The sequence below is a fragment of the Myotis daubentonii genome, chromosome 7 (genome assembly GCF_963259705.1).
Source record: "Myotis daubentonii chromosome 7, mMyoDau2.1, whole genome shotgun sequence".
Lineage (NCBI taxonomy): Eukaryota > Metazoa > Chordata > Mammalia > Chiroptera > Vespertilionidae > Myotis > Myotis daubentonii.
In genome coordinates, this window is record NC_081846.1 from 19444886 (window position 1) to 19733243 (window position 288358).

The following is a 288358-nucleotide window of genomic DNA, read 5'->3' on the forward strand; positions in this document are numbered from 1 at the left end:
ATAACATGGGAAAGAAATGCTTTTGACAGTAAGACTTGATATCCCTGATCCACATCTTCCCGAGGGCCTCTCTTAATTCTTTGATATTCAAATAATTCTCTCTTGAAGCTTGAATCTTGTCATATGCCTGTTGCTTTTCTTTTCTCCAGTGGTTGAATGGTTTAATTCTCATTTGCCTGTCATCTTAGCAGTTCTCCATGATCACATATGGTAACTTTAAGAAAGTTTGCATCTTGAGAAATATTTGCATTTTCACTTGAAATTTGATTTGCATTGTACTTTATACCATTATTGTCCAGATACTTTAAGAATGGGGAGTATAGAGGCTAGCGTTAGGCATAGAGAATTCTGCAATATTTGAGTGGAGACTAATTCTATGAATGGCGAGTGTAATACTATGTATTTGTAAATGTTTTGCATTTTGCTTTCCTATACAATCTTCTATAAATCTATAATTTGATTATGAAAACTCAGAAGAAAGACCTCTCTAATCTTTGAATAATCAAGAATGGCTTATCTTTCTAAACATCCTAGAAGTGACTAAAACTTTATGAAAGGGAAATATAAAAGAAGAATGCTCTTATTTTACCCTCAGAAATCTTGTCTTGCCATTGTTCTGTCATAATAATATATTTTGGGACTATATGCCTAGTCTTTAGCAAGTTAGTTGTTCATTTCAAAATTTAACTACAAAAGTAATGCAGAAAAATAACAATTGCTTTTTCATTGTGTAAGTATGGCTGGTGAGCTGTCAACAAACAAAGAAAATATTCTCAATTTTAATTGCTTTTCTCCATATCGTTCAAATTGGTAAAAAATTATTTAGTCAATTTGACTTATCTTTATTGTTTGTATATGTAGGAATGATAACTATAAATTATGAAAATTTGAAATGCAAGATAATCTTATGATACAATGCGTATTCATAGTCAGAAAAACATAGCATTGGTATGAGACTTGCTATGAAATGAAGCTATCTCTACTAATTAGTATTTCTGGCAATTTTCTATTAAAGGAATGTTTTGATTCATTTGAAAGTTTTCCTGGATTAATTTGAATTTTCAAATCATGTTGCTATAATAACTTAAGTTGATAAAAAATGGTAAATCAAACTTCAGTCTACCTAGTGCTTTCCAGAAAATAATTAAGGCTGGGCAATATGCTCGGCTGGCGTGGCTGAGTGGTTGAGTGTGGACCTATAAACCAAGAAGTCCCTGGTTCGAATCCCAGTCAGGGCACATGCCTGGGTTTCGGACTCAGTCCCCACTAGGGGGCATGCAGGAGGCGGCCAATCAATGATTCTCTCTCATCATTGATCTCTCTCTTTCTCTCTCTCTCTCTCTTACCCTTCCTCTCTGAAATCAATAAAGATATATATTTTTTTTAAAGAATGGGCAATCTAAAAAAAGCCAATTTATAATTTTAAATCTTCACATCCTATATTTACTATCGGTGTAGAAAAAAATCATTATAATGTATCATAAAATTCATTTGTTTGGCTTTACAAAGCTATATTTGCTTTTGGAAGAAGCATCTTTATTGCCCAAATTGCTTTGCATTTGGTTGCATTAGATCAACTGCTAATCAGTGAGTGAGCAGATGTGCTTCCCTTCTGCCATCTTTAGTGCTTTTCTATTTTAGTCATTTGGTCCATCATGGCCTTTTGAAACCAATATTTGTTTTTAGTCATTTCCTTATTTATAATTCTGTGGACCTTCTCATTGCTTTGAACAATAGGGACAACTTCTGAGAAGGAGCTTGTTGATTTCATTTTCCCCTTATTCAGCTATAAACATGCTCTAGCAATTATTAGAAAGGGCTAACCAAATTCCCTAGGGCAATCAATGGCTGTAAGATTTTTATTTTATTTTAGGTTCATGGCAGGGGTGAAGTACCCTATGTCTCACAAACTCTATTCCTCTCACTTTTCAACTATATAGAGAGAGACAAAGAAATGTCATTGTATATGGGTAGGTCATGGAAATAACATAAGCAATAATGTTGTCTTAAGATGATTCTCAATTATTGTTAGTCTTGCTTTGAATTAAATTGAATTAAATTGCTCAGTAAACTGAATTACACAGCAATTTTAATGTATGCATATCAAAATATAATACATCCCTAGAATTTAGTAGCACATAAAAATTACCTAAAGATTTAAAATTTCCCAAGGAGGTTTAAAAATGATATATTACTGTGAGAGATGCACACAAAAGAATTATGAAGATGCTGGACCACTGAGACTGTTGTCTTTCAAACAATTTCTATGGAAACGGCAAATACCACCTGTTATTTTACTCTACCTCTCTGATGCTTTCAAATTCAGGACAATATAAATCACAGACCCCGAATTATGGTAGAAGAATCCTGAATGATGAGTCTGGATGCTGGGGTTTTTAACTAGGCTCCCATTCACCGGAGCAGTCAAAATACTCATTTCTTTAAGCTTCTGTCGCATCTCCTCATCTGCTTTGCTTCAACTTAATTTGTCTGCTTTAGTCAGACAAATTGCAGCTTGGTCTTTGCTTGGTGGCTCTCTCACTTGTACTTGCTTTTGCATTCGTTTCTAGACCCAAAGTATTTTTTTTCCTTCCTTTTTTGTAAAGTACCTTTCTTCATGCAAGAAAATTAATAAAGACTTACTAACAACTCATGGATAGTTTTCTCAAGTTCAACCCCTTGCCCCCTTCACCCCAAGCTCTTAACAACCCTTTTGGTCTGTATACAGCAGTAACTGATAATGAGAAAAATTTATGCATTTGGATATTTTCCCTTGAAGTTATCATACCTCCTCGATTGTAGTTATTTAGTGACCCTTATTATTCCAGAGACTCATAAAATCATGGAATTAATTCTCCATTTTTTCTAAAGAAATGATGCAATTAAACTCTTTCCAATGACCTCACCAACTGAGTTAAGGATAGTTTTCAGAATACCCACAACATACCCATTCTGGTAAGAGCTCTTGAAGTTTGAATATGAAAAATTTCAGTTAGGAAGATATTGGTCCTTAGATGACAGTTTACACAATATTATGTTAGTACATAAGAAATAATGGACAGTTAATAGATGGTGGTGATAAATGTCAGAAATGTAAACTTCTCAATCTTACCCACCTCTGAAAACTCAGCTTCTGTCATTTCGTCCAGGAAGGTTTATACCCTTTCCCCCCACCAGGAGTCACTAGTGGTCATGGTGCTGTTCCTTTGTATACTCAGGGTACCTGTCCTCGCGTGCTGTGCTCCCCACTAAATAGGGGTAGGTGTTTGATCTTAACCTCTGTATCTCTACTCTCTCATTGGCAGAAACTCCTTTTCTCCCATATCAGCATGCCTAGTATATAGAGGGCACTCAATCCATGTTTGTTGAATGAATCTAGCCCCTACAAATGCTATGTTCTTAGAGGAAGAACAGTTTAATAAGAGGATCTTTTCTCAAGGGCTACTCAGCAAATGTCAAGCCTTTTAAACTGTTGCCTAGGAAAATCTGACACTGGCAACATTAACCTTTAGAAGCCATATTAGCATTTACTTGAAGGCTATTTTTTGCAATGAATAACAGGCTCTATCCAAAGTCTGGTAACTTGTACTCTAATAACACAGGTTTAATAAAAATGCAAAATGGATTGAGATATTATAGAAAAACCACAAACTCCCAGCTTACTACTTTATAGCAAAGAACATGTTCTCTAGTTAATCTTCTATTTCTCAGTGATCTTTGGCCACTTAATCATCCCTAGAATCCAGGCAAATCAATTACAGCGTTAGTTCTTACAGCTTCCAGACAGGAATATCTTTCATCTGCCAAAATCCTCACATTTCCCTGTGGATCCAGGTTTCATTTCATCACCAAGTGAAAGCTTATTTTTAAAATGACATGTTTCTTGAGTGATTTGTCCTATTTGAAAAAGTGGAAAAATGGGGCCTTTGAATTCAGCAGCAGTACAACCGAAACTTCATCCGTTCCTACTAAGGCTCTGTCTATGCTCACCACCTTGATAAATGGTGCAGGACTTATAAAATAAGGGCCAAACACCAAACTTTATGCAACGCTATATAGGACAGTCATGTGAAATATTTAATAACATTATAAAGTCATGTATGATTGTCAAGTTGAGATATACCGTTAGGAAGTGCTTTTGAAGTTCTGCTGAAAGAAAAAGACATCAACAGAGGCCTGAGAGCTAACCTAAGGCAGGTTCAGGACATAGATTTCTACCGTGGACAACAGGTATTGAGAACTCTGAGCAAGCTGGGTGGCATAAACACAGTTGGCAAGACAGAGAGGGGGGAATAACCAACAAGGAGAAATTGAGAGGAGAAAATAAAGGTCTGCCCTAGTTGATTTGACCCGGAGGATAGAGCATCGGGCTGCAGACTGAAGGGTCCCTGGTTCAATTCTGGTTAAGTGCACATGCCCAGGTTGCAGGCTTGATCCCCAGTAGGGGGTGTGCAGGCGGCAGCCAATCAATGATTCGCTCTCATCATTGATGTTTCTATATCTCTCTCCCTCTCTGAAATCAATAAAAACATATTTTTTAAAAAAAGAAAGAAAAAAGAAAGGTCTGAGCACTGTCTCCAGCTCACAGTGACTTACTTTTTTACTTGATACAGAATTCCATGTGCAAATTAGTATTACTCAGATTATAATTTGCTGTTGGTATTAAATTATTTCTCAAAGAATGTTAGATAGATTGCAAAAAAAATTGCTGGCAATAAAATAGAAAGGTAAATTTAAAATATAAAGAATCCAAAATTTTTTAAAAAATAGAAGAAAATTTAGAAGGTCAGAGTCAAGGAGAAAACTCAAACAGAAAAGCCAACATGAGAAGAATTTACACAATTATTATATTTGAGGCACAGATCTGGGTCTGAGCTTTCTGGTGGTTAAGGAAGAAAGAGATATCACTATAATATTTTATCTTTTGCAGTTGTGTAAGGAATGATTCTTAAACAGGGTCTATAGAACCTTTTATAGTCTACAGGGGACCCACACACATCCTGAAAATTTATGCAAAACATCATTTTATGGAGATTTTTCTGGGGAAAGTATCCATAATTTCATCAGATTCTTAAAGGGGTTTGTGGCCTAAAATGTTAAGAACCATTGCAAAAATGATGTCATTAAATTCAAGGTCAAGTTTAAGAGTCCAAGAACCAAATTTGGCCTGCTATATTTTGTTTGGCTTACACAACATTTTCTAAAAAAAAATGGAAGTGCCAATGTTTAAAGGTATTAAAAAACTGAAAAATCTGGCAATATGGAACTCCCGCTGCAGCATGATAGTAACTATCTACTAAAGCTCAGAAATGGCTGCCCCTTGGGCCCAAGCAAGTGTCCTCTCTCGCTTATTCCTTGCTCACCACTTCCAACAAATCTCAATCCCTTTTCCACTTAGTTCCTTCCTCATTGCTGTAGGTATTTGTATTTGAGAGTTCGAATTAAATAATTTGTGCAGAGGCTGATAACTGGATCTAATTGTGGCTCCTATTAAGAATGGGGTTTACTATTCTAGTGGTTCTCAAATTATATGCCTGCGGGAACCCAGCTGGTATGCATTCACCTTTGTTTTTGCTACCATTTGTCTAACAAGCAAGTGTCAATAAACATATCTATACATAGTTTAGTTATGATGCTTTAGTCACTTGCTTTTTTCATGAGCACAGGTACTCATAATTATTTTGCATTTTATACATATTTGCATTAATTTGGCAAATATTTCTTGAATATTTCCTACTATATACTAGGAACTTTTTTTAGTCCTATAATTTATGCATATTCCTGGTAGTAAAGTATTTCCTAACTTATATGATGAAATTAAATATATCAATGTTTTTATAATGTTCATAAAAACTGCTGTGAATCCATGTGCTCTGCACCTACACACAACCACTGCCTTCCCCCAGCTACTGCCCATTGAACCACCCATGCCTATTTGTTGGTTTTCTGTGCATAAGAAAGATAGCCTTAGAAGAATCATGTTTCTCTCCTCCCTAATTGCTGTGCAGCTAACACTGATTGATATAACTTTTCCTGCAGCTTGGTAGATATATTATCCTGGCATGCTACTTTTTCCTACCTGGGCTTCATACTCGTCCTAGAACTCTTGATTTTCCATTAGAAACTTAACCTTCCTTTGCTTTCCTATAGGAGAAAATGGCACGGCTATTGACACAGTGCCTCAGTTCCCAAATTTAAGAGATACCCTTGATTTCCCTTTCACTCAGTCTCCTCAATATCTAACCTAGTATTTTGTTAACGCTTGGATTTACCTTCAAATGTATCACAAAGCCATTACGTTATCTCCATCTCCTCTGCTCTTACCCTGATCCACACCATCTTTTACGTAGTCCGCTATAAATAGCTTAGCTGTTAGTTTTCCTAATTCTTCTCTTGCAATTGCACAATTCATTCTCCACACAGCAGCGGAGTAGTGTTCTAAATGTAAACAGACTCTGCTAGCCCACTGCTTAAAGCTCTCCTGTGGCTTTTTCTTCCTCTCGGAATAAAACTCAAACCCCTGACTTTGGTCTCCATGAGCTCCATGATGTGGCCCCTACTTCCATCTCTAACTTCATGTCCCATCACACTCCTCTCTGCTCACGACACGACAGCCACGCTGGCTTCTTGCAGAAATACTGACAGGCCAAGCCTGTCTCTGCTTTGGGGCCTTCCGTTGCATTTCTGTTTCCTGGGCCAGGAACAGTCTTCCCTTAGTTCGCTGTATACTTGGCTCCTTCTTATTTTGGGATCTATAATAAATTTCATGTCTTTGGCGAGGACTTCCTCCACATCCAAGGGAAATGCGTCACCCTCCCTTCCTATGCCAATCAGTCTCTCTCATTACCCAGCTCCACAATCTTGTTTTATGTTTTAAAAATATATTTTTATTGATTTCAGAGAAGAAGGGAGGGGGAGAGAGAGAGAGAGAGAGAGAGAGAGAGAGAGAGAGAGAGAGAGAGAAAGAAACATCAATGAAGAGAGAGAATCATTGGTCGGCTGCCTCCTACACACCCCCTATGGGGGATCGAGCCTGAAACCCGGCATATGTTCTGACCAGGAATTGAAACATGACCTCCTGGTTCATACTGGCCCAGCTCATTTCTTCACTTTTAATAAAAATTAATTATATCTTGCATCACCTTCTAGTTGAGAAAAATATATTTTATTTATAACAAGTTACTTACACAGAGCCTTACCTTTTAAAATAACTACTTTTTTTCTGTCATATCCAACATGTGCAATCCAAACATTAGCATGTATTTCATATTTTCTGCATATCACTAAGGGACTATAATTTTTCCTTTGATGAAGTGTTATGAATTTGCATGATTAAAAATGATCATTGTCTACCCATATTAAAGTTTGTTTAAAGATTTCCAAGCAGTTTAAGTGTTCCTGTTAGTGGTCTTTGTGCATCTGTTTTTTACTGCAACCAAAATATAATTTTAGAAAGCAGGCAGTGAATTATCCTAGGAAAACAAAATTTAAAAAACTTGTTAGTTTCTCTTCTGTTAAAGTGCTATATACTGCTTATGTGGCTAGGTCAGATGCAATGCCCTTTCAGCCAAAACCAAATGAACCACTGAGCCTTTCTCACACTGATGTGGTCAATCAAATGCAATCAACAAACAAAAAAACCAAACAAACCTCTCCTTCCATCCATCTTCAAATTCAACTACCTACATCATGGGTGTCAGAAAGTCAGTATATCATACATTTAGAGTCAGCACATTTAGACTCTAAGAGTGTTGATCATATTTTACAATTTATTTTTATTCATTTATTCATTCACTCATGCATTCAACAAATATTTTTGTCCACCATTGTGCCAGGCACCCATTTAGTGAACAAGTGCCTGATGCAAGGGGTTCAGATAAATAAAGAGTGACATGATTCCCTGCTCTCAAGGAGATTATGATTCAGCAGGTAGAAGCAGACAATAAGCAAACATTTAAAACAAGATCATGGCCCAGCTAACATGGCTCAGTGGTTGAGTGTCGACCTATGAACCAGAAAACCAAGGTTCGATTCCCAGTCAGGGCACATGCCCAGGTTGAAGGCTGTGCAGGAGACAACTGATTAATGATTGTCTCTCATTATTGATGTTTCTATCTCTCCCTCTCCCTTCTTCTCTCTGAAATCAACAAAAACATTTTAAAAGTGATGAAATTAGTTTTTTTAATAAATATCAAAGTTTAGTTATTGGCTCAGACTTAATATTTCAAGTTGTTACAGTAGGCAGTTAGATGTTAATGAAAGAGAAGGGAGCCAGACATGTGATTAAGCCAGATTAACTAAGAAAGGGCAGTTTTGCAGTCACTCCAGCCATTGAATAAGCAGGAAAGAGACTTTTCAGTCACTCAGGGATCACCCAAACCATTCCCCTGGGTTAAGCAGGGAGGGAGAAAATGGGAAGGGAAACTCCTTTCACTGAGTGCATGCGCAGTAGAAGCCAAGATGATGCAGGGGGATAAGCACATGCACAGCATAAGGCAAAGGACATGGCAGAACTAGGAGGCAGGTGCAGCACAAGCAAAATGGTGACCATCAAGGGGGTGAGGACTAGCCTGGGAAAATCTGTGGAAAAGATCACGTAGGATAAGGGCATGAAACCCCAGAACATCCAGAAAAGGGATTGGATAGTGGGATGGCACCAGCACAATCTTAGGAAAAGCCAGGAAAGAGATTGGGTAGTTTGAAAAAAAGTCTACTCTTTCCCCAAACCCAAGGAGATGTGTAGAAGCTGAACAAAGGCCCTTCTCTGTGACCCAATTCCTGGTCAGAGCACATGCCCAGGTTGTGGGCTCGATCCCCAGTAGGGGGCACGCAGGAGGCAGCTGATCAATGTTTCTCTGTCATCATTGATGTTTCTATTTCTCTCTTCCTCTCCCTTCATCTCTAAAATCAGTAAAAAAAAAAATTTTAAGTAGGAATAGTATAAATTCACCCACCAAATGATCTTTAAACTAGATGTGAAGAGTGTGTAGCCACTACTATAGCCTGCCTGCTCTCTGCTCTCTGCCTCTCTGAGGTTGTACTGTCTCTTTTCACTCTAATAAATCTTGCCACTGTTACTTAAAACCCTTCTTCATAGGTGTCCCTGAAATTCCTTACTCACACAGCTATCCGTCCTGGTCAACTCTGGCAACCAAGTCATATAGAGAAATAAAATGCTCTTCTGGGGCAAAAGTAAGAAAGACTCGGAAGATTTCCACTGAGGCAAGAGAGAAAAATTCAAAAAGATTTTAAAAAATCATTGCAAGACACATATATCATTCTATTCTTACAGAAAAATGCTTCTTGCTTTGTAAAAATATTTAGAATCTGTCCCAAAAATCTACATGGAATTCCAACCTCAACTGAATGCAGAACAGAATACAGCAACTTTGAGAGCTCTGGGAGTTATGAATAAGGAATCTCCGGATTTGCCTTGAATGCCAATGAATGTGAAGTTTGTAAAACTTACCAAGAATAGCACCAACATTTGTGTAATAATTTATAGTTTATGGACACTTTCTAATAGAGCACCTCACTTGGTTTTCAAAGTATCCCTTAGGAACATGGAAGCACATTGTGTGATTTTTCTGACAGGGAGAGGTCAGGGCAGGCCCAGAGTCACTTAGTTATGCACTGAAATAAGTAAAATCCTCCCGGTAGCTTCATGTCACTTTACTTGGGCACAAAGCCTTTTATTCCAGAGAGGACTTAGGTTTATCCTGCAAATGCTCCTGGAGACTTAACACCTGAATTTACATTTCCACTGATATGCAAATGAGTGATTACAGATCCTTTTCTGTGAGAAGACTTTGGGAAGGAAAAGGTCAGAGTGGAAGGAAGTAGGAGTCTTTAAAGGGAAAGCTGGCCTATTCACAGGTCCTCTGAGGCCACCCAATCCTCACCTTAAGCTATGCTAGTGAATAACAGGTATGAAAGTATAGTTATGTTCTGGAAATTTTTAGTCTGTGTTGATTGTTTGAAATAATGAATAAAGGAATAGTATAGCTGTAGCCAGTTTTGCACAGTGGATAGAGCGTCAGTCTGCAGACTGAAGGGTCCCAGGTTCGATTCCCATCAAGGAAGGGCACACGCCTAGATTTCGGGCTCTATCCCCAGTAGGGGGCATGCAAGAGGCAGCCGATCAATGATTCTCTCTCATCATTGATGTTTCTCTCTCTCTCTCTCCCTTCCTCTCTGAAATCAATAAAAAATATATTTTTAAAAAAGAAATAGTATAAATTTGCTAAGTGATCTTTCAACTAGATGGGAAGAGTGTGTAGGAGGAAGGGAAAGCAGCACATTCCAAACCAAGGAAATAGCATGTGTGAAGGTCAAAGGCAGGAGATGGTGTGGCCTATTTATATACTACGTGCCAGAATAATCCTTTGAGATAACTAGTTTGTGTTTTGTTTGCACAGCTGTAGGTGGATCAGAGACACAAAAACTATTTTTCTTTCTCTTAATGCTCTTCTCAGTCACAGCAAGGTTTTTGGATTGAGACCTGGGGCTTGCATTGCAGATTAAGAAAATTTTGTTTCCTAAAAGATAGTCTGAAAAAAGGGATGGCCTCTGAAACTTTAAGATCAGGAACTGGACATGACAAACACTGAAGGACTCCCCAAAGGGTTGGTAATGAGGGTTTATGGAAGTAACAACCCTACATTCCGCCTCCTCACTGCATCCCAGGAAGAGGTTAGCTCCAAAAAGAATGGCTGGACCCCATCACCAAAGCTCCCAGTCTCTGCAAGGATCTCAGTGTTCATGTTACCAACTAAGCCTCCCTACAAAGAAAATTCAGGCTTGAACAATAAACAGTGAACTATGTGGGCCACAGATAAACCTGCTGAATCTAAGGTGGGCGGTGAGGCAGAGGAATATGTGACTGAGTTTTCCTGGAAGTGTGCAATTACTGTAAATACTCATTTAGGGTATGTCAATTGAGTATCTTAGACTCAGAGATCTGAAGACTAATCAGGCCTTTGGAACATGAGTGACTCATGCTTACCTTTATCTTCAGAAACTGTAGGGTTTCTGAACATCTCAGGATCACCATTTCCTACATCTCCATACATTTAAAACTAGAGGTACTCATTCTCACAATTATTTGATAAGATCAATATCTTACAGTGCTCATGGTCACAAGGATCAGAAACCCATCTATATGGAAGCCATGCAAAGGTGGGACCTTTACCACATGATGGTAAAAATAAAAAGTAACACTCAGACAAACAGCACAAATTCTTTCCCACACACTGTTCTAAGTGACTTAGCTAGATTAAATCATACTATCCTCTTAATAACCCTTAGGTAGATACTATTTTTATCCCAAGTACGCCTATTGCCAAGAGAAAGATGGTGGATGAAGAAATATAAACACCAAGTAGGTAGCATTTTCCATCAGGAGAGAAGATGACATTGAGCACTGATGAAGTAAGCTAAAGGTAATTCCTGGACCAAATTCAAATGATATCATAAGAGGGGAAAAAATCATTATTTGTACCAAAGTTAAAACTAGGCACAGAATAACTTTTTTTGCTACATAGAGAATAGATAAAATGATTAGATGGGGTTATCTCGCCCCCTACTTTCTGGGAGTCACTTGGTTTGTGTATATAAGGCTTTATGGCATTATCTCACTTGGGTTCTTATTGAACAATTAAGGCTTACTGCCAGATGAATTCCAGCATTATTATAAGGTGGCTGCATCATCCATTATTTTCATGGCTGATAGGGGCCTCCCATTGATTATAATAAGCCAACCACTTTGCAGTTGAAAATATAGGTACTATTGTTCAATAGAATCTACTATCCACTTTATTTTATAGTGAAATCTATCACAAAAGCAGCCAGTAAATTAAGCTGGCTTAACTGTCCAGAGATTCTGGTGTTATTGTATTTTCCCCCCAGGGCACCAAGGGGAGTTTGTTCACCTAGCATTTATATTATTCCCAATGTTTAATAGTCAATGACATGGCTGACCCAAGGCGAAATTTCAAGGTAGCCGAAGTTCATTTTAAGAATCCTTTCTTTTCATGCGTACCCTCCTTATCTTCTGGAGAAAGCCTGGATTGTCTTTAGTCCCAGGAATGCTCAGATATTCATTGAAACTCTGGATTCATGAAGTATTTTGGATACTCAAAATTTGTCATTGGGCTTGAACTGATTTTCCATTGCAAAATCCACTAATAAATGCTCAGTTTTTATTTGACCTGACTTATCAGCAGATTGCTCCCTCCTTCTTGATATACTATTTTTGCCCTTTGGGCCTCCCTGGCATCCCATTTCCTGGAGTTTCTTGCTATGCCAGAGATAGCTTCTTTTCTCCTTTGCCTGTTTCTTCTATTCTCTCTAGCCTTTTAACATTGGAGGGATCCAGTCCTCAGGCCTTGGTTCCCTCTCACTCTATATTCATTTTCTTGGTGATCTCATTGCTTGAAATATCATCTACATATCAATGACTCCCATTGTATCTCCCCTATGGAACTTCCTTCTGAACTCTGTGTCCAACTGCCTACTTGAGGCAGAGTCAATGGATAATTTCTTAAATATTTACTAGGTATCTGAAAGTTAAGATAACCAAAATCAAATGCTGTATTTTCCTCAGAAAATCTGCTTTTCCTGAAGTCATTTCCATCTCACTTGCAGAAAAACTCCATCACTCCTGTAAATCTAAGCAAAATCTTTGGAGACATTCTGAAGTCTTCCTTGCCTTGTGTCCTACACCCAACTCACACATCTAACTTCAAAATACATCTAGAATTCAACCACCCTGGTCACATCCAATTACCACCCACCATGATTATCTCTTGGATTATTGCAATAATTCTGTAACAACCTTCCCTGTTTCTACCCTTATAGACTGTCTCGGTTTAGCTCTCAATAACAGATCCTGAGCAACGATTTGGGTGGACTTTATTTAAGAGGTAATCTTGGGGAGCATTGCTGGGCATGTACAGAGAAGAGGGTAAGGAGAAAAGCCAATAATGAGTAGGTCGCCACTGCGGACAACTGGGGCTAGGACCTGCTGGGGATCCATTGAGAGACCAAGTTGAACATGTCTCTGAAATTTGCCTACAAGGATCAAAGAGCATAAGATCATTAACACAACTGATAGAATATCTTCCAAACCCAAGGAGGGCTTAAGCACTGTGCCTCTTTCCTTGTTATAGACGGTATAATTACATGTCCTTTGCATTAAAGGGATGCCCTGGCATCCCTCAAAACTTTGGACCATAAAAATATCACTGATGTACCATGAATTTTTCTAGGGTCTATCTAATTTCCAGTTTGCATCTGACTTACCAGAACATCCAGAGCATTTGCCACAGTAAACATGAGACACGAGGCTGCCACTGGCATAACATGGCATTATGTTTCACGGCAAACATTTTTTAAGTTGAAAGAGTACACTCTGAAATAGCAATAAAAGACAAATGCATATGCCAGTAACATAGTCATTTGTCATCATTATCAAGCATTTTGTTCTGTACATAATTGTATGCGCTTTACTTTTATATAACTGCCAGTGTGGTAGGTTTTTTCACACCAGCATCACTACAAACACAAGTAATGTATTGCTTTATGGCATTATGATGGCTATGATATCACTGGGCGATAGAAAATTTTCAGCTCCATTATTATCTACAATGATGGAAATGTTAGTATGCGACACATGACTGCACTGGGTCTATGTCAGCCCCTCCCTCAGGTTTCCTGTTTCCAGTAAGAAGAAAAGGGGTTGGGAAGATAGATGAGCCTAGCAAGCTAGAGTACCGAACAAGCTAGAATACCTTCTTGCCTCCATTTCTGGAAGACCAGGGTAGAGTTTCCTCACAAATGTACTTGACTTCGAAATGTCTATTCCTCCTATAATAGAAAGGAAAGCTGATTATTTCTCTCAACAGAGTCCCCAACACCCCCTTTTTTCTCAGAATACCAGGGGGTTGGTGCACAGAAGGTCACACTCACCCAGTGAACAGGCATCCTGCACTACCTGGATGTCAGTGAGTAAAGTCGAACCTGGGCCTGGCGTGTTTCTGTGCTTCCTTCCGTGGGGTCTGGTTTTTCCTCTCTCTCGGAACTCTTCCTGTAGGGAATTAGACTGGAGCTGGAGAACTGAATTACAACAAGTACCTCTCACTCCCCCAAATTTCAACTGGTGCTTTCCTTTGCAAACTCCCCTCTGGGTTTTCTTATAACCTGAAAGCAGCCTTTCTTTCTCCTTCTAAATTATTTGCATCAATAGTGACGTTTTGGCAGATTTGCGTCCCACCTTGCTCCTGTCGCTTAAGCTGAGCTTCTTCAGAAAAACCTTACTGCGAATTGTTCCTGTAACTACCCAGAGTCAACGGGTAATTTCTCTTTGTGAGTCCAACTTGGCACCGTCTCTCCAGTCCTGGTACATGGGCTGGGGCTTCGTCTCCCTGTAACTGTATGGTCTGAACCTATACACCCGCTCTGACAAATCCCTCCATATTCCCAGGTATTTGTTTGAAGTGCAGGATGCACTTGAGACCTTGAAACTTTGAATAATTCTGAATGGCAGACATTGACAATCTTATTTTAATCCCCAAATCTTCTCCTCAGTCCCCAGCACTGGGTGTCTTCAAAAGCTCATATTTTTAGTAACATGTAGCTTTCATTTATCTGGTACCTGTTGCAGAGTCTTATTTCAGCTGCTGAAGGTTAGAAAAGGCCCTGAATTCGCCAGTTTCACTTTGTCTCCGACCTCTGATCTTCCTCCAGAAACACCTCCTCTTTCTAAAAACATCATGGAGACTGAGTTACCACCATCACTTTCTAGGCTATCACTTCATGATGTGGTTCCTTGGACTTAACCTTGACCCATTCACTTGATGCTAGATTTATCTGATTCTCAGTTGAAAAAGGATAATCTTGAACCTTCATCTTTCCCCCAAAGACTAGATTGATGATCTCATTACTGTTTGAACGGTCTTTTGAAGAATTTGGAAGAATGTTCCAAGAACTGACAGTCTTCTCGGACTTCGCATTGAAGAACTTAGAGTCTTGCTGGTGAGGGTACACTACTGGCTCAGTTCCATGAAAATATCAAGATTTGTGGAATAATCGGAGAATGCAAGAACTCTAGAACAGACATAGAGAAACTCGCTGCCACCCTCAGCTCTATTGCTCATTAAATGAAAACAAGTCACTTAATCTTCTGATGCCTCATTTTCCTCAGATATCAAGGAGAAATAATAATAACTAGATTTGTCATGAGACAAAATTCACTAATGGAAAAGTGCTTTTAAATCTATGAGACTGTACCAGTGTAAGGTAATTTTATTATTATATAGCCTAAGTTGCTTTGGTCTTCCAATTTCAGTTGAAATTAAACAACTGAAAAAGAAACATCGATTTAGTAAAGGGAATATAGCACAATGAACAATAGTAAAAAGATTAATTTAATCTAGACCTCATATTTTTGTTATGTAAAACCATTTAAAAAGGAATGGCATTTTTACTCAGAATTTTGGTTTAAGAGAGGAAATACATTGGAAAGAATTGGGCCATTAATTTTATTAGATTTTGACTTAATTTAAATATGCTTCAAGTAAAGGTTGCATATTTATTTTATGCTACTGAAATGAGAAACCCAAATGATAACACCATAAAACTAAAATGAAACAGGCTTTTATTGTATGTTTAAAAAAAAATAGAGGGGGTCCTCTTTTGGAAAATATTAGTACTATAAACATGTCTTAATAAATTTTTCCTATTAATTATTATGTCACAACAACAGCAAGTAATCATTTTTCACTTATAATTCATTATAATTAAATATTGAAAATTCAATTTTGCATTTTTATAATTAGAAATTTTAAGAATCTTTAACTTTTTGCCCCTCCTCATTACTGCTTCAGGTTTGTAAGCATACACCATCAAGGTAACTCAGCAACTCCTCTGCTGGTTTAAAATTATTTACATTCCATCCACAGTGGCCAGGGTGAACAATCGCTGCACAAAGAATCCCTAAGCAATCTTGTGTTCAGGCAGCCTTCCCATCATACTGCCTTGCAAGTGGGGAGGGGGGTCAAAACACCTCCTTGGAGCAGACTGGGCATATTGTGCTGTGCCTGAGCCTTTCTATCAGGCAGGTCTGTTTTCCCAAATGGAATTGAAGATTGTTTCCAAATCTGGTGTCAAGAGCACTGGTCTGTAGAGTGAGGTGAATAATAGCAAAAAAAATTGGGATGTTTATATTTATTTTACATCTTAAAAATACAGAGGAAATTAAGCTTAATCAGTAATAAAACACCATTTGACATTTTGGTGCCCTTACATAATATTTAGTATAACACTTCACATATGTATTTATAAACTGAAAACACATTTACAGGAAGAGTGGGTGCTCATATATTTTTACAGAAAGGGTCATGATGACAGGCTTAGAGGCTATGCATGAACCCGACTGCACGGACTCTCACTGACCAAGACTGATGTAGCTACTGTTGCTAACAAATGCCCAATCTTCCAGCAAATGAAACTATTACTAAACTAGCTCTTAATATGGCATCATCCCTCAAAGAGAACAATCAGCTATTTGGTAGCAAGTTGATTACACTACACTCCCTTTATAAAAAGCAGATATTTTTTGTTTGTTTGTTTGACAGGAAGAGATAGATATTCCAACTATTGATTCATTTTTTTTTCTCACAGGGCCTCAGCCAGCCCACTATTTGAGGGTTTGCATAATTGTTTGCTCTACTCATGTACTCATGTGGCATCCTACATACATTGTGCTAGACTAAGGGATCCATCTGACCCATCCACTGGCCATGCCACATTCTACAACCACCCAGAAAGCTGGTGACACAGGTGAAACACCAGCCCAGGGGCAATACTCTGCAATGATGGAGTATCATCCTCCAGGATATACTTTAATCAATGTTTCTCAATCAGGGGCCATTTTGTCCCTGGAAGAACATATGGCAAAATCTAGAGATATTTTTGGTAGTTACAACTGGGAGGGAAATAGGAGGGTTCCTTCTGGCATCTAGTGGGTGGAAACCAGAAATACTGATAAACATTTTGCATTACACAGGACCTCCCCGACAACAAGGAATTATCAAGTACAAATTGTCAATAATATCAAGGTTGAGAAATCTTGCTTTAAATTGATGAACTTTGGAGGGCACCATGTTCCTGTAATTGAAATATGCTGCTCTGGGACCCATGAGTTAGAAGCAGAGGAGCCCACTTAACAATCACTACCATCTCTTCTCTCTGACATGTTGCAATCTCACGAACACTCACTAACAATCTCTTGCATAGAATCTCTGTCTCAGTCTGCTTCCTAGGGAACCCCATCTGAGACAGATTATAAATTGAGCCAAGGCAGTAAAAGTAGCAATGGAGCTTGCATAGAAAATTTAGAATATTTTAAGAAAATATAGAGTTCATTACCAACAGGGTATAAAAAGAAGGGAAGATGGAAGACTTAATTATAACTTCTAGGTTTGCTTGGACAACTGATAATCAATAGTGCCTTCATCTAGATAAAGAATATAGAAATAGAAGTAGATTTTGAGGGAGACATGACCAATTTTTTCTTGTACATTTTCATTATGTATATGAAGAAAAATGCAACAACATAATATGTATGAAGTTATTAGCCTGAATCATATGGAATTGCCAGTTTTATAAGTCAAAAACTGTCAAAAGCTGGCAATTTCAAATGGATCAAACTAATAACTCTGAATTAGCTTCTACATGGGAAGATTTACTATTTTTATTAAAATTTTATGTAAGATTTTAGAAAGGTAATATCAGTCAGATTCAAAATATAATCCTTTGGGTAATGATATGTCATTTACATTTAAGCTTCCGAAGTAAGAATATAAGTCATGTATTATTGCTTTAAGGCACATTAGGGGATCTTGATGAGATTAGGAACTCTGTTTTATATCAATTTTCTTGTGGAAGTTGAGACATAATTGCCCTAAGTAGAGCCAGGAAAGGTCACAGATAACTTTTATACCAAAGCTTTCAAAAACTTGCTATTGTCTGTCAGAAAAAAGAATCTAAGACACACATAGTATGTGATGGTATTTGTTGCCTACCAACAGGCTCATTTACAGAACCCAAAGTGACTGCCTGCAGTCTTAGGGGAGACCAAAACTATGAATAAGCTTATATTATTTTATATTATCTTTATGGACTGAAAAATATACTCTTTATATTCTATTTCCCACCAAGGTTGGAGCATGTAATATGGATTGAATATGGGTATCCAAATATTACTGATATAACAGATTCAAAGTGGTAGTAGTTGAGGGGGTAGAGTCAGAAAGAGACTGTGCTACTTTTTATTGTCCTGAGCCTGAGAACTTGTGCCTATACCTTTAAATAGAAAGTAATCCACCGGATCTATATTAATCTGATCAAAGAAAGACAAATAACATGACTAATAATATGCTAAACCCCTGCCCTGGAGAGATATAAAATTAAAGTATGTACATGCAGAAAGAAAAACAACATTTTTTTTTTAAAGTACTATATAGAAACCCGTTGCACGAAGATTTGCACAATAGGCCTTTCTTCCCCTGGCTGCTGGGACCGGTTTTCCTCCAAAAGCCGGGACCCAGGCCTTTGGTCTGGCCGCAGCGAGGCTTGGCTTCTCCGCAGCGGCTGCAGAGAAGCCAAGCCTCTTCAGTTTTCAATCTTCAGTCTTCAGTCTTCACTACAGCTGGAGCCTCCAGTGTTTGCTCCGCGGCTGCATATGCAAGTTAACCGCCATCTTTGTTGGGTTAATTTGCATAGTCATTCTGATTGGCTGGTGGGCATAGCGGAGTAACACCAATTTGCATGTTTCTCTTTTATTAGTGTAGATAAGGCATAGGTTTAAGGACAGAGACAATAGCATCACTTCTTTGGGTATAAATCAGTGATGGCGAACCTATGACACGCGTGTCTTTTTGGTTGATTTTTCTTTGTTAAATGGCATTTAAATATATAAAATAAATATCAAAAATATAAATCTTTGTTTTACTATGGTTGCAAATATGAAAAAATTTCTAGATGTGACACAGCACCAGAATTAAGTTAGGGTTTTTCAAAATGCTGACATGCTGAGCTCAAAAGGTTCGCCATCACAGGTATAAATCAAGGATAGATGACTGAGAAACTGAAGACAGACAACTTAGTAAAACATTACAAACTCACATCTACTTTGTGTACTGGAAGCAGTTTCTGACCCTATGCTTATCATTGGAAGAAGAAGGGACCCAGTGACACAATGGCAAGTCATTCCTAAACAGGAATGACAGTCATTTACTTGCATAACCAAATTGTGGGGAAAGGGAAATGTACAAACATTTTGAGAAACGTTAGATGTCAGTTATGAGATAACATTGATAACCAGACATAAAGCTTCATCACTGTCCTTGTGTGAAAGTGAAGGCATATGAAGGCCAGATCATTAACGGAATTCTGGCCTAGGTCCAGCTCATGGTAGTTGGTTCACTAGGTTCACTGACGCACAAAATGACTATTTCTTTGGTCCTAGGTTATAATTGGAATGGAGATACTTGGTAATTAATGGTTCATTAGATTGCAGGATAAGAATTAATTCAGTGGGAAGGTCATGTAGAAATTTCTAAAACTCCCTTCTAACCCTGCTCTCTCCCACACACACCTGCAAAACATAGTAAGTAAAATATATAATATAGAATGGTGCAAAAGTAGGTCTACAGTTGTGAGTATGTGAAACACAGAGTTTATTCTTATGTTACTATTTATTAATCATTGTATTATTTTCCATATGAACAACTGTAATCCTAGTTTTGCCCCACCCTGTCTATATTATATATACATCATTCCAGGGAGAATAAAAGATCACAGGTCATGGGCCCATTATGTCTCTATTTAATTCATTATTTTGGCCCCTGAACAACCAAGATGATTCTTGAAAGATGAAAGTTGGTTACTGCAGACTCAACCAAGTAGTAGCTCTAACTGCAGTTGCTATTCTAGAAGAAGTATCTTTGTTACAGCAGATCAATACAGCTTGAGGTACATGGTATGCAGTCATTTATATATATAATCTCTATCAGAAAAGAGAAGCAGAAGCAATCATGATTCACGTGGGATAAGCATTTATGATCTTGCCCCATTATGAGGTTAATTCTCAAACCCAGTGTCATGATATTGTCTGGAGAGTCTTAGGCAGTTCAAACATCTACATAATATCACATTGGTTCATTGTATTGATGACATCATAGTAATTGGATTAGATGAGCAAAAAGTGGCAAGAAAATGTGTAGGAAGTCTCAGTAAAATACATGCGTCAGAGGCTAAGAGATAGAGAATATAAGGTTTAAGGACCTGCCTCATTTTTTTTTAATTTTGCCTGACAACTTTTATTTTTTGGTTAATCCTCACATGAGGACGTTTTTCCCATTGATTTTTAGAAAGAATGGAAAGGAGAGGGAGAGACAGAGAGAAACATCGAGGTGAGAGAGACACAGCGATTGGTTGCCTCCTTGCACACACCCCGACCAGGGCCTGCGAACCTGCAACCAAAGTCTCTGCCCTTGACCCCTGGACCTTTCAGTCCATGGGCAGATGCTCTATCCACTGAGCAAAACCAGCTAGGGCAGGGGCTGCCTCATTAGTTAAATTTTTAGAGATTCATTGTTCTGAGGCATCCTAGAACATTCCCTTAAAAGAGAATAAATTATGTGTCTTCACATTTTCCATCCACAGTGCCTGGTAGCTTTGGGGCGTTCTTAAGGTGCTTTATTGCACACTTGGAGCATTGCCGCGCCAGCTTTGAGTGGAACCCGGAGCAGGTAACGTTGGTACAGTAGGTCCAGAGGCAGCAGACTCTGTGGCACAGCGGTGTCTGTGGTGAGTTAGCTTTGAAATTAGTGACAATAGGAGAATCACAATTCCAGAGCTCCTATGGTTCTAGAGCGTGGGCAGGCCAAATACAGTGGAGAATTATACATATATTTTTAAAATGTCTTTTGGTGTGCTACTGGCACTGGTAGATATGGAATGCCTGGCGATGGGACACTTAAGCTAGATGTAAAGTGGTGTGACTGTAAAAGATTTTTAAAACACTTAGAAAGACCAGAGGGTCAGAGTTTTATTCAGTTGCACAATGTACTCTTTAAGGAGATTGAGTGTGCCTTATAGATCTTTTTAATTACACCATAGGGACTTCAGGAAGTTCAAGGGCTTCGCTTTTCAGCCATCTCAGTAGAAGTCCAAGAAAAGAGCTTTTCTCAAAGAGTTTATGGGTGTGAATTTTGTCTCAAAAGGAAAACACCAAAAACCCAGAAAGTTTTTGAGAAAATTATATCAGCCAAAACATTGCCAGCATGGCATGAAATGGACAGAGCAGTGTACAATGTACGTGTCCCTGATTTTTTTCCTTTGTGAACAGGAATATCTTCATCTGTTATCCTATGTCTCTCTCACCATGGGTCATTGGATATGTGGGGGGCAGATAACTCATCTTCCTGGTTTCACAAGTTCATAGCTATAAAAGAACTATACTCCTGGAGCTGTATACGTAAGGGATCACACTGAAGGAGACTCAGCCAGACATGAACATGATTTAAATAAAAGTTTTAAAAAAGTGTTTTAATCTTTGCTCAACTAGACTTTGACATGATGCTGTAATGGATTGAGTTTTACAGGGACCTGAGAGATACTGAGTATATTTTTTCAAGTGGAATGGATAGGGTGATTGGGTTCCAGAGGAAATAGAGTAAAAGGCTGTTTGTAATATGGTTCCCTGTCATCCCCACCTTCTGGTATTCTCTCTCTAATGTAATCCCGACTTCTTAATTAATTAATCACTTGACTGGACTTAGTCACTTCTATAGAAAAGAATATAGCAAAAGTGATGGCTTGTCACTTCTGAGATTAGGTTATTAAGGCTATGGCATTTATCTTGTTCATACATTCTCTTTGTATGACTCTTATCGCTTGCTTATTTTGATAAAGCACCTTGTCATGCTATGAGATACCTTATAAAGACGCTCATGTGGAAAGGCACTGAGGGTAGCCTTCAACCAATGGCCAACGGGGACTGAGGCCCATGAAGAGTTGAACAGTGCCAATAATTATGTGAGTGAGCTTGGAAGCAAGCCTTTCCCGAGATGGCCCTGTGGATGACTGCAACCCAGATGAAACTTTATTATAGCCTGCGAGAAATTCTGAAGCAGAGGGCACAGATAAACCATGCATTCAGGCACTGTGAGATAATAGATGTTGCTTTAAGCCACTAAATTTTGGAATAATTTGTTATAAAACAACAGATAACTAATACAATTGTATATCATTGTGCAGCTGGAGGATCATCTACCCAGGACACTCCTTCATTTTACAGCAAAGGAAAATGAATCGCAGTGTAATTAAAAACATAAAACATGTTATTTTAGCATATTTTTTAGGATAAAAAGTTTTCAATCACATTTAGATTTGTTTCATATTTCTTTAAAATAGCACTGAATCTTCCCAGATGTTTAAATAAATGAATAACTAAATCACAGAATCATTAGCTAGTGGTATCCACTCATTTTACAAAAAGAGAGAACTAAAAATCTTCTTTTAAAAATTCCCCTTTGCATTTGCCCTTTAAAGTGTTTTATGAGCTACATGAGACTACTAGGCTCATAACTTTAGCTCACCTTATTTTTGAAATCCCAAACAGTATAATGCAATTTAACCAACTACTTTATTCACTAGTCTTGACTTTTGGCAATCTCTGAAAAATCAAATCTCCTGTCAAAGTATGAAGATTTGCCACTATTGAGGACAGTAAAAAAAAGCTTCAGGCTCTGAAAGCAATTTCAAAAGGAGTTCTAAAACTGCTTAAGCAATGGTAGTATGGCTGGAATAAATGTACATCTGTCAGGGTAGCTACTTTGAAATGAGATATAACAATTTAGACCTGCAATTTCTGCTTTGTTGTTTGAAAACTAGAAACATTATATAGCAGTGTGCAGAGAATAATAGCCATCCATTCCATAACAACTACAAAATAAATTTAAATAAAAGGTTTTAAACAGTGTTTTAATCTTTGCTCAGCAATCTATACCTATGACCCTGAATACAACCTCTTTGCAGTTAGTAATTTTCAGATATTTGGGTTTATGATACTCTTACTATGAGTTCTGTCATTAACTATTGATTTCTCTAACACTGTCCTTCAATATCATATCTAATAGGACTATCTATATATATAAAAAGCCAGCGACCATAACACTGTAACGACTAGAACGATTGGTTGCTATGACACCCACAGTGGCCAGCAATCCTGCCTGGTCAGGGTTGGGGCTGGCCAGCCAACCTCCTACAGCTCCTCCCCCCAGCCAGTTGGACATCCCCCGAGGGGTACCAGATTGGAGAGGGTGCAGGCTGGGCTGAGGGACACCGCCCCCCCCCCCCCCGCATGAATTTTGTGCACTGAGCCTCTAGTATGTAATCTTGAGCTAAGTGGAAAGGGGGGTTATGGTTTGGGACTTCAAATGGCATGAAGGCAATGTACATGGAGATAGAAAAGCAAATGTTTGGTAAATAAATGTCTTCTGGGCCATCTTTCATAATGGGGTATGGAGAGGATTTTTATCAAAGGGGCCTTGCTAGCTTTCTCTCTATCATACCTATAATTCATAGTAAACTATAGTTCTCTATGATGTTATCTCCTTTCCTGGAGCAGGTCCTCTATTGAAATTATTTTAGGTAGTTAGGGGGAAGGTCAAAGTTTCTTGCCCGCCAGTATGGCTTCGTGGTTTTGTCAATTTATGATCAGGTGGTCACAGTTTGATTCCTGGTCAGGGCACGAGCCTGCATTGCAGCCTCTGTCCCTAGTGTGAGACGTATAGTAGGTGGCTGACCAATGATTTTTTCTCATAATTGATGCTCTATCTCTCTCTCTCCCTCTCCTTTCCTCTCTGAAATGAATATATATATATATATATATATATATATGTTTCTTTAAGAGTCTTTGATTTCCTAAAAATAACCAGCTTAAAATAATCAATATCCTAAAAGGAATGTTTTAGTGTAGCAAATTCTGCTTTCTACTTTATCTCAGACTTTGATCATCATATCTTAAATCTATTCATGTTACTCCAGTTTTACCTGTATTACCCCTACAGCTTCTCTTTCTCCGGGTACTCCTTCCCCCCCACTCTCACTGGTCTATCCAGTCTTTCCAAATCTCCTCTTTCTTTTCCTTATGTTTCTACCTCACTTTGCTGCCGTCATTCTAAATAGAGTGCCAATCTCTGAAGTAATCCACAGTATATTGCTGTGATCTAAATCCCATTTTCCCAGTTATCAATAAATTGCAATTCACTTCTCATAGCTTCCTGACATAACTTCTGACTGGCTCATACTAAATATTCAATGTACCCCAGCACTCTAACCTGGTCTAGACTCTAGTATGGGAATTCAATCTGTCTTTCTGGGAAGAGATTAAGCCTCGTTAGCATTATCTACTTTTTCCTTAAAGTTGGAGATGATATTACTAATGCTGGGCAAAGATTTTTTTTTAAAAATCCCTTATTCTAATGTCATTCAAACTTGAAGAAACATAATGCTCTGTTACAGAATAGCTGAACTTTACTTTTTCTAAATTTTATTAAGAAAAAAAGTTGAAAAACACCCAAGTATGCATATTTTCTGAAGTAAAGACTGCCTTTGGTGGGTTGGAAGCTTTGCTGAACCCTTCCTATGAGAAGTGATTGAATGTGTGCATAAGATGAATTACAATTCATGCCAGTCACCACAAGCATACCAATCAGCTCCCCTGAAAATACAGCAAAATCACTCCTAGTAAATTCTCAGTTTGGCAAGTGAGGTGGAAAAAAATAATTACAACTTCTCATACCACTGATAATTTAATTTATAGTTTGTCTAATTGAGTATTTATCAGCGACTCTACTCAATTATGCTTATTTAATAGATTGAAGATTTTACACCACCAAGCACACCTTCTCTGCACCACGGCCACTGCCCTGCCACTGCCCATGGAGATAGCAGAGACCACAGCATCTTCCTTAAAAACGCTTTCCACACAGAGATCCTACCCTTCATTTTATATAATAATTTCTTACCTAGCGTTCAATATGGGTCCCAGATGTACTCTGGATAGAGAATTAAAAAATATGTTGTGAACAGTTTATTCATATAGCATCGAAAGAGAATCTTTATCCCCTTATTAAAAGGAATGGTGCCGGGTGTGGGAAAGCAGATTGGTAGCCATGCACATCTATGCTTCCAGCAGTAGAGTCTTAATGAGTGTACCGGAGGGCTACATAACGCCATTGGGAGCTCTTCCTTGTTAGCCAGCCATTTGTTTCTGGCTAGTTTCAATTAATGCACATTTTAAAATAATTGCATGGCCAGCAAAAGCTTTCACAAACCTCCAAAATGGCATGCCTGTCTCTCTCTCGAAACAGAATATCATTGACCCAAAGGATTCTTTAAAGTGAATGACAAACAAGAGCCTGAAAAGGCAGGGTAAGAGAGATAGGAAGTGGGGTCTTTTTGAGCAAATCACTCTATTACTGCCTAAGTGATCACATTTCCTAAAGCACATACAAATATCTCTTCCTGTTATATTAAGTATTAGAAGTGCCCAAAGAAAGAACCAAAGAAAAAAACAAAAGATATAAGCTGAGTGCAAATATCAGGGATGGGAGGGAAAGCCTGCAGGGAGAATCAGAAACAACAGGGAGGCCACAGACTACAGAAATAATAAAATAAAAACAACCTTGAGTCAGAGAAATAAAATCATTAAGGTAATAAGTGGCATAAACATTAAAAAGAGAGAAACTGAAAAGGAAAGCAAACTTGTAAGGATTTGCAGTAAAGGTAGCAAAAATGTAGTAAAAATGGTTGTATCTAGCTAGACATTGAGACAGTTGAAGAAGCCATGCAAATATAGATAGAAACTGTCCTAGAATGATGGACAGCTCACTGAAAGTGGATATTTTAAGAGAGGTAAGGAAAAAAGTCAATCCAGAAGACAGAAGAAGACTTAACCGAGATCCTTGCGAAAATACTCAAAGTCTGAGGACCTTGTCACTGACATGTAACACTAGTTTTCTCTCTTAAGAAAATAGATAAAACTAACAGGTATTCAAGTATTCTCACAAGGAATCACCTTTCTGAAATATGTGCTGAATGTTTGCCCCAAGGGAATATAAGTAATAGTTACAACTCTTAGTCTTAAAGTACCTTTGTTAGGGACTCTCTTTTTTTACTCTTTTATGTATGCCTCATAGATGAGTTAGAAATGTGTGCCTTTTTTATTCCCAAATAAGGCAAAAGGACGTTGTAATTGTCTTCTTGCCAAACCCATGTCATCCTTTGTGCAGGAACAATCTCAGGGGATCTTGCATAGAGAATTGGATGGAGCTTTTAATAGAAGCAGATTTGTTGTGAGGTGGATGATGATCAAGCTTTAGGGCTACCTCACTTTTTGGGCTTCAAAACAGAAGTTAATGTTTAGGTTGTAATCTGATTTCATTTTGTTTTAATTTTCTTTTTGAAGTCAGGATAATTTCTACAAATTTTATCATTCTTCATCTATTTTGTTTCATATTCCATTATTTATAGATATATTTTTTTATTGATTTCAGAGAGGAAGGGAGAGGGAGAGAGAGAGAGAAACATCAATGATGAAAGAATAATTGATCGGCTGCTTCCTGCACACTCCCCACTGGGGATCAAGTCTGCAACCTGGGCATGTGCCCCAACTGGAATGGAACCGTGACTTCCTGGTTCACAGGTCCATGCTCAACCACTGAGCTACCTCAACTGGGCCTCCACTATTTTTTTTTATTTTTTTATTTTATTGATTTTCGACAGAGAGGAAGGGAGAGGGATAGAAAACTAGAAACATGGATGACAGAGAAACATCGATCAGCCTCCTCCTGCACACCCCCCACCAGGGATGTGCCTGCACCCAAGGTACATGCCTTTGACCAGAGTTAAACCTAGGAACCTTCAGTCCACAGGCCGATGCTCTATCCACTGAGCCAAACCGGTTAGGGCAGCCCTCCACTATTTTTTATTTGACTTGTCTCAGTTCTTTAATATATAACATTATGTATGACAAAGATGGTACCATTTATATGTCCAAGTTAGTGTCAATAATATATCATTTGTTTCACTGAAACATCTCTAAAATGATTATAGAATGGGAATATGAACAATAGCAACTAGGTTATTTCTCTCTGTCTCTCATCATTGATTCTGTGTATTATGTCCTAATGCAACCAGTCAATACCTCTGGAGACCCAACTACCAACAATCCCAGGCTCATCTTTCCTGGTTTTACAACTTGAGAGGAATAGAAGGATTGGCCCTTTTATCACAGTTGTGATTTTTTAAGAAAATTCAGGTAAGGTGAGTGTAATGTCTACTTTTTATAACATTTTGGGCATAAGTTTGTTTTGGTAATTTTATGTTTTGTTTTGTTTCTTAAAGGGGACCCTCAAATTGTAAAATTTTCAGGACCCCAAAGCCTACATTGGCTTCCGACTGGGTGAAACCTCTCATTGTCCACTCTTGAAGGCCAGCAGTGTTAGACTGGGAATCAGAGCCATTCAAATGATTCAAGAACCTGGTGACTGAAAGCCCTGTGGAATCACCTGGATATATATTGATGTAATTGATAGAGAATATACTTATGCATTCTCATTGACCCACCCTTTTCATATCATTATGATCCAGTGTAAGGAATTATCATCAGGAGAGCTTGGGGGAAAAAGGTAGTAGAAAGTCAATGCAAAATGTATTAACTTATCCTATATAATAAAAGGGTATTATGCAAATTGATCCTAATGGCAGAATGACTGGTCGCTATTATGCGCATTGACCAACAGGGAGCAGACGCTCAATGCAGAAGCTACCCGCTAATGATCAGCATGCTCCTACAGGGGGAGCTCCGCTCAGCCGCAAGCCAGGCTGATGGTTGCTAGCACTGTGGTGGTGGTGGGGGCCTCTTCTGCCTCCTTAGCAGTGCTAAGGATGTCCAACCGCAGCTTAGGCCTGCTTCCCATGGGGAATGGACCTAAGCCATCAATCGGACATCCCCTGAGGGCTCCCGGGCTGCCAGAGGGATGTCTGACTGCCAGCTTAGGCCTGATCCCCTGGGGAGTGGGCCTAAGCCGGCAGGTGGACATCCCCCGAGGGGTCCTAGACTGCGAGAGGACACAGGCAAGGCTGAGCCTCCCCCCCCCCCCCCGCCAAGTAAACAAATCTAGTGCACCAGGCCTCTAGTTATAGAATAAAAATAATTAATGTTTATGCTTGTTTTATTTATTAACATGTTAACTATCATTTCCCATGTGATGCTCAAGTTATTTTCTATTTAAAAATATCACTTTTATGAGCCTTAACCAAGCACTGTAGCAGAAATATCTAGTAGTATAGAAACCAATGGTACCTGGTTAATACAATATTGCTTAAGAAAGTATGAAATGAGGTACAGTTCCAGAATTAACATATCAGTAGTAAAGGTCTCATTTCTGAGCCTTTAAAACTTTTGTAGAGAAAAGAAATGGCAAATACTCCTCTCTCTGTACTAGAGGGATATGCCTAAAATTTAGGAATTAATCATATCTGAGAGTAACTCTTTGAGAAAAAAATGGGAGTCAATATTTATAACTCCAATCATAAATGGGAGTCACATAATTAGTTATTCAAGGAGAACTCCCAGGCACAGCAATGCTCTAAGTGCTACTTAATACAATTATGGAGCCCAGGGAGGTGTCTTGATCATTAAGAAAATTACTTTATCAAGTATTTTTATCTGATGCCTCAAATTCAGTGGACAGACATGCGTTTTATTTGGCTTCTCTGTGTTTTAAAAATTAGACATTTCACATGTAAATCTAGATCTCTGAAGAGAGATAGGAGAGAGGAGAAGAAGACAGAGGAGAGGGGAGAGGTAACCACACTGTCTATATTCCTGAAAAACAGCAATTGTCATGCCCTTTGCAAAGTCATGCAAGCTCAATCTACTTTGCCATAATCAGCATCTTTGCCCATTAATAACATCAAGCTCACTTTATTCATATATATTACCTGCTCAGAGTCTAAATGCCTCAATTTTGTGATTCTTAGTTTAGAATGCCCTTCTCTCTCCTCCCGCAAATTAGTGACTTTTCTTGAATATGTGTCTCCTTTAAGTGTTCTTTAGCTATGGGAATCCACTTAATGTCAGCATATGAAGCCAGAAATATTGAAAAACAATCCAACAATAAGGCTCCAGCTTCAGCATTGACTCAGAGTCATTGCTTCGCTCACCTGTTCTCTGAGGCTTGGTTATCTACCTGCTTCACTGACCATTCAAGCATCCAAAATGGGGTGTTTGGTTTAAGGGAGGAGGGGTATGGATTTGGGGAGAGGTGGAGTGTTCTATGGAGGTGGGTAGAAATTCAGACAGGTAACCAGAAGATAGAAACACAGACACTTGGAGGAATGCACATGTACCCTGGGAGCCGAAGTGAGAACATGAAGAAATCCTTGTGGGGACCTCCTTTGCATGATCCAATTCTAAGGTGTCTTCCTTTTTAGTACTCAGGTACAGTCTGCGCCATCTATGCTGTACTTCTCTGTAGGGAGACTTGCATGGCTGAGGACTGGAGCAGCTAGCCACGCATGTCTCTCTCTTCATGCAGGCTCAGGGTGTCTCCACACGGTCTTTTCATGTAATTTCTACAGTGAGGTGGCCTCAGAGGGGTCAGAGTTTGTACAGACCAGCTGAGAACTCTTAGTGTGAATGCAATACTTCTTATACTCTCACCTTCAAAAATTTTAAATATAACTTATGCCACCTCCTTTGCTCAAGTCTTTCTCCAGGATCAGCATGGATCTGAGACAGGAGACTCTGGGTCTCAGCAAGAGAAGCAGAAAATAATCTATAGACATTTAATCTATCAGTGTGGTCCTCTAAGCTTACAGTGTAAACTGTGGTGCAGATTTCAAGCAGTCATTAGCATGAAGAAGGGAAGCTCCACCCAGCCTGTTGTGGCTCAGTGATTGAACTTTGACCTATGAATCAGGAGGTGAAAGTTCCATTCTAGTTAGGGCACAGGCAGGCTTGATCCCCAGTAAAGGGTGTTCAGGAGGCAGCCAATCAATGATTTTCTCTCAGCATTGATGTTTCTCTCTCTCCCTCTCACCTTCTTTCTGAAATCAATAAAAATGTAATTTTAAAAATTCAAAAAAAAAAAAAAAAAAGAAGGGAAGCTTCATGGCAGGGCTGGGAACTGGGAGATGCTCCATAGCACTGCAGGAGAACTCTGCTGGGGAGCCACTCAGCAGAGACAGTAAGATCAAACCTTTATTTAGATTGTTCCTAAAAGGAAAGCAAGCTGCTACTGGAAAGAGGACTAGGGGGAAAGAATCTTGTATGTTGCCGGGAGCCGGTCCATCCTTGCTGTTTCAAGGGACCTGGCATATATGGCATACTTTTCTTAATATGTTTGCTCACCTTCTTGGCGCTGTGTTTTAACCAAAGTCACCTCTCCGAGAAAGGTTGAATCCCCAGGTAGGGATTTTCCCCTGAAGTTAGGGAGGGAATAAAACCCCTCAACTAAGTGCCAGGCGGGTAATTAATCCCTTTAACTACGAACAATCATGCTTAAACTACATAATCTTTTCTCCCTGGAATGGAGATAAGAAACGCCCTAACCTTTGTAATAGAGATTGATAGGATTGAATCAACTGGTATAAATACAGTTGTAACAAGACAGAAAGACTCAGAACTCAGGAGACAGAATTCAGAAGACAGAACCTACACAGAGCCTAGAGACAGAAGAACTTCGCTGGCGAGAGCATGCCAGAGGATCCTGGACTGGGACTGGCCTCGGAGCCTAGAGACAGAGCCTAGCGGGAGAACATGGCAAGGGATCCTGGACTGAACCTGACTACAGAGATTGGCAGGAGAACCTGACTGGAACCTGGACACTGAACCTGACTGGAGAGCCTGGACAGAACCTGGCTGGAGAACCTAGCGAGGGAACATGGCTACAGAACCTCGCTGGAGATCCGAAGCAGAACCTCTCTGGAGATCCAGACCAAAACTTGGCTGGAGATCCTGGCTGGAGATCCTGGCTAGGCTGCTGATCAACTGAACACTGTCTCCGTGTCATTCCTTCTTCGCCGACTCCGTCCACACCTTTGGGGACCCCTGGACCCACTGGGGCTGGACCCCGGCATCTGGTGCCCGAACAGGGACCCCTATGTAAGCGCCCTGCACTCGGGACGGATCAGACTCCACCGTAGGAAGAGGGTGGATAGTCTTCGCCGAATCTGTCCACACCTTTGGGAACCCCTGGAACAGGATTCCCTTAGGTAAGCCCCCCCCCATTGAGAACCCCACACTTGGGACGGATAGGACTCCACCAGGGTGCTACAGACCCCCCTATAGAGGATAAGTAGGGTAAGAAGGTGGATAGTACAGAACTTAGATTGAGAAGATGTGCCATACTGAGTCCAAAGAAAGAAGACTCTGTATTGATCCTTAGATTGAGAAGATGTGCCATACTGAGTCCAAAGAAAGAAGACTCTGTATTGATCTTTAGATTAAGAAGATGTGCCATACTGAGTCTAAAGAAAGAAGACTCTGTATTGATCTTTAGATTAAGAAGATGTGCCATACTGAGTCTAAAGAAAAAAGACTCTGTATTGATCTTTTAACATATATGCTTGTTAGCAGAGGAATTAAGGTTACTCCCAGTCAGACAGAACATTTTATACAAGAAATACGTCCATGCTTTTCTGAGGAAGGAAAGTTGCCGGAAAGGTAAATGTAGAGGCATGGGAGAAGGTAGGCCCAAGGAGCCTTATCCTTAACCCCACTGCAGCCTTTCCACCCCGGGAAAGTGCAGGATTGGCAAGCTCTCCCTGGGGTGATAGATCAGGACTCAGGTAATAGCAGAAAGCGCCAATCCTACTCTTAAAATGGATACAAGAGAGTGTTTCAGGTTTTTCTTTGTAATGCTTGCTTTTAAAAAATAAAAAAGGGGGAATTTGCCGGGAGCCGGTCCATCCTTGCTGTTTCAAGGGACCTGGCATATATGGCATACTTTTCTTAATATGTTTGCTCACCTTCTTGGCGCTGTGTTTTAACCAAAGTCACCTCTCCGAGAAAGGTTGAATCCCCAGGTAGGGATTTTCCCCTGAAGTTAGGGAGGGAATAAAACCCCTCAACTAAGTGCCAGGCGGGTAATTAATCCCTTTAACTACGAACAATCATGCTTAAACTACATAATCTTTTCTCCCTGGAATGGAGATAAGAAACGCCCTAACCTTTGTAATAGAGATTGATAGGATTGAATCAACTGGTATAAATACAGTTGTAACAAGACAGAAAGACTCAGAACTCAGGAGACAGAATTCGGAAGACAGAACCTACACGGAGCCTAGAGACAGAAGAACTTCGCTGGCGAGAGCATGCCAGAGGATCCTGGACTGGGACTGGCCTCGGAGCCTAGAGACAGAGCCTAGCGGGAGAACATGGCAAGGGATCCTGGACTGAACCTGACTACAGAGATTGGCAGGAGAACCTGACTGGAACCTGGACACTGAACCTGACTGGAGAGCCTGGACAGAACCTGGCTGGAGAACCTAGCGAGGGAACATGGCTACAGAACCTCGCTGGAGATCCGAAGCAGAACCTCTCTGGAGATCCAGACCAAAACTTGGCTGGAGATCCTGGCTGGAGATCCTGGCTAGGCTGCTGATCAACTGAACACTGTCTCCGTGTCATTCCTTCTTCGCCGACTCCGTCCACACCTTTGGGGACCCCTGGACCCGCTGGGGCTGGACCCCGGCAGTATGTATGGTCAATAGAAATTTCAACACAGGAATAGCCACTTTCTGAGGCTCTGCATTAAGTTATCTTTGGTGTGGATCTGACCCTGAAGTTTTGTCTGTGTTTTAATAACTGGAATCCTTTTATTCCTGAGTCCCCCAATTCTAATTTTTCTAATTTGGCTTCAGTCTGGGTCCTTGTGGCAGGGTATTAATTTGATACCTGATGCCCAAATCCCTCCATGATTGGGGTCCTGCCCTCCTAGGGGTCACCCAAGCCTATGAATACCTGTTTAGTCAGTAGGGCTGTTTCACCATGTGAAGGACATTTCCAATGCCAACTACCTGTCTGCTGAACTACTGAGTGTGCCTGATCCAAGCCCCCAATGTTAGAGTCTTCTCATGTTAGGATAGCCTGATCCTTCGTTGTGAAGCTCCATTGCTGTCCCTGCTGAAGAATGGAGAGGGTGGCCAAAGCTTGACTATGTTTGGCACGTGGTCTGAATCTCTATTGTTAGCACTATCTTCTGTCTGAATGTGCTTGTCTCCTCCTAGTGGCAGGAGTGCCTGGTGACATAGATATTATTTCTCTCCCTGTTTGCCCCATCCTGCTCTACATGGTTAACAATGGTATTCCCTCTTGATGTTTTAGATATGACCTTAATATCTCCCATAATAAAGGAACAGTAGAACTAAGCCCTTACATGTATGAATTCAGTGTTATCCTCACAACAATCTGGTGAGATACTAAGGTCTCAAAAGATGTCAATGTGTCCTGGTCTAATATGATAACCCAAGCCCATAATAATGGTCTTGAGTCATCAAATCATAACTGAGTCATTCAGTTCCGTTCTATAGAGCAGAAAATTGTATAAGATACTTCAAAGAGTTCTCTCACAATCTATTAGAAATGATGGCACTTTAAAGGGCCAGTTTCTATTCTCTGGAAAATTCAGTTAGGGAATATGGTAAAAATAAATTGTTACTGTCTTGTTACTGCCATTCACTTTTTATCAGGTTTATTTCATGCTTGAGTCATACCACATCTTTAATTTGGACCTAATTCTTTACAGGGCATAATTACGTATGCTAATGTATTTCTGGAGTTACACCAGAAACAATTTTATTTATGGTGTGACATATTTTGATGCTTCCTAATTTTTTGATTACATAGCCCTTTTCAGAGTTAAAATCAACAATAATCAAAAGTGATACTTTTAAAAGACAATAGGCCCCAACCTGAAAATAATTTGTCATTGTTTCCCCCCTCTAACACATTTGTAGAAGTTTGAAAATAAACATCAATTTCATTTTTCTAAAAGTCTGACAAGCTAACTAAATAAATTTTGTTGTCTATACTATATTTCTTAAACAATGAACTCTACTGGATGGATATATGCAAAAAAAAAATGAAACTGGACTACTCTCTTATACCATATTAAAAAAATAAACAAAATGGATTAACAACTTAAATGTAAGACCTGAAACCATAAACTCCTAGAAGAAAACATAGGTAGTAAACACTTTGACATTAGCCTCATATTATCTTTTTTAATACATCAAATTAAAAACTTTGGAATGGCAAAGGAAACCATCGACAAAATTGAAAAGACAACCTATGGGATGGGAGAAGATATTATCAAATGTATAATATCTAAAATATATAAGGAATTCATATAACTCAATAAAAAAATTCAATTTAAAAATGGGCAAAGATCATGAAAAGACATTTCTCTAAAGAAGACACACAGATGGCCAACAGGTATATGAAAAGTTACTCAACATCACTATTCATCAGAAAAATGCAAGTCAAAATCACAATGGGATTATCACCTCACACCTATCAAAATGGTTATTATCAACCAGTCAACAATTAACAAGTGTAGGTGAGCATGTGGACAAAAGAAAACCCTGGGGCACTGTTGGTGGGAGTGTAATTTACTACAGCCACTATAAAAAACAGCGTGGAGATTCCTCAAACAACCAAAAAACAGAACTACTATATGATCTATCAATTCCACTTCTCCTGGAAATGAAAACACTAATTCAAAAAGATATATGCACCTCGATGTTCATTGCAACATTATTTATAATAGCCAACATATGGAAGCAACCTAGTGTCCATCAACAGATGCATGGATAAAGAAGATATAGTATATATGTACTTACTATGTAATGTTACTCAGCAATAAAAAAAATGAAATCTTACCATTTGCAACAACATGAATGGACCTAGAGAATATATACTAAGTGAAATAAGTCAGAAAGAGATAGGCAAATACCATATGATTTTACTTATATGTGGAATCTAAAAACAAAACAAAACAAAACAAGTGAACAAACAAAATAAAATAAAAAGTCTTAAAGAAACAGAGAACAAATTGATGTTTGCTAGAGAGGAGGGAGTTGAGGGAATAGGTGAAGAAGGTGAGAGGGAATATAGCCAGTAATACTGTGATAACTGCATGGTGACAGATGGCTACTAGGCTTAGTGTTGTGATCACATTGTAAGGTATATAAAAGCCAAATAACAAATGTTGTACACCTGAAACTGATCTAATAGCGTATGCCAACTATACTTCAATAATTTTTAAAAAATAAATCGCAATTACTTCAAAGCAAAGCACAGTTAGTTAGGGGTCATGATTTAATTGCATCAAACTAGAGTTAATTGCTGTATTATCTTGTTAGCACCCAGAGCCTTCAGGCCTCTGAAAGTCTAACTAAAACAAACAAGCAAAAAACCCCACAAAAACATGCTGTCATAAATCTTTTCTGAGATAGTGGCAGATAGGGGTACTAAAGACACATACAAGTAAACACCATCCGTTACATTTAACTGTTTCTTCTGAAGAAATTCCCCACATTGGTAATGGTTGAAATGAGAGTATTTCTCTACCCTGGCGTCACATGAGAATTACAGCAAGACTGTTAAACCAAATCTTGGGCTTCACCGGGAATGGTTAAATCAGGAGTTGAGGGAGTAGGCCCTGGACATTGGTTGTGTACTTAAATTTTCCCCAGTTGATTCTAAAGTGAAGCAAACTTGAGGACACTGATCAAATCTAGGGTTTGGCGTGTTGTGGCTGCTGGCCTGGACGGTTTGTTAAAAAAGATTTTGGGAGGAATGTAGCCATACCCATTAATACAAGTATTGTCTATGACTGCTTTGTGCTTCAACAGAAATGGAAGAAAACGTTTTGTATCAGAAAACAACCAAAGAACAGAGTAGGAATTCATTTGCCATCATCTCATGTTAAAACAGTCATCTGTTTTTGTTTTTGCATATGCTATGCTTGATTGACTTAGTCTCTGATGGAGCACAGAAAATGTTTTTGTCAAAATCTCTCTATAATGATAAGGCTTGTGTTTAATCCAGATATCCAAAATCAATTGAACAAAGTCCCCTAAGCATTTGTTGTCGTATCGGATTGCTGGGGTGAATATGCAATTTATGATCAAGCTAGTCAGTGAGAGTGAAAGGGGTGCCATTAATAGTTATACTTGGACAACAGGTATAATCTTAGAAAACAGGACAATAGCCACCTTCATTTTGATCAATAATGTGGATGAGCATTTTCTACCGGTTAAGAGAAAAATCCTCTAAGAAACTGGCTCTTCTACTGGTGAAGGGACAAGAGAAGTAAGACAGAAAACAGATCTCCCATATTCCTCTACTTTAGTCTTACAATTAATCCTGAACTAAAATGCTTCTGAATCTTCTAGTCCTGCCTACACTAGAAGGACATGCTTTCAAGAACATTAAGTTATGTGTGGCAGCCACAGCTTAGTTTTCCTCAAGAGTAGCAAATGGATGACTCAAAAAGTTTAATTAAGAGGTGACTTCTGGGGGCTAACTCCAGCAGATCATAAACGCAAGAAGTTCATCAAAAGGTTGGTGAACCTTGAGGCTTCAGCAGGGCTGAAGATACACATTATTGCCTGCTGCCAGACAGCTGAGAGCATTTCCCCAAACCTGAAAATCTACATGTTATTACCTGCTGCTGGCGAAAGAGCTGAACAGCCAAAGGCAGTTCCCCCAACCTGATACTTTACTGCTTACCAAACTTTACCTTTGATGTGTGTGTTTGCTTTGCTTTAGGGAAAAAATGTGTGAATAAAAAGCCCTGGGTCCAGAGATTCAGGGAGAACTTAGTTACTAAAGCTAAGCTCCATCTGGCTCCCGCATCTATTCCAAATTTATATTTCATGTCTAGTCTCTTTATTAATTTACTCACAGCCCTTCTCCAGATTCCTGAACCCTTCTAGATGCAGGATAACACCCCGGCAGGCGACATTGCCTTGTGACTTCTAGTTTGTTTCTGGTTTTCCTTCTCTGTGGTGACTCAGCCAAGGTAAGGTGCACACATTAGTTGAAACAATTCTTTTACATAGTTGGCTTTTCACGCTATGGGCGGTGGAACATGGGGCACAAAAATATGACATTTTTTTTTACAGTGGCAGTTTAACAATTTCCGTTAATCCTCATGTTGTGGTTAGATGCCAGTACTCCACAAAGGCCACAGTTTAAAATAGCAATTATTTTAAAGTATGTCTCTTTTGTACACCACTAGTAAATTGGATTATGTTTTCTGAGCCTCCCAGGAGCATTAGCCAAAGCATATCTAAAGCTTTTCCAGTATTATAAATCATCTTTATAGGCTCACAGATATTTTATAATAAAGGTTGGGATTTCCCTAATCTTTTAAATGTGAAATTCATGTTTCCTTCTCTCCATTAATCCTTAGCCTATTTCTGTGACTCCACTCACACATTAAATCTATCTAGGCTATCAGCCAAAGTGGAATGCTTATTTACTTTTTCCTTAAAGCCCGTCTCTTCATCCAAATTACCCACGGTAGATTAGAACTCCGTTCTGACCTGGCTGCAAGAAATCGGGTAACTCGGTTTTTCTGAATTGTGAGCAGGCGATAGGCCTATAAATTACCCACTTGTTTTGTTCGGTATTAACTTATAAAAGGAGGCCTTTTTTTTCCCTCCCCCAGAGACATATATGAAAAGTTGTGAGAAAAATAAGGGAAGATTTTTGTATGTGTGTCCTTGAAATGAATCCAACATTAGGGCACATTTGAAAAACTGCTGATCATTGGCAATCTCTAGTTTGCATTGTTGCATGTGGGCCTACACAATTATACAATATCTTAATTTTTAAAAATCCCCAATGTCAGTGTATTTTAATTCCGAGATCTATTTGGCTTTGAGAAAACTCTCTTCCAACCCCATTCATGAGCAAAAAACCAAAACTAAAACCAAACAAATAAGCATGAACCACTCTACAAAGAGCTCTAGTCAAATTATCAGCACCATTTTGAAGAGGGAAAATGTCATTAGAATCTGAATCTATTTAAATGTGATTTTTAGTACCAAATCAGAATAATTATTGTTATTGGACAAATTTGCTTTGGCTATGGTAAGAGACTATAATAGGTAGCAAACTACTGTAATTTAGAATTTAAAGAAAATATTATTTGGTATAGATATAGCTCTGCATTACCTCATAATAATCAACTTTCCTATCAACATGGTGCTTTTTCATGTATTCTTTTTAAAAATATATATTTTATTGATTTTTTTTTACAGAGAGAAAGGGAGAGGGATAGAGAGTTAGGAACATCGAACATCCATCAGCTGCCTCCTGCACACCCCAAACTGGGGATGTGCCAGCAACCAAGTACATGCCCCTGACCAGAATCGAACCTGGGACCCTTCAGTCCGCAGGCCGACGCTCTATCCACTGAATCAAACTGGTTAGGGCATCATGTATTCTTTTGTCTAAAGTAATGGACTATCTACATCAAGTTGTTTAACCAAAGTAATACAATTATCTCATACACTCCTCCTGTCCTCCCCTCCACCTCCCCACCACCTGCAACACACACACACACACACACACACACACACACACACACACACACGAGTCCAAAAGCTGGATGTTTTCAGGATTGGTTCAACAACTTAGTAATATAATGAAGGATTTAGGTCTGTTCATATTTCAGCTCTACATTCTCTGAGAATTCTCCTGGACCTTAAGTTTATTTTTAAGCCTTTTGGATATAAGAGTGTAGCTGTAGTTTAAATATCACATGTAGACATGGCAACATTGACCATAAAAAAATGCAGTTTCCCCCTATATATCTTTTTTTTAATAGGAAGGAAAACCTTTTCCAGAAATTTCCTAACCAACTTTCCTTTAGGTGCCTCCTGCTAGAATTGGGTCACATGCCTGTGACCTAGATGCAAGGAAATAAGAAAATGATGTGTGGCATTTTGAGACCCTGTAGTTGGATGTCATCTGGACTAGCAAAGAGGTGAGGAGGGGGAGGAGTATGACAGTTGGGACGGCAACAGTTACCTACCAATAGTTTATCACTTCCTATTACAGTTTTCATAAAATAAAGTTACTAAGAATTAAATGCAATTTTATTTAAACTAAAACTTTATTTGCTTTTTAAAGGAATTACCATCAATACATCACATATATTTGTATGAGAGATTCACAAAATTCTAATTAAACCTCTTGAATTTACTTCAAGTAAATTTTAGAAGTCCCCCTTAAACACTTTGTGATATTACTGTCGCAAATAATAAAGAACAATAGGATGTGATGAATTGAGAAACCAAATCACACTCCTTCAATACAATGTGGCAAAGACCAATCGACTAGTAAAACAAGGCCCCGAACATAGACAGAGGCACAATGGAAACCAATCAGTTAAGCAGACATCCGTGCTATAATTATATTCCTCAACAGATGTAGAGCTGAAAACACCAGGCACCTGTTCAAACTGAAGTTAGACTTTATAGACACAGTTTGAGAGACAGCGGGCAACAGCAAATCATTGCTCTTCATTTGTTTTCATTCACTGTGTGCACATCTAGGTTTTCCAAGGATGAGACAATCCATTCAGGGATAAAAAGAGACAACTAAAAAACACCAAACAACAAAACGAAGAGTTTACCTTTTTCCTACTCTGAAAAGTGTTGAAAGCATGGTTCTCTTTTCAGTGTTCTAGTTTTATCGATGATCAATACAGGTCATTTCTCCCCAAACAAATAAGCTTCCGTGAGAAATATTGCCGAACATCACTGTGTAAATAGGGACTTATAAGTCTTCACAGGACTTCCTTCATTGTTTTATTCCTTTATTCCTCCTGTGACAGGAGAGAAAACAACTCTGAAATGCAAAGGAGACTTCTGATGGCTTGTTTCACAGGTCCCCAACTAAAGGCATAGAGCCCAAGGCCTGCCATATTTAGCCAAAGACAGAGGAGACCTTCAAAGTTTCGCTGACCACCCAAACAAGTGGAATTCTGGCTGCATTTAATTGAGGATTAATAGAGAATAGAGAAATTACAGCACATTATTAAGGAGCATTTCACCTCCTGAAAGGCAAGGTGCTTTTCTAACAAAAGGAAGCACAGTACATTGAAATTTTCTTAAAGTAAAAAAAAAAAAAAAATTTTAAAAGCTCATCCTAATGAGACTAGAGAAATGCCATTTTATTAATCTATTAATTTTTCAAGAATAAATGCTTTTGGTAGTCTTCATTATCCTAAAAGTCAAAATCTCCATTTCAATAAAGTGTTTTAAGGGGAGGTGAAGGGAAATTCTAATGAATATTTATATCTAATTCTGTCTGGATTTGGCTGGTGACAGGACACAGAGCCCTTTTATATGCTTTTAAAAGTGTGTATGGAAACTAACGTGAAAAACAGGACTGGCATCACATTGAAATTGCCGGAGCTGAATGTACTCCAACAGGGCATTTCAAACGTCTTAAAACAATCATTATTTTTCATGGTGACAAATAGCTTTCCCTCCAAGACACACAACAGCAAAACCAGTATTCATTTCATTACAGCTTAATTGCGCCTAAGATATTAGGTTTAAGCCTGCAGAGTATTGGAACCAGCAGCTACCATCAAGAACCCAGCATCTGATTATTTCTCCTGTCAGTCAGTAAGTCAGTAAATATTTATTGAATACCTAGTGTACACTGTGATGAATTCTGGGGACACAGCAGTGAACAAATCATAGGTTTTGTTAACTTTCAGTCTTCTTTCTCTCTGTCTTTTGCTTTAGGATCTAGGGGAGCATTCTGAAACTTGTTTTTGAGAAATTCTCCCGTGATTCTAATGGACTAGGAAAAAGATAAACATCCACACAGACATATCTTTCAGGTTTCAGCTGAAGGATAGCTTCACCCAGAGAAATTTTCTAGATCCTCCTTCCTTCCAACAATACTCAAATTAGGTCAGGCTTTTGTGGGCTTCAATGTTATGTTAACTATTTCCTTCCATTTATTTTAGTTTAAAGAAATATTTCATTCCAAGTACATGGAGGGCTGGATGACGGTAGAAGGCTGCTTTGAATTTCTGCTGTAGGTCTTCCTTCTGGTCTAGATCATCTAAAGCAAATCTAGTAAAACTAGAGGCCTGGTGCATGAATTCATGAACAGATGGGGTTCCTCGGTCTGTCTGGTGATCAGGGCCGATTGGGGCTGGCTGGGGAAAGGGAACACAGGAGGTTGGCTATGGGAGCACACTGACCACCAGGGGGTAGCTCCTGCATTGAGCATCTGCCCCGTGGTGGTCAGTATGCATCATAGCGACTGTCTGACTGGTCATAATGGTTGCTTAGGCTTTTATATGTATAGTCTGGCATAGATTACATGGTGACATATCTTCCAGAGATGATAGTCACAATTTAACCAGGACTTTCCATGAAATGTGATGCTCCTCCTACTTGTGGACACAAAAACAATGGGGACTAAACTAAAAGTGATTAGCATGATGATTAAGATCATTTGGAGATTATTTTATGAATCACTCTAGGCATATTTCTAATTGTATTAATTTTCCACTCATCTCCCCTCTTTTGGGTTAATTAAAATAAATGGAAGGAAAGAAAATAAAAATTGGACATATAGGTTCTTTGATTTAATAAGGAAACAATACAGATATTGTCAGTAATGCTTTATAAAATTAAAACATATGCTTTATAGAGGCAACTAATGATATTTAGCCACAGCATTTTCAGTTTTGCTCCTTTTTAGGTTTACTTGAGATCATTTTTCACTGCCTCTTTATCTGTCTAAACCCTTCATCCCTTCTTAGCATCCACATCACACCTCGGCTATGATTCTTGGAAAAATCATGCCACATGGTGTTAACACCTCACCATTTCTAAGAAGAGCCTTTATTCTTCCCACCTTGGAGTACAGAGAGTACTGTAAGCAATACTTTATTAGCTTTTTAAAGACTTTACCTTCTTAGAGTAGTTTTAGGCTTACAGCAAAATTGAGAGGAAGGTACAGAGATTTCCCCTATGCTCTTGCCTGCGCATATGCACAGCCTTCCCTATGGTCAACATCACTCAGTGGAATGGTACATTTCTTTACCAGTGGCGACCCGCGTTGACACATCATAATCTCCCAAAGTCCATAGTTTAACTTAAGGTGCACTCTCTGTCTTGTACATTGTATGGGTTTGGACAAACATGTAATGACATATATTCATCATTACAATATATTTTCACTGCCTTAAAAATCCTGTGCTCTACTTATTCTTCTCATCTCTCCCACACTGTTATGGTAGCAAATCTTTTTACTGTCTCTGTCATTTTGCGTCGTCTAGAATGGCATATTGTTGGAACCATACAGTACATAGCCTTGTTATACTGGCTAATTTCACTTAGTGACATATATTTAAGTTTTCTCCATGTCTTTTCATAGTTTGATAGGTTACTTCTTTTTAGTGCTAAATAATATTCCATTGTCTGGGTATGCCACAATTTATTTATTTTCCCTTTACTGAAGGACATTTTGGTTGCTTCCAAGTTTTGGCAATTAAAAATAAAACTGCCAGTATGTTTAGACTGAGACCAGGCAGGAAAAAAAAAAAAAGCTGCCATAAACATCCATGTATAGGTTTTTGTGTGGCCATACGTTTTTAACTGTTTGGGGTATATTTCAAGGAGTGCAATTGATGGATTGTGTGTCAAGAGTGTTTTTAGTTTTGTATCTATTAGTTCTATAAAGAAAAAAATTGGCAGCCTTTCATGTGTTCATATGATTAAGTACAGGTGTTTTTTTTTTTTAAAAAAAAATCATATTATGTCTGTTTTATAGTCAGATGATAGTTTCTGAGACACCTGACCATGCTGTTATTTTCTTTTAGTTCTTAAACATTTCAGATATGAAAAAATTGGTTAAAATTAATTAGATTTTAAAACACATTAAAAAATGGAATCTTTCTTTGAAAAGAACTATTAAAGTAATTGAGTACAAACTTTCTAGGATAAACCCTATTTGAAAACAAATTATTTACACTAGAAATATATTTAAAAATTAATATACCAGTAATTACCCTCTTTAGGTTTTATAGCATAGGATGGAGGAGGAGGAGGAGGAGGAGGAGGAGGAGGAGGAGGAGGAGGAGGAGGAGGAGGAAGAGGGAAATAAAGAAACAAAAAGGAAAAAAAAGAAACAAAAAGGAAAGAAAAGAATATCAAACTTTTTTAAAGGAAATCTTTCTTTACTTTTCACCTAGGACAGATGGGATCTTCCATCATGCTAACAACAGTAATGAGAATGGTGATGATGAGGGTAAGGATGTGGTCAAAATCCTACATGTGAACCCAATCACTTTGAAATAAAAACTAGAACCTTCTACTATGAGACTTGAACACAGTTATGAAAATCACCCCCATTTTTTTTAACTTTTCTGTACCTTCATGATTATTCTTATGATCAGGAAGGAGTGTTGTATGCTGTTTCAGTTAGCATAGTTACACTCTGAATGCAACCACTTCAAAACTGCCTTCAGCATATTTCTTTTTTTTTTCCTTTGTAAGTCAAAGTGAATGTCTTGTACTTTAAAGAGGTTAAAACCCATAATATTGATCCAGGCAGAAAGTATCCTCTGCATAGAATTTCCTTTCCAAGAAACTAAAGAAAACTTTATTCTTGAAGAATGCCACTTTGACCTATCTGTTCTATTGTCTTTTTGGAGACATAATAGGCTACAAGCTGTTCTTTGGCAAAATGAGTTTGTTTTGAAGTTAGATCTTGGTGCAAAGTGGGATTTTGTACAGACTACTCAGAGACGCTGCAACAGAATGGGGAGCTGTGAATGTGGACTTGTTGGAATTACCAGGCAGGTTTGGATCTTTGAGGACCCATTATTCTTCTTCAAGTTTGGCCACTAAGATGTAGTTTGATTATTGCTAAGTTCCTTTAAAGACTGTAAGCAAATACCTGAGTAAATCCCTTAGTTACCAGGCTTCCTGACTGCAGTACACCTTTCAAATCTTTAAATTTAAACTACTTATCCATTTCATCGCTAAAGATCAATGTATTCAGCAAAGAGCTGCTTACCATTCCATCTCCAGGGCACATCCTTTATCATAAAATAGAATCTGCCTTGTAACCTCAACTGATGTAATTCATCCAATGATTAAAACATGTCATGAAAGTAAATTCTCTTTCCTTCTTTACCACACATGCTAGTGTTAACCTTTCTCTAGAGCAAGTTCTTTTTATCAATGTCAAGCCTTCTGCCTAGTCCTTATAAAAAAAAAAATGAACGATGTAATGAGTACAAAATCAGCATTCATCAGCTATTGGGAAATATATAATTTCTGAATGTATTTTGCTCATTCAAAATTAGGATGCATTTGATTAATAGTTGATATAATTAATATTTAAATTATGTATTTTATTGCTCTCTAAATAAATAGTGTAACCATATAATTTAAAAAAGGTTTGATATAATTTATTGACTACTTTATATAGTCCTCCCAATAAATAATTGACCACATAATTATTGTACAGCTCTGAGAGTGTATGGTGACATTATGAACAACTACGCTGGGTCCACAGATGTAAACCAGGACTGTCCCTGGCAAACCAGGATGCCTGTTGTTTGGACCCCTGAAGCATGTTCTCCAGCTAAGGAAGAGTTAAGCCAAGTAGCCAACTTTCTCCCATTTATATGTAGAATTCATATTTTCAAGCAAATAAAGCAATCCATTCCCCTTTCCTGCAAATAAGGAAACCTTGTCTAGTCAAATTTTCATGAATAACTTCTCCAGTGTGAATATAACTGAATTAATCTGCATTATTCCTCCACCAAAATGGGAGGATAATGTAGCAAGAACTTCTTGCTCTACTCTCCTGGCCACTCTTTCCACTACCTAAAAATAATATATTACTTACACATTTGTTTTCTGATTTGTTTTCTATCCCCACACTTCCCCAAATATCATGTAAGCTTCATAGAGGCAAATACTTTGTTTGGCTTATTGCTGTATCCCCACTGCTCAGAACTTAGTAGGTGTTCAACAAGTATTTGTTAAATGAATGAATGAATGAAGGTTTATATGCAGTAAATATTATTTGGTTAAAAGCTGAAAGGAAGATAAGTAGGAGAAACTCTTGGCAAGAAAGTTTTGTAAAGCCACAGTTTCAGATGATTTTTAGGGCAGGTCCAAGATAGAATGAACCCAGCCAGGTTAGATCAGCCTCAGCCAGATGCTGCCAAGCAAAGATGGAGGTCCAGTGATGTCATATTTTGCAAGATCAGAAATGAGAATTTCAAGCCAATACCTAGAACATAGTGAGGGGGAAAATAGGGGGGCACCCTGCGGGGGTGTGGGGGAGCTAGCAATCTGAATCTGTACCTAGTTAACCAGTACCCTAATGCACATTCTTGTTAACCTATAATTAAGTCACTGCCCCTTCCTAAGGCAATAATCTGTTTTCCTAAATACTCCCAGTTTACAAGGGCCACAAACCAAGAATTTAACAGCTTAGCCAGAGGGGGTTCACTGGCACCACCCAGGCCAGGCTTTTAGCTGTAATCTTACTTCACCATTCTAACTTGGTAGGGCTGCAAAAGCCTGCCACAAAAGCCCGGAAGTTAGGAAACAAAGACTTTTAGGAATATATATAAGAAGTAAACTCATTGTATAAGGTGTTCAGGCTTTGGATCTTGAATCCCCTGAGCCAGCAGCACTGCTTTGAATAAAGGTTTCTTTTTTCCTGAATCTTCTGAGTACCCGTTGTGTGTTTTCCAGTTGCCTGGTAAATTCTGCAATAATAGCATGTTGGCTCTTTATTCTTTTTCACTAGGGGCCCGGTGCACGAAATTCGTGCACTGGGTGTGTGTGGGGAGGGGAGTGTCCCTCAGCCCAGCCTGCCCCCTCTCACATACTGGGAGCCCTCAGGCATTGACCCCCATCACCCTCCAATTGCAGGATCGGCCCCTTGCCCAGGCCTGATGCCTCGGCCAGAGGCGTAGACCCCCATCACCCTCCGATTGCCTGATCGGCCCCTTGCCCAGGCCTGACACCTCCGCCAGAGGTGTCAGGCTTGGACAGGGGACCCCCATCTCCCCCTCATCACTGGCTCTGGCCCCCGCCCAGGCCTGAGGCCTCTGGCCCAGGAATCATGCCTGGGCAGGGGACCCCCATCTCCCTCTGATCGCTTGCTCCACCCCCCGCCCAAGCCTGACACCTCTGACCCAGGCTTCAGGCCTGGGCAAGGGGACCATCATATCCCCCCAATCCCCGGCTCCGCCCCCCACCCAGGCCTGATGCCTCGGCCAGAGGAGTTGACCCTCATCACCCTCTGATCACCAATCACCGGATCGGCCCCTTGACCAGGCCTGAGGCCTCCGGCAGAGGTGTCAGGCCTGGGCAGGGGACCCGCAGCTCCCTGCGGTTGCAGGCTCCGCCCCTGCCCAGGCCTAACGCCTCTGGCCTAGGCATCCGGCCCGGGCAGCGGGGACCCGCAGCTGCAGCGGCCTCGCGATCGTGGGCTCCTCTTTAGGCCCAGGCAAGGGACCCCTAGCTCCCGGGACTGCCAGCTTTGACTGTGCCCAGCTCCCATCGCTGGCTCCACCCCTACTTCCTGCTATCACTGGCCAGGGCGGCAAAGGCACCTGATTCTCCAATCATGGCTGGGGGGCAGGGCAAAGGCGGCCCCAGGGCCGCCTTTGCCCTGCCCCCCAGCTCTTAGCTCCCCCCTGGGTTTCCGATCACTGTCAGTGGCAGGGGGCTTCTTCCTGCTTTCCCTTTCGCCTCCCTGCATTGTGCCTACATATGCAAATTAACCGCCATCTTGTTGGCAGTTAACTGCCAATCTTAGTTGGCAGTTAACTGCCAATCATAGTTGGCAGTTAATTTGCATATAGCCCTGATTAGCCAATGAAAAGGGTATTGTCGTACGCCAATTACCATTTTTCTCTTTTATTAGATAGGATAATATTGTGTGGTGTAAGTAAAATACCTCTGGTTTTTGAATTGCACATTTGTGAGCTCTGGTCTAATTCTAATTCCTTAAGTTGAAAATTCATTAGGATAAAGTAATTCTTTTTAATATATATATAAATAATGCTGAGAGTATGAACCTCTATCATTCTCAATTTCAAAACCATAGCTTTGGTTACATTGATACCTCTACAGTTACCAGCTTCAGGAACGGGAGACTTGCCTATGGCAGTGGTTCTCAACCTTCCTAATGCCCCGACCCTTTAATACAGTTCCTCATGTTGTGGTGACCCCCAATTTCATTGTTACAAATTGAACATAATTAAAGCATAGTGATTCATCACAAAACAATATGTAATTATATATGTGTTTTTCCAATGGTCTTAGGCCACCCCTGTGAAAGGGTCGTTCGACCCCCGAAGGGGTGGTGACCCCCAGGTTGAGAACCGCTGGCTTATGGGGTGAGAAGGGGCTAACCTAGCCTATTTGAGAGAGTGGATCTTTTTTCAAAGGCCCCCTTTCTTTATGACAAAATTATTATTAGTAACTATCATGAAATAAAACTAATAGCAACCAGAACAGCAATGAAAATTTATCTTTTATTAAATTTCATATAGTCAAGCAAATTAAAAATTTAATGTTTAGAGAATTAAATATTATGTCTAAAATAGGAAAAAAGTAATGAATTGGTGCTTTTAAATAATATTAAATTCATTTTCTGTTAAAAAGAAAAACTATCTACACACTAATCTGTCACTCCATGAATAACATTACAGTTCTGTGTTCAAGTTTTACCTTGTGCACATTTGTCAATGGCTTTATTAAAACACATTTCTGCATATTCAAATTCTTTGACTAGTATAGCCAGATTGTTTAATCTACCTGTTCAGAGTGGATCAAAGAACACATTTTATTAATTTTAACTTCTCACTTTTTCTCACTCAAATCAACATTATATAAATCCTTAGAAAACTCTTAAAAATATGAAAATATTTTGCAGAGATTTATAAAAATCTCACTTCACAATAAATTCAGCTATCCCAATACTCACCATGTCTTTATTTCAAATACAGACAGCTTCAAATGTCTGCGCAGTTTCAAATGTCTGTGTAGTCAAATATTTTTAAATAAAATGTAATTTCGAATAAATAAAAACTCAAAGTGGCTACATAGAATGACACAATTGAAGTAACAAATGCAGTTTCTTTATTTTTACAATTATAGTGCTACCGTTGTTTATTTAAAACCTACTGTTCAAGCAGGAATGTATAGTTTCAGAGAAGGCAGAAATTGAACTCAAACTGGAAAGATTCTGAATCTTCTTGAACATATATAACCAGGAGTTCTCCAAATATTCCTCCATTTAGAATACCATGGTTACAAAAGAATAAACATTGCTAAAACTTCTAATTTGAAGCTTACATATTATTAAAACTCAATAGTACCCACATCAATTGTTTAGAACTTATATTGACAAAAGATGTTTTGAGATAGGGGTAGTTTATCACTGACCTTAATTTGAATTGTTGGAGCTAGGTGAATACAAAACCAAACCAAACAAAAAATAACGTGTTTTAGTTGGTTCTATTATTATTTTTGAATTCTCTACAGACTTTGTATCCTAACTTTGGCTGCACTGGAGTGGACAGATCCCATTGCCACCCTTGAATAGTCACAGAAAAGGAGTAGCGAGTAGAAGGAGGAAAAGAATAATTGAGGAAGAGTATAATATATCCACATGACCTTTCCCATAAGCTCCCACTCCATTCTCATGGGAGGCATTTGCACAATGTCTTACAATTACCCTCTGGATCTGATTTTCTACATGTGCTAAGGTAAGTATTGTTTTTATTAAAAGAAGAGGGATTGACTGAGGATGTTTAAGTAACTGAGCTCTGGTACCCCTCATCTCATTCGGGTAATTTTAGTTCCCTTTGCTCCCCAGGGGCTGAATTCAGGGCTACCATTGTCTGCCTATTCTTGGTCCCAGAGTTTTAGAAAGCTGTGGTTCTTATTTCTGGTCTATAAGACTGTATATCGTGTGTGTTTTGTTTGTTTGTTTGTTTTTTGAGTCCAGGTTTGGTTTTCTTTCCTCTTTTGCATTTTACCTGCCATTATCTGTTTTTCAGCATAGGAGGGTCCAACAGAGCTTGGACTGAGAGCCAGCTTCTTGATTTTCCTTTGGCATGTTCATATGTGTACACATTTCTGAGGTTATTAAAAACTCTCTACAAAGCTCTGAAGTGAAGCACACTAAACTCATTATGATGGTTTTCTCTGGGGAGATGAGGAGAGAGCCCATATTGGCAATAGTGTCAAAATTACTTTAACCCTATGTAATATTTTAAGTTTTAAGGGAGACTGTAGAAATATATTTTCAGTAATTTAAAATTGACTTAAACATTAATGAAATAAAACATAATGAGAATGAGGAATGAAGGAAAGTATTTTATAAATACCTAATGCTTTATTCTTTTTAGTTTTTAACTTAGAAGAATGGATTTACCTTTATTAAATCTTAACCTATCTATTAATATAATATTACTTTAATGGAACTCTAAAAATATTAAAATATATATATTACATTGCTGTGCTTCTTGCTTTTATATAAGACATTTAAACTTTAAAATTAAAAAATTATTCACAAAGTTTAATTTGCTGAGATATTGTAATCAACCATTTACTTTACCATGATAAAATCTACAGATAGAAGTGTACTTCTGTGTCACCACTTTCCTGAAAGTAATCAATTTACTCAGAAAACTCATTTCTTTGTGGTTGTTCTTATTCACCGATAGATAACATCATTCCATAATGTCTTGATTGGATTGTTAGGTGGGATTTAAATGATTCACATATGATTCGGAGACAAAGTCTTCATTTTAAGAACAGCTCAACATGATTCATATTCTGTACCATATTTTAAGAAAACAAGAAAGAATAGAGCAGCCACTACAAAAGCAGATGGGACAAATACTTTAGAAGCTGTTTTGGTCCCTATAAGTGCTGTGGAACCACCTGGCTATAGAAGCAAAGGAATGCTCACCATGACAGTCTTGTTGGAAGGACTTCTTTTAGAAAATAAACAGGCTCAGCTCTTTCTTCCTCTTGTCTATGGCAATTGAGTGAATATCCCATTTTCTAAAAAGCTGCACTGGTTTTTAAATGCAAGTTTAAGAGACTAAAGGCTAGGGCATAACTTGCTTTTACATCATTTAAAACCACTATTGGATATCCGAAAGACGCTTCTTCCCAATTCTAATTTTAATGCCATAATTATATTACAGGTTTTCAAAGAATATTGGTACCTGGGATTTACACTGAGGCAAAACCATTTATAGTTCTATCTATGGAACCAAAGACTGATATGAATGTAATAAGACTCCAAGGAGTTATATGTTGTTTTTGAACCTTTCAGTGAGATATCAATTATCCATTGCAGACAGTGTTCCCTAATCTGACCTATTGAATCAGAGACTCCAGGGAAGGACTTGGAAATCTGTATGTATTAAACAAAGAGCCCTAATTGATTCTTATTATTAGGGAAGCCTGGGAACGTTGCTCTGAGTTAAGCTTTACAATCAATAAAGAATGATGACACAAAATCACTACGTCTGAAACACTGTGTCTTGATTGCAAGTGCTATATCATCATGTCTAAAGAAATAAGGATACATCAAAAAGGGGTTGGTTGGCCACAGAGGCACTGAAAAGAGCTTCTCCGAGACAAAGAATGGCAGAGCTCAGGGCTCTCTCAGCTCTAAGGAGGGAAGAAAGTTTTCAGAATCAAGAATGAGCCTTTTGAAGGTGTATCCTGCTATGGAGATGAATGCTTCAGGCTCCAGCAGCCTGATGACATTAAATGTTGGAATCATCTAATTAACTCAACTTGCCCCGAGTCTCTGCTCTGCAAGCAACCTTCTGATTAAAGCTTGACTTCCTATATAGTGTGCTTGTGGGGACTTCCTATATAGTGTGCTTATGGAGACAGAAAATGCACTGGCTTGGTGAGGGGAGGGAGGTAGGAATGGTTAATTAAAGTTCTCCTTGTAAATCAGTAATCGGACACTCAGATTTTACCCATCAGTGCTCTGGACCTTCATGTGAGTCCATCCGTGGCTGGTATATCCCCTGCAAGCTGATAGGCTGTGATTCTGAGCCTGCAGAGCTGAGGTGAAGTGAAAGGTGGGGTCTGTGTTTCTGTGAAGAGGAGACCTGCCTGGACAGACCTGCCACCGCCCCTTGCCTTTGAAGCTTTTCCTTATTTGCCTTTCTGATGAGATGCCTTTCCCTGTAGCCCAAGGCATTTATCTACTGGGGGTAGAGAGGTTTGGGGATTATAAGGGAGGAAATTTAGGGAATTAGAAAAATTCCAGAAAGGCTGTGGAAGAAAACAAGGTAATAGTTAGTTTATGACAAACAAAATAGGAATATGCAGCAGAACTGAAGGACAGGGTATTATTTTAAGGATGGATTTGCCTAATTTCTCTGACTTTCCACCTTACATTCCGTTTTGTAGATTAATAGTTTAGACTGGAAAACTAGAAATCAGTTCAAGGTCACAGAGTTTTTTTGTAGAGTAAAAAAATATACAATTTCAGTCTTAAAATTTGCTGTTTATTATAGAAGGGGGATCTGATGTAGAGAGGGCTTTCCTGCTTTCCATTCTGGGGAACTAAGGAAAGGAGAGAGAGGAGGCAAGATGAGAGAAGGATGAACTTCGTGCTAATTTTCTACTCTCTGTACTTTGACAACAGAGTATGTGTGTGTGTCTCTTTGTGTTAAATAGTCATTAAATTGGCTCAGTGTAGAAGATAAGCTACTCTGTGTCACTCTGGGACATGCCACATCAAGGTAAACAAGACTGCACAGGACGGTACATTAAAGGGGATGTTGGGTCTTGGCTTGGACACCTGCAGTTGACTGTGGCATAGTCATTGACTTGAGAGCAGTGTTCCTGTCTTGTCATCCAACCTGGTAGGACTAGGTGACCTCTGAGCTAAGGGTAACCTGTGGTGCCTATGGAAGAAATGGAACATGTAACAAACATCAAAGAAGCACTACCAGATACTGACCAAGCCAAGAAAGACCAGATCACAAGCTATGAAAGTCCAGGCTTCAGTCATTAATCCTAACAAGGAAAATAGTACTCAAGGAACAAGGAACATCATCCATCCCAGAGACCATCAGAGGCACAGGACACTATCCCTGGCAACCTTGATCCTTTCCTGCCCCCATTAGGGTATATAAGCTCTCTCTTCTGATAACTAATAATTTTCCAACTACTACCCATTTCTCTGCTCCCCTTTCCCTCACTCTCTTGAAAAAGTCAATTATGTACTTCACCTCCACTTTTCCTTCTATTTTAAATTAAGGTAATTCCTGAGGTTTTCTTTCCTGTCATTCCACAGAAACTTTACTTGTTAAGGTCACTCATGAATATGTCAAATCCAATGGCTAATTTTCAGTTCTTATATTAATTTACCCAAACAGCTGTCTAGATAATGTCAGTGACTCCCTCCTTTTTAGAAACACATTTGTGTGTGTGTGTGGGGGGGGGGGGGGGGCGGGGTGGCTGAGGAGAACTTGCATGTTACACATTCTTTTCCGAATGTTCCTTCTTTACTTGAAAAAATAGTGTAATGCCTCAGGATGCTCTCTGGAGACTGTTTCTCTGCTTTAGGTGCACCCATCTCCCTGAATATTCCCATCCAGACTTGTAGCTTGAACTTCCATTTAAAGGCTGTTAAATCACATTGTTTACCCATATCTTCAGAAAAAAATCACTTCTACTGTCATGGTAAATAGCCTGCTTCCCTATTTATTATGGTCTGGCCCTCTAGTAACTTCAACGCGAAATTATAGCTAATTTGCCTACAAACATCAGGTGGTCACAATAATCTGGCCACTCAGTGTATATGCCAATGACCACCACAGTTTTTTCTCCAGTATGGACCTTTTCCTGGACTCCAGATGTATAGATCCATCAGGGCACTCAACATTTCCTCTAGATTGTCTAACAAGCATCTTAAACTTAATGTACTATAAATTTCTCCCTAAGCTCTTAATTTCCCTCTTAAACCTGCCTTTGTCTCTCTACTTTCACCATTTTTCAATAATGTCAATTCCGTTTATTCAGCTGCTCAGATCAAAACTCTTGAATTCATTCCTGACTCCCTATATATATATATATATATATATATATATATATATATATATATATATTCCTCACTAACCTGGCAGTGAGTCCTGTCATTTTTGCCTTCACCATAGAGTATAAGTAGAATCAGACTTTTTCTTACCGGCTCTGCTCCCACCTTATTCTGCTGCACTGGTTTCCAGGATTTCCCTGACTTCCACGTTGCCTCATTAAAGTGTGTCCTCCACAGCTTCCAGAGTAGTCTTCCAGGTGTGGCTGGATTCTGTGGTTAAAAAAAAAGTCATCAAGTTTGGTTTATTATTCCATTTGTCAGTTCTGCCTGTCTCTGTTTGACTTTGTCTAATGTGCAACCTCTTTCTAATATTATGGATATGATGGCAACTGGGAGCCCTGGACTCATCTCTACTCAGTAGAGCAATCCCAAGAAAAGGAAATAGCTCTCCCAAAATTTAAATATTAATACATATTTAACAACTTTGCTGGAGTCACATGTCAATCATGCACCAAATCATAGGTCCTGTGCCTGGGAGGAAGTGGGGCCACCATCATGGACAGCCTCATTGGGACAACCTTGAACAGAAGAAAGTAAACCACAGAAATCATAACATGACTGGGACAAACAAAAAGATAGCTAGCCACTATAATTTAATACATTGTGTTTTTTGAAGAGAGTTATTTAATCCCCTTGATCCTATTTCTCCATCTAGGGACAATAACACTTCTCCGGACTGCTGTGAGGTTCAAATGACTTTATACATATAAAGTTGCTTTGTGAAAAATGCAATTATAAATTCTGTAGTATAATTGTTGGCTATCAATAAATTGAGGTTAGTCCATCAGTGGCTGATAAAATAGCGATAGATACAGAGGATGACCTATAACTTTTAACAATGGCATAGGTGTAAACAAAAGGCAACCAAAGGGTTAACATATTTATCAGAGGTAGACAAAGAAAAATCAAGTTGACAATCAGGTGAATAGGGTTAATTACATACTTCAGTGAGTAATGACTACAGGTACATATTTTGCAAAGAATTATTTAAGGGAAAAAATGTTCTCAAACAAGGCTGCAACCCAGGTGTTGGCCAGGGCTGGTTTGTCATCCATGTGCTCAACTGAGAAGAATCTATTTCCAAACTCAGCATTCAGTTTCCTGCACATCATCCAGTTGAGGGTCTCAGTTTCTTGCTGGCTGTCAGCTGGAGTCCACCTTTGCTCCTTGTAGTTGTTGGCCAGAGGCTGCCTGTAATTTCTTGCCAGTGAGTTTCCCCAACATGGCCTCTTACTCTATTAAAGCCAGCAAGGGAGAGAGGCTCTTAGTAAGACATGTTACAATCTTGTGCAATGTAATTCCCTTCTGACCAATGGAAATCACAGGGCCCCCCACCCCCCACTCAAGGAAGGGAATTGATCACTCCAGAACATGAGAACAGGAAGTGCTGAGAGGTAGATAGGATGGCTTGGAACCCTCCACACACATGCTCTGTGGGATCAGAAGCTCCATTCTGCACATATCAGAGGCTCTCGGTCTCATGGCCTCCTTGCCTCTAAGCTTCCCCTTCTCTGTGGCAAAGCAGTCATTGCACTACTTTCAAAGAAGACATTAACATATCCCTTCCTCAATTTCCACTAGACGCTCGCTCATTCGCTCATTCACATAACGCATTGTAAATGTGGCTGACTTCAGTGAAAATGTAGAGGTAATGAGGGAAGTCCACAGCATGGCTGCACAGCAAATGAAGGCAACCACACATTTGATATTCATCGTTTAAAAGTCCATTAAACCTCTCCACTTCCTCACGAGACTTTGATCTCTGTCCAATCCTCAGCCTTCCACCATCTCACAGGTTCCTCCTTCCTCCACTTCCTTTCTCTCTTTTCCCTTTGCTTCTCTTCCTTCCATTGCTCAGAAGCAAGCAACCAACCAACACAATAACAAACACAATGATCAATAAATAAATCCCAAGTCTCTATATTCTTTTATAGAATTTGACTTTTCTTTTTGGTCGTATGGGCTCCTGAAGACATATCCTCTCAGAGTCACACCTTCTACTCCAAAGGTTTATCTATATATTATTTATATTCTACAAAGTCATTTTCTATCCCAAGAGAAATTCTGTTGCCATCTGTTAAGATACATATTGTTAGTCTGGATATATTACAAATTAGGCTGCATGTTCCGATAGAAAAGTATGAGGGTCAGTAAGTACAGTAGTAGCTCTAGCCGGTTTGGCTCGGTGGATAGAGCTTCGGCCTGCGGACTAAAGGGTCCCTGCTTCGATTCCGGTCAAGGGCATATGCCCAAGTTATGCCTCAATCCCCTGTCGGGGGCATGCAGGAGGCAGCTGATCAATAATTATCTCTCATCATTGATGTTTCTATCTCTCTCCCTCTCCCTTCCTCTCTGAAAAAAAAAATAAGTACAGTAGTAGAATGGGGGGGGGGAACTGAATTTAAACTAAGAACAAGGAAGGAAAGCTGCTAAAAGAGAGAATAACATTTCTGAAGACTGTTAGCTAGGCAGCAAGAGTTGGGGCACAGCATTTCAAATAGGGGGAACAACATAGGCAAAAGCTGGAAATGGGAGGGAGCATGGCTTGGTACACTAGAAAAACTGAAAAGCCCAGAATGGCTAAATGTTAAAGAGGAAGGGAAGGATGAAAGGGATGAGAATGGAGAAAAGGATGAGGGTGGAAAGTAGGAGCACATACATGAGACCTTGTAGGCCATGTGGCTCTAGGTTTTAGGTCCCTGGCTCTCCCCTAACAAATAAAATGACTTCGTGATTAATTTGTTTTTTGAACCTTGAGTTTATTGATTTTTGAAACAGAAATAGTTGTGCCAACGCTGGCAAACTTGTACACACACACACACACACACACACACACACACACACACACACAAATGTTACATAAAGCACCTTCCCTGAGGGCCATATAATTTGGCATTATTACGAAGTCAATCAATCTTATAGCCATTGAGATGATTCTGGGTCAGGCGGGTAATTAGCTGAAAATTATCTTCACGTTCATTTTTTATCCACAGGAATCGTTCCTGCAGAGAGACCCAGAATACGAGGCTTTTTGTAAGAGCTTAAAAAACAAACCCACTGGCCTGCCAGCAGCACATGGATTCTCTAGCAGTTTTCAGGATTTGTGTCTGCCCAGCTGACACACCTGTTTTTCCCAGAAGAGAAAGTAGCGTCTTGCTCTGCCCTGTGCCTGCCTATTGTCAAGGCACATCAGGAATACATCTAAGTTCTGTTTACCACCAGGGCAAACTGCCTTCCTATGACATTCTTGTAGAAAGCCATTGTGGGGGGTGGGGTTCGGTCTGTCCCCAAGTGTTTGCAGGAATGGAAAATGACATCGTGCCCACTGCTTACTGCCAATGCTAATCTGGCCCTTAGCACATCACAGCAGATTCATTTATTCATGATGATTTTCATTCTGCTATTTGTTGGAATTTTTTTTTTTTTGTTCTCCCAATTCTACCTACCCCAGGCTACCTTATTTTTCTTTTCCACTCTTACTTTTCAACTAATAACCATGCCTTTTAAGGTTTCTTTTTATTGAAAGTAATAAATTAAGACATTCATCTTCAGGTAGTTGATCTTTGCATAAAAACCACCAGCATATACGTTAGCATGCTCACAGCATTGAGTAGATAGGAATTCATTTCAGTAGCAACAACATTCAGTAACCTTAGGAAGAAAATTCTCCATGTATAGTTACTTGCTAGTCTTACATAATTGTAACTTTCTATACAGTATAACACTTTCAAATGAAGATGTCCTAAGGAAGTGGCATCTTCAAGGGAGTGGTGCCTTCCGCAGTTCTTCCTCAAAATGAAGCCATTGGCTTTGCTGAGATCGGGTTTGCTGGAAGTCTCAGGACTACAACCGGTCATCCTGTGAGTCAACACTTATGGTGGAGCCTTGGATACTGGTATCAACATTTCCATAGGATTTCTGGTCTTTGGCAAAGTTGATGAAAACCTGATTTTTTTTCCAAGGGAAATAAAGCCATTAGTGCTTGATAAACCAAAGGAAGAAATATGGTTTATTCACACACACATACACACTTGGAAGAGCAATTAATAAAGATTAGATTTTATAGGGGCATGCCCACACATATATATACACTCTTACTAGGAGTCCTTCCTTTAGCTATTCAAATTTAATTAGGGTTTGGAAATAATACCTATATCTACAACTATAATTATGTTTATAATCATAATAGAAATCTAACACATGTAGCTACTTATCTGTACCTGAATGCTCTACATCAATATCTCTATCAAGTATAAACAAGGAGACCAAAACAAACCCTTATCAAATGCTTGTATGGTGATGTTGAGAGAAATGCACTAATTTCAAGAGTTAGTGGACTAAAAAATAAAGTTTGTATAGAAATCTCATATTAACATTATTTTCAGTAAGCCAATTATTTAATAGGCAGACATTTATTACTTTGTTTAAAATTATTAAATCTATTAGTCATCGATTCTTCCAGAAAAAATGGGAGTCTATTTCATGCCAGATATGGTGCTGGTAATTGGTTACAAGTCAAAGGCTAAATATTCTGTGTTAGAAAAGCCATTCTTTTCTAAAATCCCATAGAAAATTGTCCATAAAGTGCAGCACCATTTATTAACTCAGAGGCCCCCAAGCCTCACATTCTGACCCATTACAGGGGTAGATGAAATAAAATGTTCTATACATCAGGTTGGTTGAGCCAAATGATTCAAAGGTGATGAAGGATGCACCATGAAGCCTTGAGTTATTGAATATAAATGTAATTAAGACATGATATGAGTAAAACGAAAGAGTTCTGCCTGCCACTTTGGTTGCCCAGAATCTAGCAGACCTAAAAATCTGGCACCAGATTCTCTCCAGATACCCCATATAGTATCAAATTCAGGAAGCCAATCAAGGGAAATGGTATTTAAGAAACCTAACAAGGAGAAAGTAAGGAAAGCAGTTTGTTTTACAGTGAAACTATTGTTTTGTTGCTTTACATATGCACATAACTTGATGGATATAGATGTCTTGTAGAAAGGAAAAAAATCTCCTTTTATCACCCTGGCCAGTTTGGCTCAGTGGGTAGAGTGTTGGCCTGCAGACCTAAGAGTCTCAGGTTCGATTCTGGTCAAGGGCATATACCTTGCTTACAGGCTCCTTCCCTGCCCAGGACCTGGTCAGGGGCATGCAAGAGGCAACCAATCAATGTGTTTCTCTCTGTCTTTCCCTCTCTCTAAAAATCACTGGAAAAATATCCTCGGGTGAGGATTAAAAAAAAAAATCTTCTTTTCTCTAGTAACAATCGTTAATGCTTTTAACCTTTTTTCCTAACATCCCAAAATCTGGTTAGAAATTAATTAAATTTTTCAGGTGTGAGATTAAATGTTGCTTTAACTAAAGCAAATAGAATGTCACTGAAAGGAAAGGAACACAATGTGTAGTAATTAATGTGATAGTGTGCACAGGGGTCATGGCCTCCATCTTACCTCCTCCAGAGTAGTCTGGCTCACTAAGAAGTTTGTGATATTTAAAGCAGTCTTGTTGGTTTCCAGCAGATCAAAAATGTTTGCTACTCCTCCTGCCGTGACTGGCACATGATACTCGAGCATACTGAGGTGCTGATCCTGTGGGAACCAAAGGAAAAAAATGTATTTTGCAATGTCAGGTAATATTGACTTGACTAGTCAGTCATATTTGAGCAAGAGCCAAGAAAAATACTGAAATTTATACCACTGGAAATGACACTACAGTGTAAATAATGGGTGTGTTTTTGAAACTAACAGCTTGCAAAGATGAGATAGAAAGTTTTATGAATGTCAAAGAGAAAACAAATTAAAAAGCTAATGAAAATTCCAAAGCATTTTACATTAGTGTGCACTTATAAAGTCATCATGGTCTTTACCTGCAAAAAAATATCATGGGGTGGTAGTTCAGATGTCAGATTATGCTCTCAGCTCACATAAGCTTTTTCAGAGATAACATTTAGAAATTTCATTTTTTAAATGTTAAAATTCACCTAAAGGGCCAAGGATTCGTTGCTCAATTTATATTGGCTAAAGAGGCAAGATTGCAACAGCATTTCCTAGGAAAGCCTCCTTCAAATAACACTGTATTTTTTCACACCTGACCCCAAAATTCTCTTCAACTTCTTTATGTTAGTCAATACATAGGATTAGCACAGGGGTGGGCAAACTTTTTGACTCGAGGGCCACAATGGGTTCTTAAACTGGACCAGAGGGCTGGAACAAAAGCATAGATGGAGTGTTTGTGTGAACTAATATAAATTCAAAGTAAACATCATTACATAAAAGGGTACGGTCTTTTTTTTTTTTTAGTTTTATTCATTTCAAACGGGCCGGATCTGGTCCGCCGGCCATAGTTTGCCCACGGCTGGATTAGCATCTACTTAGTAATCTATTCTCATTTCCTTGGAGCATCTCTAACACCTGGCTTTTCTGCATATTTAATCAGTTATCATATCCCATTTCCTTTTCATCTAAAACAGCTTTCCAATTTCAACTTTCCTCTCTATTTGCACCATCAGTATCATTAACCTGAGGTTGATCACTCCAGGTCTGAGTTACTGCGACCACCTCTTCAGAAGCCTAGAACTATTTACACTCACATACTGGCCCAAAGCAGCACGGTAATCTTTTCTAAACACTAGCTTAATCAGGATGCTGTCTTGCTCCAGAATCTACCCCTGGAACTATATGGGTTAAATCAGGGCTGTGCATTTCAGCCTGGCTTTCCAGACTTCCCTGGCTGGAAACCCCTCCTCTCAGCCCTTTGCTCACTGCCCAGCCCCTCTCATTGACTTATTTTCACATCACACCTGTCACTGCAATCAGGATCTTACTTCATTTTACTTCCAATTTGTTGTTCCTGCTATTTCCCTTCTAGATATCTAGAAACCACCAGATGCTTGTAAAGGATGGTCTGTTTAAAAAGAAATAAGACTTTTATCATCACTGCATTTGTCTTGTGTAGCCCTGATCCATGAGGAACAGACCAGGGCGAATGTAATCTCATCACTCAGCGAATAAGCACGGACTTCGATCCAGAAATTCACGGAAAGAAAAAGCACTATGACCAACATGATTTGTGCAAGGAACGGGTCCTTCAGTTTTTTAAATTTTATTTTAATTTAGATGATAGAAAATGGGCTTTGATAAGAATTGTAAAAGCTATTATTTCCTGGAGAAGTGAGCTGAAGCTTGGGAGGTTGAGGAAAAGGTATTTTGTAGAGATAAAAGAATTGTTTTTAAAAACATATTCTATTTTGTTCTCTCCAATCACTTCACATTAATATGGTGCCTTACAGAAATGTCTTTGTAGATATTTTATCATTTATTTCTCATGCCAATCTTGTGACGGAGATGACATTATTGCTATTTTACAAATGAGAAAAATGGGGCTCAGAGACTTTAACTGTCTTGCCAGAAATCACACAGGGAGAACTTGACTTCTGCCCAAGACTTCCAATTTCTTTTCATCACTCCACACATGATTTCCCTTTACAACAAGTATTTGCTATAATCATTTTGTTCAAGTTCCTGTACATCAAAGCTGCTATATAATCATAACCTTTTTTCATAAAGTGCATTTAAGTTTGAATTAAGTGAGATGCATAGTTGTATATCTGTAGGGGTCCTTCCTGTGGATACATATACTAGTAAGATGGAATTCATTGAATAATGTGGGTTTAAGAACTTGATTCATTGAATAATGTGGAATAAGATGGAATTCATTGAATAATGTGAGTTTAAGAACTTGATTGCAAGTGGTTCTGCTCAAACCTTTGTGGGCTTATCCTTTAATTGCTTCTGGCTGTGCCATTCTGGAATTCCTTTTCTAAACAGAAATAATATCTGTCATCCCTCAGTTCCCTAATGTATATATCTGGTAAACTAGTTATGTATACAACTCGGAAAGTAATACGTATGGTCATAAAGCCTTTGTGAGGAAGAAATAAATGAAGGTGTGTGAAAAGATGACATTACTGTTAATAGCTACAAAAATATAATTTTTGTAATTATACAAAAATGGGTTCTTGAAGATTCTATTTGAAGAATAGAATAATTTGAAGTTCCTATTTACTTATGCTTAGTGGGCTTCAGAGTATCTTATATAAATTTAACTAATGAATATGTTAAGATTAACCAATAAAGCTGTGGTCAACTTGAAAAGGGCAAACGTCCACTATGATATTGGACTATCATAACCAGTCAATATAAAAAGGCAGGACAATCTCTTACTTACTTTTAAGTATGTTTTTGGAAAGTGCAGTTGCATGAACCTTGTGAGGGCCTCCATGCTAGCTTTGGTATTCTTCACGTGAACCTTGACAGTAAATCCTCGTCCAAACCTAGAAAGCGAAAGTGCAAAACACAATATAAGTTCCATTTTGCTGTAATAGCTCCCCTGGAATTCTAGATAATGAAACAGGACCCAACCTGACCATTAGAGCCCCTTCTCTTATATAAAGACTGTCATTTTGTCATAAATGTTCAGGGCATGCTGCAAACTGGAAATAGTGAACTGCCACAGTTTTTTAAAATTTATTTCTACCGTTATACAAAGTCAAACTCTTTGGGCAAAAGCTGCATTAGAAAAAATATATATAAAATCTTGGCTTTTTTTGGATACCCATGAATTGACAGTTGACATTAATTTCTGGGGTGAAATACTTTCTAATTTAAAGTAAACAAGGTCTTGAGAGGTAAGTCATTGGGAATTTGGTGTCAATGGTAAATATTAAAGTCATTGGGTTTTAAACAGAGATAAAAGTAGATATACTAGCTAACTGTTAGCACCAAGAGTAGAGTTTATATACAAGTCGAGAACAGCATATAAGGTCTCTTCCATCCTTTTTACTTATCTTGGTTAATACTATCATATAAGAAAGACAGTTATACAGATAAAGTTATAACATCATGAAGTTTGTATATATATATATATATATATATATATATATATATATATATATATATATACACACACACACACACACACACACATATATAGATTCATATGCACTCTGGCAAATATAAAATATTAATTTCATTTTAATTTGTTAGTATGATATTTAAGCACATTACTCCAATATATTATTGATTAAAAGGTTTTGAATGAGATAAAAAATGTTAAATTGTTAAATAGCTCACTGGAAGCTTGTGCAAATGAACATATTAAATAAAAGTTTTTGCCTTCCTGTACCTGTCAAAGTCTAATTTGTTATTTAGTAAACTCCTGAAACTGCCTTTTGAGGTTATATTGGTTGTGGATTAATTTTTTAAAGCTTTTAGGCCTTGTAAGTTTTGGGGTTATTAACTAAAAATACATCCAAGCCTCACTAAGATAATTTAACTTTAAAATGAGGCAATGATTAACTTATCCATTCCAATTCTACTACTCATTGCAGGGTAGGCTGCTGAGATCGTCCTTGGAGGTGAGCATAGTACCATCAGATTGATTACCCTACTCTATATGTTAAACACACATTTGCTCTTCACCTGCTCTTTATATGCTGCAAAGATCCAATGCACTGGAACCTCCCATTCACCATGATGGCCAGCCTGGTACAGAGAGCTTCACATTCTTCCATACTGAAAGGCAGACAGCACAACCATATCAGAATTCTGGGCACAGAAAGTTAGATTTCCATTCATGAACAGAAATTAACTATTTCATTATGGCACTTTAGAAATACGATTTTAGTTCCTTAATATGGCTTTTCCCTTGAAGAACTAAAAAAAAACAAAACTTTTTAAATATCAATTAAATGTCTTCACATAGGGTTTATTACTGCTCCTTCTTAAGCCCGAGGCCAACTCTCTCACTCTCTCACCCTATCAAGCACATTGCTTCTTTCAAACTCCCTCAAGCTTTGACTTGAGACCTACATTTCCTAAAAAATGTTCCCCAAATAATACTGAGCTCTTTTCATTATGCCTCAGAGTGCATACTTAGTTGGTTTTTATGGTTTTGTATTTATAACTGGTTAACCTGCATGTGATTACATAATTTCTAATTTCATAGACCATGATAGCTTTATGTAAAAGTTCATGACAATAAATGATTGGCTCCAGGATAGATGGTATGCTAGGGCAAGGCTAGGATAGAAACAAGTTTCTTTATTATAAACAAATGGAATACTTTTCCTACTATATGATAAGTGCAATAAAAGGTGAACCTCATGCAAGGTCAACCTCACAAGAAAAACACAGGTGCTCCAGGTGCTCTTTACTTAACTGATTGGAAGGGTCTACTTTATGGAGGAGGCCTGGGAGCTGCTTCTCAAAGGACCGGTAAGGTTACATCTTGGAGAGACTTTCTGAAAAGACCATTTCCAGGGCCCGATGAGAAGAAAGGTCAATGAGTGTCTGTGGAGTCATGAGTCACTCAGATAGACTAACAGGAGAGGGTGTTGTAGGGAAAAAAGGGCTAGAAATTTACATAATAAAAGGCCTTGCATAGTAAGCCAAAAGTTGCTGAACTTTATGCAATAGCAACAGGAAGTCATAGTTGAGTTGTGAGGGTCATAAATCATAAGAAATTTGTTTTTAAAAAGATTGTTTAGGTCCTATCCCAGCTGGATTCTCACTATGTAACCTGCCTGACTTGTTCCTAAGACTATAAACACAAAATACTTTCATCTACTTGTAAACACTAATTATCAGTATATATTACATGGGGATTACGTTTTCCCACCCATCATCCTAGAATCATGCCTACCTATTGACCTGAAAGTTTCTGCACTCAGTTTACCTGTGAGATGTGAGGATGACTGAACATTTATTCTGTACTTCCTCCGAAATGATCTTCCAGAGGTGCCGTTTTGACTTAGGATCCATCCCAGAGCTTGGCTCATCCTTAAAGGAAGTTACAAGAAAAAAATTTATCAAATTAATTAATTTTTGATGAGGCTCCTCACATGAATCACTACATCTCACTTGCCTAGAACAAAAATCACTTTGCGAAGTCCTGCGACTAACTTGTTCATACTTAATAGACTTCTTTCTGCAGCTGTCTAAAAGCTCAGGCTTAATCATTTAAAATTGACAATCTGTTTTAAAAAGTGTCTCATTGAAGTTGACATCCTGTAACTTTACACTTGGCTCTTATATTTCTTTGGAAAACATTCTGCTTCAATTACTGACAAAGCAGAGTTTTTACATTTGATAGTACATTGTCACATATATATTTGAAGCCAACAGCAACGAGATTGCTGCCTTGCTCCTGATAGCAGACGCATGGCTGTGAGTAATAATGTGCCGTGTGAAGTGGAAAGAACACAATTTGAGTTTTCAGTTAATACATTTGAGGTATATATATTTATTTAAAAATATTTTATTAATTTTAGAGAGGAAGGGAGAGGGAAAGAGACATAGAAATATCAAGGATAAGAGAGAATCATTGATGGGCTGCCTCCTGCACGCCCCCTACTGGGGATGGAGCCCACAACTTGAACATGTGTCCTGACCAGGAATCAAACCATGACCTCCTGGTTCATGGGTCCATGCTCAACCACTGAGCCACACCAGCTGGCTTGAGATGTATTTTTACTTTTATGCCATTAATTGAAATTTTATACTTTTTGGGGAAATAAGCATATGATTTTCAGAAACTTCCAAGTGGAAAGATATAAATTATATTTGAAAAGTAAATGTTGTTTCAAAACTTGTCCAGACATAAAATTAGAAATGTAGCAATGGATAACCTAAGCAAGCAATAGTAGGGCAAACAGATGATTAAACAAACAAGTTACAAACAGATGATTAAAAAAACAAATTACAGGTTAAGATTAGGTAAAAATTTTATATATATTATATATATGTATATAATGGAAAGTATGTACATATGATCATCAGCGGCTGTTTTTATAGTAGGGGCTTAAATTTAAATTTAGAGAAATAAATGAGTGATAATTTGGGTAAACAGTAAAGGATATATTGTCACGGCTCCTATTTTTGAAGATGATGGCACATATAGTAAATGTGTATAAAAGAAAATATACTATCTTTCTCTCAAAGCCAATATTTCAGTGAAGCTCATTAATACCTAACATTTGCACAGCACTTTTAACTTTTTGAAGTACTTTACATCTATTATCTCACAGGAATGCCTAAGGATTGTTTTGTCCAATTTAAGGGACACTTACACAATAAAATTCCATTATAAGCATCGATTGGCAGGGATATAACACATTGTAAGCTCTGGTATTACAGAGAGTTGGGCTGCGCATCACTCCATCTGGGCAGTTTACATGAACTGATCCTCTGCATGACTTAATCCCTGGAATAATGTGGTGGTTTATAAGTGGATTTTTATTGCATATACTTAAGGCTCTTTTGGAGTATGGATGTCCTTAAATGAAGGGGATTTTCCTAAATAAGGGCAAGCTTATTTCTCTGAAATAAATACTGGGGAGCAGAATGCTATGTTACCCCTGTGTGTATTTTACATTCCCAGGTGTTTAATATTCTAGCTCTGAATGAAAATATTTATATTTCTTGCCTTTGAAAAATTCAGATAAAATAAAATAGCAGGTTATCAATCACATCCCAAGCTAGGTAACTCATGGTTTTCAATAACAAGGAAATAACATTTTAGCACAATACATTGTCTTAAAATGTGTCTTTCCTCCTTTCTAGAAGTTTACAAATATGTTAGTTCACCTCATCTGTTACCAATACAACTGATTTCTCCAGTAACTGGGAATCACATTCTATCATATTCCATTACTGACTCACTTGTATCCCCTGAATTTATTCTAGCTAATTCCCATTCCCATGCCAAGTGTTTCCTCTGAAACTGACTGTGAAACAACTTCAGACAAAAACATATTTGAGGGCAACTGTCATGGCAACAAATTATTTGCTGATATACTATCAGCAATAAAGTGCTTTTGCAAAGCACTTTACCCAGTGGTCGGCAAACTGCGGCTCGCGAGCCACATGCGGCTCTTTGGACCCTTGAGTGTGGCTCTTCCTAAGCCTTAGGAGGACCCTAATTAAGTTAATAACAATGTACCTACCTATATAGTTTAAGTTTAACAAATCTGGCTCTCAAAAGAAATTTCAATCGTTGTACTGTTGATATTTGGCTCTGTTGACTAATGAGTTTGCCGACCACTGACCTATACTATCCTTTCATGAGATAGTATAGGTAAAGTGCTTTGCAAAATAACCAGCACATAGTGTGCACTTCACAAATGTTAATTTCAATAATGAGAATGAAATGTGACACCCAATTGGAAATGTGGTTCTAATTGTTCAGTAGCCTTTTAAAAAATATTTGTTTTTATTGATTTCAGAGAGTGGGGAGAGAGACAGAGAAAGAGAGAGAGAGAGAGAGAGAGAGAGAGAGAGAGAGAGAGAGAGAGAAACATCAATGATGAGAGAGAATCATCAACTGGCTGCCTCCTGCATATGCCCCCACTGGGGTTCCAGCCCACAACACGGTCATGTGGCATGTGCCCTAACTGGGAATCGAACCGTGACCTCCTGGTTCATGGGTGAAGCTCAACCACTGAGCCACACCAGCCAGGCTGCAATAGCCTTTTTCATGGCTTCTCTTACCAGCAGTAGGATGGAAGGCTTCCCGATCAAGGCCAGTGCGGTGGATAGTTTTCTTTTTGTGCCGTAACTGCATAGAGACGTAGCCCTGTCCTTGTAAGGCATCAGGTGAAGTCTGCGCAGGAGTTTATGAACAGTCTAGGGGTGGAAAAGACAGTTAGGTTGAACTTCTACCAAAACCCTTAAAGCACTAAACAAAGAAACATAAAAGCTGTTTGTGAAAAGAGCATTTTATAGTGAAGAAGTATATACCTGAAAAATTCAAACATTTAAACTGAACATAGATTATATTTTTATTTTCAAAGGTCCACTTGAAATTAATAATTATTTAAAAGATAAAAGTGATTCTGGGGAGGCTCATTTCCAAGTGGGATTTCCCCCCACCCAAAGGTGTGGCGTCTATGTGTGTGTGTTTGCATTTGCAACTGCAGATTATTCTTTCTGCTACATTATCGCAGGGTTTCCTTGTTAAGCTTAAAAGAGCTAAAACAGAATTCAGCCTTTGCAAGGCAGGTTTCTCATTGATGTCTTCATGGTTTTATCTTTCTTCTTACTGAGAGGTGAGTTGTCAGAAAGGCTTTAAGACTTTTTAAACTGACCTGGTATCAAAATTTTATCACATTAACTGAGGAATCATGAGTGCTTGTGGCTATTTTTGTACTTAAATAGCCCTGGCAAACAGTAGATTTCTAGGAGGATTTCAACAGATCCCTGGGGTTGCAAAAATAGAGGAAACTGCCCTGAGGGTTAACCATTCCATTACAAAGGCAAATAATTGTGGTGAAGTACAAAACCACATTTGAAAATTCAAATGGGAAACTATTCTATTTTACTTGGGCATTTTGCAGGTAATTCCATTTTGTATCTGGACATTAAAGGATGTTCAGGCATCACCAATCAATGCTCCACCCACAGCCTAGACCAGTGTGATCCTTTTTTTGGTAGCTCTTTATTTTTGTTTGCTTTTTGTTTGTTTGTTTGTTTGTTTTTTATTGCTTAAAGTATTACAAAGGGTATTGCATATGTCTCCTTTTTTCGATAGCTCTTAAAAAGTATCTGAAAGCCTGACCAGCATGACTCAGTAGTTGAGCATCCAGGAGGTCACAGTTCCATTCCCGGTCAGGGCACATGCCCAGGTGGTAGGGCCGATCTCCAGTAAGGGGCGTGCAGGAACCAGCCAATAAATGATGAGCTCTCACCATTGATGTTTCTATCTCTCTCTCCCTCTCCCTTCCTCTCTGAAATCAATAAAAATGTATTTTAAAAAATAACTGAACAAAAACTAACCGAGGAGCTGCTAAAGCTGAGTTCACAGGGGTGTATATGATATATGCAATCAAGCTAATATGTATCCACTATCATTGTCACGAGGAAATGTCTTAGTTTTGTAGATATCAACTTGGTCTTGAGGGGATGGAGGGTGGAAAACAGAAACAATGTGGTTTTCAAGTGATCTAGTTTATCACACTTATACTCACTTCTTTAATATCCTTTTCTGGAATTCCATGTATCCTGGCATAGAAATACAAATGCTCTTCCACTGTTACCAGGTCATCTAAGGCATCTTCCTGAGGACAGTAGCCAACTAGTGAGCTGTGAGAGTCTACATGAGCCAGAGATCTGAATTGGGAGAATCAAAGACACAGATCAGTTTCAAAACTTAGTTCCCTCTCCATCCCCAAATGTTGGGAAGGCAGTTCTCTTTTAGACATGGTGATAAGTGGTTCTGATAAAAAGAGGAAAAAGAATCCCACCGTCAGTTAAACTTAAAGTTTAAAACTTTCCACTTGCTTGAATAGCCATTCCCCCCCACACACACCTGAGGATTTAATACCATAACCATAAAAGAACATAAAGGATCTGCTTTAATTCTTTTTTCATTCAATTACATAGTGCTTAGTATATTAAAGCACTTGTTTTTCATACCCAGTCTTATTTCTAATCAGAATGTGTCCACTTGAAGGAATTATGTCTCCAGTCAGCATTTTGAAGATAGTGGTCTTTCCTGCTCCATTCACCCCAAGAAGGCCAAAGCACTGGTTAGCGGGAGAAAAAAAAGAAAATATTTAAACCTTAATTAAAACCAAAGACATGTTACTATTGTATCTCTTTCCTCCTTTTCCTTGGGTAAAATAAATGACCAAGAAAAATAAATCACTGGAATTATTCATGCATATTGTAGTGCTTTATTGGCATTTGATAAAACTTTCTATTTTAAAACAACTGGGTAATAAATTGCCAGTTACATAATAGTGACTGGATGTAAAGTACAGCATAGGGAGTACAGTTAATGATATTGCAATAACTATGTATGGTGCCAGATGGGGACTAGATTTATCGTGGTGCTCAGTTAGTTATATAAATGTCTAATCACTGAGTTATACACTTGAAACTAATATAATATTGTATGTCCACTATAACTGAAAAATAAAAATTCCTAAAACAAATGGGTACTTATGTATCTTTTTCCTCTCTTCCCTTTAACTACATTTGAACATTTGTAAATATATATGACTTGTTCTATATATATCATAGCACACCTCTGTGTGACATGAAAAAATACCTGAGTAAGATATGCTAACCTGACAAACTGATTGTATTTATAGATTTCACATTTTTCACACAAACTGTAATCAAAACTTTACTTAATAAGCTGCTGAAGCAGAAATTTCTCTACATTGTCGAATATATTTGATACATTTACTTTGCAGCTCTGCCCAGAAACTAAGGGATATGCCCACCTTGTCTTTCTCCTTTGAAAGCTGCCTTAATATTGCTCTGTGAAACAGCAAGAATAAATATGGATGCAGTCCCAGGACCTCACTTCTGACAACTGATTTCTTTATGCTCTTTATTGAAGGGGCCTGGAAACTAAACATTGAGGAGAACACCCTACACAGGCTTCTTGACTGACAGCCCACCCCAGGGAGGAGAGTAGCTTGGGAAGGGGCTCAGGACTTGGCATGTGATGAATCCTCCCTATCAAGATGGAAGACATATAGGTAAGTCACACATGCGTCTATAAGTAAATTTTATATATAGAATCCATCAAATGATTCAGAGGTTGACTTACATACTTTTAGAAAAAAAATTAAGGAAAGATAAAGATTTGAATTTGTCACTTATCATACCAACATTAAGGAGAGTTAGAAACAAAATACTGTTTCTTACCTCCCCAGCAGGTATCCCAATGCTGATGTTGTTTACAGCTATAATCTTTTTGTGGATAAGTTGGTAGGACTTGGTGAGACGATGGAGTTGGACCAGGTCAAATTCGCCTGCACCATTCTCAACTCTTAATCTCTCAGTCCGCACATCTTCATCTTCATCTATTGTCTCAATTACAGGTGAAGAATTAAATTTTCTGAAGAAGAGTCTAAAAAATGAACCCAATAATTTGCATCAATGATTCTGAAATGGCACCATTCAATTTTGACATGTTTTAATGGGTTCTTGCTTCACTAAAAGTGTGCTATCATATACTAGGTTTGTTTCAAATTTGTTATGCAATTTGCTACTCAAATAACTTAAAAATTAGTAAGACTGCTCTTCACCATATTTGCTATGATATTTGGAAAACAGGTTTTGCTTTCCATGACTTGAATGCCCACAAATTCACTGTTACAATCAAATTTCTAATTTTAGTAATAAGGAGGTCAGTTTGGGTTTGAAAGTTACTTCCTAACAGAGACCAGAATCATTAATGAGAATCAACACTTACAATTGCACAATCAGTGATCACCTTTTTAAAATCCTCTCTATTTCTTCTTTTATCATCAATAATATGAATGGTATTTCTATAGACTTTTTACTGTGAATGTCTTACTTAGGATCTATCCAGTATGTTAAGGTCAACCATGAAAGCTCAGTAAGTCTCAAATCCCAAATCCACATCAGTATCTTGCTTAACAAACACCAAAACAAATCAAACAAAACAAAGTTAAAAACCCAACAAATCAGTTTAGTTTTCCTCCTGATGTCTCTGTGTCTTTTAATGATATCCCCAGAGATCACAACTGTTTTCTTTGAATCTTCTCCATTCCAAAATCCACTCATGCAGTCAGTCTGCTAGCATTGGAAATGCCTTATAATATCCAGTCATTGTCATTGATCATTTTCTGTCTATTTCTATTACCATCATGGGCTTTCACCCTTTCTCACTTAGATTTTTCCAGGAAACTCAAATTACTCCAGTGTCTCTGACTCGTCCATTCCAATCAGCACTATCTCAACAAAATCACACCTCCTGAGACACTATTTGATCATGCTGCTCTCTGCTCAAAAGCCTTTAATGGACTACTATTGGTTTGTTGAACAAAGTCCAAACCACATATCTCTAACCAAGCATTCAATAAACTCCATAATCTTCCAACCACATACTCTAACTCTTACTATTTCATTGCATTTATTCTGTTTTAAGCAAATAGTTACTCATTTCTCAGATATGTCCCAAGATTTTTTTCTCCATCTTTGCTCTTGTCATTTCTTTCATTATTATTAAGTTTTATTTTCTGATAGGTGATATGTGCACATCAAGTATTAAAATGGTGCTGAGAATATATAGTGAAAAGTAAATGTTCTTCAACCATATATAGTTCATTTCAGCACAGGCACATGTAATTATGTAGTCTATGCATGTGTTTATATAAATAACGTATTTCCTGTCTAACCCAAATGGTAATATACTTTACTTAGTGTTCTAAACCCTGCATTTTTCACTTAATAAATATTAGAAGTAACCCCAAATATTACACAGGTAACTGTGTCATTCTGTCTAATGGTTGCATGGTATTTAATTTATGAGTACATGTATATAATTTATTTAACTAGTCCCTAAATAAAGTTAGGTTATTTCATTCTTTTGCTATTAGAAATAGGTTGCTATGATGAATAATTTTATATATACACATTAGTCCACATATTTGTGACCATATCTGTAGAAAAATTCCTAGAAATGGAATTGTTGGGTTAATGGTAGGTGCATTTATGAATCTGTCCTCAATTTTATTTTCCTAAATCTCTAGCTAATATGACACATATTCACCATTTTTCAAAAAGTTGCCCCAAATGCATTGTTAACATGCTACATAATCAATCTTCTTTCCCCACTTCTATTTTTCCTAACTCAAACAACATAAACAGACTACATCTTTTGTTTATGTACATATTTTCTCTCCATTGCTCAATCTTAATTTCTTTATAGCTCACAATTGTACTTAATGTTACTCTCTAGTGTACAGCAATAATTGCATAGTAACATTCTATAACTATTTACTGAATGAAATGAATGGTGAATTGTGCTACAATTTTTGAAAAGGTTTTTTGAGCAAAACATTTCCATACTAATGGAAAAGCTTAGACATATTGACCCGTCCCCGAATATTTTGAATTGAGTCCCATCCTGGAGGTCACACGCTATGTTTTCATTGTATTTACCTGAATTTTTTTATTAGCCATTCATTGATTAAGAGTCGCAAGAAAAAGAACATGGTGCCCTGAGCAACCAAAGCCACGAACATTGCACCTAGTTTATCCATCTCAAAGGTTTCACTTGGGTATTCCACACCGTATGCTTTTAAGAAGTCCAGGACCGACTGTTGCTGAGAAAGTTCAATCAATCCGTAGCCAAAACAGAATTGTGGGAATATCAGGAAAATGCGCTTGAGGGTTTCAGAAATAAGTTCTAAAGTCTGAAATAAGATAAATAAAAGTGAAGCTTAGTGTTAAACTTCCAACACATTGACAAAAATTTAAAGTGAGATGTAGACAAATATTGGAACCCAAGAAGCTTATCTAGATTGGCAATTATTTCATATGTATGCTGAATTTGCCTATAGGTATTTACTGTAACCAAATGGTGGAGATTCATACTAAAATTCAAGCAGAGCCAGTGTGGCTCAGTGGTTGAACACTGACCAATGAACCAGGAAGTCACAGTTCAATTCCTGTTGGGGCACATGCCCAGGTTGTGGGTTCAATCCCCAGTATGGGGCATGTAAGAGGCGTCAATGCTTCTCTCTCACCATTGATGTTTCTATCTCTCTCCCCTTCTCTGAAATCAATAAAAAGATATTTAAATATATGTATATTAAAATACAGGCAGAAAAGATTATATTTTTCTTGAGATGATCTAAGATGTTGGGCCAAACCCTGGAGACAGAATCACTTCTGGACCTGCCTTAGATTTTAGGAATGTAGGAATAGCCAAAGTGTTGGGGTCAGCAGGTGCCTGAATGAAAGTACAGGCACCTAAGGTAATTTCTATTTGAAGAGGGACTAAAATGGTGAAATAAGATGGAAGAAGATAGACGACCTGTCTTAACGAGAAGCAAATGGCTCATTTTCGCATTATTCACACTTGAGGCCAGCCATGCTCCTCATGGATTTTCTTCTTCTTCCTGGAGTGTGCTTGTTTTTTCCTCAGTTCACTTCATTTCCTCTCTATTCTTTCCCATTCAATTGCCTGGCACTGTTAGTGCTTCCCTTCTAACTAATCATAATTGTCGGCTCTAAATGCAAAGTGATGCTTACAGTGAAGTAGGCGCCAACCCATGATCAAAGGGGAATGAATTGGTATTTTTTTCCATAAATGTTGAAATGAATCTGAACATACAATCATGTGACTAAGCCACTGTCCTTGTCACTACCATATCATAAAAATTTGTTAATAAGTGAAAAGTTTAACTAACCAATTGGTTGCATGATTCTTGTAGTGCCGTACCGTAGACCTGATTTCACTCTATCACCCAACTCGAGCCCTATCATACGTCAATAGTGTTGTTGCTGGGTAAGTGCAATTATAGTTATTAACCTAGATGGGCCTAAAAAGAATTTTTAAAGGCTGTAGTTTCTCCCCTACTAAATGTCATAGAATCTAATGAAATGTCTCTTTTCTGCTCAGGTAATGCAAATTACAAAAAATTTTTCCACCTTGGACTTGTTGAAGTATATGAGGTATCCAGTGAAGTTTAGCAGATTATTAAAAGACCTTACCGGATCGTTAAGCTTTTCCTTGGACAGAAAGTATACCACCGACAAGGAAACAATGGAATTGATGCCAAAGAAAAGGTTGATGCAGACATAAGTGATGAAAGCCATTCCTGTTTCATGGAAGATCCCAGCCAGCAAATACATCCAAGAAAATGTGGCATACCTATATGTTAATAATTAAGAATTAAAATCATGCCTTCATTAGTCTCCCTATTAAACACATACATGTATACATACATAGATGGAGTTCCAATGTGAAAATAAACATTAGGAATGAATTTCCAAACCACATAGCTATATCTCTTCTTTTTACAATTCTTCTCGTTAGCAACAACAACAGAAATCCAATGGAAGTTTTTAAAATGACAGTAAGAATCCTCTTTTTTAAGGAATCTTGAGCAGTCCTACATCATTACAATATTAAATTAATTCCTCCTAGAAATGGTATTATACTACCTAAGCAAGATCTTTTTCTTCTTCTTGAAAATATGGATTTAATCAATATAAATCTTACAATTTAAAGTTGAGGAAGAATAATGGTATCATTATAAGCAAGCTAATCAGACCAGGGTATGCTTAGAGCTGGCTGTCTTATTTTGAGCAAATACTTGAACAACCTTTGGGGTAATGAAGTAGAACTAGAGACAAAGAGATCCTTCACCAGCTGCAATTGCTAACTGAATGGATAGTACTCATGCATTCAGGGAAGAAAGAATTGCTACTCTAAGCATTGATTGTATCAATCTGTATTACCCTAATATAGAAACAATATTATGTGTGTGGTTTAGACATCCATAAAAATATAAATAAAATAAATATACCTTAATGCTATATATGCTCAACATTTGTTAATACATAAATCCATACATGCATATACATTTTTCTGGTCATTCTAAAGCCTCCCCTTTTATGTAAATTAAATTACATATGTAAATTGCTAAGCATGGCACTTGGTACCTAGTAAATGCTCATTAATGGCAGGTAATTCTATTAATAACAACAACATTCACATTCAGATGTATTGTACTTTACCAACTGCAAGCATAATGTGTTGTTAGTCATCACTCATGGCTAATGAAACCCCAAGGCAATTGTAAATTAACTAATGAGATTTAGGCTTTGTTTGTGCATAGGAGATTTTTATTCTGTTGATTCTTTCACTGCAGCTTACCCAAATAGCAGGAGTAGGAGAGATACAGCACCTAGGTTGTTCCCATTGTAGAAAGCAGGTAACTTGAAAATTGCAATGACACCAATTGAAAATGCTACGGGCACCAAGTAGAAGACCTATGGGAGTAGGTAAAATAATGTTTAACATGTGACAAGTGTTTTTAAAGAAAAATTAATAGCCCATATAGTTTAAAACTATAACAAGTTGACCTAGAAATGTTTAAAGAAACCAATTTTTATTGATGTTCCTGCTGCTGGTAACATTCAGCTTATTTTACATTGATTTCACTCTAAAAATTGTCTCCTGAAACATGAGGTCAAGCCAGCCTTCCATCTATATAAATACACATGGAGCCCCTAGTGTTTCTGCCTCCAGGCCTTGAGACTGGATGATTCGGTGCCAGAAGCTCAGTGAGAAAGATAAGACAGCCAGGCATCCGATCCTGGCATCAGATTCAGTCCTCTAAGTATTGATTTCATTTTGAAGACTAGAACTCTCTCAGATGGTTGATTTCTAAGGCTCGGTTATCAGTGTGAGCCAGTCTGTGCCAAACAGCAGAGCAGCGGGGCCTACACATTCTTGGAATCACAGGCATATGAACAAAGAGCACAAGGTTTTACTGACAAGTACAAATATGAAATGTTGAGAGTTTACAGCAAGATGCACACAATAAAAGAGATGGCATTTTAATTTGTGGGGAGGGGAGGTGAGAATCTCCTAAATTGAAGTGAACACCAGATTTAGAACAACAGAATCTGAATAGTTAGCAGCCCTTCACAGAAGTGTATACTTTTAAGCTTTCTTAACATTAAAGCTCCTATTAAGTCCAGAGGAGTCATTACTGTTCTTTTAGATTTGACTTCTACAACAAAAGCATTTCAGACCTCACTAAATACATTCACAAAATGGATATGCAGTTAATTACTCTCCAATCCTTTAAACCAATGATCTCTACAGCAACCCAGACAATTTCACCATAATCACCAGGCAAAGCAAGCCCATCCTGGGCTTTTGGCCAATCCAGGCACATTTGGAGTCAAGAAAAACCATCCGAACTTTGAGATCACTTTATGCAAATGAGAAGGCTAGCAATAAAATGCATCCTTTATTGTTCCTACTAATCTTCTCCAATGTGTCATTCTGCCTGGGCTGCTACTTTCAAATGTCCAGTATTTGTTGATTAAATTGTATAAGCTTGATTATTTGGTACCATTGGGCAAGGTTGTTCTGCGAAGCTTCTGTTTCTTCGCAGTCATGGCCCTCGAACTTCAGTGTGCATAAATTAACTTGAAGGATTTTGTTAACAGTGGATATTTCCCAGGCTCCATTTCCAAGATAGGGATCGAATGGGTCTGGAGTGAGGCCCTGGAATGGGTGGTCTTCAGACCACCGAGATGAGGGCAGGTGGATTTCTCTGGGACCATGGAATAAATGTAACTCTAGCGCATCACCCAACTACTGGATGACTTGCAAGCCGGATGCAAAGCATTTTTTCTTAATTTGCTTATTTTAGGGTGATAATATGAACAAACTAGCATCAGTAAATTTCAAATTTAAAACTGATGTCTTCTACTAAAATCAACCCTGTCTTCCCAAGAATACACAAATTACTCACCATGTCATATATGAAATTTGTTACCCAGTAGCATGTCACACCGATGCCTGAAATGTGTTGCAACTGCTTGGCTTTGGTCTGATGCTCCCTTACAACATAGGTGACAAAGCTGGCAGTAGTGACAGAGTAGCCCATCAGGATGGAGAGGGCCACTAGGACATCGATGAGGCTGCTCATTCTGTAGTGAGCAATAGGCAGAAGAAAGCACACGTACATTTTTGAACCTCTTTTCCTTTCAGAAAGATTCATGACTAAAATCATCAACAAAACAGTATAGGAGTTGGCTGTGACAGAAATAAGTCTTCCTGCAAGGCATCCAGATAATACCTTCTACATGATTCGGCTGTGACCCTGGAATAAATGTAGCTCTAGTGCATCTGAATTGACTGGGGATATTTGATAGAAAACCTCAGTCTCCAAGGGTTACGGGGTGTATCAAGAGATATATAATTCTTGAGCATAGAAATAGGGCTTAAATGCTATGCAGGGAAATTGAAATGATGAAGCACTTATGCACCTGACTTACAAAAGCAACAGATTCTATAAATCTACAGTCAACACGCGCTACATGGCAACCCCACTGTATATTCTTTCAGAAACTTCCTTTTGTCCCAGGCGGTGACTTATATTACCAGCTTTTCTAGATTGACATTCATGCAGGTATAACTGTGATTTCCAGTTATAGTACTTAGTGCAAAGACTTGTTTAGGCCAAGGAGGAAGTAGTCATGCCATATATATGCACTTACGTGGCTTGTTCTTGGTCTTGCACGCCTGGATAAGGGTGACTATACATGATGATGGCTTAAAGAAGAGACAGTTCTTTTAGTAGGTATTCAGTTCATCAGAAATATCAATTTTTAGAGAATAAGGCACAATACTTTTCTCCTTATGCTATGATCTAAAGAATTTTACTTTAGGAATACTCTTTTAAAGGAAAATTATTTTCTTCCAATCTCATCAATGACATACAAGAGGACATAAAAAGAAAATAAGTTTTTAGATCATGTATGGAATTTTGAGGGAAGGGGCTTACATTTCTTATATAGCATTTGCCTCCCTATTATATTTAATTAAGGGTTTTCTATTTTCTCCTCTTTGCTGTACTTCAGAAATTATTGGCATATAAAGAAGCAACTCAAAGGGAGATGAATCATATGAGGATCTCCTGAAGTACAGACACTTACCACCCCCTTTCTTCTTCATCGTGCTATTGGCTGTGGTGTGGAAATATTGTACTTGAGAGGATAGATCCCTCCTTCTCTTTATTTCTAAGATGCCTGTTGTTCTGGAATTCTACCACAGTAGGGCTTGGAGCCTCAGCCACCCCATCAGGGATTTTCATGGGGACATAAAAATCAAGGAAGACTCAGGGAAACTAGCTGGCTTCAGAAAAGTAGTCACTTAATTCCAATATGATCCTACATTATTGGGTTCTCCCACAGTTGGTTTCACTTTTGGAGCTAGAAGCAAAGTTTTTTTCCCCTCTTCCTTAGAAGATGTTGGCTAGCCAGAGTCAAAATGGGCTGCCAACAGATTCCTAAAGGACCACATTGTGAAGGTAAGGTCTATACTGCCTGAGTAACTTTGGAACAGAATGGTAGAAACTAGAAGGAAGATATCCCCTAAACATATGTTCCTAGAGTCATTAGCTGAGGTAGGACTTTCTCACTTACTTCTCATATAGCATGTGTTCATTATATTAGTATATTAAGGCCCCATTCACAGTACCCAAATATTATAGAATTATTCTAAAGTTATATTCTCTTAATTAGCTTAAATTCATCATTGTTATTAAGTAAAATGAGACATGCCTTGAAATTAAATTCTGAAATTGTTATATAGTAAAGAAAAAAGTATGTAGTTGAAGTAAAACAGAGATACTAACAACAATAACCAGTTTTGCCTAGAACTTTAATCACATCATTGGGGGAATAAAATTTTCTTATTTATTTTTTTTTTTGGTGTGTGTGTGTGTGTGTGTAAATTAATGGGCTTTCTTTTTACTGAGATTCAATTTTCCTTGGGAACCTACATAAACCTAATTGTTAAATTATCATATAGGCAGGGGAAAACCTTTTTAAAAAAAATTTCTGCTTTGTGCTTCAGAATCAAAAAGTACTCTAGAGGAATCTTTGCAAATACATTTAGCCCACTATAAAAAAATGGCGCTGAACCAACTGTTTTCATACATATCCTTAGCTGAAAGGTCAAGTAAATGTGTCAGGGTTAGGGGTCTATACCAAAATCTTCTTTGGGGTTCTATAGCATCCAGCACAATGTTTTGAGTACAGCGATTAGTCAATAAATGCTTATTAAATCTAGTCAATCTCAAAATTTCAATTTTTTCTCCCACATCCAATACACATTAAAAGTAACACATTTTAACTCTGGCTGGTGTGGTTAACTTGGTTGGATGTTGTCCTGTGTACCAAAAAGTTACAAGTTTGATTGCTGCTCAGGTCATGCAGGAGGCAGCAGAGATGTTTCGCTCTCACATAGATGTTTCTCTCTCCTTGCCTCTCCATTCCTCTCTCTAAAAATCTATGAAAAATATTTTTCAAAGTAACATATTTTATGTTGTTTCTAGAGTTGTCAACCTAAAATGAGATATTTCCTTTTGACCATTGTTACTAATGCAATAAAAGGTAAGAATAAACACCAGGGGGTTGGGAACGTGTCAGTTATTTTGAAATAAAGCCTTGTTGTATAATATTTGTTAGTAAAAACAATATTCCTTGAGAAGCAAGAACAGAATTTTCATGTGTAATTAACCATGAGAGGAAACCATATGAATATAATAGATATTGACATTATAAAGGAAAGTTAATTAAAAGATTTTAAATAGAATGTGAGAATTCAAAGAAAATCAATTTTACAGCTAAAGCAAAATCCCAGTTCATGTAGACTCCAACAAAAATGCTTTAAAACAACTAGGGTAGTGGGGTGGGTGTGGCAGGAGAATAGTTGAGTTGATTTTTACAGACAGTATTTCCATGCCAGATCCTACACATTATAAAATAACAAAGGTATTTTGGGGTGACATGGATTTTTTTCTTTAAAAAATATCAAACTTTTTCCAGAGAGGGTAGGAGACTACCTTCCCCCTTACATAAGTCTATGTAAGAAAAGTTAATTACAAAATATAATTCAAGCTAAGCCTCATTTTAAAATTAAAAATAAATTTACTTTTAGAGTCAATGTATGTTTCAGAATTCTTAATTCTTTATATTCTGTAAGTTAAAAATACAGTGGTAGGTGGGGAGGGTACCGGAGCAGGGTGGAGGGAGTTAATGGGGGGAAACAGGGGGACATCTGTAATACTTTCAACAACAAAGATTTTTAAAAATACAGTGGTAAGAGTCAGAACTAGCCTGCTGGAGTCCAGGATGACTCAGATTGCTTTGTTCGTGGTAAAGAACACTAGCAATAAATGAAAACTGAATACAGATTTCAATAGCTGACCCTTCAAAAGTGCACTGGTCTCTTGTTCGCACCTATACTCCTTTGCTACATTTCCCTTAGTCATTTCTATAGTTTTTACACTTTCATTACCTGTCACAGCAACAACAGTCTTTTGCTCTGAATAATACATCCGACTGAAAGTCAAGTGTTCAATAGTATTTCAAAACAGGTTATACTCGGCTAGCTTTAGTCACCATCTCACTTAATTTACCACTTTGACTCTGCCCTTTTCTGACGCTCCACATCTCAGGACTTTCTATCTCTTGCTGTTTCATTATGGTTCCTCCTGCTAAGAAAATGCCAAAGCAGTTGGGGGAAAATGGTGTTTTCTCTGAAGTGAAGATTGCAAAAGATTCTGTTTCTAGAATAAGTATTTGATCCACAGTTGACTGGTACAATCACAGAACATGCACATACACAATTATGCCCAACAGCAGGGAGATGAAGGAAAAGTAGGCCTCAGCATTTCTCAAAGACATGTTGTATCTTTTCTCCCTACTTCATCGGTTATTTGTTAGCTCATTTATTGGGCTAGCCCTCAGGCTTAGCCAGCAAATATGAGACTTATTTTTTTTTTACCTTTATCATTATTATTTTTTAGGATCAATATGGCAAAAACAATTTGAGCAATGCTTAAGACAATAAAAGAGTCTGATGGACAGTAATTGACTTAGGAAAAAATAAATCAGTGTCTTTCAAATTTTGGACTCTATTTTTAAAACTATGTGGAAGCCTCTTGGGAAATCCAAATAAAGTAAAGCTGGCTGAGAATAGAGAAGTACTTAAAAAATAAAGAGGCAAGAGTCAGACAGACATGAGTTCAAATCCCACTATGAGCCCCAGATAAATAGTAGGGAACGAGGATACTCAGCCTGAAAGGGTGCTTGAAAGATTAGCAACAGCCCCTAGAGAGCATGTGTCATGTGGTAAGTGCTCAATTAAGGGTAACACTTGTGGTCAAGCATAGAACCTTTAGTTTAAATGTGTTGTCCTCATGGTTAGATTCGTGCTCAGTATTTATTGACATTATTTTTTTTATTTTTTAGCCTATATACAAGCAAGTAGTGATAAAATATTTTCCTCTGAGATATAACTAGTAGGTATGAAAGCAGAAATAAGGGCAAAGTCAGCATTACTATCCTGAATTGATAAATGAGAAACTAAATTGAAGTTAAGGGGATTATCCCAAACTTTCCATCTGGTGGTAGTTGAGAAGTAGTAGCTTTAAACTCCTTTTACAGATCTGTGATTTATGTACCATAAAATACCTGCTGCTGGGAGGAAATGGGATCTAACATGAATTTTTATATGGAAAGTGGCAAAAGGTGCAATCCAAGAAGCTCTGTGTAAGTAACTTTACCGTGTCGGGCAGCATCATATTTTGACATGTTAAGTCGCAGGAGGAAATTATTCAGGCTGTTGAGGTACGCTGGAAGGGAGTGATAGCCTTCTGGATCATACCACACCTGTCCAATTCCAAAAGAAGGCAGGATCAGAATTGTGTTTCAATAAACTAGGCTGTCTTTACATCTGACAGCCTACAGAATTCGTATTTAAAATAAGAGTACCGATTCCTAACAGTTTATTTCATTTTGGAAGATTATGAACCATCCCCCAGAGTGTGGACCACAGACCTCTAAGTTTCCAATTCAGTGATGGACAGCGATTGGGAAAGTAGTATTTTTCTGTATGGTAAGTTATTAGTTATCCTGATCTTCTCTGTAGCCCCAGCTTTAAATAAACTGGAAAAAGTGTTATTATCTCCATCTCTGAAGTTGATTTATAGTGAGTCTTAGACTAAAACTAAGGCATTTTTGGCTCTTGAAATATAATAAAAACACATGGCATATATGTCAGGCTGTAGAAAAAAAATTAAACACATATACAAGCATCAGTCTTAGCAACAAGAATTTCCCCCACTAACTCTCTATTCCTAGTTATAACCCACAAAGAAGTGAGTTCCTTTACTTTCTATGTCGAATACAGAGGGACTTAAAATACTGGTGGACCTCTATTCAAGAAACCCAGTCAATAATTTAAAATTTAAAATCTGATTTTCAGGGAAATTATTTAATATTATAACTCCTTCGTTTACTCAAGAATATTTACTATGTTGAGAGAGGGAGGAAAGGAACAAATGGGGGTGGCATTCAAATATTCAGTATTATTACTTACTTCTCACTTTCACTATGACCTTGTGGAAACCAGATAAAATAGACTCAATACCTATCTTATAGGGATGTTGTGAGGATGGAATTAGGTAGCTTGTGTAACAGGTGATGCTAGTGCTTGGTTTATAACAATATCTAAATGAATGTTAGTTCTCCACTTCCCCAAGTTTGTATATGTCTCTTACAACCTAAAGAGAAATATGGGAAGGGCAACTGAAACTCTCTAAGACTACCATTGATAGTAAGTCTGATCATAGGTGTGTGTGTGATCCTGTGACTCGTGCTTGTTTCAAAACAGGTATGATCTAGAAGAAAAAAGAGCCAATAGAATTTTTAAAATCTCCATCAAATTCTGTTAACTGTCCATGTTCTTTAAGAAACAAGGCTAGATAAATATGACACAACACAACAAAATATAAATAAAACATTAATGTATAGTTTAACAAAAAATTATAAAGGAAGTACACACATTGATCCATCACTCAGGCTGAGAAACAAAACTCGCAGCACCCAGAATAACTTCTCCCTGACCCTCTTTTTCCTTCCAAATCATAATTCTCTCGCCCCTAAACAATGGATGGAGGGTTGCTGATTCTCAACGTCTACAGTGAATGCAATTATAGTTGTGTATTCCTTTTTGTCTTTTCTTCTGCTTATTAATAATGTTTGGGAGAGTTAGCCTGTGTATTATATAACACTGAATTTTTTCATTTCCATTCCTAAAAGGTCTATTGAATAAATACATAGTAATTTATTTGTGTAGTCTAACTGTATATGGACACTTGGAGTTGTGTTTTGGGCTCATATGAGAAACACTAGTATTCACACACACACACACACATATATATATATATATATCCTGGTACTTATGTGTACGTGTTTCCCTGGAGTAAATACACAGGACTGAAATCACTGTGCTATGGGGTATGTATTATCCCAAACTGCTTTTCAAATGGATTATACCCATGTTTTGTTTTTACCTCATGGAAATGCTTGAACATTTCAAGTTCACATTCTCATTTCTATGACATCCCACAGAAACTTTATAATTTACCTTGGCAAGTGTTCTATTGGCAGGAACTGCTGTTACATCAAAACGGAGGTCATTAGTCAAAGGCAGCCCAAAACTCCAACCTCCATATCTGTATAAAATAATAAAATTTATATTTGTTTTAATGGAGCAAATAGTCATAAATAGATCTAAAATGTTTAAGATCTCAATCTTTTCTTTCCATTAGGAACACATTTATGGTATAAAATAAATACTGCCTGATAAATATTTTACATTTTCATTGATTTGTTTATATCATATTTTAGTCTAAAATGTAGATTATAGCTAGAAATAAAAAGTCCTAAACAATAGCAAATGTGTAGTAATCATTCTGAAAGCCAATGACATAATCTAACCAATTCCTCCAACATAACCAGATTTGCACCATCACAGAAATCATGAGACTTTAGGGCTTAAATATCCTTTTTTAGATAAGTTTTGTTATAAACCAAACACTACACTGAGATAGCATCAGTTTTTAACTTTGTTCAAGTGACTCCATGTCTTCTATTCTCCCAACTTTTTCCCTTAGCTTGTCCCCTGCTGCTGTATGTTTTTTCTTCCTGGATATTTGAAGGTGAGTTATGATTATGTAACTCCCCATCAGTTCATGGTCTCTTAAAAATAAAAAGTGGATTTTAAAAAATCCAAGTAGCAATTTAAATAATAGATTAGTTTAAATGCCCCAATAGGGGTTGAGTTAAATAAATAATAATGCAGTCATGCTGGTATAATCTGGTGGCTGTCATCCTAAATGTGGTCATAGCACTATAGTTTTGGTATGTAAAGAACACTGTAGTGTATTGTTCACTTTTTAAAAAAATAGGTTTTAGAACAGTTTTTTAATAATCAACCCCATTTTTTTATTGCTTAAAGTAATACAAAGGGTATTACATATGTGTCCATTTCCCCCCCCCCCACCCTAGACAGTCCCCTTTTTTGACAATATTTACATGTATGTCTGACCAGAAAAAAATTGGAAGGATTATTTTAGAGCTAATATTAGTCTTTTATGTAAATTGAGAAATAAAAGTGGGATAAATGAAAAAGAGGAAAAAATAGTAGCTATTGCAAGCCTACTATTCCCACATCCCTAGCTTTACTGAGGTATAGTGACAAATAAAAATTATATGTATTTAAGGTGTACAACTTGAGATTTTGATAGATGTATACATTGTGAAATAATCACCGCAATCAAGCTAATTAATATATCCATCACCTCACATAGTTACCATTTTCTTTGTGTGTGTTGTGTGAATATGTACTGAGAACTCTTAAGGTCTATCCTCTTAGCAAATTTCAAGTATACAATACAGTATTGTTAAACTTGTCACACCGCTGTCCACTAGATGTCCAGAATCTATTCACCTTGACACTGTTATATCCTTGAGCAGCATCTCCTATCCCCCACTCTCCCCAAACTCTGGCAACTGCCATTCTACTCTCTACCTCTACGAGTCTGACTATTTTAGATTTCACATGTAAGTGAAATCATGCAGCATTTGTCTTTCTGTGTTTGGCTCATTTCACTTAGTTTAGTGTCCTCAGGCCTCTCCATGTTTTTGCAAATGTAAGCCTACCAATCTTACATTCATAGAAAATGCTTCAGTGACTTAGGTATTTGTCCAGGGACCTTGCTACACATGTGCACATCTTATCTGCATGCAGAGATATGCATATTAAAACTAAGGCCATTTGTCATGGGAAGCAATGCCTTAAAATTCTCCAAGTTGGCATAATCCAGTCAATAACTTCTCTTTTGCTTCAAGGAAAAAAAGTGTATAAATTTTACAATACATGTTTGAGGCCAAAAAAAAAAAATCAATGCTTTTTAATTTGCTTAAATGTATCCTAATTAAGAGTCATTACTTAAATATTAATACATAAAGCTGTTTAGATAAAGCAGATATTTAACTATGTAAATAATCAATAGACATGTGCATCCATTACCTCAAGTTCTGAAGGCAATTACCATTAAAATTAAAAGGCAAGATATGCTCAATTAAATGTTATAAACAGAGTATTTTTACCTTTTTTGCATAAACTCATTAGCAGTTGATATAAGATAATTTTCCAAGCGGTGCCCAGTGAGGTCATAAATTACTTGGGAAGAATAAGTTCTTCTGTGAGGTGGAGAGTAGTTAAACTTAGGACATTCCTGAAAAATAAAGCTAAAAGTTAAGTTCTTTTCTGGCCAGTGCAGTGCAAATCAAATAGACAATGTCAAGGACCTTCAGTCTCATCACCTGTCTATTATTGTAGCTGGTGGAGTGTGACCTCTGCTCCATGACTTATTTTTTTTAATTTTTAAAACTACCTTTTATATTTATTGCATGTAATTTTACCTGTTTCCTTTTTTTAAAATTGTTTAAAGTATTACATATGCGGCCTTTTTCCCCCAATTGACCCCCCAGCCACTCCCACCCTTGAGGGCAAGCCCCCACCGCCTCAGTGTCTGTGTCCATTGGTCATGCTAATGTGCATGCGTACAAGTCCTTTGGTTGATCTCTAACCCCACCCCTCCCCTGCTATTTGTCTCTGGATCTATTTTTGTTCATCAGTTTATGTTGATCATTATATCCCACATATGAGTGAGATCATGTGATATTGATCTTTCTTCGACTGGCTTATTTCGTTTAGCATAATGCTTTCCAGTTCCATCCATGCTGTTGCAAATGGTAAAAGTTCCTTCTTTTCTATAGCAGCGTAGTGTTTGATTGTGTAGCTGTGCCAGTTTTTTAATCCACTCATCTGCTGATGGGCACTTAGGCTGTTTCCAAATCTTGGCTATTGTAAATTGTGCTGCTATGAACATAGGGGTGCATATATCCTTTCTGATTGGTGTTTCTGGTTTCTTGGGATATAGTCCTAGAAGTGGGATCACTGGGTCAAAGGGGAGTTCCATTTTTAATTTTTTGAGGAAACTCCATACTGTCTTCCATAGTGGCTGCACCAGTCTGCATTCCCACCAGCAGTACACAAGGGTCCTTTATTCTTCACATCCTCTCCAGCACTTGTCATTTGTTGCTTTGTTGATGATAGCCATTCTGACAGGTGTGAGATGGTATCTCATTGTTGTTTTGATTTGCATCTCTCGGATGATTAGTGTCTTGGAGCATGTTTTCATATGTCTCTCAGCCTTCTATATGTCCTCATTTGAAACGTGTCTACTTAGGTTCTTTGCCCATTTTTTGATTGGATTGTTTATCTTCCTTTTGTTAAGTTGTATGAGTTCTCTGTAAATTTTGGAGATTAAACCCTTATCTGAAATAGCATTGGCAAATATGTTCTCCCATGCAATGGGCTTTCTTGTTGTTTTGGTGATGGTTTATTTTGCTGTGCAGCTTTTTATTTTGATGTAGTCCCATTTGTTTATTTTCTCTTTAGTCTCTATTGCCCTAGGAGCTATATTGGTGAAGATATTGCTACGATATATGTCTAATATTTTGCTGCCTATGGAGTCTTCTAACATTTTTATGGTTTACCCTCTTACATTTAAGTCCTTTATCCATTTTGAGTTTATTTTTGTGTATGGCGTAAGTTGGTGTTCTAGTTTCATTTTTTTTACATGTATCTGAGCAAATTTCCCAGCACCATTTATTGAAGAGACTGTCTTGACTCCATTGTATGCTCTTACTTCCTTTGTCAAATATTAATTGACTGCTCCCTGACTTTAAAGAGCTTTGAAAGGAAGGCATCTTGCCTAGGCCAAGAAATTAGAACAAATAGTTATTATATGGAGAGAGCTTATACATGAATTTAGGGTTCACTTGAAGTAAAAAAAAACAACACAACTAATGAGCGATTTTTCTTTTACTGTCCTGACAAGGTTGGTATATTTGGAGAACAACACTGAACACTAAAAATTCCCTCAATAATTTATAGGGAAGAAAAAAATGTTTGCCCAAAATTGAAAAGATAACATTAACAGACTTATGTTCTCAGGGTCTAATAGAAGTGGATGAAAAGTTTGAGTTATTGTCCTGGCCAGGTTGCTCAGTGGGTTGGAGCATCATCTCAAACACCAAAAGGTTGTGATTCAATTCCCATTCAGGGCATATACCTGAATGGCTGTGGGTTCAATTCCTGGTCAGGAAGCAACCAATTGATGCTTCTCTCTCACCTCTCTCTCACTCTCTTTCTCTCTCTCACCCCTACCTCTAAAATCAATAAAAAAACATGTTCTTGGGTGAGAACTAAAAAAAAAAAGTTTGAGTTATATTAGTTTTAAGGTACCTAACTTAGGTGTCAGAGCTCAATTTTACATATATCTAAATCGAAATCTAAAATAATTTCCTATAAGTATAAATCTAATATTTATACATCTTATATAATAAAAGCCTAATATGCTAAGTGTCCGGTTGTCCAGTCGGCTGTTCAACCAATCAAAGCGTAATATGCTAATGATATGCTAAGGTTGCTCAACTGCTCGCTATGAAGTGCACTGACCACCAGGGGGCAGATGCTCCAACTGGTAGGTTAGCTTGCTGCTGGCCTCCAGCCAATCGAGACATGCCCTGGAGCCCTCTTATGGTCCCTCCCCGGCTGGTCAACCTCCTGTGTCCCTCCCTGGCCCCAATCATGCACCAGTGGGGTCCCCCAGTCTGGCCTGCGCCTTCTCACAATCCAGGACCCCTCGTGGGATGTTGGAGAGCCAGTTTTGGCCTGATCCCACAGGCCAGGCTGAGGAACCCCACTGGTGCACGAATTCATGCACAGGGCCTCTAGTATAAATATAAAATTATTCCAAAATGAAAAGTATATATATTACAGGGTCCCTGCAGACCCTTCACCCAATCTGCCCATTGTTAACACCTTACATTATAATCGCACATTTGTTTAAGTGCTTTGGTACATGACTATTAACCAATCTCAGAGCTAAGTTTTAACCACTTATTTTTATGCTTGTAGCTTTCTGCACTTCCTATTTACTTTTCATTGAAGCTTCCCATGTTTTACTGCCTTGAACTGTAGTTTGGGAAAGCCTAGAACTTTTCCAGTTTTTTCTTCCATCCCTTCATACAATGTCTCACACCATGAAGCTAGTACCACACATGGACTTCCACATTAGAAAGATTAGAGACGGGATTAGGAAACGTTTTAAGTACTGGGTAAGGCTAATATTTAAATATGCAAGGATCCCAAAAGATGCCCATTGAACCCCTGCTTTTACTGTTAGTGATTGTCTTGCATGAAAACACAAAAACGGGTTGCATTTACTGGAAACATTTTCATTCTAACATCTTTTACAAAGACAGTTCAGGGTACAGTCCTATGACACTTTGTAGAGAATATTGCTAGATTCTTCCCCATGGGGAAGTAAGCTGATAAAATAGTGACTCTCAGAGACTAATAGTGATCTCTCTTCTTCAGCCATCTTTAATTTCCCCAGTGAATTTGGTTTTCTTAAAAGCTTATTGAATGGATAGGCCTAAGGTGTGTATGCATAGCTTAGAGATAGGGTAAGTGATAATTGGACAATCTTTCCTGCTTCTTTCAGGACTTGGATTTTTCTTGCATTCTGGAGGTGTTGCTTAGAGACAAAGGGGCTCTGTTTTGGACTTCCACATTACTGACTTCCCAGCTGACCACTCCAGTGGCAGTCTTGCTGTGTTTTCAAATATGACAGTTATGGTGCCATTGTGTTGTATGAAATATAGAGCTTTCTGGTTAGAACTGAACTGAACCCAAAAATTCATCTTCGGTTAGTTTCCATGAAGACCATCATAGAATTACCTACCCTTGAAAATTTGTCCTGAGATGGATTTACAACGGTGACCTGAAGTTCAAAGCCAATATTTTTGAGCTGCCCAGGTCCACATCTCTGAGCTACTCGCTTCCATAAAATGAAATTATACTGACTCTTTGGTAACCTAGATATATCCTTCAAGTTTTGATATTTATTCCTTTCTTTTTCCTACTTCACTAAGAATTTCATCTTACCTGGACATTTTCCGAGCAAGAGCAAACTCCAAAGTTACTGATACGTTCTCCACTGCTGTTCCATTTTCCCAGACTGTCTTTTTCTAAACAGCTTCTGCAAGTGAAATTGATATTGAAATGAGGTATGTGTGTGTTCTCATATTTATGCATGAGCATAGGAGAGAGTGTTAGTTATTGAATTCAGGTCCTGTACAGCTTACTGATTTTTTATTACTTGAATGTACATTGCACTACCATTTTCAAGTAATCTGACATTTTGGGGGAGTTGATGGAGAGCACTTAGTAATTAAGCAGCACTAAAACCAAAGCTCACAGAATTGTCTTAATAAGGCAGGAAGTGGGGTTTTTTTTTTGGACCCCTTTCTTGTCTTGGTTCTTTCCAATCTCTCCTCTGACAGGAAGGGGATACTTTAGCAAACTGATGCATTAATGTCAGGCTTACATGTGTTGTGTACTATCTTAAAAGTTTGAATAAGCAATACTACATAGTGCAAAAGCATGGGAATTGGAGTCAAGACTTGGGTCTCAGCTTTAGCTATACAACTTTCTACCTCAATTTCTTTATACAAGAATCTTAGTCCCTAGGAGCCTCAGTTTCTTCATCTTAAAAATGGGATTAATACTTCACAGGACTGTAGTGACTGTTAAATGAAAACATGTACACAAAAGAACTTTATAAGTCATAAAGCATCTACTGTTCATTATTTTACAGCACAGCCAGGGAATGAACTAAAGGAGATAGATAATATTCATTAAACACATTTCTATCAGTGTACTACCCTCCTCCAGCCAAATAATACACACCCACTTGTCCACACACCCTCATATACATGCACACACACAAAGTAGAACATTGGAAAAAGAACAAGAAGCACTCACATATCACTGGAGTTCAAACACATGTTGTCGATGCCAGGGAAGGTCCACATTGCGGAGACCAGTGCTGCTGTGCTTGGGTTAGAATTCCTGCAACATAAAAAGATAGAAACAAATCCATGACTCCTTCACTTGTCTCCCATGTTAACCTCATGCTCATGAATAAATTGAGAAAATGAAATAGTCTCTCTATGGACTGCTGTCTTAAATATCTAAGAAAGACAATCACAGGGGGGGGGGGAAAGTATCACAGAAAAAGATAAACACACATCTCTATTTGGCTACTTGTTATTCTCTTGATTGTCATATATGTTTACTGATCACATATTGTATCTACAACACTATATGATACAGAATTCTAACATTATTTTTCAATTTGTGAGACCAATAAAGAGTTATTTGCAATATATTATAATAGATTGGGAAGCCATACCTAACCTGACTCTCTTGATTAAAGTCTAGTCTTTAAAAATAAAGATCTACTAATACTTTATTTTTAGGCAAACACAAAAACGCTTCAAAGTTATTTGTTGGCAATATCATGTCACAATAAATCAAACTGTCCCATCCTTTGACAGAATTAGGTACTGTAGCTCCTAAGTTCGTATTCTTCAGCAATTCATCCCATTCATTCAGGCACAACTGTACTTCTAGAAGCAAGGTGGAAATATCTTTTTAGGTAAAGAAAGGAAACTTACGCATAGAAAGCTGTCTGTTCAGAGGTACCATACAGAGATGGGGAGATCTGGATCTCGGGATAACTGTTACTGGAATTTTTCAGTGTGCCGAGGCCCATGGCAGTGGTGACAAAGACGATGGGGAGGATGACCTGGGCAACGAAACCTTTCCAGTTCCTGCGGGTGTGGTGGAACCTCTTAATGAGGATAGCCATTATCTTCTTCAGTAACAGTCCAAAACCATCCAGTCTCTCTCCTGATGTCAGGATTTTGTCTGATTAAGAAAAAGAGATTTCAGTTGGTTCTGGAAAGTCCTAATACATCAAATAATAAAGTTACTCCAAAAACTACGGATAGATGATATAATGTGATATGGTGGGAAAACTTATATTTTAAAGATTTGGATTTTAGGTTCAGCTCTTTATTTATCACCTTTGGGTTGAACCCCTCCATCTCATAGAGCTTCATGTAAAAGTGTTTTGAAAATTACAAATCAGTATACAAAATATATTGTTAGTCATGTACATTGTAGTTTTGTACATCAAAGAGACATGTAGAAGTTTATAAATGAACATTGTCTCCAATCTTCAGTCTCCGTGAGGGTTCAGTATGTATGACTAATTACTAATATCGAAGAGATAGTTTCTAACAAGACACTGAATTCAAATAAGATAAATGGAAACCAGAATATCAATGTAGGCTAAGAACTCATTCCTACTGTGGGAAACTGGGAAACTTAGTCATTATAAGTCTCACTGTCTCTCATTCTTTTCTTTTTTTGGAATAAGAATATTTATTACTTACTTATTATTTTTTGCATGGCTTATACCTACAGTATGTATTCTTAATATATTTTTATTGACTTCAGAGAGAAAGGAAGAGGAAGAGAGAGAGAAAAACATCAATGATGAGAGGGAATCATTGATCAGCAGTCTCCTGCATGCCCCCTACTGGGGATTGAGCCCAAAACGCAGGTGTATGCCCTTGATGGGAATTGAACCCAGGACCCTTCAGTCCACAGGCCAACATTCTATCCACTGAGCCAAACGAGCTAGGGCTATAGTATATTTTATTTTATTGTCTTTCATTCTTAATGTGAAGTCCAATGAATTCACCTTAAACATGGGGAAAGGAAAATGCCTCCTCCGAAGTATAATTCTAGTTCAAACACTTATTCATTACATTCTCTTTAGAAATTTGGTGTACTTTTATGGCACTTCAAAACTCCATTATTACCACTAGAGTCACAAAAAAGAGCTTAGTAGGCAAAATGTCTACCCTCTTGCCCTCCAAAATGCTCTTCAGGTGTTGAGGAAAATTCCATGGCTTCTAAGAGTCAGAGCAACTGTGGAGGCCATAAACTGTTTCCTCCTTAGTGCTCTTGCAACTGATAATCTCAGCATCACCCCCTAAAATTAGGTTCAAATATAACATTCTCTCCTAAGGCCTGCTGCCAAGCAAGCATGTGATAAGTTGACAGTATCCACTCTGTGGATATTTTAAATTCTTCATCACAAATTATGCAGCACAAAAAAATCATGATCTTCATTTAGCAGATAAGGAAAAATACAAAGCTGCTTAATTTAAAATGAGCTCCAATTAAACAGAGTGAACAAGTTTAAATGAAAAGTCATATCTCTGCAAAGGGAAATTGCAGAAGGAGCTGCATATATTAAGTTAATTAGTATGCTTTTCTGTTTCTTAAGAAAATTCTGTTTCATAAGAATGGCTTACAGGTGGATCAAACAGAGCTTTCTAAAAGATAATGTCAATGATGGGTACCTTTTGACTGAAGAAGAGTTCCAAATTATGAGACAAATACAGAACATGTACTTCCTGAAGCAATTGACCACCTTCAAAGTCCTCAATTCCATGGACTCAACGGCTCTTTCCCCAAAAGATGATAAATGGGGAAGATGGCAGAGGACAAATGAGACTCCCAAGTTCCAGAATTATACAAACATTAGAGATTGCCTTTTCTGAGTTTTGAAGATAGGCAAATGTTTAATGAAAAGTTCTGTTCCTAGAGACTTTTATAAATTTCAGCAAACTATTGAAATGACTACTCCATAATTTATACATCATTTTACTATATGCTTCCTTAAAAAAAATAGTGTTTTCAAAGGAATAAATTAACTGTCAGAAATAGAATAACAGAATAAAAGTTATTTTCAAAAGAGCTCAATTCCTCAAAGTCATGTCAAGAAACACAATTTTTCAAATGTATATTGTGTGAAAAACATGGAGGAGGGACCTCTTACTTTAGAGTCAGAGCCATTAGGTCCAACCTCATCAGTTCAGAGACCCTCCTCCAAAAGCATTTCTCAGAGCCTGAATTTTCTCAGCACCTGAATTGTTCAGAGAGGTGAGAAGGTTAGACATGTTTTCCAATGGGTTCCATAAGGAGTGATGACTATATTTTTAACTTTTAAAAATTACATATAAAAGCTTAAGCGACCATTATGACTGGTCTACTGAACGACTAGTTGACCTGTCACTATGTGGCGCACTGACCATCGGGGGCAGACGCTTCACACAGGAGCTGCCCCCTGGTGGTCAGTGTGCTCCCATAGCCAACCTCCGGCGGCCAGCCAACCTCCCATGGTCCCTCTCCCTGGCTGGCCGGCCCTGATTGGCTGCCATCAGGACTGGGCAAGGCGGGCCCCTATCCGCCCTGATCAATGGCCAGGCCGAGGGACCCCACCCATGCATGAATTCGTGCACCAGGCCTCTAGTGTCTAATAATAGTCAGTGAACGTAACTTTGTTCATTGTGGAATAGCACGAGTTACAAGAAGGATTTTAACTTGTTGAACACAAATCTGAGATTGTAGTAAATTACATCTTAAAAATGACTACTGGTGGGTGGAGAAATACTCATCCCTGCCCTAACTAGAAAATTCTTTCACATTCTTCAAAACATTTTTAGAGAGTTTGATTTGGTTAAATAAACATGTTTTTATGTTAAAAAGAGAAGCTAATATTTCTTTCATCTTTTTTAATTTAGAAAAAAAATTTAAAGTTGAGTTTTTAAAATTTAAAATCTGTCATGTGATTTTCTCATTTGTGTCATCTACTGACATTAAGCAAAATATGTGATTAGATTTATACCATCTCTGTCTGTGAAGTTGCTGCTGCTCACAGATAAATCATCAGGAGTTGAGATGCCATTGGTACTGGAATTTCCAATCTTCTTTTGTGTTAAGTGCTCAAGACTCATATTACTGGGTTTGTGCGACTCTTTAGTCAAGTTCAGAAAGACCTGGAAAGAAAAGACAGAACACTTTGTTAACATAAAATATGCATCTTTTCTAGTTTCTAGGCTCAATTTTGATTTTGAATCTTTATCATGTTAATTGAGACAAATAAGTGTGACTTTAATTGAACATATTTGTATGTAAAAGATAGGTATTCTCTAATTGGAGCAACATGTGTATTTTTTTAGAAGTCAGTCTTACAAAAGAATTATATTGAGATAATTTTAAGATTTTATGACATGTTAATTTTAAAAATTTTTCTTTTTTTTTTAAAAAAAACATATTATTTTAAGAATACAGCAAGTTATATCAGCTTTAAGAAATGTCCGGATGTACCTCCTCCACGGTGGTATCTGAAATGCCATAGCACCCGATGTTGAGGTCACCCATGCCGTTGTCCAGCGCTCTTAGGAGTGATAGGTAGGCCCCTGAGACTTTGGTGCTAAATGGAGGAAGGACATAAACAAGCTCTCCCCCGATGTCCTCCTTCAAGTAGGCTTCAGGGAGGTGTGACCGGATCATTGCTGTCACAGCCATCGTGTCACATATTGCACTTGCATTTAGATTTGGACTCTAGAGATAAAAACAGCAGTTAAATACTCCCTTGTCTTTACATGTAGTGTCCAAGGGCCCTAATCAGAGGGTGGTGCATTCTTTTTGTCCACCCCTAGGGGTCCCTGTCCCACTAGGGGTCCCTATAATTGCATGCAAATAACTATTCTGGCTCCATTCTCCCACCTCACCCTGTCTCTTCTCCAACCTCTTCTCCATCCTCTGCATCACTTGAAACCACAGTCTCTCTTCTGTGTGATAGTTCTTCAGGCTCAGGTGCAGCCCTTCCTCAGAGCCTTTACAATTGCTTCTTTGCCCCCAGACTGTGTGACATGGCTCATTCTCTCCCCAGCTCCAATTCTTGGCTCAAATGTCACCTTCTCAGAGACTCCTTCTCTTACTACTCTACTTAAAATGGCATCATTCAAGCATTCCTTGTTCCCTTCTCTGCTTTATTTCTACCCATAGTATTTATCACCTGCTAATAAATTAAATAATATATTTATTAATTGTATCATCTAAATTCCCCACAATCCATTAGAATATAAACTCCATGAGGGCAGCGATTTTAATCTACAAGATCCTCAATGCCGAGAACAGTGTCCAGAGCACATAATAAGACATAACACACACAATACAAAAAAATTTGAATGCATTAATGAATATAACAGTAAACTACTTTTTATATTATGAAAGTCACATCAAGATAATTAGATAAATAAATGACAATGGTCAAAACCTGACTGACATCATATACATCTTGCACAATTTGATAAATCATATGCTATTTTAGGCAGTACAGGGATCCTTAGCATTTTTGGTTTTCAAAGATGTACAAGAAAAGCACCAATTGTCTGCCTGAGTTGGCCTCCACATTGCCACTTGAGGAGTACTGACCAGAAATTAAATATATGATGCCATATTCTCTTAATTTGCTTTTTTAAAAATTTTTGTTTTTTATATTATAAAAAATAAATCTATTACCAGATTGTAGATACAAAATAATTAGCGATTTACATGAAATACACATTCATATTTCAAGAAAAATGATTTTAAATATAGTAATGCTACATGCAATAAATATTAATATTTCAAGAAAAAAGATTTTAAATATAATAATGTTACTAAAACTGTACTAACAAATATAATAATTTGTTTTGGATAGAGTAGAAAAATCTACCTGTTAGCCTTACAGGATGAAGCGCTGGGGAAAATGAAAGGCTGATCCTTCATCAGTAACCTGAGGAAATAAGTCTTTCTTTACCTAGCACAGCGGTTCCCACTGTGATCCCAGACAAGTAGCATCAGCATCATCCAGGGCCCAGTAAGAAATGTAGTAAATCTGGAGCCTTATCCCAGACCTATGGAATCGGAAACTCCTGGGGTGGGGCTAGAAGTCTGGGTTCACCAAGACCTCCAGGTGTCCTGATGCTTCCTCAAGTTTGAAAAACATGAATCTAACCTATGAATAGTGAATTTTAGCAAGGAATAAAGTTGGAGAGATTCTGCCCGTTTCATACAAAATTCGCTCATGACCCCATAATAAGGTGCATTTTCGCTCCCACAGACCTTTTTCTTGGTGAGCGTGAGGTGGTACCCATCCCCAAACGCCTCCTTGAGGTAGAACGGTGACCCGCAGCAGCGGAGCCCCCCCATCTCCAGGAAGGCAATGCGGTCGCTCAGCACTTCGGCCTCATCCAAGTGGTGTGTTGACAGGATGATTGTTCTGGCTTGAAAACACAGAGGAGAACCAAGGATGAAAAATGAAAATACAGTTCTAAGATATATAGAGTTAGCACTGGTCCATCCTGTGATTTATGGAAAGACTCACATTTTATGAGCTAACAGGAAAACTAACAGAAGGAGCTTCCAAAAGAAATAAAGAGAAATTCAGAAGGAGTATTCCTAAGTATTTAGGGGTCTCTCTCCCTTTCCCACCCTCCCTTCTCCCCCTTCCTTTCATCATTATGAAGCAGTCATTTTAAAGACTTTTTGAATATTCCTCTCTGATTAATCCTCTCCACTCTGATTGCTCTTTGCTTCACATCCTGTTAGCACTTATTTAGTCTGTTTTCAGTTTATCTTCATTTGTGTATGTTTGGTCTCTCTAATTAGATTCTAAGCTCCTCTAGGCAGAATTTGGAACTTCTATTGGATTTCTATGCTCTCAAAAAGGCCAGCTAAGTGCTTAACTCACAGTGGGCACTACATTAATATTAACTCACTGTCCCAGAAATTTAGCTGGGAAAAGAGAAGACTTGGGAAAAGGAAGAGCGCGTGTGGGATTTTTAGTGAGGATTATTATAAACAGAAAAAGGCTTCAGTTTGTTTGTGTGTATCCCAGAGAGCAAACCTATGACTGTTGGGTGGAGAAGTTATAAGAAGGTACTCATACCAGTTTTGTTCTTGGATATGACATCCCATATACTTCGGCGAGAACATGGGTCAACTCCAGTGGACGGTTCATCCAAAATGACCACCCTTGATCCACCAATGAGAGCTATGGATATGGATAACTTCCTCTTCATGCCTCCTGACAATGTTCCAACTCTCTTATGACGATGACTATACAGTCCAGTATCTTTTAAAGTCCTTCAAAAAGAAAACATGGTGGTTACTTTTGACAGCTAGAGCATTAGAATATTGCAAAAATTTAATAAGTACCCTAAATGATAAATATTCACTAAACAACAATTATATGCTCAGCAAGGTGCAATAAACTATTGAAAATTCATGACATAATTTTCTATTATTTATCATCTAGTTGAAGGTATAAAATTAATGCTCAGGAAACAACACAAAGGAATATGTGGTTCATTATTTTATTCATTCATTTGACAAATATTTATAGAGTTTTACTTTTTGGTGCCAGACTGTGTTTTAGGTACAAGTGGAAAAGCAGTAAGCAGATAATGTTCCTACTCATAAAGATATTATTTCTGTGTGTCTCATGATAAACATGTTTCCAAGTAAGTATGCAATATTCTAGGTGGTGATAAAGGCAATAAAATGTAGCCTCACTGGTGTGGTTCAGTGGATGAGCATTGATCTATGAACCAGGAAGTCACAGTAGGGGGTGTGCAGGAGGCAGCCAATCAATGATTCTCTCTCATCATTGATGTTTCTATTTTTTTCTCTCTCTTCCTTCCTTTCTGAAATCAATAAAAATCTATTTTAAATAAATAATAAATGGATGAATGAATGAATGAATGAATGAATGAATGTAACGAGATAATAGTGCCCAGGGCATGATGTTTTAGGCACTTACATTATATATGGAAGTCTCTTCAGAAGGTGACATTTTTCCAATGATCAGGAGAGTGGAGGAGCAAGTCAAATAGATGTTTTGGAAAAGTTGCTTTAAGTAGAGGGAACAGCAAGTGTGCAACTGGGCTAGCATGCCAAGAGCAGAGTAAATGTTGGGAGAATGAAAAAAATGAATCAGAAGTGAGACTGGAAACAGGTCAAGTAGGGCCTTAGGGATGGCATGCTCTGACCTGTAGTTTACAAAGGTCACCAGGCTGCTCTTTGAAGAATCGACTGTATAATGGAGGGTAAAATCTGAGGGTCGAGTTAGGAGGCTTGGATCAGCATAGTAGTCACGGAGATTAGAAACAGAGGATTTGGGGCAATATGGGAGCCCGAGTTGAAGACATTTAAACAATACTTGTATATGGCATTAAATGTACTTGATACCAGAGGAGTAAAAACAAAATAAAACACAAACAAACCTAAAACTCAACTGGTTTGCGAGGAAATGTTCCCTATTGGTATTATCACCACAGCTTGGCTTCTCTTGGAGAAGAGTTACCCACACACATTCTCATTCCTGCCGTCACTGACCTTTTCACTTCCTCGTGCAGCTGCTTTTTGGTCCAGTGGGGAACTTTGATGGAGCCATACAAGAGGAGGTGCTCCTTGGTGGTGAGGTAACTGAACAGGACGTCATGCTGCATGCAGACGCCCATGCTCTTCCGCACGTTGTGCAGGTCCTTTTTGATATCTTTCCCGTCAACAAAGATGGTACCTGCTGAGGTCCCAAACAGCCCAGTCAACATGGAGCTGGAAATAAAGAAATGATAAAGCAGGTGTAAGCCAAGCATTGAAGCTAGATTTTAGACACAAATACATCTCAGTTGTTAGCAAAAAAAAAAAAAAAAAAAAAAAAAGTTAATAGTCTATCTCCTTAGATAAGGTCAAACTATGAAAGAAAATGGTGTTAAATGGGAATAAAACAATAAAAATTACTTTTAAGCTTTTAATAATTAAGAGTGTTACATAAATACTACATAATGATGACGATGAAAATGGTGGGGTGGTGGTGGTAATAACGACAGAAATTGTTGGGCTTTTTAATTGCAGTCCCCTCTCTCCTTCAGCAAACTTGTGTACATCCTTGGCATCAGATAGTAGCTATAGGCTATTAGTCTCAAATTTAGATCTCTAGCCCAGATCTCATCACTCAGTTTCAGGCTTGCTTTATAAATCCAACAGGAGATATCTTCCAGGGTCCTCTAATTCAACTTGCTTAAACCTGGACTTACAATCTTTGAACTCAAATGCATACCCTCAGTGATATTACCCCCTTCACCATACAATGCATGCATACCGTGGCTGCACAAGCCTCAGACCCAGTTGTTTTGGCATCCTTCTCCTATCTTAGTCTCATAACTCCACCACCATCTTTCCAGTTTTCCAGCCACCACCACAGTGCAAGCCCCCATCACCACTTGCCTACTGCTGCTGTAGGCTACTAACTCCACTCCTTGCATGTTCTCTGGCCATCTCCAGTCCCTTTCTCCACTCTGTGACCAGAATATTCTCACCTAGATCATTTCTTGTCATCTTTTAGATGGTGAGTGAGTTGGGAAATTATTTAATAATTATTTCCTTCACTAAAATGTAAGCTCCATGAGGTTAGGGAAAGGATCTGTTTTCTCACCACTCTGTGTCAGTACCTAACTAATGCTAAGAACTTCAGTGACTAATGTGGATTACATAGGGGATCAATACAATAAGCAACCCTTCCCATCAAAACATTAAAACACAGAGACATAGAAGCATGGGATAGACTGTCGACCCTCAGAAGGAAGGCAGGGAGGGGAGTGAGTGGAAAGAGATCAACCACAGAACTTGTATTCATATATGCATAACTCATGGACACAGACAATAGGGTGGTGAAGGCCTGGGGTGGGGTCAATGGGTGGAACAAGGGGACATATACAAGGGGGCAATACTTTTAACAATAAAGATAAAAACACACATATAACATATTTCATTCTTTATATTAAAACTTCATATTCAGAAGAGTAAGATGGTAACTTTCTTGGTTAAAATGACAACCGCTTCAAAAGCCTCTCTATCTCCTTTTTGCATTGGCTTCTGTTGCCTGTTAGAAATCTTGCCTTTTATGCATTCTATTCACATGAGAAAGGCAACTCTGAATTTAAACAGGTCATGTAACATGGCTGCATGTTCACTCGTTTCATGACCTTCCTTCGTCCCCTTTTATTTACACAATAAATTAATTTGAATATGCTTTGGCAGTCACTGAATTTACTCGTGGTGATACTAAATAGGATATCCAGGCACTGACACTTTTTCTCAAATAAGGGCTCAAGCGCCCACAGCATCTTGGAGCTGATGCCCGGCTGAGCAATATGGAGCATGGGAGGTGAATAGCAAACAAAACAAAACAACAGTCAAAACAGTGTCACTTTCAAAACATTCGATTCTCTTCTCCACTCAGACACAGGAAAGTGCTAGTTAAGTGAAGAGTGAGAAAGAACAGCTCCTGTACCACTTCTGTCTTTTTTAAATCTTTATCTGAGAGCTGGTGATTCTTTTGTTTATGAAGCAAGGTGAGGCCTCCCTGTGAAGGAACAGCTGGGGCTGAGTGTGTTTATACCAGAGCATGTAAACTCAAGCTTATATGTGAGCCAGGAGAGAAATGCAAATAAGTGAAACAGGCTGGGCACATGACATAGTATGGGTTGATGGGGACCAGAGATAAACCAGAAAGCAGATGCCCCCTTTAAGAGAAAAGTCACTAGCCTGGCCGGCATGGCTCAGTGGTTGAGCACTGACCTATGAACCAGGAGATCACAGTTTGATTCCTGACCATGGCACATGCCTGGGTTGTGGGCTAAATCATTGATGTTTCTATCTCTCTCTCATCTCCCTTCCTCTCTAAAATTAATAAAAATATATTTTAAAAAAGAGAAAAAAAGTCTCTAATAAACCCAAACAAATGTGCTGACCCAAGACTGTGGATTCAATGTTGCCAAAACTTCCTTTTATCTAAGAGATGCCAAGAATATTTGTGTGTGTTTTTTTGTTTGTTTTTTATTAGAACACTCCCCTATTTTTAAATATTGGCACTGAATTAAAAATTTTAAGAAGTTCTGGATGGGCCAACACTAGGTGGAACAAACAAACCTGCCTGGTGGGCCTGACCTGCCCTTTGCGCTCACATTTTAAGATCTCTGATTTACACTCCATCCTTCAGTATACAGGTTGAGCCATCTTAATCCGTCTGGGAGCTATAATGGCTTTACATTTTATGAAAGAGGTAAGAAAATATTAAATAACACGCTCCTGTGACAATAAGTGTTAAAGAGTAACCTACATGGTAGTAGTTTTCCCTGCTCCATTGGGTCCTAGCAATGAAGTGATGTGCCCTTCATAAAAGTTCAGATTGAGGTTATCAACAGCAATTTTCGAGCCATAGGTCTTTGTGACTCCATGCAGGGCAACTCCAACTGTGAGATCTTTAGGTTCAGGCTCAATGTTGGAAGGAAACATGTATTCAGGACCTAGAGAGAAATCAAGAGAAGTGTTGTAAGCTCGCCAAGAAAGAAACCACACATTAGACTTTTCTTAATTAAATTATAACCCTCTACATAAAAAATAATTCTGGAAACAAATGATCTGTTATAGTGCTTAGACTCATCTCTTGGTTAAAGAATGAGTAAGAGTGTGGGACCACATTCTCTAAGGTTTATATGGCCCTTCTCTGTCAGAAAACGCAGTCCCACAAAACAGCGTCATTATGCTGAATTCTGCCTTATTTTCAAATATTGAAAAAAACAAGTCAAAGGTTTGTTTGGATATATGATACCAAACTTATTAAATAAATGTCTACAAGCTGTGATTTTACAGTGACAAGGCTATCTCGTTAGCTCAGATCTGTGGTTTACAGAAACCAGTTCATTAACTACTCTTCGCATCTCTTTCAAGCATCACAAAAGGATCACTTATACGGGTCATCCTTACTTTAGAAAAATGGCACTACTCATCCAATGTCAGGAAGACAGGAGTTTTATTCTGTTTGTCCAGTGTTGGCAATGGGTTGTGCTAAACTATCCATACCTGTTACTCGGTTACTCCTTGTGAGTAGTGACAGATGGCTGGAGTGAGGGGTGCAGACTCTGGCCAAGGAACAAAATTTTTCTCTGTGTGAGCCTAACTGGACCACAAAGGGATCTGCAATATTGGACTAATTAGTGCCATATGCTAACCAACTGAGCTAAGGAGCCACAATTTAATCTCCATAAGAGTCCAAACACATATATGTGGATATATTCATCCATGATTAAAAGTGTAATTTAAGAAAGCATAATTGAAATCACTAGTCATGTAAGTTTTATATCACTTCTCTTCTAATAATATATAATGTTGACCTACTTGTCTTGCTGGCAGATGGGTTGGTGTTCTGCATCATGATATTAGTGAACATAAGGCCATTGCTTTTCTCATGCTTCACCTCTGCGCATCCAAATCGCTCCTTCCAATAGGAAGGAAGGATTGGGAAATACCACGGGGCTGCCATGCCATATGTACCTGTAATAAAAATATATTAGAAAAAATAACTATTAATTGATTGTCAACATTAAGCATCAGAAGCTAAACAACATATTACTATAGATGGTTCAGGATACAGTTGTTTTTTTTTTTGATACTATATAAAACTAAAGAGTGGTCTCGGTTTTCAAAGTTAAGTAGCCGGCCTGTGTAGCTCAGTGGATGAGCATCGACCTCTGAACCAGGAGATCGCGATTCAATTCCTGACTGGAGCACATGCTCGGGCTATGGATGCAAAAGGCAGAGATCAATTATTCCCTCTCATCATTGATGTTTCTATCTCTCCCTCTCCCTTCCTGTCTGAAATCAATAAAAATATTTTTTTAAAGTAAAGTGAAAAGATAGCTTTTCTTTTATCCTTTCCTTTTTGAACAGCTTCATTGGGGTATGATTATATATTATAAAATTTACTCATTATAAGTAGAGTCAGACATTTAGTAAATTTATAAAGTTGTTTAACCATCACCACAATTCACATATTAGAACATTTCCATAACTTCAAAAGCGTCTCTTATGCCCATTTGCAGATAATCCCTGCTCCCAGTCAAGTCCCAGGTAACCACTGACCTTATTTCTATCTACATACTTGCCTTTTATACAAATTTTATATAAAGAGAATAATACTCTTTTATTCATTTGCAAAAAAATGTACCAGTATAAACAAGGCTTAATGGAAAAACTCCTAAGCAAGTTAGAAATGAAGACTACTTGAAAGCTAGAAGGGAAAAACCCAACTAGTCATTTTCTATTAGAATTGGGTAAATTCTCCTTAGAATTAAGAGACTTGGCTTTTGCCTTACGCTCCCATTTGGAAAGACTGGATTTCATGCTTCTTAATTCACTCCATCCTATAAAGAAACACCAGAGAAGAAACTCCCGAGTACATTCTCTCATCTTAGAAAAATTCTGGTTAATTTTGGAATTTAACTATTTATTTTTGGAGATTATACATGGTAAATAAAATACTAGAAAATATGTAGTAGCTGATGAATATGTTCATACCTGGGAAAACATTCCTGACATACCAAGCAATAAGGAAGTAAATGAAAGAGTCAGCTAGAATTAGACAGCACAGCCAGCCAAAGGAGGTGGTGTCATCCTGAACAGGGGAACTGTACATATTTTCCCACTGAAGACCTGAAAAGTGAACACATATATTTATTCTTGGGTGAGACATATTGCAGTTGTGAAAGATAAAATCCACTTTTAAAGAAACTGAGCCTACCAATGCCCTGCTCCTCATATCGTGCAATGTATTGACTTGCATAACTGAATGCCGTTGGCGACAGAAGGCTCTGTGAAGAGAACAAACAGCAATGATAGTTTTCACAGATTTCATCAAAGGGATCTTAATGCACTTAAAACTTTGGACATATGTAGATTAAAATCGTATTTAAAAATACAGAGGTCCCTTACCAAGCCTGCCACAACTCTGAGAGAAGAGAAGAGGGAATAGCAGAAGATAAAATCAAGAAAATTGTAACTTGGAAAAGACTTGTTAGAAATTGAAAATATAGATCTAAACTTATTAAATGTTGCTCAGAATTTTTAAATATAAGGAAGTACAAAGTAATGGAATATTAAGACTAAAGTCAAATGAAATATTAGGAGCCAAATGCTGTTTTTACTTCATAAATAGATTTCAGGTAATAGAAGTGATATGAGAAAATATACTAAAATATCAATTGATTGAATACTTATTATTGCAACAAATTAAAATTTTAAATTTTGTTTAAACCTAAAGTAGTAAAAGTTAAATGAAAGTTATTTATCACTTTCTATTTCTTTATGGAAACTTCTTAGTCAATAAAGAGGTTTACCTCTGCTTTCCAAATGTCATAATCTTAATCCTTTCACTAAAATTCTTAAATTAATCTAGTACTTCTGAGTTAAAAAGCAAAAAAAATCAAAATTGATTATATGCTGTTAGTGCATTTATTTTTATGCCTGTAAGTTATATTGTATGTCATGAAAACATCAAAATCATTCATATGAGAGAATAATTCCAGTAATAGAGGCCTTAAAGTAAGAAATCTTGATGATCTTTAAAATTTGACAAATTACATTTTAACTGTCTTCAGGAACTATTTCTTAACAGCATCCATTTATGGTTTTAGAAACTGTGGGAGAAGTGTTTCTTCTTCATAGTCTTGTGCTTGTAGGGTATGCAATGATGTAGAAAAACACTACCAGGACAGTTAAGCTTATATTGCAATCACTAAACTTTTAAATTTAAATGACTTTATTTTCAGTTTGAAAGTCTAAAAACAAAACCCCAAAAGGATCTCTTTTTCTCATACACTGGCCATTCCATGTGACTGTTGACTCACCATGAATACTTTCACTACATAGCTCAACTCATCGTCAACTGTGACCAGAACAATAAACGGGAAAAAGGCAATGATGTATATGAGGCTTCCGATCAGAGCAGCGATGTTGGTGTTGTTAAAAAAGACACTGATGAGATAGCTCATGGCAATAACTGACAAGCTATAGTCCGAAAAATACAGGAACAGAATGAACCCATTGGTTTTAGGAAGAATATTGCCAAACTTGAGGATAAAGATGAGGATGGCAATTGTAACCAGCAAAAACCCAACACTCTCGATCAGCCAGGCAAAAAAATGACTGGAGGAGTTCACACCCATCATCTTCATGTACTGTAAAAAGAAAAAAGTGTTAGCTGCTGCTGAAGCTGATAAGTTCTCAAACAACAATTCTTCTATACCATGCAAAAATGCCCAAGAGGCACTGCACATATGTGAACTAGGTAGGCATCTTAATGATTTTCATAAGTCAAGTATGTGTCCATGCTTGTTCTGTGAAAGTAATATGACCATGTATTCTAGCCCATCTTAGTATGTCCTCAGAGAGCCCCGAAATAATGAAATAATAAATGATTTGGATGGTGAATGTTTTATTTGTGTGTGTGTTTACAATTCAATTTTTTAACTGGTATCTAACTGATGTCTCCAGATTAAATTACTTTAGAGTAGACCATCAAAATGTATGGTATCCCCTGAAGAATTTTACAACGTGAAAATGAAATGTGTCATGAGTATTTTCAGCTGTTGAAAAACCATAGTTTATGTAAAATTCAATGTTAGGACTGATATAATAAAACTAAATATTTTTTACTAAACAATCAGTATTCATGTTCCTGGGAGAAATAAAACAGACCTGATTCCTAAGAATTTAAAATTATGGAAAATTTTTGAAGGGAGACTTTCTGTCTTTTGCCACACCTTCCCCATCTTTAAAATCACTGGCAGCCTAGGTCAGGTTTGTCATCTTTGTTTTCCAAAAAGACATTCACACACTCAAAATGAACTCAGGTATCTTAGAGAATCTATATCTCTTTCTCAAATGATATTCTTTAATAACACAGTGATACTCATAGAAGTCAAGGCATTTCACCAACATAGAAAAACAGATCAACATGATGCGCCTATGCATTAACTCAAAAGGATTGTGAAGGACTTAAATTCACCTGGACCTTGGTTGTCTTGAATTTGGTGACATGTGGTATTTGAAGAAACCTGGATATTCTGGTTTCTAGTTTTAATAATTCATAATTAACATTAAACTTCTAAATCTGATATTTCAGAAAAAAGAACCTCAAAGAAATATTCCACTAATTTTACAATCCCCACCTTCTTAACTTGTCTAGGAAAAAAAAGAGGGAAATGTGCTCAAACAAGAGAGTGAATTTTACTTTCTGCCTTTGCAACTTATCACATTTTGATAACTCTCCTGCTCCAGTTGTTACCATGGAAACAGCTACCTGACTGCCAACAGTTTAGCTGTGGGCCTTAAGCTAATCACCACTGAGAAAAAGCCTCTGACTTTTCCTCTTAACTTTGCCCTTTCCTCACACTCTTTTCTCCCTACTGCTCTCTCCTCCAAGGCCCTATCACCCTTGGTTGTAAAGACTCAACCTATGTTTCCATAGGAAGGGAAGTGTGGGTCAAAGTTAAAAAATCAGCATGGAGCAAAGCTTCACTGTGGAAGTTTACCCATCATTGAAAACAAAATTACATTTTGGTGTGAAAAAAATCCTTACATATTTTATTTTTAAAAATATTTCTCTGCACCCCAACCCCTTTGAGAAAATTACTGTGTCATGTCTCATGACTACACTTCAGAGATATTCACCTGTTCAAGTATGATCATGATGTGTTAGCTCTTTATTCGCCTTTCCTGCTATTTGTAATTTGAAGATGGAAGATGTGTTTTTTGTTGTTGTTGTTGTTTTAGTGAGTGTCTGCCTATTTAAATATAATTAAATGAGGCATTATAGAACTGATGTAGCTACTCCAAAGCTAATATTCACCACCAAACTTTATGTGGTCTACAAAATATATTTACCCCCCATTGTGTGTCAGTAGGAGACAGTGTCAATATACTTCACAAAGTGGGTATCAAATATCCATGACACTATCAAGGACATGGCATAAAGCTGACTCCATTAGAATAAATGCATTTTCCTTCCCTGACAGTTGATAGCTGCAGTATAACATATTTATAAATCTAAAAAATTATCCATCCTTAGCCTTGTTAAAGATAATTTGGCAAACCTGGAGACCAGGACTAAAGGTGTTTATCATTGTAATTTTGAAATTTTTGGGACTCAACATCAGATTCCTTTTCCCAAGATTTGGTAAAAGTTGGAGACTCATTATTGCCTTTTATCGAAACAAATCGAGTTAGGTGCTTTCAAAATTACTCACTACTTAACATTCTAGCATGAAATTTCAGTGTTAAACTTTAGGATTTTATGCCATGAGGAGAACAGCTGCTATTCATAAAGAGTCAGAGCAATGAGAGCATGTAAGTCATCCATAAATTATCCAGATTCCCTGCCAACTTTGTTATAATAAACAAGACCAAACTTGCTGATGGAAGATGGCCCAGAGAGAATGGTTGGCTATGCTTTCTTGGATGTCATTAGTTCCTCCTCAAAGTGACAGGTGTCAGGTGCCAACTTTGTAAGCATCACATGTCTCAAGCCTCCCAACCTGCCAGGGCAATGCATCAACACCTGATAACCTGCTGCTCAAGGGAAACCCTCTGGACAGTGGCCAAAGTCTGCCCCAGTTTGTGGCAGAAATTAATGAGAAGAAAGAGATTCTGTAAGATTTTGCATAAATGAAGCTTATGCACAGGGATTGGCATTAGTGCTATCAGGAAAAGAAATCATAAATATTCATATATTTTACTTGACAGTAATGTGTTGCTCATTCAGTTCAGTAGTATGCCAAGCACTAATTTGTAAAGAATAATATTTTCTGACTCAATTTTAAAAATCCTCATATCAATAGATATTTTTATTCCTTTTTAAATTTTATTTTTATTATTATTATTTTTTTAAAATATATTTCTATTGATTTTTTACAGAGAGGAAGGGAGAGGGATAGAGAGTTAGAAACATCGATGAGAGAGAAACATTGATTAGCTGCCTCCTGCACACACCCTACTGGGGATGTGCCTACAACCAAGGTACATGCCCTTGGCCAGAATCGAAACAGGGACCCTTCAGTGTGCAGGCCGATGCTCTATCCACTGAGCCAAACCGATAAGGGCAATATTTTTATTACTTTTTTTAGTAAGATGTACAGGATGTTGTGATCATTGCTTGAAATGTTCCAAATTTCCCCTCGTGGGATGGATAGTGTATGACAAAAAAAGCATAAAAGGTTGTCTAAAGTGAAGCACCAAAGGACTAAAAATCTTAAATAATCTTATTTGATCTATTAAATAAAATAGATCAAACTAACCCATAAATGAAGAATATATATAATACAAATATATAATACATACATATATATACATATACTAGTATACATATATAATGTGTGAAAAAGGACTCTTCCATGTATTATAAAAACAGCTTTTATATAGCTTTAATATTCTGATTTTTAAAAGCAAGGAATGCAGAACAAAACCCAATGGAAAGACATTTTGAAATATTTTTTAAACTACAGTCTTAATCTCTTCAATAAACTTATTTGTCTTTAATATTTGTGTTAATTTCTTTAGCAAGTTAAAGGAATTCACTGGAGTCATACCATAAGGAGGTCAAGGATTAATGGTTTTATCGAAATAACAACTAACTTGGTTTTCTTGCCCAGATTTGAGAACAATTACAGAAGAAAAAGATTGTGTGTGTGTGTGTGTGTGTGTGTGTGTGTGTGTGCGCGCGCGCGTGCTACCTTTTTAATTTTATTTGGAATGAGAAGGAAATAAAGAATGGGTAGCTTTAGAATTTAACTAAATATACAAAGGATGACGTTAAAAAGTAATTCTGAATCTCTCGTAACCTAAGAAATTATCATCATCTTCAAAAGTCCTTAAGAGTCCATGCTACTAAAATAACATTGTGAGAGGGAAGGTAGCTATGGTGTAGAAAGGATTTGATTGGAAGTCAAGACACTTGACTTCTAGCCAGATCTACTATTAACTAGCTCCACCATTTTCATCAAGTCACCTCTCATTTTCTGGGTTCAGCTTTTTTATCTTTAAAAGGAAGGTTAGTTTAGAACTATGGGCAATGGCGGGAGGCTGAGCAGGAGGCACTGGGAATATTCCACTCATTCCTCACCTGCTTCCATTCATCTCACAAATAGACCATATTCCTTTGAATTCAGGACAGCACTGATTTTAAAATGTGCCATTATTTTACATGCAACGAAGAAAGAAAAATCGCTGCCAAATAAATTGACACCCTATCAAATGCATCCCAATTTCAGTGGCTTTAAAATGTGAAGAAAAAAATCATTACCCTGGAAGTGATAAAATGTGGATAATTGAATGCCTCCTATGTTCCAGCAGTAAGAGAGCTCCATTATGGAAATACAGTGCTGAATGAAGTCTTGGTAATTTTCATAAAGCTTAAGAGATCAGGCCCAAGTGGATAGGAACTGGAAGATTCAAAGCCTGATCCTCTGATTCCAAGTTCACTGATCTTTAATTATATGAGTGACCCCCAAGTTCAGCTGGTTAAATTTAGTAAGTGGATGACTGAAAAATGAAGACACAGAACTACCAAACAGATACTTGTTCATTGTTAAAAATGTCTTTCATGTCTTTGAGTGAGAAAGGACTCTTTATCATGCTTTGATATTTTTGGTGACATACATAGATGCTTAAAAGTTATTATCTTTAAACATAAAATAACATAATGTGTGTTTCATATGTATATATTATGTATGTAGGTATATAACACACATGTTTCCTGTGTATTTCTACCACAAGTGATATTTTTAAGGTAGATATTTATTTTTGAAATAGAAAAGAACTTCATTTTATCACAGTTTTCTACTTCAAAATTTTCCATTAATCTGTGAAGATTCACTTCTGAGTACCAGGAACCTGAAAGAAAAATATATGGTAGGAACTTGCAACCAAAATCATTGTCCAAGGAATTAAGAAACCATTGTACTTAATCCTGCATACAATGGGGCTCAACCCGGTTGATGAGACCTTCATTTATCAACTTGTAACTGAACTCTAAAAATGCAGCTATGAGGATCAACCAGAATTTAACAGAAAAGATAAGAACTTTAGGTTCAAGCTATAGGACAACCTTAGAAGCCTGACACTGAATTAACACAAATATGAAGCAGTGCTTCGTACCTTATAAGGAGAAGTAATCAATTGCCTAGCAGCATTAGCAAAGTAAGTCTGAAAAGTATAAGTAGATTAACAGGTTACTCAATTATCTCAGATTGTCAGCCAGGACTTGCAATAATTATTGTGCCCCAGTTTTGAAATGTTTTTGCTTTCTCTTCACTCTTGAGTGTAAGAATGGACTCATTACAGGATGAGCAGATAAAATAATTCCTTTTCCAATACAAGCCAAAAATCACATAATGCTTTTTCATAAATTCTAGAAAGAATATATTTTGGATTTGGGGATAATGATGCAGAATATGCTGAAGAAGAGATCATGCTTTACCTCCTAGCTACTGTCTTCCATTGTTATATTATTAACCTAACAGTAACATAACATAAAATTCTTAGTCTATAAATCATGAGTTAGTGGGATATAGAGGGGAAGGTAATTGAAGGAGACAAGTTATTCTGGAAAGAGAATTTGCTTCTTGAGAGCTGAAACAAGCCATATGTCTATGTCTGTGTCTGGCTGTGTCTGTGTCTATGTCTGTGTCTGTGTCTGTGCCTGTGTCTGTGTCTGTGCCTGTGTCTGTGCCTGTGTCTGTGTCTGTGTCTGTGTCTGTGTGTCTGTGTCTGTCTGTGTCTTTGTCTTTGTGTCTGTCTGTGTCTGTGTGTTTGTGTGTGTCTTTGTCTGTGTCTGTCTGTATCTCTGTGTGTGTGTCTGTGTGTGTGTCTGTGTCTGTGTCTGTTTCTGTGTCTGGGTTTCACATCCCCAGATTCAACAAACCATGGATCAAAAACAGTATTTTTGGTCCATAGTTGGAAATCTGAGAATGAGGAGGGTTGACTGTATGCATTGATTTCTGAAGTTTTATTTAAGAAACTTGATCATCTGAGGATTTTGGTATCTGTGGGGGTCTTGGAACCAATCCCCTATGGATACCAAGGGACAACTAAAGTTTTGGTGGAGTCAAAAGTTATATGCAGATTTTCAGCTGTGCAGGGGCCAGTGACTCTAATCCCCAGGTTATTCAAGGGTCAACTGTATATCTATACCTATATTTATATCATTATTTGGACTCATTTAATTACCATGCCAATAATCTTCTTGCTTTAATAGCATTATTGTTATTTTTTAAACTTCTTTGTTAGATCTTAAGTCCTAAGGTGACTATTTGGGCAAAAATTACTCTTAGGATCATTAATTGTACTTAAATTTTATACAAAATTATTCATATTTTATTTTCAGAAACACTTACAAAATACCATCTATGTAATTTTTTGGGAAAACAAAGTACTATCTTATCAGCTGCCTTTATGATGCAAAGATATATATTTTTTTAAAAAAATCTTTATTGTTGAAAGTATTACAAAAGCCCCCTTTGCCCCCCATTAACCTCTTGCAGCCCGCCATGAAGTCTATTTCTAAAACACAAGGTATGGCTCAGGCTTTTTGAATTTGTATAGGTATGATAAAAATCATAGTAATTAATTATACAAGTAGAACTTATTCAGAATAAGAAGAGATCCTCAACATACCTCATGAAGCCGGAGGTCTTTCTCATAAACAAGCTTTTTGACAAATGCAGCTATAAATACAACCCAGGCAACCATGAGCACGATTGGAAGAGAATAAGAGACACTGGTTAGGAAGCTGCAAAAAAACAAAAACAAACAAACAAAAAGAAAAATCCAGTGACCAAAATGAATGCCATGCTTACAGAGAGCAATATATAAAAAACACACTCCTTCTCACACTTAAATTATACTGCATTTTTTGAAATTGAGAATAATTGCTAATGTTACTCCTTTATTTATGAGCTGTGAAGCTGACAATAGTAGGCCCATGATTTTCTTGCTCTAAGGCTGCAAGGACAAAAAACAGCTCTAAAGGGTTAGATAAAATTGCCATGTTGTTTAAAGGGTGTTTGAGTATGTCTTGTCCAGGAAAATAATTATTATATAGATATAATTGCAAGGCCCCAAACCCTGCTGCCTAAACCAAATTCTTATCTAAAAGGCAGACTTAACATTAGGTGATAATTGGTTTATCTAGCTAAAATCTATATCTTCCCAAATTACTGTATTTATCTACTCTTTGGAAGCTCATAGTGATTATTAAACTAAATTTTCCGAAACAAGATAAAATAAAACTTAAGACCTCAATTTAAAATGCAGACAAAGAACTTGAATTCAGGAGATTTTTCATAAAGAGTATAGAAATGTCTTCTTTTGTAATGTGTGAACTAGAGGGTCACACACCAGAAGACCTCCTCAGGACCACCTGTATTCCTGAGTGACCTGCCCATGATAGCTGAGGGTTCTAATGCAGTGTTTCTCAAAGTTGAACACTCATCAGAATTGCCCAGGGGGCTTACTGAAACACAGATTTCTGAGCTCCACCCATAAGCTCCTAATTTATTATATCTGGGGTGGGATAAGGAATTTGGATTTTAAACAATTTCCCAGAAGATATAATGCCACTGGTCCATACTTTGAGAACCATAGCTTCCTACTTTGGCTGTCTTTCTATGAGCTAAGCAAATGAGTAGTTTTCAATGAGAGAAACTCTAAATTGATCTGATTTGCATATTAGGCTCCACTGAGGCTTTTACCTGGAGAAAGGTCCCAAGGCCATTTCCTTTTAATCTATACGGCTAAGGAATTACCCTCAAGTTCCCCGTGAAAAATACAAGTATTAATGGAACATGACATCACCATCATTCATTCTCACTTTAGCATCAGAACTGTAACACCATCAGAGGTATGAGGTTTTTTGTTGTTGTTTTTTTTTGGGGGGGAGAGGAGAGAGGTAGGGTTGGGGCCATATGCAATTTTTTGGTTCCTAGGAACCTGTCTGGCATGGGGTAGGCACTTAAAGGATATGTGTTGAATGAATTTTGTCTTGGTTCAGATCCAGCCCTGATGCTGTGTCTGGCTCTAGTATTAGGCAAAAGCCCTTGTTCATTAATAACAAATCTCCTGCAATGATTCTTCTAAGTGATTGTGTATTTTAGATTTGATATAGGACAAAGAAAAAAATGCTGATCTTGTAATCTAAGGACGAGTGGCGTACCAGCTCTACAACTTGGGACATGTAACATAACCTTTGTGAATTTTCATTTTTTTTCATCTGGAAAGCATGGCTCATAATACCTGCTTGGGAGGAACAAATGAGCTAATATATGCAAAAGCACTCTGTATGCGACAGAGTTTATATGTACGTGTGAGGCATTATGATCATTCTCCCATAAAGACTGCAAAGTTTAGTCACTTTTAGTCTTAAAAGAAACATCTAGGTGCCTGGGATTTACAAGGGGAGAAAGGGGAGCAGGAAGATAGAGGAGAGTTTTCATCTAATTGAACCCACAGGTCTTTACTATTACTGCAAGCCTTTGTGTTTCACACGTGGGTCAGGCTGCAAAGTCCTTCTGGCCTTCACAATAAGCAGCTCACCTTGACAACCCACTGACACAGTCCTTGCCTGTCTGCGATATCACAGCTGCACAAAGCGTTACATACCCTCTTCGAGTCTATAGCTTGAAAGCTATACATCCAGAGAAAGAAAAAAACATTCAGAGCATCTGAATTGCATATAAATTGCAATAACTGGACTGAATAACGAGTATGATTCCTTTAAAGTAATATTCAGCCTCAAGCTTTTGTGTATGAGAATGAGCTTAAAAACACTTAGTTCTCCAACCTTTTTGTGTTTTTTTTTTTTCACTCTGGCCAGAATGGAGGAGCCATTCAGTGTTACCCAACTGGAAGATTTCTTGAACATTCTATTCAATTGTCTAACAACATGATACTTAAGTGGGTTTTTTGTTGCTCATTCGGCAAAACCACTTTAAAGATTCCTAGCAGGCGGACTAAGAGTACATGACATAGTTTTAGGCAGCACATTATTTATCTAGAGAGTTGATCAATGATGTGTTCCATCAAAACGTTCTATACAATTGACCATGCATTCACATGTTTTTAATTAAATATGAGAATTGGAAGGGGTTTTAAGATTGTCTTGTTTATCTCCCTCATCTGACTAGGACAGGTAAGACTGGCAGAGAGCGGGGAACATGAAAACCATGCAGCTGTGCGTGCACTGAGGCTGGAGCCCAATACTCGGAATTCTGGAGTCAAAGTCCTTGGAAAGCTGTTATGATAATGAAAACACAGATCATTTGATAAAATAGACCCTGTCCTGTTGGTAACCATGAGCAGCTACGTAGAGCTGTGCCAGAAACAAGCATTTGAAAAAGTTTGGTGAAAATTTTCCCTTTCGCTCCCAACGTGTGAAGAAATGGACATAAATGAGTTCTCAGAAAAATGGTGGATTATTAAAAAGGGCTGCAAGAGCACTGACTTACTTGTCTTTCATGTAGCAGGGGTAAGGAATTGCTTGGACCTGGACTGCTATTTCCTGGGAGTTCCTTCCAGTCTGCAATTCAATGATTGCTCTTTCAATATTATCCTGTAAGTAAACAAAAGCCCGGCCATAGATCTGGTTGTGTGATGGAGAATTATGCGGCCCCGGGGCCCAAATCTTGGCCCTTATGTTTCTTGTGGTCTGTGAGGTCTTGAGACTCATGCGGATGGTATATTTTACGACAGGAGGAAGAGAGACATCATCAGATTCATAGCCTCTGTATTGGCTTGTGTTAGAAGGAAGCTTAAATATAACACCTAAAAATAAAATGGCAACAACAGCAGAAAGGTTAGTTTATGGTTGACATCATTCATTGTTTGGAAGGTACACATAGGGGATTTCCAAACAGGCAATTTCGTAGTAATGTGACAGTAAGTTCAGGCTCGCAATTTACAGAAAAGATGGCTAATTAGGAGTTACAATCTGAGAGATTCAAAGCAAGAGTTTAAAGATATAATCACAAACAAAGTGGCCATATTAAATATATCACTCCAAGCCAGTTATTGAAATAAAACACACACATACACACACTTCACAATGAATAATCTTGACTAATTATAAGGACTGACTCAACTTTACCCTGTAACTATGAAATCCTTTTTCAGTCTTAATTTTAAGCATATCAACAAAATTACACATAAGTTGAAGGTTCCTCTGACAATAAGCATGGTTGACTTCATGAAAGGTTCTTGTTTTTAAGGACATTGGAGGGATTGGAGTGGACAGTACCCTCCCCCCCCCCTAACTATTTTTCTGAGTTCTGGATGAAAAAGGTGAGGGAAGAATTTGGCCAATTTTAGTGTAAGAGAAACTCAAACTCTAGCTGAATAACACTTACTTCCGAAGAGTTCATTGCTTTTGTAGAGTCTTTCAGCCTCTCTCTCCATTTCATCTACACTTTCTGCTGCCTGAATGCGGTCATATAATACACAGGAGGAAATATTTACTGTCAGGGAAGATAGTGTGTTGAGATGATCAATGAGGTCGATGCTGTTCTCTAATTTCAGCCTTAGAATATCTGAATAAGCAAGCAAAGCAAAACAGACAGAAAGCATGTTATGGTGTTGTATTAAAATATTGTTTCTCCCAGTAGTACTATGAGACAAAAGAATGACTTGGTAAGTATATACTAAACTAGACAATAAATGATAGAAAGTTGCAAAATTTATTCTAAAAATATAATACTCTACATTGAGGAACATATGTCCAGTTTTACAAATATTCATTGAGGGCAATGTTCAATTATAAATGCAGTAAACCCAAGCTCAAAAAACAATATAAACTAAGTTAAAAGTATATTCTGCTATAATTTAAATAACAAATGGCTAAATGTGAATAATTTTTTTTAAAAAAAAATCTATCTACATGTAGTTAGAAAGAAAACCATAAACTGGAGGTGAAAGTTTCAAATAAACAGTAATGCTGCTTTGATTCGAGAATGGGAATATAATAATTTAAACAAAGAAAAGTCTATTCAGAGTGTGTATAGAACAAATAAATTATATTATTTATGATGTTGTTCTACAGAATCATTTCTTAGAAGACTGTGAGAATCTATGCCACACACAACTTTCTAATACTATTTGATTTAAAACCTATGTGGGTTATCTCCATTGATATCTGTATTAATAGAGATCTAGATAAAATGATCAAGATTTTATTTCAGGTAATTACTCTAGAAAAAAGAGAATTTAGTTGCTCTTCAATTTCATGATTTCTTATGAGGAAATCAACTGAGACAAAGGGCAAATATGAAATTGCAAGTCAATAAATCACTTGGCCAATTAAATTTTTACTGACTTACAAATACTGAGGAGGCTGTGAATATCATAAATCCTTCCTCATAGAACCAAACAGGTCTCTTCCATTGTCTAAACTTTAGTATAAGACTAAAGTTCTCACAGAAGGCAACTTCTTAAATGAATTTCTCACTAGAATTTAAAGGGAAATATTTTGCTTGATAACTATGTTGGTGGGGGAGGGGTAAAATTGTGGTTGAACAGTGGCCACCAGTGGTCATTAGAAATCAACACAACATCAAAGATTCTTTAAGAATTCTGGTAGATAGAGTCAAATAAGAGCTATGAGGGTTAGTGATCCCCAAATTCACACTATACAGTGCCTTGGATACTAAGCTACATATACAACATATACAACTACAGATATCAATTGCTATATTCATTTTAGCCATTTTTAAATTCTAAAAATTATATCTCTATCTAAAGTTGGGAATAATAAAATTTATGTAAGAACTTTATAGTACATTCATGATATTTTGGTTTCTTACCCAAATGATACTTTTAGAGAATAAATCCACTAGTACTTTCTTTAATCAAACTAGGCTGGTTGTAATAAAGTGAATACAATTATATGCAAAGTGCAATACACATGTAGGCATAATTCCTCCCCAAATGGTTTATAACCTAAGACACTAGGTCCCTGTAGCTCCAAGGAGGAAGATGGGGTATTTTCCCTTCTGCTGCCAAATTCTGATGCTTTCAATCCCTTCCTCATACCCATGGTTGCATAGCAACAGTGAATCAGACTGAATTAGATATCTTGCATCCCTCAGGTTGAAGGTGGGGATGTGGCAGAGAGAGTGCATGAGTTCAGACAGTTTCCTTTGATCTTCTTCAGCTGTTCCTTTTAAATGATCATGAGAGGAGGATCCATCCTGACTGCTGATTTAGGTTTATTTTCTTTTGAGTCTCTGTATTGCCTTTGTTTTGCTTTTGACAACTCTATAACCTCTCCCAGTTACATTCTGGGTTAGTCAAAGTGATACTGAGGCTAGTGGAGATAAGATGTTAAATGTAGCCAGGAAGAAATCATTTCATCTTCCTTTGTCCTTAAGGACTTGCTTTTCATTAAGCTACAAAAAATAAAAAGTGTCTTCTTACTTTTAACAACGCACCAACCTATCTGTGATTTTAGAAAAAGCTGCATTTACATAGAATATATAGCCTTATAATTAGTGAAACTACCCACAGGTATATTAGTACTTATAATGGTACAACTATTGGGGAAGAAGATGAATATATATCCAGGATCGTACTTTTCTTAGAAAAACTAGCTAAAAAACAAATACAGGAAAAAAAAAAAAGAAAGGAATGTCTCATAAGGGCAATGGTTTTCACATTTCTGACATGATTAGTGAGTAAAAGTTTTGTGAATATGACTCACCGAGTTCATCTATCTGTTTCAATAGTTCAACGGCATCAAGTCCCACGGAGAATTTTATAAAAACTTGTACAAACGGGTTCCTCAGTGTATTCTAACAAATAATGACAGGGAATCGGTTTTAGTATAAGAGGAAAACATATTTAATCATCATCTCTCTAATAACACCCACTGTGAAATGAACCAACCACCATGTGCACTATCAATGTACCATGTTGCAAAGGCTCACATAGACATTCTTGAAAAAGGAAGAGAAGGTATGTGGCTGGTAATGACCTGAATGGCTGGACTTTTGCTTATCTGTAGACACAAATTGGTTAGCATGCTCTCATGGCTAGATATGACCATAATCATCAACATCATCAATATGTGATTGAAACATTTCTCCATACTATTTGCATCATCTTGAAAATATCCTGCATCTCTCATAAGAATAGCAAATTACACTTTTCAACCAGGCGTCACTGTATTTGAGTTGCATTGTCAAATCTTTAACCTAGAGTGTCATGTGTTTCAACCAAAGAACTCCCCAAATTTAACATTCTCCAGTGTATTAGCACTTAAGGAATCCTGCTTCTGTTAAAATAGCACAGCACTTTAAAGTAGAGAAATAAATAAATAGGCATGTTTTAATGAGAGTTTATAGCACTTTATTTTTGGGAAACATATTTATGCCACTAGCTATACCCGCCAGATCAGTGTAAGATGGCTTATCTCTGAATTACAGTCAAGGTGCGATTTAAGAGGTGAGGATGATTATGAACATGAGTGACAGATCTTTTATCCTGTCTCAGACCCACTCTCTGAAGGAGAAGCAATTTTAATCTGTTGAATATGGATACCAAGTCCCTATCTTACCATTCCCATAATGAAGGTGATTAAAATCTCAAAGAATTATACGCCATACGAATGTGAGTGGCAGGACCATCTCCTACCTGGAGCATTGGAATCGTCTGGTTTAACAGATGGAAGGAATTCATGAAAAGTGGTGACTGATTCATCCACTCCTGAGATTTTTCTCTTAATTCTGCCAGCTGCCTCAGAGTTACATTAGACTGAAAGACAAAAAATAAAAACAGATCTGGTTTATTAGTATTTGTCCTAGATTTCATAAAGGTCTCTTAAGGTTTTGTCACATAACTTCAAGGAACACTTTTAAAAGGTAAATATTATCAGAATTTCCCACATGATCAAAGCTTTTTATTTTCTTTCATATATTTTTTTATTGATTTTGGAGAGAAAGGGAGAGGGAGAGATAGAAACATCAATGATGAGAGAAATCACTGATTGGCTGCCTCCTGCATGGCCCCCACTGGGATAGAGTCCACAACCCAGGCATGTGCCATGTGCCCTCACCAGGAATTGAACCATGACATCCTAGTTCATAGATCAACGCCCAACCACTGAGCCACACCAGCTGGGTTGTTCAAATACTTTTTGAATGGCAGCTTTTATAGGGTCAAGATTACTAATGAAAATTCTGGCAAATTTATGGTTTGCTTTATTTCCAGAATGGAATTTTAGCCAAATGAAAGCATGTTTTCTGCAAAGTCTCACAAGTTATTAACTTTACAAATGATACACTTAAGTTTACTGTTAAAGAAACAGTAAAGTTCAAGGATCAAGGAAGAGGATAGAGTCATATATTGCTGGTGGAAATAGATGTTACAGGCTTTTCTGGAAAGCAATCTGACATTAGTTATTAAAATAAAATATAATATCCTTTAATCTTTCAATCTTGAACATTCATCTCACTGAAATAAAAATACCATTGTGTAAAATCATATGCACAAGAGTATTTGTGGCCATATTGTTTACATTAGTAAAAACCAAAAGTAAATTCTTGAAATAAAATGAATGCCTAAATAAATGAATGCCTAAATACATAAGTGAATAAATAAATAAATAAATAAATAAATAAATAAATAAATAAATAAATAAATAAAATGAATTCTCAACAATTGAGGATTGGCTGAGTAAACTCTATGGTATGAAAATTTTTCAATCTTCAAAAAGAATGAATTAGTCTATACCTATTGAGTTGGAAGAATTTCCACAAGGTATTGTTGTATGAGCAAAGTATTATAATGCTACCTAATTTTAATAATGCAAACAATGACCAAAGAACTCTGCATATGAATATATGTAGTTTAATAATTTATAGATGAGAGAAATGTGCATAAATTATAGAAAGGCACATCCTTGAATGCTAACATTCATTAGTTTACATGGAAGAAAGAGTGGAATAAGGAGGGACAAAAAGAAAAAGTGAGAACTAAGCAAAAAGGAAAGAACAAAAGAGACTGCACTAGAAAATATGCTTGTAATAACTTCATTGTTGCAAAATTATGTACAAATGTGTAGTCAATACAGTGAGTAAGGTATTAAAATGTAATGCAATAAAAAATAAAGAACACTCTAGAAATCAGTGATGTCCTCATGTCCATTTCTATAGACCTAAAATGATGTTATATTCACATAAACTATACATATATATATACAAGGCTAAGCGACCAGCCGACTAGCCGGTAGGTATGATGCTCACTGACCACCAGGGGGCAGACGCTTAATGCACGAGCTTCTGAGCCACAGCAACTTGGTAGAGTACTCTCTCACACTCTAGGACCCCTTGGGGGATGTCGGACTGCCAGTTCCTGCCCGATCCCCACAGGCCAGGCTGAGGGACCCCACCTGCTGGAGGGACTCTGCTTGCTCCGCAGATACTCTTTGAGCCCTGGTGCTGACCTGGGAGGGACCGCGGGAGGTTGGCTCCAGGACATGTCCAGCCTGTGTTGTCCAGTCCCGCCCCCCTGGCCACCTTCTAATTAATTTCCTTTCAATGTGCACGAATCCATGCACTGGGCCTTTCGTAGTTTAATAACCAAGTAAACAGAGATTTTTTTTAACTTTTATTCTATCATTTTAAAAGTATTAAGTTTTGTCTGGCCAGTTTTATCAGTAGTTAGAGCATCGACCAGTGGACAAAAGGGTCACAGATTTGATTCCCAGTCAAGGGCATGTACCTCGATTGCAGGTTTGTACCTCAGCCTGGACCCAGTCAGGGGGCACAAGCCGGAGGCAACCAATCGATGTGCCTCTCATGTCAATGTTGTTTCTCTCTCTTCCCCCTGTCTCCCTCCCTTCCACTCTGTCTATAAAGCAATGGGAAAAATGTCCTCAGGTGAAGATTAAAATAAAAAAGTATTAAGTTTATAATTCAAATCATTAAAGCCAATTTTAAAAATGAGAGGGAAATGCTATTATGGTTAAATTAGATAAGTATAACTACTATTAATAATGTTGTCTTTCTCAACATCTACCTTTTATATAAGATGTTAAATTGTACAACCAAATATGAAGCCAAGAGTCTATAATTTAGGGATTCTTTTTGTTTAAATTGGTTATATAATGGCTCAATATTATTTTTTCTAGTGCCATTCTTTTTACATACTTTGAAAGTTAGACAGAGTTATAGAAAAATAATTCTACTTTGGGAGATAAATTGAAAAATCTGAGGCCTTGCTTTAACTAGCCTCATTCTCAAGCATCAACATGGTACATTCTCTTCAAAGAACTACTACACAATCTACATTGTTTGCACATATACAGAACAGAAGTAGAGAACTGTTAATAGCTTCAGAAAGCCAAAGGTAGTAATAGTAGGTAAGATATAAAGAAATCTGAGTCAGCTAGAGTAAATATGGAAGTTGGCTACTTTAAAAATCATTTTAATATGCATGATAGAAACTTTGATTTATAATGATCAAACCTTTTCCATTATTGCCTTTGTGACTGGAGTATATGGTGCATACAAAATCTTTCCCAGCAACATAGGTTTCAAGAAAGCCCAAATCACAGGTCCAGCAGGCATGTTAATGATGTCTTTATAAAGGGAGAAGCAAAAGGGTGCTGGAAAGAAGAATAAAACATTTTAGTACTTGTATTTCAAATCTATTTCCTTATGGTAAATTAAGACTTCTATCACACCAAAAAATACATGCCTAAGCACTATTAACGGATGTGAGGCATCTGATATCAAAGTTAGAAAGCACAGTAACAAATCTTTTGGGTGTAAAAGTCTACCCCAATACACAAGCCCACAAGAAGTGATGGCGTTTTTCTAAGAGGAGTTAGCAAGGTTGAAATTCACATTTCAAAATTGCTTCCAACAGATCCACCTCACCAGCACTTAATTTAAATATATCTATAATAATAAAAGAATAACATGCTAATTAGACCTGATGTCCTTCCAGATTCCTTCCTTCCGGACAAAGCTGCAGTGGCAGGCAGGGGCCGGGGCAGAGAGGGCAGAGGCAGCAGAGGCCCACAGTCACTGTGGCGGTGGGGGCAAAAGCCCTTGCAGGAATTTTGTGCATCAGGCCTCTAGTGTGTGTGTGTGTATATATATATATATATATATCTCAGAATGTACCAGATACATAAGAGCTGTTTAATAAATGTTTTTGTTGAATGAATAAAAAGGTGAGTAAATGAGTCAATACAATTGCTATACTAAACATCTATATATTATTTGGAAGAGCTCAGCTGGTCGTGTTTTGCATCTCAAAGTTTATAGATCAAGTAAATGACTTCATTGTGCCACTAAGTGTTCGTACATTTGCTGCATTCATGGAACTCTTCCTTTATGCTGATGCAAGTTTCTAGTTCTAGAACATGAAGAAAAAATATGGACTGAGAAGATTTAAGGTGTGTGTTTTTTATGTTATCTATTGTCAAGGAAGATATAAGTATGACTGACAAATTCTTAGTGTTGTGGTTTAGTGACTAGACTTTGCAGCAGACTGCCTGGGCTCAAATCACAACTCTGATATTTCCAAGTTGGGTGACTGTGACCAGATTCCTTCATCTTTTTGTGCCTCCCATCCTCTTATTAAGATGGAGATACAATCATGCACATCTCATAGGATGGTTGTGAAAAATGAATGAGTTACTATACATAACATGCTTGACATGTGGTAAGTGCTGTACAAATATTTTCTATTTTTATACTTGGAGGAAATTAACCATTTATTACAAAAAGCTAAGATATAGTAGACAATGTTGTTAGGAGGCATTACCATGCTGACTTTGAAGTATACTCACTGGCATGCATGGGAATTCCATATTTTTCAGCAATTTCCTCTTTACTTAATTTATAAGTCAGAAAATCTTTGGTGTGGTTGCCTTTTTGCCTCTGGGAGGAGGGCAGCAAGGCGGTTAAGTATTCAGTGGTAATTCCTTGGGAACACAACGCTTGGGAGATGGTACTAAATGACCCTGGAGTTGCACTCATCCGGTTGCTTCTGTACATTGCCTGTGAGATCAAAAGCCATGATTTATGAATATGCTATAAGCTATAAATGTTACTGAAAACAATAAAAAAAAGAAAACCTGGCCAAACTTAGAGTATTCTTATAGTTCCCATAATTGCTTTAAAACGTGCATCCCAAATGTAAGTGCAGAATATTAAACTTTACCAATTTAAGTGACAAAAATTTTGGTTGGAGTAGAAGAGTTTTCCTGGAGGGGATTTTTTGCAGTGTACTTTATTTCTAACAATGTATTTTAACCAATTTTAAGTAAACATTAATGTGGCAAAGGAATTTTCTGACGAGAACATTCCTGGGTGGCTTTTCTACCTGCGTTAAGGGGACACTTCTGGGCAGATGCATTTGCTTCAGGGACCTCATTTTGCTGAGCAGCGGACGGGTGCCGGAAGCCAGCTGGTTGAGAATGCCTTTTAGCTTCATGAAGAGTTCTATCAACTTTTCTACTGGCTTTTGATCTTCCCTGGGGAAAATCACCTAACAGAAACAGAATAAAATAAAATTATTTATGTGGAGAAACCGGAACCTACACACACTGTTGGTGAGAATATTAAAAGGGACAGGAACTTCGGGAAACAGTTTGAAGTTTATTAAATGGTTAAACATAAATACACCACACAACCCAGCAATTCCATTCCTAGGTACTTACCTGAGAGAAATGAAAACATGTGCCCACACAAAGCTTTGAATGTTCATAGCAGCATTACTCACAATAGCCAACAAGGGGAAACAAAAATGAATGGGTAAAATATACATCCTTAAACTGGAATACTATTTGACAATTTAAAGTGAAATACTGACATATGCTACAACATGTATGGAACTAAAAAATATTACACTAAGTGAAAAGAGCCAGACACAAAGACCACGTATTGTATGATTCATTTTATAATAAAAGATCTTAAAAAAAAGGGAAAATCTTGGGCTAAAGGTCAAAATGAGAAGTGACTGCAAATGGACACAGACACAGGTTTCTTTTGGAATTTTATGTATATGTTCTATAATTAGATTGTGGTAATAATTGCACAATTTTTCATATTTACTAAAAAAATTTAAATTGTATGCTCGAGTGAACTTTATGCTATCTAAATAATTCCTCAATAAAGTTTCCCAAGATAAATTATTTAAAAAGTCAGGAAGGTAAATATCAATTACATAATCCTTCATGTATACTATTACTCAAAATCATATAATGTGCTCCTCAAAAGCAGGAAAACTCAGCCCAAAAGCTCATGTGCTTTATCAGGCTTAATCAGAATCACACAACGCATTTCTGCTGCAGAAAAACAACAACACTGAAAATATTTCAAAAGTTTAAAATCATTTTATCCTCTCATTCACTTATTTATTAAACAAACATTAACTAAATGCCTACTACATTCCCAGCACTGGGCAAGGCGATGGGTGTATAGTGATGCAGAAATTGGCATCCTCTTTCCAATAAGAGAGCTTTGGTCTAAGGAGGAACAGATATCAAATAAGTCAACAAACAAAAGGCTGGGGATTATGAGGAGTTGGAATTTAACTAAGAAATAAAAGGGGCTCTTTCCAAGATAGAATCCCAAAGAAGAGAAAGAACAACTGATAAAACAATAAGGAGAAGAAGGTTAAAGACTGAGGGGGTAGGGCGGGGGGTGGGGGAACATGTGAGGTCCATTAGGAAGGAAAACTCTTGGCAGGTCCACGGGAGAAATAAACCTCCATTATGAGGACAAGATTTAGTTGGAAAGATATCATGAAGACATAGCTGCCTCCATAGCAGAGCTACTAACTGCCATCAGATTTTTCTAAAGTAGAATCAAAAGTCTAGTCATTCCTAGTTTAAAATAACTTGACTAGGCCAAGAGACATATGAAAACATGCTCAAAGTCACTAATCATCTGAGAGATGCAAATCAAAATGACAATGCAGTACCATCTCACACCTGTCAAAATGGCTATTATCAACAAATCAACAAGTGACAAGTGCTGGAGAGGTTGTGAAGAAAAAGGAACCCTTGTGCACTGCTGGTGGGAATGCAGACTGGTGCAGCCACTGTGGAGAACAGCATGGACTTTCCTCAAAAAACTAAAAATGGAATTCCCATTTGACCCAGTGATGCCACTTCTAGAAATATATCCCAAGAAACAAGAAACACCAATCAGAAAAGATAGATGCACCCCTATTTCATAGCAGCACCATTTACAATAGCTAAGATTTAGAAACAACCTAAGTGCCCATCAGCAGATGAGTGGATTAAAAAACAGGGATACATCTACACAATGGATTACTACGCTGTGGTAGAAAAGGAGTTCTTACCATTTGCAACAGCATGTATGGAACTGTAGAGCATTATGCTAAGCAAAATAAGCCAGTCAGAGAAAGATAAATATCACATGATCTCAGTCATTTTTGGAGTATAATGAACAACACAAACTGATGAACAAAAACAGATCTAGAGACACAGAAGCATCGATCAGACCATCAAACCTCAGAGGGAGGGGAGGGGAGGGGAGGGGTAGGTGGAGAGATCAACCAAAGGATTTGTATGCATGCATATAAGCCTAATCAGTGGACACAGACAACAGGGGGGTGAGGGCATGAATGGAGGGTGGGGGCTAATGAGGGGCTAAGGACATATATGTAATACCTTAATCAATAAAGAAAAAAAATAAAATAATTCAAAAAATAAAATAAAATAACTTGACTAATGACAAGACATTTTTTATTACTTTTGTTCTTATTTTGTTTGCAAAAGAATTAGGTATGGTCTTCAGCTTGTCAAATGCACATGTTTAACTGCTGGACTCAATAAGAAACATTTGGTTTGATATCTTCTCTGCAGAGGCATTATAAAATAAGGATTAAAATTTTATATGAACAAAAATTAATTATATCACTTTATATGCATGTGAGGTTTTAGTTTATACAAAAATAACCATTTGTTTAGTTAGCGGGTATTTCCTGAATTTTTTTCTATGGGCCAGGCACTGTTCTTGGCATTTGAGATGTTTCAGTGAACAAAGAAGGCCTACAGAACTTATATCCTAGTGGGGGTAGACAAAAAATAAATATTAAATAAAAGATATAGTATTATTCTGGAAGGGCAATAGAAAACAAATAGAGCAAGAAAAGGAGATCCGAGAGTGCTGTAGGTGAGGCTGGTTGCATCTTAAATAGGGAGGTCAGTGCAGGCCTTACTGAGGTCAGTGTTGAGAAAGACAAACAGCCCTGCAAATCATGTGAAGGGGGCCTCGCTCAGCCGTGCCACACAGCAGCCCGGTGCCAGGGAATAGCCAAGTAGGAAACAGAACTTTAGAGATGGAGAGGGGTTGTACAGATTATGCGGCCCTTGTAGGGCTTGGGGGGTTCCTGGAATAAAATGGGGAGCCGCTGGAAGGTTGAACACAGGTGTGACATAATTTAACTGTTTTAAAAGGATCACTCTGGATGCTTAGGGGGCGGTGGGGGGGGGGGGGGCGCGGGGGAGTGTGGTAAGTGTGGCGGCAGGGAGGCCAGAAAAGAGGTCATTGCAGAATATAGGTGTGGGATAGTGATCATTCAGAAAAGGATTATTTTTAAGTAGACTTGGCTATGTTTCAACAGCATAAGTCAGCTCTGTTGCTTTGGGTTTTTCTTACCAAAAGAGTGGGACCTTTTTTCCCAGTGTTTTCAATAACATATAAATATTTTTTATTTACTCTAGATTTGAGTGAACAGAGGACTTGTTTCTTAAGTTTATATTTTCTTTCAGTTTTTTATTATTATTAAATAAGTACTTATAAAGCATCCACTTCTTGCAAGATGGAGTCATTGCTGCCTTTACTAAGCCCTAATAATGGCCATTTGTTTTGTTCTACTGAATGACTAATGGTAGCATCTTTCTAAACTGATGGGAGAAAACACTAATTTTTAAAAAAAAACATACCCAAAATCCTTATTCTTTTACTTGAAAAAAATAACTGTTCTAGTTTTTATTTTTATCTTGCCAAGTTAATGCTTATTCACTGGAAAAAAATTATAGCATTTGTACTTCACATATTCATATAGTATATATTAAATTTAATTCCTGGTCTTGGATACACAAACTGAGAGTTAATGAGGTAATAATATTCATTTCCTCATCTATAAATGTGAAAATTTGCCATATTTAATCTCAAAGGTCCCATTTCACTCTAACATAAAGCTATAATTTCACAAGCTATATGAATGAATTTCATTCCTTACAGTATCAAAGAGCATACATGTGTAATCAAATATTTTTATACTAAAGTATGAATATAAAAATATTTCATCAACAGCAACTTGCCTTGTATGTGAAGTTGTAGATGTCTAAGTAGTGCAGCAGAGTGATTCCGATGAGGTAAGACTGGCGGGATCTCTCGGGAAGAGGCAGGCTGCAGAATTCCTTCATCGCATCTTCCAGTTTGGGATTGGTCCTATTAGCATCACAAGAATGCAACCAGAACACACGAGAAATAATCTGCAAGTTGGAGGAAGAAAAAGATTTTAGCTGTGAATCCTTTGAGAGCCATCTGTCCATTTTGAGAGGTTTTTCTTATACTCTTAGTCTTCATTAAAAAATATGACAGCCCAGCCAGAGTAGCGCAGTGGTTGAGCATCGACCTATGAATCAGATGATCACGGTTCGATTTCCGGTTGCAGGCTCGGTCCTCAGTACCGGGCATGCAGGAGGCAGCCCATCAATGATTCTCTCTCTTCATTGATGTTTCTATCTTTCTCTCCCTCCCCCTTCCTCACTGAAATCAATAAAAATATTAAAAGTAAAAAAAAAAAAAAAAAAAGGTTGCAGAGTAGGGATCATATTTTTTTAAATATGACATTATCCTCAAAAGCAAATACTTATTTAAAACACTAATTACTACTAATAAAACTACAGCAAGCCCACAGTTTACTGGAAAGCTTAAGGAATAAGATGTGAAAAGAGACCGAGACGGGTCTACAATGATTTATTGCTTGAACACCTGGAGAATGATGGCACCAAGAAAAATAATTGATTTGGAGTAAGTTTGGGGAAAATACTAGTTTAAGACCCATGCTGCCTTTAAATTTTAACCTTACTTTATTCAAATTTTATTTTATTTTTACAATCATTGAAAGTTATAATCTTGTACAATGAACTCTTGGGTTCAGAGATGAAAGCAAAGAAAGAAGCCCAGAATTTCACAATAAGGTGAATCATCATGGACAGCAATGCTGGTGTGAAAAGTGAGGTGTTAATATGAGAAATAAGGAGTCATCTCTATTGTCACCAAAATGAAATAAAGAGAAAAGTTTATAAAATTCCAGATGAGGGAGACTTGTCTCTCCTTCCTTTTGAAAGGAATAACACGCATGCTCTCCATTTACATGCTTTAATGTATTAAAATGAAGCTGCTCTTCAGAAGCCCAAAACAAGATTGCTGAAATCGGGTCTTAGGATCAAATGAGCAACATGTGAGATCAAAGGAAAATGGTGAATGAAAATTATTTGCTCAAACAAGAGGAAAGGGTGCAGGCCAAACAATTTTAATGTTTGTATTGGGTAACCAATTAACATGACACAAGTAAACATAAATACTATGCAAAGGCAGCGTTTATAGGCTTTTAAAAAAGACATTATCCAATATTGGAGGATGGCTGGGCTGTGCTTAGAAATGACACACTCTGTTTTGAATGGATGAGGCCGTACTCTGTAGCTCTTTTGGAAAATTTCTATGATGCTTCCAGACAATGGACTTGAAAAGGGGATAAAAGATAAGAGATTTCAAGTGGAAAACCCTATTACCAGCCTGTGAGTAAATGATATTATTCATTTTCATACCAAAAAATATGTTTACCACACTCAAACTTCCTTTGCCCATATCTATGTTATATACTATATCTTATCTTGGGACTTTTAAGTACAAATGAGTATTTACTTTTATTTTAACTTTTACAAATTAGTCTCTCTGTTTTTGACCCCTAACTAGGTTACTGAAACTTTACTTTGATATCATCATAATAGAAAATTATAATGCAAAGTTACCTTTGATAATGTGTGATATTGAATATTAAAGAACGGATGGCACCATTATTTAAGAAAACCATCTGGGGCAAAGACAAAGGTGAGGAGCAAGGAGGTAAGAGGAAGGAAAAGAAGACCAGAGGGAAAGGAACAGAAAGTGATATTCTTGCTTCAGGATTTTTCTTCTATCTTCACTGAAGACAGGCCTCTAATTTTATCACTTGCATGGAAAATTCACCAGGTTTACATTCAACTACTCAGTATTTTACTGACAAGTATTAAGTACTACTGAGACTTAGAAACTAGATGTCAGTACAGATACATCCCACCCCACCCCACCTCAGCTCTGTTGTCCGGAATAGGAATGGCCAGCAAATTGTCGATACTCCTATTGGGCATTCCTGTCATTCTCCTTAGTTCTTCTTTCAGCTCTTCAACATTTTTAAACATTTCGATTAATTGACCTGCAAGGAGGAAAAAAAGGAAAGGAAAAAACTCACATGCTGATTGCAATGTAATTTTGCTAGTCATACCAACACAGAGAAACCTTCTTGACTAAAACATATATTCAACATATATGCCTTGTGTCAGAAACAGATTTCTCCCAGTTTGGGCAAAATTTCCATCTTTAGGATGTATTTCTATCTGCTTTAGACTTATTCCTATTATGATATCATTAACCTAAGGTAACAGATTGCTCTGTGTTTCCGTAGAGCCTACAAGTCAAGGTTCATTCGAAGAAAATACGGTTTCCTCACTGTTTCTGATCACATCATGCACTAAATGCACATCCCTCTATTTCATTTAAAGCATCACACAAATTCAAAATACTTTTGAACCTCGAATCATATAATATTGACAACTTAGGGCAAGGTTTGTTAAATCCACAACACAAGGGCACAGGGCACAGGGCATTTTCCCTGAAGTTTGCCCAGCACACTACAGTTTATAAAGAGTTTTCACAATCATTACCTCACTTTTAAACAGAGTGTGTTTCACGTCAAACCTTTTTTAGGAGAGCTATTATAATTATTTCATATCTGGGTCATTTAATGGATAGTATTTTGACTTCACTTTGGCAGCTGGTGATCTCCCTTCTGCGAATGCCTTTCGACTTCTTTTATGAAGTATCCCCTCATGCAAATTCACTGTCTTTATTTTTGGACTTAGTGCCCTTCCAATTTTGCTGCCTGTTGTCCAAAATTTTGAATGCCTTTCTTCTCAGTATTGAGGTATTATGCAAAGGAGAAGCGTATTGCATGATGCATCGTGCTCAGAATACTAACAGGAGGTTCTGAATTGAGATTTCTGTAGAGAGCAGTGCATCTATTTTATTTTTTAAATCATATTATTCTTACGGAAGTAAATAAATTTCATCCTAGCTTTCTCAATGGACTATCTAATGCACTTTGATATATCAGAGAAACAAAAGATAAATAAATGGTCTAACTAGTTAAATGTTTGGAGACCTTTTCACTGTGAAATCAGATTTCCCTATTTCATTCTCTGCTAGCTTTTTCTGTGTTTTTACTTTAGTTAAGTAACCGTATTTGAAAGCTTCAGGTTTCTGATATGAAAGAGCAGCTACAAAGCAGGTTTTGTAGGGAACTTCAAAAAAGGCTTTCTTAAACTGCAGCATGAGGAAAACATGCATTCTAATAAGACAGCATTTAAATGTGGATGAGGACACACCTGGCTTTTCAGAAGTGTCTGCACTGTTATTGACATGCAGTGTGGCTTCTATGGCCGGTATTAATCGTGTAATGTTTTCCAAGTAATTCATTTGCAACGCTTGTTCTAGAAACCTGGAACAGAAGAGAAGAGAAGAAAAAATAGGACTAGGCATTTCAAAGAATTGAGAGGGACCCTGGCCGGTTCTGCCCAGCGGTTAGAGCGTCAGCCCTCAAAAGGAAGGGTTATGGTTTCGATTCTCAGTCAAGGGCATGTACTTCAGTTGCAGGTATGATCCCCAGCCCCAGGGGGCATATGTGGAAGGCAACCAATGGATGTGCCTCTCACATCAATGTTTCTCTCCCCCTCTTCCCTCCCTTCCTTTCTAAAAAATTAATGGAAAAAAATGCTCTCAAGTGAGGATTAATACTAATAATAATTTGAGAAGGGATTTCACCAAGGAAGAGACAATGGGAAAACTTACTGATCCATATTTAAGTTAATTTTGATGGAATCCCCAGTAAGCAGGTCCTTCAGATTTTTAGATATGATGTTGTCTTGGTATAATAAGCTGGTGGCTATTTCGGTGCCGAGCTCTGCGGCTTCAAGGAGCTGCACATGGAACGCACTCTCTTCACACAGGCTTCTGAAGTTCATGCCGGAGAGCTGGCACATTTTCTCCACTGAACTGAAAGTTTCAGGCTCACAAAGAAGTTTGGTCAAGTGTCGAAGCTGAGACACCTTTCCAGAAAGGGAAAGAGTGGCAAATAGATCAGTCACATTATCCTGAACACTTTGCAGTTGATAACAAGCAGCTTAAAAAAAAATGTTACATGTGGTTAGTTAGTTGGCATTTAGCAACAGTTTTTCCACGAAGCACTATTTTCTATCATGTAAATTTATTGTTCTCTTAAGAATTGTGTAAAACTATTGAACCAGCAGACCTGTGTTTCCCAACTGCATTAATATCTTATAGAGTTACAGTTTCAAAAGATGTTGTTTAGCTTTATCCATTTAAGCCACCAATACTGATTATGTAGTTTGGTCGAGAACCAAGATGGCGGCATAGGTTAACGCCGGAGTTTGCTGCTTTGAACAACTACTTCAAAAGTGAAACCAAAAAACGGAAGGGACATCACCCAGAACCACAGGAACGCTGGCTGAGTGGAAGTCCTACAACTAGGAGGAAAGAGAAACGCACACGGACACTCAGAGGAGGCACAGTGCTGAAGTCAAATTCTGAGGTGCGGAGTGCGCGGAGCGGGCTGGCGGCGGAGGGCGCGGTTGTTGTTTTCAATCGGGAGGGAGTCGCAGACTCTGAGCACCAGATCCGGGCGAGTCTTTAGGGACCCAGACTCAAACGGGAGAAGCGGGACTGTCTGGCTTCGGTCAGAGCGAGTGCAGCTTTCTCTCCCAGCTTTGCAGCGGGTGCTGGGACTCAGAGAGGCAGAGCCCCTGGAGACAGGACTGAGAGCCGCCATAACTGCTCTCTCCGGCCCACCCTGTTGATCCTGTGCGACCCGCCCCGCCCAAGCCCTGCACAGAGGCACTTGCCGGATAGCCTCAGGCAAAGGCTAGATTAGCAGCTCCCTAGAGGACAGAAGTTCTCTCACTGCTGACACAGCTGATTCTCATAGCCACTTGGCCTGGAGGTCAAACCCTCCCTGGAATTAGCTACAACAATCAAGATTTAACTATAAGACTGCGAACAAAGACCACTAGGGGGTGCACCAAGGAAGCATAACAAAATGCGGAGACAAAGAAACAGGACAAAATTGTCAATGGAAGATATAGAGTTCAGAACCACACTTTTAAGGTCTCTCAAGAACTGTTTAGAAGCTGCCGATAAACTTAATGAGATCTACACGAAAACTAATAAGACCCTCGATCTTATATTGGGGAACCAACTAGAAATTAAGCATACACGGACTGAAATAACGAATATTATACAGACGCCCGACAGCAGACCAGAGGAGCGCAAGAATCAAGTCAATGATTTGAAATGCGAGGAAGCAAAAAACATCCAACCGGAAAAGCAAAATGAAAAAAGAATCCAAAAATGCGAGAATAGTGTAAGGAGCCTCTGGGACAGCTTCAAGCGTACCAACATCAGAATTATAGGGGTGCCAGAAGATGAGAGAGAGCAAGATATTGAAAACCTATTTGAAGAAATAATGACAGAAAACTTCCCCCACCTGGTGAAAGAAATGGACTTACAGGTCCAAGAAGCGCGGAGAACCCCAAACAAAAGGAATCCAAAGAGGACCACACCAAGACACATCATAATTAAAATGCCAAGAGCAAAAGACAAAGAGAGAATCTTAAAAACAGCAAGAGAAAGTAACTCAGTTACCTACAAGGGAATACCCATACGACTGTCAGCTGATTTCTCAACAGAAACTTTGCAGGCCAGAAGGGAGTGGCAAGAAATATTCAAAGTGATGAATACCAAGAACCTACAACCAAGATTACTTTATCCAGCAAAGCTATCATTCAGAATTGAAGGTCAGATAAAGAGCTTCACAGATAAGGAAAAGCTAAAGGAGTTCATCACCACCAAACCAGGATTATATGAAATGCTGAAAGGTATCCTTTAAGAAGAGGAAGAAAAAGGTAAAGATACAAATTATGAACAACAAATATGCATCTATCAACAAGTGAATCTAAGAATCAAGTGAATAAATAATCTGATGAACAGAATGAACTGTTGATTATAATAGAATCAGGGACATAGAAAGGGAATGGACTGACTATTCTTGGGGGGGAAAGGGGGGTGGGAGATGTGGGAAGAGACTGGACAAAAATCGTTCACCTATGGATGAGGACAGTGGGTGGGGAGTGAGGGCGGAGGGTGGGGTGGGAACTGGGAGGAGGGGAGTTATGGGGGGGGGAAAAAAAGAGGAACAAATGTAATAATCTGAACAATAAAGATTTAAAAATAAATAAATAAAAAATAAAAAAATAAAAAATAAAAAAACAAACAAACAAAAAAAAGATTATGTAGTTTAAGTGTGATTGTTTGTAGTTAAAGTGATAAAAAAAAAAAAGCCACCAATACTTAAACTAATTTTATATTTTAGTTTGTATGTTAAATCACAGGCAAGGGAAGACAGCAAAGCAGGTTTGGTTTGGAACTTCAAAAAAGTCTTTCTTCCTCACACCCATTAAGATGGCTACTATTTTTTTTAAATCCCCCAAAACAAAACAGAAAATAACAAGTGTTGACAAGGATATGGAGAAATTAGAGTACTTGTGCACTGCTTGTGGGAAGGTAAAATAATGTAGTCAGTATGGGAAACAATATGGGGGTGCCTCAAAAAATTAAAAACAGAATTATCATATAATCTACTTCTACCCAAAGTATTGAAAGTTGGATTTTGGACAGCTATTTGTTCATGGCGGCATTATTCACAATAGCTAAGAGCTAGAAGTAACCCAAGTGTCCACTGACAGATGAATGGATAAACACAATGTGGTATATATATACAATGGATTATTATCCAGTCTTAACAAGGAAGAAATTCTGAAACATGCTACATCATGGATGAGACTTGAGGAGATTATGCCACATGAAGTAAACCAGTCACAGGAAGATAATTACAGATGATTCTACTTATATAAGTTACCTAGAGTAGTAAAATTCATAGTGACAGAAAGTAGAATTGTGGTTTTCCAGGGACTAGGGGGAGAGACGAATGTGGAGTTGTTGTTTAATGGGTACAGTTTCAGTTTTGCAAGATGATAAGAATTCTGGAGATGATTGCACAATGTGGAGGCATTTAACAAGACTGAACTGTACAGTTAAAATTGGTTAAGGTGGTAAACTTTATGTTATGTGTAATTTACCACTATTAAAAAAAAAACCCACAATAATGGATAAGAAAGGGCCTTTTTAACTGCAGCCTGAGAATCACATGCATTTTAATAAGACTGCATTTAAAATATGGACTGAAATACACCTTGTTTTTGAGAAGTGTCTGCATCCGTATCGACATTATCTTTTACCCTTTTATCTGTTGAGGAAAACTAGGTCCATTTGTTCTGTGAGACAAAAGTGTTTAAAAGAGGCTTAAAATCCCACACTCAAAAGAAAAGGAGAAAAATGGAGATCAACTCATTTCCTGTCTTGTCACCTTATATTCAATGAAGTTCACTACACTCAGCGTGTTTTTGAAGGATATATCCCCAAATCATACTTCCTGGAGGAAAAAATTATGCCTCCAGGCAAGCCAGTTCCATTGTGCTTGGAAGCTACCCTGGAGCTATTCCTTTTAAAAAGTCAAATAATTGGGAGCATCACCTGAAAGAGCAAATATGTGTCATTCACTGCAGCTCAGTGGTTTTTTTGTTTTGTTTTTGTTAATCTTCGCCTGAGGATATTTTCCCACTGATTTTCAGAGAGTGGAAGAGAGGGGGAGAGACAGAGAGTGAAAAACATCAGTGTGAGAGAGACACATCAATTGGTTGCCACCTGCACGCACCCCAACCAGGGCCAGGGATCAAGCCTGCAACCGAGGTACATGCCCTTCACTGGAATCGAACCCGGAACGCTTCAGTTTCCCTGGCCAACGCTCTATCCACTAAGCCAAACCAGCTAGGGCTGCAGCTCAGTTTTTAATAAGAAGTTGTATTTTGGCAGAAATGAACTGTTTTATGATACAGGCAAATGTTTGGGACATTTCTTTCCCTATATCAAATGGGAAAAGCACAAGGATATGTCTTTGATGAGAGGTTTATAGTGACAACATGCAGGCAGCTGCAATTAAACACCCATCATCTTAGCACATACTCTTGGCCTGTTTTCAACTGTACTGAATATTCTAATTGACTTCTGGGTTTGAACTATCTGAAATGGCCACATATGTATTAAAATTCTACTTACTAGTCTTATTGCTATGAGAATTTTTCCATTTTGTAATAGATCCAATCATTACCCGCTGTAACTACATGTTTGCTACTCTGTTCCTTCCTTCGATTTTCCAGATAATAGATATGATTGAACTTCTAATGAATAGAGGCCAATCCTTCCTGCCACATCCTCCACCTACTTTTATTTTAGTAATTTCTTAAATAAAAGAATAAATACTGGTAGCTCAATATATTTATTTTAATTGAGAATTTGAGGGTATAGTCAATTTAAATGACTTATTCCCCTTCCCAGAGTCCAGAATATATTTTTTAAATGGCAACTTCAGTATACATATATGAGAATCCAGTAAAAGTCCATATAGTACAATTTTGACTTGATAAGATAAAAGTAATAGAAGTGAAATGGAAATCTAGCCATGCTATTGAAGTGGCTTTGATTCTCTGAAATAAGGGTTTAACTCAAGGTTAATACCATGGAATGCACGGTGAGGCACATCTACCAGGGAATAGCAGACTGGTAATTTAGTATTTGTCATTATTTACAACCATCTTCTAAAATTTGTTCATGCACGCATTAAAACTTTGAAGCTACATGGGTCATTAGTAATCAACATAAATTCAGAGAATTAAAACTCTCTCTTCAAAAGTATGTGTCAAGTCCAGATTGCAGGTCTGTCAGAGCCTCACGTAGAGGCCCTCACTCCTTTATCACCCTCCAGCCTAGCCAGGGCGTAGGTCTGTACTTGAACAATGACCCATAACTAACTCCATGTTCCTCTGCAACTGAATGCCCCCAGTGCCTATGGTTCCCCAAATCATCTCAATCAGGGCTGTAAGAGGCATGATGGTGTACAGCTCAAAATATTGTAAGCATAAAAACGATAAAACAGCAAGACTCCTGGCCTCTTTGCAGGGGAAGGGGGACTACTTAAAAATGTAAAAGTGTTACAATACAAATATTGTGTTATCTATATTTCTGCTCAATATGGAGAATATCTACAACATTTATAGTTCCCCAGTCATGAACTTATCCTTCCCACCCAAGAGACTGGAAAGAAAAAGGCATAAAATAAACAATGAAGGAACAAGAAAACATAAAGTTCTAGAGTAAAAAGTTAGGGCTAGAACCGAGGGATGGGAACGGAGGAAAAGTCACCAACAAATGACAGGCAAATCAGGGAAGTAAAGGCACCTCTTATTGTAAAGGTCTAGGAGTTTGTCTTCATTCTTTCAATGATATGCACTGAATATTTTCCATGAGTCAGACTCTACACCAGGTGCAGAGGATGTAACACTAAATGGACAAACTTAGCAACATTCCTCGTGGAGCTTATAGTCTTGGACTGAATGGTTCTGTCAATGGCAAACAGCACTCATGATTTTATAAATGACAATACGATTTCTACCCAAGGGATAAAATTGTAGTTTATTTCCATGCTTCTAGAATTTTTTCTTAATATAACCCTCTACTAGAACAGTACATTAAAAATGTGGGTGCTGTTTTAAATTATTCTTAGCTCTATTCCCTTTCCATTATTTGAATGCTTCGTTTCCATTTCCCTAGTGTATATTGTATAGTGCCTGGTTACTTTCCCAAGTTGAGAACTACAGTGAGTAATTGCCCAGGTAACACAATTACATCGCCAGGGCTCTACTTTAACACCCTCATTTATTCATAACATTCAAAAGTCACGCCTTAAGCTCCTTCTATGTGCTAGGGGCTTTAGAGATGCAGCGGTATAATAGAGATGCACCCTATTGAGGGAAATAGATTCTATCTATACAACAAATTATAGTGCTAAGTAATAAGTTCCAAAACCCAGATATGTCACTGTCATCAGAAACTCTTCCTATGCCTCACCCCTCTCTGGCTGCCATCTCCTGTCAACTCAAACTCCTACAATACTCTTGAAACTGTCTCGTTCTTCCCATTCTCTGCCACTGACACAATGCAGGGTCTCAATTTTTGCTTAGGTTACTTCAAATACCACCTATTTTGCTTTCCTCCGATCTATCCCCCACAATTCTCCCAGAGAGAGCTCTTTCTAAAATGCAAATATCACCTTCTTAAAATTCGCAACTTTCAGGATCAGATCCAAACCCTCTGACTAAGCACAAAGAGGCCTTTGTAATCTGGGCCCAGTTTCTCCCACAGGCACCTTGTGCTCAAGCTTGACACCATGACTCCAGGTAACCTGTGTCTTCTTACAAATGTAGGTCTCTATGTCTGGAATGTAGAATTGCAGCCTCATTCTGCACAGTCCCGCAAGACTCGGAGTAAACATGATCTCCTCCATGAAATTGTCTCTCCACCTCCATCTCCTGCAATCTGCCTTAACTATCCCACCTCCATACACTGAATCCTGTCCTTCCGCATGCCACAGCCCTGACCTCACTGGGGTATAATTATTGGGCTCCAATTGATTATAAGAATTTGACAAATGGAGATCATGCATTTTAAAGAGATAGATTAGTATTATGTGAACGCGGACGACGGATAGAATGGGAGAATGGATAAGTATTATATGCACACAAAGTCATTATCCTGGCTGAGGAATAGGGAGAAAGGAGATACTCTAATATTACTGGAATGGCATTTAAACTTGCCCTTGAAGGAGAGTAGAAATTTTCCAGATGAATGCACACACCTTCTTTCTCATTTGAACAAACAAATCAAGATAGTGCTAAATTAAGTACATTAAAACTGTTGATTTGTGGAAGACTAGGACTTCAATGTAGGTAATCTAACCAGCATATATATTTGCAATATTCATGGACATATGATTTGGATGTCTGCTTAATTATACCATGTTGACTCTACAGCAAGTCATCTTGCTTGCCCTGAATAAACCAGCTCTAATTTTACTTTATCCCTGGCTACATAAATCATATTAAACTGCTGTTCTTACTAGGAAATCTGCTTTCAGAATTTAATAGAGTTATTTTAAGAAATGAAGTGAATTTTATGATAACCTGCATACTATATGCATGAGCTAAGCAAAGAATAATTGACAAATAAACATGAACCAATTCAGACAAACTTCTGAGCTTTAAAGTTTTGTTGTTGCTTTCTCCCCTTTTTTCGATATCATACATTCTAATATGTTGTTAGTTTCTTCTTATGATTATAACAATAAAAATAAGGTGAGTCAACTCCTGAGGTTTTCTGTACACTGTGAAGTCTAACACATCAGCTTTTGAAATCAAATTTTATAGTTTTAAAAAGTAAAGATAACTCAAATTAAAAATAATATTATGAATGTTTTAAATCATGAAGCTTTATGAGATAACCATATTATTAGTCATTCTTTTATGTGTATGTACACTGTAACTTGGCTCTTATGGGTCATTTCATGCAAAGACATCCATTGATTAAAAACAAAATATCATTATAAACACCAGCACAAAATATTGTTATATAACACCAGCACACTCTGTCATACTTTTCTAGCATGAATCTAGAGTCCAAATAGGACCCATATTTATGAAAATACAGATTTAAAATTTAAACTAAAAGCCATCTTGATAAAGGACAACAGGAAAGGTTGAGGTTTATTTTTTGCTTTCAGGGCTTACTTTTGATTTTAGGACTTCAGGAAGTGAAGGGAAGTGATCCTCATAAGAACCATTTTGAAGAAAATATTTTTTAAATCGAATTGTGGACTGCAGGAGCCTTAAATTTTCTGTAAAGGAGGGAAAAGAAGTTACGTTATGTGAATTGCAAAATCATTTAGGAAACGAATTTGAAAGATACCTTTATCCTAATTTATTGCTTTTCTAAAATAATAGTCTAGTTCAATCTAAACAGAAGACGAGTGAAAATGTAACCTCTTTTTTTGTGAACAATGGAGACTACAGAGTTCACTATTTTAGAAATATTCAGGTATTCTGCTTAGAGACAAAATATTTCTAGGGAAGTTGCTAGGCAGTTTTGGCTCTCTGTGAACTGACTGTTTTTGTTTATGACTTTTAGATCTGCTATTAAGTTGGAGTGTTTGGGGAGAATAGGCTGTATAATCACTGTGACACAAACATGCCCCAGCAACCTTGATTAATTCATGCCTGCTAAACAGAGACCACGTGTAATTATTTGTTATGCTATTTGCTTGCCATTAAGTCTCAAAAATGTCTTTGGTGTAGGAAAAGGGAAAACCTATTTCCTATAAAATGTGAGAACATAGATATTTTCTCTTTAAAGGAAAAGAAAAGAAACCACATTTGATTAAATGCAATTTTTATGGTTGCACGTGTAGGCAGAAAACTGAAAATAAAGTGTGTAAATTTAGGAAGTAAAAAATAGTCTGCCACAAAAATTCCTTTGTTTATGTAATTTACATCTGCTTTTGGAAGTCACTATTCCCCTCGTCCTCCTCCTCCTCCTCCTCCTCCTCCTCCTCCTCCTCCTCCTCCTTCTTTTTACAATTGAGATTATCAAGGGCACAAAAAATGTTATGAAGGGTTGAGTGAATCCTTAAGGACTATGGGCCTTTGGAAAGTTTGTACTAGCAGCAGCAAGAGAACAATATAATAATCTGATTACATATTCCCTTCATATATCAAACCACCAAAGTAAACTGCTGCATATGGAAACAAGATGTGTAAATTCTCTTTCCTTTTTAAGCAAACATCTTGAAAGACTTACTATTTCAGAACAGAATTAGAAAACTTGAGTAGTGCTTTGACTGTTAAGAGAAATATTACCTTGTGATCCCCTGGCCAAGTTGTCAGTGACATTTCTCACACATGCTAAGTAAGGAATATAAGGACTATCTGCTGATATATTTAAGAGGGCATCTTCAAAGTTTTCTAGTAGTAGGAGCCTATAGAATTGGAAAAGAATATGTAAATTAGGCATATAGAAATAAAGCAAAGCCATTTTGTTGAGTTCATTTGAGCCCCTGGTGTTGGCATGTGAAGCGGCAGGACTCTGGGTTCTCTGAGCACTTACCTTTCCCATGAGCATAATCAGCATATTTAATTATTTTAACATTCAATCATAAGTGATGTAAGATAATTTTAGGCACATTTATGGGGGGAAAAACTCACTGGGCTAGGGGTGCCTGATAAAATACGTAACTCCTAGGTAAACTTGAATTTCGTATAAATAATAGTTTTCCTTTTTTTTAAAAAAAAAATATTTTTCTTTGATTTCAGAGAGGAAGGGAGAGGGAGAGAGAGAGGTAGAAACATCAATGATGAGAGAGAATCACTGATCAGCTGCCTCCTGCACACCCCCCACAGGATCGAGCCTGCAACCCAGGCATATGCCCTGACCAGGAATTGAACCATGAACTCCTGGTTCACAGGTTGACGCTCTACCACTGACAATCATGGGCTGAACATAATTTTTCAACAAAAGTATGTCCTGTGTGTTTTTTTAATATTTTTTTATATTTTCTTTTTTTGTATCTTTTCCCTCTAAGCCAGGGGTGGGCAAACTTTTTGACTCGAGGGCCACAATGGGTTCTTAAACTGGACCAGAGGGCCGGAACAAAAGCATGGATGGAGTGTTTGTGTGAACTAATATAAATTCAAAGTAAACATCATTACATAAAAGGGTACGGTCTTTTTTTTTTTTTTAGTTTTATTCATTTCAAATGGGCCGGATCCGGCCCGCGGGCCGTAGTTTGCCCACGGCTGCTCTAAGCCTTGCAACCCCACACCATGCCTCAGTTTCTTCTCTTGTCCAATGAGAGGTAAGGGGTTAGATAATCTACTATATCTTTTACACTTATTATCATTCCCAAAATAAATTCATTTCATTGTAACTAAAGAGAAAGAGAGGCATCCAATGAAACAGTATATGTTCCTTTTTTAAAAATATCCAATTCAACATGGCAACAGTGTGGTGATTGCTGGGGGGAGCTGGAGAGAGAGGTGGAGGAAGATAAAGAAAGGATAAATGGTGATGGAAGGAGACTTGATTTGGGGTGATGAACATACAATACAGTGTACAGATGATGTGTTGTGGAATTGTGCACCTGAAACCTGTATAATTTTAATAAACAGTGTCATTCCAACAAACTCAATAAAAAAGAAAAAAAGATAAGGAAAAATGTAAAGAAACAACCAAGTTAGTGTTCCCAAATTAACCACTCTATGGTTTCTTTTTGACTGGCATATGAGAACATAGTCTTATATTTGGGGGGTATATGTATGTAAATGAATAAATGTGTGAGTTATGCATGCTCTTCACTTCAACTATGAGGCTGTTTATTTATTTTATAACTTCTTCCCTTAATGTCTACTGTTGAATTTTGTTATGGTAGAGATAGAATAAATGTCAATGAATGCTTTGGGGCCATCTACTGTGAATCAAACTGTACAATACACAAATTAACTACTTTTGTCAGATGTGTTTAACTTTGATTTTCAAATACCAAGGGAAGAGACTTATCCTGCCATAGCTAAGAAACATGTAAGGAAATGTATATGTTAACATTAAAGAAGTTTCAGAGTGCTTAGATGCAGATTAACAACACTGGGTCCTTGAGGGACTTTAAAAAAAATCTATGTCAAGAAAAGTCTCTAATGTGGCAGTCAGAGCACAGCTAATTGATCAGATGGCTGATCCTCATTTCACTATAATCCATAGCCTTCATATTAAAAACAACAGCAACCATCCCCAAAACCTCTTGCTTTTGTTTAGGCATATTTTTGAAGAGAGGCTCTCTCTTAGATATTGCCTTTCCTTCTTTTGTGTTTGTCTTCTTTTCTGTCACAGTTATTACAGCATAAAGCCATTCCCATCCCGGTGCAGTGCTCAATAGCAAAATATTGGCCTAACCTTCTAAATGGAGTGGCATAGAAGATTCTCATGATAAAATTTTAAGCTTAAAATAAAAAAAAAATGCTGCACTAGAAGTGACCTTGAAATATTATCTAAGCCATTCTCTTAGTTTCCTAAAGGACATTTGATGGACAAGATTATTGCGATTGGATTTAATATACTCCCCAAATTAAGATTCCATATCTATGTGCCACTGTCCTGGCATAAACATCCAATTATTTTTTCAAACAATTTAATATATGGGTCCTTTCTCTATAATTCTATCTACTTCCCAAGCATGCTTGTAAGAAGACAAGCTTGCAGATGTGTGCATGAATGAGTGCACAACACACACACACACACACACACACACACACACACACACACACAACAACAACAACAATAAAAACAATAATCTTAGAACAAAAATAAGGAGGAGGAAGAAGATCGAAGAAAAAAATATTTTTGAGCAGCTTTCTTTAGAAAATTCTGGACCAAGAAAGCCCCAAAATAAAAAATCCCTTCATTTTATCAATCTCAACAAGAACCATCTTAAAAGTATTGGCCTAACCTTCTAAATGGACTGGCATAGAAGATTCTCATGATAAAATTTTAAGCTTAAAATTAAAAAAAAATGCTGCACTAGAAGTGACCTAATAAACTGTCAGATAGCTGTCAGCAGCTAACTATGTTTACTGTAGCATTTGCAGGTCTTAAGTGCTAGCATTCTCGATGCTATGGATGCCTCGAGGCTCTGATAAAGATACCTGGCCTCAGCAATAACCATTCTGTTGTCTCAATTCAAGGCTTTTTAAAAAATTATTTTGATGGCTATAAACCCATCTGGAACATGGCATCCTAACAAGGGGGAATGTCCCAGGGCTGCTTGATTGCTCTGGGAAAAGCATCTGATTCAGCTACTTTAGAGGTGAAGAGAGGTGGAAACAGAAATAGGAGATGGTTTATGGGAGAATTTTGCCTAGAATTACCCAGAGTTGGAGAACTTCTTGTTCAATAATAGAAATATGATGAACAACTAAATGCATTTTATTTTAGAGAAACATTAATGGTTACCAATAAGTCCTACTATTTGTTATTATTTGTACAAATTTCCATTAGCATAGAAATATATCCTTTGGGACTAAAGTAAAAAAATTCAATAATATAATTTATCAAGCCTAAACAACCTTTACATAGTAGGCCATCTAGTCTCTAAATTTGCCCTGAGCTAGGAATTTACTTCAATCAGCTTCAACAGGCAACTGCTTGTATTTCCTCCAATAATTGTTACAGTCGTTACAGAGAGCTACTTATATTAATGGTCCTTAGCAGCCAAGGTTGCTGCTATTATTTCCCCTGCCTATATCTGGGACGACATATTTGCATGCCCCAATAAGAGTCCAACATTAAATTACCTACAAACAGGTTTGCTTCCGGAATACTACTGAAGCAAATATATTTTTGCATTGCCTTGACTGGGCATAAGAAATACTTTTGTTTTAAAAACTGAAATAAATATTAATGTAAAAAAATTGGAAGGTTATACATTTTTCATGATGAAAAACCTCAAAAAGGGTTGGAAATTGAACCTTCATCTAGATTTCCCATAGACATAAGACAACCAATCCAGATAGGACACATTGGATCTAGTTATGTAATCTTAGAATTGAAATGAGATCCCAATAAGTTTCAACATTAGTACACTTCAACTATACGCTTTTCTTTAATTAATCAAGAATTGACTTTCCTAGTCCATAGTCTTACATGCATGATTGAATTGTGCCTATGAATTGTTTTGATTGATTCAGCCAGCTTTCCTACCAATTTAGAAAAAAACAAACCAACAAACCAACAGAAAAAGACTTACTGTGCAGCCAGGCTGCTTGGAGAAAGTGAATGGGCATCTTCTTCATTCCATGTATGCGTTGTATTATCAGAGGTGCCTACAGTAATAACATTTATATAGGTCAATATTTAACATGTTTCCTTACAGTAGTTATATTTCTTAACAAATATCTTCTCAGGTCAAATTAAAGGGGGGGAAATGCAGAAAATCTGCAGAATTTTTCTCCAAAGGATTTTACAAGTAATGTCTATGCTCTTTTTGTTAAAAGGAAAAAAAAACATTTAGGATATTTATAGGAAAGAGATGACTACTAATCAAAATAATCCTAATGGTCAAGTACATGCATTTATAACAAATTATTTCTTTGTGCATCAAACCATTTATATTATTTTATCCTAAGACCTGAATGCATAGATGATTCTTGAATAGTATAATGCAGATTGACTACCATGTGCCTTGTTAATCAAATGAAGCCAATTACAGTCATGGATCACTGGGTTTTCTTTGCCTAAGTTGTCTAGAACTTAGGAACATCTGTCATCACTAATCGACATTTTTCATCTTTCAAAAAGCAGCCTCTGACTTCAATTGAATGCAGCTGTGAATGCAAATTGGCCAATTTAAACAGAATTCTGAGTGGTTTCAAATAATATGAACGTTTGGAGTGCGGAAGGTAATCACTAAGTTGGGTCTGTTGGAAGCCATATGTGAAGATCTAATTTAACGTTGAGAATTGCCCCCAGAAGTCAAATAGGTTGCTGATTCAGCTTGCCGCATAACGTTGTATCATTAAACAGTAAGTGTGCAATAGCATTCACATTGAAAATTGAAAGTGAAAATATTTGAAATGGTTACTGCATAAATAAAAACATCATAAATCCAGCACTTTCATTCAGCCCCTTTAGGAAAACACTATCACTTATTTCAGTCTTCTCTTCTGTCACTACTTATTCCTTATAAATAATTCATTATGTTTCAGTGCTGTCATTTTAACACTGGCCTAATCATTTTCAATGGAAAATTTTATTACCAGCACTAATAGTTCTACCATTGTCTCTAGTCGGAGTGTCCTATGGCCTTCTGAAAAGGTCCTAGTGCACAACAATGCACTCATCCATGCTTTCCCAGTGCTGATCATGTGGTCTATTTAAGTTAGAACGTGTGTAAAAGAGTATCACAGAATTAAAGACCTCCGTGTCTATCTCTGCATCAGTCATGTTTGAGTAATGTTTGCACCATCCCTAGTCACTGGCAGAGTGGCTTTTTCAGTTTTCCTGTTCAGCAGAGCGGAGTTTTCTTACGTTCAGCTCAAGGTGCAGCTCAATGTTATTGCTCTAATGATAGCAACGCATCAGTGGGCTAAAGGACCATGAGTAAAGATATGCAGAATAAATAAACCTAATTAATAATGGTAAAGCTGATTATTTATTGGCATCTATATAGAGAAGAGTCAAGGATAGGACTCTGTTGAGGTTTATACTTTTGTAATGTAAAAGTATATAAAGCCGTTTTTCTAAGACAAAATAGTTCTCACTTCAAACTCTAAGGTGATACTGATCATGTTCAGTGGCATTTGTATAATATGTTACATGGAGTTTCTCTTCCTCATCAGGCTACTAAAATGAGTACCTAGTAGAATTAACTTTGTACGTCAATGATAAACTTGGCCCTGATGTTAGTAGCACTTTTCCCTCTGGTCACTTTTGCTTCTGGACTATAAAGTATCCTGATAAAAATACTACACTTGCCAAACCGGTTTTGCTCAGTGGATAGCGCATCGGCGTGCGGACTGAAGGGTCCCAGGTTCGATTCCAGTCAAGGGAATGTATCTTGGTTGCAGGCACATCCCCACTGGGGGGGCGTGCAGGCGGCAGCTGATCGATCTCTCTCATCGATGTTTCTAACTCTCTATCCCTCTCCCTTCTTCTCTGTAAAAAATCAATAAGATATATTTTAAAAAACACTACACTAAATAGGCTTTAACAAAGTGGGAAATGTTACAGACCTTTAAAAAGTGAGATTTTACTGTTTTTAATTTATAGAATTAGACATATTTTAAAAATGGTGCCCATAGACATACAAAGTAATCTAGTGCACAGGTAACCTCTTTTACCAGTAAAAATGACTTTCTACTTAAAGATATAATCCTATCTAATAAAGAGGGAATATACAAATTGACTGTCACCCTGTCACAAAGATGGCAGTGCCCATAGCCACATGATGGTGGCGCCCAATCCCCTCAGCCCCACTGGAGTCCCCAGCCCTTTCAGCCCAGCTGGGGGGTGCGGCAGGCACATGGTGCGGCCAGACCTGCCCTCAGCCCTCCAGCCACCCAGGGCTGGCCCAAGGCACAGGCAAGCTTTGGATGTCGGCTGCCCAGCCTACCCGCAAGGAGCAGGCAAGCCTAGGATGGTGGTAACCAGGGCCGGCTGAGGCTTGCGCTGCTGGCAGTGGCAGCAGCAGAGGTGTGATGGGGGCATCGCCATCCCCTGACCACTGGGTCACCTCTCACCCCTGAGGGCTCCTGGACTGTGAGAGGAAGCAGGCCAGGCTGAAGCAGCCCCCTCCAGTGCATGAATTTTCATGTACCGGGGCCTCTAGTTTCATATAATTTACTACTTTGCAAAAAAGCAAACTTCAGCAAGTCACAAAGGTAATCTTTGCTCTCAAAATTCATTATTTATAAGTGGAAATGCTAAATACTAAACTCCGAAGCAGGGAGCCTTGCTTTGGCAGAGCTGAGGACTAGATTCCGTAACACAGGAAGTTAGGAGACAAACTTTTCCCCAAGTGTCTATTAGCACCTCCATATTTTCATGGTTGCTGAGTAGGCTCCTGAAGAAACCTTGAAGTATGTTCATAATCAAGGTTGAATCAGAAATAAACATGGGGAGGGGAGAAGATTGTAGAAACCAGTGTGAGGAGAAGAATGAGGGGACGGCTGTGGGGAAATGTATCATGTGGAAGGAATCTGGAACAATGAGTCAAACTCCATCCGTGACTGAAAGTGGAGCCATTCTGAGGTTTGGTGGTGGCAGGTGCTTGCATGAGATATCCTGGAATCAAGTGTGTAGACGTCCCAGTGAGTAAACAGGAGTGAGGCCATCTAGCAAAGAGCTCAAGGGACCCGGCTTTGGACATAGATCCAGGATTTAGTTTTACTTGCTGAATGTATCACATAGGCGAAGTGCCCCACCTCCCTTTGCCTCAGTTTCTTTGTCTGTAAAAATGGGTTAATAACTGTATTTCATGGAGTTGTCTTGATGATAAAAGGGACTTAAGATAACAAAGCACTTATCATCGATACAAAAAGTACTACCTTTTTATTGTCCTTCTTTGAATGAGGGATGTGAGATTTCCAAAACTCTATTAGCCCTGTCATACGTTAGAGAGGACCCAACAACTCTGCTATGAGATACCACCCCACTCCAGCTTAACTGAAGGCAAAGTCAAGGGAGAAAATGTGTTCCCTTCACAAATATGGCTCAATGCCATGAAGAATGAGCCCGGCGTGGCCTGGCAATGTGGCAGGAGGATGTACTGGGTGTTAGAGACCCCTGAGCTGTTGGTCGCTGGTTGAGCCCTCAGCGACAAGTTCAGGTTTCCTGAAAGATTTCCTCAAATACCTAGAAGGATTTTTCAAAGTCCAGAAAGTTTCTACATAAGCAGGTAGGGACTTGGGCTTAATAACCTTTAGGAATTGACATTAAAACCACCGCGTTGATGTTCTCAGACTGATGAAGTCACAAGGAGGAAATTAAAACAAATTTAATTAATCATATCAAGTTTTCAAATAAAACATTTCTTTGATGTATTTCCTTGCCATCTTGACCATCCAATGACATGTTTCAATACTTGCAAAACTTATTACTATATGCATAGACATGAGACATGGCTAATGCAAAATATTGGAATACTGAATTATATTGTTCACCAGGATAAATGGTTTGCTGCCTCAGTTAATAAGAAGTGCTGCTTACTCCTCTGGCTTCTAAAGCACTGATGAGCTTTTGTCATTTGTAAAACATTTTTTTAATGTTATCTCTTTATATAATTACAAGGTGTGAGTCTGCAGGTGAAAAGGAAAAGAATGATAAGGAGACACTTGAAGTTCTCGAGTCTTTAAAATGCAAATACAAAAAAGAAATACGTAGGAAAGAAATGGTGTTTGTTAGTACACTGTCTGGTTTTCTGGCCCGGACTTTTTAAAAAGGGTAAGCCTTTCACAGCACCTCCATGTTCGTTAAGACCTTGAATTTAACAAAAATCTTGAAAGCTAGTCATTAATTCTGTAATTGTAGATGTGCAAAATGCTCTAGACCAGCGGTTGGCAACCTGTGGGTCGCGACCCCTTTTGGGGCGAATGACCCTTTCACATGGGTCGCCTAAGACCATCGGAAAACACATATATAACTACATATTGTTTTTGTGATTAATCACTATGCTTTAATGATGTTCAATTTGTAACAATGAAAATACATCCTGCATATCAGATGTTTATATTATGATTCATAACAGTAGCAAAATTACAGTTATGAAGTAGCAACGAAAATAATTTTATGGCTGGGGGTCACCACAACATGAGGAACTGTATTAAAGGGTCACGGCATTAGGAAGGTTGAGAACCACTGCTCTAGACTAACAGAAGTTGGTATCCAAGAATACGTTAGACCCTCCAGTGAGAATTCTTCAAGGCCTTTCCAAACCTGCTTTTCATATGAAAACTAATGGTTCGAGACCTTACAATGAGTAATCAGCTTGTGACCTGACATTCTCAGGGTACTTATTTGTCGATCCAAAGATAAAGACCACATATTTAAAAGCTGACAAACTCAGTTGAGAAGATGTAATTCTAAACTCATTCAGGAAAGCTAAATGCAAACAGAACATTTTACTTGGGAATTAGGGACTTATTACAGCCCTAAATATCTGTGTGTGTGTGTGTGTTTGTGTGTGTGAGTGTGTGTGTTTTCATGTGTGGTATATGATGCTATTCTACATATGCAAAGGTGATATTTTCGGACTCACTAGCATCATGCTGTAGCCTTGCACTGGGATTGACAGTAGATTTATATTTATCTACTCATGCTCCAATGTCCATCATGCATTTTCAAAATGGTGGTGGAGGGGTATATTTTACCAATAAAAGACTCATCCTGATTAAAAAGCCAACATTTGGAAATGAGGGCAAAAATTCTGCAATTCAGTGTTCCAAAAAGTACTAGGTAAAATCTGTTGAGGCTTACTCCTGATATTTATTTTCCTTACCAAGTATAAACAGTTTTACAAGCTGAGAGATTATTTTCACCTAAATAAAAGCTCTAGAAAGCCACAGTGTCTTTTCTGGCCATTTCTCCCTTTCTCCACTCTGATTAGCCAGATGTCCAGATTTAGTCCAGCATATGCCCCCACCTAAGAATCATATCATCCATAAATGATTACTTCCATTGCACTCTGTTTTATACTCTAACAGGCTTTGAGACAGAAGAGGATAGAGTAAGATGGAAATACAATACCTTGAGCTGGGGAGTTCAGAGTGTACAGCAGATGTTTAACAGATTTATGGAGAGTTCTGAAACCTTCGTTAGTTGTGAGACGTGGAAAAACCTTCTGCACGACCAGCAGCGCACTAACAAGTAGAAAAACAATTAAGCCAAATCGCATTTCGGGGTTTGCAGGCAGAAACAAAAGGTTACTCAAGGAGAAAATGTCTGCAGCAGAGAAAATATTCTTATAACAGAAAAAAAGAGACAAGATGGCGCTTTTGTTGTTAAATTACATGTTTGTCTTTTCATGCATAAAATCCCAACAAAATTTTCATAAATTAGAGCATGTTTCCAGGATTTTAAAGCCTGAGCCTAAAAGTAAGGGAGCAAAGTTCACATCGGTTGTTTCAATTAAGATTTAAAGATAAGTGATTAGGAATGGTTACTTCCAATGAAAGGATATCACTTTTTTTAAGTAAAGGAAAATTTTAAATATTGAAGATTATTTTCATGAAAAATCACACCCTAATAAAAGAATAATTATTATTTAAGCACTTGAGAAATATTTACCTCTTGCTAACTAAATGGTAATGTTTTTGGGAAAAAATGGAGCTTGCCCTAATTAAAGGCTTCATTCTGCCCTCTAAGTAGCCCACAGGCACTCCTCCAGGGGTAGCTCAAAATTAATATCCAGACTAAATGGCACTGTCTCCCCAGGAGACATAATAATGTTACCAATAAGATGGGCAGTCTGCATTGGAAATAGACAATCAGAAAATTCACTTATGCTTGACTTCATTCCATATTTCTTAAAAGCAATTAATTACTTAAGAAACGCAATCCCCTTTTTGTCATTAGATATTTTTAAAAATACTGGTATTGTACATGTATGTCTGAATTTCATATATACTATGATTGATATACCAATGATCAAAGCTAAGGCAATGCTTTAATTTACATGAGTAGTAACTAGAACACAAGGCTCTGTTAACAATTTTCCATTGTAAAGTCAAATGTAGTACAAATTAGCTAATAGTTCTCCCCATGCCTCTCAGCCAACTAAAGGCTTTCTCTAGCAGTAGATACCATATGTGCATATATGTTAATGGTTTTTACAATATTTTTTGAATTTTTATTATTTAAGATTATTTTAATTTTAGCTCCCTCGCTATGGATTAAAGCTATATTTAGATTGCTAAGTTTTGTATTTCCTCTAGTTTGTAGTATAACATTAGGATATACATATAGATAATGATGTATTTGTGTGTGTGTGTGTGTGTGTGTGTGTATAATTTCATTTAGTTCTGTACTAATTCCATAAAGTCAATTTTATTTGGCTTTTTGAAGATGGGACAATGAAAGTTGAAAAAGTTATATGACTTACACAGTTTTATCCAGTTAATAATAACTAGAGCTAGTTCTGTCTAATTTCATAAGAAAGTTTATGTTCTTTCCACTCTATGTCTCACATCTGGAATAGAAACTTTGCCCCAACATGGAAAGGAGGAGGGCAGAGCATTTCTTAACAGAGTCCACAGGCATCGTTACCTTGTTATGCCAGCGGTGTGGTTGGCCATAGAGACGTGGCTATATTCTTTTCATCTCTACTCGCATTTTTAGATTTTCCCCAAGAATTTCCTGGTTCTCTGACTTTAGTTGTTTCTGAACCCTGGTGACCATATAACCAGTTAAACAGCCTCAGATCCTAGATCTGCCAGCCTTCTCCCAACGAGACCTGCTGCCAGGCTTATCTGACCTGTTGTCCAAAGGAACACCTTCAAAGACTGAATACTGTTGGTCAGTGCATGTCATAGCAAGTGGTTGAGCGGTCTTAGCATATCATTAGCATATTACACTTTGATTTGAATGGCCGGATGGTCGACCAGACACTTAGCATATTAGGCTTTTATTATATAGGATGTAACCACCATCTAATAAAGATACAGGCATTTTGATAAAACCTACCCCACCAAAAAATTTTTTCCTCATTCTCCCAGCAGTTGCCCTAAAGTACACTGATATGATTTCTAGTACTTTAAAGTAATTTTATCAATTTGGGAACTTCATTCAAATAAAATCATACAATACCTACACATTCTGTATGTTATTGTTTTTTTGGCCTAGGTTGTTTTATGAGCATGATATTCATAAGATTTATTCATCTTGTGTGGTTTAGTGATCTGTTTATTTTATTATTGAGTAGAATTCCAATGTATAAATAAACTATACTGTTGTCATTCTGTTTGCAAATATTTGTTTTTATCATCTAATTTTTAGCTATCATGAATAAACCTGCTATAATCATTAGCATAGAAGTCTTCATGTGGGCATACATTTTCATTTTCTTGGTAAACACCCAAGAATAGAACGCCACATTATATGGATCTACTGTTAACCTCATTAGAAGCTGTCACACTGTTTTCCAAAATGGTTTTATCATTTTACACTTTAACTAGCAAGCTATAAGAGTGCCATTTGCTCTACATTCTTGCCAACAATTGGGGTTGTCCATCTTTAAAAATTTTACCCATTCCAGTGAGTGTGTAGCAATATCTTACTGTAGTCTGAATATTATTTTGACATTTTTCATTGCTACACTATACATCCATACAATTTCTCTTCTCCTTTAATTGATTTTCCTGTTTGCTTTCTAAGACAGAATATAAATAGGAGTAAGAGGATCTAGTATAAATATTCTGGGTGAGTAAAAATTTCCCTACATGCTAAAATGAGGACCAACCTAGAAAATCAAATTCCTAATATGTTGTTCCTTCTACAAATTAGTTATGACATGCTATTGTGGAAAGAGCACGGGACTCAGATTCCTTGAGTTCAGGTTCTGTTTTTGCTACTTACCAATTGTAGAACCTTGGTAAGTCATATGACCTCTGTGAGGTTTTATTTCCTCTTCTATAAAACGGGGATATCTGTTTTCTCTATCTCAAAGCACTGTTGTGAGGATTTAATGTTGTGAGATTAATGTGCCAGCATAAGGGTTTATTATAAGGTCTTTGAATAAACATAAGCTCTTGGAAGCTTTCCAAAGAAGATGAGAACACTGTTTTCTGGTGCTTCAGACATTAGAGATGGAATTCAGTGTACTGTTAATGACATATTAGAGAGAAAGCCTGCGTTCTGGAGTTGGAAATCTCAGGTTTAAACCCTCCTAGCTGCATGATCATCAGATATTTAATTTTTATGACCATCTGTTACCTCATTTATAAAATAAATAATAGTTTACTTGCAGAACTTAATGTGATATTATAAAGGGCCCAGTGAACAGTCTGGTATGTAATGGGACTCAATGATTGACAGTTGATGTAGTTATTGTTGATTATTTTTAATGCTCATTTTTAACTTAACTAGACGGGACAATCAAAGCCTAAGTATCATTCCATTAAACTGTAAATGCTGGCCATACTCTGGTCTCTTTTATAAGGAAAGCAACCTTTAAAGGGGTTTCTTCTGCAAAAATTTCTCATTTTTTGTGTTCTATGTGTCAAATAAAGCCAACCCAATATGCAGGGTCAGAAAGATCATGCATAGCCTGGCAGCACAGGAGAGAGACCAATCCCTTTGAGGTGACTCAGTTCAAAACTCTAATAAACAGGGTTGTTTCATATTGGATGGTGTCAACCAAAACCCAATGAAATATTTATTCTTAGGTAGTTTACATGCTACATACATGGAGCTCTTGTCCCTGAATGAACCTGAGTCAGTGTTCCAGTCTACCATTGGTCCTGCTATGCACCTCTTTCTCAGAAACTCAGGGATACCAACTGACAATCTAGTTGTAACATTAGTGCTCTTCCTCACTTCCTTATGTACATTTTGATAACCCTAATGACCTTAATGTGTGTTTCCTCTTTGCTTAACTAACACCTTTACCTTCATTACAAAAATCTGCAATAAGGTGCTGAAGGGTTATTTACTCCAATTTTACCTACCTACCAACGATCCTCACAAGTAATATTTTTAAAAACGGACTTTTTTATATAAATAGTAACATCTCAATTCTTACATTTTTCTTACCTGTTTGCATTTCGAAGAACATCAAATACATGGCTTAGTGTCGTGTCATTCTGAAACACATCTGGAAAACTAGAGAGAAGCTGCCACACAGCTGTCTGCTCTTGCACTTTTGAGAAGAGGGATAGAATTTTGACCATATCCTGAAATACTGTCTTCTGGTTATTGGGGTCCCTTGATATCTTTAAAAAGTAAAACCACAAACAGGACAAAATGAGACTTCAACATTTGTAATCACATGGCTTATTGCAATAAACATCTAGATTCTCACATAAGCCATTCTCTCAAATTGTTAGTGACACAGTGGTCGGCAAACTGTGGCTCGTGAGCCACATGCGGCTCTTTGGCCCCTTGAGTGTCTAAGCCTTAGGAGTACCCTAATTAAGTTAATAATAATGTACCTACCTATGTAGTTTAAGTTTAAAAAATTTGGCTCTCTGCCAAAACCGGTTTGGCTCAGTGGATAGAGCATCAGCCTGCGGACTGAAAGGTCCCAGGTTCGATTCCGGTCAAGGGCATGTACCTGGATTGCGGGCACATCCCCAGTAGGAGATGTGCAGGAGGCAGCTGATCGATGTTTCTCTCTCGTCGATGTTTCTAGCTCTCTATCTCTCTCCCTTCCTCTCTGTAAGAAATCAATAAAATATATTTTTTAAAAAAATTTGGCTCTCAAAAGAAATTTCAATCGTTGTACTGTTGATATTTGGCTCTGTTGACTAATGAGTTTGCCGACCACTGTACTCAGTTTGAAGTCATCCTTGACTTGAAAAGACAATAACTATTTCTTTTGCTCTTATACATAATTGCATTTTCCCTATACCTACAGAAATTGGCATATTTAAAGTTTGGATAACAGAGCTATATTTGGAATTACATTTTTGGAGATTAATTTCTTAAAATAAAATTAGCTTCTGAGTAATATTTTTATTTTTCTCTAGGACCTGGTTTGGGAGGTACAGTCATATCCATTAGTAGATCTTATTTACTTTGGTGGAGAACCCTTAAAACTTCATATATGAAAATGTTAACTATTATCAAGTATTTATACTCACCTGAGAGAATTGATTTGTTAATTCTTGGAGAGAAGACTCTAAAAGGGTCATATTGGACAGGCAAAATTTGTTTAAAACATTTTTCCCTAGAGTAGTCCAAGAAAAGGTGTAATCAGCAGTGTATCCTGGGTAGCTCTCACACAGCTCTCTTCGTATGTCTTCTGAAGTTGAATTTTGATTTAATAGCTAAAAATGTGTATGGGAAGAGTGGAATGATTTTGTTAGTAAATACAGATATTAAAGTGTTCCAGTCTTTAATGAAATATATTTTCACAATAGTCATTTTAAGTTTCTGCATTATAGCAAAATAACACTAAAAGACACTGGGCTTACCCATGAAGAGTCATCAAATGTGTGAATGCAGTAATTTTTGTCATTGTTACAATTTAAATGATTTTCATATAATTTGTTTAACTGAATTCATTTCTTCTCTCTGACCAGAGAACCTAAAGGCATCAGATCTTTTCTGACAAAAATCTTCAGGCTTAAAAGCCTTAGTGTTTCCTTGGTACTTAGCAGCAGAGACTCCGGTTTTCTAACTCTTTGTGACCCCTAATGGCAAACTGGCCATGATCTTCGAAAGGCTTCCAAAAAGTAGCATCATAAGGGTTTATTCTCAAGCCTAACAGTATTTATTCAGAGGAAAAACATGGGTTATGTTTCATTTGTAAAGCAAATATTTTATTTAAGAATTATGCATAAAGCCCAGCTGGCGTGGCTCAGTGTTTGAGCATCACCCTATGAACCAGACGGTCATGGTTCGATTCCCAGTCAGGGCATATGCCGAGATTGTGGGCTCAGTCCCCAGTGGGGGGCATAAAGGAGGCAGCTGATCAATGATTATCTCTCATCATGGATGTTTCTATCTCTTTCTCCCTCTCCATTCTTCCCTGAAATCAATAAAAATAAAACTTTAAAGAAAAAAAATAATTATGTACTAGTATATGAAGGAAAAAAGAAAACATGTATATGAAAATACATAAAAATATATAATTACCGAAAGAAATAATTGGAAAGCATTTTCATTATGGAATCATAAGTCCCCCATATATTTCACAATACTGATCAGTCACAGATGCAGCAATATTTTCAGCTACAATATTGATCACATTCCCTATTATTGAACTTGCTTAGATATTTATAGAACCAACTAGGGGCCCGGTGCACGAAATTCGTGCACTGGGTGTGTGTGTGTGAGTGGGGGGAGTGTCCCTCAGCCCAGCCTGCCCCCTCTCACATACTGGGAGCCCTCAGGCGTTGACCCCCATCACCCTCCAATCGCAGGATCGGCCCCTTGCCCAGGCCTGACGCCTCTGACAGAGGCGTCAGGCCTGCGCAGGGGAGCCTCATTTCCCCCCCATCACTGGTTCTGCCCCCAGCCCAGGCCTGATGCCTCGGCCAGAGGCGTAGACCCCCATCACCCTCCAATCGCCTGATCGGCCCCTTGCCCAGACCTGACGCCTCCGCCAGAGGTGTCAGGCTTGGACAGGGGACCCCCATGTCCCCCTTATCACTGGCTCTGGCCCCCGCCCAGGCCTGAGGCCTCTGGCCCAGGAATCATGCCTGGGCAGGGGACCTCCATCTCCCTCTGATCACTTGCTCCACCCCCCGCTCAAGCCTGACGCCTCTGACCCAGGCTTCAGGCCTGGGCAAGGGGACCATCATATCCCTCCAATCCCCGGCTCCGCCCCCCACCCAGGCCTGATGCCTCGGCCAGAGGAGTTGACCCTCATCACCCTCCGATCACCAATCACCGGATCGGCCCCTTGACCAGGCCTGAGGCCTCTGGCAGAGGTGTCAGGCCTGGGCAGGGGACCCCCAGCTCCCCGTGGTTGCAGGCTCCGCCCCTGCCCAGGCCTAACACCTCTGGCCTAGGTGTCCAGCCCGGGCAGCGGGGACCTGCAGCTGCAGTGGCCCCGCGATCGTGGGCTCCTCTTTAGGCCCAGGCAAGGGACCCCTAGCTCCCGGGACTGCCAGCTTCGACCGTGCCCAGCTCCCATCGCTGGCTCCACCCCTACTTCCTGCTATCACTGGCCAGGGCAGCAAAGTCGCCTGATTCTCCTTGGCAGGGGGCTTCTTCCTGCTTTCCCTTTCGCCTCCCTGCATTGTGCCTACATATGCAAATTAACCGCCATCTTGTTGGCAGTTAACTGCTGATCTTAGTTGGCAGTTAATTTGCATATAGCCCTGATTAGCCAATGAAAAGGGTATCGTCGTACGCCAATTACCATTTTTCTCTTTTATTAGATAGGATTGTATTTAGTTATAATATTTATTGAGTCCTTCTTAATAATTAATTCTTATATAACTCTGTGCAGTAATGATCAACTAACTTCATTCTCTTCTTAAGTTACATCACGGAATCTATATTCTGCCCTCTAGTGACACAACTTCTAAATGTAATGGAACAAAATAGGATCTGCTTATTCTAGGATATAAGTGCCAGGTCTTCTAATCACTCATCTATATCCCTTCCCTAACATTGCACATAAACTCACCCCAGAATGATTTCTCTACTCATTCTTGCAAGGGTTGCAGAAAGCAGTAAAGAAAAAGAGGGAGGAATCAGATATTGCTGACATAGGCATCAATATGTCACCCTAATTTTTACATCCCTTCCCTGCTCCAACTAGTCTAAAAATATGTAACTATCTAGACATAGAATTTTCATTTTTTACTTATTCTCACTGGATATATGATTCTGTGCTGCCTTACAAAATTATGAAATTTTATTCCATATGAGAAAGAGAACTTGGGAGTTTCAACACGATGAAGTGGTATTTTGGAGGATAGCATTGCTCTTCTAGATGTTAAAGAATTTAACTGATCCAATGCAAGAATGATTGCTTCTAGGAACCAACATGGAAGAAATAGAATGGAATAAAATAACTTTCCCTGGTTTATACACTAGCCTGATTTGAGGGGAAAGCTTTAAATTAGAATTACTGGGCACAGCAGAGACTCCCTATGCCACTCGGGGTGCTTTGGGTATCTCAACTATTATTTATTATTGAAACTAGATATTTAGCATCTAGACTGGACTGCAGGGGAAAGTCTTATATTTCAACCAGCACTGGCTGAATTGCTTTGATAGGTACGGTACCTTTTCCTGGCATTCATTTTTGTGTTATCCTTTGGTTTATAACCAGTTTATTGAGATGCCTTAATTATACAGAATACAAACTCAAGGGTAACTAACAGAGGCATATTAAGCAGCAGTAGTTATAGTCACTGAACTATAATAAAAGTTAGAGATATGTTCCTATAAAAATATGAACATGGGTATATAATTTAAAATGCTTGTGTGTTGGCAGGAGGGAGGGAGGGAGGGAGGAAGGGAAGAAGGGAGGGAAGGAGAGAGAGAGAGAGAGAGAGAGAGAGAGAGAGAGAGAGAGAGAGACAGAGACAGAGACAGAGAGAGAGAGAGATCATTGCAAAATATTGAAAATGACCTCCTCTGAATTTCTGAAAAACACATAAAGCAAGACTCAAATGCTTACAGGGGCCAACCAAATAACCTAACTGTATGAAGCTGGCTGGATAAAAGACAAGAAAAAGTAGAGTTAACAGAAGAGTACCTTGTCTACCTAAATGCATTTAAGTTTAATTTCTTAACATCTCTGTACACACACACACACACTTAAGTTTAATTTCTTAACATCTCTGTACACACACACACACACACACGCACACACATGCATACTCCCAGGATGCCAGTTTACACCTTTGATAGAAATGATGTGTATTATCTTGCAATCTAGAATCTTCAGGTAAATGACTAGTAAATAGAGGGAGAACCATAGCTAAGCTTCTTAAACTCTGCTAAGGAAAAGGATGTTCTTGCTTTAGAGAAATATTTTCCATTGCTCAAATTTTTCCAAAGGTATGAATGAGGCAGCAAGCTTAATGAGTGTCATAGCTTTGTTTGCTTTCATATAGTTTTTTTTTTTCCTTTCCTGCTTCAGAAAATGAAAAGATCACATATAATATTACAGTTTTTCTTATTAAAGGAAAATCTTAAGTTTGATTAAGGGACTTAACAGGGAAGTAAATAAATATTCAAGGCCTTAAAGAATTCAGAATGTCTCAAAATTAAGCTTTTTTTTTTTTTTCCTGAAGAGCTCCTTAGAAAAGAATCTTCCTGAGATATTACTCCAAATGGGAAAGATGGCCCAAACCTCTTCCTATCTGGGAGATCCCTCTCCTAATGAAAGAGGTATTTGTTCAACTGTTGTTTGTTATCAGTTCATTACACAACTGAGTGAAATTACCTTTTCCAAATCAAGGATCCTGGCAAGGACTTGGCTACCATTGAAGGTATCTGTTCCAGCACTTTCCAAATGAGAACGTGGACTGGGAAATACAGTGGCTGTAGTAGAAGAAAGAACAGATTAGATACTATAAACACATACACAATAATAGGCAGGCTTACATAAGAATCCACAAATATCACTGTGCCCTCGCATACCCCACAGTAAGAATGTGCTCAAATAGGCACCTTCCATGAAAGTTTTACTCTGGCAAAATGGCAAATTTTATCTGCTTTTCTTTTCACATAAAAGGGTGATGGTTTTGTTCTGCTCTTGGTTGTTTTCCAGGAGTTTTAGGCGTGATTTGCTTCCATGCCAGTTTATGTCATTAAACTTCATCACCGGTATTATTGCCTAATAAACGGAATCATTTCTGTGCAGGCCTGGAGGATGTGAGGTGCCTCCATCAGCTCCAAGATCCGTCATATCCAACATCTGTTCAAAGGATCTGCCAATGTACATCTGGTGATAATGGTTTTCTTTTTAATTATTCAATTGGGAGGGTGAAATCTGCTCAAGATCATAAATTCTCTCCTCCCCAAAGTGGCTTCTGAATGATATTCCAGATCAAATAAATGGGATAAAGAAATTAGTCTAGACAACAGTATACTCCACTTAAGTAATTCCCAAAATCACCTTGGCTAGCACTGTATGGAATGTGGCAGAGAGCTCTGGATTAGGAGCAGTAGTTAGTAGGGTATGCTCATAACTATAGCATGGGTATTCATTCAGCCAATCTGCCAACTTTTATAATTTTTGGACAGAAATACTTTGCTATTCTCACAGCAAAGTATTTTAATGTTAAAGATAGATACAGTAACCCATCATCATTAGGTCCTAGGCCAGTGGTTCTCAACCTTCCTAATGCCATGACCCTTTATTACAGTTCCTCGTGTTGTGGTGACCCCCAACCATAAAATTATTTTCGTTGCTACTTCATAACTGTAATTTTGCTACTGTTATGAATCACAATGTAAGTATCTGATATGCAGGATGTATTATCATTGTTACAAATTGAACATCATTAAAGCATAGTGATTCATCACAAAAACAAGATGTAATTATATATGTGTTTTCCGATGGTCTTAGGCGACCCCTGTGAAAGGGTCATTCGACCCCCAAAGGGGTCGCGACCCACAGGCTGAGAACCGCTGTCCTAGACTTTATTATAGTCCTCATGGGGCTGAAGAATTTACCAACTGTGGTGAGCATACAATGCAATACACAGATGTGTTATAGAATTGCACAATTGAAACTTATATAGTATTATTAACCAATGTCACCCCAATAAGTTTATTAAATTACCAACTAATTTCTCTAAACCCAGGCACTGCATCTGTAAGATGACTAGCCAGGGTAAGAAACATAATCGTTGGCTATAGAGCGAAGCAAACTTACTGGGCCACAGCACTATGCTTTTATTCTGCTGTGCTTTCACCTATTCAGCAAATGGATCATTCACAACAGAACCTTAACTCCTCGAAGCCACTCATCACCATATACCTACCACATTAACACAGGACGTTTCTCATTTGGTCCATCAACTTGTATTGGAGTGTTATTTAGTGTCACAAAATCTTAAATGTCCCATGGAATTCTTTTATCCCCTGAATAGAATCATATTCTAACATACAGGATTTTCTGTTTTGTTCACTAATATGTCCCCAGGACTTAGGACAGTGGAGATTGATAGCTGCCACCCAATAAATATTGTCAAATGTATGTCAAAAAGTTCTGCTGTTTCAAGAGTTTTCTCAATTTGTGCCTTCAAGCATGGGGATTTCTCAGGACCCGCTGCATCAGAATCCCTTGGCTAAGGCTCAGGAAGCTTAGCCTCAGTTCTCCTGCTCATTAAAGTTTGGGACCACGGGCTCCCTATGAATGAAGGAAGTACACAGCCACACTGGTAACTGATTCTGAATTGGAAGAATAAGCGTCAAGCTGAAAGAGTCCATCAGGTCTGCTGGATGACTATGGTCTCCACACTTAACATTGTTGGGGCCATATTCCTTATCTGTAAGATGGGAAATTCGGATGAATCTCTGCGATTCCACTCAATAATTTTTGTTTCTGAGTTGTTTTCTGTACCATCCCAGCATCATCTCACAGACAACTACAGAGTCCCTACTCAATTCCGGCAAAGTCTGCAATTCTCAATATATGAGTACCAACTAGGCTTTTGCTCCCAGAGAGTGTTTCACTAAGGACTTAATTTGCAATTATTCTCAAGAACTTTGCGTAATTGCACTGCCACACTTAAGACAACCATGACAAACATTTAAATCTCTTAGGGATATTCTAGGCATTCCATATTGCTGAAAAGCTAAAAGTATAAACCCTTTTAAAGATTAGGCCTTTACCGGGTGTTCCAAAAGACCTTACTGGATGTTCCAAAAGACCTGCTCTAAACTCAGGGAAGAGAATAGCCTACCTGGTGATGCATGTCTCCTTTCTGGAACTTCAGTGCTCTGGAGTGATAAATTGCTGCCCTTCAGCAGGTTGGACGACTTTCTCAGAATCACACTAGAGAAGAAAAAGCAAGAACTCTATAACTTCGCCCACATTAATTTCAGTTAGTTACGGCAATGTATTATGTGGCAGATTCCAGGGCTCTCGGAGGACTTTCACATTTTTAATCTGCTTTCTAGGATTTTAGTGGAAGAGCTCACCTAACCATACAACAGTGAATATGTCATATATCCTACAAAGTAAATCTTATTTAGAAAATAAAATGGCCTAGATTAGGTTTAAAGGAGTTATTTTTAATTTAATCTTAGAGAAAGGAAATTATTTTTAAAAGAGGTTAGAGCTAAATATTGAATATATATAATATATTTTTCTTTTAAGAAGATAATGGATTCTAAATAGATGAGTCCATGAGTGTTAAAGAAATAGAAACAAAAGTCTGTTCATTTTTCAACTTTTAAAAACCCCACACACTTCCATATTAAATTACAGATGGTATTTTGAAGATTATCAAAGATGAATGCTTGCAAGACAGAGTTAGAGAAGAAGGAAAAGAACGCACATTTATTGAGTATCTAGTCTGTTTCAGGCACTATGGGCTGTGTTATTACAGGTGGCACCAGGTGTTAAAGGAATAATGATATCAGCCAATTTTTAATTATACTGAATCTATCAGCCAGGCAATAACAGCACTGTGGTGCCAGGAATCCCCACACAGCGTGATCACACTACCTGGAATAAAACCGTATTAGCCATCCCCATAATATAGGAGCCCTCTTTTAAAAAAAACTCATTGTCTGTTTAGTTGATTATTATTAAAATGGAGATAATCATGTTTCCTTAAAAACTGGATATACTTAAAGAATTTAAATTTAAAAATAGGTAAATAGGGAAGTGCCTAAAATAAATGTATATATACTTCAAGAGTGAAATCAGTCCAGATACCAGGATATGAATATTTTTCAGAATTTCTAAAAGTTGGTGGACTTTGTGTCATTATCCCAATATATAAAAAACCAGGGTCTGTAACAACCGACCAAAGGCTCCACCTAACATCGGAAGTCAGTCCTGCATTCAGTGCTGGGTTGTCATGATGACCCAGAACTGACTGATGGCAGTGTGGGTGCAGTGACCCAGCACTGACTGCCAAGGGGCTTGTGGATCAGGCCCAGAGAGAGGCCCAGAGAGAGAGGCGGGGTCTGATCCACAGCCTCCATGGCAGCTGTTGATCAGCCATTGCCTCTCTCTTTCTCTCCAGCTTCACCAGCACCTGCACCTCTGTTTCTCTCTGGGCCTCTGTGGGGGCTGCTGATCAGCCCCACCTCTCTGATCATGCCTGGAGATAGGCTTGTGGATGCTGACTGGCATAGAAACTGACCAATCAGAACCAAATCTGGGTGAATTGTGAGGAGCCAATGGCTGCCTAGGAGGCGGAGCTTTTGATGCTGACTGGCATAAAAACCGACCAATCAGAACCAAATTGGCCAGCAGGGGAGGGCAGTTAGGGGAGAGATCAGGCCAGCAGGGGAGGGCCCTTGGGGGCAAGATCAGGACAGCAGGAGAGGGCAGTTGGGGGTGAGATCAGGCTGGCAGGGGAGGGCCCTTGGGGGCAAGATCCGGTCGGCAGGGGAGGGCAGTTAGGGGCAATCAGGAAGGCAGAGGCAGTTAGGGGCAATCAGGCCAGCAGAGGAGAGCAGTGGGGCAAGATCAGGCTGGCAAAGGAGGGCTGTTGGGGGCGAGATCAGGCTGGCAGGGGAGGGAAGTTAGGGGTGATCAGGCCGGCAGATGCAGTTGGGAGCGAGATCAGGCTGACAGGGGAGAGCAGTTGGGGGCTAGATCAGGCTGGCAGGGAAGGACAGTTAGGGGCAATCAGGCAGGCAGGCAGCAGGGTTAGGGGCGCTCAGGCAGGCAGGCAGGTAAGCGGTTAGGAGCCAGCAGGATCCCTGTAAGATAGGGCCTAAACTGGCAGTCTGACATCCCCCAAGGGGTCCCCGATTAGAGAGGGTGCAGGCTGGGCTGGGGGAATCCCCCCTTCCATGCATGAATTTCGTGCTCCAGAGCACTAGTTTATAAATAAAAGCTTAGTTAAGGTACATGAGGATGGATATAAGAAGATAACAGTGGAAGAGCAAGAAGTTCTGCTAACTACTGTGGTTCCATTTGACTTTCTTTATAGAAACAAGGTCTGAATCCTGGGACCAGGGTACTTTTTTTGTGATTAGTAATGGGGGGGGGGGGGGGGGATCTGTGCTTTTTTTTCTTTCAGTGTGTCCTTTTAGTACCCATGATAAGAAGAGGTGATATTTGTTTTCATTCCCTAGCGTTGCTATCTTTCAATATTCTCTATAAAATGTACCTTTTGCTTCAAAAATTTTGCATTCTTAATGTATATTTGAATTATTCATGACCATGACTATATTCCCCTAAATATTTTTACATTCCTCATGCTGCCTATTTGGATGGGAAGCTATTGAGATAAAAATAAGAACTGACCTGAACCTTTCCCTTCCCTCATGCAGAAGTTTGAGAAAGTCAGGTTCACTTTTCTTTTCATCAACATTTTTTTAGTTGACTTTGAAATACTATAAGGAAGACTATTGAGTATCAACACATTTCAAAAATACAAGGAAAAACTGCCTACATAAAAATTTTAAGGATTGGGGACAACAACAAAAACCAAAGGGAGAATGACGAAGATCAAAGTGAAAAAAGAAAGAACAAGAGCAAAAGGAGACTGAATAATAAATGGGAGGGGAGGGAGAAGAGGCAATAGGAAACTAAGAAAGTGTGAGCTTGGAGAATGAAAAGCTGCACATACTCTACAGAGGACACCTTGCCCACCTTCCCACACTCAGATAAGAGTCCTAAACACCAAAGAAAAACAAACTCATCCCTTCCCAGCAAGCTGCTGGCTCAGCAGTTCTGAATTTGCTCAATAGTGAAATGGCTGTTTCCAGACAAGGAGGGCTGTTTCTAACGGGACCTGTCCTTGGTCAGGGCATGTCCATGATTCCGTGGTCTCCCAGGAATGAATTCCATGTAACATGAGTGAGGAAGTGGTCCATCTCTTTTGATGTCATCTTAGCTGGTCTTTTTGTTGGGGCAAGAGTTCAGGATATCATGTGTGCTTTAACATTAGTCTGCCTGCAGATATTCCTGTTTTATTTTGCATTTACAGTGTGTGGTATGATGGCAGGTGTTCACTATCACTGCACACAAAAAAACCCTATTGTTTTTAGATGTTTAAAATGGAAACCACAAAATAAATGTAAAACAGAGAGTGTTGTGGGTAAAAAGATAAATTAAGGTTATAAGTTGAAACACAGCTACTTCCCCCAGGCAAAGGTAATTAATTCTATTAACTCTCCATTAAATTACTAAAGGAGGGCAGCAAGCTAACCAGTCTTACTGAATTAATCATGGTAATCTCTGAACTTTGTAATTAGCATGATCATATAGACAGAGCACTATCTGCTTCTTAAATGGTAGGTGAGAGACAGCACCCTTTCTTCTATTTGACATAATTTCAGCACTTTTACATACTTATTTTATACCAATTTTAAGTGCTTATGTTTGTGTGCCTATTCTTACCACTTCTCCATTTTAGGCTGTGACATTTTTGGAAGTAGGCACCATGTCTCATTCATTTTTTTATTCCAAGCACCTAGCACAGTACTGGACCACAGCTCAGATGATTGATTAAATGAAAAGTGGCCATATTGCGGGGGTGTAGCAAAATATCTTTGGAATCCAAGCTCTGCCTCTTTCTAAAAGGCCTCAATCATTGCTTCCTTCATCTGAAAATTAGGAATAATATAGTTACTTTGCAAGGTTGTTATGAATTCTTGCTGCCTGGGCCCTATCATCATAGGCACTCACCAATATTAAACACCAAAGCACCCACAAAAGAAGATGGTGCAGAGACACAGCCTTGCCCCTTACAATGGAGCTGAAGTCCCATGCTTATACATCTATGCTCCACATATAGCACCTCTAGAAAACTAGAACCTTCAACATCTCTGGACAGCAACTGAATGCACCCCTATGATTCATAGACCTGAAACCTGTAAACATTGGCTAGTGAGTAGGGACAAGGCAAAGGACCTCACCCAGGGTTTTGTAACACCTTCTTCATTTTATTATTTAATTTATCAGTTTACTTATAACAGGAATTTTCCATTTGTAGTATTGATCACTTTTCCCCTTCAGAGACTTTAAAATTCTTGAGAAAACTCTACAATGTGTTGTGTTGGCAGATGGTAGGGTATTTAGCACAGGATTAGCATTGAATTCTAGATAATAAAGACTACCACTTGGAAGAACGGATAGCTAAGGAAGCATCTTTTCTTACATAGCCTGGTCTTCCCTCCACTATTGCATACCTGGTTCTGCAAAGGCCCTTGAAAGAGGAAAAATCCCAGGGGTGACATCACAGACCCTAATGTATAATGTGACACTGTACCCATCATATTCATTCATTAACTCACCAAATGTGTTAAATTCACACCACATATAATAAATGGGCAAATCAAATAAGAAAACCAGGAATTGTGCATTAATTGTACTAGCTAAGTAGGAACATGCATGGGGAATAATGGGAACACACTACAGGGGCTGCTAAATGAGAGTTATTTGTGTTTCTTGTAGAGCAAGATTCTAGGACCTTAATTCTTTAAAATGTGCTACCTTAAAAATTTACCTTTACCCTTTCACTAGGCCAGTGGATATCAACTGTGGACAATTCCCTCCCCAACCCCAGGGGGACATTTGGCAATGTTTGAAGACATATTTGATTGTCACAACTGGAAGTGGGTGGTGCTACTGGCATCTAGTGGGTAGAGGCCAGGGATGCTGCTAAACATCCTACAATGTACAGGACACACAAAAATTATCTGTCCATGCCCTAGCTGGTTTGGCTCAGTGGATAGAGTGTCGGCCTGCGGACTGAAGGGTCCCAGGTTCGATTCCGGCCAAGGGCACATGCCTGGGTTGTGGGCTCAATCCCCAGTAGGGGGCATGCAGGAGGCAGCCAATCAATGATACTCTATTATCATTTATGTTTTTATTTCTCTCTCCCTCTTCCTTCCTCTCTGAAATCAATAAAGAAATCTATTTTAAAAAAAATTATCTGTCCACAAGGAGCAATGATGCTGAGGTCAAGAAACCCTCCACTAGGCTATGACAGATATGGATTTACTCCATGATGACTCATCCCCACATCCACTCCCTAAAACCAACTCAGGAGACTTGCAAGTCCTATTCTGGAACTCTGAATAGTTCTAAGGAAATCTTAGGGAATGCATTTCATACTGGATACCTCTTAGAGGTATTTTAGAGCATTATGCAAATCTTAGATGTCCCTGAGCCCAGCACATGAGCTTTCAGAGTCCAGAAAATTAACCTTCTGGGTGAGGCAGGAAAGCCTGACTCAAGTCTCCAGGTGACCCATGGCACCATTTAACTACCTTTTGCTGGACCCAACCACATGCACAGTAGCATAGAGATGGCTAAGGGCCTCTCCTTTAAGCTGCTACAGAATTAGATTCTGCCTCAGTGGTACCTAAAGGGCTCTATTTTGGAATGGAATTCAATAAAAGAAACACCTTGGACTAAAAATGTTAAATTTAAGGTACTCGGAGAAAAACCAGGCCCAGAGTAGATTTTACTTCTTCTCAGACATGTCTAACAACAGTTGCATTTGGGAAATGTCACATTTCTATAAATTCTAGATCATCTTATGCACTTCTACCGGGTGTCTTTGTGTTTCCTGTGACTGGAAAGACTACCTGTGTAGGTGGTATCCATGTGTGCCATGGTACATTCTGTCTATAAAAGGACTTCCTACCAGAACAGACACATATGGCAAATCCTGAAAAGAAAATTAAGAAATTCTTTTTTTTCTCTCTCAGGACTAGTTAACTTTTTCTATTTTTCTCTTTTCCCCCAAAATTATAGTTACATGGGTATCTAGTTACTATTGGAAAAAAGATGCAAGAAGTGCTCAAAACCTGTTTGATCCCATGAATGTCCACATGACATCCATTATTGACCTAAAACTACAAATAAGAACTTGCAAATGGCATCAAGGGCCTCTTGGTGATTTGATGCAGTTGTCCTTCCTATCTACTCTCAAGTAGAAGTCATTCATTAAAAAAATTAAACTTTTTTTCCATTATTTTTTGTATTTAATCCTGACTTTATTCCTTCGGGGTCATTCATCCTTCAGATATAATCCTGCCTGTCCATGTTCAAAATATTTCTCTTTTCTAAGTGGCCCACTTACCAATCACCAATCTATATCAGTTAGGATGTTAAGATATTAAGATTTAGCAATACCTTAGTATGTTGCTTTGTCTTAGAATATTTGATATTAAGAGAGACTTTGAATATATATATGCATTGTAGTTAAGACATACCTCAAATTTGTTTTCTAATAAAAAATGAACCTTTATTTTTACATGAATACTCACTAAAATTATTACCAAATAGCTATAAATTACAATGAAGTTAATTCAGTCCAATGTTTGACATATACAGCCTATTTCATCTTTATAGGCAAATGAAGATACATGCTGCTCTACTTCCTCTCACCTTACATTCCCAATAATCTCTTCAGGTCAGTTTCTAAGCACATATTTTTAAATACTAAACAGGAGCCTTGGCACTTTAAAATTATCCCAAATAAAATCTGATTAGCTCTGTTTTAAGTTCTATAGAAGGAGCCATTTAATAGGAACAGAGATACGAATTCGGAAATCATGGGTCATGGATGAGTGTCGACATGACAGAGATAGGGAGCAAAGCCATAGAGGCATTTCCCCTCCAGGATCTGTAGGAATGCTGCATCACTCCTCCAAATAATGACCCTGTGGGCTCTGGAGGATGATCTTTGCCATTTGCCAGCTGTGTGAGCAATAGCACAGCGAGGTCTCCCACTGTTCTGATATATTCTTGGAGGCAGTGCAAGCAGGAAGGACCACAAGGGTAAGTCCTGTGATGTTGGCTCATCCATTGTGCAAAGTAGAAAAAAAACACATAAATGTAATCTTTTCTTTTTTCAGACAGCTGGTTAGAGTGGACGCTGAGTATAGCATTAGATTTTATTTTTAAAGCACCTCATCCTGAAGCTAATGCCCAGAGAAGTATGAATTTAATGACAGGAGGCCAGTGCCAATGCAAAAATACATCAAAGCACACTTGGTAACTGGCCAGCAAACAGTGACTGCAGTGTGATCATCATGTCTTTCGGAGAGCATTCTATTACAATAAACATGGTGGGCCTCTTTTGATGAGGCCAAAGATGGCACTTTTCCCCTCACTTATAAAAGAGAAAAAGAAGACTATTTTGTCTCTTAATGAGGCTGTGCTGGCAAATCTTTCTTCACCGAAGGGAAGCAATTTAGTGGAACGGCTTACCCAGTAACCATGCTCAGTTTCATTGCATGGCGATATAAAGCATAAAAGTTAATAGCATGGTGGGAAATACCATTAATGCAATTTTATTATTGTATATAATTTTCTAAATTAAGCTCCAATTACTTGGTAGTTTAGAAAAAAATACTGAATACACAGTTTGAGCTAGACAATCTGTTTGAGGTTAGAATAAAATTTTAAAAAACAGATATTGTCAGCTGTCTAGAGAATAATCAACAGAAGATAAAATAAACCTGGACTTTAACCATCGTTGCAAAACTAACGCAACGGCTCATCTCAGGCAACTCTCATAAGTTTGATTTTCTATGATATTACATAGAAAAATACTTCTGGGGGGAAGGTATATTTATATACTTCTTAGATATTGTTAACTATTTTCCTCATTGTTATTGTGTTCTTCATTTAAAAACAAGAAAAAAAGTAAAGAAGAAAGCCCCAGAGGGGAGCTATAATTTAATTTACAAATAATAGATATTAATTATTCCCATATCTTCTCTAATGCTTAGTCATGATATGTCCAGCTCAAGTCAAAACCCTTCATGAAGCTTGGTTGGTGTGGCTCAGTGGTTGAGCACAGACCTATGAATCAGGAGGTCACAGTTTGATTCCTGGTTAGGACACATGCTCAGGTTGGGGGCTCAATCCCCAGTAGGGGGTGTAGAGGAGGTAGTCCATCAATGATTCTCTCTCATCATTGATGTTTCTCTCTCTCTCTCTCTCTCTCTCTCTCTCTCTCTCTCTCTCTCTCTCCCTTCCTCTCTGAAATCAATAAAATATATATTTTTTAAAAACCTTCATGAAGAGTCACCTGAATCCCCCAGATGAAAGTTTGAAAACGGCAGGTGCTAGCTTCAGCATCCTCCTGGCGCTCTCCATTGCACTCCCTCCTATTAATTGTTACTGATATAGTATTTTACCTCCCCTGCTAGAACAGAGGCATAGATCACACCTAACTCACCACTTGCATAGAGACACATAGATCATCTTACCTCTACACTGACTACACGAGGTCATAGGTCTCATTAGCTTTTGGCCTCCTTTCAGAGTAGTGAAACTTGTGCTAGTGGGGGTTATGCTTGTATATGCTTAGGACAGTTAGTCTCACAAACAATATGTCATGATATTTATTTGCTTAAAACTTTCCAATGGCTTCTCTGTATACTAAAAGTAAAATGCAGGTCCATTCCTTTCCCTACGTATTAGATTCTGCATGCTATCTCCTGTCTTCCTTATCAGCACGTCTCCTATCAGTTTCATCGTTTCTCACAATGTTCTAGCCTTATTAGCTGATTTTCTGTTAAATGGTCATGTTTCTCCCTCCCTCAGGATCATTGACTATTTATGTGCCTGGAACATTCTGTTCCCGATGTTTACATGCTGGTGCTGGTTTCTCCTTGTCATTGTTGGTCTTTACCCCCATGCCACCTTCTCTCACCACTCAACTTCCTACCTTTCAACTTCTATCTCTTAACCTGCATTATTTTCTTGCTATCACACTTATTGTCAGTAATTATGCTGCTTATTTATTTGATTGTTTTTTGTTTTGCTTGTACTTCCACTAGAGTGCAAGTGACAAGTGGGTAGAGAATTTGTCTGATTCACCTCTATGTCGCAGTGCCTAGAATGGCACCTGGAACATAGAAACATCTTAATCATTACCTCTTAAATAAATGAATAAGTAAATGAATGAACATGAGCATGTTTTAAGCATCAAGCCTAAATAACTTATGGCAACAACAAAACCAATGTGAATTAGCAACCCAACAATTACATGCCCCAAATCACTTCCCATGACAATTCCTGACACATTTATATTATATACTAAACAGCTCATAGTTGCTCTCTCTTAAAGTATCACCCATACTATTTGATGACCAAAATCATGATGATGATATTAAAGGAGAGGTGATGCTACACACCAAGGAATTAAAATTAAAATTCTGGAAACAAGTATTTCTGATGATAGATAAATATAAACTTTTGCTGAGGCATTAAAAATACATCTCTACCCAAATTATCTCATGGTCAATTAAAATTATAATACTCTTTTACCCTATAGACAGGTGGCTCCTGGGGTATCTCAGTTTAGAATCCCATGATGGGAAATTAAGATGGGCCCCAGCTGATTTGGCTCAATGAATAGAGCGTCAGACTGTGGAACAAAGGGTCCCAGGTTTGATTCTGGTCAGGGGCACATGCCTAGGTTGCGGGCTCAATCCCCAGTTGGGGGCGTGCAGGAGGCAGCCAGTCAATGATTCTTTCTCATCATTGATGTTTCTATCTCTCTCTCTATTCCTCTCCCTTCCTCTCTGAAACCAATAAAAATATAAAAAGAAAAAAACAGAAAATTAAGATGGTAAATGGTCTAGAGTCTCTCTTTTTATTCTTTAGCTGCTGCTCACACCATAAAATAGGACATACATTAACCTCATTTTTAAAGGTTGTTGTTCAATTAAGTATAATCTTAACTTTATTACTTTGATTTCTAGACCTTTAATTTCCTTTTTTGCATTTCTTAGTTTCTGTTATATCTGGAAGTATCACATAGAGTAATATTAATGTTATTCTTCCAGGAGATCATGCCCTTGACATTGCCCTACATCTTATGCTCGTGATCAAGTCATAGGGCAATGTGTCCCTGACAATCTGAGGAGGGATAGGGAATCTTTTAGGGAATAAAGGAGGATTGCTTGGCCACCCAGTTTAAAAAACAAAGTTTGGGTAATTCATCAAAAGTAGATTATGCTTAAAATACATGTGGTAATTTCAGCTCGTATCCACCTTTCCATTCAGATTTAAAGCATCCCACTTGGAGATACATAAAATAAAGTTATATATCTAGCCTAGGATGGTTTCCTGGGTATCCCATAAGCTCTGTCCTCTCCAAACAACTGAACACACTTGAGAAGTGCCCCTACCTGTCTTTAAATAACGCGTCGTCAATCCCTTTCCTGCGAAGCAGATCCTGTGGGCCATAGGGTGTGTCTTTGCATTTAGAATCTGTGTCGCACAGTAGGGTTTGCAGGAACGGGAAGAAGCCAGTACTAGGAAGGTTTCGAGGTGCAAGGTAACCTGAAATTTAAAACAAACAATAGTTATATCACTATGACATGTACCTGGGAAGGAAAAGAGATGTAGTAACCCTGTTTTGGAAATTACCTTCTGGATTATGACTGCTTGGGTCCCCTACATACCAAAAGAGTCAAAATGCCATGAAATCTTCTTGGATTTATTCTAAGGAAATGGCTGCAAGAATGTTTTCTAGAGTGTTTTAAAAATAAATCACAGTGTACCCATATAATAAAAGACAATGCAGCCAATAAAAATGTCAAATAACACAGAAAATGTTTATAATATATTGTTAATTAAAAAGAGCAAGCCAGAAGGCAGTATGACCAGAACAGTCCTCATCTTTTAAAAAATATATAATAATATATGCATATATAAAAATCTGTAGGGATTTTTTTCCCCCTCTGGGTGGTATATTTCACATGAAATTTACTTTTGTTTGAGTATATATGAACAATTCTTTCCCAAATGGCCATGTCTTCTTTTCTAATTAAGGTTGTTATAAATTCAGACAATCCTCCAGCTACCAAAAATATTTTTGGTCTCCTCAAAATTTAATATAATAGCAAATTAAGTATCCTATGCACACAATACTTTTTCCTGTTTAAAAACCAATACTAATGGTGTGAGTGAACATGCAGATTTTCCTTGTTGTTGTTTTTTTGTTACAGAAAACAAGAACTATAACAGTAGAGGATTTTATAGCCTTTAACATCTGCTTTATAAACTATGAAGATGGCATACACATGAATCGAGACAATAGGCAAGCTAAAAAGTACAAATCTTTCCACAATTACTTTTGATATTGAAACTCTAGATTCCTCCCTTTCGGGAACATGGGGACCCTGAACTTTCCAAAAAGGCAGATTTAGAAACTATAAGGGTAATTCCAAACTGAAGACTAAAAAGCAAAACCTTAACTTCCTCAAAATTCTGTTAAAAATATTGTGTTTTCATTGTGAAAGGGATCTGTTTTCATTATAAAAAGAAAGAGGAAAAAGTTTTAAAAAAAACACAGTAGGAGCAACATGGCTAAGCATGCATTCATATATTAGCAGAGAGAATAATAAATCAAGTTTTGATTCATCCAACTTACATACAGATCAAGACAAAGAAAGAAAATTGGAAATAAAAGGGAAGGGGCAATAAGAAAGTTTGTCAGATGAGAGAGAGAGAGAGAGAGAGAGAGAGAGAGAGAGAGAGAGAGAGAGAGAGAGGAGAGAGATTGGAAGATGTTATACTCTTGACTTTGAAGTTGGAGAAAGGAGACAAAAACCGAGGAAAGTGGGCTTTTTCTAGAAGCTTCAAAAGGCAGGGAAACAGATTATCTTGGAACCTCCAGAGGGAATGTAGCCCTGCCAATACCATAATTTTTAAGTGCGAAGACGAAATTTCAGACTTCTGACCTCCACAACTGTAAAATAAGTTGGTGTTATTTGTAAGACACTAAGTTTGTGGTGATTTGTTATAGCAGTCATAGAAATACCTAATACATAAAATCATACCAGTATGAATTAAAGTTTTGAAAATTCAGAAGAAATTAGAAAGACAAATCCACCCAACTACTTAGTCCTACCTTCTAAGCAGCTTCTCTTTTTGACACCAGAAAGACTAGGTCTCTCCTAATATTACAGCCAAGTGAAAATTGCAATGAACCTGCGATATATTCATTGTAGGACAATCCCTTGAATAAGCTAGAGAATAGCTGTCAAATTGGCTGTTAACGTTACGCATCATCCCTCTATAACAAAATTCTGCCCCAGTGAACTGCATACAGCATGACCTTTACAATTCTGCAGTGCAATTTCATTATTAATGGTATTCCACCAGTTACACAGATTGCAACTGTGGCTTCTTACTAGGGTGCTGGTCTGCAATTGGGTTTAATTCTATTTCATGTCACACATGTGCAGTGGGTTGTTTAAATGGAAGGCAGGTGGAAGGGCAACAAAAACAGTGACCCCCTCTGTTCTATGTGTCTTATCAAGGTGATAGTATGACTGAGCCAGGCAGTACTGAAAACAGCGGAAGCTCAAGGAAAGCTATATTGTAACAGGAAAAGAAGGAAAAAGAAGTCATGGAAAGAAGACCTGGGAAGCGGTGGCACATGACATCCAATTTTACTTTTTCTGGCATTGACTAAAGTTTGCAAATTATTAGAGGAAAATTTGAAAGAATTTAAACCCATAATATTCTTTGAAGATTAACTATATATATATCCTATCTAATAAAAGAGAAACAAGCAAATTGACCATAACCCCCGACACCTTCCCATTGGCTAATCAGCAGGATATATGCAAATTAACTGTCAACCAAGATGGCAGCTGGCAGCCAGGCAGCTGAAGTGAATAGGCGGCTTGCTTGCCCCAGTGACGGAGGAAGCCAAGGTTCCCGCCTGCCGCTGCCGGCCTCTGAGCTGCAACTCTAAGAAACAATGTTGCAAATATAGAAGCTAAACATTCCCCAGAAACCTGCTTTCAGCCAGCCGGGCTTCAGCCAGCAGGACTGCAACAGTGTTTCAATTATAGAATCCAAACACACCCAGATCCCTGCTTTCAGCAGCAGCTGAGATCTCAGAGCTGCAGCCGGGCCTCAGAGCTAAAGCCAGCTCTCAGCTCCAGTGACAGCCATAGAAGGTAAATGAATCCCAGAATAAAAAAAGAAAAGAAAAAAAGGAGAGGTTGGGAGCCTCAGTTGCCCGCCAGCCTGAAAACAGCCCATCATCCCCTCATCCAGACTGGCCGGGCACCCCAGTGGGGTCCTCCACCCTGAAGCAACAAGATGGCACCTAATTTGCATACTGAAGGCAGGCAGCAGCAGGCAAGGCTGTCCGTGGTCCGGGACCAGATCTGTGACCCTGCCAGGTGGGGGGCAGTGCTTGAGGCTGTCCGCAGTCTGGGACCCGGATCTGTGACCCTGCTGGGCGGGGGGCAGTGCTTGAGCCTGTCCGTGGTTCCGGGAGCTAGATCCGTGACCCTTCTGGCGGGGCGGCAGCTCGCACAGGGGCGGATCAGCCGGGGTTGGGCAGGGAAGGACACCTAGCTTCCACCCAGCCCCAGTCACTCTGGGCAGGTGAGCAGCGCAGAGAGCCTCTGGACAGGGGAGGCAGGCCGGCGGAGGGCGGCGTGTACTCCCCACATGGCGGTGGTGACAGGTGTGAGTGCGCCAAGTGGAGCCTGCAGGCTGAGCTGAAGTAGCGCCTGCAGGCCATCAGTGCCCCAGAGTGGCTGCGCAAGATCCGCCTCCTGGCCCAGAAGGTGCAGGATCTCAGGGACAGCCACCATGGCGGGCCAGACTGACGTCCTCCTGGCCACACCACGGGGGTTTGCGGATGTGCAAAGCCAGAGGCCTCTGGTGTGCACATCCCCCAGCACACTGTCCCCCTCCCACGCCTGCAACAGTTGCAAACCAAGGCATGCACAAGTTCCCCCCGCCTCTCCACCTCACTTCCATCAACCCAGCATGCCTAACACCCCCACAGGATGTGCACACATCCCCTCTGATGTGCTCAAGTCCTTTGGAGAGTGTCTGGGTGTTCTGGGTGCTGAGGGTGGGCGCCTGTGAGATGACAGTAAGAAGGCGGAGTGGTGATGCCCTGTTCCCATGGAGGACAGTGCAGCTACAAGATCACCTCTGGGAGGTTAATGCAGGTGCTGAGGCGGGATCATGTGCAGACAAACACACCTGGTGGGCGCAGGCGGCCCTCGCTGAGGTGCCTTCGGTCAGTGTTCAAGATCAAGAACCAAGAGGCGGAGAGGAATTCCGTCCTCTCAGTGAAACAGTGGGATAGTCAGGGCGACTGTAGAGAAGGAATGTGCACTTTGGGTGCCAGCACCCATGAGCAAAGACTGCCCTGACTGAGCCTCGCTTGCTTGGGGCCTAGCGCACTCCTGTCAGGCAGTGGGTGGGTGACAGGACGTGCTTTTCTGAATTAATGAGAGAAAACATTGATTTTCCTGCTGCCCACGAAGGTGGAAAGTGAAGTGGGGAGACATGTGGGGAGTGGGTGAGGTTCCCTGTCTGGGGGTTCCAAATCTGCTGTTGGTTTCTTTCACCGCTGACTAGAGATATACAGGGTGTCCCCCAAAAATGTATACACACTTTGAATACTTACTAATTACAATGGTTTTAAGCATAAGAAAGAAACAATGGAGCTGTTATCTGTTAAAAGTGTGGGCACAAACAGGTAGTTGGACATTCCCTGAGGGGTCTCAGATTGGAGAGGGTGAAGGCCAGACTGAGGGGCCCCTTCCCCCCCCCACTCCAGTGCACGAATTTCATGCACTGGTCTACTAGTGTGTGTGTGTGTGTGTGTGTGTGTGTGTGTGTGTGTGTGTGTGTATATATGACTACTCAACAGAAAAATTTATCACAGGATTTGGATTTTTTAATATGTTTTTATTGATTTCAGAGAGGAAGGGAGAGAGGGAGAGAGATAGAAACATCTATGATGAGAGAGAATCACTGATCAGCTGCCTCCTGCATGCCCCCTACTGTGGATTAAGCCCACAACCCAGGCATGTGCCCTGACCAGAAATCGAACTGGGACCTCCTGGTTCATAGGTTGAGGCTCAACCACTAAGCTATTCCAGCCAGCCATCAAGGCATTATTTCTTTTTTCATTTGTAAGTATTTTTATTGTTGATAGTACTATCAGGCATTTTTTTTATATACTAAGAAAAAGTAAAGCCATTTTCATAGCAAGGTGGGTAAAAAGTGAGTCATCATAGTCCCCTTGGGCCAGAGGGACTGGGAGACCACAGGATTGTTTAAAAAACAAGTCTGGAGGAAGATTTAAAAACAACAACAACAACAACAACAAAAACCAAGTACAGACAATATACATTTTGCATAGATCTATGGATAATTGATATTTAACCAGTCACAATGGGTTTATGCAAATGAAGAATTGGTTTAGGTGTGCAAAGCTTTAGTTAGCACAGTGCTACACAGAACATGAACTGCCTGCACTACTTATTTTACCATCATTTTTTTAATTGTCTTAAGTTTTACATATGTCTTCTTTTCCCCCAATTGACCCCCTCAAAACCATTCCCACCCTGGGCAAGCTCCCACCGTCCCTGTGTCTGTGTCCATTGGTTATGCTAATATGCATGCATACAAGTCCTTTAGTTGTCCTCTAACCGCCCCCCCCACCCCCCGCCACCTCCCCTGCCATCTGTGTCTGGATCTATTTTTGTTCATCAAATTATGTTGATCATTATATCCCACATATGAATGAGATCATGTGATATTTATCTTTCTCTGACTGGTTTATTTCGCTTAGCATAAAAAATATGGAATGCTTCACAAATTTGCATGTCTTCCTTGCACAGGGGCCATGCTAATCTTCTCTGTATCATTCCAATTTTAGTACATGTGCTGCCAAAGCAAACACTTACCATCATTTCTTAACCAAGAAACATACACTCATTAAGATGAAGAGGCCTGTTACAGCAACATTAGCACTGATTTATTAAGCATCTACTGTATTCCACATGCTATGCGAGGCATATAACATACATTTACATCATTCATTCTTCTTTGATATCCATAATATACTTTTTCATGCACATCAACTTTTCACAAAATCTATAAATGCTCTAGAACTAACAAGTCAAAATTAATTAAAATTAAACTCTACTGTAGCTTTCTTGTAAAAAAATGATTTTTTATCTTCTGTCCATCTCAATTATGTGTGCAGGGGAGTAACCACTCAGAACAATGGTGGAATGAAACCATCAAACATTTTTTAAAAATATATTTGTATTGATTTCAGAGAGAAAGGGAGAGAGATAGAAGCATCAATGATGAGAATTATTGATTGGATGCCTCCTGCACACTCCACACTAGGGATTGAACACACAACCTAGGCATGTAGCCTGACCAGGAATTGAACCATGACTTCCTGGTTCATAGGTCGATACTCAACTACAGAGCCATGCCAGCCGGGCCCTTCACACATTTTAAAGAGCTGCTAATTCTAAATTGAACTCCTATTCTGAAGGTGTCTCTGGAACTTTCAAGTTCCCAAATTATGTTTCTCTTTATATTTTTAATGCTAGGATGCAGAGAAAGAGAAACATTTCTCTATCCCTTACAAAACTTCCATATATCAAGTGTGAATCGTGCAAAGTTAAGGCTAATAAGTGGTTGCCCACATTCGTAGCCAGAGCCTGGATTTAAGGATACAAATAGAGAAAGATCACAACTGTGCAAACCATGGCTCTACTTGCAGGGGAAATTTTTGTTCAGGGTCTTGAGATGGAGTGTTTAGGCTGGATTAAGTTCTTGGAATCATGATTTCCAAAGGTCTCACACCTAGGACAACATTCATGCCCATCTCTAGGAGAAAAGCTATTAAAGAATTTGCAATTTATGGGAAATTAGAGTCAGAAGACTCCATCATAATCTAAGAGGTGGCGTAGGTGGGAAGCAAAATTCCATCATCTTACGGCTTAGTTTCTTAGGGGCTCCAGGTAGAGGCAGTGAGGTTGTCTATGGAGCCCCCTATAGGTGAGGAGAGGTTCCCCACATAAACTGGATACAGTTGACATTAGTGACACAGACAAGCAATGGCATTAACAGAATCCAATGCTACTTCAGGGAGAGGAATCAAAACAGACTACAAAACAGTTTTAGGAACAGACCTTCAATCACCTAAGGTTTTACCTAAATCAAATTTACTTTTCATTAAGAATGAAACCAGCTTTACAAAAAGATCCATTTCTAAAGATTTTTTTAAGTAGATATTTTGTAAACAACTGTGATATCAAGCAATGTATCTATGTTTACCTAATAGAGAGAACACCTTTGATATTCCTTTCCCTTTCTGCACAGAAGCCCTTATTTAGAGCAATCTTAGTGCGATATAATGTGAAGATTAGAGCAGTGGTTCTCAAAGTGTGGCCCCTGGACAACAGCATCAGCATCACCTGGGAACTTATTAGACAAGAAAATTTGAGATCCCACTCCAGATAAGTTTAACTCTGGGGGGTGGGGTACAGCAATCTTTAATAAGCCCTCCAGGCAATTCTGTTGCATGCTAAAGTTTGAGAACAACTGGGTTTACTGCAAACTTTTTCATAAGAGCCAGAAAGTAAATATTTTAAGTTTGGGATCACATACAATCAACTGTCTCCATCACAATTAGTCAACTCTGGCATTGTAGCAGGAAAACAGTCATAGGCCACATGTACATCAAGGGGCCTGGTCGTGTTCCAATAAAACTTTGTTTACAAAGAAGTGAGTAGGTTGGGTTTGGCTCTCTGGCTGTAGTTTGTTGATTCTTGGAAGGACGACCTTTCTTACACTCATCCTTCTCCCTCTTCTGCCTTGTTCACTTCTTGTTTTCACTTATTTTCTTCTTCCCTCCTCTCCTCTCCTCTCATCTACTTAATATCCCTTTTCATCTATTTCTCTATCTTTTTTTCTTTCCTTTCCCCTTACCACCTCCTTTATTTACTATTTCCTGTACATTTTCTCTCCTGCTACTCCTCTCTCTCACTTTACTCCTCTATCTCTTAGTCACTGACAGTCAAGAATACACATTCTCCCAACATCTTCCTTAACCCCTTTCACTTTTTCACCAGCACAGAATTTTTACCCACTTCCATAATAAATTCAAGAGCACATTGCTCACTGGCACTATCTACAGAAGTGCTAGTCTCTATTATATTATTAAAGAAAGAAATGTCACAGTCTTTTCTGTAATGAATCTACTTCCATTTGACATCACTAGGCTCAGGAAGCATATTTTGTAGGCTGCCAAGGTAACATTTGCGAACATTATAGTTATGGTAGAATTGGAAGACTTTCATGTGTTTCTTTGTTTTTTTAAAAGCAAGTCAGAACACAGCCTAGGTTTTGTTTTTTGTATTTCTAGGTGAAAAGTAATTTGGTCTTTATCCCATTAAAGGCATAAATGATAAATCTTAAAAGGAAATACCTGGCTTTTCAAAATATGAAGGGATTCATTTGGGGATTATATATTTTTAACTTTTTGGATATAGAGTCACGTTGGCAGAATAAGTAGCAGGCCTTCTGATCAGGCAAATGATAAAACTCCTTGTGAAACACCACACACAAAAATTATCACCATAACAAGAGCACAAAATGAGACAAGCATGTCCAGAAACATTGTCTACAAATAATTTAAATAACCAGATATAAATAAAGAAAATATGGAAAAAGAAATTAATTTCAGAAGTATATTTGTAATATTTTATTAAAGTAAGTCATTTTATCCTCCTTGTCATTTTTAGCATATTTTGTTCTTTATTACACTTTAAAGAGATAAGTAAAATTATAAATGATATAACTAGCCTTTCAAGTTATTTCACAACGTTCTATCAGGAACCCATAGGGCTGTCCCTGTCCCTCCCATGCGCTTTCCACTTGTAGGATTGGGTTGTTCTCTGAAGGGAGGTATCCTGTTTCCTGCCCATCGCCAAGTAAGATCAAATACACTTCTGACTCCAATTTCTATAAATAGGGATTTTATTGTTTTCTAATCTTTGTGGCCCAGAGAGACTGCAGGCTAGAGTTAAATTCTAATATGACTGAATCTGTAGATTGATACTAACTCAATAAAATTCCACATTTTGAGAGACTGGATTAAAAAATCAACTATTTTTTTGGGGGGGGGGTGGGGGGAAGCCTTACATGGTTCTTAGAAAAATGCTTGACTCATTGCAAGATTGCAAGTAATCATTAATTATATTAATAAATGAATCCATGAATGAACAAACCCCTGAGGGTGACAGGAATACTGCATGATTTGGGACTTTAACATAATCTACGTCTTTATCTTTATTATTTGTAGGACAATGTTTCAAATTTTGTCCTATTATTACAGTAAGATCAAAAGATAACAATGGGTATAGTAAGTTCAGTGGATAGTAATGCATTATATTCCTGTGCCTTATAGAAATGAATAGATTGATATTGATTCGCATAACTAGTAGCACTTATTGTTATAGGCACTTTATCTTGGTTCCCTCAAATATCTAGCTATTCCACATTGACAGCTGTAATTTCAACAACTAAATTTATTATCCCCAAAGTGAATCCATTCATTATCTATTCAATAAATATGAACAGATACTGTGTGTCTGGCACTGAGTGAATTGCTAAGTAAGGTTCATTCTTCCATTTAAATTTTTTTCATGTAAAGACTAAAAATATAATGTGTGTGTGTGTGTGTGTGTGTGTCTGTGTGTAAGAGAGAAGAGGGCAGAGAGAGAGTGGTTTCAAAGCTCATCACTCTTTAATTTTTAAAAGTGCAGGTAGAAGTCATTTTTTCCTCAATTGTCAGAAATATTATGTATAAAAATAACATGTATTGGAAAAAGTGAAACATTGGTTTAAAAAACTTCATGTTTTTTAGAAGAATTAAACAATCATCATTTCACATGAGCCCAAAGGCAAGGGTTATACCCATTTTGCAGGTATCCTCAGTGGGAACAAGCAGTTTGCTCAAGCTCACATGAAAAATGAAATGCCAGAGATAGAGCTAGAACTGCGTGGCACGTGACGCTAACGAAAACAACATTTTGTTTAGCTAAGTTTTAGCATATTTTGGAGGGAACAATCTGAGAATTTGAGCAGCAGGTGCCACCTCTGGTTTTGCTGTTGAGTCACTGGATCACCAGAGGTAAATTAACCGCTCTCTGTCTCTGTTTCCACATCTACCAAATTGAGGATAATGGGCCTTGCCGCCTCACAGGGCACAAGGAAGATTAATGAGATAAAGCTTGTGTAAGGTACTCTGATCATGGAAGAGGAAAGGCCCCAGAGAATCATGAGTTACCATTGCTCATCAGACTTCTGTCGCAACACTTATCTTATTTTCCACGCAGTGGCTGGGGCTTTGCTGCTCTACCTGGTCTCCCATCTCTGTGTCTTGAGCCAATGAATGGTTAGGAGTATTGCATGATGTGTTTCTCTCCCTAGTAATTCATAATATGTACCTGTACCAACTGGCGTAGTGCTTCAATTACTGCTTGCTTAGTGGGTGTGGTGCCATGACACATTCTTCCTAATTCTCCCCAGGCAAGTCTTGCTTCATAGTGCAGGTGCTTTTCCAAGTTCAAATTCATTGGCAAAAAGGGTAGGCTGCTTCTGGTAGCAAGGGCTGAAGCAAGATGCCTAATCCTGAAAGCATTACGGAAGCAGATCCTATACTCCAGAGGTCGGCACCTGTATAGGTTTAATGAATAGAGCCACAGAGAACAAGAACAAACCTTGGGTCATTTGAGATGATGTCCTACCTGCTAGGATCTTTTCTACATCCCCCATATCCCTCACAGTTTCTTTCAAGTACCATAGCCAAGAGGTTTGGAAAGGTGCAAAACATGTCCATGTGGTGATAATTTAGGGACTTTGGCTACGACATTGCAGGTGCAAAGGAAGTGGAGAAAGATTCCTGCCTCCTTTATGTCTTTGGCTTATTACTATTATTACTTTTTAGGATAAGAAGATAAGGTCGTTTGGACTTGGGACCTTGCAATCCCTTTGGATGTTATCTCTTTGATCTTAAAGTGCCCATGTGAACTGATGGTCCCAAAAGGCCCCATGACCCACCTTGCTGAGTTTTCAGAATAGAATGTGCCCCCTCCTTTCTGAATGTTAAGGAGACCCTGTTGGGGGATGGATTCCAAAGTCCATGGCCTGCTCTATTTAAATTGTAAACAAAATTGGTGTGATTCAAGCTTTGGAGACATAACAGTAGCACATACGTGCCAGATAATAAACTCCCACATGGACTGAATCTGGAGAAGTTGAAAAATGAGAATCTCATTAATACAATTCAAAATATCCCCACTTGGCAAGGAAAGTTGAGTCCTATGGCTCATCTTGGGTGAGTGGGGTCTGTTTGTATTGTTAGATGAGGCCTAACAGTAACTAACATTTTGTTTGTCTGAAATTTGGTCTTTTAGTAACAAAGATTCACAATTGCATTTTAAAAAACCTCCCTGACAGGGATATTTGCAAACATAAACCTGGCAACTTTTATTTCCTCCTAAATCTAAATTCAAATGAAAAGAAACCTTAGATCCTTATTTCATTGTAGAGCATTCTTCCTACAAAACTTAGCCTCCTAATTCTCCTTACATGTGGCTAACCAGGTAAGTGCCCTGTGACCTCTGAGGCAGGGCTGATATGATGCTGGGTACACAGTGGTAAGACTGGGCTGGTTGGGCTGGTGTCAGTGGGTTGAGAGCCTATGTCAGTGGTTCTCAACCTTCTTGCCCTTTAAATACAGTTCCTCATGTTGTGACCCAACCATAAAATTATTTTCGTTGCTACTTCATAACTGTAATGTTGCTACTGTTATGAATTGTAATGTAAATATCTGATATGCAGGATGGTCTTAGGAGACCCCTGTGAAAGGGTCTTTCGACCGCCAAAGGGGTCGCGACCCACAGGTTGAGAACCGCTGGCCTAGGTGCTGAGCCCTATTAGTTGCAGCCCCTCCCCTAAGACATTGCCCTCTTCCACAGACCCATCCACATCAGTTACCATCTGGCAAAGGGAGGAATGGTGCATCCTCAGTGCCTCCACATCTATTCTGATTTGTGAGGGATGTGTTGCTCTGTTAACCCCATTGCATGTCACCCAGCCATCTAGGTAGTTCAATCACAATGCTTGGACTAAGGAAAGGAAATGAAGGGTTAATTCCTCTCCCATCACGATGGTTTCCAATGGGATGTTGGAGACTGGGGGAGTGGGAAGCAGGGGAGCATCAGGATTTGCATAAATCAGACTCTGGGGCCAAATGAGTTCAGGAAACTAAACTCTATCTCCTGTTCTGGGGAAGTCAGAATACATTTGCATATTACAGACTCCAAGAAATTTTTCAGTAAAAATCATGAATAACTTTAGTTAATTCATATTTCCACATATGTGAGCCCAGAATATGGTTTTCTTCCTCTCTCTCTTTTTTTCCTCTTTCTTCCTGTATTTTAGGTTCGCACTGGATTATATCCTGGGAACCAATATTCCACAGGGTACGCTTTGGGAAGCAGTGGCTTAACCCATGGTCTCACATATCCCCAACAGAAAAGAGGCCTGGGAGGAAACGTTTTGCTTAAGGAAATATCTTGGCTTTGAGTCTTAACATACTAACACTACTTATAAACTGCCACCTCACTAACTGGCCCAGCTCTGATAATTCAGCAAGCACCTCAGCACTCCTGTTGTGCATCACCGTGTGAGTCCTTCAGCAAAAGTTGTCTAAGACATTTCTTGGAGAAGGGGATTTCATCCCAGAAGCCTTTGGAGAGGCTTATAAAAGTACACATGCCATAATGGGGAAAATTAGGTAACGAGGAGATCAGAATGAGAACAAACAAGGGTCAGAAAACGTACAGACAGCACGGGAACAGGTGCCAAGGATCTGGGTATTATTAGATGTTGGCTGCAAATTTGAATCTGAATTAAAATGATCACTTATTCAGTTCACAGTGTCCATACAACACAATAAAAATAAATAAATGGCCGAAACCGGTTTTGCTCAGTGGATAGAGCGTCGCCCTGCGGATTGAAAGGTCCCAGGTTCGATTCCGGTCAAGGGCATGTACCTGGGTTGTGGGCATATCCCCAGTAGGAGATGTGCAGGAGGCATCTGATCGATGTTTCTCTCTCATCGATGTTTCTATCTCTATCTCTCTCCCTTCCTCTCTGTAAAAAATCAATAAAATATATTTTTAAAAAAATAAAATAAATAAATGTACTAGGAGAGGTACAGCAGCTTTTTCTAGACAGAGAGAAGTCATGCCTCAAGCAACAAGAACATCAAGTGTAGGGGAGGACTTGCCGCAGTGGGCACTCTCATCCTATGGTGGGGAAAGGGAACATAGTAACACCATGTGGAAAGCATTTGGCCACATTCAAAGGTTAAAATGTGCATAGCTCCAGGTAAATACACTAGAGACACATGCACACGTGCCCAAATAGACATAAAAGAATAGTCATCATGATACTATTGGGGGGAAAATTGAAAAAAAGTACTAAGCACTTAAGATGCTCATTAAAAAACAATGGATAGGAAGTGATACATCTATGAATGGTGTTTGTGGTAAAAAATGAATACAATGACGCTGCATAAGTCAATGGAGATAAATATAGAAAATGTAATGCTGGCTCTAGCCAGTTTGGCTCAGTGAATAGAGCGTTAGCCTGCGGACAGAAGGTCTGCAAGTTCGATTCCAGTCAAGGGTACATACCTCTGTTGCAGGTTTGATCCCTGGCCCCAGTCAGGGTATGTATGGGAGGCAATCAATGGATGTTTCTCTCACATTGATGTTTCTCTCTCTGTATCTATTTTCCTCCCTTCCAATCTATCTTAAAAAATCAATGGAAAAAATATCCTCAGGTGAGGATTAACAACAACAAAAAATGTAATGCTTAGCAAAACATTATGTTCAGCCTAAAAAACATGATGCAAAAAGATGCTAGAATGGGTTACCATTTATATAATGTTTAAAAACCTATGGACAAACAGTACAAACTTTCAGTTACAAGATCAATAAGTCCTGGGGATTTCATGTATAGCATAGAGTTTATAGTTAGCAATACTGTATTGCATAAAGTTGCTAAATTGAGTAGACTTTAAAATTTCTTAAAAAAATAAAAATAAAAAATAAAAATTTCTCATCACAAGAAAAAAATTGTAACCATGTAAGTTGATGGCTATAACTAAATGTACTGTGGTGATCATTTCACAATGTACAGATATGTCAATCATTATGTTGTAATACCTTAAACTAATATAATGTTATGTGCCAATTATCTATAATAATAAAAGCATAATATGCTAATTAGACTGGACAGCCAAACAACCTGACCTTTTGGATGTCATTCCAGACATCCTTCCAGATATCCTTCCAGATGAAGCTGCAGCAGCAGGGGCTGAGGCAGAAGCGGTTAGGGTTGATCAGGCAGGCAGGCGAGCATTTAGGGGTGATCAGGCAGGCAGGTGAGTGGTTAGGGGCAGTCAGGCAGACAGGCAGAGTGGTTGGGATGATCAGGCAGGCAGGCAGAGTGGTTAGGGGTGATCAGGCAAGCAGGCAGAAAGGTTAGGAGTGATCAGGCAGGCAGGCAGGCAAGCAGTTAGGAGCCAGCAGCCCCATATTGCAAGAGGGATGTCCGACTGTCGGACATCCCCCAAGGGGTCCCGGATTGGGAGAGGATGCAGGCCAGGCTGAGGGACTCCCTCCCCATGCATGAAATTTGTGCACTGGGCCTCAAGTATCTCAATAAAACTGGAAAAAAACACTTACACTATACTAGGGGACATAGAAAATAAAGATTCAGGGCAGCACTGTTTATAGTAAGAGAAGAAGAAAATAAACTACTTGACATACTACATAGCAAGGAAATTTTCAAAGACACTCTTCTGCAAAGAATCATCGATTGTCCCTGATTCCTGTCAGCACCAATTTTGGAACAAAACCCTGCTTCCTAGGACCCCTCTCAATCATCCCCCAAAAATCTGAGTCCTGCAGCAGGTGTTTCTAACACCCTCTTACTGAGACACCACAGTTCCTCATGGTGTGCATGCTCCCCAGCTGCCAGGAGTAAATTGGTTCAACAACAATGAAATTAAAGAAAATTCAGAAATCACAGAACTTCTCAAAATCCTGCAAGATAATAGCATATAAGTATCAAGTATATAAATATGTAGCACAAATATTCTATATAATAAAGAGGTGATATGCAAATTGACCGTCACACCCTCACACAAGATGGCCACCCCCATGTGGTCACAAGATGGCTGCCCTGATGTCATCACGAGATGGCCTCCCCATGTCATCACAAGATGGCCACCACAAGATGGCCAGCAGGGGAGGGCAGTTAGGGATGACCAGGCTGGCAGGGGAGGGCAGTTGCGGGGGACCGGGCTTGCAGGGGAGGGCAGTTGGGGGGAACCAGGTCAGCAGGGGAGCAGTTAGGCATCGATCAGGCTGGCAGGGGAGTGGTTAGGGCAGCCGTGGACAAACTACGGCCCGTGGGCCGGATCCGGCCCATTTGAAATGAATAAAACTTAAAAAAAAAAAAGACTGTACCCTTTTATGTAATGATGTTTACTTTGAATTTATATTAGTTCACACAAACACTCCATCCATGCTTTTGTTCCGGCCCTCCGGTCCAGTTTAAGAACCCATTATGGCCCTCGAGTCAAAAAGTTTGCCCACCCCTGGGTTAGGGGGTGATCAGGCTGGCAGGTAGAAGTGGTTAGGGACAATCAGGCAGGTAGGCAGGCAAGCGGTTGGGAGCCAGCAGTCAAGGATTTTGAGAGGGATGTCCCAGATTGGAGAGGGTGCAGGCCAGGCTGAGGGGTAATCCCCCTCCACCCTCCCTCCCCCCCGCCTGAATTTCGTGCACCGGGCCTCTAGTTAATATAAGCATGGGAATGCTACACACTGAATTTATGATATTGTTTTTCTTCAAGAAAGAAGAAAGAAATAGAAATTGATCTCGGAGGTTTACACAAGGACCTCAATGGTACCTTAATATTTGACTTCTTTTAAAAAAAAAAATTCTGAAAAAAAACATGGCATCAAAATCCTCAGGTTTGATAAAGTTAGGTAGTAGATACATGAGTGTTTGTGTCATTTGTATGCTTGTCAATGTCTTTGAAATACTCCACACTTTTCTTTTTAATGATAATATACTGGAATTGCATTCGACCTTAACTAGGAGGTTCAGTTATTGAAGTACCAGAGAAAACTCATTATAATGGAATCTTACCTATAAGCCAGTTCAAAAACAGCTTTATAACCATGCCCTCTGGTTTGATAAATTCTATCCACTGTTTGCAAATGTGGTGAGTAACTCCTTGACCTAGGATGTTTGCCGAGATCCTCCCGACCCTGTTTATGACACCAGCTGGGAATCTCTCTTCATGTGAGGCAAGGCTAATCAGAACTCATTAAATGCAGGACTTCAAATTGTTCATTGTATATTACCTTCATCTTCCTCTCTACTGAGCATCACCTGCTGCTGTGTTTACCCCATTACCAAGCTTAATTGAGTCCTTTAAGGGTTTCTTATAATCCTACAAACTTCTTATTGGTGTTGGCGAATATGTGCCATCTATTTGCATTGTTTCTGAATTATTAATAAATATGTTTTTAGATCATTTCTAGGTCTCTAAAAGTCATCTCACTGTTCAAACTGATTGCCATGCTCTTTATTTACATATTTGCTTATTCAACTGGTTTTGGGGATTGTCCTGGGATCTGATATTTTATCTACTATCCCTCAACTTATCTGAAGGACCCCTGACTCTGAGCCTGGTGGGAATATCATATCAAACTTCCAACGACTAGTTTTCCCAACTGCAAATATTCAATTCATACTCTCAAGGAAATTCAGCAGGTTTGAAAGACATAGCTTAATTTATTAAAACTGTAACAAATGAGCTGCCTGGATAGTCATTTTTTTTTCCTGCTTAAAGAAATGTGAATTCTGCTTATACCCAATGTGAATTCCCAGGATCTCTCTCCTCATATTGAAAAAATAGGTTAGCAATTAGCCAGCTGGCAACACTTTGAAGATATTCTCATAATTAAAGGTAAATGATACAGCTTTATTAGTGGGTCATTTTCACACTGCAGTCCCTTCAGATTTTTAAAGATGACAACCAAGGAAAGTGATGCCATTTCATTCCCCCAGACTCCTCTGGCTTTCATTGTCAAATTTGGGGTGGCATTCTCCACCACTGAGCAGACAAGAGTAATGCAAGATCAATGAGCATCGTAGTTAGCTTCTGCCATCCTCCTTGACCACTTGAGAGAGTACTGATCTAGTAGACTCCTCTGACTTTGCCACATGGCTGCTTTCATAGAAATGTTACTCTTTTAAATTGTAGGCAATATTGCCTTCAAATCCCTTCCTAATTTAAAAAATCCTGGTTCTTATGCATCCCTGCTGTTGTTTACCTTCTGTTGTCCCTTCTTGGGTAGATACTGTTTCAGTATGTGTGTCTACATCAGCGAATGTGGCACTGTTATTCATTCAAACAATCCACTGATGGCCCCTGAACACCTTTTAGGTACCTAACCTGGAAATGCTCTTGTTGGACAAGAGAACTACCTGGGTCTCTATGCTTAGGAAGACTGAGAGAAAGGAAAACACAGGGTTCATCATGTTAGAAAAACAAACCCTGGCCACCCTATCCTTATTTGGGGCCATTGATATCTGAGAATTATATGTAATTGACACATTAACCTCCAGGCAATTAACCTTCTTTTCCCGTTTTGAAACTGCCCTTCCAGGATTAGACATTTCTGAGTGAACTATGAAATTCAATCCTTCCTGTAAGTCCAGTCATTAAACTGGACTGTGACTCAGTGCATGAACTAGGTGAGTAGCATCGTGTATTTTGTTTCTTCCTGCTTGTCCCTTTTTATGCATGTCTAGTGGACTTTATAGCAGCCCCTTTTGTGTCTGATGCAAGCAGGTGCTTTTATTCTCTCAGCCTAATGATGTGAAGAAAAACAGAAGGATGTTAAAAGTCTTCAAATGCTTTGTCTTCAGATATAATAGATACTAAAATTGCACGCCTCACGCCATTCTCTCTTCCCACTTCAATCTCTGGAAAAGGTGAAAGAAGCATAAAGCTCTGCTGTAACACAAAAGAAAATCCTTCTGTAGACAGAGGTGGGTTTCTATTTTTTTAAAAAAAAGGTGGCCAACTACAGAAGATTTAGAATTTGAAATCACAGCACTTTGTTTCTGGCTCTGAGACAATAAGTGTAAATGAGGAGGGTCTTACTCAATATTCAGTATCAAATCCTCAGTCCAGCCTGAGAGAATATCAACAAATAATGAAAATGAAACATAGGAGATATCTGAAAGCTCAAACTGAGCTCCAATTTTCAAATACCAAAATTGATGCAACTTCACTGTCTCCTTACTATGCTTATAGGAACAGTTAAGTCATGGTAAATCCCCTTAATTCCTTCCAATTCCATTTTATCTTTTCCTGATCATTTTGCCTCTTGTTTTATATCATTCACATCAACAAAATAAGTTGCCAGCTTTTGCTTTATTGGTGCTAAACATGCCCAGGTTTCCTCATAAGCACCAGACTTTTGTGAATGATTCCATTGGGTAACATTGCACAGCTCTTAATTTTGTGTTACTTAATAATATGCTTAGAAAAAAATTAACAGAAACTTTAAGTTCCAGGCAAGAAACTTTCACCATTTAAAAAGGCTGATAAATCAGGTGTAGTATAGAAAATTGGGAAGAAATTAAAGTTAGATATACCAATAAGATTAATGCCAGAATATTGGTTGGAACTGGATGCCCCAATAGATAAATGGATAAGTGAATAAATAAATAAATGGATGACCACAATTTGTTGTATTCTTAATATGTATTTCTTCATGTGACATATGTTTCTCAATTCTTATAATAACTCTTCTAGGTGAAGATTTTCTTTCTTGTTCCATATAGTGATTTGGAGAATCCTGCCTGGATTTTAAAGGCCTGTTTTACATCTTTAGTCCCACATCATTTATTTTTGCTTGTTTACGGAATGCGGTCAATAATTAATACCTTTAGTGTAATTTAAAGAAATGTCTTTAACAAATAAAGTGGATAGCTCCCTTAAGATGTAATTACAAGTATTTATCACAGATCTAAGATACACATTCCTAATTAAGTTCCAGAATGCTTTAAAAATGTATATTTATAAACCTAAGCAAAAACTGCCCTGGGCTGCTTACAAGAGAAAAAATTACTTATTTATATTTTATAGATTAGAAAAGAAAGACACTGCAGGAGTAAACGATGCACCAGAGGCAGCCCAGTCCATGGCCATAAGTAACATCTATTCCTTCCTGTGTCCAGAGGGAAACTCCACTGGGAAGTCAAGAGGGATCGTAAGTGCCATTGTCCACCCAATGGTCCATTTTCCTGCTTGCTGCAGTAACTGGGTTTCATGCAGACAGCACTGGAAATACCAGGCAGCCCTTCAAAGCAGTTCAAGTCAAGCCCCTATTTCCTTTGCCCCCTTAGAATCACATTATTTTTCATCTTTTCTGGATCAGTGCTCAGATATTTGTTGATCAAGAATTGAGAACTGAAAATTCGTGGATTGACCCTGAAAAGTGCTTACTTTTATTATTTACTAGAAGCGCACAAAATTGCACGAGACCAAGACCCACCCTGCGTGAGCCATGGGACCTGCCTTCACCATGCCAGCCCCGCCAGCCCCACGCAAGCTTCACCAGCCCTGCCAAGCCACGAGTCCCAGCCCGCGAGAGGTGCTCCACGCACCTTCTGGTGACCAGTGGTTTGGTTGTTCCACCGTTACGGTGTCATGACCACAGACCTTTTATGATATAGATTTTTTCTCTCTACAGTAAGCCTGGTTTTATGATGCCAATAACTGCCCAGGAAGAGAGAGGCCAATTACCCTACCTGAGTTTTGTATTGTGCATATTTGTATTCACAAGCTCCGTTAAAATTTATCTTGACTCCCTTATCTACCTACCTTCATTTCTTGACAGAACAAACAAACAGCAATGAGGAAGAGGATTGAGATTTAGTTTTCCCCCTAAATAAAGATGACCAAATTATTATACTCCTATTTGAATTACTTTTTGACATAGAAATACTCTGACAACATTACTTTATAACCCATTACAGAGCTAACATTTAAAGTTACACATTTAAGTGTGTGGGTATATTATATATTTTATTACATATTATGTAATGTTTTTATATACGTGTGTGTGTGTGTGTATGAGTGTGTGTGTGTCTTAGAGGGGCCCAAAAGAATGCAAGAGAAGATGCTGAGACAGGGAACAGAAGGGGTATTCAGGAAGAAGAGATTCAGATGGAGTTTTGTTCCTCTACCAAATAAGTAGAGGATCTTGAAGTCTCTAACACAAAACCAAAGTTCAAAAGGGACTGGACAATTTTTTGTTACTGGACTACTGGAATTGTCCTTCTTAAGAGAGTTGCACACTTCTGTAGACCTCAGATGAAAGTGTGAGTCCCTCTTCTCGAGTCCATATGCAGTTACATATTATATAGGCACTACACTGAAATTGTTCAAGTTTTCCTGGCATTATAATGCCCTCTTTTCTGAGCAGCTGTCTTACATTCAGGATAAGATCCAAGCTTTAGCATCTACCAGCCACCACCCTCTACTAACTTCCAACAGAATGTCTCTCACACCTACTCAAATGAAACATCCTATCTAATAAAAGACAAAAAGGGTAATTGACCGTACTTCTCTATGCTTCCCATTGGCTAATCAGGGTGATATGCAAATTAACCACCAACAAAGATGGCAGTTAATTTGCATACTAGGCTCCAAGTGGTGGAGTGAAGCCAAACGTACCCAAAGCCTGCCGAACAGCGAGGCCTCACGGCCCCAGGATCAGCAGAGCCGCAAGGCCTCACAGCCCCGGGATGGGCAGAGACGCGAGGCTTCATGGACCTGGGATCAGCGGAGCAGCGAAGCCCGATGGCTGGGGGGTGGGGGGGCAGTATCTGGCCTGGCCAGAGCCCAGCCAGAGTGAAGGCCTGGGTCCCGGGTGCCAGAGGAAAACTGGTGCCAGCAGCCAAGGGAAGGGAAGGCCTATTGCACGAATCTCTTCATGCAATAGGCCTCTAGTTTTTAAATATTTTGCAACAAGACTTTTATAATTGTGCCACAGAGCTCAGGAAAACAGGCCAGCATAGTCAGTATTCCTTGTTCAAGCACTTGACTTCTTCCTCCTTACTGTTCCAGTGTGATGGACTTAAGGCTGAGATGAGGAGAAAGAAGGATCAATGACCTATGAAGAATCAATGAATGCCCTAACCGGTTTGGCTCACTGGATAGAGCATCGGCCTGTGGACTCAAGGGTCCCAGGTTTGATTCCAGTCAAGGGCATGTACCTTGGTTGCGGGCACATCCCCAGTGGGGGGTGTGCAGGAGGCAGCTGATCGATGTTTCTCTCTCATCGATGTTTCTAACTCTCTGTCCCCCTCCCTTCCTCTCTGTAAAGAATCAATAAAACATATTTTTTTAAAAAGAATCAATGAAGAGGCTGGTGCATAAAAGTTTGTGACCCTCTCTTCCATACTCAAGCCCCTTGCTAGCTGCCAGTCCTCCTGTAGTTTTTGAAATATATATAACCTATTATATGTCCTTGAAGAGTTGACTTGAGGGGGTCTCTTTTTCAATTACTATAACAATAACATATGTGGCCAAGTGTAACTATAACATGTTTTAATGCTCTTAGGTTCAAAAGTACTTTCACAAATAACATCTTTTTGAGCTTTATCCACATAACCATGAAAGATAAGCATCATTTCCCCTTTTATGGATTAGGTAATAGAAGCTCAGTGACATTTGTAAATAAAGTTGGAACTTTCAACAAGGAGTTGTGATTTCAAATCCTATATTCTTTCTACTACATGATTCTGTTTATACTGTGTGATCTGAAAGCTGATGGGGGTATGGAAGTCCCCTTCTGCCTCTGATTAAATCCTCTTCCCTAACTTGGCAATATGATAGGCATTTCCACATAGTAATGGTTCTCTAGAGATGTGCGCATGTAAATTACATTAATAGATTACGTTTCCTGAGATGTGTAAAACATTGGATACCTGACAGTTTCACTGGTGTTACTGCCTATTGGTCATAAATTGTAGAGTTGCCTAGCAGGGAATAGGAGTCTGTGGAAATGGATGGTGAATGTGAAAATTTGATAGAGAAAGGAGGCTGGGAAATGTCTGAGCATGAGCTGCCCCCTGAGTAGTACATCAGAGGGAGAGATCTAGACATCAGTGTTCAGGACAAAGGCTTACAGAGGGTCAGGATGCAGCATGGGAACCAGGAGAAAGGTGAGGAGGATCCCATGGTCCAAAAATACTAATTTCCTTGGGACATTAGAAGAGGTTATATGTCAACGTCTCTTTATACTGAACCACCAGCAAAACATTTGCAAGAACAGAAGAAAAGAAAAAAAGATCAATACCACTCACTTGTCTTCGGGATTAGTGTAATTCTGCTTTTCACTGTGTCTCTGGTGTATGCTAACTAGAAGTCACTTTACCATTGTGGTGCTCTCTTGGGGACAATGAGATTGAAACCCATAGTTCAGATGGGTATACTGAGGCAGAGCAGCTCACATGACATGTCAGGAGGCTTATCTTGGGTATTCAATCTAATGAGAAAGGTATGTGGTATGCCATGCTGAGTAGCTTAGCTTTAATTGCTACATATATTTTGCCCTTAAACTATCATTTCAAAATGGAAAGATTTTTGGTATGGTTTGACCTCTATGATTTTCATACTTATCATTATGGAGTTTATTTTTCTACCTTTTACCACTCTTATAAGGAATATTTTCAATCTGCCCAAGATGTCAATATATAACTTACATGTGAATTATACCTTATGCTTATAGCCAGACACCAAAAAGTGCAATGACTTTTCATTTATCAAATGTCAATCTGAGACTCAACTGATGATTGTCTTACTACTCAAATTAAACAAAATGGTTGTAGTTGTCTTCTTGTAATTCTTTAAAACCAAAGATAAAAAAATTAGAGAAGGAATTACAGATGCTAAGGTCAAATACAATCTTCTACTAACCTGAAATGGCTGTAAGATTAAAGCTTTTCATCTAGCAAAGCTGAACTGAAGTCCTTAAATATCCAAAGAGAGAGCCTGGACAAAGTTTCTTATAACTATTATCCCAACTGTGCAAGGATCAATATGTTTATTGATCCCAGGAACCTGTTGACAGCTACCATTCTTCACGAAGGCCAATTTGCCTTCCTGGCAAAATTGCATATGTATATCATTCCATATATAGGTCTGTCATAGCATGGTTGGAGTAGGAGCTCAAAAAATTATTATTGAATAGACAAATTAAGAAATGAGTGGATAACACAGTGTTTGGTGCCAATATAAGAAGCTCATGCTATAACATCCAAATTACAATGAGCTCCCTGTACATTAGATGTACTAAACTTTCACTGCAGCAACTATTAATTGAAAATAAGTGAATCAGATCAAGATTTCTAGCATTTTTGGCAATGGGTGTGATGAAGATTTGCATGACGTTAGCTCAGGTCTGCACTCAAAGCTGGCTGCAGCTTTACCCACTGGATGACATTAGTCAACTGATTTCACTTCCTTTTTCCTCAGAGGCGAAAAAGAGACAACAGCATCTATCTCCGAGTGATACTGTCAAGGTCAAATGAAATGTATGTAAAAGATTTATCATAGTCCTGAGCACAATAAAGATTAATTCCTCACCCCTAAGTATTTTTTACAATGGGATTTACTTCAACAAGATGGGGTCTAAATTAATTTGGTTTAATAATTCTGTCTCATTTACTTTAGTATTATGTACTCAAGGATAAGATTTTCCCTTTTATAAGGTGGAATGTCATGCATTCATTCTATAAACATTGTATCACTTTATGTTCGTAAGTAACTGCTGGGCACTGGAGTTTCTGTGTTAGGGAGGAGTAAAGGCAGAAATGTTGGGCAAATAGTCAAACTTCTTCCACAAAGAAACTGAACATACAGGGACTTGGAGAATCAAGTAATACTATATAATTGATAGACCCCACAAATAAGTGAAAAGACCATTATAAAGTTTTCATATAAAGCATAAGAGGTAATAATGGTGGTAGAAGAAGTCTGGACCCTTGCATTGAAGACAAGACAATAAGAGAACAATTACAACCAATGGTGAACACGGGAAGGGAGTAATGAATGGAAAATATTTTAAACTATGACAGGAGAGTGTTCAAGTAAACAAACCTTCTGAACAGAATCTGTTGCTGTCAGCAGCACTAACATACACTATTTATAGGAGGGGACTGGCAACTATGCTTGTTGACTGACCAAAGAACCCAAGAGTTCATTGATGTTACATATTTTATACTTTAAGATGCATCAAGATACTGTGGGTCAAGTGTCTTGGCTAATTTTAATCTAGCAACTACCTGTTAATTTTTGAAGTTAACTCTAATCTAAAATGCAGAGGCTGTTAGTTAACTTTTAAAGTTCCCAAATCAGGAATACACAGTCCAGCAGTAGTTAAACCTAAATGAGGAACTCTCCGAGGCCCTGAGCCAGGATGGCATTCTGCAAGGCAATGCTTCCCTTATCTTCACTGCAGTCATCCCCAGAATGTGTTTGGCAGTCTATGGAGTGTAAAAAGTAAGTGGTGTCCAAATTAATGTGGCTTGCCCAGAAATACTGTAAGTGCACTTCCTCCTTTACATGAATGGGGTGTGAGAATCTGCAAACACAGGATCCTATATCTTCCGGAGAGCCCACGTTGTCTAGGAGCTCCATTTCGCCCTGTGCTCCGGCACTGACCTGGTAATTCTGAGTCTAATGCCCACTAATGCTAAATGTATTGCCACCTATGAGTGCCTGAAAGGACCAAGAGCTGGGACTTTATTGAGCTTCACAAACAGGTTCATGGGATCTCTTTTGTACATGCTAGCTAATAAATGTTTTTGTGGACAGCCAACTGTGAGACTTGTTTTTATTACAGATATACCAAATTTGGGGGGGCGAAACTCCCTTATCTCAAATTATCAGATAATTATTAACATTGTCTACCAAGAAGAATCCAAATGAGCAAGAATGGCTAAATTGGCTTAGGATACTTGTAACAGATTGGAAAGCACAAAGTAGCAAATATTTATTCAAATGCTTTACTGAAAATACATATTTTTAGCTTCCATTTATATCATTGATTTATTATTTGTGTTTGCCACTAGGCTGTGTATCAAGAGCAAATATAGATGTAAAAAATAGAATTCGTAAATGACCTTACAATCTGTGTGTGTGTGTATGTGTGTGTGTGTACATATACACATGGGTGTGTGTTGTGTGATGAAAGGTTCAGGGAGGTAAAAGAAGAGAGACAAGCATGTGTCTGAACAATTACAATCAGCCCAATACATACTGGGATGATGGGGTCATGTACTGGGTATGCTATTAAAATAGGAAAATTGGACTCCTGATACAATTTGGTGGCAGAAGGTAATGTGGGCAGGTGAATGTCAGAGAAGATAGTACCTGCCATGAGTTTTGAAGGACAAGTTAGAGCTAGCCAAGAGAATGACAGCAACAAAAGAAAATAATATATGCAAAGGCATAAAGGTCCTTGAGAAGCCTGAAGTACAGTAAGACCCTATGATAATGCAATAACTTGAATTCAGACATAAAGCAATTGGCTCGCCAGGTCATTTCATTATCCTTGAAAAACAAGCTTCTGCATTTTACATGATTTGATGTCCTGGACCCCACTTATAATGGCAACATTTCCTTTAGTTTGTTGAAAGTGGCTGAGTGTGAAATATGTGGTTTGAGTGGCAGGGAGGAAATCAATCATGGCCAGAGATGGTGTTAAAGAGTTAAGTCAGAACATGATCATAAAAGGCCATAGGTGCCATGGAATAGAGTCAGGATTTTATTCTGAAAGGAATGTTGAATCAGAAGGATATTAAACATGGGAATAAGATTAATAGATTTGTGTTTAGAAAAAAACTGACATCGGTATAAATGATAGACAGAAAGGAACTAGGTTAGGAGTATAGAAACAAAAAAACTACTATAGTTATAGCAGGAGTCAGGATAATGATCTAAACTAAGGCAGAGGCAGTGGAAATAGAAAAGTTTAAAAGACATTAGGAAGGAAGAATTGACAGAATTTGGTGACTGAAGACTGTGTGAGTGAAGAGAAAGGAAGGTTACCATTTTACTGCTTAGGGTGACTCGGAGAACGGAGGATCCTTTCCCCACACTATAAAATGGCCAGTTTGAGAGAAAGGGACGATAGAGGGCTTAGAAATATATCTATTGAACACTTATAACAAACCCACATTTTCTTAATCATTTTTCTTTAGGCATTGAAATTGGGCTAGTCTAACATAATGAAAAACCATTAGATTTCAGTGGCTAGACTGAGCTCGATTGGATTCATTTATCATGAGTTGACGGGGAGATGTGAAAATCAAGCTGTCAGGGGCTTAGTTTGGGGTTATTTATCAGCAGCCCCACCTAGGATTTTAACAAATGGAAGGAGGACATTTTTATTTTATTAAGAAAAAGAAAATGAGAATGGAGACACCTATTCTTTTAAAAAAGCTTGTTAATTCCTAGTTAAGCTCATGCATTTGTCATCAGTGATGCTGAATGATGTTGGTGATGTGACACAGTGGCTCCTCAAAAGAGTTTTAGTAGCAAACAGGAAAATTTCAATGACCCATTAATTTAGTCATTCCATAATGCATCCATCCATCCCATAAACATATATTGTACATCTGCTAAGAGCTATGCACATTGAAGGAGCTGGGGAAGTCTGGAAAAACTTTAAAAGGAAAGGATCAAGTCTTGGTCAAAACATCCAGTGAAGGTTTTGGTACTTCAGACCTTCTCTATATGAATAAGGAAATCTGAGAATAATAACTAAAGTGATTAACACTTACTCAGGTTTGATTGAATTCTTTTTAAGTTTATTTTAGGTTTGTTTTTTCAAAATTTACTTATGCTCAAAGAGGTTCTTTACTAACTATGGTAATATTTTCTTGTATTGTTTTATGATATTCATGTCCCTTCTCCTAAAAATGGGAAAAGGGCATGTCAAAATGGAGTAACTGTTACTCCTCAGAACCGATTAGAAACCCCTAGCTTCAAGAAAATCAAGACAAATACTAGCAAGGATAGGACAAAAAAACAAGGGCTACCATTTACAAATTAGTGAGCAGGCCAGAGAGCTTCTGACTGTTTCCGCTCTCAGAAAACATTTTTTCATCAATTCACCTCTCCTAGGTGATTGTATCTGGGGTCTACTGGAAAGAGTAGAATTCTTTCAAATGTTGGTTCTATTGAAATATACTTCATTTCATGACTATATGCAGCTGATGCTATACCTTTATTGCCTTCAGTTTAAAAAATGCAGCCTCAAGAAGAGAAACAAGCCCAGCTGGCGTGGCTCAGTGGTTGAGCATTGACCTATGAACCAGGAGGTCACAGTTCGATTCAGTCAGAGCACATGCCTGGGTGGTGGGCTCAATCCTGAACGTGGGGCATGCAGGTGGCAGCCAATCAATGATTCTCTCTTATCAGTGATGTTTCTATCTCTCTCTCCATTTCCCTTCCTCTCTGAAATCAATAATAAACAAAATATTTTTGAAGAAAATTTTAAATAAGAGAAACAAGTTCCATAAACTTGTTTCTATTAAAGATTATAAAACTAACTTAGCATTAAGAGAATTTTTATCCAGTGCATTTCTCTTGGCACAGTTTCCCACAGATGATCCAGTGGACAAATATAGAAGCCAAAGAAGAATTTATGTCCTTTCCCAAATCTTAGGATAATTAAGATTGGCAAAACTAAGCTAAAAACCAGTGATTTTTCTCCATGCAAACACTGGATCAGTGATTCTTAAAGCATGGATTGCAATAAACAAGTAGTGTCCTTTGGGTAATAAACAACTAATATTTTCACAGCTCTATCCCTGTGCCTTTATTCTCTGAAGTAGCAAATGATATGTATAAGAAATACACCAAAAGACCTTAGTTTAAATCAGAAGCTCTTCCCCTTACTAGACGTTTAATCTTGGGCAAGTCATCTATAATAATAAAAGTGAAATATGCTAATTAGACTGGACATTCTTCCGGACGAAGCCGGGGCTGCAAGGGAAGCCTGGATCCTGGGTGCCAGAGGGAAGCCAGTGCCGGCAGCCAGGGGAAAAAGAAGGCCTACTCTTGCATGAATTTTATGCGTCAGGCCTCTAGTCTTATCATAATAATCTTATACTGAGCTCTTAATATATGCATCTATAGGCTATGGGCATCCTTTTTTGTGATATCACAAATTACCATATTTCATGCTTTAGCTTATTCAACTATACTCCCTCCCCCAAATGCTATGAGGTAGTTACTTTAATTATCCCCATTTTACAGATGAAGAGACAGGCTCCAAGAAGTGAAGTGACTTCTCAAGGTCAAACTGGGCCTCGAGTTGAACCCTGACCAAAGGCCCATGGGTGATCATTAGGTTCTATCCCCTCTCTAAGCATTTTGATTTTCTCCTCTATAAAATAGAAATCACGATAATGAAACTCTCAAGATTTTTACAAAGATTAAAAGACAATATTACATGAAATTACATGAAAGTGATCCCTGTTGTTATAGTTCTTGCTGTTCTACAATCTCAGACTCCAGATTAAAGTCAAGGGTAGTGCTTACATTTCCAATCATGCCTTTGTCCCCCACATTCACACTTCATCTTATCCTCCTGACTCTCTCCTCCCAATATATTTAAGACATTCATTCCTCCACATTTCTGTTTCTCTGGTTGTGTAAGAGTGCCAATCAATTATTATAATTTCAACAACTGCATAATTCTTTCTCTTGCTTCAGCCTGTTCTCACGCTTGTCAATCTATCTTTCTCACACTATCTGATTAATGTATACAAAGTTCTGTGTTCCTGTTTCCATGTGTTATTCTTTATTGCTTATCAGATAAAGATACCTCAATATAATCACCCTGGTATTTGAGGCTCTGGGTCTTTTCGTCCTATTATTACCCATTCAAACTCATTTCTCAACAGAATCTAAGGTTGGAAGGGGACATTTATTTATCTATTGAGTGTCTGTTACATGCTTGGTGCTGCTGTTATTTGGTGGAAATGATAGGTTTAATGCAAATCAATCAAAAGTACAATGAGATACTACCTCACACCTGTAGAATGGTTATTATTAACAAGATAAGTGATAACAAGTGTTGGAGGGGTTGAAGAGAGGAAAAAAAAACACTCATTCACTGATGGTGGGAATGTAAACTGGTACAGTCAGTATTGAGGTTACTCAAAAAATTAAGAATAGAGTTACCGTATAACTTAGCAACTCCTATTCTGATGGTTATCAGAGGGAAGGGGGGCAGAGGGGTAAGGAAGGGTAAAGGGGGCCAAATATATGGTGAGAGAAGATGATTTAACTTTGGGTGGTGGGCACACAATGTAATATACAAATCACGTATCATAGAAATGTACACTTGAAAGTTATAAAATCTTATTAAACAATGTCACCCCAATAAATTTAATTTTTTAAAAGATAGGCTTATGCACAGGCCTCATAAAGAAGAGATCAAATAAATACAGACATAGTAAATTACAATTATACCGGGGGGGAGGATAGTATGGGGGTGAAAATTAACCTAGTATAGAGGTTCAGGGAAGGTTCCCTGAGATAAGATAAGACCATTCACCTTACATCCCACTACCATGAACTTGATTGATTCTTTCCTCCTTCGAAAAACTCCCCATTCTTGTCATGCAAATCCAGCTAACCAATACATCTTCCTCAGGATGCAGTTCAAGTCCTACCTACAAAATGTTAACTTGCTAACTTCTCTAGACTCCAAAGGTCATAATATTTTTTTTAAAAAAATCTTAATGCGTTTGTGATTTTTTGTGCCTGCTATCAAAGTTGATCATGTAATAGGTTATGGTTTTAGGATCAAGTACAGAATATCTTGTCCCCACAATTTGATTGTTGATATTTTTTGTCTAAAAAGCCTGTGTTCTCCTTTAAATTCCACATAGTGCTATAATAAATGTTTGCTTAAAGAATAGCTGAGTGCCCAGGGGATGTGCACAGCAAGATGTTTAGAAATCTATGTAAGAAAAGTAGGCATCAGAATCATGGCTCTAATACCTTAGGCAATATTTCTAATGTTTGAGATTAACCTAATCCCACTCTTGTTCGTTTGCTTTAGTTTTTACTTGAGCTTAAATTTGAAAGTTTACATTAACATTGCAGAAAAACTCCTTATTATTCTGGAGGTTTGACTATATTATCTAATGTTAACACAGAATTCATAATATCCCCCAAACTGAACCTGCCTGTGAAAATCGCTGATCACTATCATTTACCTTCCAGATTATATACTTAATGCCAAATTTCCACATGAAACTAAAGATACATAAACAAGTAAAGACCTTACATTTCAGCTCTTGGTATGCCTCTGAAAAAAAATGCAATCCATGTAAAAAGTTGTGGGTCCCCTCCACCCTCCTCCTGATTTTCAGAGCTCTTCTTAGCATGCAATCTTATAAACAGCTAATTAAAGCTACAGGCGTCAATGGAGGTGAGTGGAATTTTCAAAGCAGATCAACTTCTATTTTGCTACAATTTTTTTCCCAGAGTAAATAATGTTAAAACTGCATAGAAAGGTGTATGACAGTTTAGATATGCCATGGTGTCCTCAATTTCATTTGTTGCTGCTTCCTGTGGGTTAAATGATATCACTTAATGCTATTAATATGAGAGGAATTCCGGCTGAACCCCATTTATTTCACCCCCTCTACTCTACTCTCACTCTTGAAAAGACTATATTCATAATAATGATGCAATGATATAAAGTTGCTTCTCCATAGAATCCTTGTGTGTGGTCTTAAGCTTTTCAAACCACAGGAGCATTACATCTATATTTTTAGTATCTAACGCCCACCCTTTAAACAAGATGTCTTTTCAAGGAGAATGACAAACTAATAACCTGCACAAGAGGCAAACTTTCTGGCCCCAAGTATGCCCCTGTTTTCCATTGTCTTGTAAGTCCATTTGAACAGGTTCTTCCTATTTCTAGCCTGCATGTATTGCACCAAATTTGTTCATTTATTCAACAAATACTTATTGAGTGACTACTAAGTGCCAGGCAATATTCCAGAGAGTAGTTCTGTAAGCTCTGCCTACAGCAAGGTAAGTTTTTCTAATAGAGATGAATGTTTCTGTTAGGTAGATAGCCTGGTGAATAGGAAGAGGATTTTGATGGTAAGACCAAATTAAATCTTGACTTCAATACTTACCTAATGAGATCTGTCACTAGAACCCCTGAAAATAAATACCTTTATCTATAAAACAATAAAGTTGAAAAAATGCTTACTGATACCTCCAGGTGCAGATATTGGACTAGTTTCTAGGAATGCAGTATGGCCCCAAGCACATAAGTTCTCTGGCATGATGGGCCCAAATAATTTACACATGTTTAGTACACACTATTACGGTCCACTGACTCTCGTTAATCTGTATAGTGGTTTTAAAATGTGTCCTCAGAATCACTGGCACTTTTTCCTTCAAAAGGTGGAGCCTAATTCCCCTGCCCTTGACTATGGGCCAGGCTTAGTGACTTGTTTCTAATGAACAGATGTGGTGGAAGTGATGCTCTGAGGCCAGGTCATAAAAAGGATAGCATCCGCCTGACTGTCCCTTGGGTTGCTCGCTCTGGGAGAAGCCAGATGCCACGTCATGAGAACACTGAAACAGCCTTCAGGGAGAAACTGAGAACTCTCACCAATAGTCAGCACCAACTCCCTCGCCATATGAGCAATCCGCCTTGGAAACAGACCATCTAGCCCTAGTCAAGCCATCATATGAGGGCAGCCCTGCATCAAATCCACAGTCTCATGAAAGGTTCCAAGGCAAAACTGCACAGCTAAACCATTCCCAAATTTCTGGCCCACAGAACTGGAGGCAAATAAATGTTAATTATTGTTGCCACTCAATTTTGGGAGGCAATTTGTTATAGAGCAATAGATAACTAATATAGCCCATGATAGAAACATCTGGATAGAGTTAAACAGTTATGGTGGAAAACCTTTAAAACTTCTTTTAGTTTATCTCTCATGTTAGAAAAAAAATTAAATAACTTCTCATAGACTTTTAATGTTTCTATGACTACAAAAAAGTGCCCAAACTCCTAGGCTTAGTATTGAAAACCCTATATCATTGACCCTACCACACTTGATCGCCTCTACTCTCCAGGACAGACTTTGTTTTTGCCAGACAACTCTACTATCCTCAGCCAGTTAGTGACCCCTGAGGGCTCCTGCCTCCAAGTTTTGATCGTGACCTTGCTCTCTCTTGAAGGGCACCTCTCTTCTTGTTGCATATCTAGCACATCTCATTTTTTTTTCCTTTCCAAGCTTAAGTCCTGGAGTAATTCTTGATGACACTAATTGATAGCAATCTCTTCCTTTTTAAAACTTATAATTGCCCTAACTGGTTTGGCTCAGTGGGTAGAGCGTCGGCCTGCAAACTGAAGGGTCCCGGTTTCGATCCCAGTCAAGGGCATGTACCTTGGTTGCGGGCACATCCCCAGTGGGGGGTGTGCAGGAGGCAGCTGATCGATGTTCCTCTCTCATCGGTGTTTCTAACTCTCTATCCCTCTCCCTTCCTCTCTGTAATTCAATAAAATATATTTTAAAAAAAAACCCAACAATTGTTTTTACTACCAATGCTGCTTATTTAATACTTATTTAAGTATTTGCACTGTTGCACATCACTTCTAATTAATGAATAAATATCTGAGTTTCAATTATGTACAAAATCTTATGCCAAGAGCTATATTTAACACTTTTACGTTAGTTGTATTTAACTTTTTATTTGTAAAATCTATTATGGCAATTATCATATAATTGTCATGTGTGTTTCTTCAACCACCATTAGATTCCAAGCAACATGAGGACAGAAAGCAGACCTAGTCTTTATAACTATAGGCACATCCTTGTATAATATAAAGCATCTTTTTACCATCTCACATAGAGCAGCAATTTCAAAATAATGAAATGATTTTTTTATATTTTCTCATTCTCCTGATATTTATGAAACTAGAAGCATAGTGCTACAATGTTAGAATATGAAGTAGTATTTCTTTAAGTGGAACTGGGCTCCCCTGGGCAGGTAACTTAACCATGAAATCATCTTGGAAAAACACGTGCATAAAAATTCAGGAAGTTATGAACACTTCCTTCCTTAGTAACCAACCTGGCAGTACATTCTGAGTGGAGGCATTCTCCTCCTCTCAACTGTCCTGAAAATGGTGTCAACATAAGACATGAAAAAATGGTGTGAGACTGCTGACATCCTGAGGATTGCCCTGAAAGAGCCAGGGTTAAGTGCTGCAATGTAGTTCAGGCAAAAGCAAATTCTTCCCTAAACTTACTCAAATAATTAAATCCATTTGCTGGTTCACTTTAACTGCAGTGAGCTAGTAAAAACTGCAACTGCTTTAAGTAAGAAAAGCTAGTTGAAAAGAAAGGAAGAGGTCGCTCTCAAACTTTAACTTGCTTAAGAATTTCCTACCCTAGCTGATGTGGCTCAGTGGATAGAGTGTTGGCCTGCAGACTGAAGGATTGCAGGTTCGATTCCAGTCAAGAACATATGCCTGGGTTGCGGGCTCAATCCTCGGTAGGGGCCATGCATGAGGCAGGCAATCAATGATTCTCTCTCATCATTGATGTTTCTGTCTCTCTCTCTCCCTCTCCCTTCCTCTCTGAAATCAATAAAAATATATATTTTTTAAAAGAATTTCCTAGGTTGCTTTTTAAACTGTCTAGTCCTCAATATAATCCCATTCACTATCATCAGCCCATCATCGTAACTTCATCTTCACCAGCTCTTCTACCAAATGCCCATTCAAAAAGCCTAGGGTAGCCTGGCTAGCATGCCTCAGTGGTTGAGCATTGACCTGTGAACCAGGAGGTCATGGTTCTATTCTAGTCAGGGCACATGCCCATGTCCAGGTTGAGGGGTTTATCCTCAGTGAGGGATGTGCAAGAGGCAGCCGATCCATGATTCTCTCATCACTGATGTTTCTCTCTCTGTCCCTCTCCCTTCCTCTCTGAAATCAATAAGAATATATGTTTTTTAAAAAGCCTAGGGTAAGAACCTGGAATCCACATCTTTCAACAGGCTTATTTCAATGAGTTTAAGTAACATAGAGTGGGTATATCTGTTTGTAAATTTCAAAGATAGAGAAAAGACAAAGGGGAAAAATACTGGTAATGTGATATGATTCCTGTGATAAAGATTATTAATGTGATAAAGATTATTTTCTCTTTAGTTAGCTGCATTTCCACTCCCCAAATTTGTCCTAAATTGTGTTGATCTCATCTGGACAGTATGAAATTAGGAGGCTATGGTTAGCTGTGCATTGAAAATCCCATATCATAAAAAGTAACTCTATTCTTTAAATAAATTTGGATTGAAAAATCTGGAAAGTCGGGGATGAAGGAGGAGGTTTAAAAAATTCTGAGAAATAGCTAGCTGTGGTGGAGAAGTCTACAGGCGTTTTAACCCCATAGCATGCCTTGTGTCTGGGCTCTCTGGCTCTTAGCTTCAAGGGCATATTGGAAATATCAGCTGACATTGGCAACTTCAGCAAGTAACATTGCTATCCTTGTAAGGGTTTTAGAAATAGTCAATTATTTACCTTTCCATATAGACTTGGGAGTAAGATGTGGAAGGAGAGGAGTCAGGACAAGTTGGAAGCTACCAGGATATTTGATTAAGGAGGAGAAGATGAAAGTAGAATAGGCAGACCTTCCTTGCACCTCCTCCCAGGACCAGACTGGGAATAAAATTAAATTAGGGGATATTCACCCAGAGAAAGAAACTTATAACAAGGAAGGGTAGGAACCACCTGGACACTGCACCTGCACAGCAGCTCACACAGTGTGATCAGGGATGAGCCTCACAGTCAGTCAGCCTAAGAGGATATCCCACCCATGACTGGAACACCAACAATCAAGACCCAATTACAACAGGAGAGCCCAAATAACAAGGGACATTCTAGAACACCGAGCTCAGGAGATCGAAGAGACTGTTCCACTGGGTCCCACAAAATACTTACTACATAAAGGCCACCCCACAAAGACTGGGAAGCATCACAATTTGATCTAATATGTAGAAACAAATACAGAGGGACAGAAATAAATAGGGAGACAAAGTAACAACCCCCAAATAAAAGGAGGAAACTCCAAAAAAGAGCTAAACAAAATGGCGGCAAGCACTTTATCATATAGATTTAGATATTAGAGGATCCTATCTGAGAGTAACAAGAGCCCCTATGTTCTTTTAAAGGAAGGAAAGAAAAAAGGAATAAGAAAGAGAAGATGTGGCTCCCAGAGCCAATATCAGTGAGGCAGTCACCTCTGCAAAGCTTGTAAGATAGATCATCAAAAGTAGAGATGATGTAGGACAGAAAAATAAATCTGCCACTGTACAATCAACAGCTATTCTTTCCTCTTTCGTTTTCCCCTTGTTGAAATGAGTTTACTGTAGTTCAAGGAAGTTCCAGTTCTGTGATGCAGCTCTGTGTACTAAGCCTGCTGTTAGGCATTTAGTTGGGAAATCCTTTTGTCATACTTTCTGGCATTAGGGTGTGTCCATCTGCATTGCATGAGAGAATGATAGAATTTCGAGTCGGGATTGAGGGGAGATGGGCAACTACCCACAGAAGCTAAAGTCATTCCTGTATAAGTGTGTGATGGACCCAATGCTCCCTTCCTCCTGCTGTTTCCTGCAGCTCTGTGCAGAATGCTAGAGGAAGCAAAGTCACAATAAAATCCCAATCTCCACTTCTATGAGTTTCACAGAATTTATCCCCATGTTACCACCTAAGGGTCACCAGTGTATCCATAAAAGTTGTTAACTACTGACTTGCTGATGGAAGAAGTAAGTGATGGGGCTTTCATTGTGAAATTCAAAAGCTGTTCTGACATTTTCTGGAACTTAAGCAAGAAGCAGACTGTAAAATCTCTCCCACACAAAAATCTTATGTATGTAGTATTTGTAAGAGCTCTTAGGTGTTCATGATGGAAATTCCCAGGTGGACTTACCTGGGGAGGAGTGAGGGAGCCTTATGTTCATCCCCCACCCCCTCAACACTATCATTATGGACATTTTTGATAGCACAGTGAGATTTACTTAGATCTGAGAATATCTAGCCAAAACTAACCTAACTTCTTGTCCTTTACTCATCTCATACACTGAGGGTTTTTTGTTTGTTTTTACTATTCATCTTTTGGTGAATTTTTTAATTCAATCGCCCATATTCATCTGTATCCAATTCTGACCAATTTATTAAACTCCTATTTTGTTCCCTATGTTAGGAATCATGCTGTACCTAATATGAGTGTGGTGTTATGATGTGATTTCTGCTATTAATGTTCTGTCTCTCCAACGAGTGAGTCAAGACTGAAGCATAAAACACTCAAAGATCACTATAATACAATACATCAACAAGAGAGATAGAAAGGAGTTTGAATGATGGGGGAAAGCCAAAGGGTAAGCCTTGGATGTGAGCTTGTCTTTTAATAGACATTGAGGATACTTCAGGAGCATGCAGATCTGAGCAGGAATGAGTGTAAGATGTGTGGGACACACTCAGACACGGCCTCCTTAGGCACAGGCATCATACTGCAGAACAGAAAGGTAGATGCATTCTGATTATAAAGGTCTTGAAAGTTAAACAAAGAGAAGCTGAAACTTGTTTGGACCCAAATGTATTTTAGGAGACTATCTGAGGAGGGTATTTGAAAAAGCCATAAAAGAAATCTAGGCATGAAACAATGAAATTTTGGAGCGACGGGTGGCAGGAAGGATGAAAAGAAAGGATTAATTCCAGGATGCATTTCACAAGAAAGATTCTGACTTTAAGGCTACTAGAAAGGGAGGAGTCAAAGATGACTCAGATATTTCTAACCTGGGAGGTGGCCTAGTGTTGCTGGCATGTGTGAGAATGGAGAAATTGGATGGGGCAATCCCCAGCAGAAGAATGGTGATGAGTTCTGAGATTCCCAGAATAAAATCCAAATTCATTTTGAGCCAATCAAATAGAAATTAAAGTTATTTACTATGGGCCCCTCAACTATTACTGTTTATTACTATTACCATTACATCATGAGTGAGCATGGTACATCCGGAATCCTGTCCTCATGCACCTGCCTTCACTTCCATAGAAACACCACCATGCAAAGTCAGCAGCAAGAGCTGGGCCAGAAGAAACGTCACTCCTCTAACTTTCACAACTGTCACCAGTGAGATGCCTCATAGATCTTTCAACTTAAATCTACACAATAGGCCTTAGCTGGTTTGGCTCAGTGGACAGAGCATCAGCCTGCAGACTGAGAGCTCCCAGGTTTGATTCCAGTCAGGGGCACATGCGTGGGTTGTGAGCTCGATCCCCAGTGGAGGCCGTGAGGGAGGCGGCCGATCGGTGATTCTCTCTCATCATTGATGTTTCTGTCTCTCTTTCCCTCTCCCTTTCTCTCTGAAATCAATAAAAGTATATTTAAAAAACAAAACAAAACTACACAATAGTTTTAACAATTCAGGTAATGTAGGTATAACAACACGCATGGATCCCCAAAACCACCAATTAATCAATAATTTCAATCTTCCTTCTCAATTTTTTTCCTAGAGCTGCTGACAAATAGAAAAACCAATTGGGTTCACTTTTACAGCCACATTCAATCTATGATAGTGCTAATAGGTAGTATGAGGAAGAAAAAGGAGATGCTAAAAATTCTAATGAGCCAGACCTTAGTATTGCCATTGTTGGCACTCATTACCTGGATAAGACCACTCTACTCCAGGTAAAAACTCTGTGGTTCAATTCCAGACTCGGGCACAGAGTAACTACGTGATTGTTGGTAAATTACTTAACATTTCTGCACCTTAGTTTTGTCATCTTTAAAATGGGGACAATCAAATTACATAGTTCAAAGAGATGATGTGTCTATAACTAAGGAAATATATGCAAAGTAGTTAGCATAGTGTCTGACACATGGTAAAGCATTCAATAAATGTTCACCCCTATGATTATTTTTATTTGTCCCTGAAGACAAAAGGTATGCTTAGAGGTCAAAAGACATACTAAGAATGTCAATCTTGCATTGACCAAAGCCACTGAGTCACATCTGGATGGGTGGTATTCAGTATAACCTTGTGATAACACAAATTTGGATATAATTCAATTACTAGTTGGCTTCTGCCTTCTACCAGCCCCTATTTTCAGATGTGGGGTGGGCAAAATTTCTTATATTCCGACGGGGGAGGGATACTAGAAAGTAACAACCTCAAGATAGTTGGGGTTTAATTCAGTGTGCGGCTATACTTGTACAGAATAACTTCCACTGTGCTTTCAGTGGTATTTTCTACCACTTGTAAAATATTGTTTTTCATTAACTTCGTAAAAATGCGACTCCCTGTTTGGCAGAACTGCATTTTTGGAGTCCACTTATCTTATTATGGCAGGGTTTTACTGTTCTTAAAAGTAGTCAGCTCCACGGTAATTAGGAACTTCTCGCCTGCATTTTCAGAGGTACAAATGTATTAAAAGGAGACAAAATTAACTCACTGAACATTACCGCTTGGCTTAGTCTAAATGCATTTTGGAGAGTTTTGTTTTGTTTTGTTTGCCTTTGCTCCTGAGCATGGTATTTTGGCTTTAAGTTTGCCTCTTGACAAGCCACTGCATGTAGAGATTGTAAGAGGCTGGAATTCATTCAAACTTGCGGCCTCAGCCCATTTTCCCCCGTGTGAATGAGAAGCAGCGGGCCCTGCCTGCCAGGCTTTGGAAGCTTTCTTTACCTGGAACTCATCTGCGGAGGCCAGTTACCTAAGCTGTTGGTGGCAACACACACGGGAGTAAGTGAAAGCAGATGATGCCAAAAGGAAACATTTTGCTCTGGACGGGTGCTTACCGTGGCCAAGGCTGCAGCAGCTTCCTTTGATTTATCAGTCCTACAAACCCGCCCGGCCATTCTGAGAGTAGAATGTGCTCACAAGATGACAACTCCCGTTCTCACCACAGCTGAGTTTCAGCTGGGGTGTAGTCTGAAGTTTCATCTTCATTTCTCTGTTGCCCAACGAGCACTGAAGAAGTCACTGTCGCCCAGAAAGGAGTTTAACTCTGCCAAGGGGACCTGATTTCTATGGTACTACAACTACAGTGGCTCATGCAGAATTCACCAGACAGAGGCAGCATTACACATTGAATACTAATATTTAGGATAACTCTGATATACACACATTGGAATGTACCTCTTCCTTATATCTTTTGATTTCATGATACAGAGAAGTGTGTACATTCCTAATTTCTATTTTTTAGTCTGCTCTTTCAAACCTACATAATGCAACATGAGAAATTAGTACTGACTACTAGATGTAAAAAATATGAGTCCATGGGCTGAAATCCAGACTCTGGAGCCTAGGTTCAAATCCTGACATCACCACTTCTTACCTGTGCAATCTTGATCCAGTCACTTAATCTCTGTGCATTGGTGTTCTCAACTGTGAAATGACTAACATTGCCATTACCTGTGCTAAGTGCCTGGCGCATAGTCTGAGATCAAGAAATGCTTATTGTTAGTAGCTAATTTTAATCTTTTGATATAATGGACATGAGAAATAAAGAAAAATCACAATTACAAAAAATAAAAATAAAAATACCTAAATTCTAATTGCCATTTCTTTTTGAATCATCATTTTGAAGTTATTCTCTATTACAAGAAGAAAAGGTAACTGTCTATACTAGTTTTAGGTTCTCTAAATTACTCTACAAAGTAGCACCTCCAAATATAAAAAATACATTTTATATTCTATTGATTGTGTATGATGGGTTGAAATCTTGGACATAATTTGTATGTGGCTCTGTGTATAATAGGGTAAGCTACTTTATAAATCTGATGGACAAAGAATAAATAAAGGCAGTTTTCAAAACCTTTCTCTCCTATCCCACATGATTGAATTTTGGCCAATTACAATCTTCCTGGGTCCCAGTGTTCTCATCTGTAAAGTGAGAGTCCCTTCCAAATCTAATAACAAACCAATAAATTATATGTTAGACTGAGTCTTATAAGATCTGAGAGACTAGCAAAAATATATTCAACGTTTGAACTTTCCTATAACTTTGTTCTCTCCTATCCACGAACATACATATAATCACCTCATAGCTAATTATTATTAGAGTATGACAATGGTATAAATTGGTATTCATCTTCTTTTGGGCATCGTGTTTTTCCAGACCCATGCAGATTAGGCCTATAAGGCATTTGTCACAGAGTGGTTCTATTCTTCTTTTCTTTGTATGTTAGTGGAATTGTAAGGGGTTGGCATCATTTTTGCCATGACTCTCTAAAGTCTATTAGCTAGCGCCAATTAGAATAAGACTACTCCCTCACACATCTTATATTTCTCTCTTGGAAGTTTATAAAAGGAACTTGATATAACTGAATATCCTAAAAAGCAATAAATTGGTGAAAATAAGTTGAGGAAGGAGCTATAAATTCCACTATCATTAACAAATTGATAATTAGCATCTTAAACCAGAATAGTTCAGTGTCTGTACTTATGTAATGAATGCATTACTTCTGAAGTCTATGCTACTTAAGATATGCAAGAATATTAATTCTAATGTGTACAATGGAATTAATCTTCTATAAAGAACTAATATACACACAATATGATGAGAACAAAATTATGCTGTTTTTATAACCAAGTAAAATCTCATCAACAACTCTACATAATTACCTGTGCAAAAGTCCTTCAGAAATGATGAAGTACTATTAAAATAAAAGGAATTATTTATTCTAGCACCAAAAGTTTAAATGTTTTACACTAATTGACTTGATATTTTCTTTTGAATTATCCTACTGTGCATGATTTAAGTAGATTCCACCATGGTTCTTGTCTTATTTCTTAGGACTAAGTGATTGACAAGCAATACACTTTTTTAGTGTCAATAGCTCATTATTCTGTTTACAAATAATCCAGCATAGTATTCTTTTATATAGCATATAGTCATACTTTATCTGAAATACAATCTGATTTACAGAAATTTGATCAATGAGAATCTTTACAAGATAACTTTTGTGAAACATAAAACATCTCACCTATTTCTACTTAAGTAAAAGAATTTACTTAAGTAAAATACTTTATAAGTATTCTTATAAAAATACTTAAGTATTACTACTGAGAAAATTAGCTCCAAAGTTTAAGAACAAGAGCAAAAACAACATTGATCAAATCATTGAGGTTAAAAAGCTCACCTCCCTCAGTTCTAAGGACTTGTCTGAATTTTTTCTGCATTTTCATTCTGGGGCATTAAGCCCAATTTATCACTTGGCAATGACTAAATGTAACTAAAATAACACTAATTGGAAACCAACCCTCTCAAACTGTGTTGACACATTTGCACCATTCCAGTATCTGCCCTGAGGAGAGATAATAGATTTTTTGTGGAACTCTGGATTTCATTCCTTCAGTTGATCAAATACCAGTCTATATTTCTGCTACAGCACAAAAGTAAACAATGATCTAGCTGAGACTGCTGCTTGTTTGTGTTGTGCAGACCATGGTTAGATCTCTGAGATGAATAATGAATGAGTCCATATTTTACAGATAAAGCACAGCTTCTACATGCTTTGTATTTTTCTAAATAAATATCACAGGCCCATCTTTCTTACAAATTCAAAAATATGAAAAAAAATACTAAGTATTTATATAAATGCTTTCAAGAGGAAACACTATTTAAAAAAAACTAGAATGAAACACTAAAGTAGTATCAAAATATTTTTAACTACAATTCAAAAATTAGGGGGTGGGGGATTCTCATTTACTTACAAGTTTGTTTTGCTCTTGGAGGAAATTTGGTCCGGGTAATAGCCAAAATTATAAAAATAATGACTGGCCATAAAATCAAGACAAGTGTCCAAAGCTGCAAAATAATGATAAGAAAGAAATATTAATTATATTGCTGAATTGCTGAACCAAAAAACCTGACAAGAAATACATGATACTATAACATTCCAACACAAAACAAGTATTTGCCTGTAAATATTCTTAATAAAAAAGAAAAGAGTGATTTTTTTAAATGAAAGAGATCTATAAATGAACACAAGATTTTTTTTCCAGGCTTAAAACCTTAAAATGATCTTCTGAAGACCCCTTTCCAGTCACCTATCATGACTACCCCAAGAGTGATGATATTAAAATTCAAATCTGATCAGTAAGTTCTTTACTTAAAACCTGATGTTTTCCCAGTTGCTTGTTGTATAAGGCTCAGCATTCTAAACAGGGCATACGAAACCCAACACAATTGTAACGTAGACACCTCTTAGACCTCTTTTACCATTTCCAAAGTCAACATTTTATGCTCAGCCAACAAGATTAGTGGGTGACATTGAATAATGGCTCAATAGACATCATCGAACAAATAAATACATGAATAATTGTGTCAATGACTACCAGTAAATGAGTAAACAGGAACTTCAAATTTTATGCAACATCCCCCAGCATACCTCTATAAATAGCATTTTGTGTCTGCTTCTATCATAAAACCTAACATACTCTTACCATCAATATTTTTCTGCCTGACTCACAAAATAAGTTGGCATCTCTTTTATGGCAGGAACAGTGTCTTATAGATCCCTGAATTTTTACTGATACAAAATAAATACTGAAAAATGTATACTGATACTGCATGAAATTTCTATCAGAGAACTTCACTGTAACACACTTCAAGAGTGGCTTTCCTCCCCATGTATACATGATTTGTTGCATAAGACATCAACTGCTTAATATTTTACATACCTATAAAATTTTTCGAACATGTATTCACAAAAAACCATTAACTGTGGTATGCATACAGTTATAGCACACAAACCAAGCTGTACAAAACAAACCTTGCCTAGACTTAATAAAGTAAAACTTGGAACTCTGTTTCTGCCTGGTTATGCAATCAGACTTATTATCATTCCTCCCCCACTTTTCAGAGACAGCTTGCTTCTGCCAAATCTCAAGCTACTGCCTGGGGCTCTTTAATTCTCCAAAACAATCTAGACCCATTCAAGTATTGATCCTTAGGAAACTCCTGATCTCAATTTTCTCTGGATATCTCCATTGTGTGTCTAATAGCACTGCTCTCCTTGCTAGCAGGCCTGTCACCAGCTTCTTAGACTTTAGGTTTTAAAAAAAGAAGTTGCCCTGACCCGTTTGGCTCAGTGGATAGAGCGTCGGCCTGCAGACTCAAGGGTCCCAGGTTCGATTCTGGTCAAGGGCATGTACCTTGGCTGCGGGCACATACCCAGTAGGGAGTGTGCAGGAGGCAGCTGATAGATGTTTCTCTCTCATCGATGTTTCTAACTCTCTATCCCTCTCCCTCCTCTCTGTAAAAGAATCAATAAAATATATTTTTTAAAAAAAAGAAGTTGACTCCTGATGTAAGGAATCCTGAGGTGCTGGGTTTGGTCATAGCTGAAAAGCTCCCAGATTGACCAAACAGCCTAACCTATACAGTGCTTCTCAAGTACTAATGTACATTTCACATCAGTGCATACCACGTCACCTAGGATCATGTATGCAAGTAGAATGGGATTCAGTAGACCAGAGGTGGAGTCAGAAACCCTGCTTTTCTATTAAGCTCCAGATGGGTGCTGCTGGTGCTATGCCCAAGCACCACACTGGGAGTAGAGCAGTTCTAAATGTACGCCACCCACCTAACTGGCAGGATTGTTTATAAAGTCCGGGAATATTTTTTTGGGAAAACTCCCTTGAGAGCAATTAATGAATAGAATTCAGAGCATTCATAAACCTGGATAGGGAAAAAAAATCACATTTTTATTTTCTCCAGCTTGTGATTGAAATGAATGTGGAAAACAGTATGGAGTTTCCTCAAAAAATTAAAAATGGAACTCTTATTTGTTCATAGCAGCACAATTTACAATAGCTAAGATTTGGAAACAACCTAAGTGTTCATCAGCAGAACACTTAGCATTTCTATTGATGATGGATGTAGTCAATAAATCAAAGTGTGATTAGAAGTACCTGTGACTTGGTCACCAATAGAAACCAGGGATATTTTCAAAGAACATTAGTGTTGCTGTAGAGACCTCCAAGTGCTGTTTACAATTATTGTGAAATTAAAATTACAGTAGTTATAGGTTCATAATATTTATTTAGTTAGTTAATGCTATAATAAAGAAACACATTACCATATCCTAAATTTGCTTTTAAATACCTTAATAACGGAATCTTACCTAATAATAGACAAACATGTAAATTGACCATCCCTCCGCTATGCTCACCAGCCAATCAGGAGAGTATGCAAATTAACCCAACAAAGATGGTGGTTAGTTTGCATACATAGGCGCAAAGTGGTGGAGCAAAGACTGAAGGCTCCGTCTGGAGCCACGAAGACTGAAGGCTCTGGGCCAGAGCAGCGAAGACTGAAGGTCTGGGTCCTGGATGCCGGAGGAAAATTGGTACCGGCAGCCAGGGGAAGGGAAGGCCTATTGCATGAATCTCTTCGTGTAACAGGCCTCTAGTTTCAATATAATTTGTTTTATTTGTAATACTACTTATTTTATTGATTTAAAAACATTATTCTTAGAGGAGCCATACATTTCACCAGGCTGCCAAAGAGATCCATTGCATATTGGAGGTTAAGAAGCCTTGATCTCATCCAACTCCCTTTGTTCTTCTCTGGGATACAGAAGGTTAGCATAATAATCCAAAGTCACATACCCAGTTAGAAAGCAGAGCATGGAACAAGGATCTGAATATCAAAATACTTAGGCTAGGTCTTTTTTTAAATTACCATACTGCTCTGAGAAACAAGTAAGAAAGAATTACAGAAAGTGTATTGCAAAAATATAAGTGCTATAAAAAATATAAAATGTGCCCAGGCTGGCATGACTCTGTGGTTGAGCATTGACCTATGAACCAGGAGATCACTGTTTGATTCCCAGTCACAGCATGTGCCTGGATTTCAGGCTCAATCCCCAATGTGGGGAGTGTAGAAGGCAGTCATTCAATGATTCTCTCTCATCATTGATGTTTCCCTTTCTCTCCTTCTCCCTTCCTCTCTGAAATCAATAAAAATATATTTTAAATAAATAAATATATATATATATGATGTTATTCTAGCCTAGTGTGATATATTTGAAATTAAAGTCTATGTTTTAAGGATTCTAGATATGACACAAGATATCATCTTTATTCAGTATGACTCGTTTGAAATGCAGACTATAAAGAATTGAGGTTACAAAAATGTAATGTCTGTAGATTTATTGGTCTTATATTTGAAGCCATAGTTTGTTTTTAAAGGATTCATCCAAGTAGTTTTAATGCCCCATAGCTACTTTCAGGAGCATCTATTCATTTTTCTATAGTAACTACATGAGAATTCAGTGAGCAACTGAGATTAATTGTATCAACACAAATGTACATTCACATTTATATAAAAATATGTAGTGGGATATCTTTAAGTGGTCTTTTGATTTATCTAATTTGATGGAATTTTTTAAGTTTTATTTTTTTGTTTAAAGTATTACATATTGTAGTACATATGTCTCCTTTTTCCCTTATTTATCTCCCACCCCCGGCCAACCCCCGTCCCCTAGCACATTCCCTTACCCCCCTAGTGTCTGTGTCCATTGGTTAGGCTTATACACATGCATACAAGTCCTTTGGTTGATCTCTTACCCCTCCTCTCAACCCCTCCCCTGCCTTCCCACTGAAGCTTGACAGTCAGTTTGATGCTTCTTTGCCTCTGTATCTATTTTTGTTCATCAGTTTATAATGTTCATTATATTCTACAAATGAGTGAGATCATGTGATATTTATCTTTCTCTTACTGGGTTATTTTGCTTAGCATAATGCTCTCCAGTTCCATACATGCTGTTGTGAATGCTAAGAGTTCTTTCTTTTTTACAGCAGCATAGTATTCCATTGCTTAGATGTACCACAGCTTTTTAATCCACTCATCTGCTGATGAACACTTCGGATTTTTTCCAAATCTTAGCTATTGTAAATTGTGCTGCTATGAACAAATGGGAGTTCCATTTTTAATTTTTTGAGGAAACTCCATACTGTTTTCCACAGTGGCTGCACCAGTCTGCATTCCCACCAGCAGTACATGAAGGTTCTTTTTTCTCTACATCCTCACCAGCACTTGTCCTTTGTTGATTTGTTGATGATAGCGATTCTGACAGGTGTGAGACGGTACCTCATTGTTGTTTTGATTTGCATCTTTTGTATGATTAGCAACTTAGAGCATGTTTTCATGTCTCTCAGCCTCCTATATGTCAACTTTCCAAAATTTAAGTCCTTTGCCCATTTTTTATTGGATTGTTTATCTTCTTTTTCTTAAGATGTATGAGTTCCCTATAAATTTGGAGATTAGGCCCTAATTTTATGGCTTCATGAAGAGGTTTTGGTAAATTTTGAAGTTAATTTTCGACACGATTTAAGTTCAGCCCAAACTGTAATCTATATCAGTGTAGTTTAAGGCATTTTTGACTCTGTTACAGATAAAAACCACAGCTAGCCTATAAGCAATTTATTATCACAAGATTTCCCCTGGGATTGTAGGTCAGAAAGGTTTGAAGAACATTTCTGAATACTGCATTTTAGAAGGATAACAAATACAGAGCCATTCACACTGTGATCGCAGTAATGTTAAGGCTGACAAGTTAATCACAAAAGCCAGAAACAAACAAAATTTAAATTTTCATAGCAGCAGGACTGCTCCCAACACCATTCTAAATATTATCATAAATAACCTGGAAGAAAATGTGTGCCAAGGATCCAAAAGCTAAACTGATGAGTCATGGCTTTTCTTGCCGTTGGTTTAGAGAAAGGGCTAATATATTGATCTTAGTTACAGACTTGGGACTACTGGAAACTTTGGGAAAAGCAGTTTTTAACAGTTTCATATTTTTGCTGATATTTTAACTTACCTCACACTTGCCTCTATACCTCATTTGCCTTCCATCCCCTCTGCATTCTTTTTTTTAAAATTTTTTTTATTGATTTTAGAGAGGAAAGGAGAGGGAGAAAGCGATAGAAATATCAATGATGAGAGAGAATCATTGATTGTCTGCTTCCCATACACCCCACACTGGGGATCAAGCCCGCAACCTGGGCATGTAACCCAGACTGGGAACCAAAACACGACCTCCTGGTTCACAGGTCGACACTCACCCATTGAGCCACATCGATCAGGCCTCCCTGCATTACTGACAGTGAAGGGCACAGGCACACTGAGCAGTTGGATTCTTTCGTGGGCCATGGCATTTGTCTCTTTTTATTTCTCCAGGGAATCTTTCCTATTGAGAGGTCCCATTCTTTTTCTTTTTCTTTTTCTTCCCTTTCAGCTTCTGAAAATTTCAGTGTCTGAAAGTCCTCAGGTGGTGCCAGTAAGGTAAGTCCACGCTATGACTGGGTGCCCTACAGTGAGGGAGGTGGGTCCCTCGTAAGGTAAAGAGGACACCCGCAGTGCAGCAGCCAGACATGGGGTGTCCGTTGGGTAAGGAAGGTGTCTGTGCAGAGCGAAGAGCAGGCAATTGATTTCATAGAGGGAGGCTGACCAAAAAGTCAATATGCCCCTTTAGAGAAGCCAGGTTCCTCACTACCCATCAGGGGAATTATGATCATGGAAAGGGAGGAAACTAGAATGAACTCTTTAATATTGGGTTTGAGTTAAGGATATATGTGTGAACTCCTGGGTTTCAAAATGTATAAAGATACACAAACTACAGTGATAAATGTGTATATAACAATTATTTCCTTCTTTCTGGTTCCACAAGTTTTTCTGCCTCACTGTGTACTTTCTCTGTCCTAGTCTCGAAAATACCAATTTTCCAGGAAATGCTAGCTTATTTTAGCGCACAGATGAGAACTAAGTGTGCTGGTTGCTATTGGGATGTCACTGTTCCCAAGAGTAGACAGAACCACAGAATATATGTAGAATATATGTAGACACAGAGATGAATGATAGAAAGATAGATAGGTAGACAGATGATGATGATGATAGTTAGATAGATAGATAGATAGATAGATCCCATTAAAATTGAGTGGTCTGAAGTTGGTTGTGTCCAAAATGAATGACAGTGGTTATCATTACAATTTTCAAATTGCAATGGGGATTTCTTTTCTAACTCTGAAAATAAATAAAAGTAAAACGTTTAATATGAAGATTCTTCTTTCCCTTCAGGGAATCATAGTCTTGGAGAGTTCTTAAGAAAACTTAGGGTTTAACATATACTACAGTAATCATTTATTATTATTATTATTATTATTATTATTATTATATAAAATTATTGAGCCTACTGTATACTGTATACTAGGCACAGAGAATAGAGCAATTAAAAGTTTCAGTCTTTTGAGGAAAGGAAATATTAAAAATAATTTTAACCAAGTGCAGTAGATAACAGGGATAAGACATAGGAAGTAGAGAGTGTGGAAGGAAAATAAAACAAGAGGAGCTGATTAAAAACTAAAAGATGGAAAAGGTCAGGAAGAAGAAAAGATAGGTATGTTGGATGTAGTGTGAAAAGAAGTAGGAGTCTTTTCAGCATAGAAAACATATGGGTGAAGACCCACAGATGGAAAAGAGGGTGAAATGTTCCAGGAAGAGAAATAAGTCCAGAATGACTAGTGTATTAAGAGTCAGGGAAAACATCTCTGCCATATGGTTATCCAACCTCTACCTGAATGCTTCTAGTGACTAAAAGTTAACTATTTCACAAGACTTCTGTATTATTGGACAATTCATACTGTCTGATTTTTTTTTTTTTTGCTTATATCAAGGGGATATCTTCCTGTTTTGACTAACACTTGTTTGTCTTAGTTTGGCCTCCTCTTTCACATGAGAATTCAACAAGTATTTGAAGAGAAATGAAGTCCCCTCTCCTCTCAGGTACCAGTGCCAGTTCCTTCAGCAATTCCCTGTTAAATATGATTTTGAAATATCTTTCCCACTATAAATTCTTGTTGTCAAGTGTTCTCCTTACAATTATATCAAAATTCAATATAATACCCCAAGTGATAACAGCTAATAGTTATTGATTGCTTAGAAAGTACAAGATGCTATGTAAAACACTTAACATGCATTATCTTATTTAATATAATCGTCTCATTTCCTCTTGCAGATGGGAAAATTGGAATCTTAAAGACACTAAATAAGCCTTCATTCCTTAAGCCATAAATCATAGAGATGATCTTTGAACCCAGGCAGCCTGGCTTCAGCACCTGTACCATAAAGCTATATCCAAACCCCTACAAAACAGATTACTAGCTCTCTTTGACCTTAATACTATCCTTTTATTAGTTCAGCCTATATGAGCATTAAAAGTCATTTGAAAGTCATCCTGTAACCTCAAATCATAACTTTTTATTACAAACTGGAAAATAACACTTGCCTAACCTCCCATAAGTAAAGTACACTGCCTCTTCCTTCCTCTTCTATTCCTTCCTTTATGGATTGTCCCATAAGTCAAGGATGACTGTTACTTGATGGTAGCAAGAGGATTCCCAAGTTCACATTCTGAAGTAAGAGCCTGGTACTTTAGATCTGGAATAAACTTTAATTCAACCCCCAAAACAAGAAACTAAAGTGGCAAGAGTTCTGTTAATTGGGCTTTCTGCCTATTAACACTGTCATCCATATAAAAGATCCATGTGGAAACTGAGGTCAAAGACTTTTTCTGAAACCTGTGCTTATAGGTTATAATACATTTTGGAGTTTGGTAAACTTTCTATGATGTACATAAAAACAACACATTTTTATTGGACTTTAAGCTTATTTACTTATCTATTTCTAAAACATTTTCATCTCTCCCAGATGGCATGGCCCAGTGGTTGAGCGTTGACCTATGAATCAGGAGGTCACGTTCGATTCCCAATCAGGGCACATGCCCAGGTTGCGGGCTCAATCCCCAGTGTAGGGTGTGCAGGAGGCAGACGATCAATGATTCTCTCTCTCATCATTGATGTTTCTATCTCTTCTTCTCCTCTCTGAAATCAGTAGAAATATATTTTTAAAAATAAATAAAATAGCACTAGCCAGTTTGGTTCAGTGGATAGAGCCTCAGCCTAAGGACTGAAGGGTCCTGGGTTCAATTCCGGTCAAGGGCACATGCCTGGGTTTCAGGAGCAGCCAATCAATGATTCTCTCTCATCATTGATGTTTCTATCTCTCTCACCCTCTCCCTTCCTCTCTGAATGCAATAAAAACATATTTTTAAAAAGTAAAAATAAATAAATAAAACATTTTCATTTCATTTACTTTTTATTGATTGACTAAACTAATAAAATGTTCATGCTTGCTATGTGACAAGCACCATAATCAACAGGTAGATCTAATTTCTTTTAACAATTAAATGGTATTAAGGGAGTAAGTGGTATCGACCCAGAGGAGATGAAAAGGCCTGGAACATTTGAAGACATAGTTGACTGAATTGTATAAGGTCTAGTTCATTTTAACATGATTTAGAATTTTAAATTTGGAGATTAGAGTTTAATTATAAATTTTTTTATTCTAAAAAGTTATTTTTTTAAATATATTTCTATTGATTTTTTTACAGAGAGGAAGGGAGAGGGATAGAGAGTTAGAAACATCGATGAGAGAGAAACATCGATCAGCTGCCTCCTGCACATCTCCTACTGGGGATGTGTCCGCAACCCAGGTACATGCCCTTGACCGGAATCGAACCTGGGACCCTTCAGTCCGCAGGCCGACGCTCTATCCACTGAGCCAAACCGGTTTCGGCTCTAAAAAGTTATTTTAATAAATAGAGTGTACTGCTCCAAAATTTTGAAGCTAAGTCTTCCTCTTTATCTAGTCACTCTGAGGGGAAGTTACATGGGTAATATGGGGGTTGGGGAGGAAGTGTAAAACTTGATCCAAAGTGTTAGAAAAGTATTAAGTTGTAGGAATGTCTGTGATAGAAAAAAAACAGTTCTATCATCACCTGAGCTAAAGTGCAATCCACTAGATAAAATTACAACAGAAAATACTGTAAACAGCTGAAGTTAATTTTCTTTCTTCAGGTCATAAGTCTGGAATTAGATTTCACTTCAATAGACATCAGGAATCATTCTTTGATATGCTCCTCAGAACCCATCTTCCTCATGAAAGATAAACTCTTTTCTTAACTATCCAGTCTTTCTGTCTCTTTGCTGCACCAGGACTCTTTCCTGTCATTAACTAGCATCCCTGTTGCTAACCATTTCCAGTGGAATGTATCTTCATTTTCCCATTATTTTAAGAGTTACATTACAAACCCAGCGGGGTAGCAACTGCATTTAATTGATTTTCTCTATTACCTAACATTTCTGTTCGTGATTAATGTGATTTTTTCACACTTTTTTTAGTATTCGTTTTTTGCAATTGAGAAAAATGACACAAATGGAGCCATTTCAAAATGGAGTTGGAACCACCAGACCAGAGAAATGGCCTTGTACATCTTGCTCTTTGAACCCTTGAAATGTTTGCCTTTGGCAGGATAACTTTTGGTGGGGCCAAAGCAGCATTGTCTTCCATACAGCTGTGCATACAGCTAACAGGAAATTGAACAACCTGACTACGAGGACTAAAAATTACAGACAGTTTTTGGAATCACTAAATAGCCATGTAGAGTTAAAGAAGAACTTAGCCTATTAGCACCAATAGAAGTTCCTTCCTTCTATTCGTGTAATTGTTTCCCCTCCCTTTCTCATAAAAACCCATTACCTACCCCCCATAATCAGAACAAAATTTGGGTTTCTGCCTAAATCAGTGCTTGATGAACTATTCTTTGATCTTAAATAAATGCTTATTGCTGCTCACAGGAGGCTTTTGATTTTTTGGTTAACAAATATGGGGACCTGAAGTAACCTTATCTTCATGGACCAGAGTCCCCTGAAACCTGATAAGATCCCCCACATGAGCCTCTTTTGTGTTCACTGTTCCCATGGACCACCCAGCAGTAAATTCTACCAGGCTCCTGACTTCCCTCCTTATTGGTTGAGGTCAGTGACTTTCTTTGAGATCAGGAGGGGAATTCCCTCAGGGAGGCACTGCCCTGGGGTGCCCATGTGGCTGCTGCCACAGGAACTCGCTACCACATGAGAAATATTCCTCAGGAAGGGCTTCTTTCATGCTTGTCAGAAGTTCCCTGGGTGTTGAGTAGCTTAGAGCTACTGGTAGGTGAGTACAAATTTTTGTTGTGCATTCTTAAACGTTTCTTTTCTTTATCTCTGTCTATTGTGTTGTTTGTCATAAGAAAGAGATTCAAAAGGGACCAACACAGGCATAAATTCTATAAACCTGTTGTCTGGGCTGGCCCCTGTAAACTGACAATTTCTGCAGATCTCGCCAGATGAGCATCTATTTAAATAAACTTTATTGTGGGTTAAGTGTACATGAGGTAAAAGTGCTGCTAAGGGAGCCTTGGAAGACAAAGCTACAAAATTAGTGAACACGGGTAGAGCATTTAAGAGCCAGAAGGGCACTGGACACCTCAGATGAGTTGGTCATGAAACGGGTTAGAAGCCAATAAGACCTCCTTGGAAAAATTGGTGTAGTACCTTGCTTATAGGGTTCTCAGCTTAACCAAGTGAGTAAGGAAGGTCACTTCCTGGCAGGCACAAGAACCTCAGGATATTTTGGGGACCTCAAGACAAGAGGAATTAACCCAAATCTAAAAGTACTACAGGTGAAGTCTGATGGCAAGTATTTGGCTTGGCCTCTTAGCCCCAAGAGGCTGTTAAAAGTTTAATCTGAAGATTTCTTATTGAAAGTTCAAGCAAAGCAGATTTAAAAGAGTCTATATAATCAATTGTCATATTTGATGCATTTATATAGATAATCAGGCCAAGTTTATCAAAACTAGACTTAATTATAGTAAAACCAATTTGCTTGCAAAATATCTTTGATAAAAATATAGATAATTGTAGAGAGAAAAAAATTATATTTCAATAGAAGCTATAATACACACGTATGGATACTAATTCTGTTCATTGCCTTTGAGGTTTTATTTTCCACCTGTAAGCTGGATTGAATGCTAAATTTTTTTAGTTTGCTCAAATACTTGGCTACAACTCTTCGAACCAATGTTTCCAATTTCTCTCCCACTTTTGACTTGAAATCATTTCGAACTAAAGCTGCCATTTTCTGGAAGCCCTGCAAATGGTCTGTAAACAATTTGATATAAACTTCATATAAGTCACTACAAATGCTCATGCTTAAACAATCTTCATGCCTGATGCTCTGTAAGCCACTTGGAAAGTCTATGCGAACAATGGATGGCATCATCAGAGACATTTCAAATGGCAAAAGATGCTTCAACACTGATATCTAAAATTGTTCTTGACTGACTGCCCCCTCGGCTCAGAAACTGGTTACTTACCATTAACCTTTGTTTTTCATTTGTTCCCATAGAAATGTCTCTTATTGCTGACACTCCATGGTCCTTGACCTTTTCATCTGGCGATGCTCAGACATTGCCCCTACTCAGGTCTAACCTCCAAATTCAAGTTAGCATTTTATTTGTCATTCTAGAAATTCTTGTTATAAAATTTTGTCTGCTTTACGTAGCTCAATGTTGTAAAGACACCACTTGGATAATGATTGCTCAGAGATTTGAGATAATCACTAAGTCCTATGAGAGTTGATGTGAAAAATCTCAAGGAATTAACTGCAGTTGTTTGCCCTTAAAGAAACATGACCGTAAGACCTTCCTCTGCTCTAGTGCTCTTGTTGCTTAAATGTGTCCTAAGATTCCTACAAAAACCACTTTCCCTCCTACATGGGACATGATATACTGGAAATGAGCCTTCCCAGTGACAGATAAATGAAGCTTTCAACAACTGATCAGTGTTGCTTGCCAATGGTTAATCAGAGATGCTTTCAAGGAAAGATCTCAATCAAAAGGGAGAAATATGAAAAAATGAAACAAATGGAGCCATTTCAAAATGAAACCAGAGCCACCTCCCCAGGGAAAAGGTTCTGCACACCTTGCTCCTTGAACCTTTGGACTGTTTGACTTGGGCAAAATAACCTTTGGACAGGGCCAGACCAGCCTTGTCTTCTAAACAACTGTTTGTGGAGCTAACAGGAAAGCAAACATCCTGATTACAGAGATTGAAGATTACAGGCCTTTTTTAGAATCAGTAAACATCCATGTAGAGTTCTGGGTGCCTATAAGCACCAATAGAAATTCATTCCTTCTTTATGTAATTATTTCCCTTCCCTTTCTCATACAACCCTTTGCCTTCATCCCATAATCAGAACACAATTTGGATTTCTGCCTAATTTAGTGCATCTTGAATACCTAGCTATTCTTTGAACTCAAAAAAATGCTGTTGCCTCTCAATTTGGCTTTTTATTTTTAGGTTAACAATGGAATTGAGAATTGATGTTGCCATTAATATTTTTAAAAAACAGCACTATCTTAAGGCCTCCTTAACACATATGATGTCTTCGTTGGTGACCTGAACTCTGAGCAGAAATCAGAGAATGTTGGGAAAGGAAACTCAACTCAGGGGCAACAGAGAAGCAATAGGAGGTAATAGAAAGAATAGATCTATTTGGGGGGAAATCTGACTTTGAGACTTTAAATTCACTATGTGGACCATGGAAAAATCTATTGAATACTCCGAAACCCTATAAAATAAAAGCATTTAGATAATCCCAAATATTCCAAAATCCTGGTATTTGTTTTATAAAGAGAGAGAGAGAGAGAGAGAGAGAGAGAGAGAGAGAGAGAGAGAGAAACATTTACTCTAAGAACAATTTTGAGGATGATCACCTCAAAAATTAAAGATCCAATCTTCCCTCTTTTGCAGCCAAACTCAACATTTAACTTATCCCATTGTCATTCTATTTATTTTTAATTGAATTTTTGGGTGACATTGGTTAATAAAATTATACAGATTTCAGGTGTCCAATTCTACAATACATCATCTGTATATTGTATTGTGTGTTTACCACTCCAAGTCAAGTCTCCTTCCATCACCACTTATCCTTCCTTTACTTTCTTCTACCTCTCCCCTTTCCCTCTGACAATCACCATACTGTTGTCTGTGTCCATGAGTCTTTCTATTATTTATTCTTTGCTTAATCCCTTTACCAATCTCATTCAGCCCCCAACCCCTACCCCTCTGACAACTGTCCATTTTCTGTACCTATGAGTCTGTTTCTGTTTTGTTAGTTTATTTTGTTCATTAGATTCCACATTCTATTTTTTAAGACTACATACCTGTTTGAAATTCTTGTCTCATTTTCTATTGTAGTGTATAATTTATACTATGTTTCCTCAGTAATCCCCACTCTACTTTAATATTTTTACTATATCTTTATTTGTTTTTCTTTTTATTCTTTCTCATATATCATTTATTTCTCCATTAATAGGTTTCTAGCTTTTTAGTTTATAGACTATCTTTCCCACTACCTTGCTTTGTGATAGAATCACATATTTGGGTCAATTACAAAGATTGAAATTAAAACGTTTGCATTTAAAATAATTGTTTGATGGATGACAAAGGTCAGTTCCTACCAGAAGACTATGTCCTCTCCTTGAATGTAATACACCTGCTTTTCATGCGCTCTGTCTTCTAATTTGTCTGTATTTCTTATTTTCACAATGTTCTTTCATTTCATCTTCTTTTAAATCTTTGATCCTAATTTTCTAGCCCCTTAATTTTCTTATTCTTCCCTCTTAAATAACAGTGGCACACATATGCCCTTTCCACCAGTGTCCTCAAATCTTCTTTCCAATACCAAGACTTAGGACTAGTCTTGACAAAAGTATGAAGAAAGAAAAACACCTTTCTTTGCCCTTTCACCCTCCACTTAGGATTGTCTTTCCTTCTCCTTTTGGCACCACTATTTTCTAAAGGTCTCTTGTGTACCTCTAGTTCCAGGGGTCCTCAAACTTTTTAAACAGGGGGCCAGTTCACTGTCCCTCAGACCGTTGGAGGGCCCGACTATAGTTTTAAAAAAACTATGAACAAATTCCTATGCACACAGCAGCGGCAAAAACACCCAGCGGGCCGGATAAATGTTTTCGGTGGGCTGCATGTGGCCTGTGGGCCGTAGTTTGAGGACCCCTGCGTCTAGTTCAGTGGTTCTCACACTTCTGGCCCTTTAAATACAGTTCCTCATGTTGTGACCCAACCATAAAATTATTTTCGTTGCTACTTCATAACTGTAATGTTGCTACTGTTATGAATCATAATGTAAATATCTGATATGCAGGATGGTCTTAGGCGACTCCTGTGAAAGGGTTGTTCGACTGCCAAAGGGGTTGCGACCCACAGGTTGAGAACTGCTGCGCTAGTTGGTCATAATGGGTTCAAGTGACCCCTCTATGTTACCCCAAATTCGGGACTTTTTCTAATCTTTCTTCCTGCAACAAAGACTTTTCTGCCCTGGGTGCCGGGAGCCGGTCCATCCTTGCTGTTTCAAAGGACCTGGCATATATGGCATACTGTTCTCAAAATGTTTGCTCACCTTCTTGGCACTATGTGTTTTAACCAAGGTCTCCTCTCTGAGAAAGGTTGTTTCCCCAGGTAGGGATTTTCCCCTGAAGTTAGGGAGGGAATAAAACACCTCAACTAAGTGCCAGGCGGGTAATTAATCACTTTAACTACGAACAATCATGCTTAAGCTACATAATCTTTACTCCCTGGAATGGAGATAAGAAACGCCCTAACCTTTGGAATAGAGATTGATAGGATTGGAATCAACTGGTATAAATACAGATGTAAGAAGACAGAATCAAAGGAGACAGAACCTACACAAAAACTAGAGACAGAATAACTTCACTGGAGAGAACATGGCAAAAGATCCTGGACAGAAACTGGCCACAGAACCTAGAGACAGAACCTAGCGATAGAACATGGCAAAAGATCCTGGACTGAACCTGACTACAGAAATTGGCAAGAGAACTTGACCAGGACCTGGCTACAGAACCTGGCTGGAGAACCTGGAGAACCTAGCAAGAGAACATGGACACAGAACCTGGCTGGAGATCCTAACCAGAACTTCGCTGGAGATCCTAACCAGAACTTCGCTGTTGATCCAGACCAGAACTTCACTGGAGATCCTGGCTAGAGATCCTGGCTAGGCTGCTGATCAACTGAACGCTGTCTCCATGTCATTCCTTCTTCGCCGACTCCGTCTACGCCTTTGGGACCCCCTGGACCTGCTGGGGTTGGACCCCGGCACCTGGGTCCCATTCTCTTAGGGTGCACCTAACTTCCGTATCACCTGATGTCCCAAAATGAACTAATAGCTTATGTACTCTCTTTCCCTAGGCAAAAGTATAATTAACAGGGTCTTTTTAGGGATTTTGGCTAAAGAGGAATAATATAAGGCATTATACTGAAAATATTTTAGAACTCCTAACTTCTATCCCCTCTAAATATACCATGTCCAGCAGAAATTGACTAAAATAGAAAAAAACTCCAAAGTGGAAAATTGATATACCAGCTATGTTATAGATGAGGGAGAAACTTATTAAAGTTTCTAAGGATAAAATTTCTCAATGATATATTTATTCACCTGAGGGTTTTGTGGGTTTCTTTTAGTCCTCACTTGAGGATATTTTTTCTAGATTCCTTTTTTAGAGAGAGGAAGGGGGGGGGGAGAGAGAGAGAGAGAGAGAGAGAGAGAGAGAGATTGACTGCCTCCAGTATGCGCCCAACAGGGAATCAAACCCACAACCTTTTGGTATATGGGATGATGCGCCAAACAACTGAGCCATGTGACCAGGTCCTCAGGCCTTTTAAAAATTTTTAGATAAAATGGAGTTGTAAGGAAAATATATAACTTCAGCATTTTGTTTATCAGCAATAATTGGTATTTCTCTTCCTCTATGCTTTTATTTTTAACTATTGAGATTTCATCACTTAAGAACTTTACTGTATATAAATTTCTTTTTTTCTCTCATAATCCCTTCTCCTGGATTTCGTTTCATCATTATGTCAAAAAAAATATATTTGTCCCAATTGCCCCAATTTTTCTATAACCTATTTGCCAAGTGTTTGCCACCATTTATAAAGCAATTTGAAATACATTAGTACATTTGGTTCTCACCCTATGAGATAGATACGGTAGATCTCATGCCCATTTGGGGAAATGGGAAAGCCAGTGCTCAAATTGTGATATTCTACTCAAGTCCTGTAGCTGGTAAGGAGCAAAACCAAGAACCCAACTCTTGTCTTTTGACCATATTCACCTACCCAGACTCCACCCTGCTGAATTCCACACAGAACCTACCATGGGGTATTATGGGAAATTTTACTTTGTATTTTCTTTTTTTTCAGTAAAAATAAAAATGAAATAAAAATAGTAATGATTTAAAATTTATGTCCAAACCCACACCCATGCAATCACATAATGCCTTAGGATTTAAAATCCCACCCACCAAATTCACAAAGGTGAGAGAACATTTACTTCTCCCTCTTAATCTACACATCAGAACACTTAAGTAAGGGGTCAGGCACTATAAGCAAACCTAGAATGAGATAAGTTGCATAGATAAAATGTTGGTTTCTGTGACGCATACAATTTGCATAATATTTATATTATTCATTTAAGGCTGGGAATAGCCACTCTAAAATGAAGTATATATAGTGCCTTGCTGAATTTCTCTGGTTTTCAAACATCCTTCTAAATACATGGTAACTCATAGAAGCCAATTCCTTTTTCAATCTACCAAGACCCTATCTGGTGAGGATCTAATAGCTGGCTTTGTAATTTGAAAAGCAAACATGAATATAAGAGCACAAAAAAAGATGTTGCAATGAGCAACATAATACTCTGGAAAGATGGCACATACATTGGATCTTGGTTAGCATTTCTAGTAAATAATTTTTAGATTACTAAAATATCTTGGAAGTTTTTCTATACCAACAGCCTTCAAACTATTTCCTTTTTATATCTTACTTTTCAACCAAGATTTCTATGCTTTTGGTTTTCAAATACATTTCTCTCCCATTTATTGTACCTCTCATCTCATACATTTCACCATCTCATTTATAACTAAATTTATTTTTAAAAATTTTAAAGCATCTTGGCCAGAAACTTAAAATTCAACACTAGTTCCAATCCAGCCAGTTACAAGCCGCATCCTTTTCTTTGCCCAAGGCATATCGTGGTTTACTCTTTTAATTTACTGAAAGGCAAGTTTAGACTCATGCCTTTAGCAAGAAGACAGATGCAGGAATGATTTCTAAATATCTTATTTCCTGCTTTAAAAATTAAATTAAAACTCTTTTCTTTTTCCTTCATTAGCATCATCACATTTCAGGATTGCCTGCAGCGGCACCCCAGAACTCCCCTGCCTTATTTGTACTTACCGGCTGCCTTTTGACACCTAGCCAGTTCTTCCAGACCAGGATCCGAAGCTGGTGAAACTGGGAGGCCATCCTTCAAACACACCAAACAATATTTTTTTTCTTTTTTTCCTCCACCCCTCAAAAAAAAAAAAAAAAAAAGAATTGGTCCAACTTGTGTGTCAATGGGCCAGAAGTCTTTTCACGGCATAGCTTCCGTGTCGACTGGGGTAAGAAACCCACAGATGTTCTCTGCCACGGATGTTATTTTCCTGTGCAACGATTGGCTTAATTCTTGACCCAGGAGCACTTCTCAACCAACTCTTCCTCTCAAATAAGGACCCAGACCAGTATCTTTCAGTGGTTTCTGCTTATATTAAAATAACCTCCAGTTGCTGCTTGTTGTTTGAAGTCCAGACTCAAGAGAGAGAATGAATACCATTCAGATAATGCCCCACTGTGAAGAAGAAGAAAAAAAATGAGCTGAACCTCCTACTCTCCATGAAATTAGCTGCCTATCCACACCTTCCAGGAGGTGTCACCTGCACTGAACACGTCATGAGGAATTAGGTGGGACCCTTGCCAGGCCAGTAAGACTTGTCCTACATTCTCTCGCCTTCTTTACTACATAGTGCCTACTCCAGCAGAGCCAGGCAGGGCGTGAGGAGCATTTTACAGACTCTAGTCCAGTGACTCTTATACTAGTAATATTTACAGTGTCGTTAAGCTGTTTTAAGTCAGTAAGACCAGAGATCAGCTAAAAAGCTCTGAACCTTAGCTCATCACTAGATATATAGAGAAAGTTTTATGTTCATTCTAAACTTGAGTTGAATGTTTTGATTTGAGGGGAAGTGACTATGTTGGCTAGGTCCTACCTTCCATCACAATTTACTAGGTTAGGCAAATGCAGAGAATAAAAGGTAACAATAGGGGACATAAATAATATGCCATGGATTCCTTATTTTGGAGGTGTGGATTCATAAATACATTATAGGAAAGCTTTCATATTCAGGCTTTCATAGTTAAAGAAAACATAGGCAAGCAAGTAATTTTGATTGTGATTTAAGGGTATATATAATGAAGAAGTAACCTTGCTTACACACCTTAATGACAACATTCCCTCTGGTACTCAATGCTTCCACCATCTGGCTCCAGCCAGTTTTCCAATCTCATCTTCCAATAGTCATTCCAAATGCTTGACCACTTGCCAAACTGGTATATATTACAATATGCAAACATAACCTGTGCTTTCTGGTCCCTGACCTGTTTATTCTACCTTCTCTACCTGAGATGCACTTTTCCCTCTCTAAGCTCCTACCTCCCAAAATTATTCCCAGGTTGACATCTCCCATGAAGCTTTTTTTAGATATACTGCATAAGATGTCTTCTCTCCTGCCTTTGAATCCAGCATAATTCTTTGTTTCTATCTATCTCAAAGGACTTACATTTTTGCTTTATCGCTATTATTATCTATCTTATTTTTCCCATAAAATTGCAAATTCTTTGAGAGCCTAGACAATTTTATAAAACAGTACTTCATACATGATCAGTGATCAATAATCACTCTGAATTTAATTGAATAGACTGTTTAAGCCCAGGCTGGTGAAGCTCTCTTTCAATATTCACATTTTTCCATTCCTCTGTTTGTGAAATCAGTTAAAACAGTGTCTGAGCTCTCCCTTCACACCTGGAGCAAGTGCTCCCCTTCCTGGTCCCCATGCCAACTCTGTGATGATGATGACAGCCAGCCTGGGGCTAAGTGGAGCCATGCTGGCATATGCCCATTGCATCACTTTGGCTTTGCCCCTATTGTGAAGAATCCAATCCTCATGAGGCAGTCAGCCCTAAATATCAAGATTTGACCCTTTAATTATTTCTGGACAAGGTTAAAGACAAGGGGTTCTTCAGACAGCCGATGGTCTCAGAGATACTACTTTCCCTCACCACTCCTGAAATGTAGTGTCAAGATTCAGGTGGCTTTCTCAAGCTTCGCTGAAGACTTGAACTCCTGCTTCCCTATATTCTTTCTCTGCCATCTGTCACAATCTAGAATTCACTAGGAGTCTGGTTCACAAACAAGCATTGTTCAGTTGTGAAGACAGGTGGGATTTGAAATGTGACTCTATGTGTCTAGGTCCATTATCTGCAAAGAGTCACTTTATTCAGTCAGGTTACTTCAGGTTAAAAAGTATTGACTCACCACATGACTGATGCAGGTGAGAGGTCAATTCAAAAAGTTCCAAATAGTTTCTCCCAGCAGTTGCTCATCACCTCTCCTGTATAATCATGGAGTTGTTTTGTTGGTTTTGTTTCATTTTGGTGAGAGATATTTCTCTCCAGCTGTCCTCTTCCCGGATATCTTCATCTATGATCTCAAATTTTCTGATGAAGACAATATATTTTATTACATCTCATGACTTCCCAGATATATTTCTTCAAAATAATTTCACAATTATACATTAGGTGGTTAATGTATGGAGGTATTCCTTTATACTTGCAGGCATACAATGTCATGCACACTTCCTTGGGGACTGGAGTAATCTTTCACAAAATATAATTCAAAGTAGTTTAAGTTGGGGTACATAGGAAATCATACATCCAAATTTTGCTCTATTCTGAATAACTATATTTTTAAATTAAATGTATTGGGGTAACTGGTTAATAACATTATATAAGTTTCAGGTGTTCAATTCTATAATACATCATCTATACATTGCATTGTGTGCTCACTACTCAAAGTATAGTCTCCTTCCATATATCTGACCTTGTTTACCCTCTTCATTGTCCCACCAGCCCGCTTCCCTTCTGGTAACCACCATGCTGTTGTCTGTGTCAATGAGGTTGTTTTGTTTGTTGCTTTCTGTTTTGCCCCATATATGAGTGATATCATATGGTTCTTGTACTTTTCTATATCTTGGCATCTATATTGACCATATCTGCTTCTAATATCTTTTTTAAGGTTTTCAAATTTCTTTTAAATTTTTATTTTAAAAACATCTTTTAAGATTTCATTGTAGAAAAGGTGTTAGCTAACAATAATCTTGGGAACTATAGCTTACAAAATCAGGAATTATAATCATTGATCATAAGAGAACTTGAAGTAATTATTAGATCAACCAAAATAAAATGGGAGAGAGAATGTGGAAGGAAATTAAAGACAGTAAAACATTTTTTTCACAGAGTAAGATATAATTTTGTGCCCACACTTGATTGTAGATTGAGGTGCTATTGGCAGGTATCATAAAATTTCCTCTTGAGGAGAGAGAGAACAATTTTGTAACCAGAAATAAGCTGTTCCAAGGATACACAGCTGCTGAAAAATGTCTTTTAAAAAGGAAGAAGCTAAACTGAGAAGAAAATGAACAAAGGCAAATTATAATAATGTAACCCATGAAAGAATACATTTACCAAGAAACTGCTTACAGACTTTATTATTATAGGTGTACCAAGAAGTTAAATTATCCTGTTTAGCAGGACTATGGTGGTCTACCACACTCCTCAGGCATTCCAGCCTTTTTGCCAGAGGCCAGCTGCCGGGGTGTTTCTTGGCATCTAGAAGGGTTCAGGAATCTGGAGAAGGGCTGCGAGTAAATTAATAAAGAGACTAGACATGAGATATAAATTTGGAAGGCATTTTGGGGAGCCAGAGGAGACCTAGCTTCAGTAACCAAGTTCTCTGAATCTTTGGACCCCTAGCTTTTTATTAACACAAATTGCCCTAAAGCAAAGCAGATATACATATCAAAGGTAAGGTTTTGGTATACAGTAGGTATTGTCAGGTTGGGGAAACTGCCTTCTGCTGTCAGGCAGCAGGCAATAATATATGCAAATCTTTAGGTTTGGGGAAATACTTTCAGCTATTCCAGCAGGCAATAATATGTGTCTTCAGCTCTGCTGAAGCCTCAAGGTCCACCAACCTTTTGATGAACTTCTTGTATTTATGACCTGCTGGAATCAGCCCCCAACAGCCAGCAGACCCACATTGCCTTTAGGATGACTTTCAAGTCTTAGTCCATAGTATCTGCTGGCACTCCCTTTCTCTGCTGCTGGTGACTCTACTTCTTGGTGATCAATAGGTTCATCCCTTTATTTAGCGAGAACATCTACCAGAACTTAGGCACTGTTTGCTTTTATGCACTCACTTGACCAACATTTAAAACAAAAATATAGCTTTATCATGGAATAGCTTGAACAAAAATTAGCTAATCCCAGGATTCCAGCCTTCTGCATTCTGAAACTTTAGTAATCACAAGTTTTCGAGAAAAATAGTTCAACCAGCCTAAATTTGAGAGAGCCATGCATGCCAAGAATTAGTTTTGGTCTTATCTAAGATTACCTCCATGGTAACTTCACCTACTGAAACTGCACAGAATGATGGCTCAGCCAAGACTGCACAACTGTGTAATTGATGGGCTCCATGAGCATTAGATGTGGCAGTTTTTGTCTGTCAACTACCATATAGTATACTCCAGAACCAGGGCAAGAGGGAATCTGCCCAAACATGAACAGGATATTGATGTAGCTGAGACATGTTGATTTATTTTAATAGTATTTATAAGAGACCTATATTAATAATGGTAATAATAATAAATACTGGACTACAATGCTCCTGTCCTGTCTAACTCATCACTGCATAGTAGGAATCTAGCACAGGTATTACCCTTAGTAGGTGGCTAATTAGTGCTTATTGAATATCTGAGTAGCAAACATTTGTTAAGCATTTATTGAATCATCACAGGAGGCATATTGTGTAGAAACTGGTCTAATCCCCATTTTCAAAGGAAAAATGTGACATTCAGAGAGATGGCGTAACTTGCCTAAGTTCACGCAGTTAGAAGTGAGGACAATGAGAACAGCAGAGTCGGAACTCAAACCCTCAATCTGTTATTCTCATCTCTGTGCTATGCTACCTCCGATCCTTTCTACTGTTGTTGTGGGAAGAGCTGAGAAGAAAAGTAAATGACTTCAGGGGTCTTCTGGTTCTCCTGGAGTCTATAAATCAGTTATAGACATTTATTTATAATGAAAATTTATTACCAAAATAAGTGCACATAGAATAAATGTACCAGGAATTCAGGAAAAGGAAGGCTGCTGTTTTTAGGTTTCTTGGTAGATGACCAAAAAGCATCCTATCCTGGCCCTTGCCATCTTCATCAGGTGTGTCTCTCACTCTCAGCCATCTCTCCCACCATCTGCTGTAGTGCTTTGGATGAAGACATTTACTTTCAGGCTTTCGTCATGCTGCTCCCTCTACCCAAAATGAAATCGTGCTCATTCTTAAATGAATGACTCCAATGTCACTTCCTCTCTGAAGCCTTTCCCAGCATTCCCACCCACCACACCTCCACCCGTGGCTGAATTAATCACCTCTTCACCTGTTTTACTCTGGCTCTCTGTTCACAGTCAACTTCTTACTTATTACTATGATATTCAGTTTGTCTTGCTGTCTACTCTCTGAGCTACTGAAGACAAGGACCATGCCTTATGAAACAGTAAGAGTTGGGGATTAATTCTATATCCCTACAGAATGGTGAGAAATTTGGTCTGACTAGATCTAAGTGTTCATTTGGTAGTATAAGATAAAGTTGGAAGAGTGAGAGACCATAATGATAAAGACCAGAGGATGCCGTACTGGGGATTTGGATGGGAAGTTCTGGCAACTCATCTAAAGAGATAGAGCAATATAGAAATGGTGCTGTGAGATGAAAATACTAGTAAGATGAGAGGTTCAGGTTTACACCTGAAACCTCTATTTTGAATGAAAAGTAATATGGAATTAAGTTAATGGTGAAATGAAATAGTTTAAGATATTTAACGGTAACCAGAGCCACAAATTTACTTTTCACCTCCAAACTGGTTTTCATCTATAGCATCAGTAAAACCTACTCCCCCACCCCCATGATTAATTGATTTTTACATTAAGGTCTTATTGGATGTTCATCACACACAGGATCTAATCTATATGATAAACCTGTGAGGTCAATATTATTATCTATGCTCCACAGATAAGGGAGCATAGGTAGAGTAGCTTCCCCAGTTCACGGAGCTAATGAGTGTCGGAACAGTGATTTGAACCCTGGTCTCTATGTCTGCAAAGCCTGTTCTTCAATAGGACCTCATATAACAAGCATGGATAAGAAAACATGGCAAGTGTATGCATTAAACCCAGGTGGAAATGTGCAAGAAGTTGGGAAACTGAAGCTAACTCATAGTAAAAATAACAGCATCCTTCTTTTATGAGAAGGGTGGGGCTCCACCAGGGTTTAAAATAATGAGGCACCGATTGCTAATACCTCATTACCTGAGATCCACCTTTGATGGAAGGTGGTGATAGCCAATGCTATGAAGCAGGTAGGTGTGAGGGAGGTATCAGATTCAGGATTTTCAGGTGCTTTATCAGCACTGAGACACTCCAATAATGATGGAGACAGAAGAACTATGTCAAGAAACAACTGGTAAAGATTCACAAAACCAAGTCAGACATATTAAGGGGGTTTCAATAAGACTCACTCCAAGCTCAACTATAAGGCAGCTTTTCTCTTCCAGATGATACACTGACACAGATAGAATGACAAAATGCTTCATCACAAACAACATGGTCTTGTCAGATGAGCTAGTTTGATAAACTATCTGATTGTCTTACTTACTATTGAGCTGTGTGAATCTGGGAATTTCAGGGTGATTTAGAATCTTGCATAGAATTACTCACCCACTCACCCAGGATGAGTAATAATTTCCTTGGTTAAACTAGTAAAGTATGCTGAATTAATTAATTTTACTACATATGTTGCTATAATTAGAAATGAGAAATAAGAAATAATTGGTATTTTTTTGGCCAATCCATTAAGACTGAAAAAAAATTAAGTTTTAATTCTCTGTTTAGAGAAAAAATAAAAATGAAAATACTGTTGTTTTATCTCAAATTATATCTTTTCTGCCATAAAACCTAAAGCAGCTTAAAAGTCAAGTCTGTTTTTATCTAACATCATTTTTTCTTTATTGAAAAAATACAATAACCAATTTCTACATGCGTGTTAGTCTTTGGTGACCAGCCTGCTCCTAGAGAAATTTACAAAAAGAATATCACAAATATTAAAGTTTTCTATATTTTATGTGACAGCATGCATTCCCTTGAATGTAACAGAAAAGAAACTATGTTAGGAAAATAGATTTCTCTTGAATAAGCTAGAAAATGATCATTCCTAGCATTTTGAAATTCCAAACCTTCAGTATAGGAAAAATAAGACTCAGTTATCTGTCCCTTCAATGTTGAGCAACACACAATTTTTCTACATGCTTTCTATGTTTATTAATGTTAAATGGCTTTAAAAAGCATAAGACTGGGGAAAGGAACTGGTTAATGATTCCAATTCAAATCAATAATATAAAATATTTTAGCTGAAAAGTCTGATGATTAAAGCATTGATTGGCCAGGGAATTAAGATCTTTATTTCTGTGGCCCTCCATATGGCCTCCCTTTAATGGCACTTCCCTTTCATCACCCTCCCCCATTAGCAATATTTGGAAACAAAGGAGAAGCAAAGATATCAAGTAGAAATGGAAGGGGGTAACTAATTGCCATGTATATTGGTATCTGACAGATGGTTTAGAACAAGATAATATATTTTCATATAGGGTAAAATAAATTCACAAGTTTATACTCAAAAAGATTCATTTTTGAATGTGTTAATATAGACATAGGTATATGCCCATATATGCTTCTTTACAAACATGTAACTAGAGATACAAAACATATGCATAAGTATGTAAAGAAACATTTATAAAAATGTTAGCTATTATATAAGCATACATGGATTGTGAATGTGAAGAAAATGGTGTATAATAAAAATGAAACATCTGGCCCTCCAGGCATGCATTTTAATGGGTGCTTTAATGATAGCATGTGACAAATGGAACATATGGCCATATCAGTAAAGTCTTGCTACAGAGAACTGGACAGATCTTTTGAACCAAATTTTGTTGTAACATATAGCTATACCCACAGTATTTTTCTAAACATACAAATTCAAAACCATTCTAAATTAAAGAACTGCATATTCAGTAATTTTTTATTATGTTTTCACATTAACTGTCTTCTTAAGGTTAAGCACTCACATGTACTACAAAACGAATAGATCTCAATCTAAAAATAACAATCTCAATGACTGCAATGGAGTTAATTATGCCCATTCTGCTACTATTCTAGTGTTCTCTCTGGATCATGGAATTGTTTTGAAAACTGGTTGTAAATCTATATAGAGTATAATAAAGAATAATAAAGAAGAACCTTGCTCAAAACTCTCCAAGAGGCTTACACAAACTTTCCTACCATAAGGCTCTTTATGGAACCATAATCCCATTCTCACCTACATCCCGACTCTCAAATCTTCAACCTTCAATAATGAAAGTTCATTGCTCAGGGCAAACAACAAGCATTTTGTGCAGCACAAAGAGCCCATGAAATGGAGTTGTGTTGACACTGTGATTCTGCAGCCTCAGGAGATCACTGGCAAGATGCCATTTTGATAGAGCAACTTCACTCCTCAAACTAGGGGCCATGTGAGAAATGTCAAATCACTGATAGAGAAGACACCGACTGACTCTAAGTGGAGAGAACAATACAAGAACTTATTTATAGGAGACTTGTTTTGACTAGCAAAGAAGCACAGCGTTTTGAGGAAAAGAACAGAATTAGTCTAGTGAGGAGATGGATATAGAGGCCATTCAGCTGCTTCCCAGCTAAGTTGGTTTTGGGTGGAGACTCAAATGCTCTGTTGAAAAAGTGGTTATGCTTAGTCCACAGATTTGTAGGGGAAATAAATTAAAGGATCAAACAAATGTAAACAACCTGGATGTTAGCTAAGGCTTCTCTGTCCCTTAGTTCTCAAGTCTATTCATGTGGCTTGAGTTAATACCCTACACAACCCAGATAAAAACTCAACCCATGGGGTGTGTACAGGAAAACAATAACAAAAAGGTACACAATGTTTTTAATGAGTGTCCTACTCTTACTGCAGTTTAGTGCGTCACAAGTTGTAAGTGTGTGATCTCTCAGTCTCTCCAGCTCAACCTCTTCCTATTCCCTTCCCATCTCCTTCTTCTCTTTACTCCATTCTTCCTCCTCTCATTCTGGGACAATTCAATCCCTCTCCTTTTCTCTTGCTGAGTAGTTTTGCCTCCTTCTCTAAAGCTTCTATACCCCCTAAGCACCAGACCCTAGGTGTGCATTTGTACCCAAGCTCATATGTAACTAGAATAAGGGCTTTTCTCTCTCCATAAGAAACTCTGGCAGCAGCTCCTAAAAGAGTAAAAATTTCACCAACTCCTTATAGTTAATTACTATTATTACTGGCTAAAATAATGCTTGATCACTTGGAACCTCCAGAACAATGACAATCAAGGAAGATAATGAGATTAACTCCACGGCAATTATTTCAAACTCGAAGCAATATTCAATTACCTATCAGGACATATGAAATATTACCAATTTCTATTTTTTCTATGCCCAAGGCAGTTTGAATAGAAGTATAGACCCCTTTGAGATCTATGACATATTCTCAGGGTCCTTTGAATTCTTTTTGAAGATTTAACATTTTGGGGCTTTCATGTTTATAATACTCTTTGAAAATTAAAGCGAGCTTATTCTGCTTCATTTGAATGACCGCCTTATGAACAATTAAGTGTCAAGTAATCGTCTGTGGTACAATTGTTCAATTAACAGTGAATTGATAAACTTGTCTAGGTCTTCTTGTTCTAATATGAAAGTGACAACATTATTACATATCTGCTATTGTAACTCAAATTCAAAAGAATTGTTAAATTCTTCTACAAGTTATAAAATACTTCTCTGTAGCAATGATATTTCATAACTAAATTTTTCTTCTGTTTTTAATATATCTTAAGGCTTTGATTTTACATTATTAATATGATACTAGAGGCCCAGCACATGATTAAATCGTGCACATGTAGGGTCCCCTAGGCCTTGCCTGGCATCAGGGCCATGTGTGCTGCCCCGCAATGCCTCGCACACTCCACGGATGCTACCTGCACCCCGTGACACTCTGCAGATGCTGCTGGCACCCCGCAATGCTCCACCGACACTGCCAGTGCCCCGGGAAGATGGGGGATGGGGGGAGGACCTGAGAGGTGCTCCATGAACCTCCTGGTGACTGGTCATTTGGTCATTACGGTGTTATGGGTCACTGGCCTTTTATAATATAGAGGGAGAAGCAAAGCAAATTCTATTTTAATTATAGAAAGTGAAAAAAGAAGGTGGATTTAATACAGAAATGATACTTTCACAGTAGTACTGAAAAATGGACACAAATATATTAAATAGTATAGTTTTAGTACAGAAGGAAAAAATTAGCAGTAAATGACTTGTTCATAATATTCTTTTTTTTTTCTTTTTTTTTTATTGCTTACAGTATTACAAAGGGTATTACATATGTGTCCCTTTTTTCCCCCCACCCTTGACAATCCCCTGGCCCCCCCTACCCCCCAGTGTCTTATGTCCATTGGTTATGCTTATATGCATGCATACAAGTCCTTTGGTTGATCTCTTACCCCCCTACCTCCTGCCCCCCAACCCTCCCCGGCCTTCCTGCTGCAGTTTGACAGTCTGTTTGAGGCTGCTCTGCCTCTGTATCTATTATTGTTCAAAAGTTTATAATGGTCTCTATTATCCATGAATGAGCGAGATCATGTGGTATTTTTCCTTCATTGACTGGCTTATTTCACTTAGCATAATGCTCTCCAGTTCCATCCATGCCGTTGCAAATGGTAAGAGTTCCTTCTTTTTTAGAGCAGCATAGTATTCCATCGTGTAGATGTACCACAGTTTTCTAATCCATTCATCTACTGATGGGCACTTAGGCTGTTTCCAGATCCTAGCTATGGTGAATTGTGCTGCTATGAACATATGGGTGCATATATCCTTTCTGATTGGTGTTTCTGTTTCTTGGGATATATTCCTAGCAGTGGGATCACAGGGTCAAATGGGAGTTCCATTTTCAGTTTTTTGAGGAAACTCCATACTGTCTTCCATAGTGGCTGCACCAGTCTGCATTCCCACCAGCAGTACACGAGTGTTCCTTTTTCTCCACATCCTCTCCAGCACTTGTCGCTTGTTGATTTGTTGATGATAGCCAATCTGACAGGTGTGAGATGGTACCTCATTGTTGTTTTGATTTGCATCTCTCAGATGATTAGTGACTTTGAGCATGTTTTCATATGTCTCTTGGCTTTCTGAATGTCCTCTTTTGAAAGGTGTCTAGGTCCTTTGCCCATTTTTTGATTGGATTGTTTATCTCCCTTTTGTTAAGTTGTATGAGTTCCCTATAAATTTTGGAGATTAGGCCCTTATCAGATATGGCATTGGCAAATATGTTTTCCCATGCAGTGGGTTTTCTCGTTGTTTTGTTGATGGTTTCTTTTGCTGTGCAGAAGCTTTTTATTTTGATGTACTCCCATTTGTTCATTTTCTCTTTAGTTTCAAGTGCCCTAGGAGCTGTATCAGTGAAGAAATTGCTTCGGCATATGTCTGAGATTTTGTTGCCTTTGGATTCTTCTAGAATTTTTATGGTTTCCTGTCGTACATTTAAGTCCTTTATCCATTTTGAGTTTATTTTTGTGTATGGTGTAAGTTGGTGATCTAGTTTCATTTTCTTGCATATATCTGTCCAATTTTCCCAACACCATTTATTGAAGAGGCTATCTTGGCTCCATTGTATGTTCTTGCCTCCTTTGCCAAATATTAATTGAGCATATTGGTTCGGGCCGATTTCTGGGCTCTATATTCTATTCCATTGATCCATATGCCTGTTCTTGTGCCAGTACCAGGCAGTTTTGAGAACAGTGGCTTCGTAATACATCTTGATATCTGGTATTGAGATCCCACCTACTTTGTTCTTTCTCAGGATTGCTGCAGCTATTCGGGGTCTTTTTTTATTCCAGATGAATTTTTGGAGAGTTCGTTCTAGATCTGTGAAGTATGTCGTTGGTATTTTAATGGGAAGTGCGTTGAATTTATAGATTGCTTTGGGGAGTATGGACATTTTAATGATGTTGATTCTACCAATCCATGAACACGGTATGTTCTTCCGTCTGTTTATGTCTTCCTCTATCTCTCTTCTCAACATCCTGTAGTTTTCTGAGTAGAGGTATTTTACCTCTTTAGTTAAGTTTATTCCTAGGTAGCTTAATTTTTTTGGTGCGATGGTAAATGGGATTGTTTTTATAATCTCTCTTTCTGAAAGTTCACTATTGGTGTATAGAAATGCCTCAGATTTCTTGGGGTTAATTTTGTATCCTGCTACATTGCCAAATTCATGTATTAAGTCTAGTAGCTTTTTGATGGAGTCTCTAGGGTTTTTTATGTATAATATCATGTCGTCTGCAAATAAGGACAGTTTTACTTCCTCTTTTCCAATTTGGATGCCTTTTATTTCTTCTTCTTGCTTAATTGCGATGGCTAATACTTCCAGTACTATGTTGAACAGGAGTAGTGAGAGTGGGCATCCCTGTCTTGTTCCTGTTCTTAGGGGAAATGGTGTTAATTTTTGTCCATTGAGTATGATGTTGGCTGTGGGCCTGTCATTCATGGTTTTTATTATGTTGAGGTATGATCCTTCTACTCCCACCTTGCTGAGAGTTTTTATAAAAAATGGGTGTTGGATTTTGTCAAATGCTTTTTCTGAATCAATTGATATGACCATGTGGTTTTTTTCTTTCAATTTGTTTATGTGATGTATCACGTTTATTGATTTGCGGATATTGTACCATCCTTGCATCCCTGGGATAAATCCTACTTGGTCATGGTGTATGATCTTTCTGATGTACTGCTGGATCCGATTTGCTAAGATTTTGTTGAGGATTTTGGCATCTATGTTCATGAGGGATATTGGCCTGTAATTCTCTTTCATTGTGTTGTCTTTACCTGGTTTTGGTATTAGGGTGATGCTGGCTTCATAGAATGAGCTTGGAAGTGTTCCTTCCTCTTGAATTTTTTGTAGTAGTCTGAGGAGGATAGGTTTTAGTTCTTCCTTGAATGTTTGGTAAAACTCCCCTGTGAAGCCGTCTGGTCCTGGGCTTTTGTTTGATGGAAGCTTTTTGATGACTGCTTCAATTTCTTCCATAGTTATTGGCCTATTGAGATTTTTGGATTCTTCCTGCTTGAGTTTTGAAATGTTGTATTTTTCTAGGAATTTGTCCATTTCCTCCAGGTTGTCTAGTTGGTTGGAGTAGAGCTGTCCATAGTATTTTTTAACAATCATTTGTATTTCTGTGGGGTCTGTTGTTATTTCACCTCTATTGTTTCTGATTTTGTTTATTTGGGTCCTCTCTCTTTGCTTCTTGGTGAGTCTGGCTAGAGGTTTGTCAATTTTGTTTATCCTTTCAAAGAACCAGCTCTTGGTTTTATTGATTTTCTGTATTGTTTTTTTGGTCTCTATGTCATTTATTTCTGCTCTAATCTTTATTATCTCCTTCCTTCTGCTCACTCTGGGGTTTTCCTGTTGCTGTCTTTCTAATTCTTTGAGTTGTAGAGTTAGATGATTTACTACCATTTTTTCTTGTTTTTTGAGATAGGCCTGTAGAGCTATAAACTTCCCTCTCAGGACTGCTTTCATTGTGTCCCATAGGTTTTGGTTGTTCATAATATTCTAAAAGCAAAGTATAAATTGAAATTTCTTAGTTTTACTTTAAATTCAGAGAAAGTTGCTCTTCAGAAGGTTCTAGTTAAATATGAAGTCTGAATTAACAAACAAAAGTTTAAAGAAATTAATATCATGCCCTAGCTGGTTTGGCTCAATGGATAGAATATCAGCCTGTGGACTGAAGGATCCCAGGTTCGATTCTGGTCAAGAGCACATGCCGAGGTTATGGACTCAATCCCCAATGGGGGGCATGCAAGAGGCAGCCAATCAATGATTCTCTTTCATCATTGATGTTCCTATCTCTCTCTCCCTCTCCCTTCCTCTCTGAAATCAATAAATTTTTTAAAAAAGATATTAATATCATTACGTATGATTTGTATGAACATGCATTTCCTACATTTAAGTCTCTAGTAATTCATTTAAAGGCTAAGCTCCATGGACATAGACCAGGGGTGGGCAAACTTTTTGACTCGAGGGCCACAATGGGTTCTTAAACTGGAATGGAGGGCCAGAACAAAAGCATGGATGGAGTGTTTGTGTGAACTAATATAAATTCAAAGTAAACATCATTACATAAAAGGGTACAGTCTTTTTTTTTTTTTTTTTTTTTAGTTTTATTCATTTCAAATGGGCCGGATCCGGCCCGCGGGCCGTAGTTTGCCCATGGCTGACATAGACAATAGGGTGGTGAAGGCCTGGGTCAGTGGGGCGGGAGCAAGTGGGAGGGGGTTAATGGGGAAAAAAGGGGACATATGTAACTTTCAAAAATAAAGATTTTTTTTTTAAAAAAAGGCTAAGCTAAGTATTTCTGTAAAGATATTTTGTAGGTGTGATTAAAGTTCATAATCAGTTTTAAGAGATTATTTTAGTCTAGAGGCCCGATGCACAAAGATTCATGCAAGAATAGGCCTTCCTTGCCCTGGCTGCCAGCACCGTCTTCGCTCCAGCCCAGAGCCGCCTTTCCACCTTTGCTTCGACTCAGAGCCACCTTCCGCCTTCACACACTGCCCAGAGGCCCAGAGCAGCCAGTGCAGGGCGGAACACCATCTTTGTCGTGTCAATTTGCATATTCCCTCCTTATTGGCTGTGGGAGCTGCCATCTTTTGTTGCAAAGTGACAGTCAATTTGCATAATCTTTCTTTATTAGATAGGATGATCTGGGTGGGCCTGATTCAATGGTTGAAACTCTTTGAGAGAGAAACTGAGGCCTCCGTGATAAGAGTTTCAGCCTGGTGGTACCAGCATTAGCCCCAGACTTACAGCCTGCCCTTCCTGATGTCTTGGGCTACAGCTTTCAGCTTGGCCAGCCCCCACAACTGCATAAGCCAATTTCTTGCAGTAAATGTCTTAATATACATCTCTTGTTAGGTCTGCTTCCTGGTGGAGCCCTGACTGACACAGGGCCCCAATAATCTGATGATATGCAAATGTTCATCAATCATAAGAAATTGGTATCAAATACAAATTTTAATCCAGCAGAACTTTGTAGGTATTTGGAAACTAACCTTGCTTTTTTTTTCTAACCTCTTGATTTTTAAAAAGTTTCTGAATGAGTTACATCTACATATAAATACTTGAAGGGGAAAAGGCATTTGCTTTTAATACTTTTTTAAAATGGCAACTACTTCTTATGAAATAATATTGCTGACTGCAAAACTGGAAAAGCTTCAAGCAATTACTGCAAATTTCATTGGATGAATAACCAAGAGGCTGCAGTGTAGGGAAACTTCAATATTAGACAAATATGGTTGACAAATGGCCATGAGTGGTGATACTGGCTTGATGCTCCACATCATCACAGAGAACTGCCTCAGGGGTTCTAGGCTGGAGAACAGACAAGATCTGCCACTATCACTCTAAAAGAGACCAATGAGGTTCCAGAATGAATGTGGACCTGTGGACTTCCCATTTCCTAAACCTCATAATTACCTTGCCCCCTGATACTTCTAGATCATAAACCAGCCCTCAATAAATTCCATCATCTTGGAGAGGATCACAGAGAGTAGGAAGAAATATAAAAAACTGAGGGTTTATCCCAAATATAGTGAGCCATCATAAAAAGGTTATGTAGACCCTGCTTGGGCATGCACTGAGCCATCATAAAAAGGTTATGTAGACCCTGGTCTGGCAGCTCAGTTGGTTCAAGTGTCGTCCTGATACCTCAAGGTTTGAGTTCAATCCCCCATCAGGGCACATACAGGAATCAACCAATGAATGCATAAATAAATAACAAATTGATGTTTTTCTCTCTCTCAAATAAATGAATTAAAAAAATGAAGAGGTTATATAAACTGGAAAAGACTATACATTGCCAAGTTTATAGAATTGTCTTTTCCTCCATGTTACCCAGTGGACTAGACTATTGTAAAGAAGATCAGATCTATGAAGCAAAATAAAAAATCAGCATTTTATTTGCTCATTTTATGGCAGCATGAGTAAATTTTCAACCTCATCACAGCATATGTGTTCTGGATTCTTTTGCTGAAAGAACTGGAATTGCCATATTAATGGTGTCAAGTGATTCCCCAAAACCTGCTTCATGTCCAGGAATATCCCTAAAGGGTTTTTGTTTTATAACTGAAGGAAGAGGGAGGAATTTTATTTGAGGATGAGTTAGAATAGAAAGATAAAGAAGGGAGTGCCTGGCATCTGTTCCTTTTCAGATTATCTGGACTCAATTTGAATCAGTGAGGTTATAGGGATGAGAGTCAAAACCTGATGGAAATGTTCACAAGAGATGTAGTGAAACTGAGTACAAGTAGAATTTCTTTGTTGCCCAGGTGATAAGACATGGTATGAAACAAAAAGAACGAGACTGGTCTTCCTACCAAACAAAGGTTAAAAGGCATTTACAATCAGGGATCAAGTACCTGAATTCCCTTCAGACATCAAACCTCTGGCGTAGAGGAAATGAGGGAACCTCTTAAGGCAAAGAGAATCCCAACTGATCCAGACTCACCCCCAAGGCAGCTGTAGTCCCATAAGGATTAGCACTAGTTCCTTAGTGAGGAAAAAATGGACCTTCATATCAAAATTTACCAAGGCCTTTTATAGTATAACTGTCCTGAAGTTTGGCTTTGGCCTCATTATTTGACCGAAATCTGCCCTACAGCCTTAGCCACTAAAGATAAAGAATCAAATATTTGCCCTAGCCGGTTTTGCTCAGTGGATAGAGCATTGCCCTGTGGACTGAAGGGTCCTCGGTTCGATTCCAGTCAAGGGCACATACCAGGGTTGTGAGCTTGATCCCTGGTGGGGGGCAGGGGGGCGGGGGTGGGGGGTGGGGGGGAGTGTGCAGGAGGTAGTCAATCAATGATTCTCTCTCATCATTGATGTTTCTCTCTCTCTCTCTCTCTCTCTCTCTCTCTCTCTCTCTCTCTCCCCCCTTTCTCTCTGAAATCTATAAAAATATATTTAATTAAAAAAAGAATCAAATACTTAAGCAAATGCCATTTCAGACATCTCTGAATCTGTGTGTGATTAATGGTTATATCATCATGTATGCTATGATCATACCTAACCAGAATTTTATACTCAGTAATACAAATAAGACATGCCATTTGGATTTATTATTACTATCTTAATTGCTCCTTTCAAAAATTGGTAAAATTATAAGACATAATTTGGAATGAAAATTTCTTTGTGTGCTTGTCATTGAAATTCTATGTCAATTGACATCTAAATATATATTCATTCAAGTGAGCATAAAATGTTGCTATAATGATGTACTTTGAAAGTTGTTAATTCAATGTACAAAAACAATTATTAAGAACCTTGAGATTGTTAAGTAAATAAGAAAGTAGATTGACAGTTAAGATGAATGTTAAGAGAGAATGCATAAGCTTGCTACTTTTACAAAGACTATTGTGGTACCAAGTCTCCAAGATGATGCCCAGTGACCCTCACCTCCTGGTATTTCTGCCCTTGAGGAGTACCTTCCCCTCCCTCATATATATATATATATATATATATATATATATATATATATATATATATATATATATACAGATGGCTAATATGCTAAGTGTCTGACCATTTGACTGTTCGACTGGTAGCTAAGACATACACTGACCACCAGGGGGCAGATGCTCAATGTATAGACATGGAAACATGGAACAGATTGATGAGTCTCAGAAAGAAGTGGGGAAGAGGGAAGGCAAGAAGAGATTAACCAAAGACCTTATATGCATACTAGAGGCCTGGTGCACGGATTCATTCACCAGTGGGGTCCCTGGGCATGGCCTGTGGGGATCAGGCCAAATCGTGCACCAGGCCTCCAACATCCCCTGAGGGGTCCCAGATTGTGAGAGGGTGTGGGCCAGGCCGAGGAACCTCACCAGTGTACGAATCCATGCACTGGGCCTCTACTACTCAATAAAACTGATCTCCATAAACAGTAATCACATAGTATGGCTTCTAGGACTGCATGAAAATAGACACCAAGATTTCCACCTTGCTCTCTCTGGAATCACCAGTCCTCGGAGAAGCCAGACACTCAAGCTGCCTATGAAGAAGCACAAGTAGGGAAGAAATGAGGCTTCCAGCCAACATCCACCACCAGTTTGTCAGTCATTTGTGCAAGCCAGTGGTTCTCATCCTGTGGGTCATGAACAATGAAAATACATCCTGCATATCAGATATTTACATTATGATTCATAACAGTAGCAAAATTACAGTTATGAAGTGCAACAAAAATAATTTTAATGTTGGGGGTCACCACAACATGAGGAACTGTATTAAAGGGTCGCGGCATTAGGAAGGGAAGCAGGTCCACCAGCCCCAGTCAAGTTTCAGATGACTGCATCCTGGACCAACATGTGAACTGCAATCTCAAGAGAGACCCTGAGCCAGGACTGCCACAATAAGGCACTTTAAGTTTATAACCTACTAAAAGTGAGGATAATAAGTGTTTATTGTTGTTTTAAACCCCTAAGTTTGGGGGTGACTTTTAATGCAGCAAAGCTTAATTAACTATAAAGGTTTGCCTTATTGGAAATGATAGCACAGAGGTGATGAACCCTTCTCAGTGCATTATATCTAAGGGCACATGATGTCAATAAATCTTATTATTGGTGACATTAACCTTGAATCCTTGGTCAAGGGGATATCTGCCAGGTTTCTGTACTGTACAGTCACTTATTTTGGAAGAGATACTTTGATATTCTGTTTCTCCTTAAGCTTTTACACACTGATTTCAGCATCCACTGGAGGACCTTGCCTGCAGCAATTATTACTGTGGTGTTGTAATGGTGATCTTCTCTTTTATACCTTTCTTTACTACTCATTAAATGGAATTTCTCTGTAAAGAAATGTTGTACCTTGTCTGCCACTTGCATATTTATTCAATTATTATTTATATCAATATGGACTCATGGATGTGTACTTTATTTGGGGGGTTAACTTCAATTATGTTTAACTGATTTTGTTGTTGGTGGTGGTGGTGGTTTTATAAAACGCTGAGTTAAAGATACTTGGACCAGGAAGATCCACTGTGAATATGTAAATCAAAATTCTGGAACCTAGTATAGGCCCTATCATGTAACAGAGTTTTTTACAGAATTCGGTCTTAACTTGTTTACCTCTGCAGGTGTTTCCTATACTAGACTTGCATGTAGATGTTCAATAACTGTCAAGTAGAATTCTTTAAAAATATTTAAAATGGCAGCAGAGTAAGTGGATGCTGCACAGACATTCTCCCAGGAACAAACTGGTATTACAACTAAAATACAGAAAAACTTCCTCAATAATCAATGGAAACCTCGCAGGAGAGAACCCTGACACCCGAGGACTGAAAGTGGAGACTGCATAGAGACTGGTAGGAGGGGCGGAGGCACGAAAGGGCTGGCCAGGTGCCCACCAGCAACAACTGGAGTAGCAATACTCATATCCAACAAAATAGACTTTAAAATGAAAGCCATCACAAGAGACAACAAAGGTCACTCCATAATACTAAAGGGATCAATGCAACAAGAGGATATAACCCTGGTAAACATATATGCACCCAACATAGGAGGACCTACATATATAAAAATATTATAGAGGACTTTAACAGAGAAATTGACAACAATATAGCCATAGTATGGGACTTTAACACCCCTCTGACTTCACTGGATATATATTCCAGACAAAAACTTAACAAGGAAACAGAGACTCTAATGGACACACAGGATCAGATGTATTTAACTGACATTTATAGAATATTTCACCCCAATGTAGCAGAATATACATTCTTCTCAAGTGCACATGGATCATTCACAAAGATAGACCACATGTTAGGACAGAAAACAAGTCTTTACAAGTTCAAGAAGATTGAAATTATATCAAGCATCTTCTCAGATCACAGTGGAATGAAATTAGAAATCAACTACAGTAAAAACACCCAAAAACATTCAACACACAGAGGGTAAATAGCATGTTATTAAACAATGAATGAGTTACCAATGAGATCAAGAAAGAAATCAAAAACTTTCAACAACAACCCAAAATCTCTGGGACACACAACAACCCAAAATCTCTGGGACACAGCAAAAGCAGTCCTAAGAGGGAAGTTCATAGCACTACAGGCATACCTCAAACACACACACACACACACACACACACACAAAAGAAAAATTAGCAATAAACTATTTAACCCTACAACTTAAAGAACTAGAAAGAGAACAACAAGAAAAGCTCAGAGTAAGTAGAAGGAAGGCAATAATAAAGATTATAGCAGAAATAAATAACATAGAGACTAAAAAAAAATAATTAAAATACAAAAATACAAAAAAAAATCAATGAAACCAAGAGCTGGTTCTTTGAAAGGATAAACAAAATTGATATACCATTAGCCAGACTCATCAAGAAACAAAGAGAAAGGACCCAAATAAATAAAGTCAGAAACAAAAGTGGAGGAGAAATCACTGACACCACAGAAATACAAAGGATTGTAAGAAAATACTATGAACAACTATATGCCAACAAGCTAGACAATGTGGAGGAAACAAATTCCTAGAAAAATAGAATCTCCCAAAACTGAATCAGGAAGAATAAAAAAAACCTGAAAAGGCCAATAACAACTGATGAAATAGAAGCAGTAATCAAAAAACTCCCACCAAACAAAAGCCCAGGCCCAGATGGCTTCACAAGGGAGTTTTACCAAACATTCAAAGAAGAACTAACACCTATACTCCTCAATCTATTTCAGAAAATCCAAGAGGAAGGAACACTTCCAAACTCTTTTTATGAGGCTAGCATTATTCCAATTCCAAAACCAGATAAAGACACTACAAAGAAAGAGAATTACAGGCCAATATCCCTGATGATATAGATGCTAAAATCCTCAACAAAGTATTAGCAAATCGCATCCAGCAATATATTAAAAAGATCATACACCATGATCAAGTGGTATTTATTTTCAGGAATGCAAGACTGGTACAATATTTGCAAATCAATAAATGTGATATATCACATAAACAAATTGAAAGAAAAAAACACATGATCATAACAATAGATGCAGGAAAAGCATTTAACAAAATCCAACACCCATTTTTGATAAAAACTCTCAGCAAAGTTGTAATAGACAGAGCATATCTCAACATGATATGACAAACCTACAGCCAACATCATACTCAATGGGCAAAAATTAAACCCATTTCCCCTAAGAACAGGAACAAGACAGGGATGCCCACTCTCACCACTCCTGTTCGACACAGTACTGGAAGTGCTAATCATAGTGATGAGACAAGAAGAAGAAATAAAAGGCATCCAAATTGGAAAAGAAGGAGTAAAACTGTCATTATTCACAGATGACATGATATTGTACATAGAAAACCCCAGAGACTCCATCAGAAAACTACTAGACTTAATAAATGAATTTGGCAATATAGAAAGATACAACATTAACACCCAGAAATCTATGGCATTTTTATACATCAATAATGAACTCACAGAAAGAGAAACTAAAAAAAAATCCCATTTACCATTGCAAAAAAAATTAAGATATATAGGAATAACCTAAGGAGGTAAAAGACCTGTACTTGGAAAACTACAGGATGTTGAAAAAAGAAATAGAGGAAGACATAAACAAATGGAAGGATATACCATGTGCATGGATTGGTAGAATTAACATCATTAAAATGTGCATACTACACAAAGCAATCTATAGATTCAATGCAATCCCCATTAAGATAGCAACGGAATATTTCACAGACCTAGAACAAACTCTCCAAAAATTCATCTGGAATAAAATAAAATAAAAGACCCTGAATAGCTGCAGCAATCCTGAGAAAGAAGAACAAAGTAGGTGGGATCTCAATACCAGATATCAAGCTGTATTACAAAGCCACTGTTCTCAAAACAGCCTGGTACTGGCACAAGAACAGACATATAGATCAATAGAATAGAATAGAGAACCCAGAAATCGACCGAAACCATTATGCTCAATTAATATTTGACAAAGGAGGCAAGAACATACAAGACAGTTTCTTCAGTAAATGGTGTTGGGAAAATTGGACAGATACATGCAAAAATGAAACTAGACCACCAACTTACACCATACACAAAAATAAACTCAAAATGGATAAAGGACTTAAATATAAGACAGGAAACCACAAAAATACTAGAGGAATCCAAAGGCAGCAAAATCTCAGCCATATGCCAAAACAATTTCTTCACTGATACAGCGCCTAGAGCATTGGAAACTAAAGAGAAAATAAACAAATGGGACTACATCAAAATAAAAAAGCTTCTGCATAGCAAAAGAAACCATCAACAAAACAACAAGAAAGCCCACTGCATGGGAGAACATATTTGCCAATGTTATCACTGATAAGGGTTTAGTCTCCAACATTTACAGGGAACTCATACAACTTAACAAAAGGAAGATAAACAACCCAATCAAAAAATGGGAAATGGGAAACCAGAAACACCAATCAGAAAGGATATATGCACCCCTATGTTCATAGCAGCACAATTCACCATAGCTAAGATCTGGAAACAGCCTAAGTGCCCATCAGTAGATGAATGGATTAGAAAACTGTGGTACATCTACACGATGGAATACTATGCTGCTCTAAAAAGGAAGGAACTCTTACCATTTGCAACGTCATGGATGGAACTGGAGAGCATTATGCTAAGTGAAATAAGCCAGTCAATAAAGGAAAAATACCACATGATCTCACTCATTCATGGACAATAGAGACCATTATAAACTTTTGAACAATAATAGATACAGAGGCAGAGCTGCCTCAAACAGATTGTCAAACTGCAGCGGGAAGGCCGGGGAGGGTTGGGGGGCAGGAGGTAGGGGGGTAAGAGATCAACTAAAGGACTTGTATGCATGCATATAAGCATAACCAATGGACATAAGACACTGGGTGATAGGGGAGGCTAGGGGACTGTCTAGGGCGGGGGGATAAAATGGATACATATGTAATACCCTTTGTAATACTTTAAGCAATAAAAAAAAAATGGGAAATGGACCTAAATAGATACTTTTTGAAAGAAGACAAAAGGAAGGCGAGGAGACATAAGAAAACATGCTCAAAGTCACTAATCATCTGAGAGATGCAAATCAAAACGACAATGTGGTACGACCTCACACCTGTCAGAATGGCTATCATCAACAAATCAACAAATGACAAGTGCTGGCGAGGATGTGGAGATAAAGGAACCCTTGTGTACTGCTGGTGGGAATGCAGACTGGTGCAGCCACTGTGGAGAACAGTATGGAGTTTCCTCAAAAAATTAAAAATGGAACTCCCATTTGACCCAGTGATCCCACTTCTAGGAATATATCCCAAGAAACTAGAAACACCAATCAGAAAGGATATATGCACCCCTGTGTTCATAGCAGCACAATTTATAATAGCCAAGATTTGGAAACAGCCTAAGTGCCCATCAGCAGATGCATAGATGTACCATCAGCTATGGTACATCTACACAATGGAATACTACACTGTGGAAAAAAAAAAAAGGAATTCTTACCATTTGCAACAGCATGGATGGAACTGTAGAGCATTATGCTAAATGAAATAATCCAGTCAGAGAAAGCTAAATATCACATGATCTCACTCATTTATGGAATATAATGAACAAAATAAACTGATGAACAAAAACAGATCCAGAGACAGAGAAGCATCAATCAGACCATCAAACCTCAGAGGGAAGGTAGGGGAGGGTGGGGGTAAGGGGAAGAGATCAACCAAAGGATTTGTATGCATGTATATAAGCCTAACCAATGGACACAGACAACAGGGAGGTGAGGGCATGAGTGGGGGGATGGGGGGGGGGGGGAATGGGGAGATAAGGACACATATGTAATACCTTAATCAATAAAGAAAAAATAAATAATAAATTAATGAATGAATATTTGACAAAGGAGGCAAGAGCATACATACAATGGAGACAAGATAGTCTTTTCAATAAATGGTGTTGGGATAATTGGACAGATAGATGCAAAAAAAATGAAACTAGACCATCAACTTACACCATTCACAAAAATAAACTCAAATGTAAGATGAGAAACCATAAAAGTCTTAGAAGAATCCATAGGCAGCAAAATATCAGACATATGTCATAGCAATATCTTTACTGATACAATTCTTAGGGCAATGGCAACTAAGGAGAAAATAAACAAATGGGATTACATCAAAATAAAAAGCTTCTGCATAGCAAAAGAAACCACCAACAAAACAATAAGAAAGCCCACTGCATGGGAGAACATATTTGGCAATGTTATCACTGATAAGGGTTTAGTCTCCAACATTTACAGGGAACTCATACAACTTAACAAAAGGAAGATAAACAATCCAATCAAAAAAATGGGCAAAGCACTTAAATAGACACTTTTCGAAAGAGGACATACAGAAGGCCAAGAGACATATAAAAACATGTTCAAAGCCACTACTCACCTGAGAGATGCAAATCTAAATAACAATGAGGTACCATCTCACACCTGTCAGAAAGGCTATCATCAACAAATCAACAAATGACAAGTGCTGGCGAGGATGTGGAGAAAAAGGAACCCTTGTGTACTGCTGGTGGGAATGCAGACTGGTGCAGCCACTGTGGAGAACAGTATGGAGTTTCCTCAAAAAATTAAAAATGGAGCTCCCATTTGACCCATTAATTCCACTCCCACTCCTAGGTATATATCCCAAGAAATCAGAAACACCAATCAGAAAGGATATATGCACCCCTATGTTCATAGCAGCACAGTTTACCATAGCTAAGATTTGGACACAGCCTAAGTGCCCATCAGCAGATGAGTGGATTAGAAAATTGTGGTACATGGAATACTATGTGACAATGGAATACTATACTGTTGTAAAAAAGAAGGAACTCTTACCATTTGCAACAGCATGGATGGACCTGGAGAGCATTATGCTACCAGTGATCAGCAAACTCATTAGTCAACAGAGCCAAATATCAACAGTACAACAATTGAAATTTCTTTTGATAGCCAAATTTTTTAAACTTAAACTATATAGGTAGTTACATTGTTATTAACTTAATTAGGGTACTCCTAAGGCTTAGGAAGAGCCACACTCAAGGGGCCAAAGAGCCGCATGTGGCTCGCAAGCCGCTTGCCGACCATGGTGCTAAGCGAAATAAACCAGTTGGAGAAAGAGAAAGATAAATATCATATGATCTTACTCATTTGTGGTATATAATGAACAAAAATAGAGCCAGAGAAAAAATATATTTTAGAATATACCAGAAGTAATCCTGTTATTTGCAGATTTTTAATATTGCCTACAACTTTTGTGGTATTATACTATGTTAGTACAGTTTTGGTAATATTATTATATTTAACATTGTTTTTCTTGAAATACTAATGTTTATTGCATGTAACATTATTATATTTAAAAAAATTTTTCTTGAAATAAAAAAAATAACTCAATTAAATTAGTAATTGCTTAGAATCAAATACTTGTTAAGCCCTCAAAATATAATAGATAACTATGCTGAATAAAGATGATGGGCCTTGCCAAAACCGGTTTGGCTCAGTGGATAGAGCGTCGGCCTGCGGACTGAAAGGTCCCAGGTTTGATTCTGGTCAAGGGCATGTACCTGGGTTGCGGGCACATCCCCAGTAGGAGATGTGCAGAAGGCAGCTGATCAATGTTTCTCTCTCATCGATGTTTCTGACTCTCTCTCTCTCTCTCTCTCTCTTTCTTCCTCTCTGTAAAAAATCAATAAAATATATTAAAAAAAAAAAGATGATGGGCCTGACTTAATAAACATTCTGGGGCTTACATTTTAGCAGGCTCTTATTTCACCATAGTACACCTAATCAAAGAACAAAAAGTTTCTCTCTGGAAGATAGTTTTAATGCCATCATTGTATCATGAATCAAGATATGAATCTTGAGCCCTGAGTTAAGGTGGAGTCTGCTTTTGAGACTATATCAATATCTTGCTCCTCCTTAAACTTTTACCTACTAATTTTACTCACTAAATTTATTGTTCCATACTTCTGTTTAGTCAATTATAGGATCCAGTGAATTCAAAATACTTTGACTAAATAATTAGAAATCTCTTCAGGTAAATGTACTACCCTGACATGGTATAAAAATTTAGGTAAAAATGTGCATAATTTTGATAAAGCCCAAAGCATTTTTCTCTTACTCAGGTGTTTTAGTTAAAAACAAATAAATGGTTTTTGCCCAAATCAAGCATGTCAAACTCGAGGCCTGTGGGCCACATGCGGCCCACAATGAATACTTTTGCAGCCTAGCCAATATAAGGACATGTGAGAAACATTTTAATAAAAATTTCATAACTTAATTTTTACAATATCCTGTTATACATAATTATTAATAACAAACGACAACATTCACTAATGACTGATTACTATAATCGTGTTGCATTCATTTCCCTTAAGCACCTTATGTGCAGGCGCACCATTTCTCTCCACTAATACCAGCAGCGAATATTTTAGCAGCCGAATGCCACGTCATTAGTCTTGGACTGACTTGTTTGGTGTGCGCAACAGGAAATATTTTGCTTTTGGAGAACAAGAAAAATAGGTTTATTTGCGTCACGCTTATTAATTTGTGCAGTTATTCAGTGTCTGGTAAGTTAATGTTCAAGAAAAAAATATTAATTTTTATTAAAATGTTCTATTTTTTATGTTAACGATTACTCATATTTCAGCCCTTTGTATTCAGCATGTCTCTATCAAAATAAACCCATGTTTCTATGAAAATTGAAGCTTTTGCTTTTTGACAGCCCACATAAACTTAAACCTTGTTTATTTGGCCCAAGTTAGCTTTGAGTTTGACATGCTTGGCCTAAATTATTCAGGTAATTAGAGTTGAATGACCCAGATGTAGCATTATATGTTTGTCCAGTATTTCAAAGATAAATTTTAGTATCAATTATAGTATCTTTTTATGATACAAAAATAATTTCTTCTGTGATAATGTGCTACTGTGGTGAATAATCAAACTGGTTAAACTACTTTCTCTGATACAATTTAAAAAGAGCTATTGAAAAATCTTTAGTTCAAAAAAGAAAAAGAAAGAAAAATCTTTAGTTCTGATTTTAGGCCAGAAGAATGCCTGTCTGGGGAGAAGAAAGATCATTAAAACTTACTCCCACTGACATTCTCCAGAAATTGTTTTAGAACATCATATACATTTAAAACTTCTTAGAAACTCTAGAGCCCTAGCTAATTTGACTCAGTGGATAGAGTGTTGGCCTGCGGACTGAATGGCCCTAGGTTAAATTACAGTTAAGAACACATACCTTGGTTGTTAATCCCAAGCATGTGAAGGAGGCAACCAATCTATGTGTCTCTTTCACATTGATGTTTCTCTCTGTGTGTCTCTTCTCCTCCTTTCTGCTTTCTCTAAAAATCAATAGAAAAATGTCCTTGGGTGAGGATTAACAACAAAAAAAGGAAACTCTAGAAAATGGGGAGTCAATAATATAAGTTAAATTAAATAAGAGAGGTTAATTAAAATCAACCGTTAGAAAAGAATATTACTGGTATAATTTGATTTAATTTTTAAAACATTTATAGACTTCATGTTTTATCACCTAAGGAAAAAATGAAATGGAGAAAGTTTACATAGAAGGCCAAAAATTATGTATAAAATTTTCCATGAGATTAACATGTATCAATCCTTTGAAAACCCCACCATTTGCACTACATTGGACACAGCTTTGGTTGAGTCAGTATAGGATAAGACTGAAAACTTAGAAAAATCCTTACAAGTTCATAAAACTATTGTCTATAAACCTACCACTAAAGGTTAATAAGTAGCAGAGAGGGATTGGTGAAATTAAGTGGAAAATGCACATAATCCTATATAAGGGTAATATGCAAATTGACCCTAAAGGTGGAATGACCTGGAACGACCAGTCGCTATAATGTGCACTGACCACCAGGGGGCAGATGCTCAACGCAAAAGCTGCCCCCTGGTGGTCAGTGTGCTCCCACAGGGGGATCTCCACTCAGCCACAAACCAGGCAACAGTTGTGAGCGCAGTGGCGGTGACGGGAGCCTCTCCCGCCTCCTCAGCAGCGCTAAGGATGCCCAACTGCGGCTTAGGCTTGCTCCCCTGGCTGCTGGACATCCCCTGAGGGCTCCCGGGCTGCCAGAGGGATGTCTGACTGCCAGCTTAGACACCATCCCCCTGGGAACGGGCCTAAGCTGGCAGGTGGACATCCCCCGAGGGGTATTGGACTGCAAGAGGGTGCAGGCTGGGCTTAGGGACCTCTCCCTGGTGCGTGAATTTTCATGCACTGGGCCTCTAGTGTGTACATAAAAAGCAAAAACTTAGGTGAAAGGCATAGCCTCATGCTTGGAATGGCATTAGGGGGACGTCCAAGGAGTCTAAAACATTACACTTGACTGCGTCCAACGCTAAGTGCTCCAGGATATTTCTGTTAAATGCAAGGTCATCTGGACAACTCAGGGAACTGGAAGGCTGGGAAGAAAGTCACTGCTTCTAAATTTTTTTCATGACCTAGGATATGTCACTACTCTCTGCACCTAAGTTCTTAAAGTCCACGTGTATAAAATCAAGCTTGTGATGCCAACTTGCTTCTCAATGTTGTTGTGAAGGTTATGCAATAAGAAGCACAGCATTTTAAAACACTGAAATGGGATCCTCTGTAATAAAGTCAAATGTCAGTATCTGTTCCCAAGAGATATGGCAGGTTTTCTCTTTTGGAGACTTTATGAAGTCATTTGCTCTGAAAGTTTGTAACATCCCCAGGTCTGAAAGGAGAATATCAGATTAAATTTTTGACATCCTTTACAGCTTTATATTCTTATAGATGAAATGCTGCTTTCATGTTACAATTTTCAGTGAGGTTTGATGAGTGCTACGTGCTCTACCACCCACCCTTGCCTTTCCAAAGCACTCTCCAGATTGCTGCCACGGTGATCTTAACAAAGCACAGATGTAGGAAAGCCAGAGACACGTGCCTTTTAAAGCACTTGAATGCCTTTCCTTTATGTTTAGGAAAAGGACAGAACATCTTCACAGTCCACAAAATGTACTATGGTCAAAACCTATGATGATCTGACACCTACCTTCATCCCCTCGTCCTCCCAAATTCTCTCCACTTGTCTTCTCTCAGTGCCTCCTCACCATGCTCCCTCCCACCCAGGCCCTGAGTCTGCACACACTTTCTATCCTCTCCAAGTTCATAGCTACTCATTTTTTCTGTTGTTGTCACTTCCTAAAAAGGCCTAATCTAAGTGCTTTTCACTTAGATAGCACTTATTGTTGCAATTTACATTTTTGTGTGTAGTTATTTCATTGCTGTCTATATCCCTCATGAGATTGTGAACATCTCAGGAATCTTGTCACATTGGAATCATGTTGTGTCCCAGGCCTACCCAGTGCCTGACCCAAAGAAGGCTGTTAGTACATTTTTGTTGAATGAATAGCATTTACTTAAATCATTGCTATTTTCCACTTAACTGGAGGCAGTGATGAGGAAGAAGCTCCATTTTGGCATCACCTCTGTACACGCCACAAATTAACAAAGCAATGTGCTGGTTTCGTCAGCACATACAGGAAAACTGGATCAACACAGAGATTAGCATGGCCCCAGCACAAGGATGACATGCAGATAAGCAAAGCAAAATATTGATAATGATGCTGATAGCTTTGCAAGACCTTTTTTCCAATAAGAAATCTTTTTAGCCGAAACCGGTTTGGCTCAGTGGATAGAGCGTCGGCCTGCGGACTGAAGGGTCCCAGGTTCGATTCCGGTCAGGGGCATGTGCCTGGGTTGCAGGCACATCCCCAGTAGGAGATGTGCAGGAGGCGGCTGATCAATGTTTCTCTCCCATCGATGTTTCTAACTCTCTATCTCTCTCCCTTCCTCTCTGTAAAAAATCAATAAAATATATTTAAAAAAAAAAAAGAAATCTTTTTAAAAAACCAACTTCCTGGAGAAAAAACAACACCAACTTCCTGCCCTGCCAGCATGGCTCAGTGGTTGAGTGTCAATCTATGAACCAGAAGGTTTCGGTTTGATTCAGGACTGGGCACATGCCCAAGTTGCAGGCTCGATCACCAGTAGCGGTGCATGTGGGAGGCAGCCTAGATGTTTATCTCTCATCATTGATGTTTCTATCTCTCTCTCCCTCTCTCTTCCTCCCTGAAATCAATAAAAATATTTTTAAATAAATAAATAAAAATAAGTAAATAAAAAACCAACTTCTTTGGAGCCTGGTCTCTTTATTGAGAACACAGGTTGGCCTTGATCTTAGCAAGGAACAGAAATGCAGTGGTGACTGGCAGCCATTGTGGAAATGCATTAGTAGGTCTCAGGGTTGCCCCTCAAAGGACAGCAGCCCAGCCTGCTAAAAGGCCTAACCTAGTTTTCCATCATTTTATATTATGTGCTGATGCTTTCCTCTACCCACTTTAATCCTCTTGTGGGATAACGCTAATCATTTTAGCTTCCTATTGCTCAAGCCCTGGGGGTAGCATGTTTCTTTAAGGGCAACAGAAAACAGCTAAAATTGTTATCAAAAGTATCCTGGGTGGAATATGATTCCTATTTCTATGAAAATAAAGCCTGCTCTTAACTGATGGCACACCTTTCAAAAATAAATCTATTAAGAAGGAAACAAACTTCTTAGTGAGCCCACCTCTTAGGGGAAATATTTGGACTACATGAATTAAAAGTCTTCAGAGCAGCTCTCTGAAGTAGAATAAAGACAAAAGCAAAAGTGTATTGGTCCAAGCCCCAAATGCCTGGGAGGAAGAAATCATGGATTCTCTTTGAGGTCAGAAAGGATTCATTCTACCCTTAAGCAAGGTGAATTCTTTGGGTCTCTGTTATTCTCTTTAACAGTATAGATATTTATTCTTTCATCCTCTATTTCATCCTGTGGTTCTTCTTCCTCATATTTATTTCTATTTTTCTAAGCTTTATTGAGATAGCATTAACATAACACATATGTATATTTAAGGGGTACAATGTGAAGATTTGATATACATATATATTGCAAAATGATTACCATAATATGGCTAGTTAATACCTCCATTCCTTCACATAATCATCATTGTGTAGGGGGAGGTGAGAGAGGGGGTGAGTCAGAACATTTAAGATCTACTTTCTTAGTAACTTTCAAGTATATATACAGTATTATTAACTATAGTCACCGAGCTGAACATTAAATCCTAGAACTTATTCATCTTATAGCTGAAAGGTTGTGCCTTTTGATAAACATCTCCCCATTTCTCCCATTTTTCAGCACCTAGCAAACTATTCTACTCTACTTTTTTGAGTTCAGCTTTTTTTATTCCACATGTATGTGAGAACATGCAGTTGTTTTTCTCTGCCTGAATTATGCCACTTAGCATAATGCCCATGATATTGCATATAATAGGACTTCCTGTTTTTTATGGCTGAATAATATTCCATTATATAAATATGTACCACATTATCTTTATCCATTCATTTGTTGATAGGCCTTTATGCTGTCCCCATGTCATGGCTATTGTGAATAATGCTGCAATGAACTGGGGATACAGATATCTTTTTGAAATAGTCATTAAATTTCTTTTGGGTATACACCCAGAAGTTAATGCTATCTCAATAAAGCTGTCCTTAAATGTTAGTACATCTTTAAAAAAATAAGTCTATTAAGAAGGAAACAAATAGTTCTATTTTTAATGTTTTGAGGAACCTTCATACTACTTCCACCAAGATATGAGTTCTCTTTTCTCCACATTCTCACCTACTCATGTTATCTCATCGTTTTTAAAATAACCACTAGTGTCCCAGCACATAAAATTCATGCACCAGGGAGGTGGGTGTCCCTCAGCCCAGCCTGCACCCTCTCCAACCTGGGACCCCTCAGGGATGTCAAACTGGCAGTTGGACATCCCTCTCGCAATCTGAGACCGCTGGCTCCTAACCACTCACCTGCCTGCCTGCCTGATCGCCCCTAACCACTCTGCCTGCCAGCCTGCGCGCCCCCAACTGCCTCCCCTGCTGGCCTTCTTACCCTTAACTGCCCCCCCTGGCCTGCTCACCTCCAACAGCCCCGCCCCCCGCTGGTCTGATCACCCCAACTGCCCTCCCCTCCTGGCCTGATCACCTCTAACCACCTCTGCCTCAGCCCACCACCATGGCTTTGTCAAGAGGATGTCCGTAAGGTCTCCTGGAAGGGCTCCCGGTCTAATTAGCATATTACCTTTTTATTAGCATAGGTAGAGGCCTGGTGCATGGGTGGGGGCCGGCTGGTCTTCCCTGAAGGGGGTCCTGGATCAGGGTAGGGGTCCCCTTGTGGGGAGGGGCCAGCCTGGGCGAGAGGCCTGGGGCGGTTGCGGGCTGGCCACACCCTCATCAGGGTGGGGTTCCCCACTGGGGTTGTGGCCATCTAGGGCGAGGGGCTGAGGGCTGTTTGGGGGTGGTTTGCAGGCCAGCCAAGCCCCCAGCTTTGTCCGGAAGGACATCCAGAAGGTCTTCGGAAGGTCTCCCGGTCTAATTAGCATATTATTCTTTTATTAGTATAGATTCTAAAAGTTGTTAGGTGATGTCTCTGTGGTTTTAATTTTTCATTTCCATGATGATTAGTAACACTGAGCATCTTTTCATGCATCTGTTGGCTATTTGCTTGTCTTCTTTGGAAAACTGGCTATTCAGTTCTTTTGCCCATTTTTTAGATCGGGTTGTTTTTTTGTTTGGTGTGTATGTGTGTGTGTGTGTTTTGTTTTTGCTGTTGAGTTGTTTTGGACATTAACCCCTTAGCAGATAGATGCTTGCAAATATTTGCTCCCATTCCTTAGGTTGCCTTTTTATTTTGCCTTATTCTTTTGCTGTGCTAAAGCTTTTCAGTTTGATGCAGTCCTACTTGTTTATTTTTGGTTTTGTTGCTTACACTTTTGGTGTCATATCCAAAAAGTAAATAAATCTTGCTAAGGCCAATGTTAAAGAGCCTCTTCCCTATATTTTCTTCTAGGAATTTTAGAGTTCCAAATCTTCCATTGTAGTCTTTGATACATTTTGACTTAAATTTGTTAATGGGGTAAAATATGGTCCAATTTTATTTTTCTGCATGCACTTATCCAGTTTTCTGAGCACCATTTATTGAAAAGACTATCCTTTCCTCATTAAGTCTTCTTGGCTCCCCTGTCAAATATTAGTTAACCCAATATTTTGTGTTTATTTCTGGAGCCTTGTTTCCATTCCATTGGTCTATGTGTTCCATTGGTCCCTGTGGCAAGGTCCACAAATTGGCAAATTATGTCCAGAAACAACTCCCATTAATATTTATTTAAAAATTGTCAGCCATCCTTTTTACAGCAGCATAGTATTCCATCGTGTAGATGTACCACAGTTTTCTAATCCATTCATCTACTGATGGGCACTACCATTTGCAACATCATGGATGGAACTGGAGAGCATTATGCTAAGTAAAATAAGCCAGTCAATAAAGGAAAAATACCACATGATCTTACTCATTCATGGACAATAGAGACCATTATAAACTTTTGAACAATAATAGATACAGAGGCAGAGCTGCCTCAAACAGATTGTCAAACTGCAGCGGGAAGGCCGGGGAGGGTTGGGGGGCAGGAGGTAGGGGGGTAAGAGATCAACTAAAGGACTTGTATGCATGCATATAAGCATAACCAATGGACATAAGACACTGGGGAATAGGGGAGGCTAGGGGACTGTCTAGGGAGGGGGGATAAAATGGACACATATGTAATACCCTTTGTAATACTTTAAGCAATAAAAAAATAAATAAAATAAAAAAAATTGTCAGCCAGAAACCACCAATTAACCAAGAGAATCTTTAACATGGAATACAGAAACTGAACAAACAGAAAACACAGAGAAAAGAGAGATAAGGGAGGAAACAAAAGAAAACTCTAAAACATTTACATCAATTTTGTTAAAAAGATAAGAGAAGATGCTGCAACAATCTGAAAAAAAAAAATACAGCATCCAGGAAACAGCCAAAAAATGTTTTGCTACAAAAGAAAAAAAATTAAAAGTATGATACTAAAATATACCTTTCAACATGTAAGAAAGGCAAAACTTTTTCTCTACCCACTTAGGCTCTCCTGCTAGGCATGAAAATTAATTTGGCATAAATAGACTAACAGGAGAAAAGCATACAAACTTATTTTTACATGTACATGGAAGACTTCGCAGAAAAATAAACACTCAAAAAGTGGTTAGGCCAAGTGCTAATAATATGCTAGGTTGCACAAATAATGGTAATTGTGAAAAAGTTACTGAAATGTATAAGGAGGCTAAAGGAGATAATAGTTATTAACAAGGTTTATTTGTAAAGGTTGTTTTCAAAGGTTGTTTATTTGTAAAGGTATGTGTGTATGTATTAGCACCAAGGATATAGATTGGTTAGTATTTGTAAGATAGAAAAACTCTTTTTCTTCCATAGTATGAAATAGAAAGTGCCTAAAACTTTAAAAACCAAGTAATCAATTCAAGAAGCATGAAATTTTGAAATATGGAGGTGAATACCAGAAGAAATAGCCTGAAGAGTTAAAAGTGGTTGCCTCTGAGTAGCAGGAATGGGGATTTTTTTATTATAGGCCAAGTAATAGCTTTTATTTTTAAATTATATCTGGTTATTACTTTAATAATAATTCTATTTAAATGTCAATGAGTACGCAGACGTATAATAGTCTGCAAAGAAGTTTACCGGTTCTGTCCAGATCTCCCTGGGTAACATTCCGATCATGCTAAATATATAAACTTGAACTTTTAGTCCTCAGCTTTGCGAAACAAAATCCTTAATTTCACCTGCACATAGCAGGTTCATCTCTGGGAGAAGCAGTGAAACTCACTGAGTCACTATCCTGAGATGAGGTATAATAATTTAGGGTAAAACCGCAATACACTGGTAGCCAGCATGCTTATGCCTGTAAAAATGGTACATTCCTTTCCTTTGGTAAAGCCTCTTAGTTAAGTAAGTGAAAATCACTGATTTACAGTAAGAAAATGATTTAGAAAGTCCAGAAGTCCATGTAATCATCTGAAAATCTCCCTCTAGAGCAGTGATGGCGAACCTTTTGAGCCCGGCGTGTCAGCATTTTGAAAACCCTAACTTTGGTGCCGTGTCACATATAGAAATTTTTTTATATTTGCAACCATAGTAAAACAAAGATTTATATCTTTGATATTTATTTTATATATTTAAATGCCATTTAACAAAGAAAAATCAACCAAAAAAATGAGTTTGCGTGTCACCTCTGACACGCGTGTCATAGGTTCGTCATCACTGCTCTAGAGACTGATCTAGGAAACCACAAAGTTAAAAGATTGTTTGGAACCAAAACAAAACAAATTCAATGAATTGAATATTTAATGGCTTCATCCTAAACTATTAGATTGGTTCTGCAAGGCAGTGCTATTAGCCACTGCCTTGAATCTTCAGAATAGTCTCTTATTCTAAGAGTAAGAAATGCCCTAACCAGTTTGGCTCAGTGGATAGAGCTTCAGCCTGCGGACTGAAAGGACCCAGGTTCGATCCCGGCCAAGAGCATGTACATTGGTTGCAGGCACATCCCCAGTAGGAGGTGTGCAAGAGGCAGCTGATCGATGTTTCTAACTCTCTATGCCTCTCTCTTCCTCTCTGTAAAAAAAAAAAAAAAAAAAAAAATCAGTAAAATATATTTTTTAAAAAAGAGTAAGAAACTGATACACAAATAATTAGTTTCCCTAAGGTCCTACAGCTAGCTGGGATTTGAAAAGGTGTGTCTGATTCATAATATGTCTATTGTGCCACATTATCCTCCCAAAATAAGCAATGACATGGGTGATCCAAAGACCCACTCTTCTTACTTTTGCACTTATTTTCCTTTTTTTTTTGGCCATAAATAGTCCTTTAACAAAACCATCTTTTAAATATGGAGAGTTAAAGCTAAAAGAAAACAAGGGTAATAAATATTTAATGGAGGCCCACTATGTAAGGCTCTGTACTAGCAATTTTTTTATTCTTATCTATTTTTAAGTTTGTTTATTAAGTGCATTTACTTGTCTTTATCTACTTTACATATTATTGTTTATTACACATATACAGTGGTTAGCAAACAGCATGTAATAAAGGTTACAGGTTATTTTGTATTATTAAACCAGAAATGGAAATTTCCATTGCCATATTTCAGAAATTTGTTGGCATTTGTACTTCTGTAAAGTTAATTGCATAAAAACACGTCCAAAAAGTCTAATGCATCTCCAGTGAGTAATGCCACAGTCGTTTCAGAAAATGAAAATGGAAGTAATAATACATTATATTCTGTTACCACCATGGCTCTAAAGCCAGATTTTAATGAGCCCAACTCTATCATCTGCCTGAGCACTTATAGACCTCAAGAGGGCAACTCAATGGCTTCAGGCTAGAAGCCGCTGCCGAATGTCTCTCATTCCTGCAAGAATAGGGCTGGGTATGGCTGCTCTGCGGATAAGCTCATCAATTTTGCCACTTGCAGGGGCACTGCCCAGGGCAGGAGTAGGGCTGGCCAAGTTTGCCACTAGACATTAAGAGGTGTATAAAATGCATCCACTTTTCCCCATTTCATTGTGAAGAAATGAAAAAGAAAACAGTAGCCAACTACCTACTACACTGTCAGTATAGATAAGCAACCTTTCAAACATTTATATTTTTCTTGTGGAAATCCACCTCTACACCTGGGAGGATGGGCAAAAGGAAGCAAGAAGATGAAAAAATTAACAATTAAGATGGTGCCAGAAATTCCACCTGCTTTCTCTCTCAATATGTTGAATGGGTGCCCAGGATGAGTAAAAGTAAGAGACATAAATCTGTTCTCTCAGTTTATCTCAGTTCCTCTGAGCTTCTCATAGTGTGAGAATCAGATGCACTAAAATAAAATTCTGGTACTCAGACATAGAAGACAGTTTTCTTACAACATGGCCCCCAAATAGAATCCAACTCCTTCATCTGGTGTTCAACTGAAGAACAAGTAACTTGTTCCAAAGCTGGAGGAAAAACTAGCTGAGCTGAATTTAGCTGCGAGACAGTGTGGTGGTGTCAAACTTGGCATCATCCTAAAGGAATTTTGGTAGTAACTTTGACTATAGGTAGTTTTTTTTCTTACTGGCTTGAGACTCCAACCCCTGTTTATGGCAAGATCAAATGCAGTTATACCAGCTTCTAAGCCAGGGGTGGGGAACCTTTTTTCTGCCAAGAGCCATTTGGATATTTATAATACCATTCACAGTCCATAAAAAAATATTAACTTAAAAATTAGCCTGCTATATTTGGTCAAACATTTCATTAACTCACCCCTAATGCCAAATGATTTCCGGGGCCCTGCATGGCCTGCCAGCTATATGTTCCCCAAACCAGGGCAAGCCATAATTGCCAGGCTAGTCAAGTAACTGAGGAATCAGCAAGATTTTGAGATGCTATAGGACAAAATTCAGGTGAATATCAGCTATTCTAGTGTGTGCCTAGAACACTATAGCTCTGAGGCTCACTCACTCCAAAGACCAGGAGTTCTATGCAGTCAATAAAGAACAGAAGGTAATTCCAAGAAAGGATTCAGATATAATTCTTATTAAAAATAGGACTAAAGGTGTCATGCATCTGATATTAAACTTGGCAGTACTATATTTTAACTTGTGCTATAAAGTCAATGTCTCTTTCTTAGTATTTTAAATATTCCCTAACTTAAAATAGTTGTGTAGTAGCATGACCTGAAGAGTCTTTGGTTATTTCTGAACCCTTGGTACTGGTTAAAGGGGCAAGAGAGCTAGTCTATAACTATACATTTGCTATCTACAGCTCAAGATGTGTCCTTCAGCACTGTGGGAACCTGCCTTTGTTCTGGGATGCATCTGTAGTATACATCCTCTTGGCCAAGCAGATGTAAGTCAAATGATTGCTCAGGATATTTGGGATTGCTCCCGATAGTGGTGATTTAATACAAGTGCAAGTACATTAAACTGGAATAATAAGTATTTTGTTTCATAATGTAAAAGACATTCTTGTGGTAAAAACACACACACACACACACACAAAAAAAAAAAAAAAAACAAAGAAAGATATATCTTACTATATACCTAGTAGAATGGCAAAAAAAGAAAAACAGATAAAAAACCCGAGTTATATCAGGTATTATCAGAGGCGTTTCTGCAACTCTCATAGATCGCTAGTAAGCATGTAAAATGTAGGATGGCCACTCTGTAAAGCAGTTTGGTAGTTTCTAGTAACATTGAACATATACTTATCATATAACCCAGCAATTCCACTCATGGGTATTTGCCCAAAAGAAATGAGAGCTTATGTTCACACAAAACTTGTACATGAGTTTTATAGCAGCATTATTCATAATTGCCCAAGAGTGGAAACAACCCCATGTCCTTTTTCAGCCAGTGAACAGATACTAGTAGAGTGTGTACCTACATGTGGTGGAATACTACTCAGCAATGAGAAGGAATGAACTATGCACCAGCAGGAATAAATCTCAAATGCATTATGTAAATTGCAAGAAATACTCAAAATTTAATACTATATAGTTCCAATTGTATCACATTCTGGAAAATGCAAAACTTTTGGGTCAGAAAACAAATCAGTAATTGACAAGGGTTAGCCCTGGGGGAAGGGTTTGACTACAAAGGGACAGCTCAGGGAAATTTTTAGCATAAGGGCACTTCTCTGGATCTGACTGTGGTACTGGCTATATGCCTATGCATTTATTAGAACTTATATAAGTGTACAGCAAAAAAGTGAATTAAACATTTGTAAACATGTACAGTTCCGCAGAAAGGTTTGTTTAAAATCAAGTGCCTGGCAGATTCCCCTAGCTGGTCAGCAGTCTAAATTTAGGCTAAAAGGTTGAACTCGTTATGAGATAAGGATGAGGAGACAAGAAATGTGGTAACAGAGCCCAAGGAAAGTCTTGTCGGAAGGGAATTCTCTGTGACACAATCTAGGAATGAGTGCAGTCATGAAAAATGGAAGCATTTCAGTACTCGAATATCAGCTGCAATTTATTTTAAAAAATCTTTTCAGAACTGTGCATTGATTTTCATCTCTGGAATGCATGCATGGAAAGAATTTTCTATTTAACAAATGTGCAGAGATAGTTAGCAAAACAAAATGTGCTCAAAATTGATTTTAATTGAACTTTGCATATTCCCTAGCATTCCATACAGCTGTTTCATATAAAAAGAATTTCTAATAAAAATATTTTATAAATAAATTATATTCATAGAAATAGGCCAAATATTTAATTCTAAAAATATGTTCTCCTCCTCTCTCACCATATGGGTAGTCCTGTAAGTCACTGGGGGACAACTTGCATATCTAATAAGAGGTGACTATTAGGAAGTGGATTTCAGATGGGGACAGAATCTGGGAGACTAGCACAGATAGATTAATGTTGATTAATTAGGTGGGTGCCCGACCGGCATGGCTCAGTGGTTGAGCATCAACCTATGAACCAGGAGGTCACAGTTTGATTCCCACTCAGGGCACATGCCCAGATTGCAGGCTTGATCCCCAGTGTGGGGCATGCAGGAGGCAGCCAGTCAATGATTTTCTCTCATCATTGATGTTTCTATCTCTCTCTCCCTCTCCCTTCCTCTCTGAAATCAATAAAAACATATTTAAAAGAAGTAATTATTCAAGGTGGGCGAAGAACTAGAAGCATGAAAGGCAGCTTAGAGATCATCTAAGGATCCCTCTCATTTTACAGATGAGAAAAACTGGGACCCAGAGATATGAAGTGACTTGCCAAAAGTCACAGAATTAAGAAATTGTTTAATCTAGATTTCTGCCTCAAAGAACAGTGTTTGTTTTGTTGGTGTGTTTTTCCCCCTAAAATGTATGATTTGCTGTTCTTTCTTAAGCTGGGGATATAAATCTAAATTTACAATTTAAACACTCTATGATACAGTGGGGGAAAATATGTATATTTGGAAATTAAATTGGCAAGATGCAATCCTTTCTAAATAGTATGTTGTTACTGATAACTATAATTTTGTAATTTTCAGAACTCAGCCAAAATTTTTTAAATTCATTATTAGTGCTCAGACAAGTTGATTCTGTCTCTCCCACCTCCTGTGTCTGGAAAGTTATATCAGCACTGAAACCAGACTGAAGGCATGGGCTCTATGTCACATTCGCTTACAGAAACATATAGCAGGCTCTTCTGTTGAGTCACTTTTGGTTTGCTCCTAAGAAGGTTTGCCCTCTGACCTCAACCTGTTCAATTAATTGTATAACCAAATCTCAATTCTTGATATATATTTATTATATATCACCAAAAAGAAATGTGTATTGTTCCTGGAAAGAGGACAAAGTCCCAACAAATGGGAAAAAGGGTTAAGGCCAGAGTTAGCCTTGTCCTGTGGATGCTGACCCTCTGCCTTCAATCTGTGGTTCTTGAGCAATTGTTGAGTGATTATTGAAGATGAGAGAGACAGAGAGAGACCTAGTTCAACTAAAAAGTAATAATGTATTTTTTTTTCAGTTGGTTGAATACTGAAAACTGCAACTATTAGTTACAGGACATTGAATAGAAAGGTTTGTAATATATAATTTTGGTTCATTGACCAAATGAATGAATTTTTGACCATACAATTTTGTTGCTGTTGTTCATGGGCATATATATATGAGTGGCCAGATTATTATGACCACCTGACATTTTTAGGCAAATTAGCTATAATTTCACACTGAAGTTGCTAGAGGGCAAGACCATTATAAATAGGGAAGCAGGTTGCTTACACAACAGAAATGATTTTTTTTCTGAAGGCATGGGTAAACAACGCAATTTAACAGCCTTTGAATGTGGGATATATTTGAACATGAGTGGCCAGACTATTATGACCACCCCATCAGTACTTCGTTGGGCCAACTTTTGCCTTCAATACTGTGGCCATTCTTCTTGGCATTGACTCCACGAGATATTGAAAGGTGATGCGGGGAATCTGACACCATGCCTGATGAATAGCACTGTCCAGTTCTGTGAGATTTGATGGTTGTAGAACCAGCTGCCTGATGGCTCTTTTAACTTCGTCCCACAAATGCTCAATTGGATTGAGATCTGGTGATTATGGGGGCCACCTAAGCAAGGTAAAGTCTCCCTCATGTTCTTGAAACCACTCCTGCACAATATGAGCACCATGGCATGGAGCATTGTCTTGTTGGAAGAAGCCATCTCCATTGGGATACGTCATCAACATGATAGGATGAACTTGATCAGCAATGATACTCAGGTATGTTGTGCTATTCAGACGCTGTTCCACATGAATTAAAGGGCCCAAATCATGCCAGGAAAACATGCCCCAAACCATAACACTGCCCCCACCAGCTTGAAGGGTTGTACTCATGCATGTAGGGTGCATGCTTTCATGCTGTTTCCGCCAAATTCTCACTCTGCTATCTGTATGATGCAACTGGAAACGTGATTCATTGGACCACATGACTTCTTCCAATGCTCAACTGTCCCATCCTTGTGTTCCTGTGCAAATTGGAGACGTTTTATCTTGGTAACTGCAGACAGCAAAGGTGTTTGAACAGGCCTTCGGCTTCCATATCCCATATGATGCAGTGTACAGCTAATTTGCCTACAAACGTCAGGTGGTCATAATAATCTGGCCATTCTGTGTGTGTGTGTGTTTGTGTATATATATATACTAGAGGCCCGGTGCACAAAAATATGTGCACTCGGGGGGAAGGGGGTGTCCCTCAGCCCGGCCTGTGCCCTCTCGCAGTCTGGGACCCCTCGGGAGATAACAACCTGCTGGCTTAGGCCTGCTCCCGGGTGGCAGAGGGCAGGCCCAATCCCTAGGTGCAGCCCCTGGTTGGGATCAGAGCAGGGCTGATTGGGGAGTTGGGGCGCTGCCCCCTGTCATACACAGAGCAGGGCGATCGGGAAGTTGTGATGCCACCCTCAGTCACGCTCAGGGTAGGGCCAATTGGGGGGTTGGGGCACCGTCCCCTGTCACACTCAAGGCAGGGTCGATGGGGAGGTTGCGGCGCCACCCCGTCACGCACAGAGCAGGGCCGATCAGGGGGTTGGGGGGGGGGGGGCTGCCCCCTGTCAGGCACAGAGCAGGGCTGATCAGGGGGTTGGGGTGCCTTCCCCTGTTACAAACAGAGCAGGGTGGATAGGGAGGTTGTGGCCCCGCCCCCTGTCACACACAGAGCCACAGGGCGATCAGGGGGTTTGGGCACTGCCCCCTGTCATGCTGATCCCAGTGCTGGGAGGCATATTACCCTTTTACTATATAGGGTAGAGGCCTGGTGCATGGGGTGCCAGCTGGTTTGCCCTGAAGGGTGTCCTGGATCAGGGTGGGGGTCCCCACTGGGGTGCCTGGCCAGCCTGGGTGAGGGGATGATGCCTGTTTGCAGCTGGTCACACACCCTTCAGGGTGGGGGTCCCCACTGGGGTGTCTGGCCAGTCTGGGTGAGGGGCTGAGGGCTGTTTTCAGGCTGGGGGTGACTGAAGCTCCTAACCGCTCCTTTTTTTCTTTTTTCTTTTTTTTATTCTGGGCCAGCTTTAGCTTTGAGGCTTGGCTCCAGCTCTTAGGCCTCCGCTGCTGAAAGTAGGTTTCTGGCCTTTGCTTACAATGTTGCGATCCTGCTGGCTGAAGCCTGGCGGACTAAAGCAGGTTTCTGGGGTTTTGTTTAGCTTCTATATTTGTTACATAGTTGCTTAGAGTTGCAGCTCAGAGGCCTGCAGCGGCAGGCGGGGAACGTTGGAGTCCTCCGTCACTGAAGCAAGCAAGCCTCATATTAGTTTCAAGCTGCCTGGCTGCTGGCCGCCATCTTGGCTGGCAGTTAATTTGCATATTGCCCTGATTAGCCAATGGGAAGGGTAGCGGTCGTACACTAATTACCATGTTTCTCTTTTATTAGATTGGACGTATATATTTCAGAGAGAGAGAGAGAGACATCAGTGATGAGAGAAAATCATTGATCAGCTGCCTCCTGCACACCACCCACTGAGGATCAAGCCCACAACCCAGGAATGTGCCCTGACCAGGAATCAAACCGCTATCTCATGGTTCATTAGTTGATGTTCAACCACTGAGTCATGCTGGCCTGGGCTGTTCTTGCAGATTTGCAGGGACCAAGGACCGTGTTTGGGCTTTTATATATGCTCTTCGGTCCCTGTAAATCTGCAAGAACAGAATATCATTCAAGGACCAGTCACGTGATAGCAAATTAGCAGCATATCTTTCCATAATTATGCATTAACCATCCCTTGAGCAAGCACAGGAAAGTGCAATCTGTTAGATACTTAAATAAAATCAACATCAGAAAAAATGTCACTTTTTTTCGTTCCTTCTTTGCTCCTAACTCCACACAAACATGTTAAAAAATTACTGCTGAAACGTCAACATATAAGCAATAATTAAACATGATGAATGATGTTGTTTTATGAAATTAATCATCAATGGTAGATTTAGTGGTAGAAGGGGGGAAGCAAAGCTCAAGTTCTGAGATGTTCTTATACTTTGTTTGATTCATATTGTCTGTCTCCTCACAGAATTTAACTTCACAAAAACAGCTTCCTTTTCTTGTTCACTACTGTATCTCTGGGGTCTAACAATAACTGACCTTTATTTGTATAGAAGGAATGAACTGATCAATTAATAGAACAGAAATCTTGGATCAAGAGAGACTTCAGGTGTTTATTAAATCTCCATAAAAAGATAATAAGTATAAAATATTTTTTGGAAAGGTTAACGAATATACAAATGAAAAATATTTTAAATATTGTCATTTCAGATTGAGCATATTCACTTTGGGACACATTGTCTGCACTCCATTTGCTTTAAGACACCAGTGATACTCATCTGGGCCAATAATTTTAATGCTCATTACATCACTTCAAGTATTAGTAATTCTAAATATGAAATCTCATGACAGTTTGACAGAAGGCCACATATAAATGTGTCTGAATTATACATGCAAACAAACCTGAATGAATACCAAAGGCAAAGATCTTTTCTCAGAGGGCAAGAAGAAAATGCATACCAGTTTATCATTTAATACTTTGGCAAACGCTTTTGCTCAAAGATTTTTAATGTTCCTTTCAGTATTCAATCAAACAACTGTCTGAAGAGGATGTTGTGATTTGGGTAATAATTTTCTCAAACACATTTACATCCCTAATTTCTTTTTGAACCAAATCAATCAACATGCCATTTGGGATGCACCTGGAGGCAACTTGTTTGAGTTGGTGATGGTTTTATTTATTTTTTATTTTTTCTGAAAAGTGAGAACTACTCAGCATCCATCTGCACTTGAACTGCCTGTAAATATCTCCCAAAACCCTAAGAGGGAGAACAAAGGAAACAGCCATTTTCATTCAGTACTTTGTGATTTCTGCATTTCACAGGCTGGGGAAGAGAATAGAGAATGCACTCAACACTTTTCGGGGTCACTCTCTGACATAAAGAGGAGTAGGCTGTTTTTCACATTCTAAATGCTTTTCCTTTCTGTTGGCCAACGTCACCTGACAGCCATGTTTGCACACGGGACTATCTTATAGGAGTTTCTCCTGATTTTTCATTCAACTGGCAAGTGAAAAGTGAGGTAAATATCTCTCTCTTTAGTAACTTATTAAATGTTTAGCCTTCAAATCCTCCCTTTCAATGCATTATCTTTCTCACACCCAGTATTCCTAGAACTTCCACCTGGCATTCATAGTAAGAGCCTTGTCAGAGAGGAAAATGATTTCCTCCTCATTTCTAAGTTCTTCTGGCTCGTCTAATAATTAAATTGACATAGATTAGCAGGAAAAAATAACCAAATTTAATTATGTGTGTGTGTGTGTGTGTGTGTGTGTGTGTGTATATATATATATATATATATATATATATATATATATATATATATGGTGGATCTCTAAGAATATGGAGCACAAGGGCAAGGTGGGCAGGTAAAGCTTATGCGCCATCTTGAGCTAAGAAGTTGATAGTGGTTTGGAACTTCAGAGGGGTCAAGGATAGTGGTTTGGAACTTCAGAGGGGTCATGGAAATGGAGAAGCAAATGTTTGGTAAACAAATATTTGCTTGGTCATGCAGATTCTATAGGACAGAGAGTATACTCTGACCCCTAGACCCTGCTGGGTCTTCCCTGCCACATCTAGTACATATTATACTATCATTATCCATGCTGACAGTTCCCTTCCTGAAACAGGCCCACTATCTAAATTTCTTTTAGGCAGTAAGGGAGATTGTCATAGGTTCTTCCTTATTCTTTTTTGTTTCTTAAAAATAAAATAATCCTCATGCCAGAGAGACACATTAGGGGTTGACAAATTTTGCTGCCCAACAGCCTGTATTCAAAGATTTTAATTGAAAGTCAGTCTGGACATACAATGAGTCATTAGTTCTTTAAGGAGGAGAAGAGGAGGTTAAGGGGTGGGAGTAGGTGAAAATGAAAATAAAAACAATGCCTAGGCTGCTGTGTTCATACAATCAACTCATCACCAATTATTTCATTCAAAAGTTTCTGCAGTCATGCCCACCTTTCCATCTCCATCTCCCACAGCTCACACACATGAATTTTGAAGTCCAGCCAACCAAGAACAATTTTGCTTCCATGACTATACTCTGCACTTAATCTCACCCCTGGGCTCTTCTTCACACTTGTCCCTCCTGCTGGAACAAACTCAGTCTATCTCAGCCTCCTCCAATCCTACTCATTCTTTAAGAGCCTTTTCAAATCTACCATTAACCCTTTATTTATGACTCCTCATCTAGATAGAAAAAAGATTGAAATTGAATTATTTTTATAGCTGTGTGAGAAAATACTTCATTAAATTATTTTAGATGAAAGATGATACCCTGGAGGCATAATCCCAAGAAGAAAAAATGAAGGTTATCCTATATTTCTAAAGAAAGGGAAGGTCTCTAGCCATTGGTAGGGTAGAAATTCTGTAAGGAAGTAGTCAGTGGAGATATCTGGTGACCAAATAGTCAAAAGACATTTTACAAATGGAGAAACCAACTTCAGATTAAAGTTGCTTACATGGTGTGAGGGTTGGTTTTATTGTCAACTTGACGAAGCTATAGTTATCCTAGTTACTTAAGCAAACACTAATCTAGGTCTTATTGTGAAAATATTTTGTAACTGTGGATAACATCTACAATAAGTTGACTTTATTTTTTTTAATCCTCACCCGAGGATATTTCTTCCATTGATTTTTAAAGAGAGTGGAAGGGAGAGGGAGAGACAGAAAGAAACACCAATGTGAGAGAAACACATCAATTTGTTGCCTCCCACATGCCCCCAACCAGGGCTGGGAGCCTGCAACTGAGGTACGTGCCCTTGGCCGAAATCGAACCTGGGACCTTTCAATCCACAGGCTGACTCTATCCACTGAGCCAAATCAGGTAGGGTTACAATCAATTGACTTTAAATAAAGGAGATTACCTTCAATAATATGGGTGGGCTTCCTCTAATCGGTTGAAGGCCTTAAAAGCAAAAACTGAGATTTCTTACAGAAGAAATTCTGCAAGATTGCAGCATTAACTCCTGCCTGAGTTCCCAGCCTGTACTGTGTGTTTGTATTATGAATGAAAAAGGGGCTCTGCAATAAATCTGACAAGTCCAATGACCGAGAGTAAATTTACAGGGTGGCCTGGTCATAAATTCCTAACTGAGCAGGTCATAGTGGGTAGTCATGCCCCAGGCCTAAAAATTCTATAGTCAAACCTTGTCCATTATTCTTGTGCATCAAGGTTCACACCATTGAAATGCCAGAGTAATCCTGTTTTTCAAACCCTTCAAAGGGTAACCACCCTCAAGGGAACAAATAATCTTGTTAACAATCCTTTAATCCAATCATAGAAATTTCCCTACCTGGCTTTCTCCCACCTTGTAATCTTCCTTATGTCACCTCCTTAATTCCAAATGTATAAAAGGAACTGCAAAACTGTCATTCTCTGGAGCATTTGGGATCTTGCTTCACAGCATGTCCTTAATTTGCCTCAAATAAATTCAAATAAACTCACATAAATTCTCTACAGAGTTGAACATCCTTATTTTGACAATATAGATGTATATGTAGGTAATCCATATATATAAAAGCCTCAGTGACTGTCCGACAGTTCGACCATTCGCCTGGTAGCTATGATGTGCACTGACCACCAAGAGGGTAGACTCTCCGACCAATAGAGGAGGGAGCCCGATTCCTTGGGGAATTGGCGGTGGGTTAGGTTGCTGCTGGGGCACTGTCAGCCCCGAATCTGCGTCACCTGCACCCTGGATCCAGAGAGGAGGGAGCCTGATTCTGGGGTGTGTCACCCATGAACCACCCTTTCAGAATCTGGGACCCCTCAGGAGATGTCAGAAAGCCGGTTTTGGCCCTATCCCTGCAGGCCAGGCTGAGGGAACCTCATGCACTATAACTCATGCCTAAACAAGCTTATCTAACACATATATGTTCTCTAAGGCATATCACAACCTCTTGCACTAGAAACATTATGCAGCATTTAGCACTATGCTGGATGGGGTTGTCATTTTAAAACAGTAAAAAAGCATAAAAATACAAAAAATGTGACACTAAATAAACCACAAAAAGGACATGTGTTTACAGTATGAGAGCTGAAACAAGAGGGTAAATATACATAAGTAGTGTATGTATATTTATACATGTATGTGTTGCATATATACTACATATAAACATACACATATACAATTGATCCTCATTATTTGTGGATTCTATATTTGCAATCTGTGTACTTGCTAAAATTTATTAGTAACTTCAAAACCAATACTCATGGTGCTTTTTCAGTAACTTATGGAAATGCACAGGGTAGCAAAAAAGTTGAATCTCCCAATGTGCATGTTCTCATCTGAGGTCAAACAAGCAAATCTCAACCTTCTTATTTCAGTGTAAGAGGTTGTGATATGCATTAGAGAACAGTTATGTGTTAGATAAGCTTGTTTAGGCATGAGTTATAGTCTTGTTGGGCATGAGTTCAATGTTAATAAATCAAATACACACACACAGTGTCTTTAAATAGAAACACACATAAAACAAGTTTATATATTGATCAAATAATGAAAACATTATGACTAGTGTGACCACAGGAACCCAACTCTGTATTTCCCCTAGGAACAATGGTTCAGTATTTTCTAATTTAAATATTTGCAGCAATTTAATTGCAGGAACTTAATAGAACATAACTACTGTGAATACAAGAATTGACTATATAGATACATATATCTATATCTGTGTGCTATTGGTTTGGTTCTGTTTCTCTGAAGAACCCTGACTGATATACATGACTATCATCTTATAAATTACCTCCGTCCTTTCAGGAAATTGGTAGGAAGTGGAGGAAGCAAGAAAGAGAATGGGGAGCCAGGCACAGAAGCAAGTTCAGATAATATCCCATCTCTCTGTCATTGGTTATTGTCTCCCTGGACGAACATAAATGTTCAGGCATTTTCAGTTCTGACTTGGTCCTGGCAATGAATTCTAGTGGCCCAAGCCCACTACAGTGAAGTAGCCTCAAGCTGAAAAGATAGAAGAGTAAGTCACTAATAGATACCAAGATGGCATCAAAAAGAAGAAAAATCCCCCTTTATCTTTGTAAATTAGCACCTAGCCAAGTGCCTTGTATATAGCAATGCTATATAAATGTTGAACAAATAAATGATCCAATCCACTTCATTTTATTAAGACTCACATGTGCAAACAAAGCAGAGAATCAACCATTCTCAGGAGTATTTTTGATGCTTCCCTACAGCACAGCTATTGAAAAATATTGTAAAAGGGAAAAGTTTTGAAAATGTCTTCATGATAGATAATTTCTTTTATAGAACTATATATTAAAATTAAATTAGTCTTTTTCCAGAAAATTTTCAGAGCTCACTCTCACTTGAGTAAGAGAAGAAGCCATATATGATCAAAACAACTTTGAAAAATACAAATGTACACAGTACACCAGGAAACTTTCAGTCGCCCTCTCTCTTTCTCTCTCCCCTCTTTTTGCTCACGCACAGTGGTTTCATGCTAGCATGAACAAATACACACACAAACAACAGTTTACTCTCCGTAAAACAATTCTATACTCACCATAAAATTAAAATATAAGTCATTAAATAAAAATCAGAATATCATAAAAATCTGATATTAAGTGTAGTTTTCTACAAGGTGGCCACAAAGTAAGGAAATACATTTGTATGTAAATGTGAGAAAAGATATTTGCAAGGACAGTGGTTAGAATTCTATCTGCCTTTTAGAAGAATCATACCAACATTATGTAAGTCCTAGAGCATAGAAGTCTTACTGATTTCTTAAAATTCTGTGAATACATTTTTTGGCAAGTGATAAGGACTGGATTATTCAATAAGGCAATTGAGGAATTGCTCAATTGTCTGGGGTAGGTCCCTATGGAATCAGGCCCCAATTCCTTAGCATAGCAGAGCATAGCATAAGATCTTTCACCACCGGTTCCCAACCTGTCTCTCAAGCCATGGTTCCTGCTTCTTCCCCCTCAACAGAATTTACAATAGGGCCACCCATATTATTCATGCTTCCTCCAATGGAATGGGCCATGCTCTGGCATGCCTGGGTATCTTTTGACTTCCTGTTTCTTCAGCTAGGCAGATCTTATTCTCTATGGCAAACTCTTACTCATCCTTAAGGAACCAACTCAAACTGTGAAGCAACCCCTGATCCTCTTGCTCCAAGGCAGATAAGTCAAGCCTGCTCTGCTCTCAGAGTTCCTTGTTCCATTTCTCTTCTGGTGAAACCTTTATAATATTTTATTGTAATTGGGTGGTGTGTGGGCTCCTTAAGGACAAGTACTGCATTTTATTTATCTTTGTGCCCCACGTGTCCTATCATATAGCAAGTTTTCAATAAATTAATCATGGATAACCTATTTTAGAAACAGTGATGTAGACAGTAGGCATATTACTCGTCATTTGAAGAATAAAAAAGAGCATTATAGAGCAAACAACAAATCATAAATCATCTCTCCCAAAAGAAAGTAATCATCAATGGGTAAAACCCCCCCAAAGTGGATAATAACATGTTAAAATGTTATTTAGGTCCTTAAATATGTTAAAGGATTTGTCAAAGTGGGAATTTGGAATGAAAGCTTAACCCCAGACTTGAATAAGACATTACTTCCTAGAATTGAACAGATGCTAGAGAGTAGAGCCCTTGTTCAAGAATGGAAAGAACTATATCCTGACCTAAGACCTATCTGGAGAGGAGTCTAGTTAGGTGGTCAATGCCTAGAAGGTTCAAACTGAGATAAAGGGTGTGTGTTCCACTAAACAGGAGGAGCCTGGAGATGGGTAGTCTGACCAGGTAATACTCAGAGGTCTAGCCAAGTAGGTAGCTGATAAACATCAGGAAGCTCTGGAAACAAGAAGTGGGGTTCCAGGCATGAGGCTAGAATTCAAAAGTTGGGGTTCCAGGCATGAGGCTAGAATTCAAAAGTTGGGCTCCCGACCTTTACAAAGGCTGATAATGCAGTCTTGATGAGACTGGAGTACCACACAGGCTATCAAAGCAGAAGTTCAGACAAAAAGTAAGAAAAAAGGTATACAGCCCTAGCCAGTTTGGATCTGTGGATAGAGCATCAGCCTGCAGGCCAAAGGATCCTGAGTTCAATTCTAGTCAAGGGCATGTACCTTGTTTGCAGGCTCCTCCCCACCCCGGGCCCTGAACAGGGCTCATGAAATAGGCAACCAATCGATGTGTTTCCCTCTCTCTTCCACTCCCTCTAAAAATCTATGGAAAAAATATCCTCGGGTGAGGATTACAAAGCAAACAAACAAAATGAAAAAATGTATACAGAGTCTGGAATTGGGATACATGAAAGAAGATCTATCAAAGCATGGGCCTAAATATGATTACCAAATCATAGGAATAGTGCCATGGAAATGGCAGCAAGATTAATAAGATGCTTAATCATTGGAGCTCTTCACCAGAAGTTTCTGGAGTTCACTCAGCCAAGAACAGGATTGTCCCCAGCCAGAGAGGGGCTAAACGTGCCTTGTTCAGGGGAGAGATTGGAGGCAGGGAGCCAGATGGTCAGGATAAGTCTCTAAAATGTGGTAAGGAGACTCGCAGAGAAGGTTGGTTCCTCTCTCCCACATGCTAATAAATATTTGAAATATGCAAATGTCAGCAAAGATGATATGTGACTCATGATGGTGACAGAAAGAAGGAAGGGGAGAGTCCAACCTACCTGATGAAATCAAGGGCTTGAAAAGCAAGAAGGCTTTGAGTTGTCGGGAAGTGGAATGGGAAAAAAAAGTGCTTCAAAAAAAAGATTAGTTGATTCATAGTTAAGCAGCCTTGAAATAATACATTAAAGGCTCTAGAAGATAGTAAAGACAAGAGGAGATAAAAAAAAGTCAAGGACAGAACTTGTAGAAAAGAACCCAGGATATGATAGCACAATATATATATATATCCTATATAATAAAAGCCTAATGTGCTAAGTGTCCAGTGGTCTGGTCGTCTGTTCAACCAATCAAAGCAAAATATGCTAATGATATGCTAAGGCCGCTCAACTGCTTGCTATGATGTGCACTGACCACCAGGGGGCAGACAGTCGACCGGTTGACCAGTCACTATAACATGCATTGACCACCAGGGGGCAGATGCTCCGACCAGTAGGTTAGCTTGCTGCTGGGGTCCGGCCAATTGGGATTGAACGAGAAGGGCCAGACATGCCCTGGAGCCCTCCCACGGTCCATCCTCGGTGGGCCAACCTCCCGTGCCCCTCCCCGGCCCCGATTGTGCACCAGTGGGGTCCCTCAGCCTGGCCTGTGCCCTCTTGCAGTCAGGGAGCCCACAGCTTAGCCATCAGTGGGACATCCTTAGCACTGCTGTGGAGGCAGGAGAGGTTCCCACCACTACCACTGAGCTTGCCAGCCATGAGCCTGGCTGAGCAGCACTCCCCCTGTGGGAGTACATTGACCACCAGGGGGCAGCTCCTGTGTTGAGCGTCTGCCCCCTGGTGGTCAGTGCACATCATAGCAACTGGTTGTTCCACTGTTCAATCGATTTGCATATTAGCCTTTCATTATATAGAATGTAAATATTACCTACTGTCCCAGTAGATAATTTGATCTTGTATAAAGTATTTTAAGCAAAATTATACAAACATGATCAATTTTCATCAAGAAAGTATTTTCTGGAACTTATTCCATTAAGGCAATTTGATTCTTAGAACAATTTTCTATATAGTGCAGTTCATTTTTTTATTTTTATTTTTAATGTAACTGAAATTACTTTTTATTGAGATAAGTCCCTTTTTTTAAAAAAAAAAAAATCCTCCCCCAAGGATACTTTTTCCCTTGATTTTAGAGAGTGGAAAGGAGAGGGAGAGACAGAGAAAAATACTGATGTGGGAGAAACACACAGATTGATTGCCTCCTGCATGCCCCCGACCAGGGCCAGAAGCCTGAAACCCGTATACGCGCCCTTGACCAGAATTGAACCCAGGACTCTTCAGTCCACAGGCTGACACTCTACCCACTGAGCCAAACCAGCTAGAGTGAGATTGATTCTTTCCAACTTAAATATTACTCTGAAGCTATGATTATTCTATGAAAGTTTGGGGGAACATTATATTTTCCCAGTGATAGCTTCGACTATTGGGTTATTTTCCCTAGTAGCTCTTTTAGCAAACTCAGTTTTCCCAGGTCAAATTTGATATATATATATAAATTTTGTAAAAAATATGATTGATTCCAGTATCCGATTTTAGGAATTCATAAATCTTATGTGAAGTTTTAGCTTTTTAAATTTTATTTTATGAGGAATAACTAGTCTTGTCTAATCTTTCCCAATATGCTTCTTCCATCAATTTTTTATCTTTAACAAATTTTATAATGTGAAGTTTTCATCATTATAAGTTTATTTTGAGATTTTTAGTAAAAATATTTATTATAATATTTACAGAATGGAGTATTATGGAGACACTGACAAAAAGAATAGACAAAATCCCTATGAACTGCTATTATTGTTAAAAAGCAAAAGTATATTTATACTGTGCTATCTTTTACATAAGAATAAAGGAAAATAATGCATATAATATAAATAAACTTACATATATATATTTGCTAATTTTTGTAAAAAGAAACACAGGAAAAATAAACCAGAACTAATTATAAAGGTTATCTATATATGTGGATATAAATGAGTAAATGGGAGTGAGATACCTCTAAGTATACATTTTTAAAATGCTTTTCTGTTTTGGACTATATACCTGTGTTGCCTATGCAAAAACTAAAGTGAAAAGAGAATGAAAAACTAACCTCCCCAAATGAACCCAAACAGAAACAAATAAATCTAACAAATAATCACTCAGAAAGTACTCACTAGTTTGTATTTAACTCTAAGCTTATTTATTAGAAAATTGGGAGTAATGATGGATAGACAGTTCAGCTCAGCGAATTTGTAAAAAGAAAAAAAAAAATCTATGTTCTCAAAATGAGGAGAAAGACTCTTCAAAATTTCCCTAAAACAAAATGGCAGAGTGGCTGGGTCCATGGAATATTTGTCTGGTACCCCAAAAAAAGAATCACAGAAGGTCGAAGGATATATCAACTTTGATCTTAGTGCCAGCAAAAGCTACAGCAACAAAAAGGAGCAATGTTATGAAACTTCATAATAAAGGCAAAAATTAAAATTATTTTTATTCCTAATAAAAGAAGGGCAACACAACTAACCTCAGTAACAAAGGCCTCCTGAGATTTCAGGGGAAGGGGAGTCACAGTGGCTGGAAGGAGCTTTCTGAGACTTTGTGTCTAGTCCAGGGTGTATAATCTTCATATGATATTTTTTAAAAAGTGAACTTGCCCTAGCTGGTTTAGCTCAGTGGATAGAGCGTCAGCCTGTGGCCTGAAGGGTCCCGGGTTTGGTTCCAGTCAAGGGCACATGCCCAGGTTGCGGGCTTGATCCCCAGTAGGGGGCATGCAGGAGGCAGCCCATCAATGTTCTCACTCATCATTGATGTCTTTATCTCTCTCCCTCTCTTCCTTCCTCTCTGAAATCAATAAAAATATGTTTAAAAAAAAACAAACTTGATGTAATAAAGTGGGGAGGGAAATCACAATGAAGGAACAAAGCAGGAGTGTTCATCTCTGGACGGTCTGTCTCTAAGAGAGCAATCCCCCACTGTCACTAGGTGGTGTCTGTGAAAGATTAACCCTGATGAACTACAACTGGTCTTTGGGTTAAATGGGTTATGAGGTGAGAGTTCAGTAATAGGAAAAGCAGATTTTTTTTTTTCAAGAAGATCTCAAAATTTTGTTCATTAGGTTTTAAGAATTCTCTATACAGACCCATTTTTATACATTAGCCTTTGTCTTAGCCTCATCTCTAAATGTGAAGTTTAGTGTAAACTTTCGTGTTCTAGGCATTTATTGTAGGACTTTTTACCACTACCAGCATTTTCATGCAATGACCCTCTCTTGAACTTCACATGTATTGATTTTAAATTTATTCCATAATAAAGCTCCTAAATGTAAAGGCTCAACTACAATGTTATTTCAACTTTAATAGGACAATTGTGTGGATAGTACCTAACTAGCACGGAAACATTGCTGCTTTCTTCTAGTTTTAAACCACAAAATATCTCCATGCTCTTGACCCTTTCTAATGGTCTCAATCCATCGTGGTCATTTCTTCCTACAGCCTGTTTCATTCACAATACTGGTGATTGGCTGCCTAGCAGGCAAAATTATGTTCATGCTCTAAAAGCTAATTTGGAATCTCAGCTAAGGCCTGTATATACCAAATTGCCAGAGTGAAAAGATTACTAGATAGTCTAAAATGTTTCAGTATCTTCAATTAGTCTGCAGAGCATATTTCAATGTACAGTACTATATATATACATATATATATACATATATATGTATATATATATATCTGGATGCTCAATTTTGTTAGTGTAGAATTTTTATGTGGGTCTGTATTTTAAGTAAGGTTGAATAAAATAGTGTGAACAAGGAGTAAGGCTTATGACTTTTATATACCATTGATACCATTGTAATTAGCTAGGTATTAATAATAGGAAAGAAGCAAAGGGGGAAGCCAGACATTATAAGCATGTCATTTGGGCAGCTTCATCAGGAAGCTGTAATTTCACTTTCTCCAAGGAATACCAGCAAAACTCTGAGGGAAGTGATCCAACTAAGGGAAGACAGATGCATGCCCAGTAAAGTCGGGGGGACATAGGGAAGGTATTTGTCTGTCAGTCACACCTGGGACAAAGATCATTGGCCAGAATGGACATGGCCGCTGCAAGTGCACAAAAATTTAAGAACACCTAATCTCCTAAACAAAGGAGTCCTCTTTCTTGCTGCACTTGTGCTCGTGGCTTATTCTTGGTTCGTTGCATTCTTCCATGTTTCTTGCATAGCTATGTGGACCTGCAGACCCCACATGCAATGGACTGATGGACTGCAGTGGGGAAACACAAGTTAAATTAGCCTGATGCTATATTGGACTGTGCAGACATGAAAAGGAAATTCTGGATGCTGGCTCTGATTTTAGCCCTGCAAAAGGCAAAGTGGGGCTTCTTCCTTGGCAGGACTGAGAGAAATGAAACCTTGGAAACTCAGGGGTTCAATTCCACAGAAATAAAAACCACTCATTCTCCTGTGTGAGTCTCAGAAAATTCTTTTTCTTGGGGTATCGCAAGAATTCCACTCCCACTAGAAACCGGGGAAGATGAAGACCTCTCCCCTGCTTAATACCATTATCCAATATTCCAGGAAATATTCAAAAGTGGTCTACTTAAATTTTCTCACTTAATCCTCTCATTTAACCTCCTCTGAGGAAGGAGTTATTCACTTCCTTTTGCAGTTGAAGACACTGAGCAGAAAGTGTAACTTGCCAGAGTCGTATAAGCAGCAAGGAGTGGAGGTGAGATTCAAACTAACATCTAACTCCAGGACCCACATTCTTAACTCATTTTGAAACTGCTTCTGAGAAGCTTTTTCATGGACTGAGAAACTGTGGCACAGGATAGGATGTCTGTGAACATCCGAAACTTCAAGTTCACAATGGGCTCTTTCCTTGACCTCACCATCCTGACCCCAATCTTCCCTTCACTTCTTTCCTTCTCCCTTATTTCTTTTACATGGTTCCCAAAGTTGAAACGTTGGTTATCTCTTGATCATGCCGAATATTTCATTTGTTGCAAAGCTCTATAACTTCTTTCTATACTGTGCCTTGAATCTAGCTCTGATTTTTCCTACAAAATTTCCACGACTTCTGTACAGAGATCATTGCTTCTCATCTAAGAACCTGTAGTCATTTTCTGACTGCTATTCCCAACTCCTTTATTGGTGCTGTCATCAATACATCCTATCATTATTTCAAAATTCATCCTAAAGCTAAGGTGTGAGGATTCTTGTCCTTTGAATTTATAAGCAATTCTTTCATCCCTTTTGCTTATAGAATTAACATCCAAGTTGTATACCTGAGGCTGTGGAGAGACTAATTGAGACCTTCTTTCCCAGCTGCTATCAGAAAGGACGTGGGGATTTTCCTAACCATTCTCAGGTATGGTTGTGGCTCTCAAACTCAAACAATCACAGGAAGTAGTCACATGCTTCTTATCATAATAAGTCCTGGGTTGTTATTGCACAAGCAGGACAATCAAGGTCACAATACAAAGAGAAATATTATTTCCTCATAGGAGACTATACTAGTACTGTGTTGTTCTTAGAAGAAAATTAATGTTCACTCTAGTAGGATGAGTTTGCCTTTGGGTAATTTGGGAGGAACCTAGCTATAGCTTTTGGTGGTTCAGATACTTCCCCCACCTTGAGGGAGTAGAACCCACTGACCCTTCTTCAGAGCCCAAAAATCCTCAGCAAAGGGAAGTCTGCATTTGTGTTTGGTTGAAGATCAAGCCTCAAAAGAAGGAAAGTAGCTTTCTTTCTTACTGGGAGGGTGTGAGGCTTTGAGATAGAAGAGACTGGGATTCCATATGTGGAGAATTGAGATTGAAAAGGAATTATGAGATGATTGCCAAAGGGATTTAAAAGACAAACCACTGTTTGCTCTGGCCAGTGTGGCTCAGTTGGTTCAGCATTGTCCCATGCATCAAGAGGTTGCTAGCTCAATGCCCAGGTCTCAAGCTCAATCCCTGGTAGGGGGCATGCAGGAGGCAGCCAATCAATGTTTCTCTCCCTCTCCCTTTCTCTCACTCTAAAAATCAATAAAAACATACCAAAAAAAAAAAAGATAAACCATTGTTGAGAATAAGAAGGGCAACCTCTCTCTCTATCACACTCCA

General features: G+C 38.3%; 1 protein-coding gene and 2 non-coding genes across 3 annotated transcripts; 1 reads left to right on the plus strand and 2 right to left on the minus strand.

The window, feature by feature from the left end:
• Nucleotides 1-55907: 55907 nt before the first annotated feature.
• ABCA12 (ATP binding cassette subfamily A member 12) lies at nt 55908-231590 on the minus strand. Its single transcript, XM_059703068.1, has 53 exons — nt 231006-231590; nt 213501-213594; nt 171880-172033; nt 161493-161584; nt 159023-159120; nt 154752-154937; nt 153703-153881; nt 149701-149813; nt 144206-144281; nt 140271-140389; nt 139146-139252; nt 131185-131441; nt 130722-130834; nt 129369-129493; nt 127332-127505; nt 123356-123520; nt 122820-123030; nt 121486-121625; nt 118652-118771; nt 117720-117810; nt 115375-115554; nt 114478-114793; nt 111650-111764; nt 104827-105156; nt 103722-103791; nt 103499-103633; nt 102320-102475; nt 101262-101448; nt 98477-98695; nt 97029-97225; nt 96203-96363; nt 94418-94654; nt 93936-94086; nt 90847-91099; nt 90152-90238; nt 89273-89366; nt 85360-85487; nt 83333-83420; nt 81468-81573; nt 77392-77446; nt 76644-76821; nt 75029-75144; nt 73861-74020; nt 72304-72557; nt 70039-70243; nt 68794-68903; nt 68346-68487; nt 66871-67005; nt 64058-64161; nt 62803-62895; nt 61550-61655; nt 58774-58911; nt 55908-57262 (listed from the first exon to the last, which is right to left on the minus strand). The coding sequence occupies exons 1-53, from the start codon at nt 231072-231074 to the stop codon at nt 57161-57163; spliced, it is 7791 nt and encodes a 2596-aa protein (XP_059559051.1). The 5' UTR covers nt 231075-231590; the 3' UTR covers nt 55908-57160.
• Nucleotides 177322-177428, minus strand: LOC132238907 (U6 spliceosomal RNA). Its single transcript, XR_009453883.1, has one exon. It is a non-coding gene; the product is annotated as a U6 spliceosomal RNA (small nuclear RNA).
• Nucleotides 231591-260632: 29042 nt separating the features above from the next.
• LOC132238930 (U6 spliceosomal RNA) lies at nt 260633-260734 on the plus strand. Its single transcript, XR_009453901.1, has one exon. It is a non-coding gene; the product is annotated as a U6 spliceosomal RNA (small nuclear RNA).
• Nucleotides 260735-288358: the final 27624 nt, after the last annotated feature.

Excerpts from the sequence above, each read along its gene's own strand:
- ABCA12 (XM_059703068.1), bottom strand. The coding sequence starts at position 231,074 with ATGGCCTCCCAGTTTCACCAGCTTCGGATCCTGGTCTGGAAGAACTGG. Across the intron at positions 154,938-159,022 it reads GGATCCTTGATTTGGAAAAG|CTATTAAATCAAAATTCAAC; the intron begins GTAATTTCACTC and ends ACACATTTTTAG. Across the intron at positions 118,772-121,485 it reads CAAAGGCAATAATGGAAAAG|TCTAATGTAACTCTGAGGCA; the intron begins GTTTGATCATTA and ends TTTGTCTTTCAG.